At 35.7% G+C, this 288358-nt stretch overlaps 1 protein-coding gene and 1 pseudogene across 1 annotated transcript; both read right to left on the bottom strand.

Annotated features, from left to right (window-relative positions):
* Positions 1–31354: 31354 nt before the first annotated feature.
* LOC149529237 (RNA polymerase II transcription mediator) lies at positions 31355–175636 on the bottom strand. The gene is made up of 8 exons (XM_089808233.1): positions 174920–175636; positions 173951–174146; positions 79678–79791; positions 57549–57634; positions 56953–57385; positions 56249–56818; positions 55781–56095; positions 31355–31990 (listed from the first exon to the last, which is right to left on the bottom strand). Exons 1-8 carry the CDS (start codon positions 175006–175008, stop codon positions 31670–31672), a joined length of 2124 nt encoding a protein of 707 aa, XP_089664359.1. The 5' UTR covers positions 175009–175636; the 3' UTR covers positions 31355–31669.
* LOC149529238 (uncharacterized) lies at positions 111800–113523 on the bottom strand (annotated as a pseudogene).
* Positions 175637–288358: the final 112722 nt, after the last annotated feature.

A 288358-nucleotide genomic window follows, 5' to 3' on the forward strand; every position in this document is an offset into this window, starting at 1 on the left:
CTTTAGCCATGGAATCAGGAACATGAACATGAGAACATGATCTAAACCATCTTCTCCAAAGAGATAACATGCTCCATATGATCATATCAAATAACTGTAACATGTCACAACTCTATGATCAAGAGAAAACAATGTCATAAAAGTCACCATGATAACATATCAAATGAAATCATAAAGTGCATCTCTACTAAGGACCCCTTGAATCCTAAAGATGTCAACATCTCCAATCACATGAAGATACAATCTCCAACTAGTTAACCAAAAATGTGAAAGACCCTTCTGTAGCAATAGGATCAAAGCATCCTCCAACATCTAAAACACTAAAGAAGATCAATTATCACCATGTGATGAATACACAATCACTGCTAAAGCTCCCATTGAATCTTGATATCATGCTCTCCAAGAATTTGACACACCATCCCCAAATTTTAAAATCATCTGGGCTTGTGCATCATACCAAGTAAAACCAAGATTTCCAAACTAAGGAAATTCACCATGCTAAAGGACCCCATTATTGACTATCCAACTACTCACTTATCATTCATCCTTTCATCCTAAAGAAACCACACTAATGCACAAGTGACCATAGACAAGGTTGGCTAACAATTTTGCACCAACACTAAATCAAATCTAACAAATATAGATAGTCCACATCTAAGTTATCCTAGTGAAATTAAATAAGTGGCCTACCCATCTAACTTCATAGCTTGTAGATCCAATCATTGAAACATACAAACCCATTATCACATTAGTAACATGTAAGAATGAGATCAAAGAGAACAATCATGTAGATAACATGACTCAAACACTAAATCAAGCACAAATGTAATTTGCCAATTATGTTTGGATCAAGCACTGTAGTCTTGAAATCCAAAAAAATATCACCACATAAATTTTAAGTAATTGATCACATACCAATATCTCCATGCAAAGAAAGGAACACACCTCTCATACACAAAGCATATGCATGTAGAACTACAACTATCTCATCCAATAACACCCTATAGGAACCAGAGTCTAGAAAATAGTTTAATAGATTCACAAAAAATCATAAGTTCTGAGTTGAGCACACAAAACCTATAAAAACATTGTGTTCAAGAACACTCATGCACAACCACTCCCATTTATCATATGTAAGACTCATAATCTTAAAAACACCAAACAACTAGACCCAAAATAATAGATTAACACATATGAGCATCATCATTGATTTTTACGGAATATCCATAAACCCTTCAAATCCAACGAACGAGAATCCAAGCCATGCATGTACAACCATCGAAGAGGAAAAATAAGTATGGGATCTCCAAACTGATTTATAGACCAACTCGACAACCACTACTAGCACATGCATCTAAGAGAGATAGGTTATCCAAAAGCTTCTAGATCATCCACTAATCAACTCCATAACCTCTATCTAGTCCAAATAATAAAAGAGATGCAATTCAATATCCATGCATCAAGAATTATTATATTTTCAATTAAGAGCTTCATATCAATGTCATTTTAGCATGTCCAACTCTATTTTCTTTGTCTTTACCATCCTTCAAGAAATATTTGTTGTCTCCTAAAAAACTAATCAATTGCGAGACTTCCACTCATCAAAAGATTCATTATTAGCCAATATCTTCAAAAACAAATTCCTTCAAGCTTTGCAAGCTAAGAAATACTAATAGAAGAAATACCCATAACCAGAAATGTTGTGAATACTCACATGCAATTCACAAAACTGAGCTCTAATACCAGTTGGAGGGAAATGAGATCATTCCAGAAAGCCATATGAAATTAGTATGTGTTAGTTTTAGTGATCTTTGATAGAAAAAACTATTATAGTAGATATGAACAATAATGGATATCCTTACTTGAATAACCATTGAACTAGAGATGCAGAATTTGTTCTTCAAATGGTGATCAATAAGTCTTTAACTTTAGTCTACAATGAAGATAGAATATCCTTTAATGAAGATTTCTGACAATTATCCTATAGAGAAACTATGCAGATCATCCTTCAATGAAGAATGTAGAGAGTTATCCTGCAAGGGGAATATGCAGATTGTTGGGACTTGTAATGTCGTATATTGATTATTGTCTCCAATGATTTGCATGAACATTTATATACTTGTGAAGGGCCAAGCCTCCATAGAGTCATGACTCTACGTGGCCTTTGGCCATGTAGGGTCATGGCTCTACAAAGGCATAACTAACCATCAATTAGTTTATGTAAACAACATTATATATATGTAGAAGTTGATGAAAGCTAACTTCATAGCTCGCCAAGATCACTTGCATGCAAATAACCTATCGAAGGGAAACTAAAGAAGGAAGAGGTGGAGCATGGAAAAACCCTAAACGGACTTGAGAGAGAACATATTGCAAAACAAGAAAATTGTATTTACAATAAAAATATGATGAGAAAATACAATGAGAGAGCCTGAATATAAAGGCCTCATGGAAGCTTGTAGAACAAGCTGGAAGGTGGTAGAAGATAAGGTTGACAACTAAGCACACTTCCACAAAAAGGTGGAACATGCTATAAGGGAACAAACTCCCGTGTTGTCAACAACTCATCACTACAACTATTAAATGTTAACTATTAAATAAATGCATTAACCTAAGTAAGCTTAAGTAAATAGAATAAATAATTAATTATTAATTATTTACTCTAACAATATAAACAATATCACAGTTTATGTAATCGGTGCCAGACCATAAGGCCCTCGATAATAATCACTATTATAATATATGTCTGCTAATAACAATACTAAATGTTATGATAATAATCCAAATGTGTGTGTGGGCGCGCACGCGCACGCGCACGTGCACATATGAAGAACAATATTCACATAAGACATCACAATTGATCATTAGTTCTACTGATGCTATACATCAACACTCCCTCTTAGCAAGGGAGAAGTAATATACCTTTTAATAGATTTTAGAATAGAATATTTGAACACATTATCTAATCTTAACACTCTGAAATAGTGACTAGTCAAATAATTAAAATCACCATGCTATGAAAACTATCATAACATATATTATGATCTCTAATTGTCTGAAACAATATCTAGAGTAATCACAATGCATTCGTTATCAATGATCTCTAATTATCCACAACAATATCTAGAGTTTTCATGATAATAGGCCTATCAGTTGCAAGATCATCACCTTACAAACAATTACCTTATGAATATATATGTCTATGAAAGATCATCACCTTTCATTACATATATGATGCAACTAAACAAAAATAGAAGCATAAGCTCACATGAATTGAAAATTTTAATTCAATATTCAATATTACAATTTAATCATACCAAGTTTTCCTCTAAAGTATTCCAACTTCACTTTAGCAAGAGGTTTAGTAAAGATATTTTTTGTTTTCTCATTAGTACTAATGTACTCTAGTTGAATGACTCCTTGGTCCACCATATCTCTAATGTAGTGATAAGGAATTTCAATAAGTTTGGAACGATTGTGGAAAATTAGATTAGCTGAAATCTTGATACAACTTTGATTATCACAATGAATCACAGTGGGCTTCAAAGGTCTCTTGAACAAATCAACTAGCAACTTTCGTAGCCATACAACTTCTCTAGCTCCCAAGGAAGAGGCAATGTATTCTACTTCGGTAGAACTTAATGCAACTGAAGACTATTTTCTACTAAACAAAGAAACCATTCCAGATCCTAGATTAAAGCAACATCCAGAAGTACTCTTATGTTTAGTAGGACTGCCTGCCCAATCAGAATCAAAATATCCATGAAGGTTGATGTTTACTTGATCATGTTTGATTCCCATACCAATAGTTCCTTTTAGATATCTCAAAATGTATTTAGCTACATGTAGATGTGTCTTCTTTGGTGTAGACATAAACTAAAACAAGGTGTTAGTTGCATAACATATGTCAGGATGCTCACTAAATACATTAAAGATCCAATAATATGCCTATAGTGATCTGTAAATTTTGATTTGATCATATCATCCTTCAACTTGTGTAGATTGAATTCCCTAGGAGTAGAAGTTGGTTTACATTCCATCATTCCAAATTTTCTTAAAATATCAACTATATAGTTTCCTTGATTCAGAAAAATGTAGTTACCCTTTTGCTAGACTTCTAATCCTAGGAAGTAGTATAGAAGACCTAAATCTTTCATATCAAACTCTATTGTGACTTCTTGTTTGCATTTCTTTATGAGATGTTCTTCACTTATTATCAACAAATCATCAACATATAACACAAAAATAATCATATCATGACCATCTATTTTGAAGTATAAGTTAGGATCAACTTCTTTTTTAGAATATCCTAACCTCATTAGATAGTTGTCTATCCTTTCATACCACACTCTGGGAGCTTGTTTGAGACCATATAGTGCTTTCTTTAATATACTATTGGCCATCTTTTTCCCCATTTAGCCCATCATTGATAGCCAATCTAAGAGATCTTCAATGGGTTAGATTATTTAATATGGGTTAACACGCTTTTTGGTTGGGTTAACATCTCGTGTTAACTCAAGTCTCTTCATGTGCCAAGCTAATTCATTTCCTTCATATGTCAAGCTAGTTTAGTTTCTTCATGTGCCGAGTTGGCTCATTTTTCTTTCATGTGTTGAATTGCATGTTAACACACATTTTCTATTGGGGTTAACATTTTGCGTCAACCATTTTCACCATTTTGGAGAGTGACTTGTCTACTCTTTTTGAAATCACGAAATCACTATTTTCTCTTCAATCAAACGTTCAAGAAATGTGCCAACCAATTATTGCAAGCCATGTGGTAGATCCTTCTTATGCTGGGTTGCTTTTAATAAGACAGTAGTTGTATTTTTGCATTGTTTCCCTTTTCTCTTGTGAAGATATGATGGTTGTTGGATCTTGAGGCTCCTTTGGATGTTTTGAGTGCATCTTAGTCATCTATGTGGTTAGGTGGAGATATTGGATCTACGGTTGTGTTTATTCATCGGTTGGGGATATTTTTGTAGCATCTAGACCGTCAATATTCAAATGAAGATCTACATCAATGGTTCACACCTTTTGAGAGAAAATAAAATTTATTCCACATGGGTCAACTCTATATTTTCACGGCAGGTTAAGTTGCATGTTATCCCATTCTGCATTTTTTGACAGTGGTGCAGATTTATTTGTTGTGGCCATGGCATGTTACAAGGATTGATCTTTAATTATGAATGACATTCTTTAGTCCTTGTTCCATGCCATATATGCATCTCCATGCTCTTTTATTACATGTAATGATCAGATCTTTTGGATTTGATCTCTTACGGTTGGATGCATTGATTATGGTTCCTTCCTATCACTTCTACAACATATTGTATTTCAAGATCAGATTTAGTTCTGATATTTATTTATTGTTGCTCTCTGCAACTTGACTCCACCTTTGGTTGGGGTTTGAACTTCAAGTTTGATCTGAGTTATGCCTAAGCTCTTTAAAAGGCAGTTGTAAATACTTTTTATGGGTTCTTCTCTGTCTGCATTTTTTGTAGCAGCACTATGCTATGTAATTTCTTGCCTTCCATTAATGAAATAGTTTTCCTTCCGTACCTCTTCTTGCCATTTATCAAACATGCAATATCTTGCCTTTTGGTGGGTTTGTATGTCGTAGCCAAACTATTGATGGTTGTTGTATAAGTGAAGATGTCTTTCCTTTCAGTACTTCAACCAGTTCCAAACCTGCATGTGAATTATTGGAGATAGAATAGAGTCTTGACTCATGTATTCAGGACTTTTTATTGATGTGTTGTGCATATGTGGACAAAGTCATTACCACTATTTTATCTCTGTGCATCACCTCCCTTCCCTTTTTGCATTTTAATTTCAGTTCTCTTTTTCCCTTTTCCTCTCAAGTAGTAGTTTAGGTGCACCCTGATAGCAAAGGAAGCCAATCTTCTCTAAAGATTTAGCCTCAAACCACAAGTCCCACACTTGGAGGTTGTTTCCATGTTGCACAAGGCTGCTTGAGGGTCATACCTCAAGCAAGGGTGTAGAATTTTGTGACAACATTTACAAATGTGAGTTTTGCTATCATGAGTGCAAAATTCTTTGGATTGCTCGATATAAACTTTTTCTATAATTTTTTCATTTAGGAATGTTGTTTTGACATCTATTTGATGAACTTTCCATCCTTTGGATGCTACAATAACCAAGATGGTTCTAACTAAAGTATATCTGGCAACTAGCACAAATGTTTCTTCATAATCAATGCCTTCTTTCTGTGAGAAACCCTATGCTACAAATTTGGCTTTGTACTTTTCAATGCTACCATCAGATGCATGCTTAATTTTAAACAACCACTTAGAAGAAACAACTAGTTTGTTTTCAGGCCTGGGTACAACATCCCATACATCATTTTTTAGTATGGAATTATATTCTTAAACCATTGCTTCTTTCCAAGGTTGACTTGATAGTGCTTCTTTAACATTTGAAGGTTCTATTTTTATAAGTTCAGTTAATAATGCAACACAACATGACTAATTTCTCCTTCTTTTACTTTCTTGAATCACTTCATTAGGTTCAACTTGATTTTCTTCTATCATTTTCCTAGCCCAAAGAGGCCTCTTTTTATTGTTAACATTTTTAGAATCTTCAAGATTACATGTACTGGTAGAAGATGGTTCAATATCATTCTCCCTCTCAATTTCTACTAAGTGATTTTCATCTACTTTAAGAATAGGTTCAATAAGAGATTCATCACTATTTCTAGAAATATCAAAGGTGATATCTTCTTCAAATTTCACATCTCTATTAATCTCAATTTTTCTTTGACCTAGAACAAATACCTTGTAGCCTTTGGTTGTTTCACTGTATCCAATGAGTATCCCCTTCTTTCTGGATGGTTCTAGTTTTTCTCTTTTCTCTTTAAGAATATGGATATAAACAAGACATCCAAATATTCTTAGATGACTTAGATCTGGTTTAATACCCATAAATACTTCTCCAGGAGTGGTTTTCTCTAATATTGAGTGTGGACATCTGTTTTGAATGTAGACTACAGTGTTAGATGCTTCATCTCAGAAGGAAGTATGAAGATTTTGATCGTGCATCATTGCTCTAGCTAATTCAATAATTGATCTATTTTTACATTCTGCAACTCCATTCTATTGAGGATTATATGGTACAGAAACCTCCCTCTTAATCCCAACAACAATGCAAAAGTTTTTGAAAATTTTGAAGATGTATTCACCTCCATTGTCTGACCTTAGTATTTTTATTTTCTATCCTAATTGATTTTCAACTAGAGCTTTGAATTCTTTGAATTTTGATACTACTTCAATGGATTCTTTCTATTTTAGAGAGTAGATCCAAGTTCTTCTAGAGTAGTCATCAATAAAAATTACATGAAAGAGATACACATTAAGAGAAGGTACAGACATAGGACCACAAAGGTTAGTGTGAGTCAATTCAAGAATGGATTTTGATTTGTGAACACTTTTAGGAAATGATTGCTTTGTTTTTTTGCCTGGGGCACATCATTTGAAAATGCTTAAGTGATCAGTTTTGAGACTAGGTAAACCTTTTACAATTTTTCCTATGGATGATAATGCACGATAGTGAAGGTGACCTAGCCTCTTATGCCAAATTTTGGTAGAATTTGATGTTTCATGACTTAGAGCTAAGTTTTGATTGTTACAAAGTTTATATATAGACTTTCGTCTCTAAATCCAATAGAAATGGCTTTCTTGATATTAGAGTTATTTGGCCAAGATAGAACTTTGTCCTTTTGAAAAGTGATTCGAAATCCTTAATCAACAAGACCAGAAATAGAGACCAAATTTCTTTTTATTCCAAGTACATATAAAACATTTTGAGTTAATGAGTAATTCCTAAATTTAAATAAATTGAGCAAGAACCAATACCTTTGATAGGATGGGTGGAGTTATCTACAATGGTAACTTCTTCTGAGGAGTGTTCTAAGAAATTTTCAAATTTGTCTCTAAAACCAGTTATGTGTTGAGATGCTCCATTATCTATAATCCAAGTGTAGTTGTTTGAGTTTAATTCACTTAAAAGAGCTAAATAAAATGCATAGTTTTCTTTTTCTTCTTTCTCTACTTCATCTCCTTTGATTTCTACTAGGGCTGCTTGAATTGTCTTCTATTTAGGGTAGAAGTTATGAGAGTGACCAATTTTATCATATTTGAAACATCTAACTTTGGACCAATCATGTTTCTTATATGATTTGTTAGTTTTCCTTCTATCATGTTTGAATTTTCTTTTCTTGTTTGAATTCGCATGAAGAGCTTGAATGTCTCCCTCTTGATTTATACTTAGTCTTCTTGAGACTAATCTTGATTCTTCTTGTGTGCATTCATTTTTAAGTAATTCAAATTTAGGAAGCTCGGGTCGAGAGCCTAGGCCTCGAATAAATGTTTCCCAAGATAGAGGAAGTCCTCTTAATGCTATCATGCTAGGTTCTTTGTCATCAACTGGATTTTCCATTATTGCAAGATGATCTTTTAATTCAAAAATCCTTAGAGAATAGGATGTAATAAATTCTCCATTTTTCATCTTTATATATAGTAGATCTTGTTTTAGGGTTAACAATCTACTAGTATTGTTGATTTCAAATGTATCTCTAATAGTAGAGAACATCTCAAATGCAGTCTTAAGACTAGATATGGATGGAAGAACATGATCTTTTATAGAATCTATTATAATTTTCATTGTCTTGTTATTGTGTCTTTTCCATGTCATTTTATCTGAATCATTTTCAAGCATGGATTTGTTTGTTTCTATATACTCCTCTAATTTCATTTCTCTTAATATTATCATGACTCAAATTTTCCATGATGAAAAAATTGATGCTCCCTCAAGTCCATCCTCTAGCCTTACATGATTCATCATTTTGATTTAAGGATATAATTAAAATTTTATAAATCTAAGACTTTAGATTTTTAATTCTGAGTAATAGAGTTTCTTATTAGAATGGCTATGATACCATGTTAGTTTTAGTGATCTCTGATAGACAAAACTATTATAGCAAACATGAACAATAATGGATATCCTTACTTGAATAATCGTTGAACCAAAGATGCAAAATTTGTTCTTCGAATGGTGATCATTGAGTCTTTAACTTTAGTCTACAATGAAGATAGAATATCCTTAAATGAAGATTGCTGAGAATTATCCTGCAGGGAAAATAATCCTTCAATGAAGAATGCTAAGAGTTATCCTGCAAGGGGAATATGATGGGACTTGTAATGAAGTATATTGATTATTGTCTCTAACAATCTGCATGTACATTTATGTACTTGTAAAGGGTCATGCCTTTGTAAAGTCATGACTCTACGTGGCCTTTAGCCACGTAGGGTCATGCCTCTATGGAGGCATAACTAACCATCAATTAGTTTATGTAAACAACATTATATATAAACAATATCATAATTTATGCAATCGACGCCAGACCATAAGGCCCCTAATAATAATCATTGTTATCACAACGTCTGTCAATAACAATACTAAATGTTATGCTAATAATCCAAATGTATTTGTGTACCTTCTAGTACTGCTCGTAAAATAACAATAGTATTCTTTTCGCTTGGTGAAGGTTCCAGGTTTGACTCTAGATCTTTGATATCCACTATAAAGGGTGTTAAATTCATGCATAACCCACCATTATATAAACCTCTTCTAGATTAAATAATGTCAGTGAGTTAGAACTCATGTGTGATTGTCTAGTCAGGATGGTGTTGTACTTTAAGTACTTCAACAAAAGATAACTAGTACATTGAGTTTTTTGTTCAACTAAGGCCTAATTTATTTGTTTGAAGCTTAATTCAATCCCCTAAACTCTATTTTCTTACAGTCATTGTTTTCTTTTCTCCCTAATAAATTTGGACTTCTATTCAAAAATATGGTAGCATTAATTATGGGACTTCTTTAATCTATTTGTTTTCACTTAACCATGAGCACATGTGTTGATGGGCTGGATACGAGGTCAAGACTTGCCATTGACAAGTGTGTTGTTATGCAAGGGCAGACATTAGTAAAAATTGATATTCTACAATCATGAAACTAGAAAAATGAGACATGATAGAAAACACAAATATACATAGGGAAAACCTTTTCAGTTAAAAAGACTTTGATGCAAAGATAAACTCAACGGAAGCAAAAACAAAATGAACTAGCACTAGAAAGAGATAGATAATAATATTCTTCTAATTAATTCATCAAATGGAAAATATACACACTTTCTCTCTTATAGAATACTTCTTCCCATGATTTCATATCCAAAAACTTGCACTAAACCTAAACCTAAAACTATATTTATACTTGCTAAGACGGCCTACAGAACATTCTAGATTATTACAAAATAGGAAGAATAGCTTATAGAATACTCTAGATCAATATAGAATGGGGAAGAATGACCCCACAATGATTTTTACAAATCCCAAGAAAAGATCTTATTATAATGACAAAATTGGGATAAATTCTTCATGCATAAATCACGTCCAAAATATTTTATATGGGTCCTCCTACACCATACTCCCCAGGAAATTTTATCTCAAGCCCACTTGAGATGAGCACTTGTAGAGTGGTACCTTGCTTCTTGATATCTTGTTCAGTATTCCACATAGCATCTACATCTGAATAACCTCTGAGTTTTACCAAATACTACTTGGACTTGTTTCTTCTTGTCTACTTTATGACTTTGGTGTCAAGTATCATTTCTAGCTGTGGTGTTTGCTTAAATGGTAGATGTTGAATGTCTTTTGTATCAGCAATTTGTATTGTATCAATTTCTTCAGTGGGTGCTTTGAATGGTGTGAGGTTTGGTATGTTGAAGATGGGAGAAATGCCAATCTCAAGTGGTAATCAAATTTCATAAGCATTGGTTCCAAACTTCTTCAATATTTGACAAGGACCTAGTTTTTGCAACATAAGCTTGGTAGATTTACCTTTTGGTAGCCTCTCTTTCTTGAGATTTTTCTATACTAAATCTCTCACTTCAAATTCTAAGTGTCTCTATTTCTGATCTGCATGCTTCTTATACTTGTCAGAGGTTTGTTGGAGTTGCGCTTTGACTTCATCATGGATTTCTTTTATGGTTGTAGCAAATTCTTCTACTTGGGCACTAACTTGTTGCTATGAACTCATATCTCTTAACTCAAAAATCCCTCTAGGATGAATTCAATACACCACTTGAAATGGTGACTTTCTTGTACTTCTATTGATGGAGTTATTATATGCAAATTCAGCTTGGGGTAGGATTACATCCCATTTTGTTGCATGTTGTCTTGTGAATGTTCTTAACAAATTGCCCAAAGTTCTATTAACTACCTCTATTTGGCCATTAGTTTGGGGGTGGTAGGCTAATGAGAATGTAAAGTTCTCCAAAATTTTCCTACAAACTTCACATCCCTATCTGAAACTATGTTGAAAGGTAGCCCGTGAATCCTTATGACTTCCTTGAAAAAAAGATCTACTATATGAGAGGCATCATAGGTTGACTCACATGTTAAGAACTGAGTCATTTTTCTGAACCTATCTACTACAACAAATACACTATAATGCCCCTTTTGTGTCCATGGAAGCCCCATTACAAAAACCATCGTTATGCTTTCCCAGGGTCTAGATGGTATTGGCAAAGGTTGATAAAGCTGTGCATTTGTAATCCTTCCTTTGGCCCTTTGACAAATCATACTTGTTTCCACAAAGTTTCTAACACCAGTCTAAAGTTTAGGCCAATAGTAGTACCTTCTAACCAATTCTAAGGTTTTATCCAAACCAAAATGTCCACCCATTGTTCCACTATGCTTCTCTTTGATAATGTTCGTCCTCATAGAGCACCTGGGTAGACATAGTTGTGCTCCTTTGAAAAGAAGTTTGTCTTGTATTAAAAAATTAGGAAAATCAACATGGTATCTTTCACCAAACTCCATACATACCTTGTAGATGTCACCAAAATTTGGATATGCTACATACATGTCCTTGAGTGCTTCAATTCCCACACTTTCTAGCTATATCTGGGAGACAGTCAGATTCCTTCTACTAAGAGCATCAACAACCTTGTTTGATATGCCCTTCTTATGCTTGATGGTGAAGGTATAGGCCTCTAAATACTCCACCCATTTCATGTGCCTATGACTTAACTTGTCATAGCTATTTAGATAACTAAGTGCTTGGTTATCAGTATACATAGCAAACTCCTTTGGCAACAAGTAGTGTCTCCACCTTTTGAGAGCTTGAACCAATGCATACATTTCTAGGTCATATGAAGAGTATTTCTGCTTAGCTTCATTGAGTTTTTCACTTGAGAAAGCCACTGGTTTTCCTTCTTGACTAAGAACTGCCGCTATAGAAACCTTGCTAGCATCACATTCTACTTGAAAAACTTTGTTAAAAATAGGTAAAGAAAGAATTGGCTGCTCACTAATCTTTTTCTTGAGCAATTCAAAAGGTTCATTTGCTGATTGACTCCATGCAAACTTACACTTCCTTCCTCCTTTAATAGTTTCTAACATAGGAGCACATATATGACTAAAATTTCTTATGAATTTCCTATAAAATATAGCAAGACCATGGAAGCTTCTAACATCTCCAACTGTTCTTGGGGGTGGCCAGGATAGTATAGCACTTACCTTATCTTTATCCATCTTCAAGTGACCTTGGGAGATCACAAAACCAAGATATGTCAGCTCCTCTTGCATGAACAAACACTTTTCCAAATTTATTACCAATTTCTCCTCATGAAGTCTTCTCAAAACCATGTCAATGTGCTCTAGGTGTTATTCTTTTGTCTACTGAAAATTAATATGTCATCTAAATATACTACGATGAACTTACCATTGAAGTCTTTGAGTATTTCATTCATAAGTCTCATGAAGGTACTAGGACCATTAGAGAGTCCAAATGGCATTACCTTCCATTCATATAATCCATCATTGGTTTTGAATGTTGTCTTCCATTCATCTCCAGCTCTTATCCTTATTTGATGGTACCCACTTTTTAAGTCAATCTTGGAGAAATACTTTGCACCTCTCAAACAATCAAGCAAATCTTCAATTCTTGGCATTGGAAACTTATATCTGATTGTAATCTTATTAATGGCTCTAGAATCAATGCACAACCTCTAGGTTCATTCCTTCTTGGGTGCTAAAATAGCAGGTACAGCACATGGGCTTAAGCTTTTCGTGATCAAGCTAGAATCGAGTAACTCCTTTACTTGTCTAGCAATCTCCTCATTTTGTTGAGGTGTCATCTTGTATGCAGCCTTATTGGGTAAAGTAGCTCCAGGAATGAAATCAATACAATGACTAATGTCTCATATAGGTAGTAAAGACTTTGGCATACCTTCTGAAATCAAACCTTCATATTTATCCAAAAGTTCTTTCACTTCATTAGGAATTGCCTTCTTTGTTTCAGCCTCCTTTCTGTCATTTCCAACAAGTTCTTGTGGTTGTGGGTTAGGTATCAAAAGAAAACAAGGCTTAGGCTCATCCTTCATGTCTCATAAGAATTCCTTTTTATCAACCATCATAATTTTGGCTTCCCTCTCTTTATTTTCTTCCACTTCTTCATGATCAGCAAATGAAATCAATCTAATCACGTTTCCATCCTTCTTGATGGTGTATTTATTGAGTTGTCCATCATGTTGTGCCGGCAAATCATACTGCCAGGTCCTACCAAATAATAGGTGGCATGCATCCATGTCAACTATATCACACAAAATTCGGTCCTTATACTTTCCAATCTGAAAATCAACCCATGCTTGCTCATTTATAAGAGTTTGTTGACCCTGTGTTAGCCATGAAATCTTATAAGGAAAAGGATGAGGTATCCTCCTAAGTTTTAACTTCTGAACCATCTCAAGAGAAACTAAATTCTCAGTAGATCCTGAGTCAATAATGACTTTACATACCTTACCTCTAGATTTGCAAGCAGTCCTAAAGATAGTTTTCCTTTGTGGTGGTTCCATGGTAGTAGGCACTTTCAAAAGTGTTCTTTTCATCATTAAACCTTCTCCTCTTTTAGGTACACTATCTGAGTCAGTCATCTCCTTCTCTTGGTATTCATCATCTTGTACCAAATGTGTTCTTCTTTCACCTTATGAACTTGAACTTGCTCTATCTAGACACCTAGATGCATAATGTCCCTCCTTATTGCAATTGAAATAAATAATCAAACTTGCCCTTCTACCACCAAATCCACCTCTTGAACCACCTCTTCTACCTTTGAAATTGCCTCTGAAATTTCCTTCACTTTGACTAGTTTCTTGCTTTATCTCCTTATGATCATCATGGTTTTTTCCTCTTCCTTGGAAATTTCCTCTTCCCCTTTGATTTCTTCCTCTTCCTCTGCTATTTTGTTCTTGCCTTCTTTTCAATTTGTCTTCCACCTTCAATGCTAGTTGATAACACTTCTATAATGTATTAGGACACAATAAATTAAGTTCTTTTTGAATGTTCAACCTCAATCCATTGAGATATGTAGCAACTTTTACACTTTCACATTCACTCTACTTTGCCCTCAGGCTTAATTTTTGGAATTCTTTAGTATAGGCAATGACATCTAGCTTCTTTTGTCTTAAACTTTGTCTCCTTCGATGAAGTTGGATTTCATTATCCTTAGGTAAGTATGTTTCTCTCACCTTGGCACACATCCTTTCCCATGAAGTTATCATGTTCTCACCTTATTGGACCCTTTCTCCTTGAGTGAAATTCCACCAAGTGAGGGCTAGTCCCTTCAACTTTGACTTGGCAATTTTTACCTTGTCATTTTCTGCTATATTTTCACATTCAAAATGGTTGTTCAAGGCTTCTATCCAATCCACAACAACATCAGCATCCATCTTTCCCAAGAAGATGGGTAGGTCACCTTTGGCATCCTTCTCACCAACTCTTTCAAGGGCTTATATGAAGTAACTCTAGTCTGTAGGTAAGTTAACCACCTCTTGCTCAAGGGTATCCTCTTCTTCCCCTTGTTCCTCTTGCTCTGAGGAAATCTTTGTTGTCTTTTCCATCTGGCCCTTCATCTTCTCAAATTCATCTAATAACCACTTATTGATTTTCTCATGTTCTTGCATCTTCTTTGCCAGTTGAGCATTGGTGGCCATGTTTGATGTTTCAACTTCTGACTCTAATCCAGACATAAAATCTAATTGCCTCAAGAGCTTTTCCCAAGCTCTGATATCAAAAATGATGTAGAGATAAACTCAACGGAAGCAAAAACAAAAGGAACCAACACCAAAAAGAGATAGATAATAATATTCTTCTAATTAATTCATCAAATGAACAATATATACACTTGCTTTCTTACAGATTACTTCTTTCCGTAATTTCATATCAAAAAACTTGCCCTAAATCTAAACCTAAAACTCTATTTATACTTGCTAAGACGGTTTACAAAACATTCTAGATTATTACAAAATAAGAAGAACAACTTATAGAATACTCTAGATCAATATAGAATGGGAAAGAATGACCCCACAATGATCTGTATGAATCCCAAGAAAAGATCTTATCATAATGACAAAATCAGGATAAATTCTTCATGCAGAAATCACATCCAAAATATTTTATGTGGGTGCGACTCACTCTTAAAAACATCAAGTTAATGTATTCACTCTTCAAAACATCAAGTTAATTTATTATTCAGTAACAAGTTATAATACATTTTACCTAGAGATCTACATCTTGCTCCATCATAGAGAAAATCCGGCAGCATATCCCTGTGTAAAGAACTTTTCATCTCTCTCTTATTTTTTCTTCAACTACTCATTGTATTTATAGAAATTTTCATACAATAGAAAACACTTTTCAAAACTTTTACGTTCAATGTATTTACAATTTATTTCGAAACTTCCTTTGTGTACATTTTTTGCAAAAATCAAAACTAAGAGAAACCCCAAAAATAGACTTTTTGTTTTTTCTCCAAATCTATTCTTATAAAAAATAGTCTCATTTACCATTCTTCCAAAAATAAATAAATAAAAACCAATAAAACATCCTAAAATTAAATCACCTTATCTGATAAAAAAAAAAACACAACACAACACAACTATGGTGTGGATTATCATCACCGGTAACCCAATGGAGGAGCTCATGTCTTAGAGAAATGGTGTCTCACGAATTCTATGGCTGCACAAAATGGATTTGTTGAAAAGATTTTTTCGTATGGAAGATTCAAATCCAAATTTCCACAACCTTTGGCGGCTCCTAGAAGCTTTTGACTCGCAGGGAACATGTAATGGACACGACAAAATTTTTCATAGAGAAGTAATCTCATGGAATACAAAGAGACTTCGAGTTCGAACATAGAATCTAACCCAAGCATATTAGTAGGTTTATTTCAGATGTGCATTGGAATCGCCAGTGATATACATGGCATGATGTGTTGCTAATTGTTTGACAAAATGTTTTTAAGCCATAATTTTGCATAATATAGTCTGATTGGAGGACAGGCTAATCTCCATCCAAAATGTACTAAAGACAAAATAAAGTAAAAATGAAAAAAATCCAAATTCATCAAAAAATAATGTTGTGATTTCGTACAATTTGGATGAAGGATAGCCGCATCGGTATGAGTGCAGGATATGTTTGATATAACAGCTAGCTGAACTTCGCAACCAGACAGCAGCCCCTGCTCAAATTTGAGGGTTTTGACTTTGAGGTATTAGGAAGAATTCCTCAAAGCGTCTTTAAACATGTGATGCTAGGATTTGAAATGGGTACAAAATAGACACAACTACAAAGCATTAGCATCTCAAACAAACATAAATGGTAGAAATGAAATGAAAATGTTTAGAAAAAATGCCATTGGCATAGGCAAAATGGATTGATGTAACCTTCGACAACATCCACCCTATTTATGTTCCATAAAAGTTTTCGAATAGATTGCAGGTGTAAATGGAAAAATTAGTATGCATATGAACTGTTTGACAAAATGCCCGTTGATGCATGAACAAAATAAATTACTTGATAAAATTTCTTGAGGAAATGTATCTCTTGCAATGCCATGGTTGCAGACGTTTTAAAATTGTCGGTTGCATATAATTCAATCTCATGGTAGCTACCCTTGAGACATACTAAACCATATTTTGATGATGATGATGATGTTTAGATGCGTGGTGGTTTTGTTGGCATGTTTCGTTGGAGCCTGTTGAATATTTGATCAAAATTAATATGTTAAAAAGATTATCGATCTCTAATACAAATACAAGTATTAAGGCTGAAAATAATCAGAGCAGACATGTTATGTATTGTTGAATCAGAGACAATGGCACTTGAATTGTATTTGACAGAATGCCTTTATGAAATATCAGCTCGTCAAATAAAAGGGCTACAAAGTGTGAGTGGAATTTTACAGTGGACCTTTCGAAACATTTGAAAGAATGAAACTCGTTTGCAAGTTGAGATCACATATCAATTTTAATCTAAGTAATCTTTGCACTACAAAATCAATATTCTTTTTGGAAAATCTGGCTTTTCTTCTATGTAGGATATGAAATACCTCTTAACAAATTATGGTGAAAGAAAGACCATCTTAGCTGCACCCTTTCATCGAACATGTAACATGCTGGAAATATCTCAGAAAGAATGCTTTGATGTCATAACCAGATGAAATGCCATGATTGCAAGAGATTGAGCCAGAGTTAGTTAAGATGGCATAGCAAAAAAAGGCATTAATTTTTTTCATAAATTCAATACATTAAATTAATCGAGGAAAAATCATTATTCATGATATTCATTGGTGATCACAGTGGAAAGTTAATGACTGAATTAGGTTTGTTCAAGGAGCATGTGAGGCAGCTATAGATGGGAAGAATTGCTTTATTAATATACAATTGATGGTGTTGCGTAGATAGTAATAGAGGACAGAGATAGAAGGTTTTCATATATCCATGAAAAAATAAAAGAAAATAATTTATTTTCAATTGGAATCTTGCAAATTAATGACAATTGAATTTTATATGATAAAAGATGATTTGTGGATGTAGTCTTAAAATATGTGCAAAGGAGAAGTTCACATTTGACAAAACTCATAATTTGTTCTAATTTTTTCAAGATGTAAATTTTTAAGTTACTTTTGTGTAAAAGAGACTTATATCATTCATTGAAACTAAAGTTAGCTTTGGGTCTTCTCATTGCAAAAGTTGGGATTTTAGCTTTCATTTTTGCATTAATTAGAGTTAGTTGCAAAAAGTATGGATAATTCTTATATTCTAATTTGGGTAGTCACTAATCCAAAAAGTGGGTTACAAGGAAGTGGCCTTACAACCCTATAAATAAGAGGCTTTTGCATTGTAAAGGGGCAAACTTTTGTAAAGGGGAGATTGTGTAGAAATTTCTAAAAGAACTTTTGGCTTGACATTTTACATGCAAAGCTTTTGAACTTGTGTATTTTCAAGAGGACAATAATGAATGCATTAAGTCCATATATCTAAAAATGTTTGTTGTGTTATCATTATTGATTTATCGTACGTTTTTTATTAAGGAAAACAGGTTTTGAAGGGTGCCTGAAACCCTTTTACAAATCAAAAAAAATTCAATGAAGCCCAATCCAAACAATATTACAACCCATATGTGAAACAGATCACCAACCAAAACAAGGTGACCAAGGTGGCATCACAGATAACACAGTACTCCTCAACCACAAAAACAGGTTTTGAAAGGGCACCAAAAACCCCATGGTTAAAAGAGAAATAGACAATAACTCCCTAATCATGTCAAACTACAAAGAAAAACCAGCCAAAAGAGCCAAGAGAGCCAAAAACGAGACACCCGCAAATAGGCAAGGACTCAAGATTTCCCTTTCGGTCTTATCTTTTGAGAACGCAATGCCATATCAAATGATGGAGTGGAGGGCTTGACCCTTTTTCCTTTTATTGATGTCCATCCATCCTCCACCAAAGTAATAGCCTTCTACCACGCAAAGTCAGCAACACCACAATCAACCCCCAAAACCCCTACGGCCTGGTAAGAATCGAACATCAGGATCATAGCAGAAGAAGGGACAGTAGCAACCTCCAGAGACAAATCCACAAGAGGAGCTACAGTCAAATCACCAGTGATAGAATCTGAAGGAGGGAGAACAGGAGAGGTGGCAAAGTGTTGTGAGAAGAGTTATCCCCAACATAGGGGGTTTTTGGAATCACGTAGTGATCATTCGAAACCCCCTTCCACCAAGAAGGTGACTTCTTCGGTCTAGATTTTTTAGAGTAGCAGCGGGCAACAAGGTGGTTGGTCTTGTGGCATTTCCTGCATTGGAAGGGGATACCCTCATAATCAAGAAGTTGAATCCAAGAGCCAAGAGGGGAGGCCAACTTAATCTTTTCAGGGAGTCCCTTGGAGACGTCGATCTCCACAAGAATGTGAGCATATGTCCTTCAAACACATTGGAAGACACAATATCAACCAGCAAGAAGTCCCTAAGGGCCTCCCTGTCGCCTCTAGGATTGAATCCAACCATAGGTGAAAGGGGAGATTTGGCAACTTGACCCACAGCAGGATCCGATTAAAGGATTCCGTCATCAAGTCAAAATCCTTATACCAAGGTTTAGCCATCAAGGGGAACTTCTCCCCCCATGAGAAACCACGACACAGGATGGCATTTCTATCATCAGTAGTAACAAATTTCACAATGAGAAAACCCCTTGCCACAGGGTAAATCTGAGCTATTTTTGAAATGAGGGGCTCCCAAACCTGGTAATCTAGGTGTGTAGATCTGACAAAGAGGGCCAAAAACCCTTAAAACAAAAAATAGCAATGGTGGAAGAGAAGTCATCCACATAAGTGGAGATCTCATCAACAATATCAAACTCTAAATCAATCATAATCCAGTTACTTACAGTGACAGGCACAACATCAGAGAGCCTCAAAAGCACAGCCTGACCTCCAATGTCAGCCTCATAAGCAACCACATCAGTGTAAGAGATGGCGGATCTACTCGCAACACCACAAGGCAGAGCAAGAGCTACCCCAGCAGATGAAACCACAAAGGGGCCGCCAAAACCAGCCCCAAAGGCCGCATGAGGAAGGGCAGGAGAAGACAAAAAATGAATCCCATCTAGGGCATCACTGCGAAAGATGGAATTTGGAGCAAAAGGAGCAATCACAGGAGACACCGAGCCAAACCCAATAACAACCCCGCCCATGGAAGAGGCCTGCATAGAGGCTGGCGCAGAGGCGAAAGCCAAATTGAGAGCAATCATAGGCACGGGCTTTCGGGAGGCATTCCAAACTTTTGTGGGAGTAGTCACCACTTTTCAAAGACAATGCTTGAACTCAAACCTTATTACTTGGCCTCTTTTGATTTCTTTGTGTATTAAATTGGTGGTGTCTTTGTGTATTTATGAAATCTCATGGTTTTTAAGTTCAAATGACATATGTAATTGATGAAACACAAATTAACCCTAGTATATTGGTCTGAATGTGATAAGTTAACTTGTTTCCTTGTATGTTGAGATTTTTTTATATTTATTTCATCATTGCATGTTAACTTATTATGTACTCAGATCTCCTTGTAAGTTGTCATCCATTCTAAAATCCTACTTGGTATTAGTATGTCTATCATTGAGGTTTCTCTTGTTTATATTACTTTAGTTTTATATCTTTTCCATTTGTACTCTCAGGTGAAATGTACATAGAAATATTAAATACCCCCATCATATAACGGAGTTGTCCCTCTCAAATGCAGAGGAAGATTGCAATCTAATAGTGATCAAATTGCAATCTATCCACCATTCTACAAAAGCACTTGCAGTGACAAATTTGTTTACCAACATTATCCTAATAACTTAATAATGTGTGTTCTTCTCAAATCAATTTCTAGTGCTATTTGCCTAAGGTACATAAAATCATCCAAAAACTTTAAGAGTTAATAGAAGAAGTCTCTTGCAATTAAATTTTGAAGAAATTAGTCCCAAGTTTCATAAAACTAGATGAGGGACATTATAGTGGTATCAGAGCATGATCCTACCATCCTGCCAGATAGGGGAAGATCTACATGAAATATTTCACTATGAAAGACCAATGTGGAAAATTTTTTAAGCAAAGACTAAGACATTCTTGGTGAGTGGAAAAATGTAATTTAGATGTTCTTGTTGAGCATTGAGGCTTGATCAAGGACATTCTTGTTCAGTGTTAAATCTTGGTGAAGAGACATTCTTGTTGAGTGTCAAAACTTGATTTAGATGTTCCTTAATAAGTGCCAAGGCTTGATGGACATGCTTGGTGAGTATCGGAAATTGAATTAAACTCTCTTGGTGAGCATTGAGGCTTCTTTAAGGACATTCTTGGTGAGTGATAAAACTTGATCAAAAGACACTATCATTAAGTGGAAAAACTTGATTTGGACATTCTTAGTGACCATCAAGGATTAATCAAGAACATTCTTGGTGAGTATCAGACCCTAATCAAGAGACATTATTGGTGAGTGTCAAAACCTGAGTAAACTGTTCTTGGCAAGCTTTGAGGCTTGATCAAGGACATTCTTAGTTAGTGATAGAGCTTGATATAGAAGCATTCTTGGTGAGTGTCAAAACTTGATTCAAACATTCTTGATAAATGTTGAGGCTTGGTAAAGGACATTCTTGGTGAGTGCCAGAGGTTGATCAACAGACATTCTTAGTGAGCGTCAAAACTTGATTTAGATATTCTTGGTGAGTGCCAAGGTTTGATCAAGGTCATGCTTGGTGAGTGGCAAAGCTTAATCAAGAGACATTCCTGGTGAGTGTCAAAACTTGATAAAGATATTCTAAGGGCAAAGCAACACCTATCAGAGAAGGGAAGTGCTGCCATTAATTTAAGATGAGTCCTTTTTTTGTGAAATTATTTTAGAATTTTAAATCGAGTATTCTATTTTTAAATTTGATAAGTTTATATTTGTAAATATATTATAGTTTTCACCTTTAGTTGAAGTCCACATTTCACAATTACTTGATTCAAATTACACATGTCAAAAAGTTTGCATTAATCTAAGACAAGCAATTTGAAAAGGGCGCATTGTGATGTCCTTATCAAGATATGATTTAATAATAAATAATTCATTAAGAACTAATAACAATAAAGGAGAGTTTAATAGATAAATAATATTATTAAATATAAAATAGACCGATAAATAAATAATGTAATATAATTACAATACTAATATGCTAAAATAATAAACAATATTTATATTACAAATATCAATAAACAAATTAAAATATGAGTATAGCAATATAATCATATAATATAATATAATTATGAAAAAATTCAATAATAGTATAACATAATATATTAATCTAAAATTATCATTTAATTAAAAGTAAACATAATCATTAGAATTATTGTCTTAATCACAAATAATAATTACATTATAGTAGCATTTGTGTTCAATCTATAACTGATTTTCAATATTAAAAATAAATACATGTACCAGATTACATAGGCATAAATTTGAAAATGCAATGTCACTACAAAATATGATATGAAAAGTGATTTACAAGGGATTATCATAAGAAATTTTTATCAAGCAATCTTTAAAGCACTAATTAATAAAAGATAAATAATTAAACTAATGGAAATATGTTTATGAGAGGAAATGCCTTATTTAAGAGATCTCTGAAGTCAAAAGGTGTGTCCCTTCAATAAGGCTAGAGATATTAAAAAGGAAGTAGCATTAGAGATAGCAAAAGGGGTTGTGATATTTTTTTAAAAAATTAAGATTAAAATAAAATATTTATACATTGTGTAATAGAGATAATCGAGAATTTTTCTTTAATATGTAAATAGTAAAATTATAAAAGGAAAATATTGCTTACAAAGAATTAGTGTTGATTGTGTAATATGCATGTGGATGTGCGCCTAATTTAAGGATCTTAGTGAGAATAATATAAATTCAGATTTTTAGAGTAGATTGTGTATGTATTTTTTAATGAAAATTTCATATAACACTCTAGAATCGTCATCAAGCTAAGAGAGCTAAGTAACATGAGGTTGTTAAAGTAATACAAATTCATTGCTTATTTAGGTTGATAAATTAGACATTAACAATCAAATTGCTAAAAGCAATAGCTAATATCAGACATTATATATATCTTGTGACATTTGTTAGAGATAAAATAAAATAGAAAAATAGAAAGTATGCATCAAAACACCCAATACTTTTCTTCTCTAATAACTTAATAATGTGTGCTTCTCAAATCAATTTCTAGTGCTATTAATCTATGATACATAAAATCATCCACACTCTTTAAGTATGAGTGTTAATAGAAGTCTCTTGTAATTGAAATTTGAAGAAATCAGTCCCAAGCTTCATGAGACTCAACAAGGGACATTGCATGATTCCAACAATTTGTATCAAAGCTTTAGGTTACAGGTTTGATTCTCCCTTTAGTGGGTGTTATAGGCTCAATTGGTGTTGAAGGGGAGATAGTTGACTTGGGTGATCCACACTGCCTTGGGGACTCTTGACATGGTTTAAACACCTCTTATGGGTGGCAACGTCTATACAGCCACGAAAAATGCACTTCCTTACGAAGGAGAGGACTTAGAATTTTTTTTGAAAAGTTAAAAAAAATAATGTAAAGGGAGTGCATTTTCGTGGCTGTATAGCCACGGGCCTTATGGGTCGAGTTAAATTTACTATGTGTATTGGAAATTAAGAGTTCAAGCTTTTGGTGCAACAAAGAATAATTCCAACAATAATGTCAAATCTATGCAATATATGTATCCTTGGATCCCTCAAGTGGACCACAAACCGAGCTATTTTTTTATTTTACAACATTATGCAAGGCGAGCAACACCAATATGATATGCGCAAACAATGTTTTGAAGTGACAATATGATAGTTAAAGTGAGATTAAAAGTGTAAAGTTTCTGCAAATTCTGTGTGATCAAACTTAGATAGTACCTTCTATTGTGCTTGTTGAAGATGATCTTCCTTAGTTCTGACTTGTATAAAGAGATGTCAATAATATATTTATTATTCTGAAATGTTTTACTTCTGCAAGTATTCATATATGGAAGACTTGCTTAAGGAGTAGATTGTATGTTCTTGTGTGTGTCCTTTAACTACAACCACACCCTATAAAATATGGTAACCAAGGAGTGTGTCCTTACAAAGGACATGTCCCTTCCAAAGTCATCCTTCAATGCTCTCTCAAAATTGGCGACTTACTAAGGAGAATTTTAGTTTAATACCTATACTAACCAAGGAGATTAGTTAGTCATAAACAATGTTGTCCAAGAGAGATGTCAATACCTATCAAGTAGAGCAGAAAAATATATAATGACTTCAGAAAGGATCTTATGCAAGAATAGATCAGTACGATCTGTAATCAGACTAGTATGATTTAAAGTTACAAAATTAACACTCCCTCTTAACTTGATAATCATACTGAGAGATATCATATCTAACACTATCAATTAAGATGATCAAGCAAAGATTGATACTCTATATCTATATGAATCTTCTTAGCATGTGGTATTATTGAACACATGATACAATGTCATATTACTATATTTGTGATATGACTTGTACTAGTGATAACAGTATTGCATGGAATGCAACATACAAGATAAAATCTGAAGAATGATTAAATTCTTCCTTTATCCAAGTTGTGACTCATAGGTACTAGAAGGCCCACATCACAACATGATCCTGAGTTAAGTTCTACCAGTTCATAGGATAAACTCTAGAGAAAGATAAATTCTTCCCTTATCCAAGTTGTGACTTATAGGCATAGTAATGTCTATATCACAATGTGATCTTAAACTCATCTAGATCTGACAGTAGCTCTCTACTGTTCAGCACATTATCTAAGAAATCATCATTTCTCGTAATGTCTTTTATAATAGTGTTCATTATCTCAAAGATCGTCACCTCTTAAATAATGAATACAAATAGTGGAGCCCATAACAGTTAATAGCCTGACAATAAAATTACTTTAATTATAATTTAAAGAATACAAATGTATTACAATTCAACCATACCAAGTCTTTTCCTGAAATGATCTATCTTCATGAGAGAGAGAGAGAGAGAGAGAGAGAGAGAGAGAGGTGGTAAGAATATATGTTGTCAAATCTACAATGCAAATGTATTCTAATTTGATAGTATTCCTATCTATCATATCTCTTACACAATGGTAAGAAATTTCAATATGCTTGGACCTGTCATGAAAAACTGGATTCATAGAAAGCTTGATGGAACTCTGATTATCACAACGAATAATTGTAGGACTCATGGCTTGACCAAATAATCCCACAAGTAACTTTCTAAGCTAAACTGCTTTTCGAGAGGTCATTGGTGCTACAATGTATTCGTCTTCTCTAGAACTTTGTGCTACTGATGATTGCTTTCTGCATATCCATGATATCATTGTTGATCCTAAACTGAAACAACCTCTTGAATTACATTTTCTATCCCTAGCACTTCCACTCCAATCTGAGTCTATGAATCCATGTAAATCCAAGTCAACTTTCTCATATTTGAGCCTAAGGTTAAGACTACCTTGTAAGTATCTCATAATGTGTTTGACTGCAACTAGGTGAATCTCCTTTGGCTCACGCATAAATTGACTCAAGGTGTAAACAGCATAGCAAATATCAAGTCTTGTATTTACCAAGTATATTAGGGACCCAATCATCTATTTGTAGAGAGGAGAATCTATGGAGGGTGATTCTATTGTTGCTTCCATAAGTTTATGTAGATTAATCGTCATTGGGGAAGACATAAACCTGCAGTTCCACATTCCAAATCTCTTCAAGATATATAATATATACTTTCCTTGATTAAGTATGATGATGTCAGAATTTTGTCATACTTACAATCCTAGGAAGTAATGGAGTCCCAAATCTTTCATCTCAAATTCTCTGATTAGATCTTTCTTACATTGATCTATGAGATGATCATCACCTATTATTAGTAAATCATCAACATATAGTATCAAAAGTACCATATCATATTTATCCTTTTTATAATATAGATTTGGATCAGCTTCATTCTTGGAGAATCCTAAGCTAGTGAGATACTTATCAATTCTTTCATGCCACACCCTTGGAGCTTGTTTAAGTCCATAGAGAGCTTTCTTAAGCCTACAAACAAAAGCTTTAGGGTTATGAGTTTCAAATCCTTCATGTTTCTCCAAATATACCTCTTATGTAATCTTTCCATTCAAAAATGTTATTTTTACATCCATCTGATGTACTTTCCATCCCTTTGATGTTGCAATAGCTAGGACTACTCTTACAGAGGTGTATCTGACAACAAGAGCAAAGGTTTATTAATAATCAATCCCCTCTTTTTGAGAGAATGTCCTTGCTACGAATCTGGCTTTATATTTTTCAATGCTACCATGTGCAACATGCTTGATTTTAAATATCCACTTAGAAAAAACAACAAATTTTCCTTCAGGTCTTGCAACAATTTCTCAAACATCATTTTTCATAATGGATTGGTATTCTTCTGTCATGACATCCTTACAAGTTGTATGTTTAATAGCATCTGAAACATTGGTTGGTTTTGATTTAGATAAATCACTCATGTTTGTTGCATAACTAGAAAATCTTTTTAAGTCTTTTGCTTTCTCTAAAGTTTCTAGATGGTGTAGCGAACTCTTGTGCTCCCTCTACTGTCTTAATGGCCCAAAGTGGTCTTTTCTTTGGATTTTGAGTTTCCTCAAGATTAAGATCTTCAATTTCATCTTCAATTTCTTCAATGTTCTCCCTCTAAAACTTAGATTCAATATTTTCTTCAGAACTAGGTAAGGGAAAGGGATCTCTAGAACTTGGGGCTCTTTTGAATGCTAAATCTTTTTCAAATATTACATTCCTACTAAGTTCAATATTTTTCTGACCAGGTATGAAAATCCTATATGCTTTGGATGTTTCACTATACCCAACAAAAATAGCTTTCCTCTTGGAGGGTTCTAACTTAGTTCTCTTTTCTTTTGGAACATGTATATATATTGGGCACCCAAAAATCCTAAGATGACTTATATTAGGTTTAATGTTAATAAGACTTTTTCAGGAGTTTTATCTTTAAGGTAGGAGTGAGGACTTTTGTTTTGAATATAAACAACAATACAAGAGGCTTCTACCCAAAGATAATATTCTAAATTTTGATCAAATATCATAGCTCTTACAACTTCTATAATTGTTCTATTCTTCCTTTTTGCTACCCCATTTTGTTGTGGATTATAAGGAATGATATACTTCATCTTGATTCATGTTTCTTTACAAAACTCTTTAAACAAATATGAGGTGTATATCCCTCCATTATCAGTTCTAAGAGTTTTAATTTTGTGTCCTAGTAAGTTTTCAATTATGTTTTTGAATTCTTTAAAGCTCTTAAGGATTTCTTTTGATTCTTTACACTTTAAGAAGTAAATTCATTTCCTAGAGAAGTCCTCTATAAAAAGTATATAGTACCAAAATCCTCCAAGAGAAGGAATATACATAGGTCCACATAAATTTGAGTGGATTAATTCCAAAAGATTGTTAATTTTTCTAGTGCTATCATGAAATGGACTTTTGGTGTTCTTACCAAGAGTGCATCCTTTGCATATGCTTGAGTGATCTTTATTCAGCTTAGGTAAATCAGTTACCATCTTTTCCATAGTTGATAAGGTTTTGAAATTTAGATGACCTAACCTTTTGTGCCATATTTCATTTATATCAGCAACTTCATGAATTAAAGCTTGAATAGGTCGACTAGGTTCTGTATTTAATTCATACAAGGACCAATCAACTTTGATTTCTTAAACAGAGAATTTTTAAATTAAGTTAATACTTTACCATCCATGAATGCAACATTATGTCCATCATCTTCAAGTGTTGTAATAGAGATTAGGTTCCTTTTTATTCCTAGTACATAGAGTACTCCTTTGAGATATAAAACACTACCCGACTTTAATTTCAAGTTGAAATTTCCAATTCCTTTAACAGAATGTGTTGAATTATCATTGATGGTGACTTCGCCATCAACCTTTTCTAATATAGAGTCTAGTGCTTCTTTGTATCATGTAATATGTCGAGATGATCCACTATCAATCACCCATGCCTTACTTGAGACTTCATTTGATAGTGTTGAATAGAATACATGATTCTTGGGATCATAGTTATCTTTTTTCCTAGTAATGTTTATATAATTTACTTGTTGCTTAGAATTCTTAGGACCATTAGATTTATAGTGTCCAAATTTTTCGCATTTGAAACATTTTATTTTGGATAGATCTTTCTTAGATTTGTCATTCTTTTGATTACCCATTTTCTTCTTGAAGTGCTTCTTCTTACCCTTATAGGAATTTGTGTTGAGAATATGAAGTTCTTCGTCTTCAGTTTTCAACTTTCCCCCTTTCTTAAGTTTTATAGATTCTTCATGAAGACAATCTCCCTTAACTCTATTAAAGTCAGGAAGATTGTCTCTAGCACTTACTCCTTGTGCAAACATTTCCCATGAATCTGGTAACTCATCTATAGCCATCAGTGTTAGTTCCTTGTCATCAATTATAGTTCCTACACTTGCAAGTTCATCTCTTAGACTAGCAACCCTTAGGAAGTAAGAATTCATCAATTCTCCCTTCTTTATCTCTATATGATTTAGTTGCCTTTTTAGTGCAAGGACTCCTAGTTGCATTGTTGACCTCATATGCATTTAACAATGCATTCATCATATTAAATGTTGTTTGATGTTTCATTAGCATGGGTACTATTTTATTTTTCACTCCATCTAATATAATATGCATGGCTTTCTTGTTTCCTTTATTCCAAATAGTTTTATTAGGTTCAGCAACAGGTTGTTTGGATGTTGAATCAACAAACTGTTTTACATCATTTTCTTCAAGAATCGTCATTATTCTGAATTTCCAAACATCGAAATGTTCTTTCCCATCAAACCTATCCTTGGGTTTGATTGTGTATGCTATTGAAGATAGAAGAATGATGCTAGATATATTAAGTCTGATTGTTTAATTTGCAGAGCCTGGGTTCGACTACCAGAGCTCTGATACCATCTAAAGTTTTTGCAAATTTTGTGTGATCAAACTTAGATAATACCTTCTATTGTGTTTATTAAAGATGATCTTCCTTTGTTCTAACTTGTATAAAGAGATGTCAATAATATATTTATTATTCTGAGATGTTTTACTTCTGCAAGTCTTTGTATAGGGCAAACTTGCTCAAAGGAGCAAACTGTATGTTCTTTTGTGTGTCCTTTAATTACAACCACACCCTATTAAATATAGTAACCAAGGAGCATGTCCTTACAAAGGACATGTCCCTTCCAAAGTTGGCTTTTAATGCTCTGTCAAAATTGACAACTTTCTAAGGAGAATTTTAATTTAATACCTAAACTAACCAAGGATATTAGTCATAAACCATGCTGCAAGAGAGACGTCGGTACCTATCAAGTAGAGTAGACAAATATATAGACTTAAGAAGGGATCTTATGCAAGAATAGATCAATACAATCTGTAATCAAACCAGTATGATTTAAAGTTATAGAATTAACAAAAAGATTCTATACCCAAATACAAATGATGGATTGTCTTTTTAATTAACAACCTACTAGCATTCAAATTAGACATTTTGCACTCAACAAGTTAATTTTAACTTTGCCTTCAATTCAATTATGAGTTTTAAAAATAAAGAGGAAGATATATGCCAACAATCTTGACTCAAGATAACTACCAAACAATTTACTAGTCGATTCTACGCTCAAATATGTACAAATAGTTTCAAGTAAAGTTCTTGTTAATTGTTAATTTTCATAAGAAAACATTATGCATCTGTTGTTGAGTACTAGATACACAAATAGGCCCATAACTAATGAAGAAAAAAAATGAATATGCACTTTTCACTTCACAAATTTATTATCCCTAAACTTGAATTTTTAATATCAATTGAGAATAACTAAACTTGAGAAAAATAAGTTGAAACATATTTAAAAACATTATCTTATCCTTTGTCTATAAAATTTTTTTCCTTAAACAATATTAAACATTAACCATTGACAATATCTAAATATTTGAGATTTGGTTATATCACCTTTCACTTGAATATTAACCTCAACCCCGAAAATCCACCACTTTGGTCTTCCAAACTCTAGTTGAAAGTTTTGATTAAAAATAAAATGGATTAAATTGATTAAATTGGTTCAATCACCTTTGACTTGAATGTTAACCTCAACCCTGAAAATCTACTACCTTGGCCTTCCAAATTCGAGTTGAAAGATTTGATTAAAAATAAAATGTTATAATGGATTATATCCCTCAATAATGTAATTTTCATAAAAAAGTGATTATTATTGTATACAAACATTTATTTTAATTCTAAAATTATTGAAGAGACGGATAATCCATGATCTAGACGAGTAGGTGCCTTGAAGATTTCATTTATCAAAATCAGCTTCTCAAAGAAAAACTTGTGTATTCAACCTGTTATTCTTCAACGAAAGCTTTATGATTCTTTAACTTCTGATCTGCTCTTGTTGTAACGTTCTTGGCTTGTTTTTGTTGTCGAATCTCCTAAATCTGTAATATTTATTTCAAGTAATCCAGATTTTTTTCACTTTTAGAAAGCGATGACTAGAAATGGATATTATTATAATCCTAAACGACCTTACCTTCCAACAATTGAGTAGACTTAAATTAGACTCGCTTAATTCGAATATAGTTCACTTGCAATTTTCTTAACATATGGGTTGCATTTAAATTCCCTGTTTCTAGGCAATGCATGTATCGCGCTTCAGATTGACCATGGTACTATTTTTCTCTTTTACATTCGTGGTAAGCATTTGACTTGCAGGGGCAAAACTTACTCTTTTTTAACATTTCATATATTTGAATATGATATGTTTTTCATTGATAAGTAAAACACGTAACTATTTCCCGCTCACTAAGTTCATGAAATCTTCTGCATTGAACATTTATATCACCAGAATTTTATTTTGTGAACTGACTACAATATAAGGTGGTTGACAAAAACATAGATGTTCTAATATGGAGGAGTCCAAAAGTCTAGAGTAGCCTGGCTTGTTTAGCCATTGAACTTAAATGTCGTCAAATTTGGCACCACATTCCTAATGCATCCCGTTTAGTCACTTCTTTATCTGTGCCGTTATCCATTATTCTCACCGTTGCATGGACTACGTCTAATACAAGTATGAAATGATAAGGCTGTTATCCATTTTTCAGTAGTGAACTTGCAAATATTTTAATGGCGCATTCATGAGCAGTGAGTAGAAGGATATCCAAGCAGTTCAAATGATATACATCTCGTTTAGTCAAGCTTTTTCAAATTAAACCATCTGAATTGATACTTGAACTATTCCATCCTCTCAATGAAGTTTTCCAATCTGCCAATAATTTACCGATGCTATACTTAACATGGATTCTAAAATATTCAAAAAGAGAAGATTGATTATTAACTGCTCTTCCTTCATTAAGCATTAAACGTACAGTGAAAGCAGGATGTCTGCCACGTGATGTAAGCCAAATGGTTTTGAGTTGCACTGACCGAATAAATGAAATGCACGTATTCAAGAGAACACAGATTGATGAAACTTACCAGCTTCTGCCCAACTTATGCTCAAAAAGATGTTGAAAATCACAAACAAATGCATGTGATTTACCTTGCCTGGAATAATAGAATGTTCCATGGGCTTTCCATATCACTCGGTATGCTAATAAAATGCAGGAATTTATTCTTTTAAACATTACATAAAATATAACTCAAGATTCTCCACCGTTGCTACATAACGTAACAAGATCCATTAGAACACCATAGAGTGCCTCTAGAGGTAATGGTCCCAAGAATTTTTTATTTTCCATTCCAATAGTTACAAGATCATGTTTCACCAATCCATCATCTGGCCTAGTATCATTTAAAATTAACCACCAGTTAACACAATACTCCCTTTGATCGATGCTGGCAACTAAAGCAAGACTGTCACTATTGTCCAACTGAAATGATAGACTTAAGTAATCCCTCTCAACCTTCATGCCAACCACTAATGCCTCCTCGTGAAGCCAGTAAATGAGTTGGCTTGCTACCTGGAAAAAATAAAACATATTATAAACTTTATACAGCATATATATATTGTGATATACAGCTGCAATTTTGGTATGTCAGTCATAGGCTGCTAAAACAGTTTATTAGCCTGCAAACTTGTCAATAAAGTTCACACATGATAATCCATTAGGTACCCAAAAAAATCATTACAATATATAATGATGTGAGAATAGATGCAACTTATTTGATGTTAAAACATACATAGGTCCAATACTTTATAAAAGCATCCTCTTCTAAAGACAACTATCTTTTAAGTAGAAGGCAGTCCCCCTTGATGGCAATGATAATGAAAACTGATATGTTGACAGCTTAAAAGACATGGACTCATGATATAAGATTGTGCAATGATAATACAAAATTTGAATGTATTTGCATCACTTCCAAAGGGCCCTTATCTAACAAAAGAGAACCTAATTCTACCATGACAGGAAGAAAACAGCATACAGCTGCACATTCAGGCTAAACTGTAAAAAGATTTCTTATTACACTAATAAATTAGGTGCTCAACTAGGTTTCGTTTTTCTGGTGCTTTGGAAAGTGAATGGCAAACCATTTCAAGTTTTCTTCTCTCAAAGAAATAATTCTTAGGCTAACAAATCTGTTTTGTAGTGATTTCACTAAAAATAGGACTCTCGGCACTCATACTCTAAAACATGGTCTAGCTACAAAACAAATATGCCAGGTTTCTGATCACCTCAGAGGACATTGTGAGATTTGCATGTCTTGCCATAAATTAGAATAACATGCTAGTGAACACAAAGAAATGAAAACAGACATTTAACCTTAAAAAAATTCAAGCCAAAAACATGAAGAAAGAAAAATGGCAGGAGCAAAAATATATACAAAAAGACATCATACAAAGCAAAACAAGAAGATGCAGCCAAAAACAGCAATTAGAAAATGTAAGCAAATGACAGTGTCACATCTTCAAGGGGTGTAATTGCAAATTTGGGGTAGTCCACAGTGCATTTGCAACAGCCCATGGTCCATTTGGACCAGGAAAGAGTGAATCTGGAGCAATTCAATAAGGTACGTATTTCTTTTCCCTTTTATTTCTATTAACACTTTTCTCCCTTATTTTTTTATAGAACAAGAACCAAAGAGAAAGAAAAGAAAACTTATACATCTCTTATTCCCCTTGTCCATGTCTAAAGACTATTTCCATTCTCCTGTATGAAACTACCCTTGGGGATTCATCAGATAGCCCTTGTAAAAGGACTTCTTGCCTGTTGTGTTTAAAACCAAGTTCCAATTTTGAAAGTCTGGGTAGAAACATCCCAAAGAGTACAACCATGGGGTGGCCAAGACTGCATCACAATCTCCCAACTTTACAATGTAGAAATATTCGTAGATTGAATGCCTTCCCAAGGTGATACTTAGATGCTCTAGAGATGGCAGATAGGGTCCCATGTTTGTCTTCATCTCACCTTTTCTTCCTTGGGTTTTCCTTTTCTTCTTCCCATGCTTCCTCATCAGACATTGCCTCTGTATTACATGTATCTTGGCTCCCACTTTTCCTTACATTTGTCACATTTTTTTCTTTCTGAACTGATACTCGGTGACATTTATGTCCATGCTCACAGTTTTCCATACAATGAAAACATACTTTTCTCTTTGAAGCTCTATAGGTCATCTCTAGGAGGACATTCCTATTGGTGCCAATTTTTCTTTAAGGAGTTTTAATATGTGTGAATGATGTAGATTCTTTGTGTAGGGTTTGTCTCTTGATGAAGCAGTTCCCAACCTTATGCTTTTTGAATTGCATCTTCGAGTGTTGTAGGATCAAGGGGCACTTACCAAACCCCAGATTGATCCCTTTAACCCTTCAATGAATAGGTATATTAGTCGACTTTCCGAAATCCCTAGTACCACGGCTGAATTTTTTTAATTTCTGATACCCTCTAAGGTTCCTTGTTTCAACTGTGTCAATTCCTTGAAAAATCTTTCAGGAAGTTTTTGATCAAATATTTTGATAAGCCTTTAGATGCCCTTGGGCAACGAGGTCATGATGCCATAATTGTGGGTAGTTCCTTCAAGTGTAGAATGGCGAATCCAATAGCATCTTCTTCCATCATGGGAATAAGTGATAGGTGTCCATCTTTTGGACCTATTAACACAACATGACTCTTCAAATCCATCAAAATTTGGAAAGGGTCACTTTAGCTACCCTTTGTCATAAATCTTTGTTAAGTTCTCTTCTTTCCCTACTACGAGCATTTTGTGTTTTAGCCTCATAATAATCCCTAAAGGAAACATTTCTTCTAACTTCGGAATCTAGTCTTACGTATCCTCACCAATTTTGCCAACATTATGAATGGGTGGGTCATTTCCATCTTCCTCTATTGTGTGTTCTTCCCTTGGAATGAATGAAGGTCTTATTGATCTAGGGGTTTGATCCCCTTTGTGGTGTGTTGTCATTTTCTAAATTATTAGAGTTAAAATCTCTTCCATTTGATTGGTTGGGTTTGAGGGTACTAATTGTATCATTCATATTTTGTAGGGTTTAAAGGAGGGTTTGCATTGTCCTTTCATTGTGTTCAATGAAGGTCCTCATTTCATCTCCCAATTGGTCACACAATTTATTTCTTTGAGTAAGGTTATTATATATTGTAATCGTCTCCTTTCCCTATCCAAAGCCCTTTAAGCTCTCTAATTCAGTTGCATCAACAAACTTTCATCCCATTGGCTAGCAAGAACAATGCTCTAATTGTAATCTCCCCTTAGGGATATATGAAATTTGCACAAAACAACAATAGTAATAACATAATTTATTTGCAAGATTATTTTCTAATTAAATAACATATTAGTAATTGAACCAATGAAGTTAATTATTTGGGTTTAAAACAATAGCAATGATAATTCACGTTTGCAAACACATATTAGATTTAAAACCCTATTAGACACTTGATATAAGCACCATAAAATATCAGGAAACTATCAACCCCAATTAAGCCCAAGAACATCAAACAAGTAAACAACTCAACCAACAACCTTAAGACCAAATCAATGAGGGCCCATAAGTAAGAAACTTGATGGGGGCTTACATGTAACCAACTCAATAAGTATCCGCCTAATGGTTAGGAGTTCATATTCCCACAATCCTTGTGTTTCTCTTTCTTGTTTCTAATAAGATTACTTGCTTACATCGTTAAACAATTATTTATGAAATAAGTAATTCAAGCAATTCACCTAGCCATATTAGATTCGATATATGATATACCAAATGGTTTAGAAATAGGAATATGCAGGTTATGTCTTACTAATGTATATACTCAGATATGTGTGTGTGAAAGAATTAATGATCTTCTTCTATGTGTGTGTGTGTGTGCGCGCACATGTGTACGCATGAGTGCATGTGTGTGAGAGAGAATTTATAGCCTTGTTCAATGCTTTCCTCCCAATTAAATTTACCTTGAATATCCATCGAGTGGGAATATATAGACCTCCCTTACCTTTTAAACCAAACATGGTGTCTCTTCCAAGAGAACGGCTGCCGATTCCAATGACTCCCACGCCTCTTCATGCCCCTTGGAAATTGCCTTATTTAGTGGTTTGTTAAGTTTTACAAGTGCACGGATTATGGAACTCACTCTTGCTAACTTATGTGCTCACACATGAGTAATTAAACTTTGAGTAATCATAGGTAATTCAGTATGTAATAATATGACTTAGACAAGGTCTGCTGGGAGTCAGGACAGTAGAAAATGGCAAAGCCTTATGAAGGCCATTTTCTGCATACATAGACACACAAATATTTTATTATTTTATTTTAGAAATCGTAAAAATGTGTCATGGCAAGTGCATGACAGAAAGTTAGTTAGCATTTTAGTATAAAACTAAGACAGTGGCAAAAATCCTTGGTAAGGTGAAAATGGCATAAAGATGATATCGATGTGACCAGCCAATCCGAACTCATTGTAACAAACAGAAATACATTGCAAAGTTGAGCAATGCTAAGGCTGCTATGAGGAAGCAGATTTTGTCCTTTTAAATCCACCCTGGTGATTAGAAGCTTGCCCTCACATCAATAATATCCAACTGCAGTTACCAATTGACATATACATAGAGATATAATGCTGCAATAGATAGTTTGACATCATGTAGCTCAGCCAAGCTAGCCTTTTATTATTACAATAATTGAGCATTCAATAGAAGCCAACAAGAAGATACAGAAAAAAACTTTAAAAAATTGACTCAATAACAACATCAGAATTAATTACAAATAAATGAAGCCTAAGTATGAAGTCAGTCATTGTCATCTCCATCTCTTGTTAACTGAGACAAATTTCAAGTCTCTATCTTGAGACATTCTAAGTGACAGATTTTAACTTTTAAAGTAGCCATCCAAAGACTGTCCTCCATTACCATGAAGATATAGTTAGGCTTCATTGCAAAGCTTAGCTCTGTCCTTAATGACTTGACCATAACAATAGTAGACAAACAAAGCCATTTTTTTTCTGATATCCCCTTCTCAGGCCTAGTCAGCAGGTGTGATCATTAGCCTATTCCAACATTCCCACACACTAATTGGTAGTGGTTAGGGAACTCTAGTGATCGTAGAGAGCTCACTTTCGATATTTCTTCGCTTCTGTTATTGGTGTTGAGCCCGGTAGTATGGATTGCAGGTGATGCTTTCTAAAGCGTTTTTCGCCTCCTAGATTGTTCTTTAAACTACTCTAAGAGCATGCTTATTTTGATTAAGTCTCCAAGTTGGTGCCAATCTTCATCCCATCACTTCAATTTCATCTTCGCATGCTCAATTTTGATTTCCAATACTTCAGTAATGCTTTACAAAACTAGAATGGGTGTATTCAAATTACACACAAGTTCTAGTGTTAACATCTTATTATTTTAGTTCAGTGCTATTAATTTATAAAATCACATTGTGTCCCCCTAAAGTGGACACTTAGAGAGGGACTAACACTCGAAACATTTTTTAACTCTGTTTGTAGAGGTTACATTTTCTCCATTTTGAATGGAAGGAGAGGTGCTAAGGTGGTTGACATTATTGTGCTACACCTGGTTGTGGTGAATGCTAAAAATTGGGTTTTGTACCCCTATGTTGTTGGGCTTTCTCCCATGTGGGATGCCTAGATCTGGCCTGCTGGCTGTGGTGGAAGCATTGTCACTACTGGTTTAACTAAGTTTGGGTTAAGCCATTATATGGAGGAAGACCTTTTGATGAAGGATGATAAAGATCCTTTGATGGAGGCAATCTATTAATTCCCTTGCTCAAAGAGGTTTGGTGGTGGTAGAATGTTCTCTTCAATTTTGGAGGTTGATTCTACCAATGTCTTAGTTGGGCTTTCCCTTGCCATGTCTCTATGTTGTAATGGGCACCCTAGAAATGTCCAAAAACTGAACCAACTATATCCCCAACCTCAAAGTTGTGCTCTATCTGGTGCTGGTCAGCATACAATTTCTACTGATTTTGGGCTTGCTGTATATTCTCCTTGAGCACCCTTAAAATATCCTGACTATCCTGCAAGAATTTTTTTGCTTTGGGCACTCTACTATCCCCTAAAACCAAATCCATGAAACTAGGTGCTTCATAACCGTACAATGCCATGAATAGAGTCATCTTGATGGACATATGATAAGTGGTGTTATAATAGTACTCTCCCATATGTAGCCATTTGACCCAAGCCCTCTATTGTGCAGTCACATAGTTCCTCAGATATCCTTCCACCCATTTATTCACAATCTCTATCTGCTCGTCTGTCTGCGGATGATAATTAGTGTTAGGTGTAAGATCTATACCAAACAACCCAAACAATTTTTGCCAAAAAGCACTCATAAATTTACTATCACAATCACTGACAATGAAACTAGGTAGCCCATGTAACCTAAATATCTCTCTGAAGAAAAGATCGGCCACCTATGTTGCTGTGCAAGTGGATGGAATAGCACAGATGCAATCTCTCCCCTATACTCGTGGTAACCCAGTGATGAAGTCCATAGAAATACTTTCCCATTTCCTATTTGGAATGGGCAAAGGCTATAACAACCCTACAGGATATGTGTGCTCTCCCTTATTTTGTTGACAAACTGCACACTCCTTGACATGCTTCTAAACATCATCCTTGAGCCCTTTCCATGTGAACCGCTCACAGATCTGCCTCCAGGTTTTAAAGACCCTTGAATGTCTAGCTGTAGGTGCATCATGAAATGCCTTCATTATTACCTCCCTAAACTGTGATGAAGGAATCAAATATATCCTACCCTAGAACTTGATCAATCCGCCCATCACCACATAACGATCATCATAAATGGTGCCTGCAATCACTCCAGAAGCCCAAGTGTCCCTCGCATACTCTACCGTAATCTTATTTCTCCAATCTCCTGTAATCTCAGCTAGAGCACAAGTATGAGGTCTCCTAGATAAAGCATCTGCAACCACATTCTTCTTACCTTTGACAAACTCAATGTCAAAGTCATAAGCCTACAAGTTCGTAATCCACTTCTGTTGTCCATCATTCAAATCACGCTAACTCATGAAGTATTTGATGTTGTTGTGATTAGTCTTGATAACAAACTTCCCCCCAACTAGGTAGGACGGAAACTTGGCCAATACATGCATAATAGCCAACATCTCCCGATCATAGATGGAATAGCTCCTCTCCACTCCACGGAGTTTCCTACTCTCAAAAGCAATGGGATGCTTCTCTTGCATCAAGACTACCCCAATCCCATCACCTAATGCATCACAATGAAGCTCAAATGGCTTCGTGAAGTCCGGTAGAGCTAATACTGGACATGATGACATCACCTTCTTGAAATGATCGAAGCATCTCTAAGCTGCCCTTGTCCATGTGAAGGCCCCTTTCCTGGTAAGGTCTGTCAAGGGTGCATCGGTCTATGACCCTTAATAAATCTCTTGTAAAACCCATAGAGACCAAAGAACCCCTTAAGTTGTGTAAGGTTCGTAGGAGTAGGCCAATCAACAATAGCTCTAATTTTTTTGGGATCTACCCGAACTCCATCTGCGCTGATGATATGCCCAAGGTATAGTAACTCAATCAACCCAAAAACACACTTAGATTCCTTGTCATATAGTGACTCTTTCTCCAAAATGGACAACACTATCTCAAGAAGTTGTTAATGCTCCTCTCAAGTCTTACTGAAGACCAAAATGTCATCAAAGAAAATCAGGACAAATCTCCTAAGCTGCCCCTTGAATACCTGATTCATGCAACTCTAGAACGGAGCCGAGGCGTTGGTTAGCCCAAATGCAATAACCACAAACTTGAAGTGGCTATAGTGACACCGAAAAGTTGTCTTCTCAATATCCTCCACCCTCATCCTGATCTGATGATACCCTGACCATAAATCAATCTTCATAAAAAAACATGCACCATCCATCTCATCAAACAGCTTATCTATTCGTGGGATGGGATATCTATTCTTAATGGTCTTCTTATTTAATGCCCTGTAATCGATGCACATGCGCATCATCCCATCCTTCTTCTTTACCAATACTATTGTTGAAGCGAAGGGGCTCTTACTAGGCCTAATATACCCCATCTCCAACAAATCCTTAATCACCTTTTCTATCTCATCCTTGTGTTTCTTAGGATGACGATAGGGAGTAATCATAACTAGTTTGGCTCCCTCCTCGAGTTCAATAACATGCTCCATCCCTCTATCAGGAGGAACCCTATGCAGAATCTCACCAAAAACTTCAGCATGCCTATCAAGTATCTCTTGGATATCTACTGGATGACTCTTCACCTATGGTTCTTGTGAGGATAGCATAGTAAAACATTCTATCGCCCACTCTACATCATCATGCCGAAACAGTCTCTGCATTCTCCTCAAGGAGATTACAACTCCCATCTAAAAGTCCTCTAAGTACAATAATTCTGCCCTCATGCTGAAACCTCATCTCTAATTTTGCTAGGTTGAGTGTAAACTCGACTAGCGAGGCCATCCATGTCATGCCGAAGATGACATCATAGTCTCCCCTGTCTACTACATAGAACTCATCCTCCAACTCATAGCCATCTCCAAACCTGATGTGAAGATTAGATATCTTCCGAGTGCATAATAATTTGTCACCATTAGCTACCATGACTCTAAACTCGATGTGCTCCTTGTTAATGTTTAGCGTTAGAAGAAGCAAAACATGAATTAATTGATATTCTGAAACTACTGCCGATTCCATAATCACAAAGATATAAGCATACATATGTGTGTGTGTGTGTGAGTGTGTATAAATGTACGTATACACATACATATGCTTACATCCCTGTAATAGTTCATGGATTAGCAATAGTACTGAGATCATGTTATTGATTAATCGGCAGACTTCAGAATGTTCAGGCACTTATGTTTATCATGCCTTGTATCGGATGTCAATACTTACCATGCCTTGTTATTATTATCGGGTGTTAATTCTTATCGTGCCTTGATTTGTTATCGGGCACTAACTTATGCAAGGTTGGTTGTTATTTAACTAACATGCCTCCGAAGAGGCATGTCTCTACGTGGTCCTTGGGCCACGTAGAGACATGACTCTTTGTAGTCATGTCTTTCACCATTATATATATGTGCATAAGCTGCCACAAGGAAAGCATTAATCACACGGCATCCAAGTACTTGTAGTTAGCGACAGTATTGTATAAGCATCATTTTGTTATCACCATTGTTACATAGCACTTCATTATTATAATTACTATTGAAGGAGAAGGATAAACAAACATATTACCAAGATCGCTGCCATAGAAGAGCAAAGATACTCTGCATTATTCAAGTAAGATATTCTTTGCAAGTATTTATTTGTAATTATTTTATCTATCAAAGATCCACAATATTTAACACTCCTCACTCTGTAAACCTCTCTTGGCTACCAATCGTGCATCTATGAAATTATGTGTAGCCCCAGTGTCAATGAGTGAGATCACTTTTTGCCCCTAGACAGTACCCCTAACCTGAAATGTGATTGCCTTCTAAGCCCCTGTTAATCATGTCAATGACTTCTCATCCTCAGGAATGTTGCTCTCCTCTGTAGTGTTATCCTCGTCTAAGTCAGAGTGTTGATCTTCCCTCTCTGACTGTGACGCCTCTGCTAAGAAATGCTCCACTTGATTTGCCTTAGCCTTGAGAGAACACTTATGAGATAAGTCCCAAGGCTCTCTGCAATGAAAACATAGCTTCTTCTTACTCAACTCATTCAGGGTGTCATTATCCAACTTATTATCCCTTTTTGGCTGAGCATCCTTGTGAAAAGATTATTTGTCTTTCTCCTTGTCTTTTTTCATATATGAATCCCTATGCTGAAATCTACTCCTAAAAGAAGAAGGTGCTAAGTCACGAACCTTCTTAGTAACCTCCTATAAAGTAGCTGGGTCATGCCCCTTGACCCAACCCCTCAAGGGATCTAAAAGTCCATCCATAAACAACACTACTAGCCTCCTCTCTGAAATATCTGTGACCAACACAGCTAACCTCTGAAATTCATTGATATATGTCTCAACTAATCCCCACTGCTTGAGTTGTGCCAACTCCTTAAACTGTAACTCGGGATCTTTGGTATCAAATATCTCTCTATGAGTCTCTCAATGAACTCCTCGTAAGATGTGATCTGATTATGTCCCAAGGTTACCATGCCATGGTGCCATCACTCATGCGCTGGACCATCCAAATGAATAGTCGCAAACTCGATAGCCTCCTCCTCAGGCATAGGATTCAGCTGGAAGTATGTATCTACCTTCTACACCCAAGGTCGTGCAGTCATCTTCTCTGAAACATCATAATAAGGTAAAGAAAGTTTCCCAACTTTCTTTCTCAACTCAAAGTTTTGATTCCTCCCTCCTGATTCAGGCATGTGTCTCATCCTCAATTCCATATAATCTCTGAGGGAAATATTCGCCTCAAGCTCAAGTCCACTAGCCTCCCAATCCCTCCTGAATTGATCCTATAACTCAATAATTTGCAGTTCATTTACTGGTTGAACCGTATCGCTGGTTGAAAGGTGGGTAGAAGAGGTCTTGAGCTCGTTGTTTGAGCTGGGCGTGCAACATGTCTAAAGTTATCAGCCTCATTCCTATTGTTGTCATGTCCATTATTACCATTAATGTTATTCTCAGGACCATTGTTGTTGCCTTGGCCTCCATTATTATCATTGCCCCTATTGTTATCATTTCCCCCATTGTTATTATTTCCATTGTTGGCATCACCTGGATTAATATTAACACCCATTTGTCTAGCCATAAGTCGCAACATCATATCCATTCGCCTATTTTGCTCCTGTTGAATAAGCTGCCCCTCCTCTAATGTACCCAGTAACCGTCTAAACATTACTTGGACCGATATTCCTACCTCCACCTAATCTTGTATTCCTATCATCTTGGTCACTGATTGTATTGTCTTGTTCAAAGAATATCTCCTCTGTGTCTGTATGACTGGATTGTATGTCCCTCTGCATGAATGAACTAGATTGTTCACTCTGCAAGTCTAAACTCCTACTTTGTCTTGCTCTGATATTGCGAAAATTATAAAGCCCCTGTCGCATGCTCAAACATGAATGCTTAGCTTTTTTAAATTCTGATTTTAGTGTTTTGACATTTTGTCAAACACTTTTCCCTCTATCCGGGTTTTCCAAATTCCCCTATAAGACCTCCATAGGATGGCAGGACTTATAGCTCTGATACTACTGTAATGGGCACCCTAGAAATGCCCAAAAACTGAACCAACTACTAATAGAAATTTTAATGTTTTTGCATAGATTTGAAACCACATAACATGAACAAGAAAGAATTTATGCAAACTGATGATTGAACTACTGTTGAAATAATATTAGTTTTCAAAAAAATCAAATTACATAGAAAACTTTTCAACTCACTAATTACTCCAGCATTATAACATGTAAAATCATCCCTTCACAATGGCATAAGTATCGGACAAGGAGTGAGAATGATATGAGCAAACACCCAATCTGTCTATAGCTGGAAAGGTGCCCAAACTACCTGTTAATGAAGCTGATAGCAATGAATTCCAAAGGCCAAACCCCAAGGGAATGATGTCTAAAATGTCACAAGAGACGATAGACATCCTCTAATGCCAAGAACCAATCTGTAACTAACACATCCATTTTCTTCTCATATTCAACTTGAATAACAATAGCCACAAGCTCTCCTTTTATTCCTACTTCATAGGATCGACCACTTTTCACAAGCAATGTGGGATAAATAAAATAAAATAAAAGGGTAACAGTCACACAACTGGACATCTGCTAAAGTGGGGACATTACAATTTGCACATCTTGCAGTCCTATAAAAGTCAATGTTGATGCTGCAGATCAGGTGACGGTCCTGATCCTTGGTTGTGATTTCAAGGACCAAGTCTGGGTGCTCAGTTGCATACAACCTAGGTTTTACTCAAATGGCCCCTATTGAGGTGGTGCCACATGATTTCAATCTGCACTAGTAGCAGTCCAATGGAGATCGATGTTGTTTGTCAGCTTTGGTGATAGTCTTTTTCTGGTGAATGCAGTCGTGAAGCTCTACTTGGGGGTCTCAGCTTTGCTCTCGCTGGTTGTTCCCTTTCCTAGGGAGGTAGAGAGCATGTGACTGCCCTGGTTCAACCATCCAATGTCTCCCTTGGAGGTGCAGATTGTTTATCAGCCAAGATCCTTATTACTGTTTCCTATTGATGTGTTGGCATTTTGAGATTTTAAAGTCTATGAGGGTGTTAGCCCTCTCTTCGATCTTCCCTAACTAGTGTTGTTTAGTGTTTGGGTTTGATCGTAACCTGCCCCACTCTTGTTGTGGGTTGTTTGTTTTTTTTGTCTTCTATACTATTAGTCATTTGTTGGTTAGTGTGTTGTTAATGGCCTGTTTTGGTAGTATGCCATATGTGGCCTATTGTGGCTTCTTTGCATGGGGCCTTTCTTGAGCCTTTGTTTCTTGGGATGAGAACCCTAGTATTGCACTTTTTAATTATCAAAAACACTTTAAACATTTCAATATTTTGAAAAGGTGTTTGGGGAATTATTTAAAATTTAAAATTGGAGTATTTTCTCTCCTTTGCCTCTCATTTATTTTATGCAAAACAGCACACACCATAAGAAGTTGAAGTCTTTTGATTGCAGATTTTTGGGTTGGTATTGAAGATCATTTCAAAATAGTTTTGTGATAGTTTGTTGCATTTTTAGTGTTATTCTTTGCTGGTTGTACCATTTGGAGATCTGCCCACTTGCCCAAGATGGCTGTACAATGCAAATATGCTCATACAATAGTTTAAAAGGGTTAAAATTTAAAACTTAAAAGTTTAAAGCAAGTGCATCCAGAGTGTGCCTCTTCCATGGCCAACCACATTTGAGCTGTTTTTGAGTTGATTGCAGGCCCACACAAATTCCAAGGAAGGTTTGGCTGGCGTGCCTAGCCATAAAAGTTCTTTGTATGCTGGGCATGAGATCTTTTGTTATATCCCAATTTTTGCCCTAAAATTTTTAAAGCTGATTATAGCCGTTGAACCAAATTAATTTTGCATGTTCATGTGAAATCAAGTTAGTTCATTATAGCCATTGTTATATCATGTTAGTTATAGCCGTTATTTATTTCTTCATGTTCATATGAAATTGAATCAGTTAATTATAACCGTTGCATCGATCTGATTATCAAATGAAACTAAGTCAGTTAAATCTAGCCGTTGTGTTCATGTGAAATGGAATTAGTTAATTTTGGCCATTGTACATTTATGATGAATGAGTTAGTTATTATAATGAAATTTCCTAATGATCACTTGATGATTTTGTTTAACAAATTATGAATCTTGAATTGATGTTTTGGCGAGAATGTTGTTTTAAAATGTTTACAAGATGAAGATCGGAGAGAGAGGGGAAGCATTACGAAATGAGGTCATCGGAAGGGGATGGTCATAAGATTCAGTCATCAAGAATGACAGGTTTGACCTAAAAATCGCCCTGGCAAGGTTATTAGGACTTGACAATAAATTTCTTGGTGGAAACGCATGAGCTAAAAGTTTAAAAAAATATAAATATTAAAAAAATAAACAAAGTTCTTACCTTTATTAAATTTATCAAATAATAATCACTTAATATTATTTTACTCTCTCAATTAAGATCATAGATAAATAAATACAAAGTGGCACCATTACATTAAATTCATTAATCCAAAAATGTCACCTCATAACTACATACCTATAAACATAATCAAAAAAATAAGATAATATAAATTAATATTAACAAATGAACTCTTCATCTATCCTTTTCATTTTATTTTCCCTCTTTTCCTTAATCTTCTTTTCAAATCGATTGAATTAAAGAATTCATATATGAGTCTTGTAACGGCAGGGAAGCCGTAAGGTCAACTCCAATAATATATGTAAGTCTTGTCGTGTTTAGGTTCTCATGCTCATACCCGGCCTTCCTTTCTTAATAATTCCACTATCGATATTTTCCTTGTCCTGTTACGGTGCCAACAGCACCCGAGCTTTCATATTTTGCATACCAGAAATAAGCGCAGCCACTATGGGATTCTGAGACAAGTTGAGCCAAGTAAAACCAATCATCTGCACAACAGTGTGTGTATCACGTAAGGAACATTATTTATTTCTTTTCCTTTCTTATTTACCTTTCTCAAGCAGAGTCGGCTATGAATTAATTTAAATCAAGAGTTCCATGTTCCAGATTTCGTTTCTAATATTGTCGCTTTTAGTATGTTCAGTCCAATCGAATCTTCATAAAGTCTGCCTTTTGTCTCTGTGTACTATAATTAGGCAAATATCAGAGTTGGATATAATTTTTCTTGTCCAAGATATTACTTAAATTTAATCAAATGATTTTAAAAAGTGATAGTATATATATTCAAATCTGCCAAACTTTATGTATAATCTCTGAAGTTCTTCATAAAGCTTAACTTCCATTCATCTATAAATAAGATTAAATGACTTATAACTATAATGAAGGCACCTAGGAGATCACTTGGCTAATGCCAGAATGAGGTGATGAAAGTGCGAGCTATATGAATAAAGATAAATGTTCAAGCACCAAGGAGTCACCGGCTTGATGACCCGATTATGGTGAGGTGTAGATGAACCTGTTAAAAAAAATTACATGACTGAAATCAGTATCCAAAATTACATAAATAAAATTTAATGCATTACCTCATGCAAATTCCACTTTTGATATTAGTTGTCAAGCTGAGTGGTGGAGATCGGGTTATAAACCCACATTTCGAAATCCTTGGCTAGGGTAGTAATAGGCAGACTTGCCACAACAAATTGATCGTGTTGTTGTCCAGACGCTTCAGTTATTCTTTCAAATAGCTGCTGGGACCTCAACCCCCCTGATTACTCCGATGGCTGGATCAATGAACGTCCCAAGCCCGACCTCGGGGTAGGGAGGCCATTCTATTAATTTAGAACCTATAGGGATAAGTAAAAAGGTCCGTGGTTGGGAGGTTAAGCCTATGATAATGCTTCCCCTCTCACCAGAGCCAGAGCTTGGACAACCAATTTAGAAAGTCCGTCAACTAAAAACTGTATGTTCTATTTAACCTGTAAGTTTAGTATTTTCCTTTCAAGTTGTAAGAATCATTTTTTTTTGAAAAGTTAGATATTTTCTTAAAATTAGTTAATTGATCATGTGCATTTTAAATCTGCATTTCATTTCAGTAAAACTATAGTTAGTTCAGATTTATTTTTCAGCTGATTATATAAATTATAAGTTAATGATAATCTTGATAGAATAGAAAAGCAATGTAGACTTAAATTCAGTTTTTAAAACCGTTATTGAATTCTATGTCATGTGAATATGAAATATAATTCAATTAGTTTAATGATAAAGTTAGTTAGAAGAAAACCAGTTGTTACATCTTTCCAGGCTAGGTGCTAACCATTTGAGGTTGTTTCAGGACTGTTAGAGGGCCGAAAAACCTTGGACGGTTGTTCATGACAGTTTGGAGCTGTGCTTGAATGTTTTATTACATCGTACAGACCCAGCTATGACTCAAAATGATGGCATGCCTATTTTTGTGCCTCTTTTCTTTGAGATTGGATTTGTTGGATGTCGCTGGGCTTAATTGGTGTTGATCATCTATCTCGTGGATAGTTGAAGGTGGAATTTTTGACGTTTAATGGCAGCCTTGACCCAAAAAACAGTTAACAATATACCTATAACATCTCCTCCATCCTATTTTAAACTTGCAACAGTTAACTTCGTCACATGGTATTTAAAGATGGCAAAGTTGGATGTGGATTCTTTAATGCATTTGCAAATTCTGAATGATAATCCATTAGGATTTTAAAACAGCAAACTACTGAATACATGATATCAGAATTTATGACAGTACTATGGTCAATTGTTGCAAACTTATGTAGTGATTTGTATTGTCAAAAAACCACCAAAAATAGGGGTACTTGTTAGTGACCTAGAATTTCGAGAATCGCCATGAAATCGCCTAAATCACCGGTTTGGCGATTCGATTCAACCTAGGAAATTTTTCATGAGTCGTGAATCGGATCAGCTGATTTTTTCTCATGAATCACCGATTCATGCGATTCATGGAAAAAATTGCCTGAATCGGCTCCATGAATCGACCACGCAGCAGGGCATAAAGTGGACTTAGATTTTTAATAAAACATTTTTTTTTTTGTTTTCTTTTGGCCTTTCCTCTTTATTTTAACCCTAAATGGTCTTCTAATTGTTAAGCATGAGTAGAAGAGAGGAAAAGTGAGAGAAGAAAAGAAAAGAAAAACCACAGGTTTCCAACCAGCAAGAAGGAAGAGCACCAAAGAGATCAGAAGTCCATCTGGGGAGGCCATAAATTGCATTGGGAGCATTAAGGAGTCAATAGCAACACTCCTCAACTCATTTGCAAGAGGTAAGTGTTGATTTATTTATATCGGCCACACAGCAGGGCATAAAGTGGACTTAGATTTTTAATAAAACACTTTTTTTTTGTTTTCTTTGTGGCCTTTCCTCTTTGTTTTAACCCTAAAGGGTCTTCTAATTGTTAAGCATGAGTAGAAGAGAGGAAAAGTGAGACAGAAGAAAAGAAAAGAAAAACCACAGGTTTCCAATTAGCAAGAAGGAAGAGCACCAAAGATATCAAAAGTCCATCTGAGGAGGCCATAAATTGCATTGGGAGCATTAAGGAGTCAATAGCAATACTCCTCAACTCATTTGCAAGAGGTAAGTGTTGATTTATTTGTTTTTGCATGTTAGTGTATTATGCATTTTTTCTTAAATTTTTTTAGTCTTCATTTGCAAATCTTGAATGTTTTTTAGTTTTACTAAATTACAAACTAGGGTTTGTTGTTTTGTAACTTTTGCTTATTAGTTTCAATCTTTGATGTTTTACTTGAATTTTCTTATTGCAGCAGCCCTTTGCTTTCATTTTCTGCAATAGGTAAAAAATATAAATGTTACAAATATACCGAAGAGTTTCCTAGAAGAAACAAATTTCCAACGAAATGTATGTTTTGTAAAGAAATAAATTTTGGTGGTATTTATAGATTCAAATACCACATTGCTGCTATACCTGGACATGATATTACAATTTGCACTCAACAAACTATTGAGGCAAAACACACTTGTTTAATGGTATTAGAAAAATATGAACAAGAGAAATTGAATAAGAAAATGCGACTTGAAGGGTTAATGGCTATTGGCTCCCATGCTCCCGTAGCCATATTTGCATCTGCATCAACTTCCACATCTATAGGTTGTGTTGGAGAGGGTTCTTCCAGGCCTCCTTTTTGTCCTAGTTCTAGTGCTCATGCGAGTGCTAGTGCTAGTCAGTCTTATACTAAGATTGAGTCCAACTCCAACCTATTGCGGCCTAGAGTGTGGAAAAGTAAAATGGATAGTTACTTTATGCCCCACACTACTCCTAGCGTACAACCCACGCTTGAGGGCACGGATTTGAACAAGGAGATTCATGATGCTCCCAGAAAAGAGATTTGCAAATTTTGGTACTTCTGCAACATTCCATCTATTGCAGCCAGGTAATTGATTCTTTTTTCTTTGTTTTCTTTAAGGTTAAAGTAAAACTTTAATTATATCTACTTGTTTTATGATTCACTGATTAATCATAGATTTACTTTACAAGCTTACAAAATGATTTGACATCTAAATTTCTATTAATAATCTATTTGTGATAGGGCTCCTTATTGGCAAAACATGATAGATGAAGTTGCTATTTGTGGTCCAGGGATTAAAACCCCAACTGAGGTTGAGTTGAGTGGATACCTCTTGAATGAAATGGTAAAGGATATGAAGGTTGAGCTTGAGGAGCACCGAAAGGAGTAGATCAAAAAGGGTTGCACCATCATGACTGATGGTTGGACAGATAGAAGGAATAGAACACTTCTCAATTTTCTTGTTTCACGTGGAGGTGATTGATCATTCTACTTTCCTACATACATAATTGTGAATCGTGATAGAATATTTCAAATTTTGATTTGTTGATTGCTAATTTGTTAATGATGCATTGTAATTCATTGTTTTGTAGGATATACCATGTTCCTCAAATCCATTAATGCTTCCGCTCATATAAAAAATGCCACATACTTATGTGAGGTTATTGAGAAAGTCATAGCAGAGGTAGGGGAACATGTGGTGCAAGTGGTGGTTAATGCAGCAAGTTATGTTGCTACACGTAAACTTTTAACTTTTCAAGTTTTGAAAATAAATTTATTTGAATTTTGAACTTTTTCTAATTCTAAGTTTCCTAAGTTCTAACATGTTTGAATTTCTAATTAACTTAAAATTGTTGTAGGTGAACTTTTGATGGAGAGGCACCCCACCATATTTTGGTCTCCTTGTGCAGCACACTGCATTGACCTCATGTTGGAGGAAATTGGCAAGCTTAAGTGGGTCAAATCATGTATCGAATGGGCAAAAGATATATGCAAGTTTATTTATAATCATTCATTCCTCCTTAGCACAATAAGGAAGTACAGAAGAGGCAAGGAGTTATCCTATCCAGGCATCACAAGGATTGCCTCGAATTTTATCACACTACAGTCCTTGTTGACATCAAGGGACCATTTGAGGAGCATGTTTGTTGGGCGGGAGTGGATTTCATCTTCCTATGCTATGAACACTGCAGGGGTTGATGTGGTGAATTGAATCTTTGATGATGATGGTTTTAGGAAACCTACTAAAGAAATCCTTAAGGTAAATTTAATGCAATTTAATATTTAGTATTAATATTTAATATTTAATTGTTTAATGATTTAGTTTTACTTTAAGTTATATTATTTTATATTTAAGTTTTGACTCAAATTTTTTTTTTTTTTTTTTTTTTAATACATTATATGTAGGTCACTAAGCCCCTTGTATCTCTCCTATGAACTGCTAATGGGGAGAAGCCCTCTATGGGCTACATATATGAAGACATGGATAGGACCAAGGAGACCATTAGAGCCCAGTATGCAGGAATGAGGAGAAGTATGCTCCTATTTGGGATATCATTGATAGGAGATGGTAGAATCAGCTCCACCGACCCATTCATGCAGCCACTTACTTTTTGAATCCAGCATTTCGTTTCCGTCCTGACTTTAAGGCGAATGAGGAGGTTCTCACCGGCTTATATGCAGTGATCTAGAGGTTGAGTAGTGATGAGGATAGCGCAGCTGCAACCATTGAGCTCAACAAGTTCAATAAGAAAGAAGGGCCACTTTTCATTGGCAGATGGCCATAGATGCTCAAACAACAATACAACCAGGTAAAAATTAAATAATATATTTATGAATCTAAAGTTTATGACTTATAAGTTTGCATTTTAATTGTTGATTATGTAATTTTAAAGTTGTAAATGAGACTAATTATTTTTGTTTTCCCTTATTTCAGATAGATGGTGGCAAATGTTTGGGCCCACAACCCGAAAACTTCAAAAAATTGCCATCCGTATTCTGAGTCAGCCAAGGAACACTTCTGGATGTGAACACAGTTGGTCTATGTTCGAGCACATCCGCTCGAAGAGGAGAAATAGGTTGGTTGTGCAAAAATTGATTCATTACAACCTTCGTCTTAGGATCAGACAGATTTTGGGCGCTGACTCCTCTCCGATCATTCTGGAGGAGATTGCTCTAGAATTAGAGTGGCTCACTGAGGCTGTGGATCCAGTCTTCACTTAGGAAGACCAAGGGTGGGTTGACCAGGTGGATAGAGAGGCTGAGGCTTTGGCCATGGCAGAGGAGGCAGCTAGAGCATGTTCAGGCAATGGTAGATGCACATGCGCACACATAGACACAGGCCATAGTGATGTTGTTCGTGAGCCCATCTTACATGCGGGGGATATGGCTCGGCAATCCTCTAGGACCTATCTTAGATGCCTTTCTAGTAGGCAAATTGGATACTCAGAGGCCAAGGCTGAGGTTGTGACCGAGCTTGAGGATGATGATGAGGCTTGAGCTAGAGCCTTGCTTTTTCATTTTGTTTACAGATATTGATAGACATAAGTTTCATGGATCTTTATCTTAGATTCTTACTTATATTTATGATTTGATGTCTTGTGGATCTTCATCTTACATACATTCTATGATTTGAATCATTATGATCATATGATTTCTATTTACTTCAGCTACAGCCTACAATTTACACTTTACATGTAACATAGTTATGTACGTGATGGATTCATCATTTATATTCCATGTTTATGTATGTTAACTTCTATTTGATGAAGTTATAGTGTGTTTAAGTTATATTCAATAAAAAGTGCATGAAATAAGTTTTAAATTGTTAAAATCTCTAAATTTAAAGGGTTTTTTTTAATTTGCCGATTCATGGGCGATTCATGGTTGATTCACAATTCAATTCGGCCTTGCCGATTCCGATCTTATTCCGACACTCGTTACTTACAGTAGTATTAGGCTGGTTTTTTCCACAAACTTAATGCTTTTTTCCTTTGTTTTGAAAGGTGAATTCCAGGAGGGCTGAATTGAGATTCATTCTTGGAGCATCTTCGAAAATCAAAGCATTATTGGTGCACATACCCTCTATCCTCACATTAACAAAAATTGAAGCTAGAGGACAAGGTGATGACCAAGGCCTCAAAACTAGAAGTGGATACTACAAGAAGATAGCTCAAGCCCGAGGACTCAAGCGAGAAGGAAGGATTCATATTCAACCTATCAACTCACGAATTCAAATTGAAATCAAGAGGAAATTCAAGAAAGCGACAAAAGATCCAGCTACATGGGGACATATTCAAGGAGAATCAAGAAAGATCAAGTTCTCAAGTTCACAAAGATGAAAGTGATTCAAATCAATTCCAAGAGGAAATTTCGAAGGATGGAGAAAATCTAAAATGTTGAGGGATACTTGCTAACAATCGAACAAGAAATATTTGCAGTTCTTACAAACATCTTCTCAAGCCAAGACTCCAAGCACGGGATAAGGATGATGAGGTGGCAATTGTTTGTCTCCTCCAATTAGAAAATTTCAATTTCAAGCACAATTAATCACAAAATGCCAAGTGTCCTATTTTCTCATTGGATGGAAAAATCATTGCAATTTTCTTATTGGCCCATGAATTCATGCCTCCGTGTAGTTGGTTGTAAATTTTGGCAACTCTAATTAGGGTTAGTGGGAAGAAATCTCAGCCCTTGATCTTGAATTGATCTTGGCCCTTCATTGTAATGGAACTACTAATAAAAGGCCAAGGCCTTCTCATTTGTAATTCATGAACTTAGAAAATTAGTTTAGGAGGTGAGATTAGAGAGCTAGTGTAGAGTTGGATAGTTGAGGGAAAACTTGATCAAATTGTTTCTATGATGCTTTCAAAGTAATGGATGGTTCATTATTGGTTCTCCATGGTGAATTACTTGTTATTGCTTTGAAGTGTTGCATGGTTTGCTCAATCTTTCATTTGGCGTAGATTTATTTTCATGTTGATTTAGTTTAGATGAATGGAAGTTGTTGTGGATGTTTACATGTTTGATTCGAACAAATTTGGGTCACTAGCCTCTTGCTAATAGTAAGGGTGCCTTGCATGGTAAGTCGATGATTGAATGCACTCAACTTCAACTGATATCCAATCTTTAGTCTGCATCCATTTGATAGGATTGGAGAGGAGATATTGATTTGAAAACCATCTGCGTGTTCCTTAGAAGCTTGCACTAGGTGGGTGGAGCTGTTGGTGAGATTACATCTAGTAGAGTCCAAGTCATCCATAATTCTTTGCATCCGCAGTTTGAAGTAGAAGTAGAAATAAAAGTTATGAGTTGAAGTTGGAGTTGAAGTTGGAGTTGAAGTAGAAAATTTGGGAAATCAAAAGCTATATTTTCATTGCACATTGTGAAGCAAAATCTTTAGAAGTGCAAGAGTTGATATCCATTGAATGAATAGCGTAAGTCACTTTGTGATAACTAGCAAATCACATTATTTCACTAAGCGAACATCCACAATAGAAGGAACCTTGAAGTCATTTCATGATCTTACTTTGCAAGCTTGGCATGAGAGACGACCTTATATCAAGAGAGGATTGAATGTTTTGTGTTTCTCCTTGAAACATTAAGTATTTGATTCTACATGTTGTAGTGGAATAAAACTCACATCAACCAAATCCTTTCCCTGTCCCCCTATTTTAGAAACCTGAGGTAACTTAGGTAATAATTTTATAAAGTCATGTTATGTCTTCCTAAATCAAACACATTGAGAAAGAAGACTTCACATTTGAAACATTTTATATTTTAAAAAGGTGTTTGTATGGGATATGCCTTACTTAAAATTCAAATTAGACTATTTCCACTCCAAAGCTATAGAAAGGAGGTCTCAAGCTCTCTCATTTCATTTATGCAGAAAGTACAGTTCTTTCAAGATCCACCAATAATGAGTGCCCACTTTTGGTTGCTGGTTTTCAATCTGAAAGACAATCCTAGCTGGTTGGAGTGATTCCACAAAGGGGTCACCATTGTTTTCTTGGTGTGTGCTGATTTACAATTTCAAAAATGAAGCATCTCAAAGCCTTTTAATTGCAGATTTTTGGATTGGTATTGGAGATCATTTCCAGAGATTTTGGTGACAGTTTGTTGCATTCTCAGCATTTATTTTTGCCAGCTTTTCCATTTGAAGGTCTGCCCATGTGCCAAAGCTGCTTGTACACTGCAAATATGTTCCTAGAAAAGCTTGAAAGGGCTCAGAAATTTATTTGACTGCACCTGAAGTTTCCTCATCCCTGGCCAACTGCATTTAAGGTGATTTTGAGATGATTGTAGACCCACAGAAATTCCAAGGTCGTACTAGTGTACAAGATTGCACAGGTTATTTCCATGATGAGCATAAGGCTTTTCCAGCCTAGGCACTCACCGTTTGAAGTTGTTTCTGGGCTGATAGGGGGTGCACTGACCTTGGATGGTTGTTAATGGCAATTTAAAGTTGTTCTTTAAGGTTGTATTGCCTCAAGATTGTGCTGTACATTCCCAGGTGTAACTGAAAATATGGATGACAGATCTATGTTTATGCTTTTTCTTGGCGATTGGATTGTTAAAAATGAAAGTTGCTGGGCTTAGTCAGTGCTGATCATTTCTATCAAAAGGTGACACATACATAGTTGGAGGTGAAATTCCGATGATTCATGGCAGCCTTGACCCGAGAAATAATGAGCAGCAGTAGCTCCTCCATTCTATTTCAGACCTGCAACAATCAGCTACATCATTTTTTGAGGTATTTCACATGGGTGAATCATATGTGACTATTTCATTTATTGGTATCTTGTTATATGATGATCCCTCAGGATTTTACAACAACAGATGAATGAATGCGTGATTTTCTATATCAGATTTTATGGCAGACTCGTTCAATGTTCGAGATAATTTATGTTGCGACTAATACTGTCAAAAAACCAAAAGGAAAAATTTAGGGGTGGTTGCTGCATCATTGCACCTCACACAGACCACCTCATTTAATTGCTTGTTTGATGGTAAGAAAATTTGATAATAAAATCATTCCCGGCAACTTCTGTAAGCATTCAACTTAAGAAAACATTTTCCAGCTCTTATCATGGTTACTAGGAGTAATAAGATATGGAGAATGAGACAACTACACCAGTTTGTGGTAGGTTATGGAAGCATAATAATTAAAATACAACAATATTATATTTACACTAAATTGTCAGAAACGTAGATACCACTACAGGGACAGTGTCCCTACACCTCAATCCAAGGTTGTGGTAGCTGGTTAAATCCCAGAGCTATTAAGGTCAAACCTAAAATTAAGCGACTGACTAGTTTGAATTTGAATTCAGAATCATGGAAATGATTATAAACACAGAAACCCTCAAAAGAATAAAACAATCACAATATATTTGATAACTTAACATATTTTGCATTATGTTTGCTACCTTCAAGATGAATAAATTTGTTGAAAGATGTCTGTTTACTGCAAAACAAAATGATCATATTTGAATTTACAAGGCAGGAATGATAAAGTGTGCAATAAAAAGAAGCATGACTAAGACTCTCATTACATGAAACATGAAATTCAAAACCGTAACACCACTAGATGTACTAGTCAATTATAAACCTTGTCAACAAAGCCACAAACAAAAAATAACATAATGATTTTCTATAAAGGGGCTGATTGGATAAATTATGCAAAGCATCATGAATTGGCTTTACAAAACAGAGAAGCACAACTGCATGTTGAGCCATAATCAAAATCAATGTTGCAAAATTTGTAGTGGCTGGAAAACACATAATATTAATTTTAAACAATAAAAAGTTTTTTAAAATGAAATATAGTCCTCTACAGTATCTGCATAACTTCAAAAATAGAAATGCACAAGAGATCAAACAATTACCTGCTGCAACAAAACTGATGCGAGATCTGACAATCCACAGTTGTATTCACTAACTGAACACATTCCAGTAGGGCTGCCCTTAAAAAGACAACCAACATTTGGTGTCCCTTCCCCTTCAATTGTGAGGGACTCGTCATGCACAACTATCTTACAAATGAACTGTGCTCTTAATTTTTGTTTGTTAATGCTCCAATCTGAAACCTTGGCTTGCCCTCCATGTGTGACCATCTGAGGAATATCAAGGTAAAGCAGCCAAGACGATATTCGAGACTGCCAAGTAGGGTGAGTAAATAGATGCAAGTACGGAACTTGAACCTGCACAAGAAAGTAGAGCGAATAATTAGCACTAAAATATTCAGCTCCGTATGAATGCTGGGGCCACTAATTATGACTACCCACAAAATTAGTATATCCCTATTCAGAACAATATATTTACTAGAGCTCTTGACCAAAGTTAATTTCACAAACCAGATTTTCCAGTTCAGATATAACTTTGTAGCAATAGATCCTGTGGCTCAGCGCCATGCAGTAATGTCTCAGAAGCCCCGGTGTATCAACCTCTCTAGACCCAACCAGCCCAGGTGCTGTCACAGTTTCCCTTCCTTTCATGCTTCCTTCATTTTTATGGGGAAAGCGAAGCCTAGCAGAACTAGAACTGTGACTGTTTGTTCCTACCAAAACATTTTGATGAAAAATATGTTGCAAAAACACTTCAGAACTGAGTGGATTTGGAAGTCTTCTGACTGAAGAATGGAGCTCAGGGATATTTGCAGCATCCTCCTTTGTCACATTTTCCTTGTCTTCCTCATGTGGGGCACCATCTACATGCCACTCCAAATCTCCATCTATCATCTCAACATCTGCATCCTCAGTATGCTCGTTATCCTGTACAACCTCTTGGCTTGAAGAGGAAGGTAAAATGCGAATGTTTAGAGCCACTTCTGGACCCAGGTTCAGCTGGAGAAAATTTTCACGAATACCAATTACATTCACACCAGGAGAAGGGTGCAAAGCCTCCCGAATTACCAAATCAAACACCTGCAACATTAAGTCAATCTAGTGAATTAAGATTCCAAATGCAAGCACCATTTAAATAGAGACTGAATGTTGGCTATGTACTATCACAAGATCCATATACAAAGTCGCAGGTGCAAAGTTAAAGCATAAGAAACCTGCTCATCAAATATTGCACACTGGATCTCTCTAAGAACAGACTGAGCCTCTTTAACACCTTCATCCACACTTTTACTAATGCCCTTGGATGATCTTTTGTCAGACTCCTGCCTTACAGCCCCTGATTCCTGCTGAGAATCCTTACTAAAAAGATCAGAAGAGATTTTCTTTTTTACATGCTCTGACATTATGTGACCTGATTGACCACTGGGAAATCCAACATGAAGAGTATGAATTGATCGCCCTGGGAGCTGCACAGCCAGCATGCCAGATTGGTCTTGATTAATATGTACAGTGGACAGTGGAGATGTAGATAGTCCCAGCATAAAATCTGTTGAATTGTTATCTGATAAGTCAATGGTGAATCCTGCATTTCCACCTGGCCCAGCAGAAATGACCCGTTGTCGTTTGACTTTCCAATTACGCTGCAATCTAAAAGTTGCAGGAAATTAAAGAGTTTGATGTAAGTTACTTGTCAGAAGTAATATCAAAGTTTATAGAAAAAAATAACATGAGAAAAATAAACAAATAAATATTTCAAATTCTTGAAAATAATAAGTGAACCCAAAATAAAATCCCAGGAGTAATCAACTACCTCATTAATGCGCCATAAAACCTCGCCTCCCTGGCAACTTGCTCTTCCAAAGCCTTGGCTGTTTGTTTCAGATACTTGCCAATATGCTGCAAAGCACATAAAAATCATGAATCTACATAATTCTTTTAAGTAAATAATCACTAAGAAATTTAGTACCTATAATAAGTTAATAACTTAATGTTTTTAACTAACTTCCCAAAAATTCCACATCCTATCAAAATGACAAGAATGTGAATGGGCATTGATGGACTAGAAGCCTGTTCCAAAGACAATGATAGCCCAAATTTTAGGAAAATATAGAACATGATAGATGTTCAACCTTGTTTCAATATTTTGCGTTGAATTTTCATTTGATAACATTAAAATCTCAGGAGTCTAGACAAATCCCAAAATCTTATTTGAGTAATTCCAGGTGTGAAATTCTCAAAATATATTCTAATTGCATAGGGTTTGGATCAATAATTTATTATGTCTGTATGTAATGAAAAATGAAAACAGGGTTCCCATTTCCAATGCAAGCCCCAAAATAAAGTCATTAATGACTTGATGTGAGCAATATTATGTCAAGCATTGGTCACTCCACAAACTGTAGCTTACTTCACTGGCAATGTAAATAAAAAAATGATGCATTTCCAAAGTTGTCTCAATATGATGCTTTTGCCTTGAATTTTCATTTAATTATGTTAAAATCTCTGGAATTTGGACAAATCCCAAAATCTTATTTCAGGAAATTCAGGTGTGAAATCTATAAAAGACATTGTAATGGTCTTGGGTTTGGATAAATAATTTATTACGTTCCTAAGTAATGAAAACTAGAACTGGGATATGCATGTCTAATACAAACCCTAAAATATCCATGACTTGATTTGAGCAATATTGCTTCAAACAGTGGTCACTCCTTAAAGTGTAGTTTACTTCACTTGCATGAGCACACTAAATTGCACAATATTTATTATCATTTATAACATTTCATCAACAGATGTTTGTGCATGCCTCATTATAACTGTCAGGTCGAGTTAAACTAATGCTATAGACTGTTTCCAGCAATACAAGATATAGAATAATCCTGGAATTTATGAATCACATATCACAACCAACCTATAATTGACTAGCTTTTTCAGCCCTTTTGGTTACTAGGAAGACCATTTATACACATTTCTATATAACTGTACAACTAATTTGATACCCAAGAAAAGTTTAACTGAGGATCATGTTACAATAATAGATAGTTTCTATTATTATTAATTATTATGTAATGGTTATCTATTATAATCTCCTGTAAATATTAGAATGTTTCTAACATTTAATTTCCTGCTTCTAATTGTTTCCTAAGGATACATCGTTCATTCTTTTGTATATATTGATCTCTTGATCATTGTTAATATCAAGCAATATTTACCAATTACTTCGTAATATGGTATCAAAGCCAATTCTTTGAATTTTTTCGAAAATATTATAATTCCTTGTTTGAAACTATCAGTGCAATATTTTTCCAAATTATTTTTTGAAATATCTGCTTCAAGCCAGAGTTTGTTTGTGTTGGAATATGTAATTTCCCCCTCAAATGAAATGAAAAATCATAATAGAGGATTCTAGAAATTCCTGGATTACCGAATAGGGTTAGGTAAAGTTCTAGAAGTTATTTATGTTTAGATAGTTCTAGAAAAGTCTATTTGTCCTATGTCGATCAATTTAAATGTTTCCAGAAATTATCTAAGACCTCTATAAATAGAGGCATCATGTAATGTAATTGATATGGACAGAAAGGTTAATGAAATATATTAGTGCCGCAGCACATTGAGTAGTTTTCTATTTTAGTTTATTTTGTCCATCCACCTTTCTCACAAGGTGTATTAGAGTTGTCCTAGGTTTCTACAAGTGGTATCAGAACCAAGGTTAAAAAAAATCTGTCACCATTTGTGATAGATGGAGTCAAGTTAATTGAGGGAATCCTATCACGTTTTTTGACAGAAGCAGCTAATCAAGGGATAGCTGAAGAAGGAAGGAATTTGTTTGTCACCATTTGTGACAGCAAAGAGAATTTTATTTGCACAGCAAGGTTATTTGCAGAACCCTGTCACCATTTGTGACAAATGAAGCTATCAAGGGGTAGCTAAAAGAAGACATGAATTTGATCAAGGTTATTAGTGAATCCTGTCATCGGCATTTGTGACAGATGAGGCAAGATTATCAGTGGATCCTATGAAAAGAGTAAATCGTTGGCAGCGAATTGCTGACAAAATGTTTGTAGAAATTAAAGGCCGCAGCCTTGGAAGACACTATTCAAATACGAAGATTATCAAAAAATGGCATTTTGGCATCAAGCAAAAGAAAGGATTTGGATTTGTATGCAACAACATTTGAGGTTGAAATTAGGGGGGAGTGTTAGAATGTGTAATTTCCCCCTCAAATGAAATGAAAAATCATAATAGAGGATTCTAGAAATTCTTGGATTACCGAATAGGGTTAGGTAAAGTTCTAGAAGTTATTTATGTTTAGATAGTTCTAGAAAAGTCTATTTGTCCTATGTTGGTCAATTTAGATGTTTCCAGAAATGATCTAAGACCTCTATAAATAGAGGCATCATTTAATGTAATTGATAATGAAATATATTAGTGCCGCAGCACATTGAGTATTTTTCCATTTTAGTTTATTTTGTCCATCCAGCTTTCACAAGGTGTATTAGAGTTGTCTTAGGTTTCTAAAGTCTGCAACTCACGACCTTTTTTCTGCAATAGTCATTGGTCTTCTTGCATTTTTCTTGTTGCTCACGTTTGGAGAAATCATGCCATTTTATCGAGTCATTTTTTCTCTATTGGGCAACATTTTTGGGGTGCTATTACCTCTGCAAATCGCGCATATCTACTTGTGGTTCATCCTCCACAACTCCCGCAACATTTTTTCTACTCAAATCGTTGTTTTTGAGCCTATATAAACCCATGATTTGCAGCTATCGTTTTTACGTCTCTCTACATATCCGCGTGATTTTTCCTTCCCAAACAGCCATTGTTGGAGGCGTCTAGGGTTTTAACACCTTTTGTTGTTGACTTATGACTCCAATCCAGCCCTGCAACTACATTTTTTTCTTGCAAATCCGCCAACTTTTGGAGGTTTTTCGCAGCCACGGCCCTTTTACTAAAACCCTAATTTTTTGAACCAAATCAAAAAAAATTACAGATTCTTGATGAGCTTTTCAAGAGCTCAACTAGATTGTCCATTTTTGCTAGGTGCCTCAATTTTCCTGCATCTATTTCAAGCCAACGGATCTAGAATACAACACATTCTTTCTAGGTTTTTCGAGCTCTCTTCTGAGTACCTCTTCATTTTTGTTGGGTCTTCCACTTTTTTGCCAAAAACGTATGTGCCTTCACAAATTTTCATGCTTTTTCACTAAAAAAACATGCTATGGCATCTCTAACTAATATTTTGCTCAAGGAAATCAAAAGTTCAATGGTCACAATTATGGCATGTGGAAACAACGTATGCTAACCATCTTCGAATATCACAGCAACAATTAGTTGGTTCTGGGTACTACAACTCAACCTACTCAAGTTGGTCCTGATTAGATTACATAAGATCACCATAATCAAGAAGCGGTATGCTTCTCAAATTAGTTGTAGCTGATGATCATCTCCCTCAGATTCCATCCAGCAAGATAATTGTCAGGATATGGTAGTATCTCAAGAAACTTCATGAGACTTCAAACAAAAGAAAAGCCTTCTTTCTCAAGAACACTCTGTTTTCTATTGTCATTGATGAGCGCAAATCACTCCAGGAACACCTGAATAGGACTCAGGAAATCTATGATTAGTTTCTTTCCATTGGACACAAGATGGAGGAAGAGGACATTGCAGTCATAACTCTCAAGAGTTTACCCAAGATCTACAAGCATTTTATCAAGACTCTCAACATCACTTCTACTAGTGTTGATCTGAAGTTCACAGATCTCTAAACACTTCTGCTTCAACAACATTGGTGGAAACAACAATTCGGTAGCAATTCCAATTCCACCTCCCTAGAGCAAGCCTTTGCTGCTAAATCCATCCAAAAGGATAAAGGCAAGTCTCATTCACATTAGTCTTCTCAACAAAAGTCCTCTGCTCCAGCTTTAGAAAGCTCCAGGAAAAAGAACATTCAATGCAACTATTGCCACAAATATGGTCACATGAAGGTTGAATGTCGGAAACGCTTAATTGCCCAGTCCAAGCAATCTAGTTCGCAACCCAAAGCAAACAATGCAGAGCACACTAAGCAGACAGAATCTACCTTTTACGCCTTCATGGTTAAAAGACTTGCAAATCATGAGAAGTCGTCTACCTGGTACATTGATTCAGGTGCCTCTCGTCATTTCACCCACCGCATAGACCGGTTCACTGACTACCATCCTTATTCAAACCCTGTTATTTTTGGAGGGGAAAAGTGTTACATCCCAATTTTAAATTCTCCTTTATAGTGTTTGTTAAAATTTCAAAAAAAATTCATCGAGGAGGATGAATTACAAGGGGGCATTTGAAATATTCATATAGCCATTGAGGTTTCGAGTGAAGTCAATTGATAGGTAAAATTAGTTACAATCATGTGAAATGGTAAGATGGTTAATCCTTATAATTTCATATGAAGTTGGCATGCTAGTAAATCATTATGATGGTATTTTAATGTTAATTTGGAAAGTTGGTTATTCATCACGAATTCCTGGGAAGTGAAATGTTAGTTAGCCATAACGATAGTTTATGATTAATAACTCGTTATGGTAATTGTTATTATATTGAGAAATATTATATAATTGTTGAGAAATATGATATAATTGTGGAGAAATTTCTTGCAGAAGTGTCAAGCGGGTGGAAGCATTGTCAGAAAAGAATTGGAAACAGGGGCACCACCATCACTGGGCAAATAGGTACGAGCCTTGAACAACCATGGCTAAGGATAAATGACTAGGCAAGCAAGAGTGCACGTTGGACAATATATTCCATGAGCTACTTGGTCAATTTTTATAACAAGAGAAATATTAAACATTTAATATTATAGAAAGAACTATTACGTCTCTTATTTTGAGACCATGGAAGTGATCAACATTATAAACTTCACATATATACATATATATATAAATATATATATATGATGCCAATATGACACTTTGATGATATCTATGAATTATACGTATATGTGTGTGTGTGTGTGCGTCTAGAGAGAATATAATGATAGAAATAAATTATACGTACTCTCAAAATTACACACGCGTATAGATATATGTATATATAGGTACCATTATAGATAGAATTAAATAGCAATATGACATTATATGTATGTGTGTATATGTATATATATATATACATATACACACACACATATATATATATACACATTTGTTTTGAACCATGGAAAGATATAATCTTTATGTTTAATTATAACTTCATATTGATGAGCGGTGGCTACCTCCATATCATCATCCATCTTTTAATTTGGAATTTATGAAGCTATTCTTGTAATTGATGTCTTCCTTTGTAACTGAGCATGGGAGGCCATATATTCCCCCCCCCTCGCAGTTGTAGAAAGGAGGAATGCAAAACACCAGTCACCTTGAAGATATGCGATAGCACAATATCTTTGAAACAAGAGTTTAGTAATTTCCTTTCTTTCTCTTTATTGTCGTCTTGGACTAAGTATCAAGGTACGCGGGTGAAGGCGTACCTCAAGGAACTATTTCTGCAAGCAGATTGATATTGTCTTCAGGTCATGGATCATTCACATTCATTTCTTTATCCACACCATGTTTCTTTTCAATGCAAATAAGTATCTATTTCTATTGGGTGAAGGATAGTCATGTTGTAGTCTACAACACAAATAAACCACAACCATGGTTCAACATAGTAATGACTGATAAGTACAAAGCTTTGTTACTTTGATTATATCCAGTTCTCCGCTCTCTGCATACTAATTTCATAACCGTAGGGACGGAACATAGTCCTCTTAAACACGTTCATTGATGTATTATGCATGAAGTATTCTATGTATAAAAACTAATTCCATTTCTATAATATTTTGACATACTCAATAGTATTTGTTATATACCAACTGTGGTAAGAATCAGTAAGGTATTCAAGGAAACCATATGTTTAAGATCTCATTATTAACAACAGTCTCCTGGGATGTACCCAAGGCTAGTGAAGTCGTGTGAATGGATGAAGAGGAGAGGATCCTACAAGGGAAAAACAAACTATGATCAGGTTCTCAACTACATGAACATCTTAAAAAAGAATTTGATAAAATCCAAGTCAGCTCATGATTGTCCAAGTATACTCAGTTGTCAAGTCAAGAGGTGGAATGAAGTACTAGGATGCTCAGTGGCTAGACAAGGTGTTCCATGTCTACTCCGGGTAGGGAGGGCCTTTCTCGGATGAGATTATGTGGAGATATTTTAAGGGTCCGCAGTTGGGAGGTTAAGCCCCTAATAATGTTTCTCCTCTCCACAAGATGCCAAGACATGCACCAGACAAAGATAAGTTATGCATTCAAACATTTTTTGTTAACAAGTAATTTACTTTTATGATGTTTTTACAAGTAGAAGATATGATGGATTGATTTATATCATTCATTCAGTTATTTCCTTTAAAAAGCAACTCTTCTCGTCAATGTAATTGGTAACCAGTTAGATCGGTTGATCTTCCAACTAAACATGAAATATATCTATATGCAAGAGATAAGTTTATCTGATGGATTGTTATTTCAATCTTTCATTTATGTGAATAATGAATGAGTATATCTTCTAACTGTATGTAATTGCCATAGTTACAAATAGAAAGAAAAGGGATAATACAGTCGTATGCGATGTCTAAATAATATGGTGGTATTTGAGGTCCTAAATGATACAGTGGTATTTGATGGCATTTGTCATTATGATAAAGTGGTATAGCTATTTGTTCCCTAAGCGGTGTATATGGACTCACCTAGGTTTTGCAAAAGCATCCCTAGATAGATTTCGGTTTTGAATTCTACGGTATGTAGATTTTAAATTCCTTGTTAAATTCATTGATGATGTCTTCAATAGTTAGTTATGCTATGCATTTAAATTGGTGATAACCATTGATCTTTTTCACATGGACATAATTATTATAACTACCTTCTCATATATTTAAATTAGTAACTGTATTTTCTAAGATATGCTAGTACAAAGAGTGTACCATTGTTGACAAAGGCAACATTCATATTCAATCTTCCGAAGGAATCTCATTTTCCTCAATGTGTACTACATTCTAAGGATGGAACAAAATCTACTCTCAGTTAGTCTGTTGTTGCGACACTCTCCGCAATTGGATGTCATCTTCAGTTCACATCATTGCAAAATCATTGATAGGGCAACTCGGTCTATTATTGCAGTGGGTATTGAGGATCATGGTCTTTTCAGACATACTGATTCTAGTGATTCTCGAGACTTAGCTATGGCCATTCAGCGGCCTTTTGTTAGCACACTTTGGCATCACTAGTATGGACACTTAAATGTGCACTATCTCTCTCAGCTTGCTCTATTAGAGCTTGTCCTCGGATTGCCATGGATTCAGACTCAGCAGCTCAGAGTTTGTGATGCATACCAGGCTGGGAAGCAACATCGCACACCTTTTCCTATTGGCAATTCATGGTATGCTTCTCAGGTCCTTCAGCTTGTTCATGCCAGTATCGATGGCCCTATGGCCACTCCTGTTCTTGAGTCCAGGTATTTTTTGTTTTTTGTTGATGATTTCAGTAAAAAAATGAGGGTATATTTTCTTAAAAAGAAATCAGAAGCATTTATTGTATTTCAGAAGTTTAAACCTTTGGTTGAAAAAAAGTCTGGGAAATCTATTATTGCTCTTAGGTCAGACCATGGGGGGGAATTTTGTTCTAATGAATTCTCTAGCTTCTATGATATATGGCATCAAGCACCCATTAACCACAAACCACATCAAAACAATGTAGTTGAATGTCAGAATAGAATAATCACCGAGATGGCTCAATCCATGCTCTAACATAGACATGTTCCGAAGAAGTTTTGGGCAGAAGCAGTTAACACTGCAGTTTATCTTTTGAATCACTCACCCACAGTGGAAGTCAAAGGTAAGACTCTGAAAGAGGCTTGGTCAGGTCGCAAGCCCAGAATCAGTCACCTAAAGGTTTTTGGCTCTCTTGCTTTTGTTTGGATCCTTGATGCATCATGCACCAAGTTGGATGCCAAGAGTCAAGAACTCATGCTTGCTGGATACAGTAGTCTTCACAAAGCCTACCACTTGATCGACACTAAGACATCTCATCGCCTATACAGTTGTGATGTAGTATGTGATGAGCAGAAGGACTATTCATGCATGTTTCTCCTATTCCTAATCCAGCCAACTAGCCTATGAAGGCTCATGATTTGGGAGTTTGGCTTCCATTAGGTCCACCTCATGGGAGGGCTCCTGCAGCTCCAATTCTACCAGTGATTCCTATACAAACACCTCTGACTTCTCCTATGGGATCGCCCATATTTGTAAATGTTTCACCTAAATTTGATCTCACTTCTTCTGATGAGGAACCTGATCATAGAGCATCTCCTAATACTAATGTCAATCATTCTCCTCTCCGGCCTAAGTGGTGGGCTGAGACACTTGCTAATCTTCGAGATGATGAGCTCGTTGATAGTAGAACTGCTCGAAAAAAGAGCAAATCTGTAGAGTCAATTAACTTTCTCTCATGGCCAACATTCACAGTGTGTTTGAACCTCAAACATATTCCAAGGCTAAAGGCCTTCTAGAGTGGGAACAGACCATGACATCTAAACACCAGAGCCTGTTGAAGAATAACACTCGGGTCCTTTCCAATCTTCCACTAGGGAAGAAACCCATTGGCTGCAAACGGGTTTAAGAAATCAAATACAAGTCCGATGGTACTTTGGATAAGTACAAAGCTCGTTTAGTTGCAAAGGGCTTTTCTCAACATCAAGGCATTGATTATGAGGAGACCTTTGCTCCTACTGCAAAGATGAGCACAATCAAATTAGTCCTAGCCATGGCAGCACTCTTTGGCCGGAAGGCCAATCAGATGGACATCAAGAGTGCTTTCTTGAATAGTGACCTACAAAAAGAGGTCTACATGATGCAGCCTCTTGGTTTCAAAGTTGTTGGTAAAGAACATGAGGTTCTTAGACTGGTAAAAGCTCTCTATGTTTTGAAGCAGGCCCCTAGGGCATGGTACATGAAATTTTATAAGTACCTCAGTGATCAAGGCTTCAAGAGGAGTTCTTCGAACTCAATTTGTACATCAAGACTTCTGACGGTGACATCATCCTTCTGATCGTTTATGTGGATGATTTGATCATCACTGGAAGTTCGACATCTTTGATTTAGCGAATCAAACACAATTTATGCCTGTCTTTTGATATGACTAACCTTGGGCTCATGTATTATTGCCTAGGTGTTGAGGTTTGGCAACAATCTACTCGTATATTCATTTCTCAATCCAAATATGCCAAGGCTTTGTTGGACAAGTTTCGTATGCAGGATTGCAAGCTTGCATCTAAAGTTATCAGCCAAGTCTAATTCTCCTCTAGTTGATGATGCTACATACAGGCAACTAGTAGGCAGCCTCATCTACCTCTCTGCTACTAGACCTGATATCAGCTTCTCAAACAACTACATCTCATGATTTACGATAGCTCCTAAGGCTGATCGTTGGATGGAAGCAAAGCATGTGCTTCGTTATGTGATGGGGACTACTAATTATGGACTTCTTTACTCTTGGAGTTCTAATCTCACAAATTTAGACCAAGCAAGATTTGTTGATGATAAAAGGTCAACGTCTCGATGTGTTCAATTTGGGTTCCAGTACCGTCACATGGACTAGTGAGAAGCAACAGGCAGTTTCTTTCTCCTCTACAGAGGTTGAGTACAAAGGGACAGTTAAAGCAAGTTGTGAAGTCGTTTGCCTTCGTCGGATGCTTAGGGATATGCAGATGTCACAAGAAGGCCTGACAACTTTGTTTGTTGATAGCCAAGGTGTTATCAATTTAGTTCGAAAACCAATCTTCCATAAACAAACCAAGCATGTGGATGTTCATTGTCAATACATACAGCAATTGCTTGAAGACGGGACAATTGACTTGTAGTGGATTCCTACAATAGATCATACTGCAGGCGTTCTCACCAAGCCTCTTGGTCCAAATAAGTTTTTCCAACTCAGAGGACAGCTTGGTGTTGTCGATAGATTAACCATTAAGGGAGTGTATACAATAATAGATAGTTTCTATTATTATTATTTATTATTTAATGGTTTTCTATTGTAATCTCCTATAAATATTAGAATGTTTCTAATATTTAATTTCTTGAATCTAGAATATAATGTTTCTATTATATTGTTTCCTAAGGAAACATCGTTCGTTCTTTTATATATATTGATTTGTTGATCATTGTTAATATCAAGCAAATATTTACCAAATACTTCGTAATAGATCATTCTTTAGACATCCGAAAAGAAAAATTGAAATGATCAATTGCTTATGAAAATAGTACATGCACACAAAAATATGCTTTCTCAACTTATTTTTATTTTTTGTTAACCTAATCTAAGAGAATGTTTTGGTTTCATGAAGAGGCTCATTGGGCAAGGCCTTCAAAAATGATACCAAAGAGGTTGCAAATCAGAGCACTGTTAGTTGAAGTTATGGCAATGAGCTTCCTTTCAACATTCTTAGATCATTGATAAGTATGAGATATACTCCATAGTAAGTCAAATTGTGATATTGCTATCATGATTCAATTGTGCAATTTTTGAGTCAAAATTCACTGACCCATGTTTCATGAGTACTGGTTCACAAGAACCCATCTCTCATGAGAATGAATGGAACACTTAGTGCTCACTGCATCTAGGTGATGCTCACAAAGGTGAATCATTGAAACTTCTAGGGAGGTCACCCATCCCAATACTACTCCAGCTCAAGTGTACTTGACAATGGAGTTTCCTCCAAGGTTAAGCCTATTTTGCTTGCAACCCTAATTGCAAAACCTTCAACAAGTAATGTGCCTTATGAACCGTTCATTATAAAGCCAACTAAGTTAATCAATTGTGCAAGGCATCCTTAATCACACTTAATGATGTCTATTTTGCTTGCAATCCTAATTGCAAAACCTTCAACAAGTAATGTGCCTTATGAACCATTCATTATAAAGCCCACTAAGCTAATCAATTGTGCGAGGCATCCTTAATCACACTCAATGATGTCTCTATTGAAGCTTTCTTCTTTACCAATAAGGTGGTTCACACCTTTTCATAATCAAGATTTTAACACAATAAAGAGGTATATTGCAAAGGTATTTCAACATATTTTGCTAATAAAGTCATCCAACAATTGTGATATTGCTATCAGGATTCAACTATATGGTTTTTGAGTCAAACTCATTGACCCATGTTTCATAAGTAGTGGTTCACAAGAACCCATTTCTCATGAGAATGAACGGACCACTTAGCACCTAGGGAGCAAATGTGCTCCCTGCAGCTTTGGATACGAAGGTCAATTAAGGATGCAAAGGTAAGAGTCAGGTTCCCTATGGATGCTCCATGGAAGTGCATCCTAGGCCCCGAATGCCTTGTGAATACGAAGTTACAGTCCACAAGGCATCCGGGGGCCCAACATGTGCTTTTGAGAAATGCATCCAAGGGCCAAGGATGCACTTCCTAGGAGAATCCTTGGGGTACCCAAGAGCCTCCGTTAGCATCCACGACCCAGTATCAAACTTGACACTTTTTGGAAGAAAAAAGAAACTTAAAAGCAACTTAAAAACATGTGCTATATTCCATTTTTTATCATTTTTAAATTTTTTTGTACTAAACCCTAAAATGGCCCTAAAGAGGCCATTCTTTTTTCATCTCATTTTTTTGCAGCTAGGCTCTCTTCTCATTTGGTCTCCATTTTGGCATTTTGAAGACAATGTGATCATTTTCAAAAAGGATTGTTCATGGGGTGTCAGATAGCTTCCACAAAGGAGATCTAAGCGTCTATGGCAAACAACCGATTCTATACTTAATTCTTTTTTTTTTAAATTGAGATTTTTAAGAGTTTTTCAAGTTTTTTCATTTTTTTACCTAAAGAAACAAGATTAGCTATCTATTCTAAGATTTTGTATCTTATTTTGCACGTGTATGCTTGATGTTCATAGTCTTTTTCTAATTTAAAATTTCTTATAATAGCAAGAAATTAGATTGTATTGTCCAAGAATGGTTGCTAGTGCTAGTCAAAGTTTAGTGGGAGAGCAAAGAGCCAATAGATTCAAAATTGATGTAGGATCTCCTTTATGGAGACATACTACAAGGACATCACAGCTTTAAGAAGGTGGCTCATATCTTTGGAAGTGTAATCATTGTGATAACAAAAAAGGAAAACTACTCAACAGCTCATATTCTTGAATCAAACTTCATTTTATGGGCCCTTCTGGCAAATGTGCAAAGACACAGATGGGAAGGGATGTCCAATGCACAAATATCAAGATATATAAAAGAACAAGAAGACGCTAATAAATTGGTTAGAAGATCAAAACAATCTTCTTATCAACATCTACTCGAAAAGAGAAAAGTGCAACTACACATAGAACTAGTTGTATCCTCCAAACATTAATTCTTGCAAGTATTTATACTGGAAGTGGAAGAGGAAGAACTAAAAATTACCCAGTGCATAAGGGGTCCATTGGAGACAACATTTAAAATAGAGGCAAGAGAACTTATTGATCAAGCCATTGCACGTTGCCTCTATGCCAAAGGTCTTTCTTTCAACTTGGTGAGATCACCATATTGGAAAGAGATGATTAATGTCCAGAGACATTCTACAATGGCAAAAAGAGTGGAGTGTGATACTGTGAGTGTGTTAATATTAACAGTCATCTTTTAACTTAAATTTGACAACCATCTACATGTCAAAATTTTGATATTTATTATAACATAATATGCTCTTTTTAAATAATTTAATATTTGCTATAATTATAAGTTTAGGAAGATATAAATGATCAATTTTTTTTAGAAATTAAAATTAAAAAACTTAAGTCAATACCAAAAAATTATAAATATTTTTAAGTGTAATACAATAAATTTAAGGTATTTTATAATTGATATTTCTCAGCATTTGTTTAGATAGATTTGTGTAAGATATCTATCCTAGTGGTAGTTATCAATAAAGCACTTGCTGAGTACATAGATCCGAGGTATGAAAAGGTACGTACCACCCTATTGTGAAAAGAGAAGATCTCTATAGAGAGATCTCTTCAACCAATTAGAAATTCTTGGAAAACTTCGAGTGTTTCTATTGTTTCTAATAGATGGAAAACTATAGGAAAAGGGTCATTAATTAATGTGATTACCATGTCCCCAAAGAGACAATGTTTGTAAGGGCAGTTGATTGTGTAGGGGAAGTGAAAGATTCACAATTCATTTCCAGAATTCTCATCAAGGCCATAGAGATGGTGGCTAGTGAGAATGTGGTCCTAGTGATTAGAGACAGTACCAAATATTGTAGGGGTGCAGGTGCTTTGGTTGAGGGTTGGCATGACCATACTTTTGGACACCATGAACCATACACTCCCTCAACTTGGTCATGCAACAAGCTAGCACTCAAATAGATTGGGTGAACCAAAGATACGAAGAGGGGGAGGAGATACACATGTTTTTAATGAACCATCAAATGTCACAATCGATACTGAAATCATTCTCCAAATTGGAGTATTTGAAGGTAAATTCTAATTACTACATTTAATTTATTTATTTTACTTTAATAAATTCTATGTCATGTTCAATTATCAAATTTCATACAACTTTGCTTAATATTGACATTTTATTATTAACTTTCTTACTTTGTTGAGACCCAATTTGCATCTCATACTATTGTTATGAAACAACTCTCAAGGTGCAACATTGAGCCAAATGGTTATTTCTAACTAGTGGGGCATACCCAAAAGGTTGACCATTGATCTTGGATGGTGGGCACGTGTGCGATATGTATTGGATTTTACTAAGCCTATCATGATCTCATACTATTGTTATGAAACAACTCTCAAGGTGCAACATTGAGCCAAATGGTTATTTCTAACGAATGGGGCATATGGAAGGCTTTGAATTAAGAGAGAGCCAAAAAGATCAAGGCATTGATCTTGGATAACAATTTGTAGGCATGTGTACAATATGTATTGGATTTTACCAAGCCTATCATGACTATAATTCACTTCGTTGATACAAATCAGCCTTGTTTAGGGGATGCCTATGATGGCATGTACACAATGTTAGAGAAGGTAAAACTAGTCATACAAACACATGAAAATGACCCACAAAGTGTGAAACCTTGTGCAATAAGGTGGAAAAAGCATTCATCATTGTTGGGAATAGATGACTACCCCATAGCAAAACCTTGCATATGCCTTATCTCTGAGTTACTATAGTGAGGAAATACTTGCTATGCCAAATAGAGTAGCACTATATGTAGTTGACGAAGTTGCTAATGGGTGCTACAAAGATTTTTAAAGACTCTTCCAAGATGATGAAATGCACAAAAATGTTAGGATAAAATTTGGCTTATTTGCCTTGGGATCAAAACTTAATCCAATTGCCATAAAGGACCAATATGACATGGGAGTTAACACATGGTGGTACCTCTATGGTCACCAACCTCTTGCAATTAAGGTCCTCTCACAAGTTTTTTTTGTTTACCACTTGTATTCTAAAATTTAGTTCTTAACATTCTTTAATTTGTTTTTTATTTTTATGTTTAATTCTGTGACCACTATCCAAGGTGCATTTTTTCTACTGCTGAACAGAAATATAATACGTACTCTTTTATCCACTCAATGAAGCATAACCAGTTGCGCTCAAAAAAAGCTGAAGACTTGGGTTACATTCATACCAGCCCGTGTCTTTTGTCACGTAAGAAGGATCACTACAAGGAAGGGACAGCCAAGCTTTGAGATGTAGCCCTTGAGTGTGTGGACTTGGATGCAGCGGTTCATAATCTTGCTAAAGCCATAGATGACAATGATGATGAATAACATCATGACACAAGATGCATCTGGCACAAGTGGAACTTCTTTGGGTTCAAATGATCTGGAACTTGTCATGGCTGTAGATGATGAGGATATGAATTTTCTTGTAGATCCTTATGATTCTGAATCTGATTAGTGACCATTGAATCTTGATTGACGAACATTGAATCATGAACTAAATTTTGATTTTGTAATTGTACTGATTTTCTGATTTGTATTGGAATCATGAACATAGACCTATCAATATGTGATATGGCTTATTAGTTATTTCATGTTGAATATGTGCGAACTATCAATTGGCATTTAATATTTATTTTGATCAATGATGAAGTATTATTCTACCAAATGATTTAATTTAATATATTTCTTGCATTTATTTGCATATACATATATATAGGTCACCCTTAAACATCACTTAAGGGAAAATTTAAGCTTCTAAAAAATAACTCAACTTTGCCTATTTAGCACTTTTAGCTTGGGAATCAAGCCTTAGTGTGTGATGTTTAAACCATCCAATATATATATATATATATATATATATATATATATATATATATATATATATATAATGCATCCAGATTCCAAACACATCCAAAACCACCCAAAAAATATTGTGCAACCAATTCTCCCACCTGCATCCGCATCCACACCCGAATTGACAACTTAGCTTAGCATTCATTGCAACTAGGTGTATGCTCAAAGATAGTTTACAATGTTGGCAACAGCTACCTTCGTAGTTGCTCAAGAACTTACTATCATCTCTGGTCATGTGTCTGGAGCAGCCACTATCTACATACCAAATATCTTTCCTATATTGTGCAAGAAGAGCTGTTTGCACAAAAAAACTTTGTTGCAGACTCTTTCTCTTTCTTCTTCCACACTTCGGTTTCCTCAGCATAATTCTTAACATCTTTCTTTGAGAAATCTGCCATGGCATTCTTACGAAATCTTGAATTGTGTCCAATGTTATTACATTTGTAACAAACAAGATTATAATTCCTCAGAAGGGGCAAAACAGTTGTTATTCACAAATCTGAAATCATTTCCAAGAGACAGTCTACAATTTAATGCCTTGTGTCCAAAGTAATTACAAGCATAACAGTAACCATTAAAGAAGTTATTAGACCTGGCTAAGAGTGCTTATCTAGTGGTGGAAGGCAGCTTGAAACCATTACTTCTGGTCTTTAGCAACATTAAGGTGTTTAGAATCATGGCATAGTAAAAAGAAAGCAGCTGTTTGCCTCTCAACAGCTGAATACACTACAGCAGTGTCCTGCTAAACAGAGGTTCTTTGGATGGAGACATGGAAAGACATTAAGGTAGATTCCAGTCATCCTATTTCTATCTTTTGTGATAAAACGAGTACAATTAACATATATTCCTATCAAGTATCATTTGAGGCACGAACAAATTAGTAATCAGCAAGTTAATCTTAAATATGCTTTTACTAAAGAGTCGGATTGTGGATGTGTTTACTAAGCCCTTGCCAAGATATACATTTGAAAAGCTGAAACAGATGTTACGAGTGGTTTCACTCCATCATTGAAGAGTTGTATTGCTCAGAGGGAGTATCTATTGCACTATTTGATGCCCCTTCTTCAGTGTTTGCACATTTACAGTTTGTATCAATATTTGGATAATTTCTGACTTAAATCAGTCATTTTTGTCAAAGGGGGAGTAGAATCTCAGGGGGAAAATATTGGTTTCTTGGTTTCAGGAGCGGAGTTGCCATCAATGACAAAGGGGGAGTTTACAGGAATTTTTGCCATTGATGTCAAAGGTTTGGTTGAGCTAGCCAAGCTCCTAATTATGCATTAAGGTCAAATTGAATTGCTTATGTTCTTGGTTGAGCTGTCTACTTGCTTGGTTAACATGCTTGAGCTGTTTGATGAGCTTAAGCTGCTTGAAAAGTTGCTTGTTTACCACCAGCTTGCTTGCTTGATTGAGCTTCTTGCCTGAGTTTCAACTTGAGGTGGGGCCTGTGTACATGCTTCGAACACATATTCTATTTGTAATGCTTCAAAGTTCAAACACATAATATCTATAATGTGTGATGACATGTTAGACAAAATTGTTCCTTCCATGCCCTGTCAAATATTTTGGGTGTCGTCTCTAATATGTTAGTGCTGTTTCATATTTAACAGGTCCATGTGTTTCTTTTTATTTATCAGGAGCTACTTGTATTGAATTATGTGTGCATGCATCGCAAATGTCAAAACCTGTTCTCTTTCAAAAGCTGGGCAATTGTAATGATGGCATTGTTTTATTTAAAACATTATAATTTATTCCTCCTTCCTATTTCAGAGTGGATGGCTGTCAGATTTTTATAACGCCTCAAGCTAAAAACTGAAGTGCACATGAGTGTGGATGATTTATGTTCTGAAATTTTGTGTTGCTGGAGACGATGCTATTGGTGGCATAAAGGAAGGGACTGCAGAGCGTTTGAAAGGAATTTTTGTAGCACTAATTTTTCTTGTGAAGAAAATTACCAGAGTCGAAATTTACCACAGTCGTGCATGATATAATGTTATGAATATTGAACATAGTTGGGTTGTGTTTTAGTCATTCTGGGTGGTGTTTTTTTCCTAGAATTGGAGTGCTATTCAAAAAATTGAAAAAGTAAGTGATAGCATTGGGGGATATCACTACTCGGTATCGAAGGTATGAAAGGTCTGCATATTTGTGGTTATTTCTTTATATAAGGGTTTGCACAGGTGTGAGGATTATTAATTTAGCTGTGGGTGAATACATAAAGGAGCTGACAGAAAACATTTAAGGAGAAACAGAATTGTTTGATTTAGTGTATGTCAGATCGATACGTACTTGTGCAAGCAGATGGATGCTTAAGTCTGATGAATTATTGTGATGTCTACAAAGGTGGTATTATCGCTAATTTAGATTGGCCTAGTATTGGCTAAATTGTATCAGACTTCTTCTCTTCACATGATGTACATATAAATATTATTATTGTTGCTGGGTTTTTTCGAGGAGGGTTTTCCCAGAGTAATTCTATGACTTACTGTTTTTTTTTTTTTAAATTTGTTAATTTCTGATTAAACACTTCTAATAATAAAAACAACAGAGGCAACTAACTTCCATATGAAAGGGGAAGCATTAAAGTCAAGGACTTCAATAGAGAATGTGCAAGCTAGTTTGGCAATGACTGATCCTTATTGTAGGGAATAAAGTGCCACGCCCACTCCTACTTCTACTAAAGGAAAGGCAAAGAAGGCTAAGAGAGAAACCAATGTTGCTCAAATTTTTAAATTTGCAAGCACGAGAGGTGACTGAATTATCTGTTTGCTAAATTCCTTTATGCTCATTCAACCATTCCATGTGTCATGATCATCATATTTTAAACAAATGTGCAAAGATATCTATGATGTTGGTCCCTAATTTGTTCCACTGGGAGAAACTAAACTAGGCACCACCCTTCTTGATAAATAGTACTCCAAAATGAGTATTTTGATGGAGGATATGAGACAGACATGGTTGAGGGATGTATGTTCCATCATCATGGATGGGTGGACACAATCATACATCGGCCACTCATCAATCTTATTGTCACTACTCACTGGCACAAAAAGCTCTTATTTTCTTTAGAGTTATAGATTGTTAGGGAAAAGGAAGGATGAAACCTCCCAATTTCAAGTTTTCAGAGATGTTATAGAAAAGGTTAGATCCACTAATGTTGTGTAAGTAATCACTAATTCAGCCTAGGTATGTAAGTTAGTTGGATTGATGGTGTAGAGTGCTTAAAAGCACACTTTTTGGAGCTAGTGTTGTGTGCATGCATTGAACAATACATGGAAAGACAATGGGAAAATTGATTGGATAGAGGCAATGGTGTCAAAGGCTAGAGATGTGTAACTGTTTATTTGCAACCATCACACTTCACTTGCATTGTTTAGGGAATTTCCAAGAAGGGATTCCTCAAGCCCATGGAAACTAAATATGCTAACTACTCTATTTTCTTGGAAAGGATGCTTGAGGTCCAAAAGAGTCTATAATCCATGTTGATAAATGCAGAGTGGAGTAGACGGCATGAGTCAAACACATCCAAGGGAAGAAGTGTGCAGCAGAGAATCCTTGATGATAACTCGTGGTCCACAATCAGGTAGGAAACTAAATATGCTAGCTACTCTATTTTCTTGGAGAGGATGCTTGAGGTCCAAAAGTGTCTATAATCCATGTTGATAAATGCAGAGTGGGGTAGACGGCATGAGTCAAGCACATCTAAGGGAAGAAGTGTGCAGTAGAGAATCCTTGATGATAACTCATGGTCCACAATGAGGTAGGAAAATTGTTGCTCATTTTATAAAATTATTTCCGATTCTAGCATTTGCTGATTTTAGTATTTAAAATTAATAATTTTAAAATTTAAGATGTTTCTAACTTGTAACTTGTTTGCACTTGTGGATAAATTTGCTCCTTCATTGAGCCTGTTTTGCAGGTCATAAGATATGCTAATACTAACTCTCCTAACCTTGGAGAAATTTATAAGACACTTTGATAGTATGCCTGAGCAGATCAAGCAGGCTATTCATAGTAGGACCATAATTTCGGATTTTATGACGAGCATCTTAGGCCTAGTGTGACAAAATGGTAGCACATTATGAGCACCCTGCATCTCAAGTTTCCATTTACATTTTAAATAGCACAGTAGATCTCTTATGATTATCTCTTCATTATTTAATAAGATTTTCTTTTTGTGTTCACCTCAAGTGAAGTATGGCTTCTTTGAGGCCCTTGCAAAAATGTATAATGAAGATGATGCTATTAAAATTCACAGTCCGTGGCTTGCATTCACCAATCTTCGTGGTCCAAACTCTGGCAGACTAGACATGAGGACACACAGAGCTACATCACCTTAAATTGACCCAATTGGATGGTGGATGTGACATGGTAGGGATGCACCGGAGTTGAGAATATTTTTCATTCGTCTTCTTTCACAAAATAGAGAAACTGGTCCATATATAGATTCATCCAATTAGTCAAGAAGAACAACCTTACCTCTAGAGGATCGAAGAAGCTAGTGATTATATATATATATATATATGAATGGCATTCGTTACTATATTTCCCTCTTAGTCTTTTATATAGATGTATAATTTTTATATTCATATTGACTATATATTTAAATATTTATATATGTATATAATTTTTTATTTTGTTATATTCTCATTTAGATCTTATATATTAATAGATTCCAGAACATCACTGATTGGAACATATATTTTGTTTTTAGTTTCTTGTTTTGTGCTCAGTCTTTAGTTGTTTAGGGTGTAATTATTTTTTGCTTTTTTGGTTGTGCATTTTCTTCTTTATTTTCATTCTTCTATATCTTGTTATTTTGTTGTCTTGTAGGGTTGATATTTTTAGTTATATTCATTTTCTTTTCTCTTATTTTTTCCTTTTTAATTCTTTCTTCTCGTTTTCCGTGCTTCCCTTCCCCCTTTTCTTCTTTTTATTCCCCTTGGATTAGTCTTGGTCTGCATATCTCACTATTCTTGCATTCCCTCATCCTGATGATGGATCATAGAGTGTGATCCAAAATGGTGATGCTAAGAAAACATACAGAGTCAAATCCAGAGACAAATAATACATTTCAAATGGAATGTGGAAATCTGATAAGATTAAGTTGGTTATTGTTCACAATGCATTGTGGCTACAAGATTGACACAATATTAGGTATCATCAAACTTCAGCCTTATGTTGGGGTGTCAATCCCAAAGATGCTATGCAAATTGAGAAGGATGACACGCCTCTAGGATTGATGGGGATTCCATTGGTTGGGGAAGACCCCCATCCTAGTAGTGACTCAAATTCTAGCTCTGATTTTAACTTAGATTCCTAGGCCTACCATGTGTTGTTTACAGATCACCATATATTTACTTATCTCTTGACATTATGATTACTATGGACGGCTGAGTATGGAGTTGGACTTGTATGTTTCCTGTTTAGTAGTTTAGGTATAGACTTATAGTATGCCTATTGTTTAAATGTCAGTTTTTATGCCATTCCATGCATGAAACTTGGAGCTTTGTGCATTTTTATCATATGTATATCATATTTTGAAATGAAAGCATTTGAATTTTGCTAATTTTCTAGATATTAATCTTCTATGATGTCTAGGGTGAATGGTTTATCAATATTATAATATACACATTCAAAATCCCCCTCTCTATGTATTATAAATTCCCCTTTTTTAATGGTCATTCCCTATTGTCCCCTAAAAATTGGTCTCGGCATCCCCTACTGTCCCCGTCCTCAAAACTTCATGGTGCTCAGCTACAATGCCTAAAAAAATGAGCTTTAGCAATATTTTACGAGTACAACTAGCCATTCAAACATCTCAAGGGTATCTTTCTGATAATGTCCAAAGAATTTTGTTAGAATTAAGCAGGATAGCCATCAGATCCAAGTACTTTTCCAAGATTCAAAAAGAAAAATATAATTGTAAGCTCTTCCTCAATAATCCTGTTAATTATTTCTTTGTTCTAATATTGTGTTATGATTTCAAGTCATAAATAAGAGAGAGGAATCATGATTTTTCTTAGGCACATGTCCCAACAAGAAGCTGGAGATGGTCTAATTAACTATTCAAGTTTCACTTCATTCTTCAGCTATAAAACCATCTATCTTCTAATTTTAATGAAGGCTTCTAAATCATAAATTTGGCAGACAAATGTCCAGTTTAGTGTGCAAAATTATCTATCCTAGGGATAAATTCAAGTACCTCAATATAGAGAATAGCTGACAAGAATAGATCAATAGTGGTCTAATAGTAAAAATATTGTATGTTATGATGCTATCTATGCGGATCAAAATTGTGTGGTTGTGTTAAATCCATAGAACTTTGTAACATTTCTATAAAAAAAATCAGTATCACAATTTAGAACTACAGGTTTGCAAGAAAACGAATCAAGTTGTTTAGACATTTCACAATTTTCTTATTTAACATCTCTATGGTGAAAAACAATTTTGTACACACATGCTCCAGTCTCAAGGCAATTTGGAGCTTTCATTCATCTAATTAGTTTTGTCAACAGAAATTTAAGATGTATGTTTAATGCAATTTTTGCGACGTCATATAAATGAAGATGTACCCGAAAAGATTGCAACTTGGTAGATGCAGAAATAGCTAAGTCTGAGAGTACTTCACTTGGCAATTGCTTGGGCCTTGTCATCCCTGCAACAGTCACTGCATCATTTGCCTCAACCTAGAGCAAGAGGAAAAACTGAATGGATCAATAAATTAAAAAATTTAACCTCACATTAAGATAGAATAAGCTACAATCTATTTTCCGAAAGAACCATAACAATAATACCCCACCTACTGTACACAATTATGATTACAAATCTCATATTGTTGGTAATTGTGAAACAGATGATTAGTTTGTACAAATAATTCTTATAGTTGGGTGTATGTACAGGTGTAAGTCAGCTTTCTCACATAAGAAATTTCTTGTAAGTTTGCAACCATAAACAAGAGAAGAAGCATTGCAATTAAAGATAGAATACTCCCACAGTCCATTATAGTGAATATAAGTGTTTCTGGAAGCAAACTGTGTGAAAAAATTTGTACCAATATAAAACTTCCCACAGTTGATTATAGTTACGATAAGCATCTCTGGATGAGAAATTTATCAATATTTATATATCAATACAAAACAATTGACACAGTTTTCTATTAGAAATGCTTCTCTTCAAGAATTCCAATATCATGCAATACAGATTTGCAATCATGGCATTCATTTGTCACAATACTCTTAATCATGAAATTTGGCTAATTGTGTTTATAATTCATTATCAGCTATGCACTTCAAATCTTCTATTACTTATACACAAATTCGACCCATTCAACTTTCCACTTTTCATCCCTGCCAAGATGATATGTAAGTGACATGTGAATGTTTTATAAAGTAAGGCACCCAATTGTTGTAATCTCTCCTTTCTGAAACACTATTTAATTAACAATTAATAATAATAAAATCAAAATATAAAAATAAATAGATAGATAAATAATAATAATATAATATAATTACAAATGGTGACCCTTCCACCAATAAAGTATAAAGAAGATTAATTCCAAGCATTGAAGGGGATACATTGTGTTGTGAATCAAATGATAAATAGTCATACTCAATCAGCAATCAGTACTCATTAAAGGGCCACTTAGAGTATAAAGCATGAACAGATATCTAACAATTGCTACATTCAGAAGTCCCTTGCATCAGCAAATATAATCATTAAGGATTATCTAGGAAATCAAAATGCAGAGCATACAAAAAGACTAAGACTAATTCATAGAGATTGATCACCATTTACATTACCTGAACCACATTCTCAGTAACCACCATCCCTATGGAGTCAATGAGAATTCTAAAAACGAACTCTGCATCTTTCACTTCCACTTCACGATTAACTGCCCTCAAAAACATTGCCCCTTTGGGGGACACTGCAATAACATTAATCAATGCACGGTTTCTAATATCTTTCCATCCATTGGAAACAATAGAAACACCTGATAGCATTCTTATCTCTTTGCAATAAGGTGGTACACTCCCTTTCAAACCTAGGACTCGTGAAACCATGAGGTGCACTATTGATTGTCAACTAAGTCACATGGTTCGAATTTGAATTCGAGTTTGGCAACTATAAAATTCGACAGAAGTTTGGGTGGATTAAAAATTAGAGAAAATTTTTAATTAAATTAGCCTCATATAGTTTAAAATATTTTTAAATATATGTAATATAATATAATTTATTTTTAAATATATGTAATATAATATAATTTATTTTAAAATATATTCAATATGATATAATTCTTTTTAATGTAATGTAATATATTTACTTTTATTTATTAATGTTTAATAAAAAAATTATGAAAATAAGAGAATATTATTAGATAATTATAATAAAGATTTCATTTATTAACAATTAAATATAAACAAAATTATAAGTTAAAACTAGTACTTTTAAAACTTATAGATTAACATATTTATTTAAAAATTTGTTTTAATAGAGTTCAATTTTAAACTATTTAAAAAAATAGTTTTAAGAAAAAATCTAATAAACTTTGCTCTAAATTTTTAAAATATAAATAACCATATAATTTATCAATATTTCAAATTTTTAAAATATTTCATTTATAATTTGGAACAAATGTTTGATAGTCATAATACTTAAAAAATAATATATCAACATTATAAAACATTTTCAAGTATACTTAATAAATTTAAAATGAAATATTCATTCATAATTAATAAAATTTAATATAAGAACAATGGAAATTAGTTTATCAAAGTTCACACAAGAAATAAATTCAATAAATGAAATCTTCATTTAAATTTATATGCTAACAATGTACATTAGTCTATCAAAGTTTTGAAAAGAAATAAATTTGATAAAATAAAATCTTCATTTATAATTAAAAAATTTAATATAATAGCAATGACATTAATTTATCAAAGTTTTCAAAGGATTAAACAAATTAAAACAAATGCATATGGTCGTTGACACACAGCAGCTGGTTGCAAATGCATGACTAGAGCTGGAATGGATTGAATGGAAGGAGCAGCAGCTGGTTGCAGATGCATGGCTAGAGCTAGAATGGATTTAATGGCAGGAACGCTGGTTACAGAAATCTAATGCTATACATATTCTGTTTGTTCTTATATAGAGAAAAATTGACTAGAAAACCCTAAAAACGATGCTAAATGCTAAATATATGTTTATGGCAGTAGAAAAACATTCCCTATTTTTTGTGCCAAATTTCAGCCAATATTTTAGAAAAAAACAAACATCTCTGATTTTTCCATTCAAATAACTGCGAATTCAACGAATATTTTAGAAAACAATAATATCCGAATCTCATGTTTTATATGCATCGAATACTATGACTTAGATTGTCAACACCATTTCATGTCAATATGGTCCTCTCACCAAGTTGATAGTTAGACCATTGGCATAGAGGCAACATGGGTTTTTTTGTTCATCAATATCTCTTGCCTCCATTATAAATGCCTTTTCCAATGGACCTCTTTTGTGGATGGTAATTTGTACTTCATCTTCATCTTCCAATATAGGGAAAAAGGGATGTTTGGAGGTCGCTACTATATAAGTGTGTAAATTCATTGTTTTTTCTTTTCTAGCTCTACCAGTATAAGACTTGTGTTATCAAACCCCCTACTTTTTCTTTGACAAATCTTGATATTTGCGCGGGAGACAAACCATTCTTCTTTGAGTCTTTGCAGATTCTCATCCCTTTACAAGCACGGCCTATAAAGTGAAATTTCATTCAATCATATGAGCTATTTTTTGGTAGATTATAGTAACTACACCTCCAAATATATCCTCCACCTCTTGCAACTTATGAAATCCTTGTGGTATGTCTCCATAAAGGGGATACTATATCAGTTTTGAATTTATCGTTTCCATCCACCCACTAAACTTTGACAACTGGTCATTCTCACAATTTGATTTCTTGCTATTATAATAAAGTACATAAAAATTTAAATTAGAAAAAAACCTAAGTTACGAATTCAGGTTCGTGGGTTCAAACAAAAAAAAATTCCGATTTGGGTTTGTGAGTGGGTTCCTAAGTATGTGTGTGTTTGTGTGTGCACGCGCGCACACGTGCATTCTCTATACAAAAAAAAAGAGAAACATGCATAATTGCAAAACTAAGTCATTTCACAGTATGAATATATGTTGCTTGATCATGGATCAATGCTAAATGTCAACGATAAACATTAAATACTCGCTCAATAATCTATCTTCATGATCGTAAAGAAATTCATACATTGAATTACTAAATTGTGAAATGAAATTACAAAATATAGATTCGTTCATGAAATAATAAAGTTTGAAACACAATGATAAATGACAAGTGTTTGGTAGTTTATCAATGATCATAGTATCAATTGTTCTTCAAGGGTCAAATGGGTCATCAAAAAATGATGGATCAATGGCTTCATCCCCGGCTGCAATGATATCTAGATCCTCATCATTGGAACCAAACCGGTTCAACTAGTCCCAAATGTTTCTATACCATCCTCCTCTTCCTCAACAAAGAGATTAGGTGAGTGAAATATTTTTTATTAGGTTCCTTTCAGGGTTACACAAAAGAAATATTATAAAGAAACACTCTTTAAAGTTGTTTTATTCCACATTTTGGACCCTACTACCCCAGGTCATCCTGGATTCATCATGAGTTCATTGTGGATTCGCCTAAGTTTGCTCCAGCACAGTCCCAGGCGAACCCACAATCCATAATAAGGACCCTGCCCACACCCACAACAAACCCAAACATGATTCCAAACCCACGCAGACCAAGACCCAAATCCAGGCAACATGGGACAAATCCGGTAACAGAGAAAAAAACTAAGAAATACAAGCATACAAGTGCAAGATAAAGATATATAGAAACATTATAACTGAGAGCTAAACTTGTTTCTTTTTTCTTTAATAAAACAATTTTAAAGAAACATGAAAATTTTCATCACAATCTTGAGAAAAAACATCAAAATCTAAAACAAATCATTAAAAGACTCAAGAATAGGATCAAATGTTTACCTTAAATGCTTAGATCTCCTTTTTGGAAGCTATCTAGCACCCCGAGAATGGTCGCCTTCGAAAATAATCACTTGCCCTTCAGAATGTCAAAATAGAGACTAGATGAGAAGAGAACGAAATAGAAGACAAAATGATATACTATCATTTTAGAAATGGAGAGGGAGAGGGAGAGGGGGCAGATGCCCACCTAGGGTTTCAAGCATTTGTCAAGATTCAAAGAAAGATCTAGATGGTGTTAGGGATTGTGAAAGGGGCAGTTGTTCTATGGTTTGGTCGTTCTCTTGGATGTTTTTGGCCCACATCCTAACCTGCATTATGCATTCCAAACTATAGACCCTGTGGACTATGTTTTCAGAAGACAATGGTTGTTTGTTCCATAAAGGTCTTTCTCTTCCCATGAAATGTCTACGAATGTTTATTGTGCCCAGACACTAGTGACACCTCTAATGGTTGTTGGTTTGTTCATGGCCTTGTTTTGGGCTTTCCACTAGTGCAGCCTTGTTTTGGGCTTTCCTCTACCACTTATAGGTTTAATGCCTAATTTAATTTTGTAAGGCTAGGGCATGTTTTCCCTTTTGCTATTAATCACTGCAATATTTTCTTGTCTTTCTATTTAATAGGCGTGTCAGCTCCTTTGGCTAAAAAAACCTACTCATTTGTTCACCAATTCGAGTGTTTTGGATATGGGTGTTTGAAGGGGATATGTGTTGTCTTTGTCCATTTGTTTGGCCTCCCTTGCATACATGAAAAAACTTTGGATACCAAGGTTTTGTGATTGTGTTTTTGATGAATGCATATGGGCAAGACCTTTTTCCATGTAACTTTGACTATACACACCCTCATTCTTCTCCATGGGATGTATTATGCTTGGGGCTCTCTATACGAGTGTAGGGATTGCAGTCCTCTTCTCTACTCAAGAAACATGGTAGATGAATGTGTATGGACAAAGGGGTTTCATCCCTCTTCTCTTAGATCTGTCGACAACCTATTTGGGTGGGTTTTTTTACTACAATTGTTTGTGTATTGCCTACATGTGCTTGCGATTGAATGCAATAGATTTCGTTATCCATCCAACTAGAGTGCTTGTGCAATGAATTTTGCTCTCTATCCTACACGAGATTAGTGGTGGTTCATTTTCTTGTGGTGAGGTTGTGTTAGGTTATTGGGTATTGACCCTGTTCTTTAGACCTACCTTGTTCTAATGGTTTTGAAGTTGTAGAGATATAGTCCTTGTATATGGTTTATATTATTATCACATTTGGTTTGTTGGCATTTATCTTCCTTATGGTATATGTTTGATTTGGATAGAGATATTATCACTTCTTTGCTTGGGCCTTCTTGTCCCTTATGAGGTGTGGCTTTGGCACACTCTACTGATCTACAGTAGAGGTTGTTTTTTGGATGGTTGGCCTCTTTGGACTTTCTATCTCTTGCATGACTTCTATGGATTTCACCCCAGTTGTGGATTCAATACATGGTGCTCCTACTATCCTTCCTCTTGTTCCATACCGAGGTGGTGACATTTCCTATAGAGGTGGGGATTCACTTGTGGATGGAGGATGATGGTTGTTCTATGTGGGCATTCTTCTAACTGTGGCAACTCAGATGTGGGATTAAAGTCAATTCAGCTCACGAATGGTGATGTTCTGCTTTGGCCAGCTTCTTCCAAGAGACAAAGATGTGGGACCTTGTGGACAAGCTTGGAACTTGCCAATCTTAACAAGTAGTATCTTTCTCTTACTGGATTTCTATGATTGGCACCTATGCTAATCTTTGTTTTCAGGTTTTTTTGTCTTTTTGTCTGGTCTATGGAAGTTGTTGCCAACTCCACTAGTTGCTTTGTCTTTTTGGTTAAATTGCCTATTTGTCTCTTCATAGTCAATGGATTTATTCCTATTACCAAACATTTGTTGCCAGTCTACTCACACATGGGATTAGTTTTGATTCAGCTCATGGATGGTGATGTTCTACTTTGGCCTGCTTCTTCCAGGAGACAAAGGTGTGGGAACCTGTGGACAAGCTTGGAACCTGCCAAGGTTGGCAAGTAATGTCTTTCTCTTACTGGCTTTTTGTGGTTGGCACCTTTGCTAATCTTGATTGTTGGGTTTTTTTGTATTTTGGTTTGGTCTATGGCAATTGTTGCCAACTCCACTTGTTGTTTTGTCTTTTTGGTTAGAATGTCTATTTTTCTCTACATAGTCAGGGGATTTCGTCCTATTAACCAAATGTTTGTTGCTAGTTTTCAAGGGTACATTTTGTTCTTTTGTTGTTTTTGCAATGGAGGTTGATGGTAACTCTTAGTGATCTTCTCCTTTTGGGAGCCACTAAGATGTAAGATGGATTTTTGCCCCACTTTATGTGTTCTGTTGTTAATGGCCTCTTTTGTCATCGGTGCTACAACTAACCAATCATGGGCCCTTGTTCTCCATGTGAACTATTTAAGGAAGATTGTTAACCTACTAACAGTATGCCACCTGTGGCCTTGATTTGTAACTTACAACCCCTTTGCTAATGTGTTGTTGATTTCTTGACAGCCTTTAGGTTGTGGTATTGTAAGGGTCGGCCCCCATGTTTGGCTATTCAACTCAATCAAAAACAAAAATGATATGGTTCTACTATGAATGGTCTCATAAAGGGTTGTTTTAGGTGACTGTGAAAAAAACACACTGAAATATATTATTTTAAGTCAAAAGGTGACTTAGTTGGCTAGAGACAACCAAATGTTGTCCAGATGCCCCAAAGACATTGTCCAAGTTCACATCCGCAGCCTATGGATGCAGACGAATGTACTCATCCAAATACATCCATAGACTATGGATTGTTTATGGAGTGCATTTGAATGCAAATCCGGATATGAGTGCATCCACGTTGGATGTTGCATCGCTGGGTACGAATCTAGTAAGGTAGACCAAAAGAGGAGAATGTAGGACAACGATATCAGACATGGATTATTAAATATATATACTAAATAGGAAGCAATCTGAAACAGCAATTGAATGTGTGTATTAAAATCAATCATCGTAAATTTACAATCTTATTGATTAAATTTCATTTCCTATAAAAGTCATTGATATAACAAAATTTAGTTTAAGTTTATCCCTTGGTACAAATCAATACAATTCTTCATACAGTATTGATTCATTGTAACTGAATTACAAGTGCATACTCTCATAATTTTAAGAATTTACACAAGGAGACATTACAAGTGATAGCGAAAGTTAAAACATTGGAACTTGATAGTCGAATTGCATATTCCCAACAAGGGGTATTATAACTTCATGTATGCTTTGTGTCTTCATATATTTATGTGTATACTTTGTATGCTTATGTCTCCATAGGTTCATTCATATACTTTGCATTTCAAGTGTATGTTTCACATGCGATTCTACTTTTCATTGACCTAGGATAAGAGAATAGTGAGTAAACCCAAAGATATGATTTTTTTTGCCGAATGTTAGTCAATCCAAATCAGTTTTGATGCCATTACAAAGATGGCTTTGATCTATTTCTCTAGAAAATGAGATGAAACTTGCCTTAAAAATTGCAAGCCTTGCAAATTCTCAATGCATTGGTTAGTATCAAAGTTGCACAACGGAATCTACTCACATTGATAGATTTTTATAAAAATTGGCATTGCTTGAATGCAAGCAATATTGGGAAGGGTGGATTGTAATGTCTTCTTTTTGAAATAGGATTTAAGACAAAAATTATTAATTAAACTAAATTTAAATTATATATGATATAATATAGTTATAAGTCAATTAAGTTAATGAAATATCAAGAGATAGACAATGACGAATTGTGCCTCCCTCAACACAAGATATAAAAGGGAGGAGAGTTTATTTGAAAGGGCATGGAGGAAGCAAGAAGGGAGCCAAAGAATTCAAGGAAACATTAATGGAAGAAGAAAGGATTGTCTTAGGCCACTTGGCTCAAGGAGTAGGATAGGTTTCCTTTCTATTAGTTAGCTTAGTTGTCTTAGGAGCTAGGAGAGTAATTTGCCTTGAGTCAATTGATTGTGGTTTCTCCAAATTCATTATAAGCTTTACAGCTTATAAGCCAAAATGGAATTTGAAAAGAAAGAAAAAAAGCAATACAATAAGAAAGGGAGAGATGAAAATGAGAAAAGAAAAAGAAAATAAAGGCAATTTGGCTCTAGGTATGTGAATATCTCTACTAGTACTATTCAATAAAAATCACTAGAGTAGAGCAATGTCTGTGGTGAAATCACAGCAATAACGTCGTCAGGGATATGGATGCCTGACTATCAGTGAGGCTCTATCCAGAATGCTTTTGGAGTATGGATATAAAAATAGCTAATTACAAGGAATCTAAGAAGCTTTCAATGTTCTTGTTGAGCGGAAAATAAACACATTTGCACACATGTGGGTAGCTAAAGATTAAGGTTCCTAGCTTATTTCATAGATTCTTCCATTTTGACAGCTTTCATAGTCATTTGATAGGTGAAAAGGGAAATAATCTAAGGTATTGGATCGAAGCAAGTTATATTCTTGAAATGTTTAGGAACATTTCATTGGGTGGATGCTAGATGTTGTGAGGTTTTCACACCATCAGCCCATTGCAAATGGGGACCTCCTCTTTTCGCATGGAGTAGTTAGGTTAGTTTGGTTTTGGCAATTAGAGATTTAAAAGACTGGGGGTGACAGAAAAATCAAGTGGTCAAGTTGTGATTCTTAAGTGGGAACATTAAAATTTTAGACATTTTTGGGGTCAACTATAGTGGGTTTAATTTAAAATCTTAATTGTAATTAAATTTTGGCTAGTCAATTAGTCCAAAAGACGTTGCAGGAGACGGACAGCGTCGTAGTTCCTGCCATCAGCGTAATGCTTATAAAATTGAGATTAAGTTGAAACTGCAGATTTAAGAAATTAGAACTACATTTCATTTCTGCATTTACTTATTAGAGAAGATCTTATGAAATAATAGAAGTATAGGTCAAATGCGAAATAGACATAAAAGCAAAGCTTTCTGAAATTTTGAGTATGTAATCAGAACTAGTACCAAAACTAAAATATATCTTTTATTTAAAGTAAATTATTATATTTTTACTTTAAAAACTATTTCCTCTTCTATAGGATGATGATATGTTATATGTAGACATTTTAAAACCCCTTCCAAGAGGTGGTGCATTCCATTAACGATGTCAAGGATGTGGTGTAGAAAGAAATAGTTCTTATCATCGTGTGGTAGGTCATTTATGTGGTTACACCAGAAGAGGAGTCAAGAAATGCCCTAGCAAAAAAGGTGCCCCTCTTCCAAATCGAACTGTGTTAAAATATATTGAAGAGCATGAGGCAGCAGAAGAGAGAGAGAAGGACGTAGGGCAACGAAACACTATAGCAGTGCCAATAAAATTAAAAGAGCAAGGGAATGCAGCCTCCCCCCCCCCCCCAGATGTTATAGTACAAGACCAGCCCTTCTTTAGTACCGCAGCGGACACTGACATTGAATCTTTCCCCATTGTACACAAAAGAAAGGGGCCACTAGAAACTGCTTTTCAAAATAAGGGTTGGGAAATTGCTCACATTAAGGTGGGAAGGTGCCTATATGCAAATGGGTTGTCCTTTAATGTTATTCGCTCTCCATTTTGGAAGGACATGTTGAGGGGTGCCAATGAAGCTCCAAAAGGGTATTGTGGCCCCGGGTATGAGAAAGTGCGCACCACCTTGTTGGATGACAAGGTCCAATGGATTGAAAATCAATTGAAGCCCATAATGGACTCATGGGTTGAGACAAGGGTGACAATTGCTTCAGATGGCTGGAAGGATTCCAGGAACCATCCCTTGATCAATGTCCTTGCAGTGTCCCCTAAAGGGGCAATGTTTTCAAAAGCGGTGGATTGTGAGGGCAAAGTAAAAGATGGGTCATTTATTATTGATATCCTAATTGGGGCCATTAAACAAGTGGGTGCAAGAAACGTTGTCCAAGTCGTAACAAAAAATGCAAAGAATTGTAGAATAGCGGGTTTGTTGGATGAATCACGATATCAACATTTCTTTTGGACACCTTGTGCAATCCATTCATTCGATCTTGTGCTACAAAAGATTGGGAACCAAATTGAGTGGATCAAAAAAATGTATGAAGAGGCTAAGGACATACAAATGTTTGTCACAAACCACCACATGACTCAATCTCTTTTCAAGAAATACTCAAAATTGGAGTTATTGAAGGTAAATGAACTTGAACTCAAGTTAGTAAATTTTAATTTTTAATATTTGACAATTTCTGATTTTTCACATTTTACTTGTGCAATGTGTATACTTTTCTAAAATATGTATCTAATAGTTCTTGTTTTTTGCTCTAATTTATGTCACAGGTTGCTGAGACCCGTTTTGCATCACATATAATCGGCTTGAGACGACTTGTGCAAGAGAAGATGCACTTCAAAGTATCGTAATCAGCCACAATTGGGGTGTATGGAAGCAAAAGAACACTAAAAGGGCAAACAAAATAAAGGATAGGCTATTCCCTTAGTCATGGTGGAAATGTGTGGAATATCTCCTTAAGATCACCGAGCCCATTATGAGCATGCTTAGGTACATTGACATGGATAGGCCTTGCCTTGGAGAGATCTATGATGGCATAGACTCAATGATTGAGAAGATCAAGCAAGTTATAAATGAGGAGCAAGATCCGCAAGAGACCTTTTTCAAACAAGTGCAAAAAATTATTAATGAAAGATGGAACAAAATGACCACTCCATTACATTTGCTTGCCTATGCCTTGACCCCCAAATACTATAGCTCACAATATTGTGATCTACCAAGAAGGTTGCCACCATATAGAGATATGGAAGTGTCTGACGGGTACCAAGCAACATTTAGAAAAATATTTCCTGATGATGATATGAGAGATGTAATCATGGATAAGTTCATGGAGTTTGTCAATGTTAGAGGTCTAAGTAATGATGCTCTTCGTCATCGGTTCAAGAAGGATGCTCATGGTTGGTGGTACCTCCATGGCCAAAAATTCCAAACATTGCAGCCCCTTGCAATCAAAGTTATATCACAAGTTTTATTTTAAAAAATTAACTCACTTTATCTTCAAAAGAATCATCACTAGAAAGTGATTTTAAATTTTTTATAAGATTGAATTAATTCTTTTTTAATTGCTTACTCTATGTTGTCTTTATAAGTTGCTAGTTCTTCTGCATCAGAAAGAAATTGGAGCACCTATTCTTTCATCCACTTGGTGAAGCACAATAGGTTGCAATCAAAAAAAGCAGAGAACCTAGTATTTGTGCATAACAATTTGCGCCTTCTTTTGTACAAGAGTCAAGAATACAGAGAAGGGGAGACAAAGAAGTGGGATGTAGGTGCAGAGATTGCAAACTTGGATGCTTCCACTGCTCGGCTTACAGTTGATGATTTTGATGACTTTGATGTCAATACCATTGTTGATTTTTCTGCTAATCCCATTGGCCTTAGTGCAAGTAATACCGGAGAAGAAGAAGATGAAGAAGATGAATATGAAGAAGAAGATAAAGATTGAAGAACTTAGAACTAAGAATATTAATAGATTTTCATTCCATTATTTAAACAATGAACGTGAAACAATGATACTTGAACTTGATATTTTAAATGTTTTGAATCTTTGATGTTGAAGTTGATTGAACTATGTTACTATATGGTGGTATGATCACTATGATTACAAGTTTAATTGTTTATGGTGTTTTAAAGTTTATGTTGTTTAAATGTGTTTATGTTACTATGCTACATTCTAATTTTAACTCATGCTTCATAAAATGTGTGTGTGTTTATATATATAGATAATATAATTTTTACATGTTTTTGTACTAACGAACCCAAACCCTTTTCCAAAATTTTGTCAAACTTGCGAACCGGTTCTCAAACTTCGAACTTGGAACTAAACCCGAACTGGCAACTTAGTTATTAAAAGTAAAAAAATATTTTAAAGTAATATTTAACAAACATAATTTAATTTAAAAGTTTAAATAAAGATTGATGTGCTTTAATGAGGCATATAACACTAAAATGAAATCAATTAGTTAATTTTTTATCACTTGTAATGGACTCAACCTTTGACATTGCACAATCAATTGTAAGTGTAATTCTATGCCATTTATGAAAAAAGAATTTTGAATGACAAGTTTCCACATAAATGCTTAAAAATTGAGAACCATATAGTTTCATCTTATTTGGCCATATCAAACAATGTTCCATACGTGCAATCATACCATCTGTTATGTGAGGACAAACATGCGTTATTGTGGGGGAATATATCCACACACAAACAAGACATTTTATTCACTTGATTTTAATAAATTCTGCATAGAACAAATCAGCTCCATTTATATGTTTATTTTTTCAAAAATAGGTAATCATTGAATATAACTGATTATATTAGAGAATCTAAGTATCTAATTAAACTACTTATGAAATTGTATTTTACAATGTAATACAATTTCTACCTCAAACAAGTCTTGGCTGAGAAAAACTAATCGACTTTGTAATCTGCATAATGATCAAATTTCAGCCAATTGGCCTGGAAAACGTTAAACGTGGTTCAGCAAGCCTTCAACTTCAGTTTTTTGGGGAAAAAAATAGTCCACATGGTCTAGTTTTGTGGCTGCATGAAACTACAACAGCTCATTGATGTGCTACGTGACTTTGCCCACTTGTCACCTCTGATAAATAATGGTGCCCACAGAGACAAACTATAGTTCAGTTTGTAGAATATATCAGCACAGTCCATTTCTCTGACTGCCCTTTTCGGATGGGTTTGTGGCACTTGTGGGTGTTCTTTTTGCAGAGGTATGAGATAGAGTATGGTAAACGAGATCAAGTTTATCAACCTGTAATACCATTTGCAACTGACGTTATCAGGCAAAAATATTCTAAGCTTCATATTTGTTTGTTTTTTTAAGTGAAATTCAATTCTGTAAAAGCCTACCAAGAAAATTTCAAAATTTTGTAATGTCCCTTTTTTGAGGACATTTTCTGGAGTCACTGTGAAATATTAAAAGAAGGATGAGGAGTTCATTTTCAATATGCTTGGATTTTGCAGTTGTTTCAGATTTATCTTTGAGAAAGGGAAAGCTTGCCTTTCAGTTTCTAGAACCTGATGACGGAAACCTTCAGGGTCTTCTCGCTGGATCGGACACCAACCTGGCTCAGCATTGGTAGTGAATTCACATCAGGATTCACATTAGAATAACACATTCTTCTCTATGTATTTCCAATCTGACTGTTATTGCTGTTTGTAAGATTGGAGTTCTTTACTTGTTATTGTATTGCTACTTTATAATGCAATAACAAATTTTGTGGCATTTTATATGAGTGTTTACTGGTTATCTACTGGTTTTAAATTGAACAAACCATTTGCTGTATACTAAATCTATTTATCAGATAAATTCGGTTAGAATATCTATCCGGGATATTACAAATTTCTCCAATTTTGTCTTATCTCAAGCTGTAGAGATGTAAAGAAAATGAGTAAACAGATTGTGTTACATAAATACTCTGAGGTTTCAAGCCCAAAATGGCTAAGTGTAATCAAATGGCTTTAGATGCATAGGGAAAAGCAAGTTTGTAGATGCTTGAGACAGTAGGGTTTTTTTTCCAACTAGATCTATAACTAATGGTCCATGCATATAAAATATTGGCTATAGTAATGAAGAAATTGCAGGAAGAAGAGAGCCTCCAGGTGATGGTGGACAATGCTGAGATATTGGGCGAAATTACTTCTAGAAGTCGGGTTGTACTCAAAGTCGACAAGGTACCTTCAAAACCGTGCAATTGAACCATTTTGAAAGGTAGAAATGAAAAAAGGAATGATATTCAGCAACAATATTAAAAAAAAAAATTGTTGTTCCAGTCACATTATAGCAGCTAGAATCCAGCAGGTATCATGATTAAGGAGGCAAATACCAGAGTTTCACAAAGGAAAATGGGGAAGGATGTGGTAGGTCTCAAGTGAAACCGATTGAGATGGAGATGAAGATGAAGTAGAGAGTGACTGAGGAGATAGAAAGCATTAGAATAAACAGCACACAGAGTGAGGAAGAACACACAAAGTAAGGAAGAAGAGGGTGGTGGTGGTTTCTTATTGTGAGCAGTCTACAACATTTTGGAAGCTCTGTTCTCAAAGGACCGACAAGATATTCCACAAGGTTTTTCACTCTAAGAGAACTGTTAAGTTTTCTAGAGGATGTAAATGTACTAACACTGTTTGTAATATCTCTGTTTTCCAAATTACATTCTCAATGCATATATATATATATGACATTTAAGACGCATGTCTCCATAGAGTCATGTCTCTTCAGCTCTCATTAGTTATCAATAACACTTGTTTATATATATAAGTTTTATCCAACAGAAGCTACAAAACATAAACAAGAACAAAGGGTCCTGAGAGAAAGCCTTCTGATCATGGGGTCTTCATCCTGACAATCCTTTTGGAGAAAATGGATGGTCAGAAGAGCCAAATCTAGATGAACCTTTGCATAATTGCCCACATTGAGATAATGCATCTTCTTCAACACAATGTTTGATGTTGCAGAGCACAATGCTAGATTTGAATACTTGCGGTGTAAGCTTTGAATCACTTTTCCCTCCCATCGAATCCCTTTCCACTGCTAAAAAATTACCGTATAAACTATCAAATCTTTTTGTTTTTAATAATAAGTCCTCTCGATTCATCAGTACAAACGTCAACATTGTTAATGGCCACAATGGGTAGGAAACAAATTTGGCACTGTTCAATGTTTCAGCTGAGCATTAAAAAACACAATTAATGGCTGATATGGTGAATTTTTGGTGAGTATAATAAGAATGGCACGAAAATTATGGTCTTTGGGAGGACAACATTGTACAGAGTATAATTAATGATGGCATATAATAATGCAAGTTGCTTGCAGGACCAGGCTTTAACTTTTCCATGGTGTTTGCAGATTACATGGGCATTTAACATCCATGGGTATTAGGAAAGTGGAATAGAATGAAAAAATGTCCAGTATTGGGAATCATCCTCTGCACCTCTTGGTTCTGCTTCTGCTTTTATCATTCGGGCTATGATTCCCGCTTCCAGTCCTCGGCTCCCGGTGCTCTGCTCCCAGCTAATTGTCTCAGTTGGGTTTTCAATTCTCCTACTTCACCCATACGCAAATGGCTGGGAGGGAGGTGGAAGACGTTGAGATTGAACAAGCGGAGCCAATATTGCTTCTTTCAATCCACCTAAGGAGCAGCAATGGAGAAATCAGAAGTTCGTCTACCAATACTTCCACCTCATCCTTGCTCGCCTCTTTTTTTTTTGGAAATTAAGAGAGGAACACCCTATTTTGGAAAATCCAAAAGAAATGCTAAAACTCGTGGAAATTCAGAAGGAAACCCCTAGTTTTTGTTCAAATTCAGTGACAAATCCCCAAAAGAAATAAAACCCTTATTTTTTATGAAATTAGAGAAGTGTAAGAGCAAGAGGGCAAAGATCAGACTGGATGATTAACTAGGAGATCGGCCAAAATGATTTGGACATCAGCGCTTTCGCACCAGTCAATATGCATATTGGACTTGACATGGGCATCCTTGGAAAAGAGGGAAGAGGCAGTGAAATTCCAAAGCAGTGGCTCTATCCATCTCCCATGACAGAAAAGGCAGAAAGAGTCCACAAGGGGATCACTGCCCCAGGGCTGTATGTCTTTGTTTTTGCCACTTTTGGTAAACACTGGTACAATGGCCATAGTTTTTGCAACTCAACGCAGTTAAAATCATGCTATTTAAAAGACTAATGTCATGACATTATCTCAATTTTAGAAGTTCCCAAAATAGTAAGAAGATACCCTCAGTGCAGTGCATAGCATGAATACAAAGGGACACTCTTTCTACGTCAAATCTGAAAACATCTCTGCAAAAATTGTATAAGCTTAAACCTGAAATCAATTTCCTCTGTAGCTAAAAATTTCCTATGCAGCTGACCCATGTAGCTAACCCATGTGACATTAACTGATTTTCAGTGTCCACAGAGAGACTTCTAGAACAGAAATTGAGATGCAAAAAATTTCTAGTAGTATCATTTATTTATCAAAGAAGAGTAGCTTTTAAAATTTTGAGGTAAGTTTTGAATGTAAAAATTATTTTTCTCCTTACCTTTTTTCCCTCCATCCAATAGGATTTGAAATAATTAGCATTTAGATTAAAAAATATGTAAACATATTTAAACTATATAACATATTCGCTACATTGAATAATACTTTGTTTCTATTGGCTAGTATAAAAATTATAATATTTTTTAATTGCACTTAACCATTGCATAAGTATTCTGCCATGGCACAAACTAATAAAGGCATATTTCATGCATAAGGGCCTTATTATCCTTCTATTAATTGATTTTTCATACTTAAAATTGCCAAATCCTAAGGAAAACATTTTTTCTTTATAAAAGTACACAAAATCTAAACTTATAATGAATTTCCCCACACTTCTTTTGATCAAAACCCAGGCTTATAATGAATTTCCCTTCACATTTGGATCAAAATCCAGAATTATAATAAAGTTCCCTTCATATTTTGATGAAAATCAGACTTCTACTGCATTTGCCTTCTATTTTGATCATCATCCGGACTCACTATGAATTTCCCTTCATATTTTGATCAAAATCCAGACTTGACATGAAATTCCTCACTTCCACTGGTCTTTTCCACAAAAAATCTAAGTGTTGGGGGCAAAATCCACGCCTACTATGAATTTCCACCACTTTGGATGGTATTTGCTTGAAATTATTTCAAGTTTTCGAAACATTCAAACAAGGGTCTATTTTCCCCCAAGGGTGACCTTGAAAATTTTGGAAGTCTATGAATTGTCTAGACTAGGGTCGTTTTTCCCTTGGAGGAAGTTAAAAACACAGAAAATATTTCCAAGTTTGGATGTTGTCTAGATAGGGGGAGATATTCCCCTTGAACGAAGTATGGAAAGCTTAAAATTTCTAAGTCTAAAAATTGTCCGGACTGGGCCATTTGGAAAGTATTGATTCCAAAAAAAAAAATTGAAGAGTCGAATTTGTCCAAGCATGGGTCATTTTTCCCTTGAAAAGCAATGGTATATTGAATTAAATCTTTTAAGTGTTGGAGGTGTCCAAAAATGGCATTCCCAAAAAAATTCTAAGAGTCCAATTTGTCCAAGCATGGGTAAAAGCAATGGTAGATTGAAATTTATTTTTGAAGTTGCTGTGAGGTTTTCACATCATCACCCCAAAATTTTGGGGACCCCCATTTTTGACCTCTGCCTTGACAATTTTTCGCGTGATGTTGATTTTTTTTTGGCCGCCTTGTCAATTTTAGCCCTGCTCGAGTTCGGTAGAATGGCAATTCGCCATTAGGCCCCTTACGCATTTGCATTTTGTTTTCACCCAGTGTCAACTTAATTTCGATTTTCATGGACTGGCAATTTCTTCCATAGGCCAAACAAATCCCAAACAGCAAATTTTTTTTAATGATATTTTGGCAAGATGAAATTGTGAATTTTGGGACTTAACAGATTTTGGAAATTTGGTAAAATTGAAAAACTTAAAACGTTTTGAAAATCAAATTTGGATATCACTGTTTTGAAAATCTTGAAAATTTTGGTGAAAACGATTTTTTTTGGATGAAATAGATTTCGATTTTAATTTTTTAAATTGCTTAGATGAATTTATTTTTGCAAAATTTGGATTGAAATTGCAAGTAAAAAAATTGGATTTGATGGAAAAAATTCGTTTGGAATGATTTTAAATTCTCTAGCATGACTGGCGAAATTTTTAGAGGGCAATTGAGTTGAAATTGAAATGTGGTTTTAGGCTTCTAAATTTCGTTTCAAAGGGATTTTAATTGCAAAATTCATCAAGGGGAGAATTTCTATTCTTAATGGCTAATTATTTCAATTTCCCTTTGCAATTTACAATTTTAGGCAATTTAATTTCCATTTCTTTCAATAAGTTAATCCACTAATGGAACAATTAACTATAATTTAGACTTAAATGGTCCATTTAATGAGTGTTTAACCCCTCATTTAATATCATGCACGAGATCAGCCGTTTGATGAGAGGCAAAAAGTCCCTATAAAGGAGATCTCCCCTCTCTCTCTCCTCTCATAATTGCACTCCAAAGTTGGAGTGCTTCTCCAAGGCAGCACTTGCGATTTTTGGCAGCACTTCTACATTGGCAATTTTGCATGCAAACTAGGGTTTGAAGGCAACTTTCTTGGCATCCATACTTGCAATTTTTTTATCAGCCTTCAATGGTGGTGATGTTTCATGCAAATTAGGGTTTGTGGCGGCATTTGAAAGGGCATATCAGATCTGTTCATGGGCAGCGAGCTAGGGTTTTGCGGCATGTGTTATCATCCATTTTTGATGATAGAGAGGACAATTTTGGCACTTCTTCTTCAGCACTCCATTTTGGCAATTTTGGGCAAGCATCTAGGGTTTTGGTGCCTCCATTGTGGACTGTTTTGGGCAGCATTTGATTCATTTTCAGATCTGATCCTTTGGCGTCAATTCCAGTCTTCATAAGGCAGCAAAATCCATCACATTTGAGCACCTTTATTTTGGGCAATTTGCATGTGCATGTTAGGGTTTTATTGGTGGCAACTTCTAGGGCATTTTGGACAGAATTTGGATAGTGTTTGGGAGGTCTGATTTATACCATTTATGACAAATTTGAGGGTCTGATTTGACAAGTTTTATTGCAGCACTTCATGCCCCTAGCTGGGTCACAACCAAACTCTAGCAATTTTCATTGACATCTTCTACTATTGGAAACTTTTTTTAAGGATATTGAAGGCAAATTTGAGGACATTGTTTTGTGCCCTAGATCAAGTATTTCAATGACAAATTCCAGAATTTGATCAAGTCTGATTTGGACAACATAAGGGCAGATTTTCACACATTTTGGTGCCCTAGACAAGGAGTTTTAATAAGCATTTTCAGTATTTGCATAAGGTGGACAGAATTCCAAGGTCTTATTTCACTTGCCATGACTTCACATTCTTGCTTGGAGAACTAAAATTTCACATGCCAGACAAATTTCCAAAGGTGTTCTTTGTTGGTAGAAGGACAAACTTCATTCCGTGTTTGGAGGCTGCTCTAAGGGCAAGGTTGTCTCTCTCTTGTTCTTGCTTGGTTTCATTCCTCTTCTCTTGCTTGTACTTTTCATCCACCACTTCATCATCCCGTTGATAGGTTGGAGTTGGGAGATATAAGTGTAGTTTTCATGATAGGTCACTTGGAGAGGCAAAAATAAGCTAGACCACCCTAGGTATTGGAGAAGGAGTCATAAGTGTAGTCCATCCTAAGGCACAAAGAGGCAGAAATAAGTGGTAGTCCCACCCTAGGTTGAAGATTGGAGATTGATAAGTGTAGTGATAGGACTCGGCGAAGCAGAAATAAGTTAGAATCTGTCGATAAAAAAAAGGTTGGAGATCGACAAGGGTAGTCCATATCACTTAGAACGAAGGGGCAGAAATAAGTGTTTAGGATGGTAGATGTTAGTGCAAGCAAGAACCCAAGAGGAACGTATACCAAAAAAGACAAGGAAGACATGATGTCAAAGACCGCTTTCTTCTCGAAATTGAAGCAAGTCTATGACACCAACAATGGCACTATAAACATGATACAGTTGAGAGACAAACGATGGATCAGGGTGCCAAGTTCCACCAAGATAATCAAAATGCCTACTTCGCTCTCCTAAAACAAAATTGGGTACATGAAGGCAAGAAGGGAGTCACCAAGGCATCAAGGTTCACCCGATCAGACTTCAAATCAGAGTATGGCGACCTCATTGTGTTGCTCAATTGAGTCATGGGCGTCTCACAAGGTATGCAATTCGAGAATTGGATGTATTACTTTATTGATGAAATTGTAAATGGAAAGGGCAAATTTGATTGGGCTAGAATTATAAGTGAAAATCTAGAATTACAACTTAGGGTAGTGCAAAACTAGAAGCAATTCCACATGGAGTCCTAGCCTTTCTATTTGATTGCAAGCCGGCAAAGGTTGAAATGCGAGCTTTAGTGAAGAATGAAATTGGGTAAAGGACAAATTTGATTGAAGATTGAGATTCAAGAAGCCCCGCAATTTCAAGAAAGGGCGGATTAGTAGAAGAGATTTGAAAATATTTGAGGCTAGGCAAGGCTTGGCTAGTTGTGCAAGCTAGCTTGGTTGGATTCAAATGGGAAGGTTGGAAGACCAGGAAGGTTAAGGAAGGCAAGGATAATAAGGGAGGTTAAGTTCGATATCAAGGTAGTGGCCAAGAGCAAGGCTCTCAAGTTGCAAAGAAGTTCACATCCAAGGAAGCCATCGAGGCCGAGGCAAGATCACCCCAAGCGCATGAAAACCTCATCCTTTCAAGGTCAAGACATCAAGTACAAGCAAGTTTGAGTGGTGATGAGAAAGTTTCTAAGGACAAGCTCAAGCATCCAAGGCTTCACCTTACCCAAAGGATTGAATAAATTTATAAGATAAGGTTGATGAGGTGGCACTTTCATGTGCGTGCAATCAAAACATGCCAAGTGTCCTATGTTCTCATTGGTTGACAAATTATTGTAATTTTCTCATTGGCCCACAAAGTTGGTGCCCTCGTGTAATTGGTTGAATAATGGTAACCCTAATTAGGATTTGTAAGATATAATCTTGGCCCTTGATTTTGCCTCTTAATCTCGGCCATTCATTGTAATTTGAAGCCTCTATATAAGGCCATTTTGCTCTCATTTGTAAGGGAGTTATGTTGGAGAATTGTTGCCAAAATACTATCAAAAGTGTTCTCTATTCATTGTTGTGGCTTGCATGGTGGATATACATGATCATTTTGGTGTATTGCATGGTTCTTCTCATCTCTCAAATTAAAGTAGGATTTTATTTCATGTTGTTAGAGTAGAAGCAGATGGCTAATTGTATGGTGATGTTAGTGAATGTTTGATAGGGATCCTAAGAGTATCCCTTAGAATCATCCCACCAATGGAGGTAGCGCCACTGGCAAGCTTTCATTTGGTTAGATCTTTGTCCATTTCCTAATTTCTCCATCCATGGGAGTAGTAGTAGAGCAATAAGCATTTAGTGGTAGGAGTAGTTGAAAGTGAAAGTGATCAAGGAGAAAAGAACAAGTCAAGCAAGCGAAGTACCACCAAATTATCTTCAAATGAATAACGTAAGCCCGCCTACATGATTAATTAGCGAATCACATCAATATACTAAGTTAGTATCCGCAGGTGTAAGGAACATTGGACTTTTGCTTATGTCTTCATAAGTATTAACTTTTCAAGAGAGGAATTGTGTTTGATACTCCGTATCAGATATTCAATTGCTATATGTTATGTAGTGGTACAAGACTAACATCAACAGAAGTGTTGGAGGTGTCCAAATTTGCATGTTTTTCCCTCAAAGGGAAGTGAGCAAAGTGAAATTTTTCTAAGTAGAAAAATTGTTCAAACTCTAGACTAAGGTCGAATTTCCCGTCAAGAGCTAATAAGCAAAATTTCTCAATATGTCAAGGGTGTCCATACTAGGGTCGACTTTCACTTGTGGGGACAAATCGAGATCAACATTTTTTCCAAGTACAAATTGAAAATAAATTGAATTCCATTGAAGCCTTGATCAATTTTCTCTACTTCATATAGGTGGAATTTGAGTTTGGATATGGCTTTGGATCAATTATATTGTAGACCTAGTCAATTTTGAGGATCCATACATGGATCAATGTTCCTCTATTGGGCATTATTTTATTAATTAATTAAAATATGGAGAATACTAGTAAAGTAAAGTTGGAAGTTTCTAGAAACCCATTGATCTTTTATCCCACATTGCTTGTGGGTGGTAAAGCAACATCTCAAACCTCTTTATAAGACCATCAACCAAGAGGAAAATCAAACGGATTTATAAATAAGTGGCTGAAAATTTGACGCACGAAGGCTAAGTGGAAGAGAACCCAACCTTGGAGGGATGAAAATGGCAAGTTCCAATGATTGGAGGAAGGCTCAATGGTGATATTTTTTAAGTTTGTGGAAGTCATTAGAGGGCTAAAAGCAAGGTATTTTCAGACCAAAATTCTGAAACCCTCTTATGGTGTGATTTTTTTGGAAATTCATGGAAAATTAATTGCAAGGGATTTTATCCATGTATTGTTACAGGTTGTTTGTAGACCACTTTCTAAGCTTTCGAAGGCAGAAAGAAATGAAATTCATGTCTGCAGGCCCAAATCTGATGATCATCCAAACAGGGGAGAATTTTGAAAAAACTGTAGAAATTCACCAAATCCTCAAATCTGTTTATGACTGTTTGCTGGTTGATTCTAAGTCCAAACCATGCATTTTACAGAGGTATTTGCACGCCCAAACCTGAAATTTTCCTCAAATTGGGTGTTCTTTTCAAAATTTCATATTAAATAATCTAAGAGCCAAAGCAGCCCAAGCTTGTTTGCTGAGTCTTCCTTGGCCAAATACCAACCATTTGCAACCATTTTCAATCATTGGGAGGATAAGGCTGTGGAATTAAGATAAAGCTTGCATGGAGAAGTTAGAGGTCATGAAGTTAACACATAAAGCAGTTGACAATTTGGCCAATGTGATGTATTAGGGTTGTCATTTATGGCAACATATAGCCAATTTTGAGATGACAAAAGATAAGAATATGTTTTAAGTACAGAAATCTAGAAAATTGTCCAAGTATGGTAAAGGGAAACAGTGAACAGTTAGACATTTTGATTCAGCATACTTCATAGAAGACACATGAGGATATGAGCACTTGCAGGAAGGTAAAGCAGTGTATACAACACGTGGGTAATTGCACTATAGATTATGTCAAGTACAACATGAGTTATTGCAGATTTACCAGGTAAGGGTTGACTAGACAGATCAGAGTGAAATGCAAAATAATGGCATTTTGGTTAAGGAATTGTTTTGGTTTACCAAAATTATTATTTAACAATTTTGGGACGACATCCCAAATATTAACCCACACGTCGCAAAAGATTACTCAAAGATTTAGCAAAGTATCAAGCAGCAAGGCCGATGGGACTAAGGAATTTGGTATAAAGGCAGAACATTTTGTGAAGCGAAGTGTGGCATTGTATTATATTGATATAATGTTTACATGCACACTTTATGTGATTGGTACAGATGCGAATTTGATGCTAAAACAGAGCAAAGCAATCGTGTACAGTTTTGAAGAAGGAACTACAAAGCCAAATCAGATATTGAAGATATCAGCACTGTAAAAGGTTTTTGTATCTATCTCTATTGATAGTATTGTACAGTTGTATATGAATGTTTGAGCAGTGGGCTCATCTTGCACTCTTTTGCATTGTAATAACAACTCCTAACAGGATTAAGGCTTTTAACAAAGACAGATACACTATACGGATGTAATAGACTCCTAACAGGGTCAATATCTTTCACAAGATACTTTTGATTAGTGGATCATTTTGTGCGTACCATCCCCAACGGGGTTTTCCCTTGCCCATGGTTTCCCTACTTAACAAATAATAGTCTTATGAGTTGCATTGCATTTTGCTTATGTTTACTTTTTAGTTCAATCATCTATGCAAGTTTAAAGATTGTTAATAATATCCATAATTGGGCAAAAGTTTGTGGAAAACTGATTCACCCCCCTCAATTTTCCCTATTTCTAACAGGAGGCCTTCCTAGTATTGACATGGAGGGACTTAGTGGAATTTAACTTAAGTTCGTTGATTCTTCTGAAAGGTAGAAGGAAGAAAGGAGTAAACATCTTGGGTGAGTTGTATGATACTATGATCACTAGGTGGTTTCCTTGTTTGTTATTGGCCTTGAAGCCTGTGAATTTTCTCGTTGGCTTATTTTGTGCTGCTCTATTGTTGGAAATGTGATGACAAACAAGTGATTAAGAGGGGGGGGGGCAGTGAATCAGGAACCACTTAAAATTTTCACACTTAGAATACTTCTGCTTTTACTTCATTAGATTATCTAATCTACTTTCATATATGAACATAAAGCAATAAAGAAAACAACACCATTAACACTTTAACACAATATTTGGTAACCCAGAAACCCTCCAAGGAGAAGGCAAAATTGAGGTGGGGATGACACCCATAATGCTTCACTACTGCAATAATAAAGTTTGCCTATTAGGGCTTACAATTGATCACTTCTGGTGATCTACTCTGTTAGGAGTATGAAGGACTGTTAGGTTCACCTTGCAAAAAGATTTTACAATACAATGACGTATGTATACTGTTAAGTGATTCAACACAAGATTGTTAGGTCCACCTGGTTAGAGAATTTGATTGATGCACCTGTTAGAATGAATCAGTAGGCTGATCTTTGCTTTGCAACTCTGTTTTCTGAAATAGATCCTTTGAATAATATGATCACCTAGCTGTGATGGATAAGTCTCTGCCCTATCCTTTATACTGCTTTGTAGCCTACTTACTCAATCTGCTCCATATTCGCTTCTTGTCTTCAAAATATTCATGTATATCAATACTACATCCTTAGACAAACTAATTTTCCTTCCTTATATATCTCTCAAACAATAACTTCATAACAAGTCGGCTCACACAAGAGATAACTTCACAATAATCATATTATACCTTCAAGCCGGCCAAACATTGATGCTCGGGCAACACAATGAGCTCGGGTGATTCTCTGGCACTTGAGTAGCACTGGATGCTCGAGTAACACTTTACCACTCGGGTGATACTGGAGCATACTAACTTGAACTTGATAGCTCAATTCATACCGGGAACTCGACGAGAACTGTGAACTCAATTCACAATTTTGTTTCCACTAATAACACTGAATAGCTCGGGTTATATTGTGGAGCTCGGTTTACACTAGATATCCTTGATCTACTCGGGCTACACTAAAACTTGTTGGCTGATGGAAAGCTCGGTTGTAGTATTAACCGACCTTCCTAGATAACTCAAGTGGTTTGTCACTAATTGACAATATGTCTTGCCATAGGGTCAACATCATTTATATTGGCTACTTTTGGTTGCCCTAGTTAGGGTTTGCAATAGATTAATTTGGGCCATGGATTTGAAATCAATCTTGGTCATTCATTGTAATTGGGGCTCTTATATAAACCCCACCCCTCTTATTTTATTTTATAAAACGGGACTTGTCGGAGAATTGTTGCTAAGATAAAGCCAAACTTGTTCTACTTTTTATTGTTGTGTTCTGTATGGTGAATTGTTGTCAATTTTGAATTATTGCATGGTGATCCACAATCCTCACTTAGCTTAGGATTTTATTTCATATTGTTTAGTAGTAGTCTAATTGGATGAAAGAATTGTGAATGTTAAATTGCTTGACTCGAATACAAACTAAGCCACTAGCCTCTTGCTGATGGCAGAAGTGCCTTGTGTGGTGAGTTAGTGAAAGTGCTTAACTTCAATTGATATCCAATCTTTAGTTTGCATCCACTGATGGTATTGAAGAGGGTAGATATTGATTTGAAAATCATTTGAGTATTATCCTTTTCTAAGCTTGCACTAAGTGGGTGGAGTTGATGATTAAGCTACATCTAGTAAAGTCAAAGTCCATTCATGATTCCTTGCATTCATTGTTAAAAGTAAAAGTAGTTGTACAAGTTATGTTTAAGTTGAAGAGGAAAAGTTGGAAAATAAACCAAATTTTCATCGCACATTGTGAAGTTAAATCTTTAGAAGTGCAAGCAGTTGATACCCATTGAATAAATAGTGTAAGTCCCAAAAGTGACTACCAACAAACCACATTATTTCACTGAGCGAGTATCCACAATTTAAAGAACCTTAAAGTCATTTTGTGGTCTTACTTCGCAATCTTAACGTGAGAAGTGACCTTATATCAAGAGAGGATTGAGTATTTAATCTTTCATTCTGATAATTTGAGTCTTAGATTTTGCATGTTGTAATGGACTAAAACTCACCTCAATAATACCCAAATATTTGCAAAGAAGCCCAAAGTCTTCAATTATCAATGTACTGTCATTTGTAAATACTCAATTGGCCTCTCAAATAATTGCAGATTTCTATTTCCCACCAATAGGATTTTCATTAAATGAGAATGTACCTGCTGAGTTTATCATTTTGATAAAACATTTTGCAAAGGATCCTGCTAGATGTTGTCAAATGTCCATGAATCTCACTTCAATTATATACGATGCCATGTGTTGATTGATATGCTTTGAATTTGTTTATATGTTGATTCATCTTAAGAGTATTTTATGGTTTTTGTGCATTGCCCATTAATATCAGTATCTTTTCAAAGTCCTTCCAAAGCGTATCACCTCTAAATGATGGAAACAAGTGGGAGCTTGACGATAAAATGCTCAAGGTCATTTTATTAACCATATAGAATAGGCCCTATGGCATTAGGTGGGATATCTCCTTCAAATCTATCCCAAGCAGATTTGTAGAGCCCTTGTAATCATCCCATGCATAAGGATTTAGATGCTGAATAGTAGTGCTTCAGTTTAGTTAGAAATTTGTTGGGCAAGAAGCACTAATTTGTCGTCAAACATAATTTAAAGAGATGTAGAAGTGATATGCATGGGTATGTTTGGATTCTTCCATACACATAATCTTCAATTTGTGTAATTTTTTGTTTATGAACATCTTTAATATGGGAATCTTGAATTTCTACTGTAACTACTTATAATTGAAAGTTTAACCCAACGGATCAAGGCATCGATTGTGATATCATATTTTAGAGAAAAAAAATCTTTTATTTTTTGAGAATATTGAGTATTAATGAGGATGTCGTGTTAAATTTTAAGCCAGAATACATGAAATACAATATCAGACACACAAAATTGAGAAGTTCAAAAGACAAAAGATATCCTGAGAAAACCCTCCAATCAAGGGTGAAAAATCCAGCCCCACAAAATAGATCATGTATTGTATACACAAAACAATGACAATATTCACATGCTTGTGATTGATAACTTTTAACAATCAATCAATAATTTAGATCCATGCAGTTTCTGAGATTGATTGTGTTTGGTGTTTAATTCAGACTAATCAATCAATAAGCCTCCATCTCAGCTCAACAAACAAAATATCAAATGCCACGAGGATCTCACAAATACTTTTGAATCTTTAATGCACATTCAATAATCACACACAATCATATACAGAAGAATTATGAATCTTGTATCAAGCACATGACAGAGATATAAAATGTATATTCAACGCCTGAATCACCAACAGCAGCTCATATATCACCGTCTTCTCTATAATAAAAACAATATATACAGGAATTAACTCAAGTCATTGAAAAGGCCAATCAACCCAGGTTTAAGCTGAAGAAAAGAACATGCAAAGAGAGCTGGTGTAGATCATATACAGCTCGACAATGTTATCCTAAATTTTGGCGGTGAAAGATCACGAAAGATGACACTTCATCTTCAGTAAACACAAACGAATTCATAGACATGGAATCTCTTTAGAGATGAGAAGCGGCTTGTGATAATAGATAACAGAGAATTGTCAATACAAATGAATAAAAAATATATGATAACCACAATCTAGCAAGGCAGATATACTCTAAGAACATTTGAGGCTGATCAATACAAGTATGAATGATTTCTTATGCAGCTAACATAACATTAACACTCCCTCTTAGCAAGAGAGAGACCATTCATATGTCATGGTGTCTCTCGACATGACAAACACAAAAGGCTACCCTAATATGTAACAAAAAAAAAACCTTATCACAGATTCTCTCGACATAATATTGTCATCTAAACATGACATTCAGCATGGCTACTCCCAAAGGATGAAAGAATACAAGAGCTAAGTCATGGAGTCTCTCATGTGACATCCATAATGGCTACTCCCAGAGGTAGGAACAGGGGCTTTCACCTCAAACTTCTCTCTTATAGAGAAGAGCGCATTAACAAAGGCTTGCAAACAACTTCTCACTCACAGATAAGATAAGATAATAATGTTAATGCCCAACGAAAAACCACAAGGTTTTAAGGGACTAAGCATACAAACAAAAGAGCCAGCCAAAGTAGGAGCACCAAATGGTGCCTGAGAAGAAACAAAACAAGACACAAAACTAAAGAAAAACCAAGGTAAGGACTAAGGATCCTTTCTTGGTACAAATAAATCAATCACAGAGGGATATAATTGTGGATGATCCAAAGTCTTAGACGAGTGTCGCTGCCTGAAAAGACTGGTAAAATGTCTGACCGAGTTGGAATGAGTTATATTGCTTTTCCTTTTCAAGCCCCCTGGTGGAGACAAGGGGGAGAAAAAGGCATGAATGAGCTGGTCTGAGATATGGCCCTGAGGTATGAATGACTGCAGGGTATGCTCATGAAGTTGGGTGGCCTCCCAAAGATAAAGGCAAGACACCGGTGGTCAATATAGCTGAAGAATGCTGAAAGAGAAAAACAATCTCTAAATAGGCAATGAAATCTTCCTCTGATCTCATAGTAGATAGGACAACAAAATATCAAGTGAGTCTCACTCTCAACCTCTGCCAAAGTACACAATCAACAAATCCAATCATCCCTATCCATATGGTGATCAGTCCGGACTTGAAGACGGTGAGAGCCAACTCTAAAAGAATCCAAAGAAAACCGCAGGGCGTGACTCTAGCGCCGATAAAGATAAGCAGCGAAAATAATAATACCATTCTGAATCTCAAAAAAATGGTCAACATAAAAGGCCATCTTAGGACGTAATCCACAAGGGGGATTACGCCAAGTAGTCATTAGCAAGGCCTTGCAGCTCAAACTTCTCTCACAAAGAAAAATGCATTAACAAGGGCTTGCACTTCAATCTTTTCTCCCAGAAAAGAATGCATTAACAAAGGCTTAAACCTCAAACTTCTCTCATGGAGGCAAATGCATTACAAGGGCTTTCACCTCAAGTTTCTTTGACTCAAAGAAAAATACATTACAAGGATTTCACCTCAAATATCTTTGTCTCAAAGAAAAATGCATTACAACACATAATAAGAGAACCTGATGTTGAGATTCCCTTTCAAAAGAGGCTCCTTCTCATCAAGAAATACATTCACGCAGGATAGATAATCACAAAAATTATTGTAGACTCCAATGTTTGACCAAACAAGGAGCTTTTGTAGTCACATTGCTATACGAGCTTGTTGATCCTTTACCAAAAGACTTGACAACCCATTTGCCACTCAAGCTCCCTCTGAATCTTCAAGCACCTGCATCAACCTCCTGATTGTCTCAACCAAGATTGTCTACAATGCTTTCCATAGAGTAAAGGTATTCAGCCATGGTTACAAGGAGACCTGTCTCCCCCCTAAAAGACATGTGTTGAAGACGGAGATGCGTCTTGCAAACTTTTCGTGTCTCCGAAGGCCTCAAAAAAAGTTGGAGACTTCATGACAAAGTCTCCCAATCTCCTAATCCAAAAAGTGAAGACTCCTAATAAAAAATAAATGTAAAATATACTATTTATTTATTTATGTATTTTAGTCCTCATTCTAATGTTTTTTAATGCAATAATTAAGACCAATGACAATTTAAATGACTAAATCATTTAAAATATTTTAATATTTTCTTTAATAAATTAATGACTTGCCCCTAGTTGTACTACCATCAGAGGAACCTGAGTTGGAGAGATGATATTTTGGAGAGCATGATAGTTGAAGGCCTTGAGATGGATGATCACAACCTTGTTGAGTAGATGATAGTACCATCAACATATTAGTACTAGATAGATTTTTGGATTTTGTTTACTACACTAAGTTTGTTCATTTTTGTTTGCATATCGGCAATTTAGTATCAAACTATACTTTTTTGAATTTAAAATTTGAATATGCAATAATAATCTCAGTGATAATCAATCTGATATGATGATGATCATATGCAATATTTGGAAAACTAGTATGACTATGACATATAGTAGTGTGATTATGTGAGTTTTAAAATATTTGACTATATTAATGTGGCATTGCTATTATTATTTACTTTAGTCTTTTAGTTTACAGTAATACTATTTTGTATTTAGTATTAGACTCTTTAAATATATAAAAAATTGTCGTACTGGTACCAGTACCAGTACTGGAGACCTCCAAGTCTCCCTGTCTCTCGGTGACCTTGTATTCAACAAACACCTCTAAACCTTTTGAGGTCTATCCTCCTTGACCTCATCCCAAATTACTCTATACTGAATGAAATTGCAAAACTACCAAAGTCAAAAACAAGTTGACTATGCAATTTTGTTATCTACGGACTTTAGTACCTAGCCTTGCAAGGCTGCAATAACTAGCATCTTTACTTCTTCGCAAAACTCCCTCTTGATCCCTGTTGCCTCAAAGATTACAAAGAAGCTCTCTGGAAGTGAACTCTCCTCTAGAAGTCATTTCTTCCTTATAGAAGAAAACTGATCACAAGACAAATTGAATAGATTCTTCTTCTTTAAAAAATGTATATTGTACAGTTTGCCATTAACTTAACCCTATGACAATAAGTTGTGTCTTTATTCTTCATCCTACTTGACTTCCACATAGGATGCATCATGTAAGGAAACTTGCAATAAAAAATATAACAGTTTCCACATAACCCATAATAGATCTGAAATAAATATGTAATTGAAATTCACAAGCAAGAGAATAGACAACATATCCACAAAATGTGACACAAGATATACCCTATGAAACCCTCATTGAGGGAAAAAACCCAACCTCCAAAAAACATCCATCACCATATATTATTCAGCAAAAACACCAATGCAATACAACTATGGAAGTCTTCAAATTCATAGCCACAACCAAGCAATTTATGTGAACAAGCATGAATCCACACATCTCATGTCATGCTTACAACCTTCACAAATGCTCCTTTGGCTAACCTGTCAAGCCTTGTCTTACTCAACTCTTGTCTTTCTCCTTTTTTTGTCTTCTCTACAAGTACTCTTGTGGCTACTTATATAATAGCAATTCCCACAAAACCAACAAGTGGTATTACATAAACCATGTGCTACCTAACCCACTGACCCCACATTTAATATTGAACATCTAATTTTTTTCCCCAATATTAAATAATTACATGAAATATAATCACAATGTTACAATACAACTCATCAAGTATATCCCATGGGACTCTTGACATGTACATCCATCTAGGTACTCCTAGGTGCAACATTACATAATAAAATAAAATAATATAATATACCAATATTATGCAATGTGTGCAACACCATAATCTCAACACATCAAGCTCTTCCTCCCTTGAATGCAATCTCACATCATCCTTATGCTTCTTGATCCATCATGCAACCATTTAAGACACATTACAAATAGTTCATAGAATCAATCTATCTTGAAGAAAAATATCAATGCTAGAATCATACAAGATTCACAATTCTAATGAATGAATTAATATCTACATAAAAATTTATGAATATTATTCATGGATATAAAAACTTATCTCTCAAATATCAAATCTTCCTCACAATCGACCAATTGATCTCTCTTGATCTTTGCACCTAAAGTGTCAGATCTCCTGATATGTGACTACAGTGCCTCTTAAATTTGTAAAAGTATCATATGTAAAACTCAAGCAGCAACAGATGTAACTGCCACCATGCAGAGCTGAAGTAATTTGAGCTTTCCAAATACTACTAGCTTATTTAGTCTGTGTGAAGATGGTTGGAATTTATTCAAATAAATGTGTATTGAAGTCACTCAACTTTGAACTACTCAGCCTGCATAATGTGACATCAAGAAATTTTCCACTGGAAAGCAGTGGGCTCAACAAACTGGGGTTATTCAATTAGCAATTATACCCTGCCACTTACACTCATTCAAGGTTCATGATGTGTCTCTGAAATAGATCCATCCCACTTACCAGAGTCTAGAAGAGGAGGAATGGTAAAACAATCCCTGATTCAAAATTATTCAGCATACTCCAAGGCCCATCCAACTGTTGGGATGATCTGATTGGATGCCTTGTATTTTCAGAAATAGAATTATTAATGCAATGGCTAGCCACATCATCATTGTCGAAGCCTATAGAAAATCTAGAAAACTTGTACAATTCAGACCCTGGATTCACTGCACCAGATCCTGGGGAGGAAAAATTCTGCATATCTTGCCCTTGCTCAGAAAATGGCAGATCGGATGAATCACTTCCAGACACTAGTGCAAACCTTGCTCATTTATCATCCTGGCTTGACACATCATCTCTAGATGAGTCCCACAGATCCTCATTATAAGGACCACCACCATGAGATTTATCCAGGCCATTGCTATGCCAAAATAAACTCCTTTCGACACAAGGACTATTGATGGAAAGATCTTGAACTTCCTTTGCAACTCCCATCTCTGAATATATCCTTGTTGCTCTTATGTCATCATACATGCTAGCAATCTTGGACATTGCAGACATTGACCTTACTGAATTAGCATGACTAATAAGACTGATCAGTATTAGGACTGGAGAGCATTTGATCAGTATTAGAACTAGAGAGCATTTGATCAGTATTAGGACCAAAACTTGTGCTTGATAAGCGTAATCCCCTTGAAGTCATGCTCGGATACCTTTACTTGCAAACATTCTCCGCAGCTTTTGAACCAACACCAGAATTAGAAATTGCTTTAAGAGAGAAAGCCAGGTTGCCATTTGCTGAGTTCCTACCATGTTCTACCGGACCTACTTCACCTTTTGAAAAACAGATGTTTACTTGAGGATTGTTGAATAATTTCCCTTGAAGAGCTTGTTTTGCTCTACAAGCAGCAATCACACTTCTAAATTGCACAAAGGCAAAAGTATGATTAGGAAATGTAGTAACATGTTCAATCTCACTAAAAAAGAAAAAGCTCTTCTTAAAGCTTATTTCACCAACTTTGATGTATGCTGGAACATCTATCCACAGTACTTCACTTGTTTCTGCATTCTTATCCCCTTTAAGTTACTCAGAGAAAGAAGCTTCAGAATTAGGACCCAAAATTCTTGAATCTTGGGTACCTGAGAGGCCTGCCATATCAGAAAAGCATCTTTTATCTCAAAATCTTGTAAGATCATCTGTGTGCTGAATTGATAATGGATGACTATCCCCCTTTGCAAACTCAATCCTCAGAACCAGACCACCGAGTACCAACCCTTGAAGGCTTCTCTTTGCAATAACTGCATCTTCTTCTTTCCTGAAGTTTATGAAGGCATAGAGCAGGACGAATAGACAATTATACATACTATTTCCCCAAATCTAGAGAAATGTTCTGCCAACACAGTTTCAGTGGCATGCTGAGATACATTGTCAACCCAAAGTTTACAAGAGTTCTGAAGATCACCATGTTCTAATTTCTGGGCTCCGAAAAGGATGACACTTTTTATCAAATCAAGAGTTTTGTACTCTGCATTTTGCAAAAGATATTCCCCATTTCACTTCCATGCCACTCATCTGGTTTCTTGAATTAGCAAACATGGTGGATCTCCCGTGACTTGAAGAGCCTTAACTAATCTTTTGAAGAAAAGAAACAAGGATTCTAACCTTTACAAAAATCACACACTGCAATTCTAATTCTGGTTATGGATCTTTACTTAAACCCACTCTGGTACAATGTTAAATTTGAGCCAAAATACATGAATTACAATATCAGAAATACAAAACTAACAAGTCCAGAAGACACAGTAGATATCCACGGAAAACCCTCCACTTGAGGGTGGAAAACCCAGCCCCGCAAAATCAATCCTTTATTGTATACTCAAAACAATTACAATATCCTCATGCTTATGATTGATAACTTTTAACAGTCAATTAATAAGCTTTCGTCTTAGTTCAACACTTTAGCAATGCCAAACAATATCAAATGTTACAAGGACCTCACAGATACTTCTGATACACATTGAGTGATCACACTCGATCATATACAGGAGTTATGTATCTTGCATCAAACACATAACATAGATGTATTACGTATCTTCAACAATTGAATTACTGGCAGCAGCTTATACATCGCCATCTTCTCTATATTAAGGATGGAAAGCATCTGCCATAAATACTCACTCCCAATACAAGTAAACAATATTCTACACAAATGAAGACTCTTGTGTGGAATACCAAAGGATGCATGTTACTAGATCATGAATAATTGGCAGTTACACCACAGGAAATAATAAAAAACGATATATAGAACACTTAAGCCATTGTAAAGGCCAATCAACCAACATTTAAGCTGAAGAACACTCAAAGAGAGCTGGTGTAGATAGTATACAGCCTGACAATGCTATCATAAATCTGGGCAATGAAGATCATGAAAGACAATACTTCACCTTCAGTAGACACAAACAGATACATGCACATGAAGGAGTCTCTGCAGAGATGAGAAGCAGCTCACGATAATAGATAACTGAGAATTATCAATACAACTGAATGGACCAATGTATGATAACCACAATCCAGCAAGGCAAATATACTCTGAGAACATCTAAGAACATTTGAGAGTAATCAACACAGGTATGAATGAATTCTCACACAGCTACCATAACATTAACATATCATACATATATTCTCTTTAAGATTTCAGATTTGCCTCAGATTAGTGCAATTCTTACATTTTTTTAAATATATATCTAACAGTACAAGTAGGAAGTTAAAGAAAACAGGCCTGAAAGATAATCTTTAATTACTTGTTTAATTTTGAGCAAGTAATCAAATTATAGAGTGGTCCAATATGGGTTCTTCAAACTTTAGTATCTTCTAAGACTGATGCAATGCATACTCAAAATCATGGGTATATGATAGGCAATACATATGAGTCACATATGGCGCTGAATTAATAAACCTATAACCATTTTGTTTAGATATGTTCTATTTTGTTTAGCAGGTATTGGTTGCCAGTGACAAATAATCAAGTGAATAAATGCGCAGACCTATATTAAGGGTTCAAATCTGGTTATTCTCAGTGTTTAAAGCTTTGTGTCACAATTCACAAACTCAAACTTGACTTGCACTTGGCAGACCTACAAACTTCAACTTGGCAAATTTGAGCAACTAAAAAATATATTTAAGTTCCCTTAAAAACATAAGTTTTATATAAAATAGATAGGGTGTCAATCAAGGGAAGTATGCAAGAGTCTGTAAAACATATATACAGTCACAAGGGTTTGTAAAACTGAAACATATCAAGGGAAGAGTACAAAAACAATCACAATCTGCATTAAACAGTCGCAATTTACAGTAGTGAGGACATCAAGAAATCATTGAGAAATCAGAACAACAAAAAATGAATCACAGAAGGCATCTGAAGTCATGTTCAAGCATATTTGCATGCAAGGGCACACACAGGCTAAGTATTTTCAGTGTATTAGGCACTTTTTTCAGCACTTCCAGTAAGTTGCAAATTAACCCTTTTGAGAGCTTTCAGCAACATAATAGTACATGCAAATACACTGCATAATCTCCATGTCAAGCATGAAATCAAAGCTAAAACACAAAACCATCAGATGGTAAATAGGAAATAAAGAGCATATTCTCTTACATATATAATAGCTTCATAACCCATCATAAGGTGATATTACCACCTCTCTAACTGGGCACTCCATTATCTCCATTCAATCAAAGATGCTTATTATGCATCTAGCTTACATGCCACAAGTTGATCAACAAAACAAATCAACAACATAACCTCCCTCTTACATGCTCTTATGTGCATCTATAATGCCCTTACATCTATTACACACTCATGCATTGTCATAGATGTTCCTACACATCTTACATGATAAGGGATTCTCTTGCACACAACACACAAACACATAAACATGGAAAAATGACCAAATGGTAGTAGGATACCCTTTTCCATGAGGATTCACAAAGAATAAATAAATAATTAGCATTGCAATATACATGACACAACTTTACAAACATTCTCTCATTTGTTGTATACCTTGCAACAGAAAAAGGGAACACCAGAACTGTCAACTATCTACTAAGGGCAGAGCACTATATAAACTTCTCTAAGCTCACAAGCTTCATCAATACATCCGTAACATTCTCCAAAGTGTCAACCTTACCAAACATGATCCTCACATCCTCCACAATCTCATGAAAGAATTAATACTAAATATCAGTGTGCTTCATTAATTCATATAGAGTTGAGTTCTTTGTCAAGCTGATAGACTGACTGATTCATATCTACTCTAAATTGCTCCATGACTCAACCCAATGTCTAAACAAACATGTGAAGCCAGATTACCTCCTTACAAGCATGAATATCTGCCATGTACTCTATCTCTATAGTCAACAAAACCACCACAACCTTTCACTTGCCCATCTAACTCACTACACCACCAAACAAGTTAAAAACATAACCATTACTAGATCTCTTGTTATTGACATCTTTTGCCCAACTACAATAAACACACCCCCAAATATCCGTTGAGTGTGACAAGTCCCTTGAGACATTATCTATCTTATAGCATAAAGAGTAGTTGAAGATTCAAAAGAACCCCCAAAATATTTGAAAAGCCTCTTCATAGGAACCCAATGATCCTATCCAATATTGGCTATAAAAATGCTCAAGACTCTCAATACTTGGGCAATTCTTAGTCTAGTACAAAACATAGCATATACATAAGACTCTAACTACAGTAACAAAAGCAAATGAGACATCCTCCATCTCAACCAGTGTAGATGGAACTACTTAGTCTCCACTAAAATAGGAACACTCATTGGTCTATAGTATTTTGTGCACAATGTAACACAGTGCGCATAACCAAGTTTGTGTTCTCTATCTCTTCTACTCCCTGTACCAAAGATAAACTTAACAGTCCTTCATATCAAACTTTGCAACAAAAACTCTGAAATTTCAAGTCCCTGATCACAGCCTTACTATTACCCAAAAAAATATGTCAACAATGTAGAAACCAACAACAATGCAACAATCACTATCCTATTTCAAATACACAGAGCTTTCATTTAAACCTCACAAATCCAAGTCTTGCCATAAAAGAATCAAACCTATGATACCACATCTTGAGTAACTACTGAGACCATACAAAGATTTCTTCAATCTACAAACCACTAACTCCTTATCTTTTATAAGGTCATGCTTTAGCTATGCCATGACCATGTCCACCGAGGAATCAAAATAGCAACAGATTTAATACAATGCAATAGAAGGGAAGGTCAGGACCGGTTATTAAATAACGGCAAGGCACCCTTTTAATCAAACCTAATATTCTCGTGTCAACAAACAAATCAACGGAAGCAACAAGAGAGCATTGAATTGGAAAAGTTGATAAACTTGAGATCAAATTATAAATAAGGAATTACTAGCAATGCATAGGACTTAACAAATATTAAAAAATGATTATCCAAACGAAGAGCAGTTAAGTCAAAGTAGAGGGGCAAGATCTAACTTTATTGTTTATGAAACGCTACGATTTGGAAATACACCTCTCTGGAGACATCCTCTCCTACTGGGCAAAGATATTCAAATGAATGGAAAAACATATCACTGGGCACGATCGGCTGGGAGAAATAAGAAAGGAATTAGCAAGAGTAAATTCAGTCTATCGATATCTTGGTGTTATTTGACATATAAATTGCATAATAAGTAATTATGTGACCATATTTGGGCATTGTGTAGTACAATATAGATAGATTGATTGATAGATATATGTATGAATGTATGTATGTATGTTTATGTGTGTGTATATAATATGCATGCATCTATATCAGTAATCTAATATGAATTTGTGCTTACTCCATTTATCAATAATAGGGATGTTGATATAATAATTTAATTTAGAAAGTATGCATAAGATGTTATGTATATTCTCAAATTGCTATAGTAAAACCTGATGGGGAAAGTGAAGTAATCAAGATTAGAAGAATGGTAATAAGACCCCACACTAGGTAGCTCACCTCATATGCAAGGCAAGGGCTAAAATGGCCAAGGGGAAACAATGTATCCACTCTTGAGGTGAACAATGTATCCACTCTTGCGACTAGGGTAGGAGGCCAAAGATAGAGAATAGTGATAGGACCCCGAACTAGATAGCCCACCTTATATGCCTGGCAAGGGCCACATAAGGCGAAGGGAGAATAGTGTATCCACTCTTGAGACAACGGTAGGAGGCCAAAGATAGAGAATAGTGATAGAACCCCACACTAGATAGACCACCTTATATGTCTGGCAAAGGCCACATAAGGCCAAGGGAGAATAATGTATCCACTCTTGGGCCTAGGGTAGGAGGTTTTGAGGTACCTCATCCAATCACCCCAAACTTCTATGATCAGATCACATTGATGTTAAATTTGGTACTCTATTAATTTGTTCACATTTATTTTTAAAGAAATATATGGCATCATGATTGTAAATGCAAGATTTCAAATTATGGATATCTACCCCTAATCTTGTGCGATTGTGACTTTAGGGAAAAATTCTAGGAAAAATTAGAAAAGAGACATTATATTAATCTCTTCCTCCAAGTCACCATGTAAGAAAGTTGTTTTAACATTAATTGACATTATCTCAAGGTCAAAAGATGCTTTAACACATAATAAGAACCTAATAGATGTTGACTTCAATTGGAGAAAAATCTCATCAATGTCTATCACCTCAAGCTAGGATATTCTTGCACAACTACTCTCATATTATACTTCTCAATTTTCCCATGCAAACCAAATTTCTCCTTGAAGACCCATTTACACCCAATAAGCTTCCTTCAATCAAACAACTAAACCAAGAGCCAAGTTTCATTCTTTTTCAATGCAGCAATCTCCTCAACCACAACTAACATCCAAGACTCATTATCATTCTTCTATTTTGTCTCTTTCATAGTTCAAGGTGCGTCAATATTAGTAATCAAAACAAGAAAAACACCCAAAATCAAATGGCTATACATTTTGTGTTGCCATCAAGTGAACCTCCACACAAGATGGGATGAAGTTTCTTTATCTTCATACTATTTAAGCTCTCCTAATCAATTCAAACTTAATCCTTTGATTCAATTGTACATGTAGATATCTCAATCTTTAGTTGTAACTACAATTGTAGACTTCACAATTCCATCTAGTTGCTCAAGAATAAAGGAAGATCTAAACTCTTTGAAGATCACATTCTGAAATATCCTGAACCGGATATTTACTAGATTTCTCTATCAACAATATATTCAAAACTAAAATATGTAGATATATTACCAAACTCAAACGAAATCAGTAGAAACTCCACCAGATATTTACCCAACTACTTTTTGAATATAGTATTCAAAACTTGAACATAGGCAGATGCAATACGATATAATAATAAAACCAAAAGATTCTCCACAAGATAATAATCCGTTCTTGTCCAAATAATATTCAGGAATTCAAGCATATAAAATGTGTTACAAACCAACAGCATTAAACCAGTAAACTCACATACAACTCCTTAAAACAATGTTATTGCATTATGCAATAGCAAAACAATAACCAGCACTAACAAATCCAATCTTAAATACAGTTTAACAATCACATTGGCATACTAGAATAAGAACCTGTAAGCGCATATGAAACACCTGAATTGATGTCTCCTGGGATAATGGGTTTGCGTCCACTATCTGTCGGCATGAGGGGCTACATCCTCATACTAGCTGAAAGCTGAAGCTTTCCAAATACTCTCGCAAGACAGAACTGAAATATGAAATAATAAATCAAGCATACCCAAATGAAAGGGTCTTGTTAATGTTATAGCTTCAGTCGAATTGATTTGATCTATACTCGATCCTTTATGGTCATCGTTTAAACATTATTGCATTTGATTAACCCACAATTATATATATATATAGTTGTTAATAATGTCTAATGACAATTAACTTATAATAAACTATATTAATTAAACGTAGAGACATGTCTCTTCATGAGACATGACTCTTCTACTCCTATTTATATACACTTGGATCTGCATTTGAAAAACACATACTAAGAAGGCATTGCTATTACATCTGCAAGCGATCCTCAAAAACTCAACATGGTATCAGAGCCAAATTGCACATATAAGAAGCACTGAAAATTATAACACCACATTGATTGCAGCGAAGGTGGCACTCAGCATTGTGCATTCAATGGAGATTGTATTCCATCTCAAGGGCTTGTCTTACACGTAGGGTAACGTAATCAACTATGAGGTCCCTGATCCCCGAGCAAGATTGCAGAAAAATACCTTGAGTTTGGCCTTCATTGGCCCGAACCGCTATGGCAAGGAGGACATTTTATTTACAACAAGCCGAATACACGTAAGTTTAGCACATATAATGAGAAGGGCGGATTCAATACATAGGTTAAGAGCCAACCCATGAGCACTACAACCGCACATTACCATAGCCAAACATACCTATTTGCATTTTATCGGCTTTCATTATGCAGAAAGCCACTCCTCTCTTGACATTGTAGATTCTAGAGATGGATAACTCTGCAAGGAAGTTTTAGCTGACATAATTGATTATGCCCTAACATGGCATCCGGATTTTGAAAATATTTTCTTTCCTTCATTAACCATGATCAGTCTTACAACCATTCAAATGAGTTTGGCCAGATGATGCCAATTTTTTTTGCATGACCTAAATTTTTTGTTGCCAAAGCGCAGTAGCATTATTGTGGATACATAAGTTTTGGAACAAGAATATATTAATGGAAGAGAGTTAATAAAGAAGGGATAACACCTAGTACACAAGGGCATAAGGCGTGGGCCCCTACATGTCATGTGAGGAGGAGAATCTTAATATCTTAAAATAAAGGTTATGAAATAGATTTTACCATGTGAAGATCAAAAGGAATGCTCACAAATTGACCAAGATATCAGATTTAGAGGGAGTCTGACACTTCTTCAAAGGTAAAGGAGCTCAGAAGATCGATGTTCAGAGGGAGCCTCCCACATCTGTCTGAAGGAGCAGATAGAGGATATGTTTAAGTTGATCCTTGAAGATCTTTGATCATATCAGAACCAGAGGGAGTTGTGACTTCATTTAACCTTTTGGTATCATGCGTGTGACTACATGATTTAATGGGCCTACCCCCTGTGTACATCATGAGGAAGTGACAACTTCCAAATGATTATCACTTGTATCTGTAGAAGTTATTGAAAGGTGACAAACTTTCAATAACTTAACCTTCTATTATGATAGACATGTTATGATGTCTGAACTAGATTATAATAGATTGTAAACTTGCATGGTGGATTAAGTTCCTTAAACAAACCATAGCCATCTATTATGATGGACATCTTTTGATGTCTAAAAAGATCGTGATAGATGATATCTTGCATGGTGGATTAAGTTCCTTAAATAGACCATGGCCTTGTATTGTGATGGACATCTTATGTCTAAGCAGATCGCAATAGAAGATTGCTTGCATGGTGGATTAATTTCCTTAAACAAACCATGGATGTTCATATAGTAAGCATTATCAGCAGTGTAACCCGGGTGCGCGCACCCGAGTCAAAACCTCGGCGCACCCGGTGCCCGTAAGCACCTGGTGCGGGTGCGTCATGCACCCGAGTACCCCCGCCGGGAGTTTTTCCACCGCCGCACCAGTCAAGCACCCGAGGGGGATGCGGTGCTTGGGTGCTTGGGTGCACGGGTGCTTCTTGGGTGCTCGCGGGGTGCTTCTTGGGTGCTTCTCAAGTGCTCGCAGGGTGCTTCCTGGGTGCTCATGGGGTGCTTCTTGGGTGCTTCCCAAGTGCTTGCAAGGTGCTTCCTGGGTACTCACTTTGATATGGCTATGATACATTATTATTATTTCGCTGTTTCATGCTATTCGGCTCATTGTCATCATGAGCATCTTTATGATATATGATATTCATAGAATCATATTTGAAGAATGAATTTTGAATCTTGCAACTTGAACTAAGTTAATTTGTTAAATGGTCATTAGTAATAGTTATGAGATTTCAAGTTTCAAGTTTGAACTTATGGTTTGTGAATCACATTTCAATTTTCTCTATTCATTGTATTCAACTATATTTGGTATGTTAATGTTATATAATATATTGAAGTATCATTTCATAATTAGCATTTTCACTCATATATATTATATATATACTATGCAACCCCCTCCCTCCACTCCCCCTCCTCCCCTACCCGCCCACCCCCCCTCTGCTCCCCCGCTGCCGCACCCCCGCCGTCCCCAAATTGAGGCTATTTTTTTTCCACACCCGAAACTCGTCCCCCCGCACCGCCGCACCCCCGCGCCAGGGTAACACTGGCATTATGAGAATGCAAGTGCACATACCTTATAAATATTTTTGATATATTATGCGAATTGATATTTTGGAGACCAATACTAATGATATCAAATTGTTGAATATCTTTCGATCAAGGATATTCCTATATTACATTGAGGTAATATATGGTCATGTGTTTATCCTCCCTAACTAAGAGGGAGTGTTAATATTATAGCTTCAGTCAGATTGATTTGATCTATACTCGATTCTTTATGGTTATTGTTTAAACATTATTGCATTTGATTAATCAGCAATTATATATAGTTAATAATGTCTAATGACAATTAACTTATAATAACCTATATTAATTAAACGTAGAGACATGTCTCTGTTGTCGGTAAAAGATATAATGTAGCCGACGGGTAGAGTAGTATCCGAACGGGTGTGTGACGCTTGAGTCACCCCTTCGGAAAGGTATATGTACACATCCGAGATGGACTTTGGAAGGAGCGTTGGAATTGGAAATCATTGTAGTCATTGTAATCTGCAAATGCATACATGAATAAAGTACTTGTCGGAATTGAATCGTGTTATACTTGTGTTGAACTTCTTACCCTATGCGGTAAACATTTGGCGTCGTTGCCAGACGAACCTGGAACGAGGGAATGATATGAAGATTGATGTCGAATTTGCCCAACAAAGATCGGAATAAGGTGAAAGATAAGAATGAACTAAGTACAGCAAAAGAAATTTTAAATCTAACATAGCAAGCAGAACGCAGACAGAGACTTCAGCAGATTGCCGAGGGGCGCCGAAGGGGTGAAAAGGCACAAACGAAGGGAGTGCACTCACCTAGTAGGCTAAGGAGTACCGAGGAATTGCTGGAAGAAACTCGACAACGCTTGAATTTGGTGGAGGAAACAAGGGAAGAATTTCTTAACCTGTATACGCCGAGGGGAGAGTGTCCGAACGGAAGGGAAGCAACTCGCACGGCTCGAAGTGCCGAGGAAGCACGAGCGTGGAGGGATCTCTTCGTTCCTGATACTCCGGACGAACGAATACAGGCGGAGAATAGAACATCACTTGAAGACTTGTCACCAGACAACGCGGTTGTTGAGAACAAGACTTTTGTCCAGAACAGCGCGGGAGCACAGAACAGCGCGGGAGTACAGAACAGCGCGGGAGCACAGAATAGCGCAGGAGTACGGAGCAGCGCGGGCACACAAGTACCTCAGAATCTAAGACAAGTAACGATGGCTGGCCCTAAAGAAAAGTTACCCAAGTTTCACGGTGACGATTCAGCAGACCCTATCAGACATTGCAAAACATGTGAAACCATATGGACGGCAAATGGTGTGACGGATGAAGATGATTGGGTAAGACAATTTCCAGCGACCCTACAGGGTGTGGTGATAGACTGGTTTTCTGACACTAGTCCTTAGAAACTTAATACATGGGATAATGTTAAAAAAGAATTTATAGCAGAATTCAGATTGCTTCGAGATGATAACGAAATAGTGGCAGAAATCTACAGCACCAAACAAGGAAAGAATGAGACAGTCCGAACCTATGCCAGGCGACTGAAGGAATTGATCGGGAAGATGGAGAGTCAACCAGCAGATGGGTTGAAAAAACGATGGTTCGTGGAAGGGCTACGGCCGGCTCTTAAAAAGAAAATGAAGATTGTACCACCGGCATCGTACACCGATGCGTATACTCGCGCTATGGATTTGGAAAGTGAACAGAAGACGAGTAAGAAGAAAAAGCATAAGTCCTCTGATTCAGATGATTCATCCTCGGAGAGTAGTAGTAGCGATGAGGAATCAAACAAAAAGGTGAAAGCGCTACAAAAAGACATGCTATGGATGATGAAAGAATTCAAAAATTTGAAAAAGAATCCAGATACAGTAAAAGGAGAACTGTGGTGTACAGATTGCAAGGAGGACGGACATACGAAGGGTTCATGCCCGAAGAAGCAGTTTTGTGACATCTTCCAGGTGGCGGGGCATTCCGTGAAAGAGTGCCCGTTTAACTTGAAAGCAAAAGGACACCAACAGGTGTTACTCACGCAGGAAGCGTCGAACAATAGCAATAACGCGGGCAATGATGCAACTTCAAGTGGATATAGAAATAACAATAGACGCGGAAGGGGCAGAAGCAATAACAACAACAATGGAGGTCGAAGTAGAATACAATATGATGCAAGTGGAAGACTGATGATACAGTGCCGGGCATGTAATCTTTGGGGTCACTTTGCAAGGGACTGTACTATGAAAGAGGCGCCCCAGCTACTGTGCAGATGGTGTGGTCCAGGGGACCATGAAGATTCTAAATGTCCTAAACAAAGTGTAAATTTATTAAGTATTGAAACAAGGAACGAGAACGTGTTGGTAATCACACGGGAGCAGGCGAGGAAGGCAAAATATCCGAATGCAAAAGAAGAAAAAGAGAGGTTACAGAAAGCTCGAGCGGAGATAGACAAGCAAATGATAGGAAAGAAGTCACAAATAAAAGACAGTACTGTAACTCCGAAAAGAAACTTGGCACAACAACGTATGGTGAAACAAATAATGCAAATGGAGGTGCCAGTTAAATTAAATGACCTTCTTACTACCATGCCTCAGCTGCGTACGGCCATTATAAATATGACACCATTCCCGAGAGCAATGGAAGAAGCACAGGATGGCCAGGAGGGAACAAAGAATAGCAAGGAAACAACCCCGATGGCAGCAACAGACCCGATGTTACTAGCACTGACAACAGGCAGACACCCAGCAGTAGTGGAGATGGGCATTCTGGGTACGGTACTAACAAATACAATAGTAGATGGAGGATCGAGAGTCAATGTGATGCCGGAAGATATTTGGAAAAAACTAGGACAACCAACACTATGGCCACCCACCTTTCAGTTACTTACAGCAGATCAACATGGAATAAAACCCATGGGCACTCTGATGGCGCAACCAGTAACAATTGGGACACAACCATTTTTGCTGGATTTTGTAGTCATTCCATTAAAGAAAAGAGGGTATGACGCCATTCTAGGACGGGGGTGGTTGGTGCAGGCTAAGGTAAAGCATGATTGGAAAAGGAACACCTTGTCAATAGAGAAGGGAGGTAGCAGATTTATAATCGATTTGCATACACAGATGGTAGGAGAAGAAGTTGCGTCGTCGGACTCAGAAGGCGATGGCGAGAGTGACGACGAAGGGAAAAGAAGGATGGAACCAGATAATGAGGGGGTATTGAAACTAGAAGGAGGCTCAACTGATGACGACTTAGACTCCGTGAATGGACTGTTACATTGGCAAATGGAAGACTATGAGGTCTTTCCGAGCTGCAATATTTTGAGTGTCGAGGAGGGAAAAGAAGGCCAGGAGTTTTCGAAGGAGTACAATGAACTGAAGGAGGGGGAAGCACAGGTGGATGAAACACCCGCCCCTACGTTCAGTAAAGATAAACTAATAAAATATGAAGAGCCGACAGTGAAAACAATGAACTTGGGTGATGAGGAAAATCCGAAGAACATTCTTGTAGGAGACGATTGGAACCCAATATTAAAGGCAGCAGCATTCAGAATATTTATGGAATACAAGGATGTTTTTGCTTGGACATATAAGGACTTGAAAGGAGTACCACCAGAACTATGTGTCCATCGGATACCATTAATCGAAGGCGCAGTACCAATACGGAAGAGACCGTACCGAATGAACAAAAACTATGCAGCACGGGTCTTGGAAGAGATTGACAGGATGCTAGAGGCGGGTATCATCTTTAAAGTACAGACAAGTGAGTGGGTATCACCGATCGTGATATCCTTGAAAAAGGATACGACCCAGCTAAGAATATGTGTGGATTTTCGACGTTTGAATGCCGTGACAATTAAAGACCCGTTTCCGATACCGTTTATAGATAGCATTTTGGAGGAAGTAGCAGGGCATGAAATTTATTCATTCATGGACGGATTCTCGAGGTATAACCAGATATCCATCGCTGAGGAGGATAGATTAAAAACGACATTCATTGTCGAGGATGAAGTATATGCATATAACAGGATGCCGTTCGGATTATGTAATGCTCCGACGACTTTTCAAAGGATTATCCTGTATATATTTGATAAGATGTCTATTGGAAATTTTAAGGCATTTTTAGATGATTGGTCAATTTTTAGTACAGAAGACAACCGCATAACGACGTTAGGAGAATGTATGGAGAGGTGTAGGCGAGCACGATTAGCATTGAACCCGAAGAAGTGCAGGTTCATGGTACCGCAGGGGAAGCTGCTTGGGCATATAGTTTGTGAAGAAGGATTGAAGACGGATCCAGACAAGGTCCGTGTGATTTTAGAGATGCCACCCTCGACGGATGTGTCGGAAGTGAAGTCGTTTTTGGGGCACATCGGTTATTATCGAAGATTTATCAAAAATTATGCAAAATTTTCGTATCCACTAGACAAACTCACCTGCAAGGGTGAACCTTACAGATGGGAGGCTGAGCAGAACGAAGCCTTTGACGGATTAAAAACAAGGTTGGCTACGGCTCCGATTTTGGCCTATCCGAATTGGGATAAAGAATTTCATGTCCATGTAGATGCCTCAAATTATGCCATCGAAGCAACACTGGCGCAGACTGGTGACCACGGGTTGGACCATCCAGTGTACTTTGCAAGCAGATTACTGTCGAAAGCAGAGAGAAATTACAGTACCACAGAGCGAGAAGCGTTGGGGATGGTATATGCAGTACAAAAGTTTAGGCATTACTTGTTGGCCACTCCATTTGTGTTCTATGTAGATCATCAGGCGTTACCAAACGAAAGACGAAAATTGGTACTGAGAAGTCGGACATTTCAGTTAATTAATGGCCTACTATATAAAATGGGACCAGATCAGATTCTAAGACGGTGTGTCCTCGAGGAGGAAATTCTGAAAGTACTGACGGAAGCACACAAAGGTCCAGCGGGAGGGCACATGGGGCCAGATACTACGGCACGAAAAATACTTTTGGCAGGACTATGGTGGCCGACGGTATACAATGACGCCAGGGAGTGGGTCGTTGCATGTGATACGTGCCAACGAGCTGGAAAACCATTAAAGAGAGATTTTATGCCCTTGAATCCCTCGCATGCACAGGAACTGTTTGAGAGGTGGGGACTGGATTTTATCGGGCCTCTGAAGGTGAGCAAAACAAGGTGCTGATACATCGTGGTAGCAACGGAATACTTAACTAAATGGGTGGAGGCACGCGCATTGCGAGACAACTCTGCAGTCAGCACAGCAAAATTTTTATATGAACAAATTATTACAAGGTACGGGGTCCCACTCCAGTTGACAAGTGATCGTGGGGGACATTTTGTTAACCATGTAATTCGAGTACTCACTACTGATTTCAAAATTTACCATTCATTGTCGAGCCCGTACTACCCAAGAGCCAACGGACAGGCAGAAGCAACGAACAAGATTCTGGTAGGAGTGATTTATAAATCCTGTGCAGTTGAGGGAGAAGATTGGGAAGAGAAATTACCATCTACTTTATGGGCATACCGCACTTCGTATAAAGTAACTACAGGACATACCCCGTTTCAGCTAATGTACGGACAGGAGGCAGTGGTGCCGACAGAATTCATGGTGCCAAGTTTAAGGATAGCAATCGAGATAAACTAGGCGATATGGAGAGCTTACGAGAGAGTTTCTATAACCTGAACAAACTCGATGAGCGGCGGTTACAGGCGCAGTGGGCCATCGAAGTCACACAAACAAGGAGGAAGGCATGGCATGACAAGCACCTAAAATTGAACAACTTTCAACCCGGTCAGTTAGTACTGAAGTATAATGGACGAAACGAAATAAGGCCGGGAAAATTTTAAGTCAAATGGGTTGGACCATACAAGATACGGGAAGTTGGATACAACGGAGCAATTAAACTGTGGACACTGGACGGAAAAGAAATACCAGATGCCGTAAATGGATCAAAGTTGAAAATATACAACGAAAGGAAGGATTCTCTGCGGAGAAACAACTGAACATGGAAAGAATAAATTTAAATAAATAAATAACACAATTACAAAAATTAAAAAAATTAAAAATTAAAAAAAATAAAAAAGGAAAAAAAAGGGAGAGGAAAGATGTAGTTGGAAGTAGAAAAGCAATAAAAACATATATAATTTGATTTTAAGCCAGTTTATAAATTCATTATGAAGTGGATAAAACGTACAGGGAAGGGAATTATAATAAAAATATATATACCATAGAGAGAAATATGAAGAAAATCACGAAGCAAATACTAAAAGGAGAAAATGATAATAAAGTAAGATGTCTTTGATGACGTGAGGCTTTTTTTACGACCCTATGGACCCAAGATAGTGGAAAAATTGAGACCGTACGGTCTACCGTACGGAGAACAGAGTGGGAGCTTCAGGACCGTACGACTCCCTTAAGATGACTGTAAGGCCTTAAAAGCTCGTATGTGGTGCAATATAACCCGTACGAATACAGAAGATAAGGAAGTATGCAAATAGAAGAACACCGTACCTTGCAGAGCCCGTACAGACAAAGAAAATAAAAAAAAGAGACACCGTACGGCCTAAAGTAGCTTGCAAAGCCTGTACGGACAGAGGAATTAAAAACACCGTACGGCCTGAAGTACCTTGCAAAGCTCGTACGGACAGGAAAAATTAAAGAAGACACCGTACGGCCTGAAGAGGGACGTTACCGTACGGTGATAGGAGAGACCATCCGTACGGCCTTACCGTATGGTGATAAGGAAGACCATCCGTACGGCCTGAGGAACATTACCGTACGGTGGCAGGAGACTGTACGGCTTGGGAAACAATGGGCATTGAAAACCGTACAGATACTAAGCCAATCAAATAAGGAGAAGAAGTCGTACGGCTGAGATAAAGTTCTGGAAATATCAAACGTACGGACGGCTGGAATAAGGTTTAAAACAATATATATATATATGCATATATTGCAAGGACCGTACACAAGAAGGGATTTGAAGCAGATGAAAAATACAGGAGGAAGGATATCTCAAGGATTAGAGCATTTCCAAGCAAGATAAAAAAAATTCTTTTTGAGCCGTACTGGAAAATTTAAGGAAGCCGTACCATCACTACGGAGGATGGAATTAAGAAGCCGTACAATACGGAAGCAAGAAAAACTATGAAAAGTAACTGCCAGAACGGTGTGACATTTATTCACAAAAAACGGAAGGATAACGATATGGAGTCAACTGGAAAGAGGGCTTGGAAGAAAAAACTGGACGAGGACATGAATAAGAACGCGAAGACACTACCGTCGGGAATCCGTGTAGCAGGAGGGATGTATACAGAAACCAGTAGTGCAGGCGCAAGTAAGAAAGCAAAGCAAACCAGGCAGCAAGGAGAAATTCCTACAGTACAGAGTATCACATTCGAAGGGTTAAATGGTGCAGAGTGCCGTAAATGGTGTTAGGAGACCCCAGACAACCACCAGGTGAAGGCTAGTATCCGAAGAGCACAAGTTGAATGGGTAGTGCAAATGCCTGTATTTTGCATCAGAGACTACGAGGGGTTTTTGCGCATTATGATTGAAACATATGACAGGTTCTCCAGAAGCAGTACATTTGAATATCTTGGTTGCAAGTTAACGGTAGCATTCAGACCGGCAGACTTTACACGAGTATTTGGCATACCTGGGCATGCTCAGGGTGGGAGAAAAATAGAAAGCAAGCCGAAGAAGTTAAGCCAGGAAGTGAAGATGAAATTGATACAGCTTGTGTGCGGAGACCTGTCGCAGGTAGAACAGGAGACTCTTGCAGTCTCGTCCAAAGGCAGAGGACTAAAGAAATCTAATATCCAGGAGGGGCATTGGCGTTGTCTGATGGACATAGTTAAAAGCCGTCTCACAGGTTCGAGCCGCGCTTCAGATATCTCGTTTCCACACGTAGCCATGATGAATGGAATCTTACACGGCAGAGTATATGACTGGGCAGCACTTTTGGCTGAGCGGATGTCAGAGTTTATGACACTGCAGCACAAAACGTTCTATATGCCACATTATGCTATTGGTCTGTTTTTGGATGCGACGACGCGGCTGATCCCGAATGATGCCCTGGAAGCAAAACCGGGACCACTCGCGCCTGGCGAACCACCTATAATGCAGTGGAAGCACTTGGATACTCTTGGCACCAAAACAATAGGGCAGAAGCGATCAAGACTGGATGGTGGCGACATAGATAGTGGTCGGGAGGAAACATCTTCAGAGGCGGATGAGTCTGAGGGGGAAGAAGAAGATGACGAAGAGGTAGGAGTAATCACGGCTACACCCTTGAGATTTCCACGGCTTGTGCTCTCAACTACGACACACTTGGTTCCGGTGGGTATACATGGTATCCCAGGGTTTGGACAAATCAGACAGCCGATAGTGATGACACCAGTCTCAGTTACGACGCAGCCCACCATAGAGACACGAGCTGAAGCAGAGTCACATCCAGCACCAACGGAGATGGTAGCCCCGATAGCACCAATGGAGCCGACTCATGAGACTTTACCAGATACAGGAGAAACTTTTGTACCTGACAGAGAGATGGAGATAGACATAGAGACAGGGGTGTTGGAGGTACCCGTGGGTGAGAAATTGGGGGCATCAAGTGTCCTACTAGATGTATCAGGATCTGATACGGTGGTTGTAGAAGACACGACACTATTGACATCACCTGAGCAGAACAGCGAGAGAGAGGACCAGACACAAAGGGTCAATGCTTTTCTGAGTACAAAATTCCACCGAACTCCAACACCTCGAGTGACATACTTGCCGACACCCACACGGGAAGCAGTTTCAGAGAACCCACTACATGAGGTTGTGCAAGCACAAGATGAGGAAGTAACGCATAGCGCTGTTGAGCGTATAGTGGATGAAATAGAGAAGGCTATGGGTACACAGCCGAAGCACCCACTAGTGCAGGAAGCAACGAGGACAGAGGCAATTTTTCTTGATGATGTCGCAGCTCTAGCATCTCGGGCTCGCCAAGTTATAGATTCAGCAAAGATGCAGGCGTTGGAGTCAGTAGGGAAGGAGCTGGAAGGGGTCATATCCTTCATGAGGAGGGAGTGTCCAGCTGCCTTTACCGTGTGTTTTCAGGAGAGGGGATGGCCCGATGTAGAAACCACAGAGATGCGACAGGATTGGTCCATGACAAAGGAACCTGTGAAGGAGAGCCGGATTGAGATACTGATTCAGGAGATCGCAAGGTTACACAGGGAGATATATTACACCCTTTGGAAGAGTCAGGCGGACCAACTAGCAGCTGAGAGAGCTCGAGAGGAGTCAGCTGCCAAGTTTGCTTCGAAGAAGGCAGCCTGGGAATCGAAGCGGGCAGCCTGGCAATCCGAGAAGACAGCCTTGTTAGTAGCAAAAGAACAGTTAGCGGTGGCAAATGAACAATTGACGACGGAAAAAGAAAAGACGGCAGCAGAAAAGGAGAGAGAATTGGGAGAAGTCGGAGAGATGATGCAGTCAGCCCTCGAGCTCCAGTTGGAAGCAGAAGCTGAGCTGAAGATCCGAAAGGAACAGGTCTACAAGCTAAGAGCAAAGGTGAACGAGTTGCGGACACGGACGGCCACTACGCCAAGGACACATCCCTCTGTCTAGTACTTATGCATTGATGTATTGCGTTAGAAAATTTTGATTTTTGTTGTATTGTCGTCCAGAGACGACCTTTCTTTTTGGGGGGGATGATGTTGTCGGTAAAAGATATAATGTAGCCGACGGGTAGAGTAGTATCTGAACGGGCGCGTGACGCTTGAGTCACCCCTTCGGAAAGGTATATGTACACATCCGAGATGGACTTTGGAAGGAGCGTTGGAATTGGAAATCATTGTAGTCATTGTAATCTGCAAATGCATACATGAATAAAGTACCTGTCGGAATTGAATCGTGTTATACTTGTGTTGAACTTCTTACCCTATGCGGTAAACAGTCTCTTCATGAGACATGTCTCTTCTACTCCTATTTATATACACTTGGATCTGCATTTGAAAAACGCATACTAAGAAGGCAATGTTATTACATCTACAAGCGATCCTTAGAAACTCAACAAGTCTCTTCTCCTTTTATTCTCACAGTTGTGACTCTTCGACTTCCCTCCTAGCTTTTCGTCTTATCTCTCCTCCTTTTTGCCCATTTTATAATATTACATTGACATTTATATTTTGAGTCCACACTCTCCAAGTCAATTTTGATATTATATATAATATGCCTTTAACAATTCTAATGTCCTAGAAAAAGGGACATTACAAATCTCCCCTCCTTAAAATTGCTTGTCCTCAAACAATCAGTACCAGGATCCCATACAAATCTACAAATAGTTCTATAGCCCAAACTGAAAACAAATCCGGCCATACTGCCAAGCAAGGTGCCACTCTGCAAACCATCTGTCAACCGGATCCCTGGATCTCATATAACTCTGTGAAAGAACGTTGCACCTGTAAGCTGTACAATTTTATTCATCACTGCATCCAGCCTCAAACTAGATAGGATTACAACCAAGTCCTCAACAAGCCATAGGTACATACGATCAACACTTGGATCCCAAACACTGTTGTCATAAGCAACTGATATGATAAAATAGAGATGTATCAATGAACTATGCATAACCCAGTAGGTGGTGACAACTCAATCTAAATGGATGATGTAAGGAACAAGGGGCTCAAAAATGGAAAGTAACACTCTGGGTGCACCAAATACCATACTATTGTCATCAATCTGGAGAACCTCTGGGTACATAGGTACTATGAATAAGAATGAAGCTAAAAATGCATTCCTATGATCAACACATAACTCTCCTCAATCCTCCACCAGGACCTATTTAACTACTAAAATAAGAAATCCATCCAACCTATATATAAGTTAGAATTTGGAACCCTGTAAAGGTTGTACAAAAAAGGGACAGCAGTAGTCACTTCACCACACCAATCCTGGGACCAAGGTCTGTTGTTAAAAACTATAGCTTGATTTGAATCTCTGATGTCAAGGTCATCCTCTTCCTGGAAATCAAAAGGAACTCTCTCCTCTACCTAAAAAAGTGGGTTATCGGAAATCCAAACAGCAATTACCTCAAACAATGGGTTGTCCATAAGCTGAATGTGATCTGAATTTTTGGAACTTGGTCGTTTGGGGCAACTATCCAAATCATACATCTTTGAATGCTATCAAGTTCATCAATTACCTATAGGAAAAATTCTTGTCTCTGTATCCTCATGTTCCCTAAAATGGTTTGTGCTCCGAATCTGATTCTCTGCTTCCTGAAGGGAAAACTAAGTATCAACCAATGCCTCACAAACATACTTAAGCTCCTAATTGAGCTCCTTAATCTCATTCTTTTCTTTATTCAATTGGTCGATATAGGATCCAACAACCTTAAGAGTATAATCCCTGTCGGAAATCAAACATAAGTAATCTGATTTCAAAGTCTCAAGAGTTGTTTCGATCACCTGCAAATCAGCAACAAGTCAATCTCCTTCCACTCCCTTTTGAGCCTTCCTGTAGAGATCTTCCACCATCTTGTGAGTGCTGTCATAACGTACCAACGATGCCACAACCATATCATTACTAACCTTCAACTGATTCTTTAAGGTATGCGTTTCATTATTGTCTTGTTGAAACGATTCATCGTCTTGCAGTGTCATCTTGGATTGTTCCTCTAAATTCATGTCATGGGTATCAGAAATATATGGTTCATCATACAAAGGTTCCAATCTACTATTAACTCATGTGCAACCAACCTCATCCACCTACTTGTCAAAACTTATCTTCAAATCACCAACAAAGAAACTTGCATTCTGTGTCGTCTCTTTTGCTTGATTACAAGAAGGTTGCAAATCAATGGGGGTTGACTGCTCTTCTTTTTTAAGGTCCTCAGTTAGATGATTTTGGTCTGCTGTAAATTCTTCAAACATAGTTTTGCACTGGTCCTTTGCAAGGAGATCCTGAGCTAATTCAAAATACTTCTTTTTTGCCAAATCAGTCTTATTTTGCTGGTCTAGATGAAAATCCAAGTAATCACTGAATGATAAATCACTCTGAATTCGGGTAGGAAGTGTTTTACACTCCTCGTAAATGTTGAGTATTTCTATTCTTATATTTGTTGATTGTGGCACCCACAATCCAAAGTATTCAGCTCTTTCTATATCTCTTTTTGTGTCTTCTTGTTTCGGACTACACCATCTATGTTCACCAGCTCCAACCTTATTTACATTAGTATTACTTTTTGGCGACAAACTTCTTGTATTTACATGTCTCTTTGAGTAATTGTAAAATTCTTGCTTTTCCCCATAGCAATCAAATGGAGTCAGCATTAGCTTAGTTTTTCGGAACTTGTTGGGGCTACCGTGCCTAGCTGGTCTAAACTCTGAATCTTTGTCAAAATTGTTCTCCATCCTTTGTCTCCCAACATCCCTTAGATTTTCTGGAACTATCTTTTTGTTATTGAGCATCATACTTTTCTTCAGCACGTAATAGGCAGTCAAGTCTCGTATCTAGGTGTGCATTCACAATGCTTGGACCTCTTACAGAAGCAGCTTCTAAATTGGAAGCTTTATCCTCTGAACTAGAAATCTCCTCTTCAAGATCACTAATTTGACCATTGCAGTTCCAAAATTCTGATTCAACATCTTCATATCCCCTTCCAATTGTACTAGAATTACTATTGAATATAACTAAGGGAAGTTTGTTCTTCCCATGTGTCCTAGATACATCTGAAAGCTGGAACAACTCCTTAGATATTCGATCAGGGTATTTGCATAAATCACATGTTTTACTACAAAGAGATGAAGAGACCTGCTCTACAAAGTGCATTAGTATTTTCCGTCTCCGACAACCAGATCCTTCACAATAATCAACTATCTTTTCAAAATCACCAAGAGATTTCTTGAGCATCACATCTTGAGGCTTCTTAGTGTTCCCCTTTATTTGTGAAGAGTTGTTAAGAATGAATTCCATGCTCCTACGATCATCCATGCCATAGTAAAGTAAACTTGTCGATGGTTTTTGATCACGTCTTGCTCTTTTTGATTCCTAATAAAATGACTCCATTGACTTCGGAATATTATAATGGCATACAGTTCGCACATCTTTCCTATCAATTCCCATACCAAAGGCTACTATTGCTACCACAACTGGAAATTTCCCTAATGCCCAATCCTCTAGTGCTCGACTACGGACTTTATCACCCAAACCAGCATGATACACACAACAAGAAATGCCATCTCCCAAGAGACGGATACCAATATCATCACAAGTATCACGTGCAAGGCAGTAAATAATTGCACAGTCCCGTTTATTTTTATTCAGCATCTCCAGTTCATCAATGTATACATCCTTCAACAAATCTTTGTATCTAACTTCATAGTAAATATTTGGACGGTTGAATGATGTTTGAAGAAGTGTCGATTGATGCAAACCCAATGACTTGATAACATCTTCTTGTACCCTGTAAGCCATCTTTATCCATCCATGAATACAACTCAATGAATGTCGTTACTTTGTCGATTCCTTCTTCACACACCTACTGCTCAATGATTCTCTTTACATTTGTTAGTCGGGTTGAAGCTCAACACCCATCCTCTTGATTTGAAGAGATGGTGGAATCTGGTGAGTAATGTTTTCCACCAGGAACCCATACGTTATCACGCATTTACAACCAACTCAAGTGTCTACATTAAATAATTTAATGCTTCCACGTATTTCCGATTATGGACGAAATCACTTCATTAGAGGGCCTTCTGGAAAATATTTGAATAATAGCTTGCTCGATTGGGCCCAATAAATTTCTAATGGAATATTAAATCTTTCAATTTTTAACTTAATCCCTCATTTCCAAAAACATGTAGCCACCCAAAATAGTTATCGTGCTTCTTTTTTGCTGTATAAGTTTCTCCTCGCTAAACCCACTCCAAATGTCAAAGGCAAGTTTTTATGGGACATTCGAAGTAGAATGTGTAATGTCCCCAGGGTAATTTGTTGTGCTAAGTTTACTGTTTTCTTTTCCTGGTTCTAGTTTTAACAATCCCTCCTCGGACTTTACTTGAACGTTGACATGGCTTCATCTCTGTTGGGCCTACTTGGACCTCATTCGAATGTTGACGTGGATATTACAAAGTAATTGGTAAAATATTTGCTTGTTATTAACAAAGACCGAAAGGTCAATATACACAAAAGAATAAAACGATATTTCTTTAGGAAACGATCATAAAGAATAGAAACATTCTATTCTAGCAGAGACAGCTAAAAAAGTTAAAGCTAACTACATATTTACAATAGATTACCATTAACTAATAATAGACAATTATCTATTATTGTAATACACTCCCTTAATGGTTAATCAATCTAGAACACCAAGTTGTCCTCTGAATTTGACAAACTTATCAGGAACAAGAGGCTTAGTGAGAATGTCTGCAGTCTAATCTGTGGTAGGAACATACTGCAAATCTATAGTCCCTTCTTCAACCAGTTGTCGTATGTAATGACAGTGAACATCCACATGCTTGGTTCGTTCATGGAAGACTGGATTTCGTGCTAACTTGATAATGCCTTCGTATCAACAAATAGAGTAGTCGGTCCTGCTGGTGACATCTGCATATCCCCAAGCATCCGACAAAGCCAAAGAGCTTCACATCCTACCTTAGCAGTCCCTCTATATTTACCCTCTGTAGAGGAGAGAGAAACTGCCTATTGCTTCTTACTGGTCCATGTGACTATACCGTATCTCAAACTAAACACATCCAAAAGTTGACTTTTTATCATCAACAGAGCCTGCCCAATCTGAATATGTGAACCCACTAAGTTTAGGATGAGAACTTCGAGAGTACAGAAGTCCATAATCTAAAGTGCCCTTCACAGAACAAAGCACATGCTTTGCTGCCATCCAATAATCAACCTTAGGAGCTGTCATAAAGCGTAAGATATAGCTGACTACGAAGCTGATATTAGGCCTAGTAGCAAAGAGGTAGATGAGGCTGCCTACTAGTTGCCTGTGTGTAGTATCATCAACGCAAGGAGAATCAAACTTTGCGGATAACTTGAGACCTTTCTCCATGGGTGTAGATGCACGCTTGCAATCCTGCATGCGAAATTTGACTAATAAGGCCCTTGCATATTTGGACTGAGAGATGAATATACCAAAAGATTGTTGCCAAACTTCAACACCTAGGCAATAATGCATGAGCCCAAGGTCAATCATATCAAAAGACTGGCATAAATTATGTGTGATTCCCTGAATCAAAGATGTTGAACTGCCTGTGATGATCAAATCATCCACATAAATAACCAAAAGGATGATGTCACTATCAATAGTCTTGATGTACAGATTTAAGTGTGAAGAACTCCTCTTGAAGCCTTGATCACTGAGGTAATTATCAATTTTTATGTGCCATGCCCAAAGAGCCTACTTCAAGTCATAGAGAGCTTTTACCAATCTGAGAACCTAGTGGTCTTTACCAGCAACCTTGAAACCACGAGGTTGAGTCATGTAGACCTCTTTGTGGAAATCACCATTCAGAAAAGCACTCTTGACGTCCATCTGATGGACCTTCCAGCCAAACTATGTTGCCATGGCTAGGACTAACCTGATGGTGCTCATCTTTGCAGTAGGAGCAAAGGTCTCCTCATAATCAATGCCCTAACACTGAGAGAAGCCCTTCGCAACTAAACGAGCTTTGCACCTATCCAAAGTATCATCCGACTTGTATTTGATTTTGTAAACCCATATCAAGATAATGGGTTTCTTACCTAGTGGAAGATCAAAAAGGACCCAAGTGTTGTTATTCAGCAGGCTCTAGTATTCAGATGTCATGGCCTGTTCCCACTTTGGAATTCCTTTACCCTCGGAATATGTTTGAGTTTCAAACACACTGTGAATGTTGGTCACACGAGCAAAGTTAACAAACTCTGTAGGTTTGCTCTTTTTTTCGAGTTTTCCCATCAATGAGCTCATCATCGTGAAGATTAGCAAGTATCTTAGCCCACCACTTAGGCCAACTATGAGAATGACCAACATTAGTATCAGGAGATGCGTGATTATCAAATTCCTCATCAGAAATATGGATCAAACTCAGGTGAAGCATCTACAAAGCAAAGTGATCCTGTAGGAGAAGTTGGAGGTGTCTATACAAGTATCACTTATATAACTGGAGCAGCAGGAGCTACTGGAGCCCTCCCATCAGGTGGACTTAATGGAAGTTGAACTCCCAAATCATGAGCCTTCATATGCTTGTTTGTTGGATCAGGAATAGGAGAAACATGCATGAATGGTCCTCGCTACTCATCAAAGCCTACATCACGAATATAGATGAGACGATAAATCTCAACATTGATTAGACGTTAAGCTTTGTGAAGACTGTTGTATCCAACAAGCATGGGTTTCTGACTCTTGGCATCCAACTTGGTGTGTGACACATCAGGGATCCAAACAAAAGCAAGGAAGCCAAAAACCTTTAGGTGACTAATTTTGGGCTTGCAATCTGACCAGGCCTCTTCTGAAATTTTACCTTTGACTACTACTGTGGGTGACCAGTTCAACATATAAACGGCAGTGTTAACTGCTTCTGCCCAAAACTTCTTCGAAACATTTATGTGTTCAAGCATGGATCAAACCATCTCGGTGATTGTCCGGTTCTGATGTTCAACTACACTGTTTTGTTGTGGTGTGTGAGGTTTGGTTAACTGGCATTTGATGGCATGTGTATCCAAGAACCTAGAGAAATCATTAGAACAAAATTCCCTCCCATTGTCTGATCTAAGAGTAATAATAGATTTCCCAAACTCTTTTTCAACTAAAGGTTTAAACTTCTGAAATTCAGAAAATGTATCTGATTACTTTTTAAGGAAATAACCCACATTTTTCTACTGAAATCATCAACAAACAACAAAAAAAACCTGGACCCAAGAACAGAAGGAGTGGCCATAAGGTCACAGATATCGACATGAACAAGTTGAAGTACCTAAGAAGCTCGCATGAATCGCCACTAGTGAAAGGTGTGCAATGTTGCTTCCCAGCCCGGCATGAATCACAAACTCTAAGTTGTTGAGTCTGAATCTCTGGCAATCCAAAAACAAGCTCATCCTGAGCAAGTTGTGAGAGATAATGCACATTTAAGTGCCCATATCGATGATGCCAATGTGTGTTGACAGAAGACCGCCAAGAAGCTATAGCCAAGTCCAGAGACTCACTTTAAAAAGACCACGATCCTCAAGACCCACTGCAATAGTAGACTAAGTCACCCGATCAGTGATGGTGCACTGATGTGAACTGAAGGTGACATCCAAGTGTGGAGAATGTCACAACAACTGACTGACTAAGAGTAGATTAAGTTACATTGCCAAGCAGCCATAGCTAAGTCTCGAGAATCACCAAAATCAGTAAGTCTGAAAAGACCATGATCTGCAAGACCCACTGCAATAGTAGACTGGGTCGCCCAATCAATGATCATGCACTGATGTGAACTAAAGGTGACATCCAAGTGTGGAGAATGTTGCAACAACTGACTGACTAAGAGTAGATTTAGTTACATCCCTGGAACGTAGTACACATCGAGGAATGTGAGATTCCTCCCAGCAGAATGAATCTGAATGGTGCCTTTGTCGACAACCATGTACTCTTCTCCACCACCAAAAATAACAGAGTTTGAATAAGGTTGGAAGTCAGTAAACCAATCACTACGGTGAGTGAAATGACGAGAGGCACCTGAATCAATGTACTAGGCAGATGACTTCACATGATCTGCAAGTCTTTTATCCATAAAGGCGTAAAAGGAAGACTCTGTCTGCTCAGTGTGCTCTGCACTGTTCTCTTTGGGCTGCAAACCTGATTCCTTAGATTGTGCACCTAAGCATTTCCGACATTCAACCTTCATGTGTCCAAACTTGTGGCAGTAGTTGCATTGGATGTTCTTCTTTCAGGAGCCATCTGATGGGGAAGCAGAAAACATCTGTTGAGATGGCTGTTGAAAGTTGCCTTTATCCTTCTGAAAGGATTTCGCAGAAAGGCTTGTTCTGTAGAGCTAGAGTTGGAGCTGCTACTGAACTGTTATTTCCACCGTTCTTGTTGAAGCAACAGTGTGCAGAGATCAGTGAACTTCAAATCAACACCAGAAGATGTGATGTTGAGAGTCTCGATAAAATGCTCATAGGACTTTAGTAAACTCCAAAGAATGATAATCACAATATCATCTTCCTCCATCTTGCGACCGTTTCGCAAGTAACTAATCACGGATTTCCTCAATCAGATTCAGGTGTGCCTGGAGCAAGGTGCACTCATCCATGACAATAGAAAATAGAGTGTTATTCAAAAAGAGAGCTCTGTTTTTGTCAAAAGTCTCATGAAGACCTTTGAGATGTGTCCAGATCTCGGCAGCTATGTTACCGGATGGAATCTGAGAAAGTTGATCATCAGCCACGGATAATTTGAGAAGCATCACTGCCTCCCGATTATTCAAATCCCACGTATCCTAATCAGGACCAAGAGATGTCGGACACTTCGTAACACCCTAAATAAGTTGATCAATGTTCCGATATTCAAAAATTGCGATGATCTGTTGTTTCGAAGTGCCATAATTTCGACCATTGAATTTGGAGTTGTGCTCGAGTAGAATGTTTGTCAAAGATGCCATGGCATGTTTTCCAATGAAAAACATGAAAATCTGTGAAGGCACATTCTTCAAGGCAAAAAACGGAAGACCCAAAAAATTTTGAGTGACCCAAAAGAAATCTTGAAAAACCTAGAAGGAATATGTTGTCGTTTAGAGAATCCGTTGGCTCGAAAATCGAGGCACCCAGAAAAATCTAACAACCTAGTTGAGCTCTCAATAAAACCACCAAAAATTTGAAATTGAAATAATTTTTCGAGCCAAAAAACTAGATTTTCGAGAAAAAAACTATGTAAGCAGCCATGGAAGTCAAAACAACAGAAAAAATGGTCATTTGAAGGCAGGATTCAAGCGTATTTGAGGCAGAGAGAGGCAGCAAAGGCCAGAATATGCAAAAACAGCACAAGTGTGGGAGAAGGCAGGGTCGTTTTAGGGCACGCAAGTTCTTTGTTTGCTGTTGCAAATCAAAAACATGGGCATACAAAAAAAAGACCAAAACAATCGTTTTCACAGAGATAGGAGGTCGTTGCAAGGACTAGAGGTCGTATTTCTGCTACAAGACCAACACCATGATGAAGACTTCTAATGCGGGCTAGAGATTGAAAACAAACACGAGTAACTGAAACACTATTTTCAGAGAAAAAACACATTTTCCAGGCATGAAAAGACCAGACCAAAAAATCACGGGCTGCCAAAAACCAAGTCTCAAAAACCCTAGCCGAAACTAGGAATTAGGAAGCACATAAAAAACCATGAAAGCTTCAGAAAGAATCTCGAAATTTTTGGAGCAGATAATTTCGAAAGAAATTATAAAAAATTCAAAAAAATTTGAAGTCTAGGCTCTAATACCATATTACAAAGTAATTGGTAAAATACTTGCTAGTTATTAACAGAGACCGAAAGGCCAATATATACAAAAAAATAAAACGATGTTTCCTTTAGAAATGATTGTAAAGAATAGAAACATTCTATTCTAGCAAAGAAAGCTAAAAAAGCTAAAGCTAACTAGATATTTACAATAGAATATCATTAACTAATAATAGACAATTATCTATTATCTTAATAGTGGAGTCATTGTTGCTGGCATCTCTTCATCTTTCTACCGTTTTGCTTTAGCAGCAATATGGTTAGTAGCCACTTTATTGTCATGATCAGTTCTTTTTGTTTTTGTTGATTTGCCTTCTCTATCAACACCAATTTAAATATGATGGTATTGTCTCATGTTATTGGTGTCTCTTCATTCTTTTAACTGATTATTATTGCGTAGTCGATGCAACATCTATGAGGTTCTTCAGCGATTATTGCAAGATATATATATTTAGTATTTTCTTTTCTGTTGTGGGTGAGTTTTTCAGCAGGTACATAAAAGGAAAAATCGATTCTGTCATACTTGGTGGAGAAGTTTTCGTTTATACTCAATTTTATATGAAGATTCATGGTTCTTGGAAAGGGCCAATTCAGTATGGCTTCCACTTTGTCTAGATCCATTCTCAGGTTTCCTTTTGATATGACAAAACCCAAGTAAACCAATTCTTCCTACAAAAAGACACATTTCTCCAAATTATTAGTAATTTTTCAAGAGACAACCTTTTTAGAACCATCTCTAAAGGTACAAGGTGTTCATCCCTAGTCTTACTAAGGATGACTATACCATCCAAGTAGACTATCACAAATTTGCTCAAATAGGGCTTAATCACTTCATGAGTCTCATGAATGTGCTTGGTGCATTTGTCAAAAGGCATGACCTTCTATTCATATTGGCCTTCATTGGTTTTGAAAGCTATCTTCCATTCATCTCCAGCCCTTCTCCTGATCTAGAGGTAGCCACTCTTCAAATCAACCTTGGAGTAGAATCTTGCACCTCCCAAGCAATCCAATAGGTCTTCAATCCTAGGCATAGGAAACCTATAATCTAATGGTGATCTTATTGATGGCCCTTGAGTCTATACACAATCTCCAAGTCCCTTGTTTCTTAAGCGCCAACAAGGCAGGCACTGTACAAGGACTCAAGCTTTTAGTTATCTGTGACCCTTATCTAGGAGCTCCTAATTCTGTCTAGCCATCTCTTCACTTTGTTGGGAAGTTAACTTATAAGCAGCCTTATTAGGCAAGGTAGCACCAAGGATTAGATCAATATTGTGACTGATCTCTCTAACAGGGGGTAGACTACTAGGTAAATCAGTAGTCACTATATGTTTGTACTTCTCCATCAAATCTCTCAACTCCTTAGGTCCTACGTCCCTCTTTGCTTCTATCTTAACCTTCTCTGTCTTCTTTTGTTCTTGCTTAGGCAATATGTAATGATCTTTACTAGATTGGCTTAGAATTATCGAACTTTGGCTACAAACATTTCGTCATACAGTTGCTATATGAACTAGTTTTTAAGCAACAATATGATTGCATTCCCATGTTACTGTCTCTCTAAACTAATACTAACAGGTAAATATACCAATCATTTTTACTCAAAACTCAATTAAATACAGAACCAATAACACGAACACATTAAAAATGCCAACGTTTCTTATAAAAGATTTACTAAATTGATGGCAGAATTAATATCCTGTGTACGAGATAATAATATGCAGAATTAAGCAATTACAGGTGGAGAAGAGAAATGACAGACCTGTGATTTCTACATATGCGGATGGTGGTTAGGACCTGAAATGGAGATATGACCTAATGCCACTACCAAGACTCAACCAGTTTGTCGTCTACCAATGCATATTGTGCCCGAAATCCACCGCACTGTAATACCATCACGTCTTCTAGGCTCTATATCGTTACAAACACGATTACTGCTTAAGACGTGTGAATGTCGAACCCAACCCGTTACTAGTGCAAGCAGTGCTACATATCAAACTTGTCTGGATGTCACCTTGTGTCTATGATTTACTCCTTCAAGTATCTCTATCCTATCCGCTTGAGATGAAATCACTCTACTACTTCCCCCCTTGCTCAGCTATGTAGATATTAGTCAATCTCTAACTGTTGCTCATGCCTAGTATCCAAAGTACATACCTAGATTTGGCTCAATCTCCTCTACGGAATTCCATATTCAAAACCTGTTACTTGTTGATTCAAAAATGTATCCACTCCTTGTTATTTCAGAATCTGTATGTGAATACTAGGTTTGCATCTAGTATCACAACTTTCTTAAGGGATTTCGTCCTTAAGAACAATCCAGTCACACTTTAAGCGACCATTAGGATTTGAAGAATTTTCATATATTCATTTGTTGTGTCTTTCCCAAGACGCTCCGCCTCTTATTTATAACCTCGAAATGAGGGAAAAGTGTTGGAATAAGAGATGTGGGATAAAACACCAATTTCGTCTTCTAGTCACCTAAGTCACTTTATAAAATGAGTGTCTTAATAAAACATAAAGTAACTTTATTAAACTTTAATGCATTTAAATGACGAACTTAAGACAAAACTTCCCTTGTGACTAGCAAGCATCCTTACTGGTAATGTCGTTAATCTCTCTAGATGTGGAGATAGATTAACCAAGCGCCAAAAGAACTAGTGCGAAAGAGAGGACATGACAGTCCTCCCTTCCCGAGATTGCTTGCCCTCAAGCAATCTCAATGTTGGATGCTATAATATAAACACACCTTCCCAAGTGGCGTCTTCAAACGGTAAATCCTTCCAGCAGACTAGAGATTCTCTGACAGATCTGTTTCGTGGCTTCTTTTCCCTAGTCTCAATCAACTCTGTCAGCTCTAATACAAGTCTACCCTCCTCGTCAAGTGGAGACAAGCCCTCTGACGGAACAACTTGCTAACCAATTGCCTTCTTGAGGCATCAGACATGAAACACGTTGCTGATTCGACTATCACCAAGTAAATCCAACTCGTAAGCAACCTCACCAACCCTCTTGGTGATGCAATAAGGTTCGTAAAATCTAGGCTTAAGCTTTTCTAACCAACTTTTCTTCAAGGAGTTCTATCTATATGGTTGGAGACAAAGATAAACCATATCACCTATCTCGAAGCTCCACTCTATACAATGTCGATCAGCATATAACTTCTCTTGGTTTTGCGCCTACTAAATATTATCCCTAAGAGATCTGAGAATATCTTGTTGATCCAAAACCCAGTCTTTGGCTAAGGGAGCCCTACTGTCCTGTAAAACCAAATCAATGAAAGAAAGAGGTTCGTAGCCATAAAGAGCACGGAAAGGAATCATCCGAATGGACATATGATATGTGGAGTTATAGCAATACTCCCCCAAATACAACCATTTAACCCAAGGTCTTTGCTGACTTGCAATGTAGTTTCTCAAATAACCTTCCACCCATTTATTCACTATTTCGGTCTGACCATCCGTATGTGGGTGATAGCTAGTACTGGGTGTCAACTCGGTACCTACCAATCTAAAAACCTCCTACCAAAAGGTGTTGAGAAACCTATTGTCTCTATCACTCACAAGAGTTCTAAGTAATCCATGAAGACGAAAAACCTCTCGAAAGAACAACTCTGCCACCTGAGAGGCCGACCAATCTATTGCAATAGCAAAGAAGTGTGCGAACTTAGTCAATCTGTCTACTACCACAAAAATGCAGTCCCTGTCCTAGACCCTCGTCAACCCTGTAATAAAATCCACGAAGATACTCTCCCACCTCTGAGCTGGAATAGAAAGAGGCTGAAGTAAACCTGCTGAGAAGCCCTGTTCTGACTTGTTCTGCTAACAAGTCTGGCACTCTCTAACATGCTGCAATACATCATCTTTAAGTCCCTCCCATAAAAATCTCTCTCTAATTTGCATGTAGATTTTTAAAAAACATGGGTGTCCCACTAAAGGTGCATCATGTATAGTGTGCATAATATTCATTTTAAGTTTAGATTCTGGTACTAGGAAGATTCTATCCTTATAATATATAATATCATTCATTACCTTGAACCAATCATCTTGAGTAGACCATCCATAATTTGACAAGCATGAGTATTTTTAGAATACTCAACTAACAATTGGGACCTCCAATCTGCTGAAATCTCGGAAATGTCATAGCACTCCATCACCGGGGGTCTCCTAGAAAGTGCATCAGCAACTATATTATTTTTCCCCTTGACATATTCAATGTCAAAATCATATGCTTGAACCTTGCTGAGCCATCTTTGTTGTCTTTCATTCAATTCCTTCTGTTCCAGAAAGTAACGCAGGCTGTTATGATCAGTCTTTACTGTGAACTTACTTCCTACCAAGTACTGTCCAAACTTGGCTAAAGTGTGCATTATGGCCAGCATTTTCTTATCATAAGTAGAATATAATAGCTCGTTGCCCCTAAGTTTCCTACTCTCAAAAGCTATGGGATGTCGATCCTACATCAATACCGCCCCAATTCCGCTCCCTAAAGAATCACACTCCAAAACAAAGGTTCTAGAAAAATCAAGAAGTGTCAAAATCGGGCATGTGCTCATCACTTGTTTCAATCTATCAAAGACTGCATCTGAATCCTTTGTCCATCTCAATGCCCCTTTTCTGTATTAGATCGGTAAGGGGGGCTGCTACCTAGGAAAAACCTTTAGCGAATCACCTGTAATAAGAACAAAGCCCAAGGAAACCCCGCAAGTCAGATACATCTCTCGATGGTGGCCAATCAAGGATTCCCTGTATCTTTTCTTGATGTACCTTAACTCCCTCTACACCAATCACGTGACCCAAATACAGAATCTCAGTTAGTCCAAATTCGCACTTAGACTCATTTGCAAATAAAGAGTGTTCTTCCATGAGGCTAAGGATCTCATCTAGGTGTTGCAAATGTTCCTCCCAAGTCCTGCTAAAGATCAAGATGTCATCAAAGAAGACCAACACACTCTTTCGTCGCTACTTTTTAAAGATGTGGTTCATGCATGAGTGAAAAATAGTAGGTGCGTTAGTGAACCCAAATGGCATCACCAAAAACTTAGTGTACATAGTGGCATTTGAAAGTTGTCTTATACACGTCCTCTTCTCGGACTCCTATCTAATGGTATCCCGATCGAAGATCTATCTTTGAGAAATAAACAGCTCCATGAAGCTCATCCAATAACTCATCAATGCAAGAAATCGGATACCTATTTTTAATGGTCCTCTTATTAAGGGCATGGTAATCGATACACATCCGAAGGGTGCCATCCTTCTTTTAACCAACACCACTGAAGAGGCAAAAGGGCTAGAGTTGGGCTTATAAAATCTCACATCTAGCAGTTCCTTAATCGTCTTCTCTATCTCTTTCTTGTAATGCTTAGGGTGATGATAAGGAGTGGTAATGACAGGTTTGGCGCCCTCCTCTAGCTCAATGATATGCTCAAACCCTCTATATGGTGGAATACCTAGGGGTAAATCCTCAAATACCCTCCTATGTTTGTCAAGCACTGTCTGGATGTCACAATAGTACTGTTGTCATGTATACTATGTTTCCTTACAAGAGACGAAACACTGTGTCGCCCACTCGATATCATCGTGCCTCAAAATGGTTTCCATCCTGTGGATTGTTATCAACCTGGGCTCCCCTTCTGGCATAGCCTTGAGGACCACCTGTCAGCCATCTTGTAAGAACTCCAACTACATCTTCTTATGGTCAACCGTATATCTACCTATGGTCTATAACCACTATCTCCCCAACATGGCATCTAGCCCATCTAAATCCACCATATAAAAATCTGTCTCGAGAAGGAAGTCATCAAAATGAATTAGAAGTCCCGACACCTTCCCTGCACATCTCAATCTCTCACCTCCTGCCACCCTAACCTCAAACTCGGATATGTTATCAATCAGTAAATTCCTCTTGGTAACCCATCCTGAGCTTATGAAGTTATGCGAGGCACCTATATCCAAGAGACATAATACAGAGTCCCCTAACAATTCCTTTCAAATGAAAGGGGTGTCCTATGGGATCGTTGGAAAGTGATGCTATGATAGGAGGTTGCCCCTGGGTACCTGCCTTCTTCTTCCCTCTAGGTGGTCGATCCTCCTTCTCCTCCTCATCACTACCCTCAACATTAGTGCCCTCCTAATGCTCATCCTCCTCCTTTGAAAGTACCTCTACATAATGTATCTTGCCCTTGCCAAGGCATCTATGATCCGACGTCCATGGCTCTCTACAAGTGAAGCAGAGCTTCTTCCTCCTGAGTTCATTTCGTGTCTCAAAGTCCATCTTGGGAGGTCTAGCCTTATGTTGGTTTTTGTTCTTTTGGAAAGAAGAGGTCCCATTATACGTCTTCTTAGGAGGTTGTAATATCGAAGAGGGTGACTCTAGATCGTGTGTGATCTTAATAGCATCATCCAGAGTGTTTTTTTTAAGTACCTTAACCAAACCTCTATATCTATCCTGCAAACCCTCAGTGAATAGCATTACCTTACGCTGTTCTATCATGTTAGGAACCATCATCGAGATCCGCTGAACCTCGTCAATGAAATCATCTAGAGATCCGCCCTGTCATAGCTGTGCCAAATCCCTATAATAGACCTATATATCCTTCCTGTCAAAGCGAGTAATCAGCTTAGAGTTGAAAGTCTCATATGATGTAATGAGACCATGACTGTGAGGAAGTGCAAACCACATCCACTTTTAGAGCAGAGACAGAAGTCTCTGAACATAACAAAACCCCCTCTTCCAAACAATCAGAAAAACAAAAGATGAAAGAAATAGTGGCTGATTTATCAACAGACATAAAAAAAAAAAAACCTACCACCTAAGTTTTCCGGTTCTGAAACCGAAGAAGTAGAGGCATGGTTAACAGAGATGGAACAATATTTCAAGATTAGGAATTTCTCTAAGACCTCAAAGGCAATTTGGGGAATATATCATTTCACCGGAGAAGCTACAACCTAGTGGGGAAACACTAAGGTCGAGCAAAACATTAGAACCACTGAAATCACCTAGGAGAAATTCGTGAGCATATTTCGGAGACGTTGGCTGCCTCAGACCTTTTATGATCAAAAGCTTTTAAATTTTAAGAACTTAAAACAAGGAGACATGTCAGTACATAAGTACTGGGAGAGGTTCACACGATTACTTAAATACATGCCACCTTATTAGCAAGACACTAATCTGAAGGTGAGAAAATTTATCATGGGGTTAAACAATAGGATAGGAGGAGTTGTTGATGTTCTTGCTCCCCGAACCATGGAAGAGGCCCTAGAAAAGGTCGTTCGACAGGAACACAAGATCAGAAAGGATAACTCTATCTGAGACAACAAAAGGAAGACTATCTGGAATTTAGAAGGTGCTGACTTTGGACCACAGAAAAAGCAATTTAAGGATTATAAGAATAATAAACCTGAATTTAAAAATGGTGGAGCAAGGGATGTCAAAAGCAATTTTTATGCGAATAAGAACAACAAGAATAATGAGAAGAAGGGACCACCAAGAGGATGTTTTAGCTGTGGAGGAGATCATTATATGAAGCAATGCCCTATTAAACCCAACATCAACCAGTCACAACGACCACCTTTGCCATAGCAGCAGCAAAGGATTCATACAACCCTGGATAATAGACAAGCAGAGCAGCAGATAGGCCCCATTGAAACTCCAAGTAAGATTTACGGGAACCATGTGTTCATATTAATTGATACTGGAGCATCTGAATGTTTTATATCACCTAGGTTGTTAAGTAGATTTCCAAAAAGATCTAGTTTTATGGCAAAACCTTGGACAGTCAAGTATGCAAACCAGTCAAGGGCTAAGGTGGAGCAATGCCTATTTCAAGCTCGGGTTGACTTTCCAAATTTCTCTACGAAATTGAACTTATATGTAGCACTATTGGGGTCATACGACATTATCATAGGAATTAATTGGCTCAATGAACATAAGGCCAAAGTAGATTGTCTTGCCAAAACTGTACACTGTATGGATAATCAAGGCAGACCAACAAGCATTTCAGGGATTAGACATGAAATTATATCAAATCAGATTTTTGCAATGCAACTTAACAGATATGGAAGGAAAGGCTGTGAAATTTTCATAATTAGGATTCAAGATACAAGGGAGTCTAAAACAACCACATATGGGGATGATTACATTTATGAAGATGGAGAAATCAAGCAAAAGTTAAAAGAATCCTTTGAAGAAAAATACCCCTATTTGAAGAATTATCAAAATGTGTTTCCTGAGGAACTTCCTGAACTACCCCCTTCCCAAGCATTTGATTTTACCATAGACTTGATACCAGGAGCGGAACCCATATCTAGAGCCCCATATAGAATGACAACCACAGAGTTAATGGAGTTACAGATCCAACTATAGGATATGTTAGATAAGAAAATGATTCGACCTAGTGTCTCACCATGGGGAGCCCCACTACTATTTGTAAGGAGGAAGGATGGAACCATGAGACTATGTATAGATTACAAGATGCTTAATAAAGTCACCATCAAAAATCGGGACCCATTGCCAAAGATAGATGATCTTTTTGACCAAATGAAGGGTGCGACTATATTTTCAAAATTTGATTTAAGGTCAGGATACCATCAACTACGAATTAAAGATGACGATATACATAAAACTGCATTCAGAACTAGGTATGGACATTATGAGTTTACAGTATTGTCTTTCGGATTAACCAATGCCCCAGTAGCTTTCATGAATTTAATGAATAGTATATTTCGAGATTGTCTGGACAAGTTTGTATTAGTCTTTATAGATGACATTTTAATATACTCTAAATATGAAGAACATTAGAGGCACTTAGAAATAGTTTTACAAAGACTAAGAGAGCACAAGCTATATGGGAAACTATCTAAGTGTGCTTTTCGCCAAAAGGAAATTCAATATCTAGGGCACATTATATCAGCTCAGGGTATAGTAGTAGATCCATCTAAGATAAAAAGCGATTAAGGAATGGCCCATACCTAGAAATGTACCCGAAGTTAGGAGCTTTATAGGGTTAGTTGGGTTCTACAGAAAGTTTGTCAGAGATTTCTCGAGGATAGCCTATCCGATCATTTCACTTCAAAGAAAGGGAAAGAAATTTATTTGGACAGAGAAGTGTCAATCAGCTTTCGAGTTTCTGAAAGAAAAATTGACTACTGCACCTATTTTGAAGGTACCTGATCCACAAAAACAATTTGTAGTTATAACCGATGCATCCGGAGAGGGTTTAGGGGTGTGTTAGTACAGGATGAACAAGTCATTGCTTATGAGTCTAGGAAACTAATAAATTATGAACAAAATTACGCACCCCATGATCTTGAATTAGCAGCAATAGTGCATGCCTTGCAAATGTGGAGACATTACTTAATTGGAAAACCTTTTGAGCTTAGATCTGATCACCAAAGTTTGAAGTATATTTTCACCCAACAAAACCTTAATGCTAGACAAAGGAGATGGCTGGAATTTTTAGCAGATTATGAGTTCGACATATGCTACATTAAAGGTAAGAAAAACAAGGTGGCTGATGCCCTAAGCCACAGAAGCCACATCTCAGCAATGACTATAGTAAACTTCAAGTTGAGGGACCAAATTTTACAACATCTGGAGTAATGATGAGTTTTATACAGAAATCAACTTGGCTCTTATCAAAGACCCGCAAGATCCTAAGTATTCAAAGTTTAGCTTAAAAGAGGACGGATTATTCAGATACCACCACAGAATCTATGTGCCTAACGACCCTAAACTCCGAAGACTGATTTTAGGTGAATATCACTCAGCTCCATACTCAGGACATCCAAGACTAACGAAAATGTTATCCAATATAAAACCTTTATATTTCTAGAAGGGGATTAAAAGGGAAATAATCGAGTTTGTAGCAAGATGCTTAGAATGTCAGAGAGTAGAGGCAGAACATTGGTACCCAGCAGGTCTATTGCACCCAAATAAAGTACCCAAGTGGAAGTGGCAAGTAATATACATGGATTTTGTACAAGGGTTACCTATGACCCGGAATCGACACGACACTATCTTGGTCATAGTTGACAAATTGACTAAGGTCACTCATTTCATACCAGGGAATTTATTTGATGGAGCACCTGAAATTGCTCATAAGTTCATAAAAGAGATTTTTAGGTTGCACGGAATTCCAGAGAAAATTATTTCAGACAGGTATGCTAGGATAACTTCCAAATTTTGGCAAACATTATTTACAGCTTTGGGCATCAAATTGAATATTAATTCAGTCTATCATCCTAAGACAGATGGTTAGATCGAACGAGTAAATCAAGTATTAGATCTCCTAAGAGTATATTGTATGGACCAACAGTACTAATGGGAAATATACTTACCCTTGGTAGAATTTGCATATAATAACTCTTATCAGTCCACCATTAGAATGGCTCCTTTTGAGGCTTTGTATGGTCATAAGTGCAAAACTAGAGTAAGTTGGAATTGATTGGAAGATAGAATCATTATCATGCCTGAAATGCTTCAGGAGATGGAAGAGCAGGTACTCCAAATTCGTCAGAGGTTAAAGGAAGCAAACGACAGGCAAAAGAGTTATACTAATGCCAAAAGAACACCCAGAGAATTCTCAGTAGGGGGCAAGGTGTTACTAAGAGTTAAACCTCAAAAAGGTACTATCAAGTTTGGCAAGAGTGCTAAGCTAGCCCTGAGATATGTAGGACCCTTTGAAGTTTTGGAGGTTGTTAACCCAGCGGCTTACAGGATTGCTTTACCACCAGCCCTTGCCAGGATGCATGACGTTTTCCATGTGTCTTATTTTAAAAAGTATATTACCCACCATGAACATATGATTGATTGGAAATTACTGCAGGTGCGAGAGCCAGGAGTGGTAGAGGTAAGATCGCTCAGAATACTCGAGGTACGTAAGCTACGCTTACGAAATCAAGAAGTAACGTAGTGCAAGGTCTAGTGGGACCAATATACGAAAGATAATGCCACCTAAAAGGATTATCATGATATTTTTCAAAGATATCCCTATCTTTTCTCTGATATTGAAAACTGAATATTTCTTTTTCTTTTCATATAACTGACTAAGTACCACTTAAATTTGCTATTAATTTCATCGAGGATGATGAAAAATCTAGGAGGTGGGTATGTTACATCCCAAATTTTTGCCCTAAATTTTAAATTGAACATAGCCGTTGGTTTAACAAATTATTATCATGTGAAGTGAGTTAGTTAATTATAGCCGTTGTATCAATTTATTTCTTCCTGATCATGTGAAGCGAGTTAGTTAATTATAGTCGTTGTATCAATTTATTTCTTCCTGATCATGTGAAGCATATATATGGTATTAACTGATAATGAGATATTTTCATGATCATGTGAAATGAGTTAGTTATTTAGACGTTGATGAAATATCCAAAGGTCACTAGATGAACGGCAATGGTTTTGAATTAACAATTAATATATCTTGAATTAATGTCTTGGCAAAAATGTTTGTTTGAGTGGTTGCAGAAAGAAGATTGAAGAGAGGGAAAGCATTGCTAAACGAGGTCATCGGAAGGGGATGGTTGAATGGTCCAGTCATCAGAATCAACAAGTTTGACCTAAGACTACCCTGGCAAGGTTACTAAGATTTGACAACATGTTACATGATGGAACCGCATTAGCTATAAAGGGAACATTATAATAAATAATATAAATTAAACATAATTATTACCTTTAAAAGAATTATCAAAGAATTTATTATTTAATCATTATTATACACTCTCAAATACGAACATATGTATATAAAAATAAGGTGACACCAATACATTATAAATTATAATCTAATGATGCCACCTTATCAATATGTGCACATGAACGTAGATAAGAATACATAATAATAATAAAATAATAATAATAACTCTTTAACTTCTTATTTTTCTTTCTTTTCTTTCCCTCCTTTCTTTCTCTTTAATCAATTTGAATGGCTTTCGAATGGATTCTTGTAACTGAAGGAAGCCATAGAGTCGAGCTCTTCTTTTTTTATAGAGTTTCATAATCGTATCGCAACCCATTCTCTTTATTCTTTCCTCTTGTTATCAATGACTCTCAAAAAAGTGACTGAGATTTAATTCCAACTGAGATTATTGTTCTTTCGTTCTTCTCCTTCACATTTATTGACCACAGAATCAAAACCAGTAGTGGAGTTCGTTGTCCCAATCTCAGGCATACCAAATACAACTGAAGTGTCAAGTAAGAATACTGCTGAACCACGTAGTTCCTTTCGTAATTCTTCATTATACTAAGTTTGTCGAGTTTCATGTAGTATTCAAAAACCAAATTCATATACCACAAGAACTTGTCTGCATTTTCTTCCCATAAAATCGCACCAGTCGTATACTTGTGTCCCTGTTGTACAGAATCCATAACGTTGATGTCTGTTTATTTTCAGACCGAGTTCAAGGGAATATTGCTTAGATATTAGAATATGGAGTCTATCAATATTGATGTTATTTAATCATGATAGCATGTCAATCATGTGTAAATAAATATCTCAGCTCAAAATTTAATACACCCAGTTATATCACATAGAGATGGAATTAATATCATGTAATCTGAACACCAAGGAATTCACCGGCAATATTGCCATAATAGGTGAAGAGGTGTAAAGCACAAGCAGTGGATATACACTCGCGAGCACCTAGGAATCACCAACATGGTAGCCTAAAATGGTGAGGAGGTGTAGAGAGTCTGCACAATAAGAATGGAATCGAATAATAAGTTAAAAACTACAATAGCTCATGCATGTTCCAGTTATGTAAAAAGTTGTCAAGTTGAGTGGTGGAGATCAGGTTTGTAGACCCAACTTGAAATCCCTGGCCAGGGTAGAAATTAGGCAGATGTGCCGAACATGTGATCTTTGTTGATTGTCCAGATGCTTCAGTTATTTTGGAGAATAACTGTTAGGACTTCAACTCACCTAATTACTCTGATGGCTAGGCTTATGAACATCCCAAGCCCGATCCTGAGGTAGGGAGGGTCGTTTTATTAATTTAGAATGTGTGGGGATAAGTAATGGTCCGCAGTTGGGAGGTTAAGCCTATGTCAATGCTTCTCCTCTCACCAATGCCAAAGCTTGGACAACGAATTGAAGAGATTCTTTGCTATTACTGTATGTTCCTTTAACTTTTTACCTCTGTAAATATAGATAGATAATTTCATTTCAAGATGGAGAAAACATTTGCTTTTATGTTGAATAAGTTTTTCAATTGATATAGTTAGTTGTTACTTTATTTTCAATTGAACAATTCGAAATAGTTAAATTGTTAGCAATACATATATATATCTCTTTTTGTTTCTCGTGAATTCAGTTAAATAGATTTTAAAGAGTTTCTTTTAGTTATAATCAATTGGTAGAAATCATTGTCATGTGAAATGAAAACAGTTACTTGTGAAATTAGATTAATTTGAGATTAAAATTTGGTTATGAAATTTCCTATGTTACAGCAACTGAAATTATAAAGTTTTTTCTTCATACCCCACTATCATTTTATTTCCTATTTACCTATGGCTTTGATACCACTGTAATGATTTTTACTAGATTGGCTCAGAATTATCAAACTTTGGCTACAAACATTTCGTCATAGAGTTGCTATATGAACTAGTCTTTAAGCAAAAATATGATTGCATTCCCAAATTACTCTCTCTCTAAACTAATACTGATAGGTGGATATACCAATCATTTTTACTCAGAAATTAATTAAATACAAAACCGATAACATGAACACATTAAAAATGCCAACGTTTCATATAAAAGATTTACTAAACTGATGGCAGAATTACAGTCCCGTTTACGAGATAATAATATGAAGAGTTAAGCAATTACGGGTGGAGAAGACAGATGACAAACCCGTGATTTCTACATATGCCAATGGTGGTTAGGACCTAAAATGGAGATATGACCTAACGCCAATACCAAGACTCAACCAGTTTGTCATCTACCAATGCATATTGTGCCCGAAATCCACCACACTGTAATACCATCACGTCTTCCAGGCTCTATACCGTTACAGACATGGCAACTATGAATGTCGAACCCGACCCGTTCCTGGTGCAAGCCGTGAAACACTGCTATATATCGAACTTGTCTGGATGTCACGTTATCTCTATGATTTACTCCTTCGAGTATCTCTATCCGCTTGAGATAAACTACTACTGCCCCCCTTGCTCCGCTATGTAGATATTAGTCAATCTCTAACTGTTGCTCATGCCTAGTATCCAAAGTACGTACCCAGATTTGGCTCAATCTTCTCTACGAAATTCCATATCCAAAACCTATTACTTGTTGATTCAAAAATGTATCCACTCCTTGTTATTTAAGAACTTGTATGTGAATACTAGGTTTGCATCTAGTATCACAACTTTCTTAAGGGATTTCGTCCTTAAGAACAATCTAGTCACTTTAAGCGACCATTACCATTAGGATTTGAAGAATTTTCATATACTCATTCATTGTATCTTTCCCAAGACGGAGTCTCTTATTTATAACCTTGAAATGAGGGAAAAGTGTTGGGATAAGAGATGTGGGATAAAACACCCATTTCGTCTTTTGGTCACTTAAGTCACTTTATAAAGTGAATGTTTTAATAAAACATAAAGTAACTTTATTAAAGTACTTTAATACATTTAAATGACGAACTTAAAACAAAACTTCCCTTGTGACTGGCAGGCATCCTTACTGGTAATGTTGTTAATCTATCCAATGTGGAGATAGATTAACCAGGCGCCAAAAGAACTAACGCAAAAGAGGAGACAAGACACAATATCACCAAAACGTAGCAGGGTGTATCCCTTTCCCTTAGGATTTCAAGGAATTCCTTTCCCCCCATAAACATGAACTTAGGTTCCTTCTAATCTCCAAAGTTATCAGGAAATGTAATAAGGGTGACTCTCTCTCCTTTGTATAGGATGGAATAAGTGTTTGTCTTCCCATTATGATTTGCCTCTAAATCATATTGCCATGGCCTTCCTAGAAGCAAATGGCAAGCATCCATAGGAACAATGTCACAGAGCACATTGTCTTTATAAATTCCTATTTGGAACTCCACCCATGTTTGCTCTTCTATAGTAATGTGTTGACCCTTTGTTACCCATGACACCCTATTGGGGGTAGGGTGTGGAACCCTCCTCAATTTTAACTTCTCTACTACTTCGACAGAAACCAAGTTGTCAAAAGAACTAGAATCAATGACAAGTTTGCAGACCTTACCTCCTATCTTGTAGTGCGTTCTAAATGGACTCTTCCACTGTGGGGGTTCAGGTGGGCAAGGAGTCTTTAGCAAGATTTTCCTCATCATGTATTTCTCCTTGTTCTGGTGGGGCAATTGGTCCAAAAGAATGCACGCTCTGACAGTCATCTTCTCTAGTTAGGTTGACTCTCCTTTCTCCTTAGGGTATTGTCTTCTACTTCTCAAGACACTTGGATGCATTGTGCCCTGGCTGATGACATCTAAAACACTTATAGGTCTCTGTGCTTCTTCCCCCAAAACTTCATCTTGAATTTGATCTGCCCCCTCACAAAGATCCTCTATAACTGCTCTCTCCTTGAGCATTCTCTGGACTGGCTTCTCCATACCCTTTAGGGCCTTGCCCTCTATCACTCGGTATCCGTCTACCTCTATTCTAATTTCTCCCTCTATCACTCTGATCTTGTTTTCTATTTAACTTCTCTTCCACTTTCAATGCTAGTTGATAGAATTTCTGAAAAATCTAATTGAGTTTGGTTTTTCCGATTTTTCTCTTAAAAAATCACTTTTTTGTAGTTTGTTTTGGGGCATTGTGCTCATCTACAAAATTTGGAGGGTTTTTCGATTTTTCCTCAAAATTGTGCTAATTGTTCTTAGTGTCTATCTCTGTCACCAAGGGAAGAGCAACTCTGTTATCCAACATCAAGTTGGATATTTCACGATGATTTATGGTCAGATGTTTTTTTTGATTTTGAGAGGGTTGTTAATGGCAGACTCATCTTAGTGGCAGAGTTAGTGGCAGACTCTTGTCTCTTGTTGCAAAGCATTCTGAAGAAGGGGGCACCCTTCTCTATTCTTTTACGGCAAATTTTGGCTTCCTAGTCATTAACATTTCGCAGATCTAGGGAGGGTCTCAGAAGCAGTAGAATGTTTTGAAGAAGTTATGACCAAAAGACACCAATTAGACAATGACCATTAAGGGAGGGTATTAGAATATTATAATGTTTCTTTAATGGCCATCTTAGTTAGTCTTTAGTTTATTAGGTAGTTTCTATTTCCAACATTACTTCACGATTGTTTCTTTTAAAAATATCATCTTTGTAGATCTATATAAGAAGCCTTCATCTCCTTTGTTTAATAAACCTACAACAACTATTACGATAATAGATAATTGTCTATTATTAGTTAATGGCAATCTATTGTAAATATTTGGTTAGCTTTAGTTAGCTTTGTTTTTTAGCTTTGTTTGCTAGAATAGAATGTTTCTATTCTTTACGATCATTTCCCAAGGAAATATTGTTTTATTCTTTTGTACATATTGACCTTTCGATCTTTGTTAACAACAAGCAAGTATTTTACCAATTACTTCATAATATGGTATCAAAGCCAATACTTCAAATTTTTTCAAAAAAATTATAATTCCTTTTGAAATTACTTGTTAAAAAAATTTGAAATTATTTCTGAGATTTTTTCACATAAACTTGGCTAGGGTTTCTGTTCATTTTTTTGAGAACTACAATCATCAAAAATCAAACCAATATTACACTCGGCTAGGACTTTTCAGCAAAACATGAATGCAAAGATTTCCTGATCAAATTGCAAGCCTGGTCTGGTCAGATGATTTTTGGTGACGTTTTTGCTTGGTGTCATTTTGTCTTTGCCCTCTGCAACTCCACACATGCTTGTGCCTATCTCTGATCAAGGCGTGATCACAAGGCAAGCGTCCAAGCAGAGCCATTTCTCCTTGTCTTTGATCACTGCTCGTGCCTCCAATCACTCTGTGTGGTGTTGTTTTTGGTCCCATCAGCCATTGACAACCTCAAACCAGCTATGCGTGACCACAAATCGGCAACTTTTTGCCTACAAAACACCATTTTGCTGCCATTTTGACCATTAATGGCCGCCAACTAGGGTTTTCTTCGAAACCCTAATTTTTGAGCTTGAATAAATATTTTGATTTCAAATTCTTGGTGGATTTTTCAAGAGCTCAACTAGGTTGTCATCCGATTTTTCTAGGTGCCTAGTTTTTCGTGTCTTGCTTTTCAAGCCACGGATCTAGAAAATGACAACATATTCCTTCTAGGTTTTTCAAGCTCTCTTCTAGGTCACTCTCAGAATTATCTGAGTCTTCCGTTTTTTTGCCTTGACAAACATGCCTTCACAGATTTTCACATCCTTTCATTGAACACCGATCAACTTGTATTGGGTGTTACGAAGTATCAGACTGCTCCTAGTCCTGATCAAGATACATGGGATCTGAATAATCGGGAGGCAGTGATGCTTTTCAAATTATCCATGGCTGATGATTAGCTCTCTCAGATTCCATCCGGCAAGACAACTACCGAGATTTGGACACATCTCAAAGGTCTTCATAAGACTTCTGACAAAAGCAGAGCTTTCTTTCTGAAGAACACTATGTTTTCTATTGTCATGGATGAGCGCACCTCGCTCCAGGCACACCTGAATCAGATTCAAGAAATCCGTGATCAGTTACATGCCATCAATCACAAGATGAAGAGGATATTGTGGTTATCACTCTTCAAAGTTTACCAAAGTACTATGAGCATTTTATCGAGACTCAACATCACGTCTTCTCGTGTTGATTTGAAGTTCACTGATCTCTACACACTATTGCTTCAGCAAAATCAATGGAAACAACAGTTTGGTAGCAGCTCCAACACCACCTTCACAAAGTAAGCCTTTGCTACGAAATCCTTTCAAAAGGATAAAGGCAAGTTTCAGCATGCATCTCAACAGAAGTCTTCTGCTCCACCATTAGATGGTTCCCGAAAGAAGAACATTCAATGTAACTACTACCACAAGTTTGGATACATGAAGGTTGAATGTCAAAAACACTTAGCTGCACAATCTAAGCAATCAAGTTCACAACCCAAAGCAAACAGTACAAAGCACACTAAGCAGACAGAGTCTGCCTTTACACCTTCATGGCTAAAAGACCTACAAATTAATGAAGTCGTCTGCCTGGTACAATGATTCAGGTCTCTCTCGTCATTTCACTCACCACAGAGACCGGTTTACTGACTACTAGCCTTATTCAGACTCTGTTATTTCTGGTGTCAAAGAAGAGTACACAGTTATCAGCAAAGGCAACATTCAGATTTAGTCTACTAGGAGGAATCTCATATTCCTCGATGTGTACTACGTTCTAGGGACGGAACTAAATCTACTCTCAGTCAGTCAATTGCTATGACATTCTCCACACTTGGATGTCACCTTCAGTTCACACTAGTGCACCATTACTGATAGGGCGACTCATTTTACTATTGTAATGGGTCTTGAGGATCACAGTCTTTTCAGAAAGAGTACACAGTTATTGGCAAAGGCAACATTCAAATTTAGTCTGCTGGGAGGAATCTCATATTCCTCGATGTGTACTACGTTCTAGGGATGGAACTAAATCTACTCTTAGTCAGTCAATTGCTGTGACATTCTCCACACTTGGATGTCACCTTCAGTTCACATCAGTGCACCATCACTAATAGGGCGACTCATTCTACTATTGCAATAGGTCTCGAGGATAATGGTCTTTTCAAACTTACTGATTCTGGTGATTCTCACAACTTAGCTATGGCTACTCAGCAGTCTTCTATCAGCACACTATGGCATCAGCGATATGGACACTTAAATGTGCATTATCTCTCACAACTTGCTCGGGATGAGCTTGTTCATGGATTGCCAGAGATTCAGACTCAACAACTTGGAGTTTGTGATGCATGCCAAGCTGGGAAGCAACATCGCACACCTTTCACCAGTGGTGATTCATGGCGAGCTTCTCAGGTACTTCAGCTTGTTCATGTCGATATCTACAACCCTATGGCCACTCCTTTTGTTCTTGGGTCCAAGTATTTTCTGTTGTTTGTTGATGATTTAAGTAGAAAAATGTGGGTGTATTTCCTTAAAAAGAAATCAGATGCATTTCCTGTATTTCAGAAGTTTAAACCTTTAGTTGAAAAAGAGTTTGGGAAATCTATTATTGCTCTTAGATCAGACAATTGGGGGGAATTTTGTTCTAATGTTTTCTCTAGCTTCGTGGATACACATGGCATCAAACGCCAATCAACCACACCCGCACACCACAACAGAACAATGTAGTTGAACATTGGAACCAAACAATCACCGAGATGGCTTGCTCCATGCTTGAACATAGACATGTTCTGAAGAATTTTTGGGCAGAAGCAGTTAACACTACAATTTATCTGTTGAATCGGTCACCCACAATAGCGGTCAAAGGTAAAACTCCGGAAGAGGCCTGATCAAGTCACAAGCCCAAAATAAGTCACCTGAAGGTTTTTGGCTCCCTTGCTTTTGTTTGGATCCCTAATGCATCACGCACCAAGTTGGATGCCAAGAGTTAGAAACTCATGCTTGCTAGATACAGTTGTCTTCACAAAGCCTATCACCTAATCGATGTTGAGACATCTCGACTCATCTACGATCGTGATGTAGTATTTGATGAGCAGCGAAGAGCATTCATGCATGTTTCTCCTATTTTTGATCTAGCAAACAAGCCTATAAAGGCTCATGATTTGGGAGTTTGGCTTCCATTAGGTCCACCTGATACGAGGGCTCCAGTAGCTCCTGCAGCTCCAGTTATACCAGTGATCCTTGTACAGACACCTCCGACTTCTCCTGCAGAATAACCTCAATTTGTAGATGCTTCACCTGAGTTCGATCCAGATTCTTCTAATGAGGAACCTGATTACCAAGCATCTCCTAATACTAATGTTCGTCATTCTCCTCTCCAGCCTAAGTGGTGGGCTAAGACACTTGTTGATCTTCGTGATGATGAGCTCATTAATGGGAGAAATGTTCGAAAGAAAAGCAAACCTACAGTCTATTATCTTTGCTCTCATGGCCAACATTCACAGTGTGTTTGAACCTTAAACATATTCTGAGACTAAAAGAATTCTAGAATGGGAACGGGCCATGACATCTGAACACCAGAGCCTGCTGAAGAACAACACCAGGGTCCTTTCTAATCTTCCACTAGGGAAGAAACCCATTGGTTGCAAATGGGTTTACAAAATCAAATACAAATTAGATGGTACCTTGGATAAGTACAAAGTTTGTTTAGTGGCAAAGGGCTTTTCTCAGTGTCAGGGGCATTGATTATGAGGAAACCTTTGCTCCTCTTGCAAAGATGAACACCATCAAATTAGTCCTAGCCATGGCAGCACAATTTGGCTGGAAGGTCCATCGGATGGACGTCAAGAGTGCTTTCCTAAATGGTGATCTCCATGAAGAGGTCTACATGACGCAGCCTCCTAGTTTTAAGGTTGCTGGTAAAGACCATCAGTTTCTCAAATTGGTAAAAGCTCTCTATAGCTTGAAGCAAGTCCCTCAGGCATGGTACATCAAAATTGATAAGTACCTCAGTGATCAAGGCTTAAAGAGGAGTTCTTCAAACTTAAATCTGTACATCAAGACTACTAAAAGTGACATCATCCTTCTGGTAATTTATGTGGATGATTTGATCATCACTGGCAGTTCGGCATCTTTGATTCAGGGAATCACACAAAATTTATGCCAGTCTTTTGATATGACTCAACTTGGGCTCATGCATTATTGCTTAGGTGTTGAACTTTGGCAACGGTCTTATGGTATATTCATCTCTCAGTCCAAATATGTCAGAGCCCTGTTAGACAAATTTCGTATGCAAGATTGCAAGCATGCATCTACACCTATGGAGAAAGGTCTCAAGTTATCTACAAAGTCTGATTCTCCTTTCATTGATGATACTACATACAGGCAACTAGTAGGTAGCCTCATCTACCTCTCTACTACTAGGCCTAATATCAACTTCGCAGTCAGCTATATCTCACGCTTTATGACAACTCTTGAGGCTGATCATTGGATGGCAGCAAAGCATGTGCTTCGTTATGTGAAGAGCACTTCAGATTATAGACTTTTGTATTCTCGAAGTTCTCATCCTAAACTCAGTGGGTTCACAGATTCAGATTGGACAAGCTCTGTTGATGATAAAAAGTCAGCTTATGGATGTGTTCAGTTTGGGATCCAGTGCAATCACATGGACCAGTAAGAAGCAACAGGCAATTTCTCTCTCCTCTACAAAGGCCGAATACAGAGGGACTATTAAGGCAGGATGTAAAGTTGTTTGGCTTCGTTGGATGCTTGGGGATATGCAGATGTCACCAGCAGGACCAACTACTCTATTTGTGGATAACAAAGGCGTTATCATGTTAGCACTAAATCCAGTCTTCCATGAACGAATCAAGCATGTGGATGTTCACTGCCATTACATACGACAGTTGGTTGAAGACGGGACTATAGATTTGCAATATGTTCCTACCACAGATCAGACTGAAGACATTCTCACCAAGCCCCTTGGTCCTAATAAGTTTGTCAAATTCAGAGGACAGCTTGGTGTTATAAATAGATTAACCATTAAGGGAGGGTATTACGATAATAGATAATTGTTTATTATTAGTTAATGGTAATCTATTGTAAATATCTAGTTAGCTTTAGTTAACTTTTGTTTTTTTAGCTTTCTTTGCTAGAATAGAATGTTTCTATTCTTTACGATCGTTTCCCAAGGAAATCATTGTATTCTTTTGTACATATTGACCTTTCGATCTCTATTAATAAAAAGCAAGTATTTTACTAATTACTTCGTAATAGCAACATCAATTTACTATAACACAAAACCCCCCAACTAGGCTCGCAATTTTCTGCAAAAATAAAAAATCAAAAAACAAATTTCTAAATTACAAATCAAAAGAGGCTTGAACTGAAACATCCCGAACCGGATATTTACTACATTTTTCTTTTAACAATATAATCAGAACTAAAACATTGCAGATGTATTTCTAGACAATGGAATCTAGTAGAAACCCCAATAGATATTTAATCCACTTCCTCTTAAATATAACATTCAAACTCATTTATAGGAAAATGGAATACAATACTATAATAAAACCAGAAGATTCTCCACAAGAATATAACCCGTTACTCCAAGATACTATTCAAGATTTGAACATATTAAAGTACGTCACAAATCAGTAATATAAAACCAGCAACTCTTGTACAATCTTCGTAGATACGTTATTGCATTATACAACAATAATACAATAACTAGCACTAGAAAATCCAATTTTAAATACAGATTTAACAGTCAAATTGGAATACTAGAATAAGAACCTATAAGCACATGTGAAACACCTGAACTGATGTCTCCCAGGACAATGGGTTTGCATCCACTATCTGCCAACACGAGGGGCTACATCCTCAAACTAGCTGAAAGTTAAAGCTTTCTGAAAACTCTCACAAGACAAAAAATTGAACTAAATCATAAATCAAACATCCCCAACAATGAGCCTCTTTCCCCTTTTAATACACAAACTAAGACTCCTCGACTCCCCTCTAGCTTTCGTCCTATTCCCTCATGACTCTTCAACTTCCCTCTGATAATTCGTCTTATTCCTCCTTGACCTTGTGTCCTCTTTGTAACATTAAATTGACCCTTTAATATTTTGAGTCTATGTTTCAGTGTCAATTTTAACATTATATAAAATAAGACTTCAATATTTCTAATGTCCCAAAAAGGGGACATTACAAATCTCCCCTCCTTAAAATTGCTTGTCCTTAAGCAATCAATACCAAGATCCCATATGAGTCGACAGGTAGCCCTGTAGTCCAAACTAAAAACAATTCCGGTCAGACTGTGAAACACAATGTCACTCTACAATCTAACTCTCAACTGGATCCTTGGATCCCATGTAACTCTCTAAAAATAACTCTACACCTATAAACTAAATAACTCTGATCATCACTGATACCACTGAATCCAACCTCAAACTGAATAGAATCACAACAAGGTCCTCAAGAAGCCAAAAATACATATGATCAACACCTGGATCCAAAACCCTATTGTCATAGCCAGTTGATAGGATAAGATAGAAATGTATTGGTGAACAGTGCATAACCCAATAGATGATGACAACCTGACCTAAATAGATGATGTAATAAGCAAGCCACTCAAAAACCGAATGTAACACCATGGGCACAACAAATACCAAACTGTAATCTTCAATATGGAGAATCTCCGAGTACATAGGTACTATGAATAAGAATGAAGCTGAAGGAGCATTCCCTATGATCAACACATAACTCTCCTCAATACTACACCAAAAGCTACCCAAAGGCTGATGTATATAGTCCAACCAACTCCTGTATGGTTTGAAATCGGGTATCCTACTAGGACTGATCCAATGACAAACAACTGTAGTCAATTCACCACTTCCATCCTGTGATCTATATTCCTTGCTAAGAATCGTACCAGGATTCCATATCCTAAAATCAGAATCATCTCCTTCATGATTATCAAAAGGAGAGTCCCTGCTTACCTCAAACAGGGGATTATCAGAAATCCAATCAGCATCAACTTCAAACATAGGGTTATCGATAAGTTGAAAGTGACCTAAAACGATCGCTTGGGGCAATTATCCAAAGCATACCTCTACTGAATGCTATCAAGTTCATCAATTACCTCTAGGAAACTTTTCTACCTCTCCTTATCCTCCTGCTCCTAAGAGTGATTCGTGATCCCAATCCAATTCTCTGCTTCCTGAAGGGAAATCCGAACATCATTCAATGCCTCCTATGTTTCCTTAAGCTCTCTATTGAGCTCCTTAATCTCATGCTTCTCTTTATTCAGCTGACCAACATGTGTTTCAGCAATCTTAAGAATGTTATCCCTGTTGGAAAGCAAATACAAATATTCCGATTTCATAGTTTCAAGGCCTATTTTGATCACTTGCAAATCATAAACAAGCCATTCTGCTTCCACTCCCTTTTGAACCTTCCTGTAGAGATCCTCAATCAGCTTGTGAGTGTTGTCATAACATACCAAAGATGCCACAACCATTTCGTCGTTAACCTTCAGCTGGTTTCTAAATGCATGCATTTCATTATCGTGTTGATACAGCTCATCGTCTTGTAGTGTCATCTTGGATTGTTCCCCTGAATTTCCGCCATGGGCGTAAGTATTATATGGTTCATCACACAAAATTTCCAATCTATTATTACCTCATGTGCAACCGTCCTCATCCGCCTGTTTGTCAACGCTAACCTCCAATTTACCAACATAAAAACTTGTACCCTGGGTAACATCATCTACATGTTCACTAGAAGGTTGTAAAACAATGGTAGTTGACTACTCTTCTTTTTCAAGAACCTCTATTTGCTGATCATGATTTTTTGGAAACTCGTACATATTTTTGCTCTGGCCCCTTGCAAGATCCTGAACCAATTCCAAATATTCTCTTTTTGCCCTATTTGTCTTATTTTTCTACACTAGATGAAAATCCACGTAATCACTGAATGATAAATCATTCTGAATTTGGCTAGGAAGTTCTTTATACTCTCTATACATGTCAACTATTTTTGCTCTCATATCGGATTCAAAATGTTGGGATATCTACACTTGTATCTTCATAGTATCTTTCCTAATTTTATCCAAGCCCTATATTTTCCCAAATTATCCAGATGGATGCTCTTTCAAAAAGTAGATAACCGACGTGCAGAGATCTTTAACAACGTTGTTGTAGCATATATAAAAAAATGAATGGAATCATCTACTACTCTACAACTCCTCACTCTTAGCAGACATGACCCAAATGTAAACACCTATTCTATGATAGTACTCCATGTAAACACTTATTCTATGATAGAACTCCAGCCCAAATGGTGACCAGTGAAAAGTCCCTTAATAAATTATGTTACCGTCAGAGATTCTGTAGCTCTTGTAAAACCTGCTAGATCATTGGCATACTCGGAAACAGCTTTCAATTCAATGTTCAGATCTCTTCACAAGTCGTTCATTCCATTTGGAATTCTAACAAAGTAGCCACATCTTTGTGATTCTAAATGCTCATGACAGTAATGCAATGATTAATGGACAACTCTGTTAATCATCTTCGTACTTGTATAGCCCTTCATGCCAAGATATAGTTTGGAAATTGGTTCACATCACAAGTTATATTCATGAGAGCACTATGATATTTGAATGAATCTCAATCTAGTTCTGAGAAAGATGCAGGCCAATAGCAGTTACAAAATTGAACAAATTGTTTTGTATAGAGTCTACGAATGGAATTATAGGGATAAATTAAGAAAATGAACAACCTGTTTTAAGCCACTGCACCAAGTAGCTAATCAACACCGTACAAAGATAAAATTGAGCATCAAGTAGTTCAGATTAGCACAGAAGATGATCCCTGTTACTACCAGACTTCGAAGCTGAAATCCTTGTAAGTTTTTCGGCTTACATATCACTTTGCAATTTACTATGTGTGTAATTCACCTTTGTCTTATATGACATCGTGTGATACACCACAAGAAATCCCCTAACTGTGGTGGGTGCACACCTCTAAAAGTCTACTTTTTGCAATTCAAAATTGTCCTGTATGCTCCCAATAAGTTTTGCAGGCTCTAATGTTTGGTTTGAATGAAGATTATCGAATAATCCTGCTTCTAAACTGGCACCTACTACAGCAACAGAGTCACACATGCGATGAATTCTTAACACCCTTCATTGTTGACGCCACCCTGAGCTTGCAAGCTTGCAGCTTCCTTTGGATTCCAGGAATGACCGCACGGCACAAAAAATAGTATCGTGAATCAAATAACTAATCTCCTTCAGAGAAATGAGTCTCAACAATGATAATGCTTCCAATCTTCAAAGTATGGCATATAACACACACACAATGCTACTAATGAAGACTGCTTCCGCATACCACTGGCAATGATGTTTATAATTCCCATTCTAATTTTTTGTAACTCCGTCCAAACCAAAACAAATCTGGTAACACCCAGATTATCATTACTCTGCAAAAAGGGCCCCTGACACAAGTAAATCAATTCTCTCTAACAAACTGAATGGTTCAGCCTAGGTAAGTATCAACAACCTGATGAAAGCAAAACTCCCTTCCCAACAACTCAAAACTCGACCCCCAACATGATGCTTTCCTTACCAATACCTTTCTTGAAAAGGTATGCCTTCAAACTATAGATACTTCATGACAACCTTTAACATGGTGGTGTCTTCAATCACCCAACAAGATATTTCACACCAATTTAGCTTCATGTAATTACAAATAACTTATTTCAAACGGAATACATGGTCCCTTCCGTTATGAAACAATGTGTCTATAATTGACTGCACCCGACTAGATATGTAACGACACAAAATTTGGTATGGTTGCGCACTATAGGAGATATCTCTTCGACTACTAGCATATATGAAGGCTAAAGAATTTCAACTTCCTCTCTTTTGCACAATAATGGGATTTTTGCATATTATTTGTGATTCCCGTCGAGGTTGGCGCCTGTCATTTGTCGTGAAGGAAAATTCAATTTGCATGACACGGTCTGGTGTAATCCTTGCGTCTAGTGAGGGCCTCTTGTTATTCACAACCGTTGCGTATCTTAACATTCATCTACCTGGCCCGTGGGAACATATCTGCTACCATTGACTCCTAAACTTCCCATATCCATAGTTGTTGTCGTTTAGCTTTCCTATGCCGCACTTATTACTATGCCCAATCAATCCAACAATTCAGTCTGTGGTGACCCTACTTCTTGTAGCTTCTCCTTTGTGTTTAGCTCTACTGTCATTCCATTTTATTTTTTTTGATGCTCAAGAAACGGTTATCCTACTATTACAAACTCGAGCCCAACAAAACAGATTTTGTTGTCATTTCTCCAGAACCCATGGCTCCCTACAAAACAATATTAATTCCAGAGTCGTCTCTGCCTTGGTTGTAGGTAAAAACAAACAAACAATAACACAGTTTTGACCAACAACTTATAAAATTTCCATGTAGTAACACAGAAAATGTGCTCTTGGTATTAACAGATAACTCCATTCTTACGGCATGACTTAAGAAAAGGAAACTTTATGCATTTGCAATGAACTCCAACGGGCAACCAATATTCTAGTCTCCATCAATTCACGGTGAGCCACACACTTAATATTGTCCCACAATTGTAACAAATATGATCTTCTTTTGAAAACACATAGTGACTAAAAACTTTTGAATAGTTGTCCAGAAGTCTTTTGCTTATATGAATATATCATGTTTCTACAAACAATCTTAGGACTCCATTAATAGTGGTAATAAGTCCTAGTGATAGTCATATGAAGTCATCGTAGCACTATATAGTGGAAACTACAGGTACACCCAATATTCTTCCACAGCAACAAAGATTATATCCCCAATTGGCTGCTTCTTGTGGTAAAGACAGCTCAAGCCAATTTTCAACTCATTAAATGAATCTTAAAAACTGACTCTAGACTCTCCAAAAGTTCTTCACATACTAGCTGGGAAACCCCCTTTGATTGAACCTCTAGCTATACCCAACAAGTTGGCAGGTTCGAGGCTCTGATACCATTGAAATATCCCAAACCGGATATTTACTAGATTTTTCTTTTAAAAATATAATCAGAACTAAAACATTGCAGATGTATTTCGGCACAATGGAATCTAGTAGAAACCCCAATAGATATTTAATCCACTTCCTCTTAAATAACATTCAAACTTAGATATAGGGAAATGGAATACAATACTATAATAAAACTAGAAGATTCTCCACAAGAATATAACCCGTTATTCCAAGATACTATTTAGGATTTGAACATATGAAAGTACCTCACAAATCAGTAATATAAAACCAGCAACTCTTGTACAATCTTCGTAGATACATTATTGCATTATACAACAACAGTACAATAACCAGCACTAGAAAACCCAATCTTAAATATAGATCTAACAGCCAAATTGGAATACTAGAAAAAGAACCTGTAAGCACATGTAAAACACCTGAACTAGTGTCTCCCTGGACAATGGGTTTTCGTCCACTGTCTGCCAGCACGAGGGGCTAGGTCATCAAACTAGCTGAAAGTTGAAGCTTTCTGAAAACTCTCACAAGACAGAAAATTGAACTAAATCATAAATCAAACATCCCCAACAATGAGCCTCTTTCCCCTTTTAATACACAAACTAAGACTCTTCGACTCCCCTCTGACTTTCGTCCTATTCCCTTGCGACTCTTCAACTTCCCTCTGATAATTCGTCTTATTCTTCCTTGACCTTTTGTCCTCTTTGTAACATTAAATTGACCTTTTAATACTTTGAGTCTCTGTCTCAGAGTCAATTCTAACATTATATAAAATAAGACTTCAATGTTTCTAATGTCACAAAAAGGGACATTACATGATTTTTTCTTAAAAAATTCATCAAATTTTATGAAATCCCATCAACCTTCTCTAATACCATGTTATAGTAAATCGATGTTGATGTAGTTGTATCAAACAAAGGAGATGAAAACTCCTTATATAGGTTTACAAAAACGATATTTCTAAGAGAAACAATTGTGAACTAAAGATGAAAATAGAAACTACTTAATAAACTAAAGCATAACTTAGATGACCGTCAAAGAAACACTATAATAATTGGATAGGTTTTCCCCCCAGGTTGGAGGGTTTTCCCAAGATAAATCGGTGTCTTTATGTGTCTCAATGTTCTTTATTTTATTTATTGTTGTTTATCTTTATTTCTGAGCAAGGTGTCTTTATGTGTCTCAGTGTTTTTTATTTAATTTATTGTTGTTTATCTTTATTTCTGAGCAAAGCGTTAATATGGTATCGAAGCGGATTGGATAACAGCAAAATAAGGGAGTTTCTCTTGTTCATTAGTTTTTGTATCTATTGCACTTTGTAATGAGTATTTTATAGGCAATTTGTATGTTGGAAGTGGAAGAAGCTATCATTGGTACCTGTTCTGGCAGAGCCCATTGAACATTATTACTTCATTTGTGTTGCTGAGTGAACTTCTTGTTTTGTGATTTGTACCTTCAGTCTCTGTTATCTGCAAATGCTTACATATATATGTCATTAAATACATGCTTCTTCCATATTCTTCCTCGATAACAAGAAGCTACTGGAGAAGGCTTTAATCACTTTTATTCTTCCACCATTGGCAAATTATTTCCTTTGTGAATTGGCTATTCTTCATCTCCATCACTATTCATGTAATAAGCATTGAAGATTAAACATCATCAAAAAATGTCTGATGCCAGTGTAGGGTTATTTTGGGACAGTTTGTAAGGGGCACAATTCAATGTTTGAGGTGATTGTGGCAATTAAAAGGCAGGTTAAGGATGATCTTGGTAAAGAAAATCCACGCAACATTTTTTTTTCAGCCGCTGCATTATGAGGTGAATTGTGGCATATTTCTGTTTTATTTTGGAGGAGATTCAACATTGCCCATTCTCATAGCGCTTGTGGCAGTTTGGGACTGCCTTAGTGGCCATTTGAAGGAGAAGTCCAGTGTAGCAAAATTCTTAGAAAATGCATGTCCCTCTTGGAGGATATTGTAGCATGTTTGATGTGTAAAATGGCATAGAGTTTTAAATGAGGTACCAATATACTAGAGGAAGTCCTTTTATAGATCATCTATGCCATGGGAAGTATAGGCAAGATAGTGATCATTCAATGGTGTTCATGCAAAGTCTTGTGGCATGCATCTGTGTTACAATTGGTGTATTGTGAGAGAGATTAAACAATTAAAGAGATAAGTATTTAATGTTCGTGAACTTTTTAAGTGAATATTAATTCATATATTAGAGTAGTCAATTATGTATGCTTCCAGCATTTATATTTTCCTTTGTGTTAGGTTGATCCTATGAACTATTACTAATCTCTATAAATGTTTCCAGAATGTATAGAGGAGGCCTACTGAGAGATTGCAATGAAGGGGAGAAAAAATCTGATGCATTCTGTGAGGAAATCATATAGACTGAAGAATGGAGACATTGTTTATTGTCATAGGGTTGATAATTGGAAACATTGCAGATTGTCTGGTGATCAATAACTTCCAAGAAGAGGAATTATGATTCAAAGGGAGCTTGTATGGTAGGTTGAGAGTGTCAAGTACTTTGCGGAGGATCAACAAGCTCGTGTAGCAATGGGATTACAAAAGCTCCTTGTTTGGTCAAACATTAGATTCAATTAGTTTATTGTGATAATCAAAGTTGTGAGTATGATGTCCCTATTGAGAGGGAGTCACAACATTCAAATGATCTTTTATGTGATTTAATAAGTTATTCTCTGTGAGGGACAAGTTTGAGGTGCAATCTCTTGTTAATAAGTTCTCTATGAGGGAGCTGTTTGCAGTCCATTGTTAATAAGTTCTTCTCTGTGATAAAGAAGTTCAAGGAACAATCCTTGTTACTGAGTTCTACTCTGTGATAGAGATGTTTGAGGTGTAATACCTTGTTAACACATTCTTCTCTGCGAGAGTTTGACGTGAAAGCCCTTGTTCCAATCTCTGGGAGTAGTCATGGTAGATCCACCCTCTTAGACTAGCCATGGTGGAAGTCATGTGTGAGACTCCATTACTTAATTTTTTGGTTCTTCACCCACTAGGAGTAGCCATAGTGAATGTCACGCTGAGATGACTATATCATGTTGAAAAGATCTGTGATATATTTATGTTGTTGACACACATGGATGTAGCCATTGTGCTTGTCATGATGACATGAAATCTGCAAATGATATCTCCTTTGCTAAGGGGGAGTGTTGATGTTTGTAGCTGCAGAGATATCATGATTATCTGCATGGTGCTCTTTCATATACTTGTGTTTGGAAATATGAAGAGACGTGCATTTCAGAGTATGAAGAGACATGCCAAGAGTCATGCATTTGAAAAACTGAAGAAACGCGCATTTGGAAAATGAAGAGACTTTCAGTTATGATATTAAGTGTCTCTCAGTTCTAGATAGATATCATTGCTTTGTGTGATGAGTTTTGTATTTAGTTGGAAGCATTGTAGTCAGACCTCTATTATTTAATAAAAGAGATATGCTTTTTAGTGCTATTGGTTTTTCCCCTCAAGTTGGAGGGTTTTCACTGACTAAATTGTTGTCTTTCTAATAACTGAATAGCTAACATCTTCATGAAGCCGCTTGTTTGGGTCTAATTTTTTTATCATTCAAGAAGTAACAGGCAGTCACGTAGTCAACTGATGAAGTAGATTAGGGACAGAGAACTTGTTCATAAGTTGTTAAATAAGCTTGGACTTTCACAGAGAAAGCAAGATAGACATTACCTTGATGAAGATGGAATTCTTCAGACCACTCACAAGATAGTTGCACGAACCAGGATTAAACATATTGAATCAAGATAGTTGCACAAACCAGGACTAAACATATTGAGATTTGTTAGTATGTTTTCAGCAATGGGTTCAAGTGGGAATAATGGGTATCCAAAATTGCAAGACTAATGAAAAGATAGCTAATGTCTCCACAACGGCACTTGTTGGGGAAACGTCTCCAAAGTTTATAAGTTTAGCTGAACTTGCAAAAGATGGTATTGACGGGGATGGCAAGTAAAGCATTTTTATGAAAGGAAGGATTGGGGAGTAAATCCCATCATCCTTTGAGCCCTCTGAGTTGTGTTTAAAACTTCAAGCAGGTCCTTAGTAATTAAACCTGGGCCAATTGAACTCCCAATCTTGTCATCGACCTTTGCCTAATTTGTATCAGAATGTAGATCATAGACCGTTCAATTCTCTCTAAATCATCTTCTGTTCAGACTAAAAAAAACTGGCCTTGCCCACCTAAAAAAAATATCACATTGCACTTATTTTACTTTCCTCCATATATTATGTTCAGGAGGTTAGTTAACCTAAAATGCATTCACCATATCTTGGCGTGTGTTGGTGAAATTTGCTTGTATGGAATTCTTTTTTATTTTCTGCCAATCATGGGATTCTACACTTAACATGTCAAATTAAAATCTATAGTACAAATCATCTTTGCAATAAAATTGCTACAGAGCAACGTGGAGCACACAAATTATACAGATTATCTGTGTAAAATTCTGTCAGAAGATTCTTGCTGGCAATCCATGTCAAATTACATGATAGAGGCTCTGGAACAAGCTTAAAAAGTAGAAAGCATAAAAAACGGACTACTCTAGCAAAAGCACATTAAACTTACATGGTTAATTAGGTCAAGGACGATTGAAAGTTCTTGTTGGGCTTCGTGCAGATTCTCAACCAGACCTTGCCATTGCCAGGTAGGGGCTGACTGACTTTCATTTGAAATCTTAGACTTCTTTGTATCTTTGACTATAGACATGCCAAAATCCATTCGTCGAAGTAACGTAAGAGGCTTCTCTTCCTGACTGATTTCACTGTAAAGAAAGTAACAGGAGAGCACAGTTAGAATTTACTATTTAGGAACATAACATTAAATAAATAAATAAAATGTTAAATGGGGTGCAGAAAAGAAGCTATAGCAAAATATATCTAATTAGAAACAACATTGCAAGATAATAACAGTTACTTTTACGTGCCTTCCATGTGGTTCTCTAATTCAGTAGAAGGTACAGCAAGAGCTCAGCCCATAAAATTTCATGCCGTGACGTATGTGAATAATTTCCCTTGACAATGGTGCACATTGAATCGTTCCCACTTATGTATGTCATGGGGCAAACTACAGTTATCACTTTCCCGTGGCTTGTAAAGCCTACTTAGGTGCACAATTGACACGGCCAGACAGAGATGTGCTCTGTCATGGCTTTGGTGTGTAGAAATCCGAAGTAATCAGCTATTGAAACCTACGTCTGTGGTCTAAATGATATGGTATAGTGACAAAGTGGCCGCATGAGTGTCTGTGCGCAAATGAGTGTGTCTATGTGTTAAGAGTGAGTAACTAAGAACAGATATATAACCTTTTTAAGGACGTATACATAAAGTCCGAATAGGTTCTCAATCATGATATATCCTTGCAATAATTTTATTGTTTATATTACCTATTAAATTAATCCTAGTCCGTCCATACAAGCTTTCTGTACTACGAGGTATAGATTTCCAGAAAACAACTAATCAAGAAAATACAGCTTTCGAACCAATTAAAATATCCCTAACTGAAATAAAAGTCATTATAAGTGTGATAAATACTCACGGTGGATAATGTTCGTTGCCATTTTCTTCAATTGCCTCCAATCGCTTTATTGGAAGTTTATCTACTGTCACTTGAGGATCGTCCGCCATGATAAGCTGCTTCTTTTACTCGTGCAAATCAGGGATACCTTTAGGGTTTATAGAAAAGGAAACCATATTTATTTCAGACTTGAATTACACAGTCAATTGTGTGCGCTTCGTGGAGAACAAGAAGACTGTGACCTTAATGTACATACACACAAAGTATCCATCCAGCTTCCCATGGAACTAAACCTGGCTAATAAATCATACCGTGCAGCCAAACAAGCGTACAAGTCTGCCTTCAATCATATATTTTCAAGGGAAAATCCATCACTCCAGCATACGAAGAGCACGTATGCCATATTAGCCTTCAGCAGAAAAAACAGAATAAATAAGTGGAACTCCCGAGCAACCCCCTGCCATTCGTATACCGTTCAGCTCGGTGTTGAATTAATCGTGGTAAAAACTTATATTTCAAAATACAATGCAATCAAAGGTCAGTTATTCACAATCACCACGCTGGAGATGAATTTCGAGGAAGCGTGACTGATCGACTTAGCCAAGAAGACAAGAAAATTACCTATTTGCCTCTAGTCAGATTTTTATAATGTATGAATTTCTTCTGTTATGACCAGAAGGAGACTGAAAAGTGCATCGTTCTTTTTTCCTACGACATGGTCTCACATCTAGTTATTTCGTTTCTTGTGATCCTGACTTGACATGTTAATATCCCGTATCCACTTCTAACTCAAATATTATGTTCCCTTTTCAGAATCCTTCCATTTGGTATGAGTTGAAATTTTTTTAGTTTTCTAATTCAACAAGAGACGCAATGTGTCATAGTGCCTCTCTAATGCATTATAGTTGTAGAGGTGTAGATGACTGAGAATAAGGTTAAATAGTTCTAAATTAGCATTGTGAATGCATTAATTTTTGCCTAGAAATGCACTTGTGATGATAGGTTGGCTCATATTTTGTTGTTAACTTCTCATCTTATATTATTATATCTTTGGGCATTTAAGCTCATGAATAAGAGGCCAAAGTCCCTAATATGAAACTAAGTACTTAATATCATACTACGATCAATACAAATGCTTTAAACAAATTTGCATCTATCATTAGCACTGGACAAAAACTAAGATAGAGATAAATAGTTGTATGGAGCAATAACAACATAAACATTTATGCAGAGGAAAAAAAGATAGATAATATAGAGGAGAAAGAAGAAGAGAGATAAAATAGTAAGATAGAGTGATACCTGTATATGAGCAATGCTAGTATGCTAATAGAAACCAAATTTAAATAAAGCTTCTACAAACTAAACAAAATTCATAAACTTCAAGATAGACTGAGATGAGCTCTCAATTGAAAATATGAGCCATTAATGGGCTCTCTCAATGAGAAGCTCTCTTGTTGAGTGGCTTTATCTAAATGGATAGGATGTATGCTCAATATGCTTCCAAAGGCTTCAATGGATGATTGTGGATTTTTGGTGTGGATAGATGACTTTAGTATGGATTTGGCTCTCAAAATAGCATTATAACTTTACTTCATGGATTGTGTTAAAATGACTTGGGAGAGGATTCCTTAAATAGGCAAAGGGTTTGAGGGATCAAGGGCTAGGATGCAAGGATGTGAAAAAGCTTATAGAAGGCTCAGATTGCATGAGAGGAGAGCACATGGATTGTGCTTCCTTACAACCAATCAGGGAGTGACACATGTCACAGGGTGAGAGGATGGAGGAAAGAGGAAAGATGAGTCAACAAAGGAGGCTCAAGAGATAAAATCTTCATAAAGACCCTCATAATGGCTTGTAAGAGCAATAAAAGGGCTTGGAAGAGTCATTTATGGCCTAGTGGACTTCATAAAGTTGTATGGTTGAGATATTTTGAGGGAGATGAGAGCAATTTCGACTTGGGCTTGATTAGGAAGGTTCTAAGCTTGCTTAGGCTTGTGCAAATGATTAGAGGATGGATTAGGATGGTTTAGGATTAGCTTAGGGATAGGCAAGTGGATGGCATTTAATGAGGGTGGGTGAAGGAGGAGATATTTGTTAACTTTGGCTTGGGTTAGGAAGTTTTAACTCATGTTTAGGGAATGTGACAAGGTTAGGAGGGGATTAGGATTAGTTTTAAAGACATCTTCTAGAAGAGTCTAGACTTTGGATGAGGATAAAGACTTTCTAGAATAGTCTAGAATTTCCTAAGATGAGGATGAAGACTTTCTAGAAGAGTCTAGAACTTCTTAGGATGAGGATAAATTAGATTTTTAGGAAATAAATAAAGTTTTATTTATTTCAAAGGTTTGGGTTGAGGAGATATTTATTAAAACTTTTTTTAATAAACATGAGGATTAATATTTAATCTTAATTAAATATTTTGAGTTGGAATTAGGGGTAGGAAATGATGGGATTAGCTTTTAATCAAAATTAAAGAAGGATTAGAAGATTTTGGAAGAGGTTAGTGGTCTTAAGGAAATTGGCCAAGTTTTGGGCAAAAAAAAAAAATTTTATTTATTTTGGGATTTTTGGTCAATTTATTAATTAAATAATTAATAAATAAGGAAATAATGTTTAAATAAGATTTAAACATTTTTGGGAGGGATTCCTTAATTAAATATTTTTAATTAAGATAAAGGGATTTAATGGCATAAAAATAAATTAATTAATAAATGATGATGTCATCAGGACTTTTTCAAAAAATAAAAATACTTTATTTTCTAAAGGATTAATAGGTGTCTACAATACCGACATAAGTTGTGTGTAAAAGAGATAATTAAATACAATTATTTTTTTTAATAAAACAACTAGTCAAAATAATGAAAAATCATGGTTTTAATAAAAAATCTAAATATATTATATTTTAATTAATGAAATTAAAAATTTAATTTTTATATGAAAACTCACATTTGAGAAAAAATGAAATGCATTGAAATATAAAAAGATTTTATAAGTAAAACTAATAATTGTTTAATTTTACACAATTAAAGAAGGTTTACTATTTAATGTTTTGTATTTCCAATTTTTTCATAAAATAAAGTAATTTTTAATTATGAAATAATATCTATATAATTTAATATGTACATTTGTAAATAATAAATAGATGTAATACATATAAATTTGATGTTAATGAACAAATACGATGTAATAAATAAGAAATAGAATATAAATATTTAATTTTAATATATAATTTGTAAAAACTTAATAATAATTTATATATTTTTAGAATTAAATTATTTCTTTTTTGTGGAATATATCTTTTAAATTTGAATTATTTCTTTTTTTGTGGTTATTTTCTTTAGTATTTTTTTGATATAAAATATAATTATTAATTCAATACTAAAATATATATTTAAGTTATAAATATATTTAAACTATATGATAAATTGTTTAAATAAAAAATAATAACAATAATAATAAATGATATAATTTTTAAATTGTAAAACTTATCAATTATACATATTACAGACACCATTATAAAATATAATTTAAAAATAATATTGTTTAATTTATTTTTATAAAATAAAAATAATAGTAATAATTTAATTACTTTTATTAAAAAATCAATTTTTTTTAAAAATAGAAATTCTAATACAAAGATATAATATTTAACTCTATATTTGATTAAAATATTTATATCTGAACTTGGGAAGAAAAATAGATAGTGGTAATTTATTTTTGATTAGACATTCATTTGTAAGCTAGAAGATAAAAATGATTATTTTTTAAAAAGTTAATCCACTTGTCACAAATGTGGAAAAGATAAAGTTGTAATTAATGCATTGATAGATTCTTATAAATCAATGTATTTCAAAAGTGTTTGAAAAATCTATATTTATATGTAATGAAAATTAATTTTACTCCTTACTATTTTTACTCCCAACCAATCGCAATAAAGATAATTAGCTTTTTTCATATTTTAAAATCATAGATAAATGTATGAACTATGGTAAATAAATGTCAGCTGAAAAAATTCTTTCATGCGATTGGTTGTTTATAAAGTTTTAATTGCACCCAACGGATGCAATAGTATCTTGTCGTATCTTTAGAATCCTTCCATTTGGATGAGTTGAAATTTTTTAAGTTTTTAAAAGATTATCTCTCTTATTTGTTAGAAGATAACTATTATAATTGATCCATATATATATAGATTATACAATAGAAAGCAACTAGTTCTATATATATAGTTAATGACTTTAGCCATATCATTATGTAATCTAGTTGACAATAAATTGATGATAATAATTATGGTTGTATTTTTATATTATATTTATTGTATTAAAGTTTCATTGTGATAATGACAAGACACATTGTGTCAAAGTTCTGCCAATGGTTAGGAAAGAAGGATTAGAGAGTGAAATATATGAAGAGAGAGTTAAAAGATATGCTTCATAATAGTTAGAAAAGAAGAAAAATAGAGATTTATATATGAAGACAGATTTATAGATAAAAATGAAGGATATGAAGAGATTTAAAAGAGAGAGAATGATATGTTATTATAGGGACAATGAATAGAGATAGTTAGAAGAGAATTAAAATAAAATAAAATAAAGGATAATATTATTTTAAGAAATATTTAAATAGCAATTATAAAATTGAGTTAAATCCATGAAGTATTTATTTCTACCTTTTCCATTAAAATTTCAAATTTTAAAATATAATTTGATGATTACTTGATCCAAACCAACAAAGGAGTTAGTAAGTTTGAAAAATAATATTGGTTTTACAAATTTTAAAATGCGAAAAAGAATTAAAACAAGATTAAAAAAATAACTAGTTAAACATAGTGTGAAAAAAGTTAGCATGAAAATAAGGGACAATGTAAAACTAACAAATATATTTAAAATATAAAATATAAAACATTAAAAACTAAATTAAAAAAATTTGTAACAAAATTTATAAATGTTTTAAGTAAAAATTTATCAAATAATTATATTTTTAAAAATATACTTTCGTTATTTATTAATTTAATTATAATTTAGAATTAAAAAATAAATTTTAAAATTAGAATAATATAATTTTAAATTATTATGAAGAAAAAAATGTATTTTTAAATGATATGTTAATTAGTTTTTTTAGTAAGATTTTAAATAAACTTAAACTCAAAGATGTTAAAAATAATAGATTGATATATTTGCAATCTTTGCTAAGAAAAATGATTTAGTTATTAATGATTAGACATGCATTTATGTCTTAGGTAGTTAGGTAGTGAGTTGGAAGATAAAATAATTACTTTTTGAAAACTTTTGGAAAAAGATAAAGCTATCACTAATGCACGCCATTATTGTTGTTGGAAAAATATGTGTATTTTTGTTAAAGAAAATTCATTTTTCTCCCTACCAAAAATAGTATGGACCAATAGAGTAAGCATAAAATGTTATTTATAAAGTAAGGGGAAAAAAAATAGATATACACATTATAAGTTCCATATAAACTTTTAAATTCATTGATTTCATTGGTTAATCTAATTGAAAAAATGCATTCAAGGAATGCAATAGTATCCTACCTTTGGCTAGAACTAATAATACTAAACACTTATGTTAATTATAATAAAAAATAATAGCAATGGTGATAAAAAAAAGTAGTTATAATATCATCATTAATTATATATGTGATTACCTTACAAATTCACAATGATGTTCGTAATGACAATAATTCTCACTTTTACAAACATTAAAATATATATATATATATATGATTATGATATGTGAAATGAAACACTAATTTAATAATGCTCTATGAATCTTTCTATTTTCTGATTATCATATAATGTTTAGTAATTATGGCTATTACTATTCATAAATAAAAAATCTTATTGTGTTGGTTAGTAAGTTTGGAGGAAGTTGGAAGTTGCATATTGGACTTGTTTCAATTTAGGAAAGAATATCAATTTTTTTATAGTCGTGATTGTGGAAAAGAATAAGAGGGATCATTTTGTAGGGCACAAAGACGATGTTATTGGCATAACCAATTAATGATGAATTTGTTTGCATAAGAGATTGGTGCAGTAATGTTACATGATGAGTTATTGATAGAAATTGATATAGGTTTTATGACAAGTAAATCAAATATTGGTTGTCATTGATGTCAATGATTTGACTAAGTTTTTTTTAGCATGTTACTAGATAAAGATTGAGAAAAGAATGTTGTCATATGAATTAATTGTTTCTATCCTACAGGAAGGTTAAGTTGTGATTTATTATTCTATGTTAATGATAGCACCTATTAATGTGAAGAATTAAGTAAGTTATGGCTAAAGAGATCGAACTAGGTAATTGCTAAAATAATTAGTGGCAAACAAATTGATTTATTAGTTGGATTGAGCACAGGATATGATTGGTGATGATGTCAAAATGATATGGCTAAGATAGCAATGTATAATTTTTACAAGTGAAGGTAGTTTAGTGATATGGAAGTGATGTTGATAGGAAAAAGGTAAAAAGGAAAAATAGATGAACTAGATGAATATGTGAATAGGTAAACAAGTGAAGATTAAACAAGTAAAGTAGAACAATTGATGAAGATTTGTGGAGCAATCATAAGATTTGATTGTTATTGGGATTGATGATAATTTTTTAGAAGAAGGAAGGTAGTTGTGTGATTTATGGAAAAGTTTGACAACACATTTATTGGAATACTAGGATCACTAAGAGGGAGGGTGAATTAGTGACCTATAAAACTTTTTAAGTTTTAACTTTAAACCAATGATATATATGCATTTATTACTTTAACTTCATTAATCATGTGTACTTTAGATGCAAGATAGAATAAAAAATAAGATGAGTATACAAAACCAGATCATGGACACCATATTTATAGTGAAAAAATCCCCAATATCAAAAACCACTTTCTCAAACCCTTATTTAATGTCTCACTTAGCAAATTTACCTCACATAGCATAGATTAGGCCTCACATGGCATCTTTAGAAGCACCCAATTAGATCAAATACAAAATTGAATAATTTGTTTCAAAGGGTTACTCTATTTCTATACAAAACATTTGATTTAAGAAAAAAATTGCATGTGTCATCTTCAAAATTATTGTAGAAACTAGAGGGCCTATAGTAAAAACTCTCAAACATCAATAATACCAAATCTACACAAGTCTTCAAATCTAATTAATAACCAACCCTGCTAATGCTATGTCCCACATCTATAATATCAAAAGGTATATAGTCACACAAACTAATCATATGAAGTCAATCCCTTCATTGTTCAAAAGCACTTCAACAATTGACACAAAATTTGGTCAAGGCATGTTTCAAATACAATCACTATTTCAATCAAGTTGGCATCTTAATCTTTGCATTAATTGAACAAATCCCATCAACCTCCTCTAATACCATGTTATAGTAAATCGATGTTGATGTGGTTGTATCAAAAAAAGGAGATGAAAACCTAAGCACATACATTTGGAAGTCAAGGGTTTGACTCATACACTACATATGTCATGAAATTTCCAAATCAAGTGGATAAGATATGTTTAAAGTAGGGTTCATGATATATCTTTTTGGCATAAGAAACTAGTGAAGATCACAAAGAAAATGATCCATCAAGTTACGGGTTAACCTATGTTGGATAGACCTAAGACTACCAAAACCCTAGCAAAGTGGGATGATAGAGGAATGAAATTGAACAATGTCACAGGCATGGAAATCAAGTTTGGAATACATGTAGTTGCCCACAAGATCTACAACTTGAGATGACCTTATAGTGTACCCTATGAGGTAGTTGACCTAGCTTACAAGGTTGTGAAGAAAAATCTGTCTTTCAACCTAATCAAGTTACAACTGAGCCAATTAGGCAAAAACATGGATAGCATTCAGGCATCAAAGGAAAATGCCTGTAAGTTTAGTTCTCTTCTGGCATGTTTGTTTTTCTATTTGTAAAAGTTCTTCCCTTCTAAGGGTAATGAGATCTGGAGAAAGGATAGACCTATCATATACCAAATCAATGATTTAGTAAAAAAGTTTGATGGAATTATGGATGCATACTTTGAGAATTTTAAGGAAAAGATGTAGAATAGGTACAAGATGTTTTCTTCCTAGTTGATTGTGATAACACTCATATTCAAGCAGACATACCTATGATAGAATGGGTAAAACCTTTGGGTTATGAAGTTAACATTGATGATACTAAGGACATCATTGAGGCTCTACTGAATGAGCCAGCTAACCCTAAGGCTACATATTTTAGCACCTACAAGGAGGCTAAAACCATAATATCTTCAGAAATAGAGATTCCTCAAATTTTGAAGAGGGGAAAGAAAATAATAGAAAATATTCAAAATAAATTTGACAAAAAAGATGACCCTCTTATGCTCACCAAGGGAAAGGGGAGGATGAAGAAGAAGAGGAGGAAGAACAGGAAGAAAAAGAGGAGGAAGAACCTCCAAAGAAGAAGGGAAAAGTGATCAAGTCTACACTAAATAAAGCTACACCTAAGAAGGTAGCTACCCCTATGATCACCATTGCCAGAAAGTCAAGGAGGAAATTGAAGCTTCAAAAGAGTGATGATGAAGAGGAAGAATAAAATACACCTATATCCAACTGAAGAAGCCCCTGCTATCCTTTGAGCAACAATTGTAAATATTGAAGGAAGGAAGTGGCATGGTTGGATTCAAATATATCACTGAATCCAGGAGCAACAGATAGAGGATGCTTTGGTTGAGAAGATGGAAATATGGAAATATGATCCTAATGAGCTAAGAAGCCAAGCTCCAGAAGTCTTACTTAAGGCAGTGAAACAAAGATGGACAAATTTCATGAAAATATAGAGGGACATTAGAGAACAAATGTTGAAAAGTGCTATGCCACATTTCACAAAAGAAGAAATCAAGGCGGCCATGACCAAGCATGAAAATAGGCAAACTCTTAGATTCAAATCTTTTCAAATTTTGTTTAATAATAAAGAAGGGGTTGTTCAGGCCATAACAAAGTTATTGAAAACTATTTTTGAGGAAGAGAATAAGGTAGATATAGATGAAACACCAGATATGCAAAAAAGACTAAGATTAAAGAGATGGAGAAAGAAATTCCTACGTCCACCCAAGTAGCAATCAAGAAATGGACTTTGACTACCTTTGGACCAAGCATAACCAAGAAAAAATCAGACAAGGATGAGGACATGATTGACAAAGGAAGCAAAGAAGAAAGCAAGAGTCAATTGATTAGAGAAGAGAAGAAGGATGGAGACAAATACAAAGACATTATACTTTCTCCAAGTGCTAAGGGAAAGGAAAAAGAAAAGGTTTTAGAAGAAATTGACCTTAATATAGATATTGTAATTCCAAATTGGTAACAATCTAATCTCTCTACTAAATAGATGGACATTCTGAGTGAACTATGGAGAAAAAGGGCCCAACAGAGGAAACTCAAGGCAAAAAGGGATAGAGGAAAGGTTCTTGAAGACATCGAGGATGTATTTTTGGATGTGATGCAATTTGAGGTAAATAATAAAGTCCCTATCATTGAGAAATTATGTGATATTGTACATAAATTGAATAAAGATTTAAATGGTCAAGAAAAACTTGTACAAAGGGCAGGAATAAAATTTGAGAATAAAGTTGTAACCAAGAAGATTGCCATTAATCAAGTGGAATTATCCACTCTTATTGCTACATTAGTAGGAGTTGTAGATAATGTTGTCTCTTTATTTACAAAACTATGTGATACTTCAAATTTTATCAAGGAAATGAAGGAAAAACTAGCCAAGATTTGTGTAGACTTGAAGAAAAGTGCTAATAGTTGGCACTTGACCTGAGTTCCAACTCCAATCATTTTGTGAAGGTAAGATTTTGTATAGAATTACAAGTCGAACTACTAAGGGAAGAAGCCAAAATTAGGGAAAAATTAACTGATATTTAGAGTATGATGCTTCCTCACATAAATTTAATGCATAAACATCTTGCACATGCAAAGACACTAGTTCATGAAATAAATTTCTTAGTTGTAGATCTCATGATGGAGTTATCAGATGAACTTCATATTGAATTGCACATTTTGAAGGCATTGAAAGAAAGTTGGGATAAAACTATATCTTTAATTTTGAAAGTGCATCATGGTTTCCTCAATAATTTTTGTATAACCTTGTAAAGATATGTTTATGACATTTGCAACAAAAATAAGGGGGGAAATGTAGAGGAATATGTATAAAGGAAACATCTATGTATATGTACAAGGGAAACACATATGTATATGTATATATAAAGAAGATTTACATATAGACAAAAAATAATTTTGAAAAACCAAAATTCATTCAGTTGTGACCGAGCCATAATTTTTTAGTTCAAACTAAGTCGTAGATCCAAGCATATGTTAAGGAGGAGTTTGACAGAAAATTTTGATTAAGAGTTTTTGGATTGATGACAAGACTACATATGATAAGTGTTTTTGTCACTAATACCAAAGGGAGAGATTGTTGACCCTATGGAAAGACATATTGTCAACTAGTGACAAAACACTTAAGTCATCTAGGAAGGTTGATTAATACTGCAACTAAGATTTCCTTCAGTCAACATGCTTTAGTGTAGCTTGAGCAGATTGAAAATATCATGTGTTAACTAAGCACTATCATATGGATAGGCACCATAATGTAAACTAAGTTCTTAGTGTGAACTAAGCTAGTAGTGTGAACCGAGTTCACAGTATTTGCAGAGTTCTTAATATGAACCAATGATCCAATTCAAGTAAGCAATCCAGTGTTACCTGAGTGCCAGAGTATCACCTGAGCTCACTAAATTTCCTAAGCATCAACATAATACCTAAATGCATAGTGTGACCCAAGCATCAACATTCAATCGACCTAAAGGTGTAATTTGATTATTGTAAAAGCACCTCTTGTTTGAGCCAACTTAGAATGAAAAAATATTTTTATGGCTATATAAGAAAGGTAAATTGTTTTGTATAAGGTGTGGAAATACATGAATAAGAGAGATGTAAATAAGTGAAGCAAGAAAATATGGAATACAAGAAGAAGATAGAGCAGATTGATTAAGTAGGTTACCAAGTAGTATAAAGGGTAGAGCAGAGACATATCTATCATAGTCAAGTGATTAAAATCTTCAAAGGATCTATATCAGAAAATAAAGTTGCAAATAAGGATTATCCTACTAATTGCATCCTAACAGGTGCATATGGTAAATCCTCTAACAAGGTTGACCTAGCAGTCCTTTGTAAGATCTCTTAACAGAGTACATACTTCATTGTATTGTAAAATCTTCTCACAAAGTGTGTTAGCCTCATATTGGTTTTGACAATTGAGTGTGAACACACTTAACTAATTCTCAAGATGATGCCAAGTATAATACAAAAGTTGAGCTACAGTGTGTGTCAAGCTAGAAAATTCAATAGGTGTCGAGTGAACTTCAGGTGTCGAGCAAAGTTCAAGTGTTGAGTAATAAGTGATGTCGAGTCACTATAGATGCAAAGCAGAGTATAGATGCTAAGTGAAATAGAATTACTATAGGAGTTGAGTGAGATAGAATACCTATATGTGTCGAGCATCAGAAATTAGTAAGTGTCAAGTAACACCGAATCAACATATGAGTTTGTGCCTTCATAAACTCAAATGTAAACTATTTTTGAGTTGATAGAGGATGAATCTCAAAGGATTTTGAAGATAAGAATGAATCTTTTGCATTACCTATGTAATCGTCATGTAGCCAATAAGAAAAATGGAGAAGGCATGCAATCAATAGGAAAAGTGCAAGAATTGAGCAAGAAATGAAGATTGAATATTGATCATAGATTCATACCTAACCCTAATCTTCAAAATATTTAAAAGGAGGATGAAATCTCATTGTATGCACATGAGTGGATGTGAGAAGTGTATGGGTGATTTATAGCGAAGTGCAGAGGGGTGTAAAGACTTAGAAAGAGCAGAACAACATTGCAGAATCTAGTTGGTTGAGAATAGAGTATCAGAGTTTCAAAGAGTGACATATCAGATCAAGCAAGGATCAGAGCAGACAGAGTTGAACAAGGATTTGGAATCAGCAATTGAGGATTGCAAGTCATCAAGTTAAGACATTCTACCATACTTTCTAACCATCATATTGTGAGAATGGAAATACTATGTTGATAGGTTGGCTTAGCAATTGTATTGGTTTAGCATCCATATTGTAGATCCTTAACAAGATTGTAAATCCTTTAGTAGGGTAGCATTCCAAGTGAATGTTCATAAATCCTTTAACCGGGTCACTTTTAATAGGGTGTAAAGTCTTTAACAGGACAGGCCTTTCACAGGGCAAACCATTGGAAGTGGTCAAACTTTGTAACCTTGAACAGTTACATATTGCTGCAGTGATACTTTGTGGGTGTCATCCCCACCCTAGTTTTACCTTCTCATTTTGGAAGTTTTTTGGGTTAGCAAATTCGTGTGTTATCTATTTTTATGTATGAATTTACTTTATGTTTATTAGATGAATTAGATGCATGTGAATGTTTTCAGTTAAAAGGTTTTAAAGAGGTTAAAGTTGGCTACTTCTAATTCACCCCCCCCCCCCCCCCCCCCAGAAGCAAATCTTCCTACTTGTAAATTCCAACAATTGGTATTAGAGCCAAGTTCTCACAAGAAGGAGCCTTATAGCTTGGAGAAAAGATCTGGAAATGGAAGTATACAAACTTGGGAAGATCATAGAAAATCGGGCAATTGATATACAACTTGATTTACATGCTTTGGAAGAAGCTAGAGACGAAATGAGAAAATCCTTAAAGAGAAGAAGAGAGATTGCCATAGCTGAGAATGATACACAGTACAAGGAGATTGACACCTCAAAACTATTTGCAAATGGAGATTCCAAAGAGTTTGATGCAACAATAGCAGACCTAATGGAGAAGAATAGAGCTCAAGCAGAAGAAATTAGAACACTTAAGCTTGAACAAGAGTCACAAGCCATGATGCTTTGTGAAGTGATTGAACAAAAGACAAGAGCCATTAAAGGCAAGGCTATGCTAGAAGAAGACAAGAGAAATCTTGCCAATAGACTAGAAGAAAAGTCAATTGAGCTTGCAAGAATTTCAAACATGCAGCCAGACACCCTAAGTCAGATGATGAATGCACATCATGAACTGAATGTCAAGGATATTGAGATCTCTACACTGAAGATGCAAAATGAACAACTAAAAAATGACCTAAAAAGAGAGAAGGAAATTGTAGAGAGCTTCAACAAACCTAATGAGGCAATCAAGTACTTTGAGCAGCTACTGAAATCATCAAGGGCTAGCAATAATACTTCAAGACTAGGATACATTAGCACTGAACAAGGAGAGTCATCCAAGACTGCAGAAGAAAGGAGTAACAAAGGTAAGAATACTAAACCTACTTGTCATTTTTGTGGTAAAAAAGGAAATACCTCTAATGTATGTAGGAGCAAGAATGCCCATCAGCATGACAAACCTAAGAATGTGAGTCATTGTCATAAGTGCAAAAAGAAAGGACATCAAGCACATAATTGTAGGACTAGGACCATCAGAACACCAAGATTTGAAGGTCACTGCTACAATTGAAATAAGTATGGACATAGAGCTTTTGAGTGCAGATCAAAGCTTATGTCAACACCAAATCAGGCAGCAAGGGTAAATAACCATGGACATCACTATAATTGGGACTATAACACCAGGTATAGCTATCATTACTATCAGGAATATGGACACATTCTTGAACATTGCATAAGAACACATTTCAAAGGGAACTACAGCAAATGGTTGAGCCAAACCACTTGTTTCAGTTGCTTGAAGACTGATCATATCGGCAGGAATTGCCCAACAAGGTCAAAGACACCTAACTCAAAGAATAACAAAGGCAAAGAGAAGGTAGATGTTGAGCACATCAAAAGAGAAATAAATAAGACATGGAAGAAGAAAGAAGGGTGTAGCACATCAAATGAAGAATTCACTTCACCTAACAAGTCAAGTGGTCACACTTCATCAAACTAAGCAAAGAGAAGGCACGAGGAACTGATTTACAAAGCTTTATCATACATCAGTTCCTAAAACAAGCAAGTACTAAAAGGAAGAGATCAACATGAGTAAAGATGCAAAGTTAAATTTTCAAGATTTTACAAGTGTTGTCGAGTTGCCCTCAGAAGCCAAGTAAAATTCCAATGCATGTCGAGTTAACTATCAAAATCAATAGAAGTTGAATGATTAGTTGGAGCTAAGTTGGTAAAGGAAGCTGAGTAAAGAGAAAAATTTAGTTGAAGCCGAGTGGGTAATACTCATGTTGATGTTGAGTGATGAAAAGTTAATGGAAGCCAAGTAGTGCAGAAAACCTTCAGAAGTCGAGTGGACAGTTGTAAATGCACTAAGCATTAAATGCAATGAAAGTAGGGTATATTATCACATTATGAATCATTTTTCTTCATCGTGAACGAAGAGAAAAGATGAAAAAGAATGCAAAGTGACTTCACAACAGAGAATCCAATATTTAAGCAGATTTCAAGAGCATTTCAGTATGATTTCATTGATCTCGAGGTATTTACATTTGTGCCGAGTTATGCAGTTTCATATTTTCTTCGTGTACAAACCCTAGATTGCACAAATGGCTTCTAGCTCTAGGATAACTCAAGAGAAGGAACCGTTTGAAGTCTAGCTAGTGTCCAATGAAGTGAAACAACCTAATTTTTGCCCAATCCCTGAAGTGGCATATAAGAACGACCCAGTTGGAGCCCCATCTATCATACCCTCTAATGTAGTCATGGTTCAAGATGTAAGAAGATGCTACAATTGCAAGATTGGAGCCATAGGAGACATGGAAATGAGGGAAGCCTATGAGAGATTGTGTGATAATGGAGTGTTGAAAGAAGAATATCAAATTGTTGAAAAGAAGGGTTTGGCGCATGCCCTAGAATTGCCTATAGTATTCAAGACTGAATAGATCAAGCTAATGCTTAGTAGAATACATGATGGAAGCTTATGGTTGGAGGATGGTCTAGTGAAAATCACAAAGAGAATTGTGCATAGAGTGACAAGGTACCCAAACCTAGATCGACTAAAGACCCTTAGGAGTGATTCTAAGGAGGCAATTGAGAAAAATACTGGTGCCAAGTGGAACAAGAGAGGGATGACAATAGACACCATTCATGACCCTCTTGTTGATTTGGTTGTTAGGATCATTACACACAAATTCTACCAATCTAGCAGACTTAATAGTGTGCCTTGCATTGCAGTGGATGTAGGCTACAAATTGGTGAAAAGGGATCATACTTATGATCTTGTAGAACTGCAACTACAAAAAATTAATGAAAATTTAGCAGCAATCAAAAGAACCAAGGGAGCCCAATGCAAATTTGGTGCTATTTTGATTTGTATATTCTTCTATGTTCAGAATGAGTTTCCTTCCTTTGGTAAAGTAGTGTTGAAAGCTAATAGGTCAATAATAGCTCAAGTTAATGAATACATAGAGCAAATGGGAGCTACTTTTGAGACTCTTATGACTAGCTATTTTGAAGACTTCAAAAAGACTATGAAGCAAATGTTAAGAATTTTAGTTTCTTTAGTAGAGAAACATGTAAATGATGTATGTTTTCTTGTAGATATTAACTATACATACATACAAGCTACCATACCAAGAGTGAGACGGTTAAGACCTCTTGGCTATGAAATAAATATAGGTGAGGCATCAACAACTATAACATCATTATTAGCTGAGGAAGTAGACAAGAGTGCACCACATTTTGGAACCTATGATGTGGTCAGGTCAAAGGTGGATATGGAGTTGAAGACTACCTCCACATTGAAGAAGAAAGATAAACTTCTAAAGAAGTTAAAGGCCAAATTTGGTGAAGGCATGGTAGAAGAAGAAGAAGGTGAAGAAGTTGAGGATGATGAAGAGGAACAAGGTTAGGAACCACTTGCTTTAACCCAAGGAATGGGGGAGGATGCAAATGAGGAGGAAGGTTCCAAGAAAGAAGCACCCAAGGCTAAGCCAGTGAAAGAAAGGCACAAAAACAACCAGTTGCACAGTCAAAGGGGAAGAAGAAGGCAACAAAGCCAAGCCCAGCCAAGCCAACTACAAGGGTAGATACCAGGGCAACATCTCAAGTGGAAAAAGAATAGGAGAAGCAAAAAGAAATAGAGCAAGGAGGGCCTACAGAACCAAAGAAGAGAAGAAAATATGTTGCACCTCCTGAATCAGACGAAGAAAGGACAAAGTCTGATGATGAGAAATTTAGATTGGTAAGACATTCTACCAAGTCTAAATTGGAAAATATTTGTAATAACATTAGAGATAATGCAAATCTAACTAGTCTAAAGACCATTTATTTTAATAAATTGTCAAGGGAACAACAAAACATAGTGGAAGAATCCATCTACACTATGATGGCTAAGTTCAAGACCACTCCACTTGAACTAGACAATTCAATGCTTAAGAAGCTAAGCTCCATTGTAGATAATAAATGGCATTACTATCTTAAAATGGAGAAGGAAATAAGGGAGTCTACATTGGCTCGTGTAATGCCAGACCTACTAAAGGTCAAATAACTAAGGCTAGTAAGAAACATGGAGAAAATTTGCACCCAAATACAGAGCCTTTAGAATTTTGCAAAATAAAATTGAAGATGGTGTGCAAAAGTCCACACAAATATGGAAATTAATCTATGGATTGACTATAGTAAAAGAAGGGTAGGAAGACCCCTTTGAGGGGAGAAATGATGAAGAAGAAGAGGAAAACAAGAAAGAGGAGGAGGTAGAGAAAGAAAAAGAAGAGGAAATAGTGGAGAAGACATAAGGTGAAAGGCAACAACAACCAAAACATAGTGTCCAAGACACCGAACTGCCACCACCAAGTCCTCTACATACAACACCTGTAGAAACAATAATTCTAAAGGATGTTCCTGACACTTTAGGTCAGAACATCAATTCGTTCACTGCAGAGGATCTCAAAAAGATCCTTCACCAAACTACATTGCAATCACAATTATGTACAAATCCAATTTTGGTGAGTGTGGAAGAACTGCAAAAGGTTGTAGTAGAGATCACTGGGGAGAAGGTGAACACACAAGAACCACCTTCACAACCTCCCATAGCTATAGTAGATCAACAAGAAGAGCAATAAGCACATGATACAACTACTAAGGTTGATCATATAGTAATAACAACAACAACTATCGAGGAGCCAACAAAGGAATAAACAAGACAAAATGTTCCTACAACACAAAGCCAAGTTGCACCTCCTTAAATCATCATTATTGAAAAAGGTAGTAAAAAGGAAGAGGAGAAAGAGGAGAAAACCCCTAAAGAAAAGGAGCAAGAGGCAATACAGAAATTGGTAAACTTGCCTACCTCAGGGACTCCTACTAAGCAACCAAGCACTGATGCAGTACCATTGTAGACTTCAGCACTAGGCTCAAGCTCCACCAAGGTTGCAAGGGTACTTCACTATGGAGACCCTACACTTGATGAAGAAATAGTCATACCTAGTTATGACTCTAGAACAATGAACCTAGTGCAGATAAATGAAGTGCAAGAGGCACTAGAGAGAAGGAAGAAACAAGAGATACTCAGAAATGAGTATAGACAGAAGCAGGCGCTTGTGGAAATCAAAGACATATTCCTTGATGCTTTTAGCTTGCCAGTACCTGATGAAACCAAGCCCATCATGAAGCAACTGTCTAACTTAGTGGACCAGGTACAGAATGAAGACCTTGATACAATTGTTAAATTATTAGAATGGTATGAAAAGAAGTTTCAAATGAAAGTCAATGAAAAGATATCTAGTGAAATAACACTTTCACAAGTTGAATTGGCTAAGAAGGTTGAAAAGCTAAAAACAATACTTGAGAATATATTCTCATTGTACTCAAAATTGTTTGACTCATCTTATTTCACACAAGAATCTAGGCAAAGGATTCTAAGCTTGTAACGAAATCTCAAGATTTCTAGCACACAGCTACCCAAAGATCCAACTCAAAGTGAGAAGCATTTTGCAACTACTCTTCACACACAAAAAGAGTTAGTTGTATTGGCAGCAAAAGAGGCCAATGTCAAGGCCAAATTGATACAAATTCAATCTACCATTACCCCACATTTAGAAGTACTCCATAAAGAAATGACCTATGTAGAAAATGTTCTAAAGAAAAACCCTAATCTTTCTACCCTAGAAGGCCTAGTACATCTTGCAGCAGAGACAACCATCCAACACAAATCACTAGAAATTACTTCAGATAATTGGGATACTTCTCTGAAGATGATCATGGAGGTAAATAAAACATTTTTGGCGAAATATTCTATTCATTCTTAGGACCCTTTGACATAGGTGTCAAAAAGGGGGAGATATACATTATTGTATGGGGGAGATGTAAATAAAAAGGGAGATAATACATTCTTTGATAGAATTATTAAAGAATATCCAAAGGGGGTGATATTCAAATTTTGAAGAAGTAATAAGGGAATAAAGCCAAAAGGATGCAAAAATTGCAAGAAGATGAAAAAGGGGAGAACATAAGAGTACAAACAAATCAGAAACAATGAACACAGAAATAAAGGCAAAAGAGTGAAAGAATGAGAAGGCAAAGAGTATCAGATACATCAACATGAGACAAATTCAGCACAAGAATTTTGGTCACAAAAAAAATGGCACATCAGCTCAGGGGGAGTTTGTTGGAAATGATTGAAAAGATCATGAGGGAGATTGTTGGAAATGATTGAAGAGATCATAAATAAAAAGTAATGGAACTGGTAAAGAATGTTCTCAATCGTTGTTTTGTCATTGATGTCAAACTTGCTACTTACAGGAATGACAATTGCTTTAGTGATCCAAATACTATCAATTGGTTGATTAACAAGGAGGAGACAATCAATAAGATGTAACTAGAACAACTAGAGAAAGGTTGAAGTTATGATGTTGTAATGAAGTATAAGGATTAGCTAAGCCATTGATGGAATAGTGTATTGATGACATGCTCTAAGACACAGAGAATGGGCACACTAAAACACATCAAAGATGTAAGGTTTTAGCTAAGTCATTTGTAAAGCCTAACTAAGTTAATTAGAGAAAGAGAGTCGAGCAAGCTAGTCAGTGCCAAACAGATTCCTAGTTGAAGCTGAGCAAGTTCAACTTTAGTAAGTGTCAAGTGATCTTCAAGTGCCGAGCAAGAAACAAGTATCGAGTCAAGATATAGGTGCCGAGCAGGATACAAGTGCCAAGTAACACAGAGGTGTTGAGCATCAGTAAACCAATAATGCCGAGTTACTGCATTATTTCAAAGATTGAAGATTTTCCAGATCCGAGCCAACAAGGTTGTTATCTAGAATTCTGTGAATTAAATAAAAGATAAGAGTGATGAGCTGGTGGCACAAAACACCATGTAGAATGTTTTTGGAGAATACAACTAGACTCTAGACGAAGATTCTAGATAAGAGTAAAATATGGGGTAAATACATTGTACCCTACCTAATCTACCTAAAACCCTAAAATTGGAGAGGAAGAATCAAGCGGGAAAGGGACTTCAAATATCTATTTAAGGAGTCATAAGGTCACGAAGCAAAAAGTGAGAGGAGGTCAAGCATGAAAGCATAAAGTGTTGAAGGAGGTGCTAAGGAGTAAGAGAGCACAATTACTCTACTTCAACAGATGACCACAGATATGGTTGCATTGGTATGATGAGTAAGAAGACTCTAGGAGATGAAGTTTGAGATGAGTTAGAGTTGAAGTGATTAAAGCCAAGCAAAAGGACTGAACTGAAGTGTGATCTGAAATGTGCAAAATATGTTGTAAGTTGTATCAGGTAAAAAAGCCATTATTGTTACTCTCTAGCAATTGTAATAGATAGTTTAAATCCTATGGACTTAGGTTGGTTTAATAGCCATGTTATAAATCCTTTAACAGGGTGACATTCCAAGTGAATGTTCTAAAGTCCTTTGACCCGGCCCATTCCTAACAATATGGTAAAATCCTCTAACAAGGTCACATTTAATAGTGTGTTGTAAGCCTTTAACAGGGCAGGCTTTTAACAAGGCATCACTTTAGAAGAGTGAGAATTAAGTAGCATGTTACTGGTGGTTTTTCCCAAATTGGGTTTCCACGTAAATCATTGTGTCATGTGTTGATCTTGCATGTTTTATCCCTACATATTGATTTACTATAATTTGCTAAGATGATTGATTTAAGTTTAGATGGATGAAAAGTTTATGGGCTCACTATAATTTGAGAAAAAGTATTATTAAGGCATTTAGACCTTGAATAACTGATTCACCCACCCACTCCCCCCTCTCAGTTATTCTAAAGAATTCTAACAATTGGTATCAAAGCCAAACTGTTGATTCAGTTTAAAAGGACTATAAGCAGAAAAGATCAAAATGCCTAAGAGAGAAGTTTCCAAGCTCAACAAAGAAAACTTTGTTGCATGGCAAAGTTTGATGAAGCTACATCTTGGATCCATAGGAGATTATGCTCAAAATTCAATTATTACTGAACATGTTGATCCAACTAGTACTCTTACTGTAGAAGATTTGAAGAACAAATAGGAACACAATCAGACAATGTTGGAGATTGCTTCTGCACTCAACTATGCTGAATTTGATGATACCAAAGGATGTGACACTGCATTCAGGATGTGGAAGGCCCTATTAGACATTTATGGAGGAGATCTGAATGTTCAAAGAGCAAAAAGAGAAAGCCTCAAAGGAAAGTTTGATGATATGAAAATGGAGGAAAGTGAGAATGCTGCTCAGTATGGTGCTAGAATAAAGGAAGTGGTAAGTGCAATAAGATGTTTGAGTGGTCAATTGGATGAAGATACTGTTAATAGTAAGTTCTTAAGAACCTTGCTCCCTATCTATGCTATTAGAGTATCAGCAATACAAGAACTAAGATGTGTACCATGAAACAATCTAAGTTTTGAAGGAATAGTGGGTAGACTCACTGCATTTGAGTTATCTAACTTTGACAACTACAGACCTAAGAATGTTGAATCTGCTTTCAAGGCCAAGCTATCACTAAAAGATGCTGAACAAGTGAAATCAAAGAAAGGAAGAAAAATGAAATATGTATCCAGTGACAGTAGCACTGATGAGGAAGATGTGGAACAATTGGAAGCATTGCTAGCTAGAAGATTTCATAGAGACAAAGGAAAATCCAAAGGTAAGATGCCTATCATTTGTTTCAATTGTAATGAAGTAGGACATATTGCTGCAAGGTGTACACAGAAAAAGGATTACAAGGAAGACAACAAATACAAATACAGAAGAGAAGATGATAAGAGAGATTACAAAGACAAAGGCAAGAAGTGTTATATTGTTGAAGAGAATTCTGATGATAATGATGATGAAGTTGTTTATGTAGCCATGAAGGACCAGTCTGATGAAGAAGAACCTATAGCACTGGTAACATGTATGAACAAAAATGACAGATGGATCATAGACAGTGGATGCTCACATCACATGACAAGAGACAAAAGTAAGTTTGTTAACTTTACTCAGTATGATGAAAATAGTGTTAGATTTGGTAATGATGCTCCATGTCAAATAAAAGGAAAAGGCTCCATTTCACAGAACAAATTTCATGTGATAATGCATACTATGTTGAAGGATTAAACTACAATTTTCTAAGTGTCTCACAATTAGGCAATGTAGGATGCAAAGTAGAATTTGAAAACAAAACTGCAAAAATCTATGGGACTGATGGTAAATTGATAGGAAAAGGAGATCAAACAAGAAGTAATCTATTTTACCTTGATATGGATGATGTCTCTTGTTTTGTTGCAAAATTTGATGATGAATGGTTATGGCATAGAAGGCTATGTCATGTCAACTTTGACAATCTGGTCAATATCAGTAAAATGAAGAAAGTCAGAGGTTTACCAAAATTGAAGAAGCCTGATAATATCATGTGCAAACAATGTCAGCTAGGAAAGATGACAAAGTCAAGTTTCAAAAGTAAAAACTATACATCTAAAGAAGTACTTGAGTTAGTCCATACTGACTTATGTGGTCCAATGGAAGTACAAAGCTACAAATGAGATAAATATATAAAGTTGTTTGTTGATGACTATTCCAAGATGATGACTGTTATGTTCTTAAAGCAGAAATCTGATGCTTTTCAAATGTTTAAGTGGTATGTGGCTAGAGTTGAAAAGGAAATAGGAAAGAGTTTGAAATGCCTGAGATCAGATAGAGGTGGTGAATTCATATCAAATGAATTCAAGATATTTTGTAATGACAAAGGAATCAAAAGACAAATGTCAGCTCCTAGAACTCCCCCACAGAAAGGAATTGTTGAAAGAAGAAATAGATCTATGATTGACTATGCCAGAACATTAATGATGGAAAAGACTGTTGCTCTAAAATACTGGAGAGAAGTTGTAAGTGTAGTTGTTCATACACTGAACCAAGTACAAGTCAAGAAAGGTACTAGTGCAATACCTTTTGAATTATGGTATTGTCACTCACCCAATGTAAAACATTTCAAAGTATTTGGTTGCAAATGATTTATGCTTAAAGATGCTAGAAATGGAAAATTTGATGCAAAAAGTGATGAAGTGATGACGAGCCACACCACCCGTACCAACTCACAACCAAAAATGCAATAATATGGAGACAAGAGAGATGACAAAATGCTTCATAAAGCATCCATTAATACTTGAAAATTCACTACAAGAGCTTACACTTGAAGAGCTTCTATTTTCCAACTTCCATTAGAAGAGCTTCCATTTCTCGAACTTCCTTTAGAAGAGCTTCCATTCCTTGAACTTCTTGAACTTGATTACAAACGATTATAAGCCTTGCTTAAATAGGCACTTCTAACCCAAGACATTACAAACACAACCAATGTGGGATAAAAGGTAAATACAACTACCTTTAAATAAATATTAAATTCCCACCCAAATACAACTAAGCACCCAACAAATATTAAATGCATGATTTAAGGAAATTTCCTCAAACTTCTAAGATACCACCTACACACCTCGATTAATGGAATAACAACTATTTTTATTATTTTTCTATTTACGCCACCTATGCATCTTGAAAATAGAAATTCCTCTTTTCTCCACTTTTCCTATTTTCTATTTTTAATTATTTTCCCTCCATTTTTGTCACTTTCTCTCTCCTCCACAATTTTTTTTTTTTCTTTTTTTTTTTTCCTTTTTTTTTTTCCTTTTTTTTTTTCTCTTTTTTTTTTTCTCTTTTTTTTTTTTTTTCTAATAATTTAATTTTCCATCCAAGATGCTCCTGCATCAGACTCCCTTGGTAGATAGAAAAGTGTGTCCCACACTTTGATGTCAAAAGAAAGATATAGAACCATTTTCATCTTCACCACAAGCTTTCACCTCAATAGGGACAAGAAAACCAACATACAAATCTTCCACATTTTATTTTTTTGCTGATGCATGATGCCCCTGCATCCGACTCCCATGGTAGAAAAATTTTTGTGAATATGGATTCACAAAATGAAGTAGCCATTGTTGAAAGTTTTTTTTCTTTTCCTCCAACACATAGCTGGAACAAGTATCCGATGCCGATATATTTCCTTCTTTCTTCTTTTCCAACACCTAGTCAGAACAACTGTTTGCTGCTGAAAATACTCCTTCGCAATGAACTCTATCCAAGTATAACTCTCATCCTCATCCAATCTTGTTGAATTAATCACACCTGTAATAAACCCAGCAACACCATACCAATCTTCCTTTGCATACCACACATGACTAACAAGATCCTCATGCAAACCATCATCAATATCTTTTAAACTCATATCAAAGACAACATCCCATGATTCATAAGAATTTACCTGTTTGACATCTTCATTTTTGCTTGCCTCTTTTATGTCGTCAACAATGCACGTAACTACTCCACCTGAGCATCATGCATCATGAAGGCATATTCCTTGGTTACTCCACTAGAAGTAAAGCATATAAGTGTTTGAATAGTAACACTAACAAAATTGTGGAAAGTGCAAATGTAAACTTTGATGAGCATACAGAAGTCCAAGCTGAAGAACCAAAGAGAATGGATAAATATAGAACCTTTGTGTATTCCTATGAAGGAATTCCTGTTGATGAGGATGTTTTCAATGAAATTAAAATTCAACAACAAATTTTAGTTTCAGCCGAGTCACAACCAAGGAATGTCGAGTTACATTCAGAAGCTGAGTTGTAGAATGAAGAAAATGCACAATCTGATCTTGAAGTCAGTACACATGAAAGAGATGAAGAACAACCTGACAATGAAGTGCATAGTGGCCCTGAATCTGAAAGATCAAACATGGAAACAAGGACAGAACCAAGATTATCCAAATATGTAAAAAGTCATCACCCTGCTGAACAGATATTTGGTGACAAAGATGCAAGACCAATGACAAGGAATAGACTAAGACATGAATCATGTCTAATCAGAAAATCTAAACCTAAGACAGTATATGGTGCATTACAAGATGATGACTGGTATAAAGCTATGGAAGAAGAGATTGATCAAATAAAGAAGAATAAAACCTGGAGTTTAGTTCCCAGACGAAAATGTGATTGGCACCAAGTGGGTATTTAGAAACAAGCTAGATGAGAATGGTGAGATTAATAGAAATAAAGCTAGACTAGTATGCAAGGGTTATGCTCAAGAAGAAGGATTAGACTATGGGGAAACATTCACCCCTGATGCTAGAATGGAAGGAGTAAGAACTTTACTTGCATATGCTACATATAAAAGTTTTAAAGTCTATCAGATGGATGTAAATTCTACTTTTTAAAATGGTATATTAGAAGAAGAAGTCTATATTGAACAACCAGAGGGATTTGTTGATGAGAACAACAAGGATATGGTTTTTAAATTACATAAAGCACTCTATTGTCTAAAACAAGCACCCAGAGCATGGTATGAGAGACTTCACAAGTATCTAGTGCAAATAGGATTTGAAAGAACTGATGATAATAGTAACATGTACATCAAATCAGAAGAAGGTAAGGATATTATTGTATCTGAAATCTTTTTGGATGACATAGTTTTTGGAGGAAAGGAAGTGCTTTGTAAAGGCTTTGCTGACAAAATAAAACATGAGTTTGAGATGCCTATGTTTGGAGAAATCAATTTTTTTGTTGGATTGCAAGTACATCAACTAAAACATGGTATATTTGTGATACAATCAAAGTATATCAAAGAGATACTTAAAATGTTTGGATTGGAAGAATCTAAACTCGTTAGCACACCAATGGCAACAAGAAATAAGCTATCAAAAAATGATGTATTAGCTGAAGTCAATCAAACAATGTACAAATCCATGATTAGAAAACTATAATATGTTGTACATAACAGACCAGACATAGCATTAGCAGTTGAAATAGTGGCTAGATTCTCTGCTAATCCCAAAGAAAGTCATCTCATAGCAGTAAAAAGAATAATGAGGTATCTCAACGGAACTAATAACTTTGGTCTATATTACAAAAAGAATGAGAAGTTTGAACTCGATGCATATACAGATGCAGATTGGGGAGGCAACATTGATGACAGAAAAAGCACAAGTGGAGGTGCATTATTTTTAGGTAAAAGGCTAGTTACTTGGACTAGCAAGAAACAAACATGCACAACCCAGTCCAATGTAGAATCAGAATATGTGGTAGCAGTAGTCAATTGCACAAACATTGTGTGGCTCACACATCTATTGAAAAGGATGAAAGAAGAGGTAACCAAACCTGTGATATTGTATTGTGATAATACAAGTACTATAAACATATCCAAAAATCCAGTAATGCATGCAAAAATCAAGCATATTGCAATCAAGTATCACTATGTCAGAGAATTGGTAGAAGACAAACAAGTGAAGTTGGAGTACATTCATACAAAGGAACAAACTGCAAATATCTTCACCAAATCATTGCCCAAGGATGCTTATGAATATCTTAGAGGCAAGTTGGGGGTAATGCCCCTAACTCAAGCAGTTTAAAGCAACAAGGTAGCTGCCCTACATCAATAGGAACAAATCATTGAAATATCAGAAGAATGATGCAAAGGATGACAGCAGGAGCAGAAACTCCAAATTAGTCACAAGCATGGTGACAAAGGGAGAAAACATGAGATGCTTAGCTTATATTTCGAATGTTAGAGATGCTATTTCGAATGTTAGAGATGCTACATCTTTGGCATTTATGTCAAAGAGGGATAAATATACAGAAAACTGATCAATATAAAATTGGAGGGAGATATATATGAAAGAGGGAGATATATGAGATCAGTAGTGAGGATGCAATAGTCAAGAAAGTAGTAGACAATGTATACAATCTTGGTGGTAACTAAGTTGATCAATTTGGTTTGCCATCAATACCAAAGAGCGAGATTGTTGGAAATGATTGAAAAGATCATGAGGGAGATTGTTGGAAATGATTGAAGAGATCATACATAAAAAGTAATAGAACTGGTAAAGAATGTTCTCAATCATTGTTTTGTCATTGATGTCAAACTTGCTACTTGCAGGAATGAAAATTGCTTTAGTGATCCAAATACTATCAATTGGTTGATTAACAAGGAGGAGGCAATCAATAAGATGTAACTAGAACACCTAGAGAAAGGTTGAAGTTATGATGTTGTAATGAAGTACAAGGATCAGTTAAGCCATTGATGGAATAGTGTATTGATGACATGCTCTAAGATACAGAGAATGGGCACACTAAAACACATCAAATATGTAAGGTTTTAGCTAAGTCATTTTTAAAGCCTAACTAAGTTAATTAGAGAAAGAGAGCCGAGCAAGCTAGTTAGTGCCGAATAGATTCCTAGTTGAAGCCGAGCAAGTTCAACTTTAGTAAGTGCCGAGTGATCTTCAAGTACCGAGAAAGAAACAAGTGCCGAGCAAGAAACAAGTGTCGAGCAAGAAACAAGAATAGGGTCAAGATACAGGTGCCGAGTAACATAGAGGTGTCGAGCAACAGTAAACCAATAATGCCAAGTTGTTGCATTATTTCAAAGATCAAAGATTTGCTAGATCTGAGCCGACAAGGTTGTTATCTAAAATTCTATGAATTAAATAAAAGATAAGAGTGATGAGATGGTGGCACAGAACACCATGCAGAACATTTTTGGAGAATACAACTAGATTGTAGATGAAGATTCTAGATAAGAGCAAGATATGGGGTAGATACATTATACCCTACCTAATCTACCTAAAACCCTAAAATTGGAGAGGAATAATCGAGCGGGAAAGGGAGTCTAGATTTCTATTTAAGGATTCATAAGGTCACAAAGAAAAAAGTGAGAGGAGGTTAGGTATGAAAGCATAAAGTGCTGAAGGAGGTGCTAAGGAGTAAGAGAGCACAGTTACTCTGCTTCAACAGATGACCACATATATGGTTGCATTGGTATGATGAGTAAGAAGACTCTAGGAGATGAAGTTTGAGATGACAAGTTGTCAAAGCTGAAGTGATTAAAGTCAAGCAAAAGGACTGAACTGAAGTGTGATCTGAAATTTGCAAAATATGTTGTAAGTTGTATTAGATCAAAAAGCCATTATTGTTACTCTCTAGAAATTGTAACAGATAGTTTAAATCCTATGGACTTAGGTTGGTTTAATAGCCATGTTATAAATCCTTTAACAGGGTGACATTCGAAGTGAATGTTCTAAAGTCCTTTGACCAGGCCCACTCCTAACAGTATGGTAAAATCCTCTAACAAGGTCACATTTAACAGTGTGTTGTAAGCCTTTAATAGAGCATCACTTTAGAAGAGTGAGAATTAAGTAGCATGTTACTGGTGTTTTTTCCCAAATTGAGTTTCCACGTAAATCATTGTGTCATGTGTTGATCTTGCATGTTTTATCCCTACATATTGATTTACTGTAGTTTGCTAAAATGATTGATTTAAGTTTGGATGGATGAAAAGTTTATGGGCTCACTATAATTTGAGAAAAAGTATTATTAGGGCATTTAGACCTTGAATAATTGATTCACCCTCCCAGAGTTACAAGATTTTGAGGTATATAGAATTTTGAACAAGTTTTTGAATTCTTGTACATATGCCGAACATAATGTGTAGTATACTCATAGAGATCAGATTCATAATGTTCAGTTAAGTGTTTTTGCCACTCATGTCAAAGGGGGAGATTATTAGTCTTAGATTGGTTTTGATAATTGAGTGTCAACACACTTAGCCAATTCTCAAGATGATGCCGAGTATAATACAAAAGTTGAGCTACAGTGTGTGTCAAGCTAGAGAATTCAATAGATGCCGAGTGAACTTCAGGTGCCAAGTGAAGTTCAAGTGCCGAGTGATAAGTGATGTCAAGTCACTATAGATGCCAAGCAGAGTATAGATGCCAAGTGAAACAAAATTACTATAGGAGTCGAGTGAGACAGAATTCCTATATGTGTTGAGCATCAACAATTAGTAAGTGTTGATTAACACAGAATCAACATATGAGTTTGTACCTTCACAAACTCAAATGTAAACCAATTTTTGAGCTGATAGAGGATGAATCTCAAAGGATCTTGAAGATAAGAACGAATCTTTTTCATTACCTATGTAATCAACATGCAACCAATAAGAAAAATGGAGAAGGCATGCAACCAATAGGAAAAATGCAAGAATTGAGTGGTAAATGAAGGTTGAATATTGATCGTAGATTCATACCTAACCCTAAGTCTTCAAAATCTTTAAAAGGAGGACAAAACCCATTGTATGGGCATGAGAAGATGTGAGAAGTGTATGGGTGAATTACAGTGAAGTGTAGAGGGGTGTAAAGACTTAGAAAGAGTAGAAAAACATTCTAGAATCCAGTTGGTTGAGAACAGACTATCAGAGTTTCAAAGAGTGGCATATCAGATCAAGCAAGGATTAGAGTAGATAGAGTTGAACAAGGATTTGGAATCAACAATTGAGGATTGCAAGTCATCAGGTCAAGACATTCTACCATACTTTCTAACCATTGTATTATGAGAATGGAAATCCTATGTTGATAGGTTAGCTTAGCACCTATGTTGGTTTAGCATCCATATTGTAGATCCTTAACAGGATTGTAAATCCTTTAGCAGGGTAGCATTCCAAGTGAATGTTCATAAATCCTTTAACCAGGTCACTTTTAACAAGGTGTAAAGTCTTTAATAGGACAGGCCTTTCACAGGGCAAACCATTTGAAGTGGTCAAACTTTGTAACCTTGAACAGTTACATGTTGTTGCAGTGATACTTTGTGGGTGTCATCCCCACCCCAGTTTTACCTTCTCATTTTGGAGGTTTTCTGAGTTAGCAAATTCGTGTGTTATCTATTTTTATGCATGACTTTACTTTATGTTTAATAGATGAATTAGATGCATGTGAATGTTTCCAGTTAAAAGGTTTTAAAGAGGTTAAAGTTAGTTACTTCTAATTCACCCCCCAGCCTACCCCCCCTGTCAGAAGTAAATCTTCCTACTTGTAAATTCCAACAAAGTGGACCTAATAGTCTTTCATACTCTTAATAGAGTAGATCATCAAAAGTGATCAATTGTAAGCCCTAATAGGCCAACTTTTATTACTTTAGTAGTGAAGCATTGTGGGTGTCATCGCTACCCCAATTTTATCTTCTTCTTGGAGGGTTTCTTGGTTACCAAATATTGTGTCAAAGTGCTATGGTGTTGATTTCTTTATTGCTTTATGTTCATGCATGACAATAGATTAGAAAATCTAATAAAGTAAAGCATAAATATTTCAAGTGAAAAGTTTTAGGTGGTTCCTAATTCACCTCCCCGTCCTTGACCGCCCCACCACCCCCCCCCCCCCCCCTCTCAATCACATGTTTGACATTATATTTCCAGCAATATTATCAACTTATAGATACAATTTCTATGTATCTTTTATTTTCCTTGTGATTTATGTTGTGTAACACTTGTTTAAGGACAAGTTTTTATGATTATAGAGTTCACCAAGATATAATAAATATGTTTGGTAATGAGGAATCAATAAACAAGTTCAAGGTTGTTAAATATGGATTATGGACTAGAACTACTATTATAATCCTCTTTGAAAATTGAACACACACATATCTATATATAAATTTGTTTGTATGTGTCTACATACATACATATATATAAATGTGTGTGTGTGTACACACACACACACACACACACACATATATACATACATACACACATACACACATATATACACATATATACATATACATATATATACACATATATATAAATATATACACACACATATACATATAGACACACACATGTGTATATATATGTATATGTATATATATACGTACGCACACACACACACACACAAAGTACATTATTTATATGTGTCCCCATTAAACTAGGAATTGTATATTGGTAGAAATTGTGATAGATGCGATTAATAAAATCCAATGAATCTAGTTAACATTGTGACTTAAAATTAATTAACATTATCCTTAAGTCAAATATATTAGATTTGGTGAATTTAAATTAGTAAAATAAAATATGAATAATGTTAAAATATATAGTTAAGAATTAGATTTGAATCTACTTTTCTATTGAATCACAGTTGTTAATCAAATTCAACCATCATCTTAGCTAAGATACTAGGTCATTGAGATAACATGAAATATTAATATTAAATCATATGGGGGAGTATAGGGGATTGATTTTCTATTAGCGGGTAGAAGGCTTATGATGGAAATCATGCATTGTCCTTATTCCTTGGAAGAGACTTATAAGTGTGTGACCTTATGCCAATTAGTTAAGATGTTATTTATTGATAAGATAATTAAATTAACTTAAATAAATAAAGTCGCAATTTCAAGTTTAACATGTGAAGTTTGAATTCTACAATAATATTTTACAGTTATGAATCAATGTATATTTATTAGATTTGATTTTTTTGAAAGGTGAATTAGAAAAATTCTCTCTCTCTCTCTCTCTCTCTCTATCTATATATATATATATATATATATATATATATATATATATATATATATATATATATATATATATATATATATATAGTTATATATATATATATATATATATATATATATATATATATATATATATATAGTTATATATGTCATTTCTATATGATGTTATTTCTCTAAGGGCTTATGTAAGTTTCTTTTTCTATCGGTAATGGATAATATTTTAGTGATAATTATAAATCAATACATTAGCTATATGCCTTTACTCATAACATGGTTATTTTGAAAAAGAGGGGGTAAAAATTTATTCAACCAAAATCAAAGAACAAAGCAAAGGCACATAGCCCACAAAAACACATGTTCATGTCATCCAATATCAGTTGCTCAATAGTCCCACTAAACTCATTAGGTAACTCCTCCCTTCCACTAATATCCCATCCATCTCCATCCTCCGAAGCCCACTTCGCTAAACAATTGGCCACTCTGTTCCATTCCCTAGGGATATGACAAAAGGAAACAGAGTCTAATGAATTATAATGACATAAAGTCTGTCTGGCCAAAGCAACTAATTGCCAAGTAACGTTCTCCAAATTTTGACTATTCAATATGTCCATAACAATCTGAGAATCAGACTAAAAAATAATCCTCTTCCAGCCTAAGGAACAACCTCTCTCAATAGCAGTCTTAATAGCAAGGGCCTCCATCAGATAATTAGAGTACTGAACTTTATAAGTAGAGAAGAGAAACAACATACCTCCATCATTATCTCTACCTATGCCCCCGATACTAGCATGACTAGGATTCCCACGAGATGAACCATCCATATTAATCTTCAAAGTCCCACCAGGGGGGGGGGGGGGAATCCGCCTCCCATCTCGACAAACCCTTTGCTTGCCCTGACAAGGTCTAGTTCTTAGGGTGTCACCACATCTGCTCTCTCCCAAATTCAAATTTTGCATAGTAATAAGGTCCCCAGGATCAATAGTGTCAGACATATCACACTTTGTCGAGATGGTCTCATGAAGCCTACTAAGAATAATTCTCCATAGATGCTGACTTTCTAACTTGGAGTCACAAAAAATTTTGCGATTTCGCTCAAGCCAAAAGTTCCATAAAATGAGAGGTGGCCCAACCATCCAAGCAGCCCGCAAAAAGGAAGTCTTTGCTAGAGGTCTACCCAGATTCTCCCAAAAGTCAACTAAAGAGGACGTGTGTATACAACCCTGTCTCCAAGCCTCCCACCATTTGTGCCATATCTCTCTTGAATAAGGGCAATAAAAAAATAGGTGAGAAGTACATTCCTCATAGTTCGAATAGAGGAAGCAGATAGAACGTCCCTGAAAACCTCGTTTGTGAAGATTCTCCCAAGTGAGACATTTGTTATGAACAAATAACCAAAGGAAAAAATTACATTTCAGCCAAAAAAGGTTACGCCAAACCTTCTTCCACCAGTTCACTGCATTAGGATCATGTTGGTTCCTATCGAGCATAACATAACCTTGAGCCACAGTAAACTTGCCTTTTTGGCTAGGACTCCAGGCCAAGACATCCTGCTCACAAATAGAGCTACAAAGCCTACTTTCCAAATTTTTAGTGAGAACCGCACAGTCCTCCTCTGAGCCACCTACTGGCCACTCCTGAATGTCTTTCCAACAAGTCAGCTCCAACTGACCCACTCGTTTGACCGTCTTAAAGTGCTCTATTGTGACCCATCCAACATTAGTAAAAATGTGGCAAAGAGTCTGAAGCTGGGGAAAGCTAGAAAGAATGGGTGGATGGCCATCCCAAGAGTCCTACCAAAACAGGGCATCATAACCACTGTTACAAATCTAGAAGAGGCCCTCCTTGATAAGTCGAACACCCTTCTTAAGAGTGTCCCAAATACAAGAACCTTTACCCACCAGCGTAAGTCTTGGTATATCAAGATAATTAGCACCCGAAAAATACTTGTGGACAAGAATCTTGGCCCAATCCTGATCCTGACATTTACACCATCTCCAGTACAACTTGGTAGCCAAAGCCGTGACAACAAGAACCATTGACCTAAGACCAAGTCCCCCAACATGCTTTGGCCTACACACAAAATCTCACTTAACAAGGCTCCATTTTGAAGAAAGAAGGCTACCAAACCAAAGGAATTGCCTAGATAAAGCATCAAAATCCCTCACAAAGTTGGAAGGGGGAACCTGAACACAACATCTATAAATTGGGAGAGACTGCACCATAGTCTAAAGGAGAACCACTCTTCCAGCTGAAGATAACCATCTGTAAGTCCAATGACTAACCTTATTCCAAAATTTATCCAAAATCCCTTGCTAGTAATCTCTTCACTGAGAACCCAAGACTAAAGGAACCCCAAGGTACATCAAAGGAAGAGATTTGATTTGAAATCTAAAAATCCTTGCAATCCTATTCTGAATAAGATGAGGAGTATTAAAGAAATAAATAGATGACTTGTCCTCATTAATACACTGCCTTGAAGCTTTTAAATAGATATCCAAAGCTTGCCTGAAATTCATTGCCTCACTGATTCTAGCCATTCACTTTAATCTAGTGTCATCCACAAATTGTAGATGAGAGTAAGAGGGAAGATTATTATCCCAGCTCCAACCTTGGATAATACCCTGCCTCACCTGTGATTTTAAAAATATGCTAAGACCCTCCACCATTATGATGAATAAATAGGGAGATAAAGGATCCCCTTTCTGAAGTCCCCGAGAGGCCCCAAATAAATCAGCTGGTTCCCCATTAATGAGAACTGAGAAGGAGGAAGAAGTCACACAACTTAGAACTCAACTCACCCACTCCTCATCAAAACCAAAGGCCAAAAGAATTTTCTGTAAGAACTCCCAGCTCACCCTATCATAAGCTTTAGCCATATCAAGTTTAATAAACATAGCTTTCTTCTTGGATGTTGACATAGAGTGGATCGCCTCCATCGCTATCACAATCCCATCCAAAATCTGTCTACCTTCAACAAAACCACCCTGTTCAGTAGAGATTAGAGAACTAAGGAGTGGTTTGAGCCTCTTAGCGATTAGATTGGTAATGATCTTATAGCCAACATTACATAATGCTATAGGCCTAAATTGGTCTAACCTGTTAGCCTCTTCCTTCTTAGGTATAAGAGCCAAGAAAGTAGAATTCAAAGACTTTAGCATCTATTTATTTCTATGAGATTCCTAGACCACTTCAAGGAGATCAAACTTTATTATTTCCCAGAACTCCTGGAAAAATTCAATTGGGAATCCATCTGGACTAGGGGCCTTGCCTTTTTTCATATTAAAAACAACTTTCTCAATCTCTGGTAACTAGATAGGGCTTAAGAGGGCCTCATTCATCTCAGCAGACACTAGGAAGGGAATACAGTCCAAAATGGCATGCTCCTCAGCTTCAGCAGGATGATCATCCTTAGTAAAAAGATTAGAAAAATAATTGACAGCTTCCCTAGAGATTTCTCTAAAAGATGAGATCTTGACACCATCAGATGAAACAAGAGAGGAGATAGAATTACCCTATCTTCGAGCCTTCACCGAGTTGTGGAAGAAAGCAGTGTTCCTATCCCCTTCCTATAACCAATCAACACAAGATTTTTGCTTCCAGAAAATCTCCTCCCGAAGCTCCTACTCTTCCAATTCCTTAAGAGCTGAGATTTCAGCTTTGCTCAAATCAGATCTCATCCCCTGATCTATAATCTGATGGGTAATAATATCCAGCTTGGTCTGTGAAGCTACCTTTTGAGCCTGGAGATTCCCAAAATGATGTTTATTCCATCTCTTAAGCCTGGACTTCACATGTTGAAGCCTCTTACTAAAAGTGTACATCATCGTTCCATGGGAAGGCTTCCCCTTATACCACTAATCCACCATAAGATTAGGTAAAGACAAGTCTCTGAGCCACATTAGCTAAAATTTGAAGGAGGGTCGTTTGGTGACATTGTAAGAGGTGATGGAAAGCTTAATGGGCCAGTGGTTAGAGCCCCTCCAGTCCATAATTTTAGAATTGATGATCCACCTGTTATTCATCCAATAATAAGAAACCAAAAATCTATCCAACCTTTTTGAGATAGCCTCACTCCCACATCTCTGAATATTCCATGTAAAGACACCATTGGATGTCTTCATGTCAATGAGATTCAAAGAGCTAATCATATCTCTAAGAAAATTTGAAGACGTGTCTAGCTTGGCTAGTCCACCTCATTTTTCCTCCAAACTAGTGATAGCATTAAAGTCTCCAGCCATAATCCATGGGAGAAAGGGGTCCAGGAATCAGATGAAACTGATGTGAGCCCATAAATATGATTTACCTAAAAAATTAGTAGGAGCATATATATTGGATAAAAGGAACCTTTCTCCAGTTTCAAAATTTGAAGCAACCAAAGAGATGGAGAACTGACTAGAGATCCACCATAAGGGGGAAACTTTCCTAGGGTCCCAGAAATAAGCCACCCCACCCAAACTATTCAAAGCACCAACTCCCTACCAAGAGCCTTGAGGCCAAATTTGCAAGGCATAGTTAGCCAATCCTTCCATTGAAAGCTTAGTTTCCTAAATATAGATCACATCTAGAGACTGAGACTCAATTAATCTACGAACAACCTTTTGTTTGGGGATGCTGTTCAACCCCCTTACATTCTAAGATAACACAATCATTTGTGGGGGTGAGATAAATAAGAATCAATGGGTTTTATAGACCCAGACTCAACCAAATTTTCACCCATTATCTTCACCTTCTCCTAATTAGTCTTCCTACCACTCTTTAATGGTTTATCCAAAGACCCATTTTTGAAGGATTTCTGTTGTATGCCTAAGACAAGAGAAGCCTTATTAGCCTTTTCAAAATCTAGGGCCCCCTTGGGCCTATTGGAAATAGGAGCCACGATGACAGGACTCATCAAGCCCTGTGATTCACCAATCTCTCCAGTATCCTGTAGAATAGGAGGAAGATTAGTATCCAATTGTCCAACTCGTTGATCCCCTGTGGATAGAATTTGCTCCTCATTCAGCATATCCCCAACTTGAGACTCCTACTGCCCTTTGGCCATCAAAAGAAGCTCTACTAGGGTACCTTCCTCTTGGGCCAAATCTTCAAGAGCCTCAAACCTATTAAAGGTGTCATCAGTTCGTCTGTCCCTCCAGGTTCTCTTTTTGCCTTTACCTTTGTTACGAGACTTGACCTGAGTAAAACCTTCATTATCAAAAGGTCCCATAGAGGAATTAGCCTCCCCCTTGTCCTCCTCAGGGGGTTCCAAAGTAGCCAAGGAAGAGGACTTGTTCCTGGGACAATTACGATATAAATGTCCATATTCATGGCAAATTCTGCATCTGAATGGTAAGGTCTCGTAGTCCAGCTCATTGATCCAAGATGATGATCCCATGCAAATTTCCATAGAATTTGGCAATGGATTATTTAAATAAACTTCTACACAAATATGGGCAAAATAAATTACCTTACGATCTTGCGTCTGTGTAGCTGAACCCATAGGTTTCCCAAGAAGCAATGAGATTAAGTGTAGAATATGTTCTCTCTAGAATTCTAGAGGCAACCTCAGTAAGCAGATCCACACTGGAACTCATGAGGGGATTTCCTTAGCTAAGTTGAAACCCATATACCAGGGCTTAATAGAAAGCCCCACCTGGTTAAAGAAATACAGGCCGCCTTCAAATACCTTATTCCTATTTGACATGCTTGAAAAGATGACCATAAAGTAGTTATTGGCTGCTAATAAAACCTCCATATCTCCTTCTAGGTTCCACATTCGGTGAGCCCAGGATTCTAGTATAGGAAAGGAAAGGCGAAGCCCCAAAAACTTACAAATTAGGGCATGATTGCTCCAGTATTCAACATCTTCTAAGACTTGTTTAGGTTGTATAACCAGAATTGGCCAGTCCTCAGCTCTCTACAAGCATCCATTCACTTTCTTTAGTCAAAACCCCCCATTTGGAGAAGATTTGCCATCCCTCGATGGTGGCTTGCCATTCAAATCCTTGACATTAGCATGCAATGGAGCCGAAGACTCCCCCATCACTACATCATCAATTGGAAGCTAGGAGGAGGGCATACCTCGATCCTTCATTCTAAATTAGAGCTTGGTTCAGCAAAAATGTGGAGGGAATGGAGCAAGGCCCCACTGATCTCCACCCATCATAGCCCCCACCAACGACAAGACACAACAATCTAAGAATTTCTGAGCGTTCTCCCACGGGCTGGAAAAACCAGACCACCCAAACCCCAACACTGTTTCAAATGGTAGACCACAACACAGATCGACCCACAATCTACCAAAATGCAGGCACAAACTAGAGGAAGTGGGGGCTAGGGCACGGGGGCCCTAGCAGATTGCAGACTACGCATGCACGCCATCAAAATCACTCATAACATGGTTATTATCTATTAATTATAAATATCATTTTTTTTCCTAATAACCTATTATCCTACTTAAATCTTTCCAATAACAAATTTTCCATTTTCTTACAAACAAAAAGGATCTTATAAAATCCATCTTTTTGATAAAATGGTTTCCCTTTCACAAATAAAACACTAGTTAAAAATGCTTGTTGTGTACGAGGGAATACCTTTGCATTAAAGTGCTATCAATTCCTTCTGCTATTTTTCAAAAAAACTTTACTACTATGATCATTATGCTTTGAGACATCTTCTTAGCCTCTTTATTAGACCACCACTAAAAAAGAGTTTCAATAGATCCCAATCAAAAAATAATTTTTAGAATAGGGTATGTTTATTTCATCTCCCTTGCTTTGTGATAGTGTCGACTCCTTTTGTGACATGGAACAAATGAATTTTGGACCCTTTATGTCATTTTTTTAGTAAAGGATTTTGGAGACAAGTGTATGTTGTGATGAACTTGTGTTGATTGTGTAATGATACATTCTATATAACTAGTTAGGCATTGAGTTGTATTTGATGTCCAAATCATTGTGCATTATGTTGTAATTGAGGCTATCTTCGATTCATCATGTACATTTTCTTGGTGATTTAGATTGTGGAGCCTCATTTGTATTTCCTTCTTTCCCTTATATGATGTTGAATGTAACCTTGGATTGGGAATCTTACAATAATGTTCTTGACTCTCTGGTCCTAGGAACTTATGTGGTATAGGAGAACCTAGCAGAATGATCAATTTTATCATATGGTTTTATTTTTATTATGTTTTAATAGAAATGTAATAAGGCCTCATAAGACCATGAGTTATACGAGTCATTTGGTTAGGTAGAATTGTCAAACTAGAATACAACATGGGTAGTCAACCATGGTCAACCTTGGAATTTTTTTCCATAATTGGTCAATTTGATGTCAAGGGGTCAAGATGATCCTATTATGATGTAATTAGAGTGCTTTGTCACTCTAATGTTGAAAATGCAAAAAAATGCAAGAAATGTTGTCAATATTGCTTAACAACACTAACAAGATTTTGTAAAAGTTGTGATCCAACAACCATTTAGTTCAAATTCCTATTATGCCTGGTTGGAATGCAATTGTGGAGTTATAAAATGATCTATATGGTTAATTTATGTAATTGGAGAAGGTCGATGAAGATTTGGAGCTTTTGTGTATCAAAATATTGTTTTCCTATGTAAAATTGTTGTTGTAGAGACCTATAACATGTATGGATTGGAAAAGAACCCAAACCCATACCAACGTTTAAAGGATTAAATTAATTTTAGTTTGGACCAAATTTAAGGTCTTGAGGTGCTAGTAAGAGAAATATCTAATCAAACTTTTAATTGTAGGTCACAAAACCCTCAAAACTAGGGTTTCTAAGATAAGTGAGCAATTCCTCTTAATGCCACCATTAGGAAGTTCTCATCTTTAGTGCAGTGTAGGGTTACCTAGTGTCTTTTTATGCTTTTGATATTATATATGGCCCACAATGACTCCAAGGATTTTGAAAGCAATGAGGGGTTGGGTATCTTCATATGATTGGTAAAGAAAGAATGAACAAAGTTTTTAGGGAAGTTGCATGAAGATTAATAAATAGAATTATGGAGGGTTTTGATATTTAGGATCAATACATACCATTTGGAAGTAATATTCTATTTGGGTTAATTGAATTCTATATCCTTTGTAAATGCATGCAATTAGTCCTAGAAGGCCTAAAGTCTAGGGCTTTTATAAAGGTGGTTCTTTGGTGGAGTCAGGAGCAAAGAGTTTGGAATCTCACAATACTCTAAAAAGGATATCTAAGACTGATGTTCATTTTTGAAGTCATTTGGAATAATTTTGATTTAAAATCAAAATACTCAATCTGGAGGGCTAATTTATATTAGGTCTTTACTAGGCCTAGAGTGGAGAAATAAATGCTTGGGGTCTCAAGCACTATCATAAGGGATCTTATTTGTGTAGTTAGAATACTAGAGGGGTGATTAAGATATCTACGACCTATAGGAGTATGGGTGAGATAGGGATCTTGAAATGCTAAGGGAAGAGTGCTTATGTTAAACCTAGGTTATGGTAATTATAAGAGTGAGTAGTAAGACTCAACTTGTGAGGAGTGAAATGTCTTAGAAGGGGTCAATAGAAAAGACCTAGATAAGTTTATTCTTGGAATAATCCTAGTTTATAGACTTGGTGATAGGAATCTTTGAGGGATCATATAGAAGTCAGGTTGAACTTAGGTTGTTGTGTGGTTAAGTACCTTGTCATCTACATCATATTGGTATTATAGCCAATAGGTTGGATACTATCTTGGTGTATGTGAAAAATAGTAGAATAAATAGGGTCTAGCAACATGCCTCCCAAATCATTAAAGCAACAATACTTGGAGGAGATGGAGTTTAAACTCAAGAGAAGAATTGAGGGAGAAATTTAGTGAAGAATGGGAAGGAAAGCTCAAGTTATGGACAAAGAAAATGAAGGGTAAAGGAACCTAGGAGTCTCATAAAAATGATGACTCAAATGATGAGTCTAAAGATTATGTGGGGAGAAGGTACTGAAACTTAGAAATGGTTGTAGACTAGAGAGAAATTGTGAAAGAAATCAAGAATGGGCATAGGGAAGGTGTAGATCCAAAGATGGATGTCTCTATCTTTGATGGGAAGTTTAATGGAGTTGAGTTGGTTAATTACATAGAAACCATGGAAAAATATTTTAACTACCAAGAAGTGGAAGAACATAAGAAGGTCAATTTTACAAAAATGAAATTCAAATACTGTACTTTGGTGTGGTGGAGTTGTCTATTAAATGACAAATAAAGGTAAGGTAAGAATGTAATTACCCAGTGGAGAAGAATGATAACCTTACTTAAGGGTAAATTAATGTTTGTAGACTATGAAATATAGAAAATCAAAAGGAATCATAACTTGACCCAAAAGCATATGAATGTGGTAACTTACACTAAAGAGTTTCATAGATTGAGTTTGAGCGGCAGACAAAATGAGCATGAACATGACAAGGTGACTAGGTATTTTAATGGGTTGAAATATGTCATTCAAGATGAGATAAGAATGATGATACCCAAGATAGTGGATGACTATTTTAAGTTAGCCTCAAGGGTTGAGGAGAAACTTAAGAGAAGGAATGATCACAATGGAACAGGAAGAGGGGGGAGATATAATAAAGGAAGACACAACTTTGGAGGGAGAATTCATCATTCAAGATAGTTAAGTCAAACCAGTAAGAATCTTGTGGGGAATTAGAATATATAGGTGAAAGTTTAAGAGGAGGAAGGAGACCCAATGATAGAGTGAAGAATAGAGGAATAGGAAGAGGATTTGGTGCTTCCACAGAAAGATGTTACAAGTGTAACCAAGTGGGACATACTAGGAGTAAATATCCTAAGAGGACTATAAACTCTCATAGAGGGGAGAGAATAAATAATGTGGTCAATGATTAAGATTTCAAAATCATCAAAACACACCAATGGGTAGTACTACTCTAATCCTAGAGGGAGAGTATGATGATAAGGATAACCCTATGTCGAAGATACATGTGAAGTAGAAACTATTAATCTCGGATTGGTTTTGACAAGGTAGTGACAAAACACTTGGTCATTATCTATAAGTATTATAGTGCATGTCAAGTGATCAAAGCAAGCTGAGAAATCAATGCGAGTTGAGTGATCAAAGCATGTCGAGCATCAATTATCAGACAATACATGTGTCGAGTCACTCATGAGCTGAGCAAATTATACATGCTAAGTGATTCAAGAGCTGAGTAAATAGTGTATGCCAAGTCATTTGGAAGCTGAGTTACAACATTGACAATGTAGTGATGGCTGAGAATCAAAGCCTTTAGATGCCAAGTGAGTAGTTATGGACATAGTTGTTTGTCATGGCACAAAATATTATGTAAACTATTTTTGGGCTCACTTAACTATTATTTTATGATTCTAGAAGATATGTATGGAGGTATATTATGAATCCCTATGTAGTACAGGCAACCAATCAAATTAAGGGATGTTTAAGTAGCAATATGGATTAGCCTCGGTCATTGATTCTTATTTAACCCTATCCCACCTGTGTTTACTTAAGGAGGTAAATCCTAAAGGGTTTTGATATGAGTGAATGCACAGAAGGAGATGAATGCTAAGTGGATAGATAGCATTCATGGTGGCTATGGAGGTTGTGACAATGATTTGAATTGTAGAATCAGTTAGAGAGAATATAGGAAAGTAGAGAGAGGACAAAGGAAACATATCTGATCATAAGGATCAAGGATTCATCAAGAAAGAGGAGATCTAACATCTAGCAATAGAGTGCTAACCGAAGGATCATAGTGTTGAATAATTTTAATAGGTGATACATATCAAATCTCCTAACAAAGTAGTCTTAATAGACTTGTGTAAATCTCTTAACCAAGTGCTTACTTTATTGTAAGTTTAAGTCCTCTAACAAGGCACACTTTTAGTAGGGTGTTGAAATCCTTTAATAGGGCGAGACCTAACAGTCTTTGTAAGCCTTTAACAAGGTAGAACCCTCACAGGGTAGACCATAGTTTATGATCAAACTTATTGTAACCATAATTAGCTACACTTTACAATTGCAATAGTGAATATTTGTGGGTGTCATCCCCACCCAGTTTTACCTTCTCATTGGAGGGTTTCTGGGTAACATATTTATTGTTTTATGTGTTATTTGTTTCATGTTATGGATGAACATGTGTAGTTAGCTATTTTAGTTTACATGCTCAATTATGAGATGGATGTGTGGTGAATATTTTATAGTTAAAGTTTTGAAGTGTTGATTCACCCCCTCGGCTCTCAAAGTTTACTTTCCCATTGTTATTTCCAACAATTGGTATGAGAGCTTTGTTCTCTAGAAAGGAAAGCTTTACAACTTTGAAGGAAATATATTGAAGATGGAAGTCTACAAGTTGGGAAAGGTTATTAAGAACCAAAAGATTGAATTATAGCTTGCCCTACACCAACTCAATGAAGCAAGAGATGAATTGTAGTGTTCATTAAAGAGAAGCAAAGAACTGGATATTGAGCTAAATGAAACTCAATAGCAAGAAGAAGACACTATTAGATTTTTTGAGAATGGAAATTCAAGTTAGTTTGATGCAGTAATTGCAGATTTGATGGAAAAGAATAATGCCCTAACTAAAGAGGTCAGAAATCTTAAGATAGAAGAAGAAGTCCAATCAATATTACTCTGTGAGGTGACTGAACAGAAAAAGAAATTTGAGGAAGACAAAGTCATGATTGAAGATGACAAAAGATCATTGACCAACAAACTAGAAGAGAAGACATTAGATGTGCAAAAGCTTGCTAACATGCAACTGGATATAATGAATCAATTGATGATTGCAAACCATAAATTGAATGGAAAGGACATTGAGATCACAACCCTGAAGTTATAGAATGATCAACTAAGGAATGAACTGAGAGCATAAAAAGAAATTGCTGAAAGTTTCAACAAACCTAGTGAAGCCATCAAATACTTTGAGAAACTGATGAGATCTCCAAGACCTAAAAATGATACTACTAGATTGGGATAAACTAGTACTGAGGAAGGAGAATCATCTAAAAGCGGTGAAAAAAGAAACAACAAAGGTAAGAACAACAGACCCACTTGTCATAATTATGGAAAGCTAGATCATACAAAAAATGTTTGCAGGAGCAACAATACAAATCAGAACCTAAGCAGAAATTCAAGGGTTACTATCATCAGTGCAACAAGCAAGGACATTAGACAAATGAATGCAGGACCAAGACCATTAGCACTTAGAGATTTGAAGGATGCCACTACAATTGTCAGAAGTATGGACATAAAGCATATGAATGCAGATCTAATGCCAAGTGGACATCAAACAAGTAGACAAAGGTACAACAAAATGGAAAATCCTATGATTGGGATTATAATACAAGTTACAATTGTCACTATTGTCAAAAATATGGACATATTCCTAAGAATTTTATTAGAACACATTTAAGAGGCAACTAAAATAGATGGTTAAGTGAGACTTCATTCTTTAGCTGTCTCAATATTAGTCATGTCAGCAAAAACTGTCCAACTAGGTCACCAACACCAAGTAATGGAAATAATAAAGGCAAAGAAAAGGTCAATGTTAAGAAGGTCAAAGTGTAGATGAATAAGATATGGAAGAAGAAGGAAGATTGCAACACATCAAGCTTATATGAGGTCACCTCATCTAATGGATCAGGTGATCACATCACCCCCAAATAGGAAATCAAGAGGTATGTATGGGACTAATATTTCAAAAGTTATATTATGCATTAGCTCCAAGAATCTAATATCTAAAAAGATTATATATGCATGAATTAAGATGCAATGTATTGGTTAGAACCTAGAAGAAATCTATAGTTTTGTTATTTTCCATGTTATTTCTGAGCATGGAAAATTTTCACAGTTATTGCTAAGTGATGGAATTGTGATTAGTATTGACCAAGCTCACTATGCTAGCCGAGCATACTGGAGATCATGTATAAGCTGAGTGATTGGGAATTCCTATGATAGATGAGCTTACAACTATGTAAGAACTGAGCATTTATTATCAAATATGAAGGGTTATGTAGTTGATTTTTGACTCATTTGCATTTATCAATGAGTGAAGAGAGCACAAAGAGCATGAAGGTGAATTAGAAAAGGAGATTCTAGCATTTACAAACTAAATTTGACTGTTACTCAATAGAATTCATCAATTTGAAAGGTATTTTTGTAAACCTTAAGTAGTCAATATGGTAGCCAACTCTCTTGTGAATGTTAGAAAAGAGGGAAACGAGGTTTTTAATGTTCAGCTAATAATTAATGATGTAAGACAACTACCTTTCCAAGAAATACTTAAAATAGCATATAAAGGAGACCTATTGGGTGTGTTATCGATGACATCACCAAAAATTCTCATGATTCAAGATGTTAGGTGTTGCTATGTGAGAAATATAGGAGAAGTAGGTGAGATGGAAATAAGAGATGCCTACAACAAATTGTGTGACAATGGAGTCTTGAGGGAAGAATACAAAATTGTTGAACGTAAAGGGTTAAATTGTGTCCTAGATTTTTCTTAAGTGTTTAAGATCGAATGGATACAAATTGCTCTGAGTTGCATACATGATAACTATATCTGGTTGGAAGGTAGACCTGTTAAGCTCACAAAGAGGTTCATTAGTTGAGTATTAGGGTACCCTACCCTTGATTGACCTAAGAGCATGTGAAGTGATACGAAGCAGGTGATTGAGAAGAATACAAGTGCAGTATGGAACAAGAGAGGGATGTCAATCTCATATCCCTTAATTACCTTTGTAGTGAGAGTGATTGCTCACAACTTCTTTCAGTCCATCCGACTAAACAATGTATCATGTATGGTTCTCGATTTGTATTACAAAATAGTAAAGAGGGACCATTCCTATGATCTTTCCAAGTTGCAACTACAACAACTATTAGAAAACTTGGAGGCCATCAAGAAAGCAAAAAGTGCATCATGAAATTTTGGTTCTTTACTTGTTTGCATATTCTTTTATGTGTAAAACACAATCCCCACCTTTGGTACAGTTTCTTGGAAGACCAATAGGTCAATAGTACAATATATTTCATAATTCATAGAGTAGCTAGGAGATAATTTTAATTCAATAATGACAAGTTACTTTGAGGATTTCAACAAATCCATGAAACAAAGGTTAGGGATCCCTGTATCACTTGTGGAGAAACATTATGATGATGTTTTCTTCCTAGTGGATGCAAACTACACATATGTGCAAGCAACCATACCTAGGGTCGGGTCAGATGGCTGAAGCCCTTGTCATATGAGATAAATGTAGATGAGGCCTCTGCAATTATTACAACTCTATTAAGAGAAGAAATTGATAAGAGTGCCACCTCATTTGGAAATTATGAGAAGCCAAATCAAGGATAACAATAGATTTGAAAACAACTACTATTCTTAGGAAGAAGAACAGACTGGTGAAAAATATGAAAGAAAGATTTGGTGAAGGAGATGAGGAGGAAGAAGAAGAAGAAGAAGAAGATGAAGAGGAAGAACAAGGCCAAGCCCCATTGGCATTAACTCAAGGACAAGGAGAGGATAAAGAAGAAGATGCAGAAGGTGTCAAGGGAGAATAAGTCAAGGAAACACCAAAGGACACAAAGACCAAGAAGAGAAAGGAAAAAGAACAAACAATGGAGAAATCTAAGAAGTCTATGAAGAAACCCTAACAAAAGCCTATAGTACCTACTACTAGGTCAAGTACAAGGGCAACCATTATTCAAGCAAAATAAGTTGCTAAGTCTAAAGGCAAGAGAACGTCTGACATAATAGAGCCAAGTGAGCCTATTAGAAAACATATAAGAGAATGAAGAAGAATTTAGTGCCTCAACCCAAGTTAGATGAGGAAAAAACAAAGTCAGATGAGATGAGTCAATTTAAAATGATAAGCCACAACCCCTCCTCTAACTTAGACAATTTTTGTGATAATATCAAGTCAAATGAGGATTTATTCCATTTCACACATATTGAATTTGATGAGCTAGGGAAAGTTGATCAAAATACAGTTGAGGAAGTCATATATGTCATGATGGCTACATTTAAATCAACTCCTCTAGAAATTTCCAACTCGCTACCGAAGAGTCTATATGATTGAGTTGAGCAGAAACGACAATACAACTTGTAAACTGAAAGACAGATTAGGGAATCACCTTTGGCCCAAGTAATGCTAGAATTAGACAAAACAAAGATTGCTAAAGCTATGGAAAAGCATTAGACTAATTTTTCTCCCAAATATAGAGCTTTCTATATCTTGACAAAGAATATTCAAGATGTGGTGACCAAAAGCATAATAATTTGGAAATCAATATATGGGTCATCCACTCTAACAATCAAAGAAAAAGGTGAGCAAGAAATGCAAGATCCTAAGAAAAGTGAACAAGAGGCAGTAGAGATTGCATAAGAGGTTCTAGTCAAGGATGGTAATGTGGAAGGTACTAAGAAGACAACAACAGATGATTCCATAGCTGAGGAAAAACAACAAGATACACAAGATGTTCAAGATGAGCAAGTGTCGAGTGCCAATCCTCCACATATAGACCAAGTGAGTCAACATGACTCAATGCAAATAAAAAATGTTCTTGATAATTCAACTCAGAACATCAATCCCTTGACTAAAGAAGACTTGCAAAAGATATTAAAGGATTTTACCATGGCAACATAGTTATGTACTAAACCTATACTAGTGAGAAAATATGAGATTGAGAAGGAAGAACTTGTATCTGCAGGGGAGAAACCACTAGAAACATCTAATGTGCCCCCTAAATCTACTAAGGTGAATGAGACAGATTCATAGGATAAATAAGTAGGTCAAAGTATAAACCAAGGACAGTAGGATGCAACACACCAGATACAATCTGTTATGCCTACTATTGTATTTACATTGAAAGAGGCAGAAGCACAAAATGTCACACCATCAATGCCAAGTCTCAATAGTTTTGGTTTATAAGCTTTGGTAACAACTGAGAAAGATGGAACTAAAGTGAAACTACGTTAAGAAGCATGTCATGTATCTACTCCACAAACACAAGGTGAAGCACAATAGGAAGAGAGTAATGATGATAAGCCTAAAGAGTTATAGGTGATTACTACACCAGAGGAAAAAATTGCAATATAAACTCTGGTTAGCCTACTAGTTGCTGTTACTTCTCCTAGTAGTCAAGCTTTTTAGAGGCTAAGCACACATGTTACACCATTGAAATATCATGACCAAGTACTAGTACATCAAGGAGCATAGATGATACATCTTTTGGAGATGTTAGTTTAGATGAGGTGATTGAGTTGCCCATGTTTGATCTAGCACCAATCATAATTGAAGAGATGAGCATTCTGCCAGAAGTTCTACAAAGAAATAAGACACAAGAAATGATGAGAAGGGAGTATAAGAAAAAGAAAGTTTTGCATGAGATAAAAGACATATTTTATGATACTTTCAGTCTCATTGAGATGAATGAAGACAAGCCCATCATTAAAAAACTTGTCACTATTGTTGACAAAATCAAGGATGAAGACATGGACACAAATGTTAAACTATTATAATGGTCTAAAAGGAAATTTCACACAAAGGTACTTGAGAAGATATCTAGTCCTATTGCAATAAGACAAATTTATCTAGAAACCAAAATGTAGAGTGTGAAGAATGTGTTAGAGAATATTTTCTCTCTATAAACCATGCTATGTGATGTGAATATTTTCATGTAGGAAGTTCAAAGAGTTTTTAACCAACTGCAAGGAGATTTACAAACCATAGGTACCACTCTTAAGTTATCTCTTGGTCAAAGCCAAGCTCATTTTCAGAGACTACTATCCATACAAGGTATACTTGCCAAGTTGAAATCACAAGATATAAACATTCAAGCTACCTTGATAAGTATTCAATCCATGTTGACCCTACACATGGAAGTGTTGCATAAGGAGCTAGCTTATGCTGAGACATTGATGAAGAAAGATAACCAACTTTCAACTCATGATGGCTTAGTTGACCTTATGACCCAACTAGACATTTAATATCAATCTCTATAGGTAGCATGCAACAATTGGGATGCAAACCAGAAGATTATAATGGACATCCATAAATCATTTTTGGATAAATACACTATTATTGTACCGCCCATGACATAAGTGTCGAAAAAGGGGAAAATGAATATAATAGGGAAATGGATTATGGAGTTTTGAGTAAGGGGGAGTAATAATGTAGAAATAGGGAACAAAAATTCTACTTAGTAGGAGTATCAGATTCAGATAGAGAAAGGAAATATTTACTCAGGGGGAGTAATGGAGAAATAAGGTATACCAATTAGTCATCCACTTTGCAAAATTTTGAAGTTTTGAAATTTTGTGTGAGAGTCGAGTCACATATATATTGTCTGAGTTATGCTCACAATAAGGATTGTATATGCATGACAACATGTTTTTTCCACTCATGTCAAAGGGGGAGATTGTTAATCTTAGATTGTTTTTGACAGGGCAGTGACAAAATACTTAGTCATTATCTATCAATATTATAGTGCATGCTAAGTGATCAGAGCAAGCTAATCAATTAATGCGAGCTGAGTGATCAAAGCATGCCAAGCATCAGTTGTTAGACAATACATGCCAAGCAATATATCTAGTATGTGGCAAGTCCCTTATGAGCCAAGAAGACTATACATGCCAAGTTATTTAGGAACTGAGTAAGTAGTGTATGCTAAGCCATTTGGAAGCTGAGTTAAAACATTGAGAATGTAGTGATGGTCGAGCATCAGAGCCTTTAGATTCTGAGTGAACAATTTTGGAAATAGTTGTTTGTAATGGCACAAACTACTATGTAAACCATTTTTGGGCTGACCTAATGATTGTTTTATGATTCTAGAAGACATGTATGGAGGTATATTACAAATCCTTATGCAATACATGCAACCAGTTAAATTAAGGGATGTTTAAGTAGCAATATAGATCAAACTCATCTATTGATTCTTACCTAACCCTATCCCACCTATGTGTACTTAAGGAGGCAAATCATAAAGAGTTTGGAGATGAGTGAATGCATGAAAGGAGATGAATGTTAAGTGAAGAAAGAATTAATGGTGGCTATGGAGGTTGTGATAATGTTTTGAATTACAAAATTAGTTAGAGAGAATAGAGGAAAGTAGAGAGAGGACAGAGGAGACATATTTGATTAGAAGGATCAAGGATTCATCCGGAAAGAGAAGATTTGACATCTAGCAATAGAATGCTAACCAAATGATCATGGTGTTGAATCTTTTTAATAGGTGATATAGAGAAAATCTCCTAGCAGAGTAGGTTTAACAGACTTTTGTAAATCTCTTAACCGAGTGCTTGCTTTATTGTAAGTTTAACTCCTGTGACAAGGAACACTTTTAGTAGGGTGTTGAAATCCTTTAATAGGGTGAGACCTAATAGTCTTTGTAAGCCTTTAATAGGGCAAACCCCTCACAGGGTAGATCATAGTTTATGATCAGACTTATAGTAACCATAATTGGCTACACTTTACAATTGCAGTAGTGAATATTTGTGGGTGTCATCCCAACCCCAATTTTACCTTCTCATTGGAGGGTTTCTGGGGGGAAAATTTATTATGTTATGTGCTATTTGTTTCATGTTATGGATGAACATGTGTAGTTAGCTATTTCAGTTTACATCCTAAATTATGAGATGGATGTTTGGTGAATGTTTTATGGTTAAAGTTTTGAAGTGCTAATTCACCCCACCCCAACCAAGAGTTTACTTTCCCATTTTTATTTTCAATAGAAACCACCTCAAAGAAAAACTTTTTTCAAAAGCCAAGGTCTATTTCAAGGTAAATTGTGCAAGATTATAGTAGATTATGGTTCTACAATAAATGTTGTCTCAACTCTAGTAGTAGATAAAATGAATTTGAAAAGATTACCCCATGTGAACCCTCATAGGATCTCTTGGTTAAAAAAAGGTCATAATATCGTGATTGATAAACAAACTTGGATAGAATTTAAGAGTTATGATTAGAAAGATAGGGTTTGGTGTAAAATATGCCCTATGGGTGCCTATCGTATCTTGTTGGGAATAGTCTCTAAATTTGATGTGAAGGATCAAAATGATGGGGAAAACAACACATATGATAACCAAAAATAGAAGAAAGTGTAAGATGAATCCTCTACCTAAGCACATGGAGGATAAAGATACAAGATCAAGTGTCACAATGGTTAGTGAGAATGAATTCTCGAAGCTCATGAATTAGGAGGAGGATGAATAAGTGTTTTCTTTGGTTTTGAAAACTTGTGATCATCCTAATTCAAAGGTAAAGGATAAAAGTGGCATTCCTAAAGTAGTTCATAAATTATTGAACAAGCATAAAGGTATAATGGTGGATCATGTGCCAAATACTTTTCTACCTATGAGGGATATCAGTCATCAAATCTATATGATCCCTAGAGCTACCCTTCCTAAAAAGCCTATATATAAGATGACACCTCAATAGAATGAGGAGATAAAATAAGATGTTTATGACTTTTGGACAAGGGATTGATAAGGAAAATTCTTAGTCCTTGTGTTGTACCTATTGTCCTTGCACCAAAGAAAGAGGGTAAGTGGATGCTATGTATTGATTTAAGAGAAATTAGCAAGATCAAAATTAGGTATAGATTCCCTATACCTAGGATTGAGCATTTGATGGATTATCTAGGAGGTTCATCCTACTTTTCCAAGTTTGACTTGAAGTTAGGTTACCATCATATTAGGATCAAACAAGAGGATGAGTGGAAGACAACTTTCAAAACAAATGAGGCATTGTATGAATGACTAATAATGTTATTTGTTCTTAGAAATACTCTAAGTACTTTTATACACGTCATGAATGAGGCATTTGTTGAAGTCATTTAGATATTTGTATTTGTTTATCGTGATGACATTTATGTGTTTAGCAAGACCAAGAAGGAGCACATTAAACATATTGAACAAGTATTTAAGAGATTGCATGAATAAAGTTGATAATAAACTTGGAAAAGTGTGAGTTTATGAAGATTCAAATGGTCTACATTAGATTTGTGGCGTCCAAAGGATATTTGAAGATGGATCCTTTAAAGGTAGAAGCTATCCTTAATTGCTTACACCTAAGTCTATCAACAATGTTAAGAGTTTTCATGGATTATGTACTTTTTATAGGAAGTTTATAAAATATTTTAGTGATATATGTGCACCTATCCTTGATACCATTAAGGGAGGAATGGAATGTAAGTTCTCTTAGATAGAGAAAGAAGATAAGGATTTTGAATATTTGAAGAAGAAAGTGGAAGAGTTACCCATTCTTATACTCCATGATTTCAATAAGTTATTCATTGTTGAATGTAATGATAATAAACAATCAATAGGGGAAAACATCAATGAGGAGGGATACCATGTAGCATTTTTATCATAAAGGCTAAATGACGTTAAGCATATGTATTCAACCTATGACTTGTAGCTTAATGCATTGGTGAAATATCTCAAGAAATGGAGGCATTATTTTTTGTCTAAGGAATTTATAGTTTATACAGGTAACCATACTCTTAGTGTTTTGAATTGGAAAGCGAAACTAAATCAGAGACACCTCAAACAGGTAGATCACTTGCAAGCATATACCTTTACTATTAAGCACAAGAAGAGGGCTTCTAACAAGGTGGAAAATTCCTTGAGAAAGAGGGTACTTACTATTCAAGAAGTCCAATTGTAGAGTGCGGTGGTTGATTCTTTGAAGGAAATGTAGATAGGTGATGTTATTTTTAAGGAAGCTTATGAGGTTTTTTCTAACTTAGCTAACACTTTCCATGTTGAATTATCTACTTACGTATTGAATGAAGGTATTCTTTTCAAGGGAATTTTGTTGTGTATACTGAAATGTTGAATGAGGAAAAACATCATTAGAGAAAAGAACAATGGCATTTCATAGAGTCATTTTGGACTTGATAAGGCTTTGGAACAAGTGAATAGGTTTTACTACATGCCTAGGGTACAAAATGATGTCAAGAACTTTATGGAAAATTGTCTTATGTATCAAAGGGATAAGAGAGTTTCAAGAAATGCAGGAATGTACCAACCATAGCCAATTCCTTAAATTTTGTGGGAAAGTGTAAGCATGGATTTTTTGATTGGATACCAAAAATGCCTAATGTATTTGATGATGTTTTTTTCAGTGTAGATAGATTTAGTGAACTAGATCATTTTGTTGCATGTAAATGTACAAATGATGCATCATATATAGCAGGGCTCTTTTTCAAGGAGGTTGTAAGGATTCAAGGCTTACCCTTAAATCTTATCACAGATAAAGAATTAAAATTTGTAGGGAACTTCTAAAGGACCTTATACAAAAATCTTGGAACAAAATTATATTTCTCAACCTACCATCCTAAAAAACCTAGTTAGAGCGAGGTGATTAATAGGTCTTTGGATAACCTATTGAGAATTCTCACTAGACAACAAGGTATGGCTTGGGATTTGGTCATCGGGAAAGAAGAATATACATACACTAATTTAGTTATTAGGAGTATAATAAGAGCTCGATTTGAGATGGTGTATGGGTTTCATCCCAATGGTATACTAGAGCTCAAGGATCTACATTCTTTGGAGAAGAGAAGTGAAAAATGTGGAGACTTTTCCATTACTATGAAATAATTTCATGACAATGTCAGGGCCACATTGGAGAAGAATCTTATTAAGTATAATGATAAAATAGGTCTAAAGAGTATATATGTACAATTAAAGGTTAGTAACTTAGTGATGGCTTACCTGGAGAAGGATAGATTTCCAAAGGGGCAACCGACCAAGTTGTTTATAAAAAAGATTGGACCTTGTAGGATAGTGCACAAATTTGGTCCTAATGAATATGAAAATGGGCTATCACAAGATCTTGGTATTTCATTCATTTTTAATGTGACAAATTTGTTTCCTTTTCATAGTCTAGAGGCTATAAGTGACAAAACAAAAAATTCTGGTGCTACAAAGATAGAGGCTAATTGGGTACATGATCTTCCTCCAAGAAAGCCTTTATAGTTAGAGTGCATCATTGGCTCTAAGGTGGTCAAGAAAAATATGAAGGGTAATTCTAGTGACTACTTGGACAAATGGGTAGGTTTACTAGACTTAGAGGCAACATGGATGTCTGAGGGAGATATCTTAAAGCACGGTACTAGTTTCCAACAATTGACAACTCAAGGGACTTTATTTTTATTTGTCTTAGAGAGTATCATGTAGGGGCACATAGGAGAATAATCAATTTTATCATTTGGTCCTATTTTTATTATGTTTCCATACCAATGTAATAAGGTCTCATAAGAACATTAATTATATGAGTCTTTTGGTTAGGTAGGGTTGTCAAACTAGAATGCAACATAGGTGGTCAACCATGGTCAACCTTGGGGAAAATTTTCCAAATTGGCCCATTTGATGTCAAGGGGTCAAGATGATCCTATTTAAATATAATTAGAGTATTTTTTTTTACTCTAATGTTGAAAATGCAAAAAGTGCAAGAAATGTAGTCAATGTTGCAATGATTGCTTAGCAACATGGACAACATTTTGAAAAAGTTGCACTCCATTGGCCATTTAGTTAATATTCTTGCTATGGATAATTGAAACATAGTTAGGGGGCTATAAAGTGACCTATATGGTCAATTGATGTAATTGGAGAAGGTTAATAAAGAACTAAAGAAGTTTTTGTGTGTCATAATATTATTTTTCTAGGTAAATTTATTATTGCAGAGACCTATACAAATGTGTACAGATTGGAGGAGAATCCAAACCCATACTAATATGTAAAGGATCAAATTATTTTTCTTTTTCTTTTTCTTTATGTATAAGGTCTTGAGGTTCTAGGAAGAGAAAGATGTAATCAAATTTGTAGTTTCAGGTCACAAACCCTCAAAACTAGGGTTTCTAAGGAAAATAGGCAATTCTTCTTAATTCCAATATCAAAAAATTCTCATACTTAGTGTAATGGAGGGTTACCTTGTGTATTGTAATTTTTTTTGATATCAGACATGGAACATAGTGATGCCAAGATGCTTGAAACAAATTATTGGTTCTATGCATCTTCATGTGACTAGAGGAGAAAGAATGAACAAGGTGTGTAGGAAAGTTGTACGAAGACTACTTATTAGAATGTAGAGGATTTTGATGTTTAGGGTCAATAAAAACCATTTTTAAGTGTTATTTTAATTCATTTGGTTGAATTCTATACTATTCCCTTGTAAAGGCTTGAAATTAGCCTAGAAGGCAAAAAATCTAGGGCTTTTTAGAAAGGTGGCTCTTTGGTGGAGTTAGAAGACAAGAGTTTAGAATATCATAGTAGTCTAAAAAGGATATATAGAAATGGGGTTATTTTTTTAATTCCTTTTGATAATTTTGAGTTAAACCCAAAATACCCAATTAGGAGGGTTGATTGTTGTTAGGTCTATAATAGGCCTAGAGTGGAGAAATCAATTCTTAGGACCATAAGGACTATACTAAGGGGTTTTATTGGTGTATTTGGATTACCATATGGGTGTTGAAGATATCTCTAACCTATGGGAGTTTGGGTGAGACATGGGTCTTGAAACCCTAATGGAAGAGTACTTGTGTTAAACCTAAGTTATGGGAATTATAAGAGTGATTAGTAAGAATCACATTGTGAGAAGTGAATAGGGGTCACTAGAAAAGAACTAGACAATTTCATTCTTAGAATGAGCCTAGTGTGTAGGCTTGGTGATAGGAATGTTTGAGGGATCCTATAGAAGTTTCATTGAACCTAAGCTATTATTTGGTTAAGCACATTTCCCTCTACATCACAACATCATCCTATATGGATGTATTATTATGATTATGAATAATTTAGTTTTGGTGATGGATCCAATCATCCTTTTATGGTTCTTGGATATGCCTATGTGGCTTTATTGAATTTGATTATGTAAATGGATCCTTTCACCATTTTCTTGGTTTTGTGTAGTTTTGGCTTCATTTTGAAGAAGGGTGAATTCTAGGTGCATGTATAGTAGAGTATCCTATAATGGGGGATAGGGCCCTAAGTGGTCAGACAAGGATAATGAATTTCATGGTTTTAAGTAAGTGATAACATAATGAAAATAAATTTGGGATGGGTTAAAAATATTAATCAAGATAAATTGGATACCTTGTGATGGGGAGGTCAACTTCTACCTTGGGTTCTACTTTCTTCTAGAACTCCTTAGACTCACTATTGATCCCCTAGGATCACTAGTTGAACCTAGTACTAGAGGAACTAATCTCTTCCCATTCTCAAGGCTTCCTACCCACAAAAAAGAATATCAAGCCACCACTTCTCATGACTGATAATAATCAATCATGCACTTTCCTCTCACTTATTTTCTCTCTCTACAAGTTTCCTAACTAAGACATGCCTCATTTGCCTAGGCCTTGGTTGAATTCAAAGATAGCTCCACCACACACACATACAAAAAATAAAAGAACATATGTATAGAGGATTCTTCTTGACTCCAAAAGTCCATTTGACTGAAAATAGAGATCAAGAAGAATCCATTTATTAAGATACTCCTACACAACACAATTCTAATATACCAAGTTCAACCAACAAAAGATAAATTACAAACTAAAATTAATTAACACACACTCGAACTATGTTTATTAAATTTAGAAAATTATTTTATATCAAAAAGCTTCTATCTACTAAAAATTAACTATATGCTAGCTTCTAATTCTGTTTCTACAATTTCTTCACACTCCAACTCTCGTATGCCATCTGAGACCCTTCAAATTTTATCTCCCTAACAACTTGTTAAGAAAATCATCAAGATTTGACATTCAACCACCTTCTTCGACTCTGCAATTTCTTTCTTCATTTGTAACTATTTCTTGGTTGACATGTCCTTTTCCTTTCTCTACATATTCTCTTTCTTTTTAACTTTTTTGGTTGCGATATTGTGAATAAGTATTTCTCACCTTTTCATACTTCTTTCTTCCTTAACTATGTTCTAAGTTGTGATGTTGCACCTGGCCATCTTCTTAACACTTAGACACCTACGTGGCTTATCCTATAACTATTTGCTTCATCATTGTGATGCTGGGAACACTGGTCGTAGCTTCATGACTTATCCTCTAATTGTCTGCTTCATCATTATGATGCTACAAACACTTTTCATGGCTTTACACCTCTTTTCCTGAATGCTTACTCTACCTTGAAACCATGTGAATGTAGACTTGTGTGGCTTCATAGTTGTTCTCCTTAACTATTTCTTGACTCTTGCGACCTTGCGAAATCATTTCATTTCCTTTGGTTACTGCTTCACTACTACTTTGCTAACTTAGAATATTATGTTTGTGACAAAGAGAAACTATCTATTCTTCATTTAATTGCTACTTATTGTTGTTAGTCAGACTTCATTTCTTGATTGTGACGGTGTGAAACGATCTACTTTTCTGTTCATCGTTACTTCACTATGATTACATTGCCTTAACCACTAATCGTTATGATGATGTGATCTACTATCTTTCCTTCCTTTGCAACTTCACTGACTTCATTTGATGTTAGTTATTTCAAGTTGTGATCATGTGCTTAGCTTTCTTTTTTGACTATCTCATTGGTTCACACGGTTATGGGATTATGTTGTCTAACTGGTTGCAACTTTGTGGATGTCAAATGAACAAAAGTTTGAAGTCTCTAGTGGCTTATTCAATGGCCCAAGTGTTTCTCACCTTTTTTGTACTTATTTCTTCCTTAACTACATTGCAAGTTGTGACTGGCCATCTTCTTAACACTTTCGTGCCTATGTGGCTTATCCTCTAACAGTTTGCTTCATCGTTGCAATGCTGTGAACACTGGTCAAAGCTTTGCGGCTTATCCTCTAATTGTTTGCTTCATCATTGCAACACTACAAACATTGGTTGCAGCTTCACACCTCTTTTCCTAACTTCTCACTCTACCTTGCGACCATGAGAACATAGACTTGGATGGCTTTGTAGCTATTCTCCTTAACTATTTCTTGACTCTTGTGACCTTGCGAATGATGGTTGTCTTAATTTTCAACCTTGCAACATCATTTCATTTCCTTTGGTTGCTACTTCATTACTACTTTTCTAACTTAATATCTTATGTTCGTGACAAAGAGAAACTAACGGTTTGCTTTTCTGTTCATCACTGCTTCACTATGGTTACATTTCCTTAAACACTAGCATTTGTGACTATGTGATCCACTATGTTTCCTTCCTTTGCAACTTAGCTGGCTTTGTTTAATGTTAGTTATTTCAAGTTGTGATCATGTGCTAAGCTTACTTTTTCTATTGTCTCGCCAGTTCACAAAGTTATGGGATTATGTCCTTAAAAGGAGCACATATCTCACTAAAGTTTTTGATGAACTTCCTATAAAACTATGCCAATCCATGAAAACTTTTGACAATTGTACTTGTCTTTGGTGTAGGCCAAGTTAAAATTGTTTTGACCTTGTCTTCCTCTGTCTTCAACTTACCCTATGATATGACAAATCCAAGGTAGACTAGTTATTCTTTCATGAACTCACATTTCTTAGGTTAATGGTCAAATTTTCTTCTTGTAACCTTCTCAAAACAATTTCCAAATGTTTGAGATGATCTTCCTTACTTTTACTGTAAACCTGAAAATATCATCTAGGTAAACAACCACAAAATTACCTATATAATGCATCAATACTTCATTTACTAGTCTCATAAATGTGCTTGGTGCATTCAAGAGACCAAATAGCATGACTACCCATTCATATAACCCTTATGTGGTTTTGAATGTTGTCTTCCACTCATCACCTTCCTTCATTCTAATTTGGTAGTACCCACTTTTCAAATCAATCTTGGAAAAATATTGTTCACTGCCTAGACAATCCATCAAATCTTCCATTCTAGGAATAGGAAACCTATATCTAATGGTTATCTTATTCATTGCTCTAGAATTAGTTTAGAGTATCCACTTACCTCCTTTCTTTGGTGCTAGCACAATTGGTACTACACATGGACTAATGTTCTCTTTGATCAATCCTTGGTCTAGCAATTCTTGAATCTGCCTTGCAATCTCCTTGTTCTATTTTGGAGTAATCTTGTAAGAAGCTTTATTTGGCAATGGAGCTCCTAGCACAAAGTCTATCTGATGACTTACTACTCTATATGGGGATAGTGTGGGTGGTGTATCATCACTAATGATATCCCTAAACTGATCTAATACAACTTGTACCTCCACTAGTAAGACATTAGGTTTCTTCACCTCTTCTTTGGGCTTCAGTAGGACAAAAAACCCAACTTCTTCTTCTTTTAGGTCTTTTAGGAATTCTTTCCCACTCATCAAAAGTGTTCTGGTAGTATCCTTCTCTATCTTTTCTTCTTCCACTACGGATTGTATCTTATAAGTGACTCCTTGAAAGAATATTTATTCTCCTTCCCATGATGTATAACCTCTTTTTCATGCTGCCAAGGTATTCCTAACAACAAATTACAAGCATCCATGGGGAGTATGTCACATAAGATCTTGTCTCGATACTTCCCAATAATGATGTCTACTCATACTCATTCATTCACTAGGATGTTATGTCCTTTGTTCAACCAAGTCACTCTATACAAACACACGTGGTATCTTTGTTAAACCAAGATTTTGTAATACTTCCTCTAACATTACATTGTTAGTAGACTCTGAGTCTATGAAAACTTTGCACACTTTACCTAGGATTTTGCAAGTAATCCTAAATAATGCCCTTCTCTGCTTAGGCTCCTCCTTTACTGGTTCTTTAACTAAGAATCTCCTCAACATGAGGTTCTCACCTTTCTCTACATCAAGATCCACTTTACCTACTCTATAATTTTTCTCCTCTTGGATGTAGTTGATATTTTTCTCACCATGAGACAATGTTGATGCTTTCTCTGGACATCTATAGGCAGGATGCCCCAACTTGCCATATTTGTAACATTTCATATTACTAAAGTGTGAGTCTCTATTGTTGTTGTTGTTGCCATTTATACCTCTACTACTATTCTTAGATCCTCTTCCTCTATTTAACCACCTCTCTGACTATTTTCACTAGTCTTCTCATTCAATTTGGAATCACCATAGTTTCTTTGCTCATTGGTCCTCCCACTAGAACCTCCTCTGAAGTCTCTGCCTTTGCCTCTATTCTTGGAACTTGAGTCCCCCTTTTTCCTCAACTTATCTTCCACTTTCCTGGCCATTTGAAAATAGCTTTGTAATGTGGTTAGACAAAACAAGGTCAACTCATCTTGAATAGACCGCTTAAGGCTATTTAGATATCTTGTCACCTTGATGCTCTCTACCTCCTGTACCCTCAATCTTAGAGCCAACTTTTGAAACTCTTCAGTGTAGGTAGCCACATAAAGATCTTTCTACTTGAGATTCTTCCTCTGTTTGGCTAACTGAATCTCATAATCCTCTGGCAAATAGGTTTCTTTTATCTTTGCCAACATACCCTTCCAACTGGCTATGGGGTTCTTTCCTTCACTTTCTCTTTCTTTTTGCACAAACTTCCACCAAGTAAGTGCCTGTCCTTCCAATCTAGATTTTGCAACTCTCACTTTTTGTGTCTCTTTTATCCCTTCACATTTGAAGTAATTTCCTATACTCTCAATCCATTCTAGGACCACCTCAGCATCCATCTTGCCACCATGGAACAATGAGACATTTTCTAGACTCTTTCCTCCCAATGCTTTGAGAGCTCTGAGGAATGGTTCTCCTTCACCAAGTGGAGCATCTAGTTTAGGTATTTCATCCTTCAAATCTACCTTCCATTTACCATTTGTAAGGTATTCACCTTCTTTTTCTTGGGATGCATCTTCCATCTCTTTTAACTTGTCTTTAATCTCCTCTATAGCCTCATCGAGGACTTGGTCTTCTCTTCTAGAAGTTTATTTTTCTCATCTACCTCCTTAGCCAATTCAAAATTGGTCACCATCTTTGAAGACTCAATGGATTTAGGAGTATAAAAAATACCACACAAGCCACAATCTTATGGCTATGATACCAATTTGATGGGGAGGTCACCTTCTATCATGAGTTCTACTTTCTTCTAGAACTCCTTAGACTCACTATTGATCCCCTAGTATCACTAATTGACCCTAGTACTAGAGGAACTAATCTCTTCCCCTTCTCAAGGCTTCCCACCCACCGAAAAGACTATCAAATCACCACGTCTCATGATTGATAAAATTCAATCATACACTCTCCTCTCACTTCTTCTCTCCCTATGCAAGTTTCCTAATCGAGACATGCCTTGCTCACCTAGGCCTTGCTTGAATTCAGAGCTAGCTCCACCACACACACATATAGAAAAGAAAAGAATATATGTACAGAGGATTATTCTTGACTCCAAAAGTCCATTTGACTGAATACAAAGATCAAGAAGAATCCATTTATTAAGCTACTCCCATGCAACATAATTCTAATCTACCAAGTCCTACCAAGAGAAGATAAATTACAAACTAAAATTACTTAACACACACTCAAACTATCTTTATTGAATTTAGAAAATTACATTACACTAAAAAGCTTCTATCTACTAAAAATTAACTATCTACTAGCTTCTAACTCTATTTCTATAATTTCTTCACACTCCAACTCTCCTCTGCCATTTGAGACCCTTCAACTTTTATCTCCCTGCTAGCTTGTTCAACAAATCATCAAGATTCAACATTCAACCACCTTCTTTGACTCTGCAACTTCTTTCTTCATTTGTAACTATTTCTTGGTTGCCATGTCCTTTTCCTTTCTCCACATATTCTCTTTCTTTTTGACTTTTCTGGTTGCGATGTTGTGAACAAGTATTTCTCACCTTTTCACACTTCTTTCTTCCTTAACTACATTCCAAGTTGTGACATTGCACCTTGTCATCTTCTTAACACTTTTGTGCCTATGCAGTTTATTCTCTAACTATCTACTTTATCACTGCGATGTTGCAAACACTGATCATGGCTTTGTGACTTATCCTCTAACTATTTTCTTTATTGTTGCAATGCTATAAACACTGGTCATAGCTTCACACCTCTTTTCTTGACTACTTACTCTACCTTGTGACCATGTAAACATAGACTTGCACGACTTCACAACTGTTCTCCTTAACTATATCTTGACTCTTGCGACCTTGTGAATGATGGTTTTCTTAAGTTACGACCTAGTAAAATAATTTAATTTCCTTTGGTCACTGCTTTTCTGACTTAACATCTTTTGTTCATGATGAAGTGAAGCTTTCTATTTTGCCTTTAGTCACTGTGTCACTGTTGATAGTCATACTTAAAATTTCTTGATTGTGACGATGTGAAACAATCTACTTTTCTATTCATTGCTTCATCACTATAGTTATGTTGCCTTAACCACTAGTGGTTGTGACGATGTAATCCAATGTCTTTCCTTACTTCACAACTTTGTTGGTTTCATTTGATGTTAGTTATTTCAAGTTGCAATCATGTGCTAAGATTAATTTTTTTACTGTCCTGCCAGTTCACATGGTTATGGGATTATGTTGTCTAATTGGCTGTGACTTTGCAGATGTTGAATGAATGAAAGTTTGAAATAACTATTGGCTTATTCGATGGCCCTTTATTCAATGAGATCCACTCCTTGATCACAAGCACAAAAATGAACTAGGGCTTGAAGTGAAACCCTAGGATGCTTCACACCACCTTGCCTATGGTCATAAGAGATCCTATATGGGCCATGGATGGGTAGAGAAGGGAAATTTATTTTGAGGTTACCTGTGTGGCATGGGGTGTGGAAACCAACTTCCTTGTCTTCATGGAAGGCATAATAGTTCCATATGATTCCTCACTTGGGGGATGAGGTCTAGAGGGGGTGAATAGTCCAAGATATCCTAGGATAGTAGGGGGCTAAGTGATGATACTCTCCTACATGTAGCATAGGATTCCATATGGTGGTTTTGGGGTTGTTTATAGTATTTTCTTGTATTCTAGCATTGGAATTTACCTTTTTGGTTTCTTGTTCCTTTCTTCATTATGTCTTCTATGTTTTTACTTTATGTAGACTACAATGGAAATAAAATGGGAAGTCTATGATCTTTATCTCTTGGTTTTGGATTTTCATTGTTTTCCCTTTTGTTATACATGTGGTATAGCCTGTAGGAGTGGGCCTTTGGGTATCACATGGTTAGGTGGAAAATATTTATCTATTAAGTTTTTTTTTCTAATGAGGATCAAGCATATTGGATGATCATTTTTCTTCATTGATATGTTATGCCCAAAAATAAAAGGGCAAAAACACATGATTTTTTTTTAATTTAAAAAAAGGCTAATTCCACTAAGTTGATATGTTTAATTTAGTTATGACATAGGTACACTGCAAGACAACATCAGAGTTCCCCTAACAGTGTCCTAACATTTCATTTAGTTTATAAACATCATCTTTGAATACATCGTTAAATTAAACTTTCATTGTTAAATCAATTAAATTAATCAAAACAAACCAATTTCAATTAATCAAAAGATATACTATAATATTACCTTAACATACTTTTAAAAAAAAAATATACATACTCACAAAACAAAAGTATATAGAACTCATTAGTAAACATAATTTTCAACTAATTTAAAACCTATAATATTAAACATTAAAAACTTCAATTAAGCAAAATATTAATTAACTTATAAAATTAATTGATTTGAATAACCATTTAAATACTATAAATGTAATAATTTGAAAGCTTACTAACTAATATTTTAGCATTACATAATTTATACTAAATTCAATCTTAAATATTTAAATTGAAATTAATTAATATCCTAAACTTAATTACTATCCTATACTAACACTAACTTAAGCTTTAATATAATCTAATGAATTAATTTCATTAATTTTAACATTAAGTCTAAAACTTTAACTTTACTAATTTAAAATATAACTAAGCTACAAGACATAATAATCACTTAGAATTAAAACTAACTATAACATAATTAAACTAAAGCTAATCATACTACATAACTTATATTTAAGAGAAAACATATTAATTAACTTACATAAAAAAATTAAACTAACTAATTAATTTAAGAACTTAATTTAAAACATATACTAACCTAAATCCTTACTAACATCTAACTTCCTAACTTAACTCTAATAACATACTAAAACACAACTTCACTAACAAATTACATTACTTTTTAAACTAATGCTAAACTTAATAAATAATTTAAACTAACTTAAAATTTTAAAAGAAACTTAATTAAAAACCTACAAACTAGCCTAACTACCAATGCGATCACCCCAAGTCACACCCTTCCCCAAAACCAAGCGCTTAAAACGGTGGCGTGCTGACCTAGCCTGCCATAGCACAGGTCTTGTCCCCCCCCCTCCACTCACGTGCATGAAAAGCCTTTCAAGGCTAGGCACCAAAGGAACCTGGTGGGAGAGTTCTTTTTAAAACAATTTCATTAGCACTTGCCACTCTCCTAGCAAATCATGTGGGTCAAGTCTGGCTGCGAAATTTATGGGAGGTATATGGGGTTGTCTTCATTAATTACATCTGACTCTAGTTTTAAAACTCAACCCTATCCCTTTTTCCAAACTGATGCCTAGGCAAATTAAATCGCATGGGGAAGGGGACAAAAGGTAATATCCACCCTTTTCAATGCAATTCTAAACCAAGACCAACCTTCCTTTCCTTGCACGACATGTGGGTCCATATGGGCTGCTAAATTTAAGCGGATGCAGGGTGATGTCATTCCTTTAAATGAAACTATTTGTCAAAAATGCGTATGCCAAGTTTGGAGAGTGTTAAATGAATAAAGTTTAGTAGATAGCATAAAACAAGATAGATGTTGTTTAGGATATTTGATTTAATTATATTTTCTTTTTTTGTTTCCTTGATTTTTAGTTTTAAGTATAATATTTAATAAGACTAAAAAGGATATTTAGGGAATCTTTTAGATTCTCTGTTGCAAGGAAAATAATAAATCTTTCTCCCCATACAAAATGCAGTAAGCATTTTTGCTCTTGAAAGGGTATTACTCAATCTCTCTTTTTCTATTAAATCACCTGATTCAAAGGCTCTGTCGAGAAAGAACCAGCAAGAAAACCCGACATCATTGCCACTTGAACAATAAGTTTAAAAGTAACATTTTTACACAGGATATTACCCCGAGGGAAAAACTCCCAACAAAATTGAAATCCTATACAATTATGAATTTCCTTCCTGGCCCTTAACAAGGGGTCCATTATGAATTCTGCAATACATCACAGTGATCATGGAGAGAATGAAAATTGACTGGGAGACAACCAATCATAACATGAAGACAAAATCAGACATTCACTCCCATCCTAGGTTTACACAACAGGCTCAACATTGAACCAGACTAGGGAGAAGGTGAATTTTTCTAATAGGAGATGTTAGACACAACACCATAATAGGAGCCCTTTTGGGGCTAAAACTCAAGAACTTTTGTTCTTCCATTCTTACATACCAAAACTCAAACGTGGTTTGTGCTAACAAGTAGGGGCCCATAACACCCTACCCTCTCTCCCTTTTCTCATCTTGAGAAGAGACTCTACACTGTTGGAGTCCAACTAAAGACCTTCCCCCGTACATGGCCACTTCTTCCCTATCTGAGGGTGAGTAATGCCAATACACCCATACAATCCCTTCAAAAATTCAAAACAAAACACAAAGGAAAGACATCTAAGAAAACCAGTTTCCCATCCCTCCCAAACATATTCAACACACACACATACATACATATGCAATAAAACTAAAACATGGAACACAACATGAACAAAATGAGGTGAAGTATTTGTACCTTCAAAAAATAGGTTATGGCAAATGAACAAGTTTGAGATGAGCTTGCTTTCCTCTCCTTCTCCTTCAATTCTTAATTCCACTCTAAAACTAGAGGTTGGGTGAACACTACAAACCCTCTCAAAATTGCCTCTAAATAAGATCCTAAACTCAACCACTCCAAAAAATAATAACTCTCCCACTTGACTAAAGTTCTAGAGGCTTCTAACTCAACTAGACCTAAGGGTAACCTCAAGGTGGAATTAAAGTCATCCAACTCATGATGAAAACTATCAATTTTCGCAATAAAGCAAAAATGGGGTTGTTGAGTGACAATAAAAGTCAACAAAAGGGGCTAGGGGGGTGGAAAATGCCTCCAACCTATACCCATACCCCTTGGGTACTTAGATTTCATGATTTTAGGCCTTAAGGATTAATTAGGGACCTATCAAAAGCTAAAAAATTTTAGGACTATCAAACAACTTTCAAAATGTAGATTAAATACTAATTTGGATTAGGGGTAATTAATCTTGATAATAAATTGATTAACAAAAAGGGTCACTAACCTAGTCTGACTTAGATCTTTAGGTTACTCAATTAACCCTAACTATCATGTTGGAATTCATATATAATTCACGAGTGTCAAGTGACACTATAAAAACACTGTTATGAAACATTAACATTTACTGATTACAGAATGATGCATTCATTCAATCCACGACACAAATAAAATGCGAACAATGGGGTTTGCATCTTTCATTAGATTTAACCCTGGTTTCCACAAATGGTACATGGGGTTCAGTTTCATTTCTCTATTTAGATTTCTCGGTTAAATATCCTGCACACTCATTGCACACATCAGTAGCTAAAGAAAATCACATGCATATATGTATATAATGTATTAGGGAATCACATAATTTAAAACATTCATCTTTCAAATAATCAGTTGTTTATCTCATTCTACTCATATTCTCAATCATTAAAATTGCATAATCAAAGTGTTAATTCTATATTCACTTACTTGATCAATATACATGTTCATAAAGCATTAAATGACGAAATAGAATATCTAAAAGTAAAACATCACACAACATGAAATAGCATAATATGTTCAGTGTATCTGATAGTGTCTCGACATATCGAGACATGAGTATCAAAACAATAACGTATCAACTATGCTATGATGGGTCGGGGCGAGGCCTCACATCCTTCCCCACTAGGCATGAACTTACTCCTGGAGTTAATAAAAAAGATACAGGTACTGAGATTGCATCCATCCTACATCCTCCCATGAAACTGTGACCTCATCGTAACAATCCCACTAGACCTTAACTTGGTCCAACTCTCAGCCTCGAAGAGCTAAGGTCCATTGGGAAATAATACAGATAGGCTCTAGAGCTAACTGCCCATCTGACTCCACCTACAAAGCATCCCAATCTATAATATTAGACTCATCATAAATGTACCCTCTAAGTACTGAAATGTGAAACACATTGTGGATGCATGATAGGCTAGGTGGCAAAGCTAGATGGTATGCAACTGGTCCAATCCTCTCTAGGATCTTGAACAGTCCAACAAACCGAGGTGCCAACTTAGAGCCTTTTCTAAATCAAATCAGACTCTTATGCAGTCACACCCTCAAGAAAACTCTATCACCAACCTGATACTCTCAATCTATCCTCTTCACATCTGCATACTTCTTCTGCCTATCCTGTGCCTCTCTTAGGAACTATCTAATCAGGCTCACTTGTTGCTCCATATCCTTTACTAACTGAGGCCCACTAGATACTCGATCCTTGATCCTATCCTAACTCAAGGGTGTTTTGCACGGTCTTCCATACAAGGCCTCATAAGGCAACATACCTATGGAGGAATGGTGCCCATTATTATAGGCAAGCTCAAAAAGATGTAAGTATTCCTCCCATTTGACTTGATGGTTCATCACATACATATGTAACATGTCCTCCAAAACCTGATTCACTAGCTTGGTTAGACCATCGGTCTGAGGATGGTACCCTATACTGAAATTGAGCCTAGTATCCAAAGCTACCTGCAATGCTCTGCAAAAGGATGAAGTGAACAATGAGTCTCTATCAGAGATGATCTTATTGGAAATGCCATGAAGTCTAACAATGTCTCGCAAGAACACCTAAGCTATGTCTCCTATTGTGTATGTAGTATGCATGGGTGAGAAATGGGCAACCTTAGTCAATGTGTCAACTATCCCCAAAATGACATCATGGCGGCAAGATGACATGGGGAGACCAACAATAAAATCCATAGATATAGCATCCCACTTCCACTCTGCAATCTCATGAGGCTGAAGAAGCCCACCGAGATGACAATGCTCCACCTTCACCCTTTGGCACTTGAGGCATCTCATAACTATGTTAGCAATCTACACTCTCATGCCTAGCCAGTGATACAACTGTCTCAAATTTGCATGTAACTTCTTAACACCGGGGTGCGCTGCATAAGGTGCTCTATTTGCCTCAAGTACAATGAGCTTGCACAAACCCCTAATGGAAGGTACATACATACGTTCTCTATGATGCAAAAGTCCATTAGACTCCAAAGAATACTTTTAATAATTCCCTTCCAAGGGTCTTTGAGAATGCACTATCTGACTAACTTCTGCATAAAGCTCATCTACTGGCAAGTGTTGTAGGATTCGCTCTCTTAAGTTAGTGCAAAGTTGTCATAGATGAAAGCTCATGGTGCTTTCTACTTAAGGCATCTACAACCACATTCTCGTTCCCTTTATGTAATGAACATCAAAATCATACTCACAAAGGAACTCCGTCCACCTTCTTTTCCTTGCATTAAGGTTCAGCTGCATGAATATGTACTGCAAGCTCTAGTGGTCGGAATGAAGTTTGAATCTATGACCTAGAAGGAAGTGTTTCCACCTCACTAAAGTATGAACCACTGCTGCAAGCTCTAGGTCATGAGCAAGGTAATTGAGTTTATGAGTCTTTAACTTCCTAGACTCAAAGGAAATAAGTCGTCCCTCCTGCATAAGGACTGCCCCTATACCATCCAAAGATGCATCGGTGCACACCACAAAATCTGCAAAAGGATTTGACACTACAAGAATTGATGCACTCATGAGGGCTCTCTTGAGCTCTTGAAAAGCTCTATCACACTTCTTTGACCACTTGTACTTCTTCCCATTCTTTTGAAGAGATGTGATTGGGTGTGCCAATCTAGAGAATCCCACAATGAAGCATCAGTAATATCTTGCTAGTCCCATAAAGCTCCTCACTTTACTGACATTGGTGGGTGCTAGGCAATCCATGATGACCCTAATCTTTGATGGGTCTACCGAGACACCATCGCCTAATATGACATGACCCAAATAATGTATCTCAGGTCTATAGAATGCACACTTTGACAAGTTGCCAAACAAAAGGTTCTCTCTCAATTTTTGCAATACTTGTCTCAGATGCTCTTCATGCTCCTTCTCATCACGAGAATATATCAAAATTTCATCAAGGAAAATGACCACAAACTTATCCAAAAAGGTACAAAATACTCCATTCATGAGGCTCATGAATACCATTGGAGCATTCTTGAGGCCAAATGGTACCACGGTGAACTCGTAGTGACCATACCTCATACAAGAAGTAGTTTTATGGATATCACTATCCACAATCCTCAACTGATGGTAACTCAACTTTAGATCAATCTTTGCAAATACTCGGGCACCCTATAACTGATTGAATAGATAATCAATTATGGAAGAGGATATCGGTTCTTGATGGTTACTTTGTTCAACTGCCGATAATCAATACACAACTTAAGTGATCCGTCCTTCTTCTTTATGAAGATCATCGATGCACCCCAAGGTGACACACTAGGTCAAATATGCCCCTTCTCTAAGAGTTCCTCCAACTAAGTCTTTAGTTTACTAAGCTCATGAGTAGTCATCCTGTACGATGCTCTTGAGATTGGCTTAGCTCTAGGCACAAGATCAATATGAAAATCCACTGCTCTAGGTGGAGGCATACTAGGGAGCTCTGAAGGAAACACATCTACAAACTCTTGTAGGATTGGAAAATCATTAAGGGATGGCTGTCCCTCTGAATCTTCCTCTCTATCACTAATGGTGATAGCAAACAATTGACATCACTTTCTCATGCACCGCCTAAGCTACATAGCGAAAATCATATGAAGGGATACGAGTCTCTTTACTCTGAAGATCACTCTAGAGATTCCAAACTCATCCACAAATTCCACCCTCTTCTATTGATAATCCATCTTGGCATTGTGGGCATAAAGCCAATCCATGCCAAGGAATACATCATAAGAACCTAGAGGGGTAATGTTTAGATCAGACATTGTGGGCATGCCTCCAATCTGAATTGGGCAATTATGCACCATGGAACTAACTGACACTCTAGCTTCTAAGGCTAACTCTACTTCCCAACTGACATCCTATCTAACTACCACTAGCCTGCAACGCTCCACTACATATGGAGATATAAATGAGATAGTAGCTCTAGAATCAAATAAAACAACAACCATCAACCCTGTATTATACCTGTAGCATCATTAATTATGGCCTGATGCTTAGCCTAGCGATTGTCAACCACTGCAAAAAATCTGTGGGATTTGCCCATGTCTCCAACTATCGGCTTTGAAAAAGCCCCTCTCTGACCACTGGATGACTGTCCCTGCAGACACTCTTTAGCTATATGACCCATGCCACCACAAGTGTAGCATGTTCCTCAAGTATATGATTGTGCACCCTATGATCTAGACTGTTGTGGGCCTCCTAACCTGCTAGATCCACTGTATCCACCCCTGAAAGACTGTTGAGTCTTCATTGACTGTGACTCTGGGGCCTACACCTTTTGATCTTTCTTGGGACCCTGTGATTGCCACTGCTTGGGCTTGGTGCCCTGATAACCCTATGAGGGTTTCTACTGCTGCTACTGTGGTTTTTGCTGCTAAGACTATTGGCCCTTAGAGGACCTTGCTATATAGTTTTGATTCCCCTTCCAAGGGGGTTTTTGCTGGGTAGAGTTTTGGTTCTAAGACTGATCCCACGACTCTTGTCTACCCTGAGTATCCTCAACAACTAGTGCTATCTCAACTACCTGTCTGAAGGTGGTAGAGAAGGCCAAATTGACTGGACCCTAGAGTGAAAAATTCAAGCCCAAGAGGAAGCGATGTACTCACAGTTTCTCATCCTTCATGTATTCAACATAAGGAAGGAGCTTGAGAAAATTTCTCTCATACTGAGCTACTATGAGACCCCTCTAATACACAAAATGAAATTCCTCTATCTGCTTCTGTCTAAAGTGCTTAGATAGGTACCTCTCTTAGAATCTCTCCAAGAATGACTCCCATGTGAGGGTATCCATCCTCACTCCTCCTATAGTCTCCTCCTAATGCCACCAATTGGAGGCATCTCCTCTTAGCTGATGGACTGCTAGACATGCCTTCATATTACTCCCATAAGGACGAAATCCAAAGCACAACTATAGGCTCTGTAACCAGGCCTCTGCTACTGTTCCCTCAGTGGAATCGATATAGATTGGTGGTCTAAGTTATATCAACTCTCTGATATCATCTCCTATATGTTTAGGAGGTCTATCGAGTGGTGTTCCTCTCTGATGTATCAAATCACCCTCATGCTCGCCCTATCCCTCTACCTGCCTTGGTGGGCGAATCCTACTCCTCTCTCTACCTCTGGCCCCACCTCCTTTGGGTCCCTCTGCTTCCCCTTCAGGGATCTGCTGCCCTAGCTGTACTACAGGTAGTATCCTTTGTTGGACTACACCAATCAATGTCTAAAGGTCATTCAAAATATCCTGATTCGGGTTCGGTGATGGTGGTGGAGGTGGTGGTGGTCCATCCTCCTATTTTGCTCTACCACTTCTCACCCTACGACCTCTGTCTTGTCGGTTGCTTCGTGTAATAGGAGGAATTCTTCATAATTTAAAGTTTAGTTTAAGTTCATAAGCATAATGGTTCTAGGTTCCTAGTGTTGAAACATGGGCTCTGATACCAAAATGTCATGCCCAAAAATACAAGGGCAAAAACACACAATTATTTTTTAAAAAGGTTAATTCCACTAAGTTGATATGTTTAAATTAGTTACGACATAGGTACACTACAAGACGACTTCATGGTTCCCCTAATAGTGTCCTGACATTTCATTTAGTTTATAAACATCATCTTTGAATATATCATTAAATTAAACTTTTATTATTAAATTAATTAAATTAATCAAAACAAAGCAATTTCAATTAACCAAAATATGTACTATAATATTACCTTAATATTCTTTAAAAAAAAAATACATACTCACAAAACAAAAGTATACCGAACTCATTAGTAAACATAATTTTCAACTAATTTAAAACCTATAATATTAAACATTAAAAACTTCAATTAAGCAAAATATTAATTAACTTATACAATTAATTGATTCAAATAATCATTTAAATACTATAAATGTAATTATTTGAAAGCTTACTAACTAATATTTTAACATTACGTAATTTATACTAAATTCAATCTTAAATATTTAAATTGAAACTAATTAATATCCTAAAATTAATTACTATCCTACACTAACACTAACTTAAGCTTTAATATAATCTAATGAATTAATTTCATTAATTTTAACATTAAGTCTAAAACTTTAACTTTACTAATTTAAAATATAACTAAGTTACAAGACATAATAATCACTTAGAATTAAAACTAACTATAACATAATTAAAGTAAAGCTAATTATACTACATAACTTATATTTAAAAGAAAACATATTAATTAAATTACATAAAAAATTTAAACTAACTAATTAATTTAAGAACTTAATTTAAAACATATACTAACCTAAATCCTTACTAACATCTAACTTCCTAACTTAACTCTAATAAAATACTAAAACACAACCTCACTAACAAATTACATTACTTTTTAAACTAATGCTAAACTTAATAAATAACTTAAACTAACTTAAAAATTTAAGAGAAACTTAATTAAAAACCTACAAACTAACCTAACTACCAATCCCATCACCCCAAGTCACACCCTTTCCCAAAACCAAGCACTTAAAATGGTGGCATGCTGACCCAGCCTGCCATAGCATAGGTCTTGTCCCCCCCCCCCCCCTCCACTCACATGCATGAAAAGCCTTTCAAGGCTAGGCATGAAAGGAACATGGTGGGAGAGTTCTTTTTAAAACAATTTCATTAGCACTTGCCACTCTCCTAGAAAATTGTGTGGGTCAAGTCTGGCTGCGAAATTTATGGGAGGTATATGGGGTTGTCTTCATTAATTACATCTGACTCTAGTTTTAAAACTCAACCCTATCCCTTTTTCCAAATTGATGCCTAGGCAAATTAAATCACATGGGGAAGGGGACAAAAGGTAATATCCACCCTTTTTAATGCAGTTCTAAACCAAGACCAACCTGCCTTTCCTTGCATGACACGTGGGTCCGTATGGGCTGCTAAGTTTAAGGGGATGCAAGGTGATATCATTCCTTTAAATGAAACTATTTGTCAAAAATGCCTATGCCAAGTTGGGGGAGTGTTAAATGAATAAAGTTTAGTAGATAGCATAAAATAAGATAGATGTTGTTTAGGATATTTGATTTAATTATATTTTCTTTTTTTGTTTCCTTTATTTTTAATTTTAAGTATAATATTTAATAAGACTAAAAAGGATATTTAGGGAATCTTTTAGATTCTCTGTTGCAAGGAAAATAATAAATCTTTTTCCCCATAAAAAATGTAGTGAGCATTTTTGCTCTTGAAAGGGTATTTTTTTTGGTCCATATTTTTGCTAAGTATGTATTTTCCAATCAATTTATTTTTATAACAAGGCGGGGTGGGGGGTGTTATTTATTTTTTCCACTAACTTAAATTACCAAATGCTTATTTTAACCAAGGGGTTGAATAATCTATTTTAACAACAATGTAAGATTTATTTGATCTCCTAATAAACACGAAATTTAATCGAAGTTCCAACCATATCAAATTTTCAATACAACATGTATATAACTGAAATTACAAGAAGAACTCAAATGCAAGAATATTACTCAATATCTCTTTTTCTATTAAACCACTTGATTCAAAGGCTCTGTCGGGAAAGAACTAGTAAGAAAACCCGACATCATTGCCACTTCAACAATAAGTTTAAAAGTAACATTTTTACACAGGATATTATCCCGAGGGAAAAACTCCCAACAAAATTGAAATCCAATGCAATTCTGAATTTCCTTCTTGGCCCTTAACAAGGGGTCCATTACGAATTTTGCAATACATCATGGTGATCATGGAGAGAACGAAAATTGACTGGGAGACAACCAATTATAACATAAAGACAAAATTAGACATTCACTCCCATCCCGGGTTTACACAACAGGTTCGACATTGAACTAGACTAGGGAGAAGGTGGATTTTTCCAATAGGATACGTCAGACACAACACCATAATAGGTGCCCTTTCGGGGCTAAAACTCAAGAACTTTCGTTCTTCCATTCTTACATACCAAAACTCAAATGTGGTTTGTGTTGATGGGTAGGGGCCTATAACACCCTACCCTCTCTCCCTCTTCTCATCTTGAGAAGAGACTCTACACTGTTGGAGTCCAACTAAAGACCTTCCCCCGTACATGGCCACTTCTTCCCTATCTGAGGGTGAGTAATGCCAATACACCCATACAATCCCTTCAAAAATTCAAAACAAAACACAAAGGAAAGACATCTAAGAAAACCAGTTTCTCATCCCTCCCAAACATATTCAACACACACACATACATACATATGCAATAAAACTAAAACATGGAACACAACATGAACAAAATGAGGTGAAGTATTTGTACCTTCAAAAAATAGGTTATGGCAAATGAACAAGTTTGAGATGAGCTTGCTTTCCTCTCCTTCTCCTTCAATTCTTAATTCCACTCTAAAACTAGAGGTTGGGTGAACACTACAAACCCTCTCAAAATTGCCTCTAAATAAGATCCTAAACTCAACCACTCCAAAAAATAATAACTCTCCCACTTGACTAAAGTTCTAGAGGCTTCTAACTCAACTAGACCTAAGGGTAACCTCAAGGTGGAATTAAAGTCATCCAACTCATGATGAAAACTATCAATTTTCGCAATAAAGCAAAAATGGGGTTTTTGAGTGACCATAAGAGTCAACAAAAGGGGCTAGGGGCATGGAAAATGCCCCCAACCCATACCCATACCCCTTGGGTACTTAGATTTCATGATATTAGGCCTTAAGTATTAATTAAGGACCTATCAAAAGCTAAGAAATTTTAGGACTATCAAACAACTTTCAAAATGCAGATTAAACACTAATCTGGATTAGGGGTAATTAATCTCGATAATAAATTGATTAACAAAAAGGGTCACTAACCTAGCTTGACTTAGATCTTTAGGTTACTCAGTTAACCCTAACTATCATGTTGGAATGCATATACAATTCATGAGTGTCAAGCAACACTATAAAAACACTGTTACGAAACATTAACATTTACTGATTATAAAATGATGCATTCATTCAATCTACAACACAAATAAAATACGAACAATGGGGTTTACATCTTTCATCAAATTTAACCCTGGTTCTCTCAAATGGTACATGGGGTTTAGTTTCATTTCTTCGTTTAGATTTCTCGGCTAAATATCCTACACACTCATTGCACACATCAATAGCTCAAGAAAATCACATGCATATATGTATATAATGTATTAGGGAATCACATAATTTAAAACATTCATCTTTCAAATAATTAGTTGTTTATCTTGTTCTACTCATATTCTCAATCATTAAAATTGCATAATCAAAGTGTTAATTCTGCATTCACTTACTTCATCAATATACATGTTCCTAAAGCATTAAATGACAAAATAAAATATCTAAAAGTAAAACATCACACAAAATGAAATAACTTAATATGTTCAGTGTATCCAATAGTTTCTCGACATATTGAGACATGAGTATTAAAATAATAATGTATCAACTATGCTACGATGGGTTGGGGTGAGGCCTTACACGATCCTCTCTAGAAGCTTCATTTGGTTTGTGGCTTCTGATTATCATCTATAGATTATTGGATTCTTCATCATCTTCATGACTTCTACTTGACTTATGATCTTGATGTATCATTTTACACATTTATGTAAAAGGTTCTCAAAATTTCATACGCTTGTATGTACATAATCATATAATTGTAAACCTTTTAATATGTCATGACATGGATCATATAATATGTTTTATTCTCAAGTATTAATTTCACATTCAAAAAATACGATGATCATTTAAGTTAGCACTCTATTTTATCTTCCTCATCTTTTTCATGTGATGTTTTGCATTATTAGTAGCAATATCATAGAATTTTAGAGGATGTTAGGTTGTATTCATTGTTTATTTTCTTCATGTATAAATTTTTACGGTTGAAAAAAAAATTATTGCAGTTATTGAACCATTTTTCTGATTGTCCTCTCTAGTCCCTGATGGGGAATTACATATGGTATCAAACCAAGTTTCTATACTAGGAACTCTAAGTAGTACTCTCTTTGTGTGTATTTTGTGTTAAATTTTGGATTTTATATGATTATGTTCATCTATAGTAGCTTAGTCATATAGTCAGTGACTTGCAAGATGAGTCTCTAGCACACGCCACATAAGAAAGTTTGATACCCTCTTGCATTGTGGTCCTAGAAAGCTTCTAGAACATATGGTATTTTTGAGAAAAACCTATAGGGTATCATGAAAACCTATCCCACTTTATCCATTGATCCTATAAATAAAGGAGTGACAAGTCATCTTCTACAAATGAAAACTCCAAGAACTCAATAGTACTTAGTAAGGCACCCTAGGTTGTAAATTTTCTAATGGAGAGTAAGGGATTTATTAATACCCATAAGGAGAGGGTATCTTCACCAAGATATTTTCCTATGCCATTTGGGTTTAGTGGTTAGGGAGAACCCAATTTTGATGATAGTATTATGTAATGTAGTGCCATAATGCAAACTCAGTATTCTTAAATGAAGTCTGTTGGAATCAAAACATTATAATATACTAATATGCTTTTACTAATATTACCATTTTTTCATTACGTTGTTGCTGATTTAACCATATAAAAGGATGCATAAATAAATATATCTACTACTATTTGAAGGTAGGATACATGACCTTTGGGTCCATGTGTATTGTTTCTATGATGACTACTTTCGATTCATATATGGGGTATATCCAATTGTTTCTCCTTGAGTACTTTAATGATGATTGGAATTACATGGCTGAGTATATAACTATTGTGGATTTGCTGCTTCTTCCTTCTTTACATATTAGGCATCATAGACAATTCTTGTACTTACTAAAGTATATAATTATGTTTTTACGTATTTAATGATATATAGCTTTATGTTAGCATATTGATAGTAAGAATTACATCATTATTTTCTTTATGAATATTTGTTAGTAATTATTTACATGCTTATGATTTATTATTATACTAACCCTATTAATAAATCTTGATTATTTCTTTATATGCTATTTTTCCTGGCATGTCTATAGGATGAGGGGAGACATTCATAGTCACTTGTTTGGGAGGTCTATACAATGTCACATTTCCTCTTCTTGCATGCTATTGTTTATGTCTATGTATATGTATGATCCCTCCTTTGTGATATGGTTTTGGAGGTACTAGACATTAATTCCCCCGAATAAGTAGGATTAGGTGTGCCTTCACTCAACTAAATGTTGTTGATTAAGAGATAACATCAAGCCCAATACCCATTTGAGCCACCCTTACCATGCCCTTCTCTATTAGGATGAATATATTTTGTTTGACCAAAACTTAACTAAATTTTATGCATTAAATAGTACATGAACATATTTCATTTTGTTTCTCTTGATTATACAAATTTTCTAGCTCATCGGGTCGAGTCGGTAGGTGGCGCTGATTAGATTATTGCTTTATTCCTTAGTTTTGCAATGTTGTGATAAGTGAATAATGTTTTGGTTTATGTTTTTGTATCCATTTTACATTTTAGTGTGATATTTTAATTTGTGTCATCTAGTAATAAGTTGACCCCAAGGGGGGAGGATATAATACTTGCTCTCTGCTTATGCTAAGGTTCAGATGCAAATTAAGGGTTGATCATAGTATATTAGTTGGATTATTAAATATATTTAATATAGATTAAAAATATTTTGAACTACTTAAATAATGCTACAATTAATTAAATTGCCACACACACACACACACACACACACACACACATCCCAATCTAGTATGTCCAATAATGTTGTAATCTAATTATTATATAGTAACTTGTTTTATAAGTAGTATTCATTAAAATAATGAGAATGTCTAATGTAAGATATCAATTCAATATTTATATGAATACCTATTTGGGGATTAGGTATTAAGGTTATCATAGACGTACTAGTAAATTAAAGTGATGTTTTGGCACTAACATTTGTACACATATTTAACTATATAATTATATTGTGATCAATTGCAAGGTATTATTGTAACTTGCTTATTAATTTTTTGTGTTGTCTAAATTAAATATGAGGATTAGTTACTAAGTTGAGTTTGTAAAGAAACATGATCAATAATGGTTAAGGATGCTTTATCATCTAATATTTGTATACCTTATATAAAAATAAATGACGCATCACTAACTTGTGAGAAAATGAGGATCTTGAATAAAATAAATTAGAAATAATTCATTATATAATATAATAGTTAACAAATCTATAAGAGTAATTTATATCATTACTAGAAATCAATTTTCACAATGATGATATTAAGTGCCAACTACGAGTGATAATAAAGTGTGTGTGTGTGTTAGTAATAATCTTGTTGACGATAAATTGGTGATAATAATTATGGCTAAAATTATATATTGAATTTATTGTACTGAATTTTCATCACAATAATGATAGGAATCAATAGTTTTGATAATTAATAATTAAAAAAAAAGTTATGATGATAGAAAAGGGGTATAATGTCATATTTAATTATTAATTCTCACTTTTATGAATATTGAAAAGAATATATACATTATTTTTATACATCAAATGATATTGTGGTTTAATAATGCTCTATGAGTCTGACTATTCTATTTTCTAACTATCATAAAAAGTTTAGTAATTATGACTATTTCTATTTGAAAATCAAAAATATTATTAGCAAGGAGAATCTCTTATTTCCTCAATGACATTAGTATGAAATTAGTAATTATGGATTTTTCTATTCTTTAGATTTCTATAGGGAGACCCCTATAACTAAGTCTTTTTGACTCTTTGCAAGGTCACATTCTAGGCCTTCTAGAGACTCTTCTATGAAAACCCCAACCATTGGGAAATACACTCTAACTTGGACCCTTCCACTCTGGAGTCTCTCTACCAATGGGAACTCAAACTACCACCCTGAACTCACTATGGAAAGTTCAACTCACAAAAAAAAGATGTCATTTGCAACCACTTCATAGGATTTTTTGGGCTCCAAATCAATTATTTCAATTCCATTTGGCTCCATCTAGAAAGATCTTAACCAATCTTTCTTACCAATCTCCAATTTAGCTTGTTTAGGCCTAGTAGGCATAGTATCCCTCAATTAGGGATCCTTATTGAGTTTTTCTTCAATAACTTAGAAACCTTAAAAATAAGCTCACAAAATAATCTTCATTACAAATACCCTTATAAAATTTCTTGAATATTTTTAAGGTTTCAAATCACCAAGGTGTCTATATAATACATAACCCAAATTAGGCCAAAATACCACAGAATTGGACAACTCTCACCTTTCCAATGGGTTATTCCCTTTAATGTATTAAAATAAGATTGGTTTCAATTCCAAAGCTCCCCTAGGTTCTATTCAATACTTCCCTATCTTTGGATTTCTCTTACCGGTCCACTCCTAGCATTTGGCACTTGACTGCTTAGTCTTGCACCTAGTCAGGTTATAACCAAACTCATCTAGGACAAAGTATGAAAAATATAAAACTTTAATTTTTGGGTCTATAATAAGGGAAAGATATATACATTGGATTGAGTTTCCATCCTCTAAGGGCCTTTAGGATCCCATAGTCAAACTTCATAAAAGAGCCATTTTATTTACCCTATAACTGGTAGTGAATAGGCCAATAGAGTTTAGGTTTTATTTGGATAACCAAAAATGAATAAAATATCACATCAAAATATGAAATTAACTCCTCTAAATATTTACAAGAAAAAGAAAGGTCATTGAATCCATCACGATGCAGATGCTAAGGAGGTTTTGCAGACTGTCATAGATTTCACAGTGAACAGTTAGCTTTTTGCTATTCAAATTCTTTCTCAAAACATCCAACCTTTGTTCAATGGCTTGAGAGGCCTTAAATATTTATACATTACACATTTCAAATATTTATTAGGACCAAGAACTAATTATTTTGAAGATGCTCATTTTGGGGAAAAATATTGTCATGCACCTTTTCAAATTTGCAATTTTGTCATGACAACATTTTGCATGTTTGGAAATATTTCATTTCCTCTCAATCCTTATAACTAAAATTGGTGTAGAATCATGTAAAAAAATGTTTTATGATATCATTATAAAAAGACAAAAACCAAAGCATTTGCACCCCATATCGCGTGTAAAAGGCATGATTCTTGTTCGAGCACAAAAATGTGACTACCACTCAATGCTGCAAACCCACCAGTGATACTATGTGGGTAAGGACATGATTAATTTGAGTTTATGTGATTTAAAAATAAAATGCTTGAAAATTAATTTATGTTATTTGAGAATAAAATTTTTTGAAACCTAATTTATATGATTTGAAAATGAAATTGCTTAGCTTGAAACCTAGTTTTATTTGAAAATGAATTTGCTTGGAAAAAGAAAAGTGCAAAAGCACCATTAATTATGCCCTAAGAATACTATAACCCTTGTTGCATTTGAGCAACAAAATTTGTGACACCAATCTTTTTAGGATGACTTTCTTCAGCACTAAGTTGTAGGACAAATATAACCCCCTAGCCCAACTATACAACACACTCATTCCCATGACATTCATATATTTATTTAGTGTATCTGTGTGCTAACCATTGTAGACACCTAAAAACCTTTAGAAAATAAAGTATTTTTATTTTCTGAAAAAGTCCTGATGACATCATCATTTATTAATTAATTAATTATTTAATTAATTAATTAATTTTTATGCCATTAAATCCCTTTATCTTAATTAAAAATATTTAATTAAGGAATCCCTCCCAAAAATGTTTAAATCTTATTTAAACATTATTTCCTTATTTATTAATTATTTAATTAATAAATTGACCAAAAATCCTAAAATAAATAAAAAATTTATTTTTTGCCCAAAAATTGGCCAATTTCCTTATGACCAATAACCTCTTCCAAAATCTTCTAATCCTTCTTTAATTTCGATTAAAGGCTAATCTCATCATTTCCTACCCCTAACCCCAACTCAAAATATTTAATTAAAATTAAATATTAATCCTCATGTTTATTAAAAAAGTTTTAATAAATATCTCCTCAACCCAAACCCTTGAAATAAATAAAACTTTATTTATTTCCTAAAAATCTAATTTATCCTCACCCTAAGAAGTTCTAGACTCTTCTAGAAAGTCTTCATCCTCATCCTAGGAAATTCTAGACTATTCTAGAAAGTCTTTATCCTCATCCAAAATCTAGACTCTTCTAGAAGATGTCTTTAAACCTAATCCTAATCCCCTCCTAACCTTGTCACATTCCCTAAACATGGGTTAAAACTTACTAACCCAAGCCAAAGTTAACAAATATCTTTTCCTTCACCCACCCTCATTAAATGCCATCCACTTGCCTATCCTTAAGCTAATCCTAAACCATCCTAATCCATCCTCTAATCATTTGCACAAGCCTAAACAAGCTTAAAACATTTCTAATCAAGTCCAAGTCGAATTTGCTCTCATCACCCTCAAAATATCTCAACCATAAAACTTTATGAAGTCCACTAGGTCATAAATGACTCTTACAAGCCCTTTTATTGCTCTTACAAGTCATTATGAGGGTCTTTATGAAGATTTTATCTCTTGAGCCTCCTTTGTTGACTCATCCTTGCCCTTTCCTCCATCCTCTCACCATGTGACATGTGTCACTCCTTGATTGGCTATAAGGAAGCACAATCCATGTGCTCTTCTCTCATGCAATCTGAGCCTTCCATAAGCTTTTTCCCATCCTTGCATCTTAGCCCTCAATCCCTCAAGCCTCTTGCCTATAAATTGGATCCTTCCCCTTTGCAAAATAACACAATCCATGAAGTAAAGTTATAATGCTATTTTGAGAGCCAAATCCATACTAAAGCCATCTATCCACACCAAAAATCCACAATCATCCATTGAAGCCTTTGGAAGCATATTGAGCATACATCCTATCCATTTAGATAAAGCTACTCAACAAGAGAGCTTCTTATTGAGAGAGTCCATTAATGACTCATATTCTCAATTGAGAGCTCATCTTAGTCTATCTTGAAGTTTATGAATTTTTTTTAGTTTGTAGAAGCTTTATTTAAATTTGGTTTCTATTAGCATACTAACATTGCTCATATACAACCATGACTATAGGTTTTAAAAAACTGGTTTATAGGGTTTTGATTTATAAAGCTAAGTAGGATTTGATGAGGAAAATATTGGATTTTTCAAGGTGGGTAAGAATATAAAGTCATAAATGACTAGGTATTGAACAATGTAGTTCGTTGTTCTAGACAGATTTGATATGGTGTTTTGACCATAGGTTCTTTTCTCTCTCCTCTTTACATCCAATAGAAAATCTAAATAATTCTTTATCAATCTTAGCTATATCCCTACAATCTCCTTTATGTTCCCATGTGACATACTTTTGTATACACTTACTTTCTACTATTACTGGTAATACACATCTTCACAAACACACACATTCTCTCTCTTATGATTTTGAGACAAATCATAGGAGGAGCTTTTAATAGCCCCCACACCCACCCTCACAAAATCAAAACTTCCCCTCCCCCTCCTATAATGATAATGATATATACACATACTCTTCCAACACAAAGCAAACCTATCCATGGTGATGCTTTTCTTAGACATGTACACACCAGGTTGAGGGAATACATTTCAAATTGACAATAAGATTCATTTTTATTCATCTTTGATCTGTGCCACTCCATGCATCCCATCCAAAATGGTCCTATTTTACCACCTCTCCTAACACCCATATAAGAAGTCAACACAATATCTCTCCACAACCCACATATCAAATTTTGCAAAAGGCTAAGCGAACATTTGGAAAATTGGGAAAGACTATCTTAACCTATATAGCAGAGCACAATTGAAACAATTCATTTGTTTTCTTGTGTTTCTATGAGAAAATTGGGAAGAGAATTCAATAATGGATGCTCTTAAATTTGGTTATAGTCATGATAAGGGTGATGCAAACCTTCCTCCTAGATTCAAGTTCCATCCCACTGATGAAGAGCTCATTACACATTGTCTCATTAGAAAGCTTTTCGACAACAATTTCACAGTTTTGTTTTAGGTTCATTTGTAATATGCGTATATATATATATATATATATGTATGTATGTATGTATGTATATATGTATGTATATGTATATGTATATGCACATGGATATGTATATGTATATGTATACGTATATGCATATGCATATGTATATGTATATGTATATGTATATTTACGAGTGATTTAATGTTTCAAACCAACATAGAGTCAACACTACCCAAGTAAGGATGTGTATGCTTCAAGTTTATGTGATTTGAGAAGAAATTGCTTGAAACTTGATTTATGTAATTTGAAAATGAAATTGATTGAAATATGATTTATGTGATTTGGAAATGCAATTTCTTGAAACCACAAGAAATTTGTGTGAAAACACCATCATGAGACCTTGAGTTCTTTTTCACCTATGTTATACTTTTCAACCTTTTGAAATCAATTGGAAACATCTAAGAATGAATATACAACATAAATGTGTTGGACATGATTGTTGAATTTTCCATGCATTTCCTTCTGCTATTCCAACTACATTGGAACACCACAAAATATGTGATCCAATGATCCTTATATTGTTTGTTTGCAAATCAATGGCTCTCAATTGTGCATTTATATTTCATTTGGTTATTCTTCCTTACATAAGTTCAATGGCTTGTAATTATGGTGTAATTATGGAAGACCATAAAATTTGTGAGCCACATTCCCTATGGTCAATGTCTTGTAAAAAATGTAGTTTTGATGTTGCAGGGTTGTTGGCTTTCATGAACGTACCAAAATGTTGATGTGGTGTTGGCCCATGTTTGTTGAAGACCTCAAACACACAAACTAATTCTAGGCATAAATTTTGTTGTTGCCCAAAGAGGAAAAGGGTCGTTAATACAATTATTAATTTTTTTTAAAATTAGTGTAATAACTAATTGTTATAGTATTTACTAATGAAGATTTGATATTGTAGGGAAATAATGGGTGTGGATACTTTAGTTGGGTCAATGATGCACAATCAACAACTATAGTGTGTGAGAAAGGAACATAGTGAAAGTATTGTAAGCCTTGGGAGTCTAAATTTTTCTTTTTATGATTTCTTGTTTGCATTATAATTGCACTTATTTTTTGGGACCATATGCAAAAAAGTGCATAGCTAGAAATTGTACAGGGATCAAATTTTTTGTTTGGACTGTAACTGGACCACAATTGGATCATAATTGTTTAAAATTTTGTGTATGCATATATTGTAATGATTATTTTGAAAGGATACATTTCACCATCAAGATGCATGTGTAAATAGGTGTTGGTTTAAAGAACAATTTTGACAGCTGAGTATCAATACACTTAACCATTTTTCACTATACATGCCGAGCAAAGAGTAGGAGCCGAGTCACAGTCATGTGTCGAGCAATCTAGTTTTATCAAGTGCCGAGTGATATCAAGTGCCGAGTGATATCAAGTGCCGAGTAATATCAAGTGCCGAGTAATATTAAGTACTGAGTAATATAAGGTGCCGAGTGATACAATTTTGTTTAGGTGCCGAGCTATCCAGAAAACAGCATGTGCCGAGCATCAGTAATGCTTCATGAGTCGAGTAACTCAAAATATTAGCATGAGAGTTTGTAATTGCAAAAACTATGATGTAAACCATTTTTGTAGCCAACACAAGGTAAATCTCGAAAGATCTAGAGATAAGAATGAATCTTTTACATTTCCTATGCAATCTGCATGCAACAAATTAGAAAATTGGTAAGGCATGCAACCAATCAGCAAAAGGCAAGTATTGAGCGAGAAATTGAGATTCAATGTGGATCGTAGATCCATATCTAACCCTAAGTCCTCGAAGTCTTTTTAAGGAAGAAAAAAGTCTCACTGAAAAAGAGATGAGAGAAGGAGAAAAGTGTTAAGGGGAAAACATAGTGGAATTCAGTGAAAGAAGACATAGAGAGTAAAGAGCAGTAATTTGATATACTTATATACGTAACTGACACGCAACATTGTAACACAATTTCTATATCAAATGAGGGTTATATTAGAGTATATAATATAAGTACACAATTTCTATATCAAATGAGGGTTATATTAGAGTATATAATATAGGTACACACACACGCACTGACATTGTAATATATGTAACTGACATGCAACATTGTAACTAACATAATTTATATGTAATAGTTACGTATATAAGTATATAGCAATTTGATATACTTATATATGTAACTAACACACACATGCAACCATGTAATACCTTTCTGCTTCCAAAATTTTCTCTTAAGTTTGATCTTTTAATTTCTGACTATTTGCATGTAGTCCTACCATGGCTTTATTATTGACATATATCTTTTCAATCCAATCATCAAGTTTATCCAACTCTACAGCTATATATACTTCCATAAGTGTATGATACCTTTGACCTTTTATTGATGTCAAGGCTTGTAGGTCTTTTGCCTAGATATGTACCTCATCCATCAATCCAAAGTCTTGGCTTACAATGGATACTATTTTGTTTGCACTTGATTGAAATGGTGGCATAGGTTCAAGTTCCCTTGTATTATTTGTACACCTTTCTCCTCAAAATCATCATGTCATTGCTGACATGCTTCTAAAAATGGGTCTAATTATATATTCCCCTTTTCTTTCCTCTCTAATGTCAAAGCAAGAGTGATCTCCATGCAAATAGCCCACAACTCCATGCCAATAGCCTCTTAAAAGCTCGTTCTATTTCCATAATGCAATCAATTCAGACTCATCTCAATCCATATGTCTAAACACCTATTTCATTCTCGTAGTGATCATCACTTTAGTAGTGTCTACTGTGGGTCTACCTAACATGATCTCCTTTATTGGATAGTACTTAGGAATCAATTTCTCGATGTTAGCATGCAGAGGATGAATAACTATGTACACAAGAAAGTCCTAATCTTGGTTCTACATGATGAAGGTTAGTGTTCGTGCATCACCCATACGTGGCTCAAGCTTCTTGATGGCTTTTACCAATTCTATCATCCCCTCCTTTTTAGTTAAATCTAGTTGCTTCTTTTGTCGAAACATGACCTCCCTCCTTAGCCATGTTGGTGTAGTGCCCATTGGAGACATGTACTTTACTAAAGAGGTGGTTTCTACTATAGGCCCCTTTCCTAATTAGTCCTCATTGGAGTCTTTTCTCATTGAGAAAGATCAATAGTTGGAGTCTTTGTATTCAATTGGGCTAAAGTCCTAGCCTCTGTATCATGAGGAGTTTGTTAAGGTTCTTCGCATATTTTCCCTTCCTCTAATACTTGATCGACATGTAGTTTTTGGGGCTTGGCTTCCTCTATTTCTTGTTCTTATTTTCCTATAGTTCGAGGAAGTGGAGTCACTATGCCTTTATCTAGGAATGTTAAGTCCTAAGATGGTGGTGGTGGAAAACGAAGAGGTCCTTGAGGTAGAGGTGTCAATTGATTCCAGTCCTCTCCTAAGGATTCACTCCTAGGAGTATCTCTTATCTTCTCTCCCACCATCTCAGTACGTACTGACATGAAATTAAAATTAGAGAGGTCAAAGAAATCACTTTCTTGACCCTCCATATCAGCTATCCCTTTTTATTTCTCATCTTTTGATGTTGTAACCTGAATAGGTTCTTTCAGAGTAGATGGAGGTGTCCTTGTTGAACTTCTTCTTTCCTCTTCTATTGCCCTAGTTACATGAGTCCTTTAGGTTAAGGGGACATATTCAATGGGTTCCCTTTCTTCTTCTTCCACCTCTACTTTTGGGATTATTTTGGGCATTTGTACGAGTGGAGTGTTGTTCTTCTTTAGTCTTCTCCTTCTTGTTCCACCATAGTTGATTCAATACTTTCCCTTTTTGGAGCCAAGGGAGAGGATTCTTCCTTTTGTCTAGCTATTGGTGGCACCTTATACTCTTCTTCCTGCTCTTGTTCTAGTTCTTTCTCTACCACTTCTAGTTGTAGTGGCACTTGTGGCTCTTGGTTGGGCTCTTGAGCAGGCTCATGTGTTGAGGGCTCAACTTGTGGCTAATCTTGTTTAGTTTGCACCTATTCTTGTTGAGGTGCTTATTCATGGGCCATCTACTTCTTCACCTTTATGTGATCTCTTCTCCTCTTATTAGTGCCCTTATCTACCCTAAAGTACTCAAACTCCCTCTCATGTTGATGTATCATTTCTGACTTCACGGGGGATTGAGTAGGGAAGGTTGGTAATGTAACTAATGTGCCTTTTCCTTTGATTGGTCACATAGTGGCTTGTAGGGGGATAGCCTAAGGAACTTGATCCTTTCTAAATGGCTTATTTATCCATTTCTTTGTCAATTGGACTATGTGTCTAGCTTGATGATTGATATCAGTATTCTCATCTCTTCTGATCTTTGCATTTATTATCGATCAGTCATAGATCTTGTCCCTATTGTACAAAGGATCTAAGATATCTTTTATATCCTTCTCCATGACCTTTAGCAAGATCTTTATTTTGAGCACCTTCTGTGCCAAATATAGAGTCATCCTATACTAATCCCTTATCTAGATATCATAGTCATCTACTACTTTTATCCAATGATCCTCCAATGCATCCTCATGCATGAATTACTTCTTTGCCAGAGACTACACCATTCCAATATTATCAAAATATGGGCAAGGGGATTTGTACTCATCAAGTGGATATTGGTCTCATTCTGAATCAAAAGTGATAATATCTTGCTTTTTCTTGACTTGAAAAGCACCAATTGTCATGGGCCAAACACATGTCCTCTTGTCTTGTCTTCTTACTTTGTCATATGTAGACATAAGTTGGCATGCAATCTCCAACAAAATGAGATTATCAAATGGAAATATCAAGAGTTTCTTTGGGTTTTCCAATGTGTTGGCTACCCTTAGGTAGGTGAATGTTTTGAATTGGATGTAGTATGTGCCAACCTCTATGATCCTATCCAATGCTTCTACTGACATCTTTTTTCCATAATCACCTTCAATGAATATGATTATTGCAAATATGAATCTACTATTCATAACCCTGTATTCCACACTCTACTCTAAGAGTTTCTTCTTCACCAGTTGTGGATACACCACATAGGGCCAAGTGTTAGCATCCTGTATGCTCCCCTTTCTATAAAGTCCTAGGTAGTCCGTGGTCCTTGCTGCTAGTAAGTACACCATGTATGATGTCATATAGAATCTTGGATCAACTTTCATGGCTATGAGTTGGTCATATAGATTATCACTGAGGATAGTAGCCTAGTCTATTGGCATATTTTCTATCCTAATGGTATCAATAAAATGGGCCATCCAAGTGTGAAGATGTCTTACCACTAGTAGTCATGTGACCTTGCTCAAAAGAATAATTGCATACACAATATCATCTTTCATATAACCCCAAGTCATGTCCACTTTTTTGACTCTGAGGCCTACTGGTGTTCTATCTATTAGGAAGGAGGGCTGAATTATTTCTTTAGCTTCTTTTTCATTCTCCTGATGCCATCTTTCTGCATAGTCATAGGTTATCTTTAAATATTGATTGACTTTGGGAAGATAGAATACCATCTCAATATTTCTAGGTTAGAGCTCCAGGACTATCTCCCCTATGACACTCTTGATGACCTTCTCTTTGGTCACGTAGTTCTCTACAAGAGCCATTATAAGTTCCAAGGACTGAATGAATGTAGGATGTGATGTTGTGTTAACAAGTCCTAATCTAATAAGAGCTTATACCATCATAGATCTCTCTTTTAGTTTGTTACAAATGGTAAGGAATGCATTCCAATATATATGACCAAGATCAGTACCTTTGATCTTTGCATGTCCATCTTAAAACTGGGATTTCCTTGGTGCTCCTTGGTACTTGAATACAATGAGTTTCAAAGTTTTTTTTTTGCCATGGAAGAGGATGATGATGTAATCTTATCTGCACAACAAAGGAAAAATTAGTTTAGAAAGCTCAAGTTTGACCTAAAATAAACCCTAATTGACCCTAAACATACCAAAACCTACCAAAAAGTAACCCAAAATAGTTAAAACCTAGTCAATTCCCCCCAAATGCCATGTTATGTTGTTTAGTGCACCTAGTGCACGCTTAGAGGTGTGCTAGTGTGCTAAATAGCCCCTAATTGACCATTTATATGTAGTTGTGCATGTGCACACCTTGGTAAGGTGTGCACATGCACATTGCAAGTGCAAAAAAATGGGGGACATTTAGGTTTTAGTGTACCTTTAAACTTAGATTCTATGAAAGCAAAAAAAGGTGTGTACATATGCACCTTAAGGATGCACACCTTTTTGACTTAGGTGTTGTTTAGGTCTTCTTTAGGGTTAGGTTGTGTTTTAGGTTTAATGTTTAAAAGGTGCGCACATCCACACCTTCTTGGTGACTTAGTTAGCCTTAGGTTTGTTTGAGTGTTGATTGCAGGTTGTAGCGGAGGAGCGCACGTCAAGGGGTGTGAAGGTGCAAAGAAAGTAGAGAGTGTAGAGAATAATAAAATGAAGGAGGAGGGTTTGGGGTCCTATATAGACCCTGGGCCCCGGTGCACACCTCCATGGGTGTGAAGCTCTAAAGTTTGCATGTGTGCATCTTCGAAAGGAGACCAGTGCCCACTTGTGCACTGAGCACACTTGTGCACCTTGAGAGGGTACGCATGTGCACTGGTGTGCTAGTGTATACTTAAGCACTTAAAACACCAAGAACCTTCATTTTTCAAACATCAAACTCTCGGTACTTCCCCAGTTAGAGACTAGGGATTGACTGAGACTCATGGGGGAGTCCAAAAATGACCCAGGCCCCAGAATAGGGGTATGGGAGACAAAAATTTACTAGGGGGTCCCCATTTCTAGGAGAAATGGTGCATGCTTTGTGAAACCATAATAGGTCCTAAAGCATAATAAGGGTTGGAGACATTTCAAATAAAAAAAACATAGAAAGAAAGAAAGTTGAGTACATTCCTAGTGAGACATAAAAACATATAAAACATAGAGTTGCATGCTATTGATGAATATTAATGAATCTGATTGGGAAGAGAATTCAATAATGTATATGTGTACGTATATGTATATGTGTATGTGTATGTAAATGTATATGTATGTGTATATGTATATGTATGTTTATGTATATATGTGTATATATATGTGCATGTGTATGTGTATGTGTATGTGTATATATATCTATATGTATATGTGTATGTGTATGTATATGTATATGTACATGTACATGTATATGTATGTATATGTGTAATACTTCAAGCTTATGTGGTTTCAAGAAATTTCATTTTCAAATAAAATCAGATTTTAGGCTAGGGAATTTCATTTTCAAATCACATAAATTAGGTTTCAAACAATTTCATTTTCCCACCTCTCCTAACAACCATATAATAAGTCAACACAATATCTCCCCACAACCCACATAATAGTTTTTGCAAAAGGCTAACTGGGAATTTGAAAAAATTGGATAGGAATACCTTAGCCTATACAGTGTAGGACAATTGAAATAATCCATTTTCTTTCTTGTGTTTTTCTGAGGATATTTGGAAAGGAATTCAATAATGGAGGCTCTTAGCTTGAATTATAATCATGATAAGGTTGATGCACAACTACCTCCTAGATTTAGGTTCTATCCCACTAATGATGAGTTCATAATAAATTATCTCATGAGAAAGGTTTTAGATAGTGGTTTCTACAAGTGTGAGCCTTGAGATCTCTCTCCTTTATTGTTCATTGTATCTATAATTCCACACACTCATTTGATATCAAATGATGATATGTGCATACTAAATGTTGAGTGTCTATTCGAGTACTCCAAAATCTTCCATTTCATACCTTCATCTGTACACACTGTCTTTCTAGTTTCTTTGTACTCACACACCCATTTCATTTCATTTGATCATCTAATAATTGTGTCAATCTAAGATCTCAACTATTTCCTCTCATTTGATCATCTCATAACTGCTAAATGGTGATGCACTAGTAGATAGGTATAAAAATATAAAAGAAAAGACAAGGAACATTATTCTTTCACATAATGCTTTAAAGAGATATCATCTCATGGAAATCCATGATTTTGGGATAGCAATAAATGGATATATTAAATATAGGTTGTTCGAACTTGTAAACAAATGGAACTGTGCATTTCTAGATGCATAATCCATATTTGATAAGATTATATTAGTTGGAGAGGAAGACTTCCACCATTATCCACTATGTATAGTTCCATTTGTTTACATGGGCCAAGGGGTTGTGTTTGTGTTGCAACTTAGTATTATCAGGAAGTCATTTCAAATAATTGGTGGCACAAATTTTATTGGAGAGGAAGACTTCCACCATTTGATAGGAAAAAAATGCAATATAACTTCTTAATGATCACTCTAAAATCATGTTGCAAAATTGGATATCAATGACTCATTTGATGATCAAAGGTTGTGTAAGGTTATTATTTCACAAAATTCTTTAAATAGATTTCATCTCATGGAAATCCATGATTGTGGGATATGCAGTAAATGGTATAGTTTATTGTTCAAACTTGCAAACAAATAGAATTGGTAATGGTAGATCATACATTGAACAAGAGAATAGTTCATAATGATCTAAATTATACATTAGACTAAACCTTTATAATTAGAATAGTTCATAACAAAATTGGTCTAATTGAATAGTTTATAACAAAATTGGGCTAATAGTTCATAATAATTGAACCATTCTAAGTATGATTTCCAGCCTTTAACTTTATGAACTAATAGTTTATAACAAAATTGTGATGTATGAACTATAGTATGATGACCAACCTTTAACTATTCAAATTATAGAACTAATGGCCAATAACAAAATCTTGTTACGAACTTTTATGAACCTAATGTAATTGGACTGAATTTTATTATGAATTATTCTAATCATACTTAAGTTCATACATTATAATATTGTTATGAACTATTCTAATAGTCAGCCTAATTTAATTGAGACTATATTGTCTTGGAATTGAAATGCAAAACCTTGATGATCTTTGAAGATCTTCTATTTCATGGGTATCTTCTTCACTTTTTTGCTTCTTCTAAGAATTGAAATCTTTAATTTAGATTAAATAAGGATATAGAGGGGCTTCAACATGGATTATGATGTTATTATCGTAGAATCTACTAACCAAATAAATAGTAATAAAATCTTTAATTAAAAAAAAAATCAATAGTGGTATATTTTTTATACTCTTCTATGTTATTAGCTAAAATATGGGCGTGTTATTTTTACATTTTTTTTGCATAATGATGAACTTTTTCACCTTGATCAGGGTATTTTAGTTGGACTAGGTGATGCTCATGTTCTATCCCCCACCTATGTGTTTTTCATTGAATATATAGGAATAAATGTTGGATGTTAATGGGGAATTTAGAGTTATGTTGGGGGTGGGGGGGGCAGTTGAGCTTCCACCTTCATGTGGTCAGCACTATTAAGTAGATAATAGTAAACAAATCTTGAAACAAAGTGAAGTTTGATACCCAATCACCTTTTCAAAATATAGTTGTAAAAAAATCCTTCACAATCAAGATCCCTATCAATGGTCAAACTTCACCTTAGGATCAAATACTCTCCACATATCACTTACCTTCAAACTTCCCTTTGTAATCCTTGAATTCAACAACTTCTACCAACTTTTTCATCCTTATATCATCTAGATCCATCTCTTCTCCAGGTAATCTTTCCCTTTCTCCTTCAATCTCCATTTCTTCCTCTTCATATTCATTTTGATCCTCCTGATCAATCCCCTTCTTCTTCTTGTTTACTTTCTCCAATTACTTCTCCATTCTTCTCATCTTTTCCATCACCTTCTTGTTCTCATTTTCCTAATGTGCCAATAGTTTGACAAGTTCAATGTTGGTCATCCTTGGAGTCATGCTTGGAGCCCCCTCAAACTCTACCCCTGCTGACATGAATACCATCTCCTTCTCCCCTTGATGTTCTAGATCTAACCCCTCAACTAGTTTATTGTACTAGTTCTTAAGCCCAAACTAGACAATTCATGATTTGAAATGTGAACTTCTATTCAAAGCTTCATTTCCATTGTTTGTGCACCCAAAACCAAAGCTATGTAACTTTGTCATTTGTAACTATAATTTGTAAACAATGCAAACTACAATAGTTTTTTCTAATTTTGTGGTTCACCTTGTAAGTTTATCAAATTGAAGTTTAAAAATCAACTACATTTATGCACATCTTTTTCAAGTTTGATATTTCTATTTTCCTAGCTTACAATACACTAATATTTTTTCAAAAAACATGCTAACTAGTAGGAGATTGAGTAAAAAATTGTAAGATCAATCATGAAAAAAGAGCATAAAAATTATTTATTATTATCATTATGTCATGACCCCTCCTAAAGAGAATCCTATAATTATGGGATAAAATATAATAATAATTCATATACTATTCCTAAAGAAATAATATTAATAAACTATAAATATTTATGATCTATTTTACTTAATTATATGAATATAATGAAATTATTATTCATAATAAAAATATCAATATATATAAGGAATAAACGTTATAATTACAATGTAAATTAATAAGATGATAATATATCTAATTATTATCACATTTAAATTATAATAAATAAGATAAATAATATTAAATATAAGTGATATATATATATATAGTATATTTCTAAATACGTATAATAATATATCATTATTTAATATAATGATCTTATGGTATGTTTACTAATGATATAGTTATAATTTATCATAATATCTAAGATTATATAACATTATAATAGTCTTGTTAATACCAAAAATAATTTATATAGTTAATATAATAATATCAGAATTCTTGAATAAAGCCAATACAATGAACATCAATTTTTATAACAGCAAATATAAATATTATTCACCAAATACAAATTACCAAAATAATCATATCAAGCAATTACAAAAGCAACGAGCTAATTGCAGCAAGGAAGGAAATCTAGATATTTTATGCCTGTTCTAAACTCATTAATAATTTCATATAAATGAATATGACTGTGAAGAATCCGAACAACAAGTAATGTTTGAAAGCATAGTAGCGAGCAAGATTTTAAAAGATCATGACCACATTATTGTCCACCAACAACGAGCACCTGATGGATATCCTCCAGGGAACCACTTGTAGCTTGTTTCACGCGCCCTTTGCACCGTCAATCTAAATCTCAAGATGATCGTAATAAGGAGAGAGAAAGATTCCTATTCATTAGATTAACATTTATTTTCTTATCCACATCATGATCTCTTAAGATAGGGAGTGGGTGGAAGGAGAGGCGGAGTAAATTCGAGCACCTGACGGATATCCTCCAAGGAACTGCTTGTAGCTTGTTTCACGCGCCCTTTGCACCGTCAATCTACCATCTAAAGATGATCATAATAAGGAGAGAGAAAGATTCTTGTGTCAAATAATTATGTTCATTAGATTAATCTTCTCAACCACATTATGATATCCTAAGGTAGGGAGTGGGTGGAGGGAGAGGTAGAGTAAATTCGAGCACATGATGGATATCCTCCAGGGAACCACTTGTAGCTTGTTTTACGCGCCCTTTGCACCGTAAATCTACCATCTCAAGATGATCATAATAAGAAGGGAAGGAATCATCACAAGACTCATCTTTCTTTAGAGTTATTATATACTAATAATTATTTGTGTTTGCAGGATCCATGACCAAAAGGAGTATTGGGGAAGTATATTTTTCATTCCTTTACTCTACTTCATTGTGAAAATCAACCAGGAGTGTATGATGTGTCTGCATCGTGTATGCTTTGTGCCTTCATGCATCATGTGTCTACATCGTGTCTTCATGCATCATCTTTCTTCATCGTGTATGCTTTGTGTTTACATTTGTCTACTTCATGCATGCTTCGTACATTCATGTGTATACTTTGCATTCAAATGCATACTACATATGTGACTCTTTTATAGAATAAATAAAGTAATATTACAAGTAAAAATTTGAATAGAATCTAGTAGTCAATTTCATTATATAAGGTGAAACAAATATGAAAATGTTTATTGCTTGAGGACAAGCAAATTCAAGAGGGGTGGACTTGTCATGACCCCTCCTAAAGAGAATCCTATAATTATGGGATAAAATATAATAATAATTCATATACTATTCCTAAAGAAATAATATTAATAAACTATACATATTTATGATCTATTTTACTTAATTATATGAATATAATGAAATTATTATTCATAATAAAAATATCAATATATACAAGGAATACACGTTATAATTACAATGTAAATCAATAAGATGATAATATATCTAATTATTATCACATTTAAATTATAATAAATAAGATAAATAATATTAAATATAAGTGATATATATATATATATATAGTATATTTCTAAATACGTATAATAATATATCATTATTTAATATAATGATCTTAGGGTATGTTTACTAATGATATAGTTATTTAATTTATCATAATATCTAAGATTATATAATATTATAATAGTCTTGTTAATTCCAAAAATAATTTATATAGTTAATATAATAATACAATATATTATATAATTATTAATAAAAAAATAACAATAATAAAATACACGACTTCCTTATTAATATAATTAATATTATAAGAATAATATAACATAATAATGATATATCATTAACCAATTATATATTATCAATATAATAAAATTATTAAAAAATAATCTATAATTTGAAATAAACAATGATATTATATTCAAGACCTAATTAATCTTACTTGATTATATAAGAGACAAAAGGTGTGTCTATTAGAAGTATAAAACATTCATATAAATAAAGGGGAGATTCAAACAGGAAAGAGGGCAATAGATCTCAGCAGGAAAACTTATGCAAATATATTTTTTGCATTATCAAAATAGATGCGGCACTCTCAGATTAAGGTGCATACTGAAGAACGGTTGGTAGACAGAGGAAGGATCAGCGTGGGATCAATTCAACGTTACATGCATCAGATAATGGTTCATTAGTGGGACTATATTCAAACAACAACAAACACCATAACACTTATATGGCAGTGTTGAAGTCGAAGGGATCCCTGACAGGTAGCAAAAGAGAGAATCAAGAAAAATATGGCAAGCAGGATACAAAGTCGTAAAAAAATCAATGACCCCCAAAAAGGGTTCATTACACATTAGTGCACAATCATCATCTTTTTATGCTCTTTTTATCACAGTCTTTCTTGTTTTATTTTAAATTTTTATGGTGAGAATGAAATTTCAAAATAATCAGGTAGCTGATCCAAAATCGATTGTAATTGGTTAAGGTATGTTTAGATACCTTATTTTACATGTTATTCAATGTCATGTGTTAATGAATGTTAAAGAATGAATTAATATTAGATGTTAGCTTCGGATAGTATGAGATTACTTTATGAATGCTCATAATTTTTTTCACTTCATGTGATAATGAATGAATGTGATATTTATTAATGATTATTTTACATCTCTTAAGGTATGTTTCTCTCCTCATTACTGATACTTTACATATCTTTATTATGCATTTCATACTTTCTTGGTTTATCATTTAATAAAATTGATATTTTGTATGGATGATTATCATAGAGTAGCAATTTTTTGGCTTCAACATTTCCACTATAATCAATCATTTATTTGCATCCATTGTTTGTGTACCCAAAATAAAAGGTATGTAACTTTATCACTTGTAAATATAATTCACAAATACTACAAATGAGAAATTTCTACAATAATTTCTTCTAATTCTATGCTTCTCATATACTATGAAATGAGCAGCCTAGTTACTCAAATATACAACCAATGATATTGTAATTTTTAAAATCATCTTACATAGTCATGTACAAGTCTTATGAAATGTTTTTGTTCTTATAAACTAACCTTAGATATGTTTTTGAAAGATGTATTTTATGGTATCAAGGACCAATATATTATCAAACATGGGCAATAGAGTCACAAAGATATGAGTAAACAAAAATGTCTAACTGGAGAAGCACTAACACACACCAAAAATATGGGAGGAATAAAGATAAATAGAAAAATACTAAAATAAATAAATAAACAATTGAATATACACCATACATATAGAATAAATAGGATAACACACCCCTTTCCATGGAATGAGCAAATTACAAGATTCATGTGAGGGGGGAATATGGACATCATAATTGTACAGAAAATGAAGGACTTATGAAGATACCTATGATGGTAGGATATATCATTTCATATCATATTTATAAGATAGACAAGAAAGCACAAATTTAGCTTGTATTTCTCCCATGTCACCTGCCAACTTAGAGAAGAAAGTTTAAAACTTGTACAAGAAATGACCATTTTGTAGGGATTCTCATTCCCAGCTTATTCTTTAGTCTTCTCCAAATTTTAAAGAAGACATGGGTGCACTTTTTAGGATCAAGTCTCCTATTACCATAAAATATTTTCAAAACCTCAACTTGATTGGGATCACCCAGATCTTCATTTTCTTGAAAAGAAGCTGTTGTAGAATGGACCTCAACATTTTTGTTGATTGCTGACTTAGTTAAATGGTTGTTTGAAAATAATTAATCCTTTCCTCCATCTCCTGCTTCAATATTTCTCAATGTTGAAGGAGAGAAGGATGAATCTTCTATGGATCTAGCATTTGTCCACCATAAAAACTCTTCAAGATGCTAATTTTTTTAGGATCAATGAGAATCTAATTTTGTTAAGCAATAGATGTAGGTGTTGGACTACTTTCCTTGTTATCATTACCTATTACCAATTTAGATGAAAAACATCTTTTAGAAAGGCCTTCCTTATCATCCATAACATGCATTCATATATCACTTATTAGTTTATATACTTTGAGCTTGTAGATCACACCGATGCTCTTTGTTGGAAGTTTGATGACTTTTGCAAAGTATAATTGCATTAAGAAAATGATTTGGGAACTAATAATCTTCATGTTGGTAGTCATGGTATAATATTCTCTTGCCATAAAACAGTATTTGAGGTTTGATTGAAAATTGCAGAAAAGTTAAAAAATAACACAAATAATTAGATGAGGAATGTTGTTTGTACAAGTGGCAAATATCCAGCTCAAAGTCACATTATTGGAATGAGAATCAACTTAGAGATATTTATACAAGAGATTGATGCAATCTCTTGTGTAAATATCTTTAAGTTAATTATAATTCCAATATTGTGACTAATCTCTCACATAAATGTTTATAAGTTGATTCTCATTCCAATACTATGACATTAAGATGGAAATATGCCACTTGTACAATCAACACTTTTCATCTTATCATTTTTATGTTATTTTACAACTTTTTTGCAGTTTTCAAGACAAACATTAAAAAACTATTATGGTGGGAGAATACTATATCACTACCAACATGAAGATTATTAGTCCCTAAATCATTTGTTTGACACAATTATACTATACATAGTTTGTCATAATTATGATGCCAATGCAATAATCTTTGACGTGTATTCTAATGATGATACTATACATCCGACGATATTGTCATCATTACTTAAACTACACTCTATCAAAATATCAACACATGCCAACAATTGTTTCGACAAGTATGCCATATCCCCAATGATAGTGTTATAAATCATCTGTTGGTCAATTTAATCTCATGGCTTTTACTTCCCCATAGTCTTTCAATGAGAAAAGGTGTTGAGCATCCAAAAACATCTATCCCTATTGAAAAGCTGATGCTTGTTCAATGATGTCTTGTTTCATTTGAAATTTGACAAAATTTTGTCAACTAAAGTGATGAATTGTCACCAAAAATTAGTGCAAAATATAGTAGTGAACTTCAAATGGGCTATTACCCGTGGTCTTATTTACATTTTCATCATAGGAAAACTCTTCTTGAGGTAGTACTTGATCCTAAACTTGTCCATATTCCTTTTTCAAACATCTCAGTAGGTTGCCTAATGTTCTATTAACTACCTTTGTTTGCCCATTAGTTTGGGGATGGTAAGCAAACCCAAAAGAGAGGTTTGTGCCTAGTCTTTTCCAAAGGGTTTTCCAAAAGTATCCCATCAAATTTGCATCTATTATTGAGACTATACTGATAGGTAGGCCATGAATTTTGACCACTTAATTGAAAAATAACCATGTAATATGACTAACATCGTGTGTTACCTTACAAGGGATGAAAAAGTTCATCTTATTAAACCCGTCAACAACAACATAGGTGTTTTGCATAATTTTTTTTAGTCTTGGGAAACTCAAAAATGAATTCCATGCTTATATGTTCACATGGCCTATAGGGAATTGGAAATGGTTGATATAGGCTAGAATATGATGAAGTTCCCTTTTCTTTTTGATAAACAATGCATTGCTCCATATATCTTATAACATCCTGATGTATCCTAGGAAAGTAATAAAATCTTTGACTAATTTTAAGGTTCTTGTTTAGGAAAAAATTCCCACTAAGATTTCCATTATTCTTTCTTTGTATCAGGTTTTCTCTCATTGACTCCCTTGGCACACACAACTAACCCCCTTTAAATAATAACCCATCTTGTAAGGTAAATTTTGCATACTGACTATGAAAATGATTCTTGAGATCACTACATACCTTGTAGGCATGAGAAAAGTCTTCATCTTCTCTGTAAAGATCTTTGAAACTCTCAACTTTAGTGCTCTTCAATTGTATTTCATGGACTATTCAAAGTCTCTTGCTTAAAGCATTGGCAACTTTGTTGCATTGCCCATTCTCGTGCTTGCTTATGAACGTGTATACCTACAAAAAGTCCATCCATTTGATGTATCTATGACTTAACTTATCATGTGAACTAATAAAGCTCAAAGATTTCTTTTGTGTGTACACAACAAATTCCTTTGGTAGTAGATAGTGCTTCCATTTCCTAAGGGCTTGGACTAAGGCATATAGATCAAGATAATATGTGAAGTATCTTTTATTAGCTTCATTTAGCTTCTCACTATAAAAAGTCACTAGTCTATTATCTTGACTTAAGATAGATCCTATTTCTATGTTGCTTGGTGAAAATCTTTTCAAAGCTAGGCATAACTAGTATAGGTTGGGTGGCTACTTTCTATTAGAATGATTAGAAAAAATGACCAGGGGGCAGGGATGGGTGGGGGGGTAGGTGAATCATTTATCCTTAGGTCTAGATGTACCAATTCAACTTTAAAAAACTTATAGAAACTCACAAAACCACTCAGCCAATATAGCAACTCAAGAACAAATCAACTTATTTATTAATCACTTAGCTCTTTGTTTGGTATATGTCAACTAACCAAAATAAACAATAGTAAATAGAATGCATCACATATAAAATTGACACATATATGACACTAGTATTTAATGTGGGAACCCAATTTGAGAAAAACCACCAAGTAACATGCTACCACTTTTCACTCTTCTAAAGTGAGCTTGGTTAAGAGCCAACCTTGTTAAAGGTTACAAAAAAAACTATTAGGTGTAACTTGGTTAAAATATTTAATCACCTTGTTAGGAGTGGCCTAGTTAGAGGACTTTAGATAATTCCATTAGAATGCCATCTTGATTAAAGGATTTACAAATGACTGTTAGGTCAACCTTCATTAAATTTTTTTTGATTGCCATAATGGTTCGAAAGTAACACCTAGGTTTGATTTGTTAAGATACAAATCACTTTGAAAATTTAGATCTCCATTCATCTCATTTTTTGGCTTATTGATTGGACTCATTATAATATCCATCTCTGATCTTCTTGGCAACCCTTCAAGCAATCACACTTAACCAATCTTTACACTTTTACTTTGCTACGCTATTCTTCACTGTCCTTCACACAATCACCAATAAAAAATGAACCAACCTTTCAAAATATCCCTTATGCCTTCTTAAATATATAGCTTTGATCCTTTTTCTACTTAAAAATCACTGTAGATCTTAAGGTTTGATTAGATTCATTGAATCTATCCATTATTTTGTCCTTCTACTTCTTTCTTGAAAGTTGTAGAAACTTCTCTTTAAATCCTTGCCTTTGATTGCATAAATACACCAACTCAAAAATCCTTATCATTTACACATTTTGACGAATCCAAAAATTCAACTATGTTAGCCTCACAATTGATTCTTTTACAAACTATTATTTTATTGACACTTGGGCATCATTATGTTCTTTTTCTCAATCAACAGTGTGTTGTCCGGTCTCTACTATTCTATCTTGTTTAGCTTTCACTATGTTTGGTTGCTACTACATTTTATTTCTTCATCTTTCTCAGCCATAACTATCACTCGACTGATACTATTTACTTGACTAACTCTTAAGTTCTTAATCTTCTTCTTTATCAACCTTGTAAAAGTTTCATTCAGTCAAGATTAGTATTTTACTCAACTTCTTGTTTTCTCTTCTATATATCAAGTCAATTGTCTTCTTCTCATCATATAATGATTAAGCACCACATTATCTTGTCAAATAATAACTGATCAAGTGTTGTTTGTAATTCAACTTCTCCCTCTTTCACTGGATGGTAACTCAACACAGATCATGTCATATTCTCCTTGTTAATATAGAATGGTAATCTCATATATATTCTCCTCTTTGACAACAATGAAAAAGACATCATCCACTACGTACACATCATCCTCTTGTCACCATCTAACTGATATTGTAGTATCACTTCTTATGTCATCTTGACTTAACTACTTGCAGTCTCATCTACTCATGCTTTTGTCCATCTTTTCACAACTTTAGGTAACTCCTAAAGTGTGACCTCCTACTTTAATGTGTAAGATATTTTGATCATAACAATTGATGCAATATTGCATCTCTTCTCAGTTTTCTTTAGATAGGGGAATGAACCCTAACTCACCTCTTAGATACTCAAAATAATCCTTAGGTAATGCCTTAGTGAATATATCAACTATCTACTCATTTGTGTTCACACACTCAAGCCTCACTTCTTTGTCTTGTACCAACTCTCTCAAGTAATGATACTTGATTACAATGTGTTTTTTCTTTGTATGCATTACAAGATTCTTAGATATTTTTAAAGCACTTGTGCTATCACAATATATCATGGCGCAAGGAGGGACAAAAATAACTAGGGCCAAGGGCACACCTAGCTATCCCAACCACCTTGCAAAGTAAACATAATAGAAGAAAAAAACAAAGAAAAACACCAAGGAGAGAGAGTGAACAAAATAATTTATTGATTCATCAAGTAATCAGCATACATGCCCAACTATAAGGCCTTCTGGATTACGACCAAACAAAAAATATAACTTCCAGATCCATGATCTAGTGTCAAATTTGCATTTCTAGACACATATGCATGCCACCTTTAAAACCCTCTAAGTTATTTAAGTTCTCTAATTTCTACCTTTAACCTAAGTCTAAGCACTCTATTTATACTTTCCAAAATGGCTTACAAAAGATTCTAGAATATTACATAACAGAAAGGCTGACCCCAAAATGGTCAATACTCATCCCTAAACAAGATCCTATCATTAAATTCATGATCAAAATTAAATACGCAAGTCAGCTACCTCTAAGAACCAAAATATAGACAACTTGGCAAAAGAAGGAACCGAGCATCAACAAATAACAAGCCCACTTGGTACACACTAAATAAATCGACACATATTGGACAACTCAACACATTCTGTAACTCAGCAATAATTGGAAATTGGAACTCAACAACAACTGGCACTCGATTGCAACTAGAAACTAGAACTCGGCAATAACATGTAGAATGAACAAAAGGTATAAGATTACAAGGGAACCCAAGATGCTCCTACATCAGACAACTAGGATTGAAAGAAATGATTCTCCTGAATCATGCAAGTGTAACAACCTGAGCTAAATCCAACTTAGATTGAGAAATCCATGTAGCATCTTTAACTAGTCTATTCTTCCACTTCACCAAATACTCATAGTAATATTTTCCTCTTGTGATTTTACCAACTCTTTGATCCAATGCCTATTCAACTTCTTCAATTTTCTTCTTAGGATAATTATTTGATAACTTCATCATCTAACTTGTGATACTTATACAAATCAACAATATTGACTATAAGAGATATATCCATGTCATCAGGTAACTCAACTTCATAAGCATTACCACTATCAAACTTTCTCAAAATCTTACAAGGTCCAAACTTCTTCATCTATAGCTTACTATATGTTCCACTAGGAAATATTCCTTTATTCAAATAAACCATCATCTCATTACCAACTTCAAAAATATTATGTCTTCTAGACTTATCATCATTCTCTTTATACTCCTGATTAATTTGTTCCATCCTCAATTTTACTTCCTTATGCAAAGACTATGAAATCAACAAATTCTTCTTTTTCTTCACCAACAATATCCCTTAAATATGATACTCCTCTAGGCTGCATTCCTGTAACAATATCAAAAGGTGTTTTACTTGTGCTCCTATTCACACAATTATTACATGCAAGCTCAACTTGTGCCAATACCATCTCCCAATTACTTGGCTTATCTCAAACTAAACATCTCAAAAAATTACCCAAGCTTCTATTCACAAATTTTGTCTATCCATTTGTCTGTGGATGGAATGTAGAACTAAACTTCAACTCAGTACCCATCTTATTCCACAAAGTCTTCCAAAAATAAACAACAAACTTATTGTCTCTATCAGAAATAATGCTTCTTGGTAATCCATGCAATCTCACAATCTCTTTAAAGAAAAGTTTAGCAACATGCTCAACATTAGATGTCTTCTTACATGGTATGAAATGAGCCATCTTAGAAAATTTATCCATAACAAAAGATATAGAACCATATCCCTTCATTGTTTTAGGTAAGCCAAGAGCAAAATCCATACTGATGTCACTCCAAGGTTTCTTAGGAATAGTAATAGGTGTGTACAAAGAAGTATTATGACTTACTCCTTTTGCAACTTGACAAACTCCACAACTCCTTACAAATTTTTGAACATCCTTATTTGTGGCCAGTAATATTTCTCCTTCAACAACCTTAATGTCTTATCAATTCCAAAATGTCTAGCCAACCCACCATTTTGTTTTTCCTTAATCAAATTTAACCTCATAGAACTTCTAGGAATACACAATTGAATTCCTTTAAACAACATACCTTCTTGAATGAAATATTCATCAAATTTACTTATGTGATCTACTAGATTTGGTGCTCTTTACTCTCTCCATGCCTCAGAAAAATTAGGATCAACATCATACAACTCCTTCATTTCATCAAAATCAAGAACTTCAACCTTCATCTTAGTCAACAAAGAACGTCTTCTACTCAATGCATCAACAACTGTATTAGTAACTTCACCCTTATTCTTGATAGCAAATGTGAAACTTAACAAGTACTCAACCCACTTCATATGTCTCTGATTTAATTTATGTTGACTTCCCAAGTACTATAAAGCTATATGATTAATATACAACACAAACTCCTTAGGAATCAAATAATGTCTCCACTTCTTCAATGCTTGAACAATAGCATAAAACTCTTGATCATACACATAATATTTCCTTTCAGCATCATTCAACTTCTCACTAAAGAAATTAATAGGTTTTCCTTCTTGACTCACTACAAATCCTATTGTACTACCACTTACATCACATTCAACTTGAAATACCTTATTGAAATCAAGTAAAGCCAATACAGGTAACTCAACAACTTTTTGTTTCAAAGTCTCAAAACTGTTATTAGCTCCATGTGTTTACTTGAATTCCTTTTTATCTCCTCTCATTGTCTCAGTCATGGCATTATAAATAGATCTTACCTCACCCACATTCTTAGGTGTAGGCCATTCCAAAATTTCTTTTACCTTCTTAAGATCCATCTTCAAACCATCTTCTAAAATCAATAATCCCAAATACATAATCTTCTCTTGCATAAAAGAACACTTTTTCAAATTAATCATCAACTTCTCTTCTTTCAATCTCTGCAATAATTTTCTAACATGCTCAAGATGTTCTTCCTCAATCTTACTAAATATAAGAATGTCATCTAAATAAACAATTAAAAGCTTACCCAATAATCTTTTTAGAACTTCATTCATCAGCCCATGAAAGTACTAGGTGCATTAGTCAAACCAAAAGGCATAACCAACCATCTTTTGTCTTAAAACCAGTCTTCCATTCATCACCTTCTCTAGTTTTGATCTAATGATAACCACTCTTTAAATAAATCTTGGTAAATTAATTTGCTCCACTTAAACAATCCATTAGTCATCCATCCTTGACATAGGAAACCTAATTTCATTGTGATCTTGTGAATAGCTCTAGAGTCAGTACACATTCTCCATTCTCCATTCTTGTTAGGTGCTAATACAATAGTTACAACACATAGACTCAAACTTTCTCTGATCAAACCTTTCTACAATAACCCATACACTTGTTTGTTAAGTTCTTCATTCTCTATAGGTGTTAATCTATATGGTGCTTTATTTGCCAAACTAGCTCTAGGAATCAGATCCATACAATGACTTATACTCCTTATTGGTAGAAAACCATTAGGTATATCCTTTATAATGATCTCTTTATACACATTCAACAAGTTTTCAATTTCTGATGGTACTCGGCCTCTACCAGTTTCTTCTGTCACTTGGTCATTACCAGCTTCTGTTGTCACTCGATCATGACCAACTTCTTCTATCACTTAGGCATTACTACCAAAAATTGGTCCTCTAGGAATTATAGCAAAACAAACTTGGTTCCTTTTCATTTCTTTTTCAAAATTTTTCCCATTAACAATGCAAATTTTCAAAGTAGTACAATTAACCTCATCTGGACTTTCAATCAAAGGCAACAATATTTGCTTTTTCCCATTCACCTAAATAGTATATTGATTCAATCCTCCATAATGTATAACATATCTATCATATTGCTAAGGTCTACCCAACAAAATATGACAACAATCCATACGCATAATATCACCTAGAACTTCATCAAAGTAATGTCCAATCTTGAACTTCACAATACATAGCTCACTTACATATATCTTATGCTCATCCTTGATCCATGAAACCTGATAGGGTTTAGGATGCTTTAGCCTTTGCAACTATAACTTTGTAACCAACTCTTTTGATGCAGAATTTGTAGAACTTCCACTATCAATGATTACCTTGCAAAGACTTCCCCTTAGGATAGGTTCCTCATCACTTCCCTTATTACATAAGGTTCTTCTCACCATTAGATTTTCTCTAGCCTCAGGTCCACTTGGTGAACCCTCAACATCTCCTTGAGTCATGACATTTCTGTTACCTTGCCCACTTTCAGAAGATCTACATTCAAAGGATCTATGTCCTTCTTTACCACATCTAAAATAATTACCACAAAATCCACCTCTAGAATAAGAATTACCTCTTCCTCAGTAAGAACTAGCACCTCCTCAGTAAGAATAACCACCTTTCCATTCACTCTTACCTTTGTCATCATTCTTCCATTCAAATTTCCTTTTATCTTGCACAAAGCTATCATATCTGCCACCTCCTCCATAAGATCTACCTCTACCTCTCTAGAATCTACCACCTTTACCTCTTTGTCTTTGTTCATGCTTCTTTGTCAAGATTTCCTCAGCTTTCAAGACATATTGGTATGCTTCCTCCACACTTTCCAATTTAAAAGAACTTATCTCATCTTGAATTCTAGATCTTGATTCATTTATTTACCTTGCAATTTTCTCAACATCATCATCCACATGTCCAGATATGATGTCCAATTTATAGAATTCCTTAGTATACTCCTTCACTAACATGTCTCTTTATCTCAAATTTTGCATCTTTCTCAACTAGCTAACTTGGTAATCAACAGGAAGGAATTTTTTCTTTACCTTGTTCACCATTTTCACCCAAGTTATGATCTTCTCCTTTCCTCTCCTTTGTCTATTAGTTTGAAAATTCTCCCACCATAGTAAGGCATGACCTTTCAACCTACTAACTGCAATCTTCACCTTCCTATTATCAGGAGGGTTTTCATACTCAAAGAACTTTTTCATTTCAGAGATCTAATCTAACATAGCATTAGTATCCAATTTTCCATCATAAGGAACAACTTCTACAATAGGCTTTGAATTTTCCCTAGACAATATCCTCAATAATCTTGCCTCATCTTGATCTTTTTTAGGTTTTGGATTAGGGTTTAGTGCTACTACTTCATTGTCACTTACATCATCAAGATGTGCTCCTCTCCTTTGGGTGGTCTCCACAACATCTAATCTAGCTACAATCTATCTCAATGTATCCAATACTACATTATCAACATTTCCTCAACCTCAAACCATCTTTTCAAATTAGGTTCTAGCAAGATTGTAACCATCTGCAAGTTTTAGGCCAAATCCTTAGATCTTCTACCCCACAACAAAATTCACTTAGGGTTATACACAATCCAATCTCCATAAGGACAAACCTCAAGCTCTGATACCACCTGGTGCAAGGAGGGACAAAAATAACTACGGCTAAGGGAACACCTAGCTATCCCAACCACCTTTCAAAGTAAACATAAAGGAAGTAAACAATAGAGAACAACACTAAGGGGGGAGAGAGAGAGAGAACAAAATAATTTATTGATTCATCATGTAATCAACATACATGCCCACATGTAAGACCTTCTGGGTTATGACCAGATACAAAATATAACTTTCAAATCTACAATCCAGCTTCAAATTCACATTTCTAGACACATAAGAATTCCACCTTCAAAACCCTCTAAGCTCTAAGTTCTCTAAGTTCTACCTTTAACCTAAGCCTAAGCACTCTATTTATACTTGCCAAAATGACTTACAAAAGATTCTAGAACACTACATAATAGAAAGGCTGACCCCAAAATTGTCAACACTCATCCCTAAACAAGATCCTATCATAAAATTCATTATCAAAATTAAATACACAAGTCAGCTCCCACTAAGAACCAAAACACAGACAACTTGAAAAAAGAAGGATCTGAGCATCAGCAAATAATAGGCCACTTAGCACACATTGGATAACTCAACACATACTGGACAACTAGGCACATACTGGAACTTGACAATAACTAGAAACTGAAACTTAACAATAACTAGCATTCGACAACAATTGGAAATTGGAACTTGGAAACAAAAGGTGTAGGATTGCAAGGGAATCCAAGATGTTCCTGCATCATATCACATCAAGTTCAATGATCTCTTCCTTCATACCTTTCAACAATTGCTTTATCCACACAATGCTTGAACATTTAACTATTGTAACAACATACCCAACCTCTGTTGTGAATTGAGAAATATAATTTTTTTTCTTTCTTGTCCATGAAATTAATCTTCTACCTAGAAATAAAGCACCTCCACTTGCACTTTCTATGATTAATATTTCTAGACCTATCAACATCCATGTAAACCTTTAGTTTAAACTTGTCACTCTTCTTGTAGAAAAATCCATAGCCTTCCATTCCTTTCATATTTCTTAGTATCCTTTTTACAACCATCATGTCATTTTATCTAGGATTAGTAAAAAATCTTGAAACAATACCAAATACTAATGCAATACTAGGTCTTCTATGTACAACATATTGTAATTTGCCAATCATTAACCTATACAATGTTTGATTCACTTTAGTAGACTCATTATCCTTTAAAAATTTATCATCATTGACCATAAGTATTCTAACTAGTCTTGAATCTTCCATTCCAAAGGTTTTCAATATCTCCTTGATATATTTTAATTGTGTAATGTATATAACTTTCTGTTGAAGTTGATGAAATCTCAACCCCACAACTCCCAAGAATCACTGCATGCAAACACCCATTATAGAAATAGAGAAGTAAAAGCTATGGGGGCTTTTATTCAAAGATCCATAGAAGATTAGACATTCTTGATGTGCAAAAAGAATTGCTAATTGTATTGAATGAATGAATGTTACAAAGAGAGATCAATCCTTATAAAAATAGATCAATAACCTAAAAGATAACTAACCTAAGTTGCATGTTTATATAATGTTCTAGCTATGTTGGGGAAATTTAAGTGAGCTTAGAGGGGTTTCTTGTGCTTGGACAAGCTACTATAGGGTCTCTCAATTGTTGTACGGTGGCTTGGGAAGTTGAGCGTATGGTTTGTTTGTGCTTGGAGATTACTATAGTGTACAGAGTGGAGAATCCTAATAGATGGCCTAGAATGAATAATCGTATAGTAGGGGTAGTACGGTGAACCAAGTCATCTCTGGATGTTTGTACAATGGTGACCTAGAAGCTGTATGATAGGGTAGATGGAGTGCAGTGCCATACAATATGGTTGTATGGTGTGGAGTGGAAATCCACGTAAAAAAGATGAATAAGTTGTATGATGAGGTGGCAACCATATGATAGGGGAACTAAATAGGTCGTATGGTATACTATATGGTATGTGTTGTTTAGGCCACATAATTTACAATGGGTCATATAGTGTGTGGGGATTAAGCTATAATGAGATGCTAGAGAAATACATTCGCTAAATACACCAATTAATACCAATATAAATTTTCCAATCTAATTCCATATATATATATATATATATGAATTTGAAAAAAGAGATGGTGCACAGATTTTTTAGATTCGAGTAAGTAATACAGAGACAAATTATAGTAAGGGTTGAATCCCACTGAAACTGGAATAGTAGGGAAGAACAACAAAGAATCCCAATTAGAATCTATAGTACAAAGAAAATAATCCAAATTGCATGCCAACTACTACCTACATGTCATGCTTAAATACCCTTCAGAGGAACTTCCCAAGGTTTTACAAAGATAGCTGATGACCACACCTACGAAAATAATTAAATAAGAATGGGTCTGAGATACACTAAATCAATTGGCCCATAAACAAAGGTTTGATTAATTATTTATTATATGATGGGAAAATTACATTCCTCTTGTCCCAAAATTTGTTTGTACTCAAGTAAATGCAATGCCAGATGTTGCAGAATGTGTTCACCTTCCCAAGTCACATCGTCCAATAACAAGTGTTTCCACCATACCAAGTATTCCCTTAGGGTACGGTTCAATTGAGTCTTCTTACGTACATCAATTATCTAAGTTAGTTTTAACAAGAGCTTCCCTTCTTTGTTAAACGATGGAAGATTTGTGGTTACAGTGATGTTTTGTCCCATGAATTTCTTTAGGCAAGAGACATGAAAGACATTATGGATGCGACTTCCTTTTGGAAGTTCCACCTCATAGGAAACTTTACCGATGTGGTGAGCTAGACGATAAGGACCATAAAAATATTGCTTCAATTTTTCTTTCCCCTTTGCCTTCAATGAGGACTACCTGTATCGCTGGAATCTAAGATAGACCAAGTCTCCCACTTTGAAACTTCTCTTGATCTAGTGTTTTTTTGGCATAGATCTTTATTGATTCTGCACCCTTTGTAAGTTCTCCTTCAAGAATCTTAGGATATCTTGCTCATCTTGAAGTCAGTTCCTTGCGCTTAGTGTGTGGTTGTCACACAGTACCATGTTGATGAATAAAAGGTGTTCATACCCATATAGTGCTTTGAAGGGTGCCATCCCAATGGACATGTGATAAGTGGTATTGTAGCAATATTCCCCTAGATGCATCTATTTGACCCATGCATGTTGATGTGCCAAAATTTAGTTCTGGAGGTAGCCCTCTACCTACTTGTTTACAATCTCTATCTGTTTGTTTGTCTGAGGGTGGTAGCTAGTACTTGGTGACAATTCTATTCTTGCCAACCAAAAAAAATATGTCCATAAAATAGCGGCCTGGAAATCTGAGGAGATGGCAAGGAAGTGTGCATACTTCATTAGTTTGTCAACCACCACAAAGATACAATCCTTCCTATTTACCTTTGAAATTTTGGTGTTGAAGTCCTTAGAGATACTTTCTCACTTCTATTTTGGTATAGGCAAGGGTTGTAGTAACTTGACAGGTAAAGTGTGGTCGGATTTGTTTTGCTGATAGACTACACATTCTTGTAGGTGCTGCAACACATCTCTTTTAAGTCCTTTCCACAAAAAATTCTCCCTGATCTGTCTATAAGTTTTGAGAAAACTCGGGTGTCTGACCAAGGGTGAGGCATGTATTTCCTTTAGGAATTTCTACTTTAGTTTGGATTCAGGCACCAAGTATATCTGATCCTCATAGTAAATGATGTCATCCACCACCTTGTATCGATCATCCTAAGTGTCTCCATCCATTAGCTTACATGTAAATGTATTTTTGGAATATTTCACCAATAAGCATGCCTTCCAGTTAGCTTAAATCTAAGATAGCAAACAGATGGCAGGTTTTCTTGATAGGGCATTTGCAACCACATTTTTCTTTTCCTTCACATATTCAATATTTAAATCAAAATCCTGAATCTTACTTACCCATTTTTGTTGCCTCTCATTCAGATCCTATTTCTCCCAAACATATCTTAAACTATTATTGTTAGTATGAACAACAAACTTGGTACATACTAGAACTTTGTCAGTGCATGCACGACGGCTAACATCTCTTTGTCATAAATGGAATATAGACACTCCACTTGTGTAATATTTTGAATCTCATAGGCTATAGAGTGTTTATCTCGCATTAATACCCTACCAATGCCTTCTCTAGATGTATCCCACTCTATAATGAATGGTTATGTGAAATTAGTTAAGGCAAGAACTGGGAAAGTTCTCATTGCTTGTTTTAACTTATCAAAAGTGTGTTTCACTCTTTTAGTCCAGTGGAAGGAGCCTTTCTTAGTCAGATTTTGTTAATTGTATGCTAAGTTGAGAGAAACTATTTATAAACCTCTGGTAATAACTACATAGTCATAGGAGCCCTTGTAACTCAAAGAGTGATTATAGTGGTGGCTAATCTAGGATAGTTTGAAGCTTCTCTTGGTGGATCTACACTTCATATTTACTGACAATGTACCCAAGTTATACTATTTCTATCATTCCAAATTCATATTTGGATTTCTTGTCGAACAAGCATTGAGCCTTTATGATCCCTAGGACTTCATTCAAGTGTCTTAGGTGTTCTTCCCAAGTTTTACTATAAATAAGAATATCATCAAAGAATACTAGTAAGTACTTACATAATTGTTTGTTGAAGATGTGGTTCATGCATGCCTAAAATGTAGTTGGTGCATTTACTAATCCAAACAACATGACCAGGAACTCATAATGCTCATAGTGACAACATAAATCTATCTTCTCCACATCTTCTTCCTATATGTGGATTTGATGGTATATGGAACAAAGATCTATTTTAGAAAAATAAACCACACCATATAACTCATCCAATAATTCATCGATCTTGGGAATAAGGTATCTATTTTTATTATCTTCTTATTTAGCACATGGTAGTCCACACACACGTACATTCTCCCATCCTTCTTTTGTTACCAATACGACTGATGTTGCAAAAGGGCTAGAGCTGGGACAAATCCATCCTTTCTTGAGCAACTCTTGAATCATCTTCTTGATCTCATCTTTGAATTTTTTGGGATGACGGTATGGCGTGGTGATAACTAGTTTGGTGCCAACTTCCAATTCAATGGTATGCTCAAACCTATGATGGGGGGGTATGCCCGGAGGAATGTCTATAAAATTTTTATCATGGGTACTCAATATATTTTGAAGATCATCATCGTGGTGGGTTGTCCATTGTTCTTTTATAAGTTTTGCCAAAATGGAGGAATGTGCAACCCATGCAATGTCATCATGCCAAAAAATGGCCTCCATTTGCTGTGCCAAAATTTCCTTCAATCCCTCATTGGCTATCCCACAAAGAATAACCTTCTTTCCAATGACAACAAAAGTGAAGTCTATCCATTTGAAGCTTTGTGTGTATTCATCAAGTGTCTCCATCCACTATATGCCAATAATAACTTCCATATCATCTAGGTCCACTATAAAGAAATCCTTTGTCATGATGTGGTTAGCCATGGTGATACTCAATTGGGGAACAAGGTGCATACAGGGTAAGAGTGTTCCTTCAATGACCTTGACCTAGAATACTGCGTACGTCTCACTATGCAAACCTCTTCTTTTCACCAAAGATGAGTTTATGCAATTTAGAGTGGCTCTACTATCAAGCATAATAATGACCCTCTATCCTTGAAGAGTTCCCCATACATGAAATACTGTACATCTCGGGCTTCCTACTAGGGTGATGGTTCCCCCATGCCATATCAATACTGTGATCCTCTCCCAATGATTCAAATTAACCATTTTGGAGTAATTGTGGGGGTGGTTTTCTTCTATAGGTAGATCCTCATGATTGTCGTCATCATCAGATACGACTTCAGTGTAGTGTATTTTCCCTTTACCAAGGCATCTATGCCTGAGTTCCCACAGTCCCTTGTAATTGAAACATATTTTCTTCCTTTGAATCTCCTATCTAGTAGCTTCATCCAATTAAGGCTTCCTTTGTAGAGGTTTGTTATCTTTGTCCCTTGAAAATACTAGCAGTTTGGAGCATGAGTAACTTTGAGAGGATGATATCAATGATGATGCCATGCTTCTTACCTTTTTTATAGCCTCTAAAAGGGTAGTAGGGTTGAAACCTTTTAACCAACCCCTCAGTGGTTCTATCAGCCTGTCCATGAAGAGCATTATCTACCTCCTTTTGAAAATCTCTATGACCAAAGTTCAAAGAGTTTATCAAATTCTATGATATTATTGATCAACTGATCTAGTTTTCCTCAGTTGTGCCAACTCTTTGGAATTAAATTTTGGATCTTTACCATCAAATCAATCTATCAATCTTTCAGTGAATTCTTCATAAGTATTTACTTAGTCATTCCCCAGTGTGATAGTGCCATGATGCCACCATTCATGCGCCACTCCCTCCAAGTGCAGTGCTACAGATTTAATTGCTTCTACTTTTGGCATTGGATTAAGTTGGAAGTAAGTATCGACCTTCATTACTCATGCTTGAGAAGATATGGATCCAAATCCATCAAATGGTGACAAATTTACCTTTCTCAACTTTCTTCTAAGATCATCATTAAAATATCCTTGGTTTTTGCCTCCACAATATTTCATTCTCAATTTTGTATAATCTTTGTAGGATATATCATCCAAATTTGCATTCTTCTAGTCTTCTCTCAACTATTCTTGAATGTCCTCAAGGATTTTCCACTTTCCTCTGTGTGGTATCTCCATTTGTGGAGGGAAAAATGACATGGAAGGTCAAGAGAGTATTGGATGAGGGGATTCCTTACCCGACACCGAGTCTACACTGTGACTATTTTGTTCACTGGATATTTTAGTGTCTGGCAATTTCTTGAGTGTTTCTTCCATAAGTCACTGAGTATCATTGATCTAAGCTCGATTCCTCAGGATTGGCTTCTTGATCTGCCATTCTATTGACTCAATGGGATCTTATTCTCTTTTGGCTATAAACTTTCATTCACTATCCACAAGCTGGTAGGATCATTGGCTCTGATACCACCATAATGTTTTGATTATGCTTGAGAGATTTAAGTAATCCTAGAGGGGTTTCTTATTCTTGGAGAAGCTACTATAGGGTCTCTCAGTTGCAGTACAGTGGCCTAGGAAGTGGAGCGTATAATCTATTG

Source organism: Cupressus sempervirens, chromosome 11 (genome assembly GCF_028749045.1).
Source record: "Cupressus sempervirens isolate cs-2001-9-10 chromosome 11, ASM2874904v1, whole genome shotgun sequence".
Lineage (NCBI taxonomy): Eukaryota > Viridiplantae > Streptophyta > Pinopsida > Cupressales > Cupressaceae > Cupressus > Cupressus sempervirens.

What these genes read in the sequence shown, in the direction of transcription:
- LOC149529237 (XM_089808233.1), bottom strand. Translation starts at nt 175,008, where the DNA reads ATGGCGGACGATCCTCAAGTGACAGTAGATAAACTTCCAATAAAGCGA. An exon ending in GTGCAATATTTGATGAGCAG is followed by an intron (nt 56,819 to 56,952) that starts GTTTCTTATGCT and finishes TTAATGTTGCAG; the next exon opens with GTGTTTGATTTGGTAATTCG. An exon ending in CATCAGTTTTGTTGCAGCAG is followed by an intron (nt 31,991 to 55,780) that starts GTAATTGTTTGA and finishes TATTTTTTCCAG; the next exon opens with GTAGCAAGCCAACTCATTTA.